This window comes from Cygnus atratus, chromosome 1 (assembly GCF_013377495.2).
Source record: "Cygnus atratus isolate AKBS03 ecotype Queensland, Australia chromosome 1, CAtr_DNAZoo_HiC_assembly, whole genome shotgun sequence".
Lineage (NCBI taxonomy): Eukaryota > Metazoa > Chordata > Aves > Anseriformes > Anatidae > Cygnus > Cygnus atratus.
In genome coordinates this window covers 26,748,485-26,994,411 of record NC_066362.1, presented here as the reverse complement: position 1 = coordinate 26,994,411, position 245,927 = coordinate 26,748,485, and the positions used below count along the sequence as shown (strand labels likewise).

At 41.2% G+C, this 245,927-nt stretch overlaps 3 protein-coding genes and 1 long non-coding RNA gene across 11 annotated transcripts; all 4 read left to right on the top strand.

The window, feature by feature from the left end:
* The first annotated feature begins 63,886 nt into the window (after positions 1-63,886).
* CAV2 (caveolin 2) lies at positions 63,887-72,908 on the top strand. Its single transcript, XM_035544379.2, has 3 exons — positions 63,887-64,120; positions 64,203-64,390; positions 71,409-72,908. Exons 1-3 carry the CDS (start codon positions 63,974-63,976, stop codon positions 71,557-71,559), a joined length of 486 nt encoding a protein of 161 aa, XP_035400272.1. The 5' UTR covers positions 63,887-63,973; the 3' UTR covers positions 71,560-72,908.
* A 6,593-nt stretch (positions 72,909-79,501) lies between these two features.
* Positions 79,502-97,214, top strand: CAV1 (caveolin 1). Its single transcript, XM_035544378.1, has 3 exons — positions 79,502-79,703; positions 80,059-80,223; positions 94,842-97,214. The coding sequence occupies exons 1-3, from the start codon at positions 79,674-79,676 to the stop codon at positions 95,181-95,183; spliced, it is 537 nt and encodes a 178-aa protein (XP_035400271.1). The 5' UTR covers positions 79,502-79,673; the 3' UTR covers positions 95,184-97,214.
* A 6,934-nt stretch (positions 97,215-104,148) lies between these two features.
* Positions 104,149-146,181, top strand: LOC118246892 (uncharacterized). 6 transcript variants are annotated; one of them, XR_004778243.2, is made up of 6 exons: positions 104,149-104,237; positions 114,442-114,531; positions 117,097-118,503; positions 132,205-132,314; positions 145,400-145,533; positions 145,931-146,181. It is a non-coding gene; the product is annotated as an uncharacterized LOC118246892 (long non-coding RNA). The 6 variants fall into 6 exon arrangements; XR_004778244.1 differs by lacking the exons at positions 132,205-132,314; positions 145,400-145,533; positions 145,931-146,181 and adding an exon at positions 126,021-127,230; XR_004778242.2 differs by lacking the exons at positions 132,205-132,314; positions 145,400-145,533; positions 145,931-146,181 and adding an exon at positions 123,811-125,610.
* Positions 146,182-147,550: 1,369 nt separating this feature from the next.
* MET (MET proto-oncogene, receptor tyrosine kinase) lies at positions 147,551-238,674 on the top strand. 3 transcript variants are annotated; one of them, XM_050714213.1, is made up of 21 exons: positions 147,551-147,625; positions 167,162-168,376; positions 182,471-182,662; positions 194,333-194,467; positions 195,866-196,039; positions 201,222-201,382; positions 202,636-202,738; positions 202,968-203,104; positions 205,591-205,755; positions 206,614-206,713; positions 215,721-215,939; positions 222,829-222,975; positions 224,944-225,100; positions 225,908-226,048; positions 227,947-228,177; positions 230,578-230,658; positions 231,314-231,495; positions 233,042-233,151; positions 234,971-235,136; positions 236,032-236,168; positions 236,311-238,674. In XM_050714213.1, exons 2-21 carry the CDS (start codon positions 167,177-167,179, stop codon positions 236,519-236,521), a joined length of 4,149 nt encoding a protein of 1,382 aa, XP_050570170.1. In that variant the 5' UTR covers positions 147,551-147,625; positions 167,162-167,176; the 3' UTR covers positions 236,522-238,674. The 3 variants fall into 3 exon arrangements, with proteins under 3 accessions (XP_050570170.1, XP_035399949.1, XP_035399950.1); XM_035544056.2 differs by lacking the exon at positions 147,551-147,625 and adding an exon at positions 147,754-147,892; XM_035544057.2 differs by lacking the exon at positions 147,551-147,625 and adding an exon at positions 165,511-165,672.
* The last annotated feature ends 7,253 nt before the right edge of the window (positions 238,675-245,927 follow it).

The following is a 245,927-nucleotide window of genomic DNA, read 5'->3' as shown; positions in this document are numbered from 1 at the left end:
CATGTGTCCTTAAGGTGTTCTTAAAAAAAGAGTAACCAGAAAGAAATATTTATCTGAAAAGCAGATTTTAACCTCTGTAGTGAGGAACCTAGAGATCAGCATGAAAACAACCTAGAAACCAAACAAACAAACAAAATAAAACCACCTGATTTATGCAACTATCATGTGTGCTTTTTTTTTTTTTTTTTTGCCATAACAGTAAAGGAATGGGAGTTGAAGTATATTTGGAATAAGAATAGAACTGTAGATGAAGACAGAGCTAGAGGAAAAAAATACGAAGAATTCAAAGGAAAGCCAACCATATCCTGGGCTGCATCAAAAGCAGCATGGCCAGCAGGTTAAGAGAGGTAATTCTCCTCTCTGCTCTGCTCTCGTGACACCATGCCTGGAGCACTGCGTTCAGCTCTGGGGCCTCCAGCACAAGAAGGACATGGAAATATTAGAACGAGTCCAGAGGAGGGCCACGAGGATGATCAGAAGGCTGGTGCACCTCTCCTACGAAGACAGGCTGAGAGAGTTGGGGTTGTTCAGCCTGGAGAAGAGAAGGCGCTGGGGAGACCTTAGAGCAGCCTTCCAGTGCCTAAAGGGGGCCTGCAGGAAAGCTGGGGAGGGACTCTTTATCAGGGTTTGTAGTGACAGGACAAGGACAATGGTTTTAAACTAAAAGAGGGTAGATTTAGATTAGATATTAGGAAGATATTCATTGCTATGAGTGGTGAGGCACTGGCACAGACTGCCCAGAGAAGCTGTGGATGCCCCATCCCTGGAGGTGTTCAAGGCCAGGCTGGATGGGGCTTTGGGCAACCTGGTCTGGTGGGAGGTGTCCCTGCCCATGGCAGGGGGGTGGAACTGGGTGGTCTTTAAGTTCCCTTCCAACCCAAACCGTTCTAAAGTTCGATGAAGTCTACGTGTGTGCAGGGGGGGGGGGAAGGGGAAAAAAAAAAAAAAGGAAAACAAGAAATGTATCTCATTGTATCATTTGCAAAGACACTACCAAAGACATTACCATATTCTATGGTTCTATGATTCTGTGATTTTGTGTTGAAATCTCCAAGCCCTATACTGTTGTATTATATGGCAGGAAAAATGAATAATTAGTAAAGTTCAGATAAGGGCTTGTCATAGGCAGAAGACAGTAGCAAAGAAAGAAAAAAGAAATCACAAAGCAAGCAGAAAGAGTAGCAACAGTATGTATGAAGGGCCACTGCTTTGCCTTGAGCAGTCTGCAAAGGAAAAAAAATGCAGTTAATTAAAGCCAACTTTGAATAATATGATGCTAAGTCAATTACTGATAGAATAAGATGGTTTCATTTATTACTGTTCTTTTTGCTATTCATTATTGGGTTGATTCCTGCCAAGTGATCTTTCTATTTGATATAGTTTTCCCACAACTTTAAAACATCACTTTTCCTGTTATTGATCCATAATAGCATTTTCAAGCACCTGTATCTGCCTATAGATTATAATAGCAAGAAAAACATGCAGAATTACTTATCCAACTAAACTTTTTGTTTGGTTGTGTGGTTTTTTTCACTGTCTCATAACAGTATCAGGTCCTGTGTATACTTCTGTTTTTCATTCAGGGAAGTACTTGTAAGAATTAAAACAAGCTCACTTTGTGAGACTGCATGTAAACTGGGAGAAAAATCTTGGTTATAGGCTTCTTCAGGGCACGCACAGACAGCTGTGTATGCTCAAAAGCTGTGTCTATATGGTAGAAATAGCCAGGATCAGAAAGGCAGACAAGCAGTGAGACCGTGGGATGGAGGAAAAAGACAGGAGAGGCTTCTTTTAGATGAACTGCTCTCTGAAAAGTGATAAAACTGGCCCCTCTTGTTCCATACTGACTTCAGGAAAACAAGGTTTTGCATGCATTCATTGCAGCACAACTGAATTGCCATTGGGAAGTTCCTGACTTTCCAAAGGCAATAATCCAGAAAGATTTCTAAACGCTTGTGTGAACTTGGGAGCAATATAATTTATTTGCCCAAATCCTGCATGTGCAAAGCAATACCTCAACACATAAGAAAACCATCTTCATGTAATTTATGCTCTGTGAGGTAAAGAAATATCTTTTGGCTGTGATCATTTTTAACAGCATCATGCCAGTCTGAAAGACTGATGCACAGTTTACAAATTCTGTCGTGAATACCCAGTATCTGCCCACTATTAACCACACTCCTATACCAAAATCAGGGAAATAATCTAAAATTCCTGATGAACAGGAATCGTGTTTCAATAATCATTTCATTTGTATAAGCCACTGTTATATGCATAACTGCTCACAAAGAATAGAGGATGTGAGCCCCAGAAAATTATGAATTTATCAGCTTTTCAGGGATAAAGACTTCTGTTTTTTAGCTAGAGAAGGCATGTGTTTATTTGCTAATGCTAACCAAGACAAGCTTCGTATGGGCCTGTGTTCTCTTCACAAAAGAGAGACAAACCACTGCAGATGGATTATATATGAAATATGAGAGCCTTCAAGCTGTTACGAAGCGTATTCTGAGAAATGAGCCTTGTCACAAGTGCTTCACAAAAATCCTCTCCAGCTGAAAAATGACACCATCAGTCTTTTGCCACTCTTTAAAGAACTTTGTTCTTTATGTACTTTGTTTCAATAACCTTTAAGTGGTAATAAAACCACTGACAGAAAGTCTGAGGCATGATGCCATGTCCCCATACCTGTATACTGTGTGAGGAAGAGCAGAATGAGGTGCTGATCAAAAGGAGGCAACGTGGACAGTGGAAGCAAATATTCTTCCAAGAAAGGACACCGTGTAAGAATCACATCAATAGTTTTTCTCCTTCCACTTCCCTTCACCCACAAGTTATTATTGGATTTTTGGTGGAGGGAAATTTTTTTATTCCAGTCTTTCCATATGCATGCCCAACTCAGTTCCTTTTCAGAACAACAGAGGTTCAAACCTTGATGAATAAGTATACAAAAAGAATTGAGACTACAATGAAAGCTTCTCTTCAATGACAAGAAATAAAGCCAGCAAGCTGAGCTCAACTCCTTTGCCATTTGCTGTAAAACTCAACCCCAAAATTTGTTCCTAATAGCCTAATGGGCAGCCTTCACTAACCATTCCTACATCTTGACTCAGTTTGCAAGTGTGAGTCAGCAGCCCAAACAGGAACGCAAGCTGCAGCAAGGACCTGAGCAGGCACTTGCTGGGATGCACTTTTAGCCAAGACTGAACAGAAACCAGACAGGGAAGAAAAACTGTTCACCTAACTTCATGTTCTAATTTCATCTAATTTAAACATCCCTGTGGGAAGATCTCAACCTGCCAGCCAACAGTACTCCTCAACCACAGTTCACTACAGAAACCTTATTTATGTAATAACTGAAAAATACATGTGGATATTAGGAAAACCACCAGATTCCTTTATGCATATAATAAGATTATAGGACTGTGGGAATGATGTGGTCTAGAGACCACAAGAAGGAGCGGAAAAGGAAGAATGGGTCTGTACTTTAACCAATGCATGGGTTACAAGCCAGCAGCTACTGCAGTTTCACTGCAGTCATTTGCCCCAGGTCAGGGGATAGCACTCATTTACAAGGTACCAGTACACCCAGGATTTCTAATTATCATCCCAGAAGTGGTCTATATAGAGTTATGAAATATCTATGAGATGATGGAAATGAGTCTCAAGAGCCAGGTGTTAATAGGTATCTTTAGGGAGAGATGCATTGTTCCTTTTCAGGTGCCATAGCACACAACTCCAGGTACTGGATCACAATATATGTATCCAAATTATAGTGTAGCTAATGGCAGACAAAAGCATTTTAAGGGGCAGGTAATAACTTCAACAACCAAATTAATAAGTCCCTAATTGCAGGTATCAGGAAAAATTTTAAGAGCTGAAACATCCTAGCAGTTAGTGATAGACATCCTGTGTACTTTGGAAACTAATCAGTCTGAATTATTTCCATTTTTCATTTCTCCATTGCTCTAGCTTTCCCTGATTAATGCATTTCAATCTTCCCAACCTTTCTCAACCCTACGCAACAATTCATTCTGTCAGCACTAATGTATGTTGTTAAATTCGCATAATGCTGTAACTCTTCTCTGAAAACAATCAGGAAGAAGGGGTTTATCACATTACCTTTCAATATTTTTGAGCTGCTTTTGTTTGGCAGTGAAACAATCACATTTCCATATTGTATCCTTGCACTCTTAAAACACGTGAAATTGCAAGTCTTGCCTTTTCCTCTGCTTTCTGCTCATTTTCCATGTCACCAGCCCTCCCCATCACATGAGACTGAATGATTTCAGGGTCTCATTTTTGTTTCCTTCATGTCTTTGCTCTCTTCGCTGAATTATCCCAAGCACATTGCAGTTGCAATGCAAGCTCCACATCAGCTTCCTGGGTGGTCTTCTGAAACTCGTTTGCAGCAGAGCCTTTATGGTGTTCCCCCCCCAACATAGGGTCCATGGGTCATAAACACCTTTCATTTTCTGATGTTTCATTCCTTGGCAGTCTTGAATCACAGCACTTTCTAGGCAGGAAAGTCTGGCCCATTAGAAGACATTTCTCACGTGTCTCCTACTTGTCTCAGAGCCATCACCAGACTTCCTCAACCCATCTCACAGGGCCACACAGCCCTGCTGGCTGAGACTTCCAGCAAATAAAATGAAGCCTCTTTAGTCCTCTCCCACCCAGATTCCTTCTATAGTAAATAACAGGTTTCTCTGGAAAGTCTTCCTGCTTCCTGGGCCCAGTTCCTGAAGTCAGGCCCCTTCCTTCCTCAGCATGGCCTACAGGGACCTGGGAATCAGGTCAGGTTTCCATCAGACCCTCCAGCTCACCGGGATCAGGTCAAAAGACCTGAACACCTCCTTGGTCTCACCTGATGGAGCCTTCCCTGAGCACAGCATGGTGCCTTCCTGGCTGGGTGTTACTAGCACCTAAGTGAAGCTCTCAGGTCCTACTCCCACACAGAGCTGCTGGAACACCTCCCTCCCAAGTCCACCTTGAGCAACCTGGAACAGGTATGGGGAGGCCAAAGGGACTGTCTCTGGTCTATGTGGGGCTGTAAATCCTGGTCACACCAGGGGAGATGCTACGTCTCCCAAAGGAGACGCTTTACTCCCAAAGGGAATTGACTTTTTGAGTGACAAATGTTTTCTAAATCTGTGAATGGACAAACCTTTCAACATTTTCATGTTCTCATTTTTCATTAAACTTCCTCTCCTTTCAGACCACACACAAAGTGTAGAGAATTAGTAGGATATTAACAAGATATTTTTAACCAATATACAATTTCTCTTGTCAAAACAAAATATAGTATATATGTATACCTGTGGAACTGCAGGGATTTTTAGGCTTTTCTATCAGAAAAGGTCTCTTTCTTGCATTAGCTAATTCAGGATACCCTTTAAACAGTCCTCCAGAGACTTCAGTTCCTTTCTATTACAGCTCATCTGTCTTTTATGGCTTTGCTCTCATGAAAGATTAGTAGCTGCTAAGGTCAAGGGCCATTATGATCATTTAATATGACCTGCGTAGCATAAGCCATCAAATGTTACCCAGTAATTCCTGCGCCGAACCTCATAAATTGCAACCAAAAGGTCATATATCTTTTAGCAAGAAATGTTTTCTTAATTTAAAGGCAACTAATGAGGAGTCTGCCTCAGAAATTTGTTCCACTGTTTATTTATCCTGACCTTTTATGAGTTTTTACTAACGCTGATTAGATTTTTTTCAATGAACTATTTTGCACTAAAGAAATTTGAGCATTGTTAAAGGAATGAAAACTTTATGAGATAAAGTGTTTACGATATTAAAAAAAAAAAAAAAGGAAATACTTAACATATCCATCAAAGCAGTAGACTTTTTGTTCCAGTTTGCTTTCTGGATATATCTTATTCTCTGGATATCAGGACAGTTTGAAAACCAACTTCCTGACTTTACATGTATAAAGCTAGGCAGCAGCCATACCTCTCATGATGCCTTAGACCAAACTTCCTCAGGAACACTGAGGAACCCACCTTCCTCAGGTTCACTGTCCTAAACACTAGCAAAAATCCTACAATCTATATCAGACCTATGATCCTACTTACCATAATGCCCATTTGTGTTTGTACACCCTGTTTTTGGAGAGATGGCTTTGACCCTGGGAAACATGCCCATTTCTTTCAAACAAGCCACCCAAAATAAATTCACCTGGCAGAGGCAATCCATTAACTTTTTGAAGAAGTGTTTGATAGTTGTCAACAGATAGACAGCGAGCCAGGAAGGTCCTGGTGATGTAAAACCTGAACTACATTGATTAACTTGATCTAGCAAAATAGTTCAAAGTAGACATTGAAATTTTGAAATGTTGAGTTGTGGTTTTGGCTTACTTTACATCAAACTTCCCAACAAACTATCTTTCTCAGAGACTGAAATTTAGGTACAGTAGCAAGAATTTATCACAGTAGTTTTGACATGATCTTCTAATAACTAATTTCTTTCCTGTCTCTAGCATAAACTACAACCTTCTAGATAGAACAAGCTGAAAGTCTTCAGAGGAGCTCTTTTCCAACAGATAATATTTTCTATAATCTGGAATGTTTCATAAAATGATGCATCAAATATTTTCAAAGAAAGTAAAGCATTCAGATGAGCTTAATTTCTGTTCCAGAATAGAATATCAGCTTTGTGCATTTTGAATATATTTTATTTTGTAAATAGTAATTTATACACATAATCAAAAGTAAAAAAGATATTTCAAAACAATATGCAAGGAAACTTTGACTCTAAGCTTTGTTTTTGCAAATATTTGTAAAGATATTTTTGATTCTGCAGCAATATCAAATTTCCATGTAATAAAATCCTCTAAGAATCATAATTTCTGACCTCATTATTACTATATTTATCTATTGATAATAGAAATTTGGATGACATAAGCCTCACAAACTCTCTCACATACATCTGATGGTTGAGGAAAATGGAATTCACTTCTTCAGATTCTTGCTTAGAAGTTTTTTGGACAGGCAAAAGACTTCAAGTACACTCTTCATCTCTCTACATTGAATGTTTAAGGGCAAGTGTACTTTTGGTCTTGCCATCTCTGCTCAGATGCTAGGCAGAGACAGGGTGAGGACAGGTGCCCATGATAAGACAGGATGCAACAGCAGGATGTGACACACAAGCTGTGAGTCCATGAACACAGTCCACAAATTAGAAAAATAACTTTAGAAAATACCAACCTAAGTTAGTTTTAAGCGTTTTTTTTTCATCCTTATGCATTACATATTTTAATTCTGCTGTGGTAGTAAAACACCAACAAACTGAAAACTCTTTGCTAAGTGCTGGGAAAACATGATAAGTGAAAGTACTATATCAAAAGCGTTCCCAGCTTAAAAACACAGAGAGCAAGCAGATTACAAATGATTACAGAGAGACTATAAATGCACACAGCATTAAGTCAATAAATGCCCACTGGTTGCAGCCACTAGCATGTTGGACTTATTTGTCCTTCCAGTTCTCTTGCTCTCTTTCAAATGACTTTGAATGGGTTTGTTCCTGCATGACATAGGTGTGAGTATCAAGGAAATGATGTTCTTTGTGTTTTAGACCAGAAGCTCAGAGGTGATTTTTGCAGATGTCAAGCACTGACAATTAAAAGTGAACACTGAAATGAAATCCCTGACATGCTGAAGATTATAAGGATAGACCTCTCATTTAGCAGCAGATTTTTGTTTCTGTGTCTGATACTCCTAATGGCTATTATACTGAGCACGTCACTCTCACAGGGTCTATTGTTAAATTTGAATAGTAGGTATGAATTCAAGCATTTTCAAGAATTTCCTGTTTTTTTGGCAGGTTTTCTTTTTCCTTTTGTAAATGAGTTCTGTGTGGGTTTTTTGTTGTTTTTTTTTTTGTTTGTTTGTTTGCTTTACAGTTCTCATTTTCTGTTTAACTGTTTAACGTCTTATTGAAAACAGTAAGTAAATAAAGTTTATGTCCCATTCTGACTTTTGTCTTGTTTTTTTGACCTTGAATCAGAGCAAAAGCCTGTTTAGCTGAGAATCCGTCATAGAATCATAGATCATAGAATGGTTTGGGTTGAAAAGGACCTTAAAGATCATCTAATTCCAACCCCCCTGCCATAGGCAGGGACACCTCCCACCAGACCAGGTTGCCCAAAGCCCCATCCAACCTGGCCTTGAACACATCCAGCGATGGGGCATCCACAGCCTTTCTGGGCAACCTTTTCCAGTGCTTCACCACCCTCATAGTCAAGAACTTCGTAATACCTAATCCAAATCTACCCTTTTTAGTTTAAAACCATTACCCCTTGTCCTGTCACTACACTCCCTGATAAAGAGTCCCTCCCCAGCTTTCCTGCAGGCCCCCTTTAGGCACTGGAAGGCTGCTATAAGGTCTCCCCAGAACCTTCTCTTTTCCAGGCCGAACAACCCCAACTCCCTCAGCCTGTCTTCGTAGGAGAGGTGCTCCAGCCTCTGATCATCTTCCCCTTCTGGACTTGTTCTAATAAGTCTAAGACCTTCTTGTGCTGGGGGCCCCAGAGCTGCACACAGTGCTCCAGGTGGGGTCTCACGAGAGCAGAGCAGAGGGGGACAATCACCTCCCTCGCCCTGCTGGCCACGCTGCTTTTGATGCAGCCCAGGACACAGTTGGCTTTCTGGTTTGCAAGTGCAACTTGCCAGCTCATCTCGAGCTCCTTATTAGCCAACACCCCCCAGGTACTTCTCCTCATGGCTGCTCTCAATCCATTCTCCACCCAGCCTGTATTTGTGCTTGGGATTGCCCCAGCCCAGATGCAGGGCCTTGCCCTTGGCCTTGTTGAACATCATGAGGTTCGTACAGGCCCACCTCTCCTCCAGCGTGTCAACCACACCATGCAGCTTGGTGTCATTGGCAAACTTGCTGAGGGTTCACTCAATCTCACTGTCACCGCCAAAGATGTTAAGCAGCTTCTTACCTTCTTGTTGGTGAGAATGAGGTCCATCCATGAGAAGGGTCCACAAGAATTTTTACTGAGAAACCAACTTTTGACCAACCCAGAGAAATAACCCTTCTGTTTCTCAAAGTGTCAGTAGAAAAGCTACCTCACTCCAGAAATGCTGAAGTAGGGTGCCTCAGCATAGGACCCTGCAGTTGTTTGACTGATGATCCTTGCATTGTGATGGCTCCAGCAACTTCTCTAAATGTCATATCTTGTGGATGTGTGGTGTTTTCCAGGTGCAAATAGCACCAGAGTTGCCCTGGCACAGAGCTGTTAGCCACAGCTATAACACAGACATGACAGTAAAGCCTGCTACTGCCGCCACCCTCGTTTATTCAGTTTGACTTTGGGGATTTCCCACATCATCTTCTCCAAACCCAGCACCATGGTTTACTAATCCAGTCCAAGCTCTTACTGTCAGGAGGTGAAAGTGCTGTTGAAACACAGTCTTTCCCTGTGAAAATCACTGCTCTAGTCAGTGACACTACAATTACAATCAACTTTCACAAAACAAGATTAACCATGTGATGTAAATACCTCACTGGCTTATCACAGTTGTTTAGCTGATGCCTGTTTCTCATCGGTGAACCTTGTTGGAATCAGTTTCTAATCTCTGGATCTGTATTACACTTGTCTTGTACCAGGTAATATTCTTGTAAGTGCCAAGGCAACACACTATAATCAAATCAATATTTTCTTTGCCTTTTTTCCTGCAATACTTATATTTAAGCTATCCATGAGATTTATACTTGTACTGCTACATCTTAGGGCACAAAGCAGTGGGTCTGGCTGAAAGCTCACTGGTGCTTCTCTGTGCTGTGCCATGGACGGTTTCTATTTATGGACACATTATATCCTCATAGCAATCGATGATATAAAGAAATACTCCTTGGAAATTGTTTCACTCATTTTTAGCTGACTTTTAACACCGTTTCAGATCTGCAAGGCTGCCTGACACCAGGTTGTTAAACACCTGTACCCGGAACAACAACAGTGTGTGCTACATTCAATTAGAGTTCCTTGGTGAATCACAGAAAAACCCTGTCAAAACAAATGTTATAAAATTGCAATTCACCAAAGTAATGAAGCCTTTTCAGATGTTTAATAAAGATGTGGATGAGGAGAAAGGCCTTGCTTCTCCCGGAGGAGAATCCTGCAGGGAGGCTGCACCAGAACTGCAGAAGCAGGACCTCCTCAGCCTGCCCGGGCAGGGACGGTGCTGTGCTGCAGCTCTTGGTATATCTGACCACCAAGTAGAGAGTCAATTCATCTCCATAACTTCAAGAAGAAATTTAATTTGTTTTGACCTGTTCCCGAATTTTCAATCCATGATGACGTGGGTCAATGATACAGCCACTGAGTTAAATGATAACAATTCATGTCTTTTGTGACCTGTTGGTTTAGGGCTTAGTTTTTCTAGAGCTGACAGGAAGATATGGATTCCATAGGTAATTCATGCCTGCCACTCAGAATGTTCCTTATAACAGGATAGTTCAATGTAATACAAAATTACGTTTTTCTTTTTCTGGGAAAAACACTAGCCATGAAAAATCAGCATGATTTTTTGCTATGCATGCACATAAACATCTTACTGAAAGACATTACAAGATACCAAACATAGCAGGAACCAGCAGAAGACATACAGACAGACAAAATCAGAAAAGAATATAACTTTTTTTCTTTTTTTTTTTTTTTTAGAATCAGAATACAGAATTATTTTAAAAACTCATCACATAAAGTGGTGATTATCAATCTGTTCCCATCTGTAATCAACATTGAATGTGTTTCTGGAATATATACATCAAGCAAAGGCAAGTTGTTGGATCAGTCACAACATGATGGGAAGAAACACTCTCTTATTTTGACATTTTGAATTTTTAAACAAAAAAGGTGCTTATGCAAAATTTGAGTACCAACCCTCACTCCTAAACAACATTGCACAGTAAATAAATGAAATGCAACACTTAAATGTAACCAAGTAAAAATATAAACTAATGCCTCATCTCTTTTAATGTTATGAATAGAGTTGTTTATTTGTGTCATACTTGTGATTCTTTGAATTGGCAATATGGCAAATATATTTGATATAAATGTATTTTTCTTAGCCCCTATCCTTCATAGTGTTTTCCCTTTAATGGCTGACTTTTGTTGCATGTTATATTTGCTTGTTTCTGGGGAGTCCTCACTTCCAGAACTACACAGTTTGTATAGAAAACTGAATTCCCTCTAAAGAAACGTGCCAGCCCCCAATAACCTCACCTAAACCTTGAAAATGCCAGGCAGCAAATAAAAACATCATTATTAAAAAAAATAAAAAAATGTAAGCCTATCTGTTGGTTTTTGCTGCATAGCTCTCAGTTTTCTAACCATGAGAATGGACAATAGTGCACACTGTGCTTTCTTGTGGGTCCTCTTTGGGGTGACTGCTGCTTTTGCATTGGGGTCCTCAGTGGCATTTTGAGCACAGAAAAACCTAAAGGTTCTTCTCTCCACAAAAGGTAGATTTAAGAAATGAGGAGTAAAGGGTAAATTCCTGCCCTTATGTCTCCAGGTCACTTATGCAGGAACAAATAGAGAGGCTGGGCAAGACCCTAGCTGACCCCATGGGCTGGAAGAGCCCCAGACAGAGCACAGTGAGCTCTGCTCCCTCCTGGCTGCCAAGCTCCTGGGGACACCACCACTGCACTCAGGGACACTGCTGGTGACCAGCACCTCTCACACAGCTGGGACATGCCTGTGACTGCTCCTCAGGCAGGTCAGAGCCTTCTCCTCTCCTTGCCACATCCACACTGACCCTCCTGGGTTTAGTGCTTCACCATCACCAAGCTGAAAAACTGCGCTGCACAGGAGATGTGCTCTGCAGCAGGGACTGCATGGCAGGGGCTGAAACAGCCCCGTGCCACCCCTGCCAGGATAAGCCCTGCGAAGATGTACAGAGGCAGGCACACAGAGCCTGCTCATGCCGTGCAGCTCCTCGCTGCGGCCCCGGGAGAGCCACCTGCATCCTGCTTACCAGCGGTGATCGCCAGGCAGGGGCGGGTTTGCCCCTCTGATAATAGCCCTTGCAGACACAACGTGGTTTTATAAACAAGGCGAATATCCCTTACAATGCTTGTAGCAGTGAGACATTTCCTATTCCATTTGTTGTTGTTGTTGTTGTTGTTGTTGTTGTTTGGGGGCTTGTAACTCAAGCTGCAATAGCTCTCCTCAGTACGCAGTAGGAGCCATGAACACCTAAATGTCCATCACTCCTCCAACAATCAGACCAACCTCTTGGTGACTAATGGTATCTTTGACCATAGGAGTCCTTTTTTAATGCGTCTGAGCTGTTTGTCCCAGGCTAAACCCCTCGGGCCCGTGGAGTGCTGCAGCCCAGCTATGCACTGCTAATCCCCACAGGGAAGCATCTCCAAGAGTGTTTAAGATGATTCCTCTCGCTAACATCTAACACCAGCAGCTGAAGGGATCTGAGGGAGCTTTACAATTCTCTCCCCCCGGGATACAGCGGGGACAGCCTGTGCAGGATGAATCAATGCCATACGTCAAGCACTGTTTGTATATGTTTCAGTGTATCCAGGCAAAGTCTTTTAACTTTCCATCCTAGAGTCGGAGCAGTACTTTCCTGAATGTCAGCCAGGAAAATTTTGTAGATTTGGCAGCAAGACTGTGGGAAGCCTGGTTCAAGACCAGCCCTGAGTGCCGGAGCAGAGGCTTTATATAAAGAGAGAGAATCCAAACACCTTCCTTTGTTTCGCGCTACAAACGAATACAAATGGAGCCCTGAGATTGCAATCAGAACCTATTGTATAAGCACAGGCCTTTCCATTACTCCATTTCAGATTTTTGGCATGTAGAACTTCATTATTTTTCAGCTGGAAAACTAATTAAAATGTTTTTTTTTTTTTTTTTATCGGAGCGTTAATGCTTTGGTTCTCGAGTACTCCGCTGGCTTCCAGCCATTTAATTTTGGTCCCTAGGGCAAAGCCTGACAAATTAAGATAAAGCCATTACTTAATGTTCCCCTCCCAAGAGAAAACAAGAAGTATTTCCTGTTCTTATTAATGGGATGAAGTTAATTTCCAGGCAAAATTTCGGTGTAATGGGGGCTCTGCCCGCAGCGCTCGCGCTCCTCTGTGCTGGCTGCAGTGGGTGAGGCCGGAGGAGCTGATGGGTTTGCAACACCATGGGCTGATTTTCCCAAGTGCTTGGCCTCTGCCATCCGGCAGTCCTGCTCTCCTCTGCACCCAGCCTCCGATTTAGTTCTGCTTTGAGAGGCGTAATACTTAGTGCTGTGCTTCACCTGGCAGGAGAAGCCGTCCCCAGGGACCCCAAGCAGGTTACTCAGAACTGAGGAATGGGCACTGCCCAGTTCAAGTACACTCAGAGCAGCCAAGACCGGCCCTTTTTTTTTGTACAGCATGTAGATAACAAAAGTTCATGCACTCATCAAGCATGTGTGGGTTTCTTTTATCATTATTATTATTTAAATGATCCCATGTCTCCCTCCTCCCCGACTGTAACAGGTAACAAACAGCCTTTCCCATGGCAACGCCGCTGGGTGCCAGCCCAAAAGGCAACACGAGGGTTCCGTGACCGAGCCGGAGCCATGAACCACAGCTCGGGAGCACAGCCAGGATGATGCAAAGTGTTTAGAGGGGAAGCGGTAAAATAAACATCAAGGAAATGCAGCGACATGCCTGCAGTCCTGAAGGGACAGGCGCACAGCGGCACTGCTATGGTTTCCTCCCCGTTTGGTGCCCGCGATGCAAAGCACGCACCCCTGGGCCAGCAGAGCTCTGGCTGGCATCGCTTCATTCTTCTGTGTCCTCTTTGTAAAATTCCTGTGTTTAAACAAAGCTGACTCCACTGAAACCCAGCTCAATAGCAGGAGTTCCCCCAAATATTTTCCTAAAGCTGCCTTGTTTAGGGAAAGACTGGGCTGAACAAGGAGACTGTGTGCTGCTGAACTCTGTTATCTGAGATTTGTTGCCATGTTTGGGGTTTGAAAGCAGATATTGCAAAACGCCCATGGGCTCCCTGGAAGGGGCACCCAGCAGGCACCCAGCATGGGCTGTGCCAGCATCGCTGGGTGGCAGAGCCAGGCTCTGGTCACCACTCCTCACCGGCTGGGAGAATCACCTTTGTTGATGTTCTTTTAAAGAATGCTGCTTCTTAAAAAATAGGCATAAGAATTTTACCCTTTTAACTTTTTTTTTTTTTTTTTACCTAATCCAGCATTTTAGAAGAGAATCATTATTTTGTATTTCCATGCAGGTATTTGTTGCACATCCTTGGTGTTTCTAATTGCAGTACAATGCTGCAGCAGGTCATCTTGTCCTGCCACCCACTATTGTGCCGAATCCCATAGGGCTGAACTACAGAGGGCACTTGTGCCTTTTAAAGCAGCACACAAGGTTATGAAAATTGCAGAAGTGCATCCTGATACCATTTGGGATGACTCAGTGGACTAAAATGCAGAGCTGAGCAACACGGAGAGTCTGAAACACATTTTCTGCTAGAGCAGATAAGTTGTTACCATTATGGAAAAAGTCGTAATGCTCGGTGCTGTGTGACAAACATTACCTAAGCCATAATGATTCGAGCGCTCTTTTTCATTGTCCTTTCTGAGAACTACTTTTTAAAATGTTATCTTCCTGAAATGTTTTTGGGGAAAGATGCGAATGGCCAGTTTTGCCAATAGCTTAAGCAGATGCAGTTTCTGTACACTTTTAGGTCAATAGGGAATTTGGTCCCTTTTTCTCTTTTTTTGAGAAGAAAGCTTTAAAAACCCAGCTGTGGCTGTTGCCCCAGATAAGGTCAAGGGAAAATACATGTCCTGCCTATGTTAAAAAATTCTTTAAGGCATTTTATTAGGAAATTCTTCTGCCTGCCTAGTTGGAAGGAGGGACTTGAGCCTAGCGGAAGTGTGAGAGCTAGGATGTACTTTTACAGTAACTGAGAAAATCACTAATTTGCTGAGCATTCCCATTTCCCATGGACAATAGCGTTTTATTGAAGCTTAGCTGTAGTTTTTCCACTGACTCTTTACCCTCTCAAGTCTCCCTATCCAGATATACTGCATATGAATCGCCCTCAGTGGCCTGGATGTGAAAGCTATGCATTTTCTGAGCCCCCACTGCTCAGAAGCTTGGGATGTGAAGAGAAGGTAGAAGTGGTGACCTTACCATGGAGAGCTGGTAAGTGAAAGAGAGGCAGTAAGGAAGTCTGTGAGGAAGAGCACTGCCCTGCAGCGGGCAGTAGCAGGGGAGGGCATGGGAAAATAAAAGAGGAAGGAGCAAAATGAGCTGTGAGCGAGATGATTCATGAGCCTATTGACCAGGGAAATCTTCTGGAGTGAGGGAAATAGGCAAAACCTGACTTCTGGTCCTTATGATTTGTCACGCACTGTGTTGCACACATTCTTATATATATTCTTATACATATATGTATATATACATATATATACACACATATCATATATACACTTTTTTGTTCCCTGTGCATTAGAAACGAACATGTGCACTCCTGCCTTCTCTTCCCATTCCTCCATCTCCCATAGCACATGGATTGGCAGGGAGGGTGTTCCCCTGGGAGTACTCAGTGCAGTTATACCATTAAGTATTTTTCTATACATAAGCACTAGCTACACGGTTCTGAGACAGATGCCAAGCTCTTTTGCATTTGTACAGAAAGCTCCTAGGAATTTCTGGACGAAAAATATTTGGTGCTCAGCAGTGTTCGGGCATGCAGAGCGTAGGCAGACGAGAAGGAGAATTTAAAATCTGTTTTCCAACTCACACATCCACATTCTATGCTAAAGCTTTTCTGTAACCTCTCCAAACTTCGAAGTGCTTCACTTTTAACTGCTAGATAATATTTCATCAACTTGGGTGTTTGTATGAGATTTCTAGGAAACCATCATTTTAGGCCAAGTTGATTAAAGGCATGTATTACTAACGCTGATGTTATTTTGCTTCTATTTACATTTCCAATAAATGAAGAGACAAGCCAAGCTGAACTGCTAAGGTGAAAACTCTTCTACTGTCAAAATGTCATCCATTGCCGCTGATAAATATATTTTCCATGGATTTGCTACTCCATACAAAGACTAGCAAAAGAAAGGATTGGCAATTTTGCCAAGTACATCCAAAGTCACAGGGAAGCTGGAGAAGAGAGGAAGCGCCTCTGTTTCACAACCCTGGGAAATCTTTAAGTCCTGAGGGCCACAGTCTTCATCAGAATCCAACATTTTATCTTAGGATCAGATGTCCAAATGAGTCACTTTGTCTGAATTGCTTAGGAGAATAAACAGGCTTAGGGTATAATTATTCTGCAGAAAGAAGGAATGATAGTAGCACCTGCCAGCTTCATCCAGTTTTCACGGGCAACCATAGCACGAAAGACACAGCAGCCTGGGATGCTGGAAAGTTGTTTAAGCATGCTAACATCCACGTGGTCTCATATTCTCTGCTGTGTTTAACTGCCTTTGCTTTTTGTGCGGAAATCATAAGCTAAAGTTTTTGCCCCAAACTTTTATTTCCCCCTTGGTGTGGAAAGGTAAATTCCCAACATGAACACATATGGTGTTAATAGTGGACAACCACACTGTAAATTGCACTACAGGTAAAATAACCAGGCAGAATTAATAGGGAGCTCCAAAGGGCAATATTTATCCAAAGAGGTTAACTTACAGGAAAAAACATCTGAGGTCAAGATGTATGATTTATTGTTTAATAGTTTGTAGCCTATAGAAAAATGCACAGATGAAAAAATAAAGACATAAAATATGATGCTGTCAAGTTCACTTTCTGAGTCCATTTTATTGTAGCACTTTTTCCCCACAGGTCACAAGAAAGTGATTTTGTGTGCTAGGCCTAGAAATTATTGGACTGCACAAACAGGTTTCAAAGGATTTTCTGAAATATGTTGTGGTTTCTCTCGTGATGATCCTTTCTTTCTGTATTGGGTGTTTTTTGTTTGTTTGTTTTTGCTTGCTTGTTTGTTTTTGTTTTTGCTTGTTTGTGTGTTTGTTTTAGTTGATTGTGTGTCACTGAGCACTCAGCAGGATCTGCACAGGTGACTTTGCAGTCTGATGGCTTCTCTCCACCCTCAGGACAAATGTAACAAGGGAGGAACTTGGGTTGAAGTCCCTGCTGGACAGCCCAGTTTGTTTTGTGAGCAGCGCAGGGCCTGTGTATTCAGGTGACTGTGTTCCCTGTATAAAACCACACAGTACCTGTTTCTTGTATAGTGCGCACAGTTCTGATTTCTTAATCTTAAAAAGCATCTGGAAAACATCAAGAGAAATTCTCCCTACATGACCCCAGACATATGGAACTGCTTCCATATCAGGAGTGTGGACAGTTAAATGGACAAGCACACGGCAGCTCAAGAACAAAGAATATTGATAGAGACTTGACAAAAGTCCCCAATGTCATAAATGATGGAGAGAAAATATTGGGAAGTGCCTCATAGAGCTATGAAAAATGCTGCTGCAGCTACAAATTTACAGAGATTTAGAAAGCAACCAGGTAGACCACTGGAAGAAAAGGCCACCAAGGGCTGTGCTGTACAAAGATGTCACCAAAAGCTATGAAAAACCCTCATGCTGGAAACAAGGAAAACATGCTGAGCAAGTACAGTCACACATTTGCTTTGCCCTTACATACTTCCCTTCGCACCCACTTAGAGCCAGGGACAGGTTACTTGGCTAGGCAGAACTTTCATCAAGCCCAGCAGAGAGTGGCTTACCATCCTACATCCATTTTCTGGAGTGGACTGGGTGGATCATGTGCCTTCCATAAAGCATTTGAATAGCTGACAACATTCAACTACCAACATAATGACATGAGCTATATTTTAACCAATAGTTTTTGGAAGGAAACTTCCACAGACGGGATGAGCTGTCCTGCTTGGCATCTTCTCTATGACTTCTGGTGTCCCTTGTGCCACTCCTATAGCTATTCAGGGCAGAGTAGAGTGACCTTCCCTGCCCCAGGTCAATCCGAAGGCCAGAAAGACCCATCCGAGATATTTTGAACAACACTGATGTGTGTACCAGACGGATGGCTGGAGCACAAGATCAAGAAACTCTGCTTCCTAGTGCCCGGGGTTAAGTACAACAGAGAGACCAACTCTGAGCTGGGAAAAAAATTAAAAAGAGAGAGAAGCTGGACAAAAATGTTGTTGGCATTGTCAGGCTTAACAATCATCTCATAAATAACCCTAATGTCAAAAGGAAGTAAGCAGAGTTGGGCTACTTTAAATAATTTTCAGCAAAAGCCTGCAATGACATCTTGCTATGCTGGAAAGTTAGGTATAGAAATACATTGTGCCTTTGAAAAAGCATTTACTTACTAATCCTATGGATTTTAGATCTTTCTGGTAGCAGACTTCCAACAGTACAAACAGCATATTATCATGTCTGGAAAAAAAAAGAAAAAAAAAAAAGACAAAAAGAGATGTGTTGGTACTTAATATCTTTAGAAACATATTTTTTACAAATATGAGTAATTAAATGCTTCAAGCTGGGAGAAAACTGGGAAGAAATATGTCTTAAAGCATTTTAGAGCCAGAGCTATCAAAATGCACTTCCAGTACACTCTGACTTCCCATGAAGTTCTCCATATTGAGCTCCCCATCAGAAAATGGAGGTAACAGACTGAATGAAACTGACGCTTTCGGTGGACCCCAAGCATCCAAGCTACCAGAAGGAATCAGACTTGATGTCATCCCTGCGCTAATGTAGCCATAGATACTCAGTTTCAATATACAAATCCAAGAGAAGTATTTACCAAACAGGAACTCCTGACTGACTAAATCATTGCTTCTTAACAATCCTTCATTATGAAAAACAATCCTAATTTTAGGCCTAGATTCAGTTCCAGTTAAAGCCACCACCCAGGAAATGTTTGTTTTCCCTACATCGAATAAAATGGAGATCCATAAAGCCTTTTTTCTCATGAACAGTTCCTTTGGTTATCTTTCAGCCTAGGGTTGAGAGCAACACCTTTCTTCTCTTTGATTTTGACTCATCAGCCATCAGATATAGACATGCATAACATGCATAACATTTCTTCCATAAATTGTTTTTGAGGCTTTTTTTTTTCCTTGTCGGTCAGTGACTCATGCAATCAGAAAGAACCCTGCAGCATTTACTCGTTTTCATTCAGGAGTGGCACTATCTTCCATTCGAGTGCGTTTGGATGCTTTTAGCAACTAACTCAGGACTAGATTATGATTGTGTGTGCCTGGGGCACTCAACACACAGGATGCTCTGCACTCCCAAAGTGAGGCTGAGCAGTGCCAGTAATGCTACCACAGGTAATACTTCAGCAAGCTTGGAAGATACATTGTGTGCAACACGTCAGCGAAGCAATGTCATTTTAATCACCCTAACCTGAATTTTCTTCTCCATCTACCAGGTCTGTCAGCACAGCCTCCAGATCTCAAAGGGGGCTGGCCCTCTTTGGGCCAGCCTTAAGGCAGCAGCCTTAAGGCAGGCCCTCCACAATGGCATCTGCATTTCAGAGCCCTGTCCCCACTCAGCTCTTCTGTGCGTTTCAAGCACTCCCAAGTATCTTTTCTATATATAAGGGCATAAGAAATCTCATATGCCATGTTTTTTCTACAGACAAGACAGACTTTTTCCTGCTCCTTATGTGTTCCAAAGCAAGCCCAGGAGAAGCAATACCCTTTTACTCTACTACCCAAAAGAGAAAGGGCTGTAGGAGCTGGGGCAAGCATCCAATGCAGTTCAGAGAGCAGGAACTGACAAAAGCTGGAAGCATCTGGGCACTCTCCAGCTTCTAAACCTGCAGCCGCAGGATCTAAATACTTCAGTGGTGAATACTTCCTTCTGGAAAATCCCCATTGCATAAATGGAAAAGTAGTGAGTTGACACATGCAGACACGCATACCAGTAGAGGAATGATAAGTACTCATATCTGTATTTGAAAATATTCCTTCTCACTTTTTTTTTTCTTTTTTCTCTCAGATGCACAGGGGAGTCAGAGCAATCATTTTCCCCAAAGTAAATCCTTTGCCAGGTTCTAATGCACATCCCTGTAGTGTGCATGCAGCTATTGCCATCAAATGCTGTGTGTTTCCTCAAGTATGGTGTTTACTGTACTGTCAGTAGTAGTAGTAAGTATCTCCACTTATGAAGAACATGGGAAAAATCACAGTGGAAAGCAAACAGTCTTTTCTGTGTGCACCTTACTACACATTGCTCTGTGTTTAAGCTAAATCAGGCAAGTCAATAAATTTGTGGAGTACTGATAAGTACTCAGTTCTTATAATTTGAATATTATAGATAAATGCAATGACTATAGAAAACCACGAAGTTTAAAAGGGACCTGTAACCTTAGCTGAAATGCCAGGACACAGCACAGAATGGCTGTAGTAACTGTTTTCCTCAGGTTAAGCCTGGTGCTGCTTTCTGAATGGTTGATTTAGATATCTACATAGGCAAATGGTGCCATATGATTATTGAATTAAGTATAAACACACCCAAATATGACAGAATACTTTTTTTTTTTTTTTAACATGCATTAGTGGATCCTCTGTTAAGTTTATAACTAATTATTTATATTCATGGATCACCCAGGTGCTATAAAATCTCTCAAAGCTAGTCTTTGTTTGCACAGTGTAAACTCAGGAAACTCTGGCACAAGCCATCTTCCCTCCAAATGAACCCTATGTTTGCTCCAAAACCTCCACCAAGGAAACCTCCTCTCCCCTGGGGCTCATGGCCCAGCTGTGTGCAGGGAGGGGCTGTGGCTGCCCAGGACACCAGCTGTCTGGGGAAAGCTCCAGCTGAAGGCCTTCTGCAAAACTGAGGCAGCTTCAAAAGGAAAAGTACAAGGTACCATGAAGGGAGAATGCCACCAGCAGCTGGGACTGCTGCTTCAAGCATTGCAATGCTCTGCTCTAACCCCTCTGGACACACAAAGCCCTGGGTGTCCTGGCACCCACGCCATTGCCGTGCAGCAGAGACCTGAGCAGCAAGATCTAATTTCAAATAACTAGATGTGTTTAAAAGAATAAAAGATAAAAAATATATTTTATTAACAGAAAATATATATACAAAGAGAATAAAATACAAGAAAAAACACCTTGACAATGAATGTTTTCCAGTGATGGGCAAAATGATAGCAATGTATAAAGCCCATGAATCATTTTGAGGTGTTCAGTCAGATGGATAAAATATTATTATTCCAATGTAGTATTCCAACGCATACTACATTGCATTTGAAATGGCTTTGTAATTTCCTGCCTATTGCTACCCTTAGGTCTCTTCTCTGTTGCTGCTTTCCAATTATCTTTTATTTTTCTTCTTGAATGTATGTTTTGAATTCATTTTTATATGATATATCAGCCCACAATTCTCCAGATTGAATCTTATTTTGTTATTTCCTGTCCACATTTCTACGATTAGGACTTTATTGCTTTGTAAAGCTGAAAATGAGAAAAAAAAAAGTATAAAACATCATGTCTTGTTTGTATTTATGTCTGAAAACAAATAGCACGTGTTTCAAGCACTTCCCAAAGAATCTTAGGGAGATGTTCTAAATTCAATAGCATGCATATAGATTAAAAAGATTTCATAATCACCATAAGCACCATGGACAACCCACTCTTAGCCTTATTTGGATTAAAATTTACACCATGCCATATCAGATCATTTTTTCATTTGCATTTTCATTTGCTTTGTTTACTTATTGGATCCAGATATCAGCAGTGCCCTGTATTCTCTTAATTAATACAAATAGTTATATGCCTGGAAAGATAAGATCTAGTCCTCCTATGCTGGGAGATATTTTAGAATATTTTCAAGTCAAAATGCTGACATTAGAGTCTCTCTCCATCCCAAAGGAATTGTAAATCTTGTTTGTAATTAACTCATATGTTTGTCATAACTCACAGAGTATAAAGCCCGCCACATACCACAGCTCCAGAATTTCCTAAGTGAACTTTATTTGGCTTTGCATGGGAAACTTGCAACTGCATATAAACACATTTTTAGCAACAAACAATTTAACAGTTCAGCGTTACATTAGGTTAAACCTTTGCCCTTTATGTGGGTTTATGTAAGGATTCTCTACACATTTTCTGCCTGAACTCTGTGAAATGCTGCAGGAGAAGTGGGACTTCAGGATCCTCTGAGACAAAGCCACTGTGCTCATGTCATTCTTCACTTTTATTAGAAATGCCTAAGACAGTAAAACCTCAGTGGACTATAACTGGAAACATACAGATTTTGTCATAGAGCAGGAGGAAGAGGCTGATGTTATATTGTTTGTAAACTCATAAATACTATGGTCCCACATATCTAACTAGAAGGAGCAAAGCCCACCAAAACTGCAGGTTTTGAGATTCCAGCTTTAGCATTTTAAATGAGGCTCTCTCCATTGACAATAGCATGAGAAGAAAAACATTTTTTTTTCCTTTTATCTCAGTTCAGATCCCAAGCCATCATGCCCATTCAGATCAAAGAACTCAGGAGAAATACAAGATTCAGAAAACATCCTCAAAGGTAGCTGTCTACAAAGAGGAATATTAACCGAAACAAAGAAGTAATTGAAATGGTTCTTGGAAAACTTCACCATGCCGTATTCTTCATTTTCACTCCATGAGCTTAAAGTTTCATAGACAAAAATGTCTTCTGGTAATGTAACCGCAAATTATGTTGGTGAAAGTAGTTAATCTCTCTGGGTCACTGATGAGTATTCACTTACAGTGGAATATCTTGTAAGAAGAACTTTTTTTATATATATCAATGTCACACTGAGCAGCTTGTTAGAGAAACTCAGCTTACCATCTTTTTGTCTTGTGGCTGTTACAGAAAATGAACTCTATCCATATTTATTCCATATTTTTATTACAACTCAGCAGGAAGAAAATCTATGTGCTGCTGTAAGCACTGCAGTGTGGGGACAAAGCCAAGATGATCTGGACTAAGATAGGCCCTCGTTCATTCCTGTCTAGTATTTGGGCCTGACAAAATGTGGTCAGAAGCTATTTATCTGCTGGTGATAAAAGATAAGCCATGCACAAAACCCTATGCTTGGAGGACATACCTTTTGTGGCAACAGTCACAGGGGAGATTCCCAGTTGCTGGCCAGCTGAGGGCATCAGGACAAAAAAAAAAAATACTTTTCACTACAGATCACTTCTGATTCCATCTTTTAGATCTTCCCAGGATATAAATGATAATAATTTATATTAAGGAATCAATTATTGTCTTCCCTTCTCTGCTGACCAGTAATAATAGTTCCATACCTTTGATAACTTTTACAAGCAAGTAAATAATTCATCTGTCGGAGATTACACTGGTCTGAAGTAGAAACCACATCTCTAATAAGGCAGGCCCAAACTTCCCCCTGTGCAAAAGGATTTGTTGCTCATACCTATACCATCAATAGGATAGTCTCTCCAGCCAAAGAAACTTTTTTTCAAAGAATTATGTGACCTTCCCAAGATGCTTCTTTGTATACTATCCTCCACTTCCCATTAGCATAGCCTAAAGGTTCAGCAAATAGGCATTTGTTCTGTATTTGAAAAAATCTCATTTTAGTCATAAAACTCTAATTATTTCACAAATCTTCTATCATCTTGTTCACTTCCTATTGAAACTTTCTTTCCTCCTTGCTGGCTTGATGTCCTTGAACTTATGGAAAAAAAATAAGGCAGAGAGTACGAAAGTGTGAGAAATACAACCCCCAGTTAACCAGCATTCAAACTAGACTGTAACACCTTACTACAGGAAATATATTGCCTATTTTAGCTTTTGAGGTTTTGACATGCCCCTGCCATAGGACACCTGAAAATCTGTCTGTGAACAAGAAGGCATACTGTGTATTCAGGTGACATATTAGATTATTTGGCACTAACATCTGGCACACCTGACAACACAGAGTGTTGCTGGCCAGAGTCAAGTGTCGGACTTACATAACTTTCACACCATTGATGTAGCAGTAGGAAAATATTCTTTTTCCATGGAAATTGCTACTGACATTTTTATTTTGTTTTAACATTCTCAGAATTATATCTTTCAAAATAATTTTGAACGCTTGCATTATGAACCCAGACTTCTACTGTTATAGAAGATGTGTAAGTGATACTCCATAACGTTATGGTCACTGCATGAATCGCTCAGTATTAGTCATCAGTACGAATACTGATAGATAATAATATTCTCAAATTACTTTATATTGGCTTATTTCTAAGATAAATGAAGGGATCTAAGGGAATTCGGCGTGGAGGGAATTCGGTTCTTGGGATCAGGGAAAGGTACATGCAGATGCCGAGAATATGCACCTCACCCACTGTTTTTAAGATCAAGTTTTCTATGAAACATTTTTATGCTTAACAAGGCAAAGTTTTGGGAAGAAAGAATATCTTTAAAAAGTAATTTGTGTATTAAGTATTTTTACATAATGCCTGAGCTCTATTCTACTAAAAGGTAGTTACAGGTTTCTTCTATCCTTGGAACATCACAGCTGGAGCAATTCTGCAGTAAGTACCTTATTTAAAGCAAAGGTGGAAGAGCTATGAAGGCTGCTTAATTGTGCACTTGTACCAGTCCACACCCTGGAGAGCCTGGCATCCTCTGCACACAGGAGGTACCTTCAAAAGGACAAGAAGGTTCTCAGACCATGAAGATCAAGGTATTCTTTCATTTAACTAATACAGCTGCTGTTTAAGTGAAGAATAGACCATTGCCTCTGTGATTGAAATGTAACAGTTTTGGAAGGACTTCTCAATTAAACATGATGCTTTCTTTTCAACAGCTAAAGCAAATTTTATCAGTATATAACTGAAAACAGCAGTTAATAAGTTGTAGGTCATTACAAAAAGCCATTTAAAAAAGACTATGTCAGCCAGAAACATTGAGTACAGATGTAACTGTAGAGGCTATGGTCTGGAGTTGAGTCACATGCTGGGTCAAACCCAAGTGTGTTGGCATTTACATCTGCCCCCGAACAACCAGTTCTAGCCCATGATGAGGGCATGCTCAGTGTCACAGCAGGGAGGATTTTCAGACAAGGGAGTGCTCACACAGCGCTCTCCAGCTGTCACTAAAAAGTGCATTGTTAGTACCCCTGCTAATAATTATTTTGCTTGGATCCCCTTGCTGTCAGATCCTAGAAGATCCCAGTCAAGAAGTCTGATGAGTGAGGGTCAGGTAAGTTCAAACCAAGGCTCACCAATCGGTTATTGTTATTATTGCCAAACTGTATGTCCTTGAAGATGCAGGGAGTTCAAATGTCCTTCAAAGATGCAGGGAGTTAAAATAGCAGGCTTCAGAATCTAAAAATCTGTAAAAGACAATTTTCTGAATCAAAGCCTGGAAAAGCATTGACCTTTTGACACTGCCTATTCTTGGACGTGTCTTCCTCTTCCTTCTTTGCATGGTCTGTGTGGATATGTGAAAGACACATGGGAGACTTATTTGGAATGGCAAGGCAAGAGTCTCTAGACGACAGACTGTGAGAGCGAGGAACATGACTAATGAAGGTTCATGTGTGAGAATCAAGTGCTTCTTCAAAATTGGCTCTTCCTAACACTAGCTATGATCTAAATGTGAAAAATGTAGAACAGAAACTTTGTTATGTTGTTGAAGGCTGTCTGAGAGCTGGGATTTAAGAAGTCCAGCAGTGCCTCCTCCTAAAAGCCTTCTAGCCTGAAATCTAAGCTCAATCTGATTCCCTTCTGGAGAGTTGTGTTGTGCTAACTCTTCAAACAGACCCCTTTTCTGAAATTGAGCAAAAGTAATCTCAGGTTGTTTAGGCAGTCTATAAACTAGTTATTGGGCAGCTCATCCTTTATCAGCTGGCAAAATGTCCCATGAGAGAACTGTGTTCCACTTGTGTCTCCTTCCCCTCTCCTTGTCTAGCAATGGCAGAATTCAAAGTGCAATCCACAGTCCTCACAGCCAGCACTTCCTGGGGCTGCCTCTGTTCTGTCTGTAAGAACAAACTGATGGAGGTACTTTCTCAGACTCACTGGGACTGAAAGAGAGCAATTAGGAAAGTAGTAGATCTGTACTTGTTTAATATTCACAGTATTCCCCAGTTATAACCAGATCACCTCCTAATTTCAGAGGCTGTCAAGTCCATCCTGAACACTTGCCCTTGCGGTCCTCATCCAGCAGAGCTTTACACCACCATGACCATCACACAGGCACAATCTGACACTTGAGAGAAGCTGGAGAAGAGATCTCTTGGAAAGCAGAACAAGGTGGTGTATGGGGAGGACGGGAATGGTGTTTTTTTTTAAAGCAGAAGAGCTGTCAATCATTACAAAGCATTAAACCTTTTGGTAGGTTTCCCCTGTGCACAACAGATTCTTCCTCCCCTGCCCTCCATCCCTTCTGCCCCCTTTAGGTGTATCAAATCCCAAAGCATCTGTCAGGACTGGATTCTTACTGGGGGATGGAAACTGCCCAGGGGAGAATACTTGTATTGGGTTTTCAAGTCTGTTAGCTGCTGTGCTTGAAGGAAGAGCTGATGACATTGGTCTTCCCTGTCTCTGGAGCTCTCCTCAAGGCTCACTGTCTGGCGGGCGTGCACTCTGTGGTTTAGAGGCTCACCCTCCCCCCGGACCTCCAGCACCTCATCCTCATCTGCAAGTCAAGCAGGACAAGCCTGAGCTACAAGCTCACAGAAGTCTGGTTTTAGCATTTCCCTGAACCTGTGGGATATTGTCACTTCGGCTTGGCTGCCTTCCTTTGAAGGTCATATTATGGTGTCTACCTCACCCTCATCCAAACAAGCCAAATTCTCAGGGGTTCATTATCTGTTTTGCCATACCTGTGTTTGCATCTTCTTCAACAGATTTCCTCAGATCATAATAACACTTATCATACTTTCCCTTGCTCAACTTCAAGAGCAGAGCATGCCTTGACCTCTCTTTTGGGAAGTGCCTTTGGTTCATACATGCAAACCTCTTCACAATCCATTTTAATGACCTGAAAGAGCAACTCGAAAAGGAAGAAGAAAGGAGAGGAAAAATGTAGTGCACCCTTAAAGGGCATGTGCTGTTTGTTCTACCTCTCTTTATGGTGTCTTTTTCAAAAATCAGACATAAAGATAGACAATTTAAGAAATGTAATAGCATCCCCTTGGCTTCTGAGTTGTGCTTTAACATGTAGTGTAGCATACGGAAATGCACATGAAACAAACACAATAAGGTGTCCACCATCTGCAGTCTGGATCCAATTTTTTCCATGCTTCCTCATTTCTGAGAAGAAAAGTGGAAAATCTCTGATGTGCTCCATATGTTTGCTTTACACAGTGCCACATACCGATTCCGGCAGAGCAAAGGCACATTGATAAAACTGGCTTACACAGGCTTGAGTGATTTTTTTTTTTATTTTTTTTTTTTGCAAAAAAATAAGACAAGCCCTTTTAGTTTGTCATTTATCTCCTAACCCTCTGATAAAAGTGGATATGCTTTCTGTGATTTCAGCAATGCTGAAGGAAAACGCAGCGCGCAGAGAACTTTCACTACTTACAGTTCATTTTGGTAGCTGATGGTGTTGAAAACCCAGACGGGCAAGCAGCTCAGACAGCAAAATAGCCTTCCCCTCCATTCAGCCACATGGCAATTCACAGCCCAAAGGATTACTTCTGATTTTTAGGGGACCCCCCCCAAAATCAGAATTCCAGCTACTGCCAGCAACTGCCTTTAATTACAGCCAGCACTTAACAGATGCTATATTGTTACCCACGCTGATAAAGGGAAGTAAAGCAAAACCTGCCTGTCCCAAGCCATCCCTGGAGCACCCTGGAAAGTCCTGTGGCCAGCACAGGACTGTGGCCTCTGTGTTCTCAAGCAGACAGATGTTGCTATTTCAGATAACACCACTTAGAGTCTTTGGTATGTCTATAACTAAACAGAACAAAAAAAAATAGTAGTTCTGAGCTCTTTAAGGGAAAAGAAATCATTTAATCCCCCTCTGCTCCCATCAGAGTGTTTAGAGTGTTTTGTTGAAGTGAACAGTGGGGTTCCAGGTACATTTCTCCCACTAATGAAGCCTCCAGCCTCTACGAATCACACCAGTCATGGTGTATGTGTGTAAATGCATTTATCAAAGGCAAAGACATCACCCTTGAGTAATACTGTGCTTTGAAAAGAACTGTGTAACAGACATCACTAATTTTAAAGGAGGAAGGAATTCTGTCCATGTATTTCTTAAAGTTACGATGGGTCTGTGTTTGCAGGTTTGTGTAGACACAGGTACACACACAAGTGAAGGAATAGGGTTTGTGCTTCCTTCATCCATTTCTAAACTAAATAACAATGATATGCTGGTTCTTCAGTAAGAAGATGCTCTCACATTGTCAGAACTTAATAACAACCACTTATTAAACTTGCTTAATACTTCAGAGTAAATGCAGTATTGCTTCTTCCTCATTTGGCAGGCACTTAGGAAGAGCTGGCAGAGATAACGTAGCCTTATATAATAGCTTTTTACCTTCTTTTGAGAGAAAACAGTATGATTTTACAGCAGTAAGTAGATAAAATGTCAGTAAGTCAAAATATTAAGATGTAATGTGTGATCAGCACTCAGTGCATTAAGACTCTCGCGAAAGTTTATGCTTTCGATTTCAGCCTGCTTCACAGCAGTTCTGACCACGCCACTCCTCTTTCTCATCTAACCTAACTCAGCATCACACTATGGAATCTGGATCACTGGCACACCAGAGTGATTTCTGATTAACACTGCTATAACATAAAATCATTTTACCTATTTTTCACTGTTAGTATGAAAAATTATATTCTGTTTTCTGGTAAATGTATGCTTCTGGAGGCTCATTGTGAGATCTGGCAGCTAACATCCATTCTTCAGCTGAACAAAACGTCTTCTCTTTTCTCTGTACTAAATTATTTGCACAGTACTATTTCTGCTGATTCCTCTGTATTTTAAGTTCATTGATGACAGAGCACCTTGATGGAGGCAAACTTCCCAAAAAGTCCATCAAGAGGAGTCCCAGGTTTCTGGCATGGTGCACAGAGGCAGCAGTTGGAGATGCATGAAGCAGCTGTGTGCATTTTGGGGTGGGTTCTGCAGTGACACTGGTGGAGGGAGCTGCTCTCACCACCTTCTGGGTGGAATTTTCTGAATAAGTCTCATTTTCAAATACTTGTGCTACCATCACTGCTCAGGAAAGAAAGCTGAAAGGCAGCACTGATAACATCTCTCTACCAGATGCGAGATTTCAGAACTGTGGATTCAAAAGAGAGTTTCCCACCTGGAAAATAATATATTAGGGGAATTAAAAGTTGAAATGGTGGCTTTTATGCTTATTTAGTCTACTCTAATAAGGGTGAAATATCCCTTTATCTAAAAAACCTGAAGAGTTTAGGGAATATTTTACAATTGTTTTTTTTTTTTACTGTAAATTAGGAAAGAAATAAATTTAGTAACAGAATCAGTGGATAATGTTCTCAAACAGCCCAAAGCAAAAAAGCGTATGACTCACCTTTTTAGCTACAAAAACGTATCCTTCCCTCACAACACCACTGTTGTTGTTACAGCTGCTTCCTTGTGGCGTTTTCTGGCCTATTGCTTCTCCTTTTTGTATGTATCTCCTGGAATAGTTCTGCTACCTTTGTGCTTAGGCTGACAGTGATTGCAAGGACGCAGGCTAGAGCAGTGGAGAGGAGGCACCAAACTGCATTAGCCAGCCTGGAGCACCAAGAGGAATCCTGTCAGGGTGCTGGGAAAGTCGTCAGCCATGTATCTGGGCTGGCAGTGCAAGTGCAGGAAGACATCTCTCCAGGAGGAGGCTCCTAGCTCTTCTGCTACTAACACAGATTTTACCTACACACAAGCTGTGAATCAAGCTCTGCAGGCTCACCAAATCCTTCCCAGTATCTCACTGAATGATGCTTAAAAAACATTTACTCAAACTTACTTTTCTAGGTAGGAAATGGTGCAGAAAAGAGTGGAGAATATTGGAGCTGGGTTGGAAAACTATGGCCTGGGAAACAACACAAGGGAAGAAAGAAATCTACCTTTGTAAAATACAAAACACTAGTGGAAATTGAAAGGTAGTGGAAATATTGACAAGGTTAGCAAGTATATCAGTTAATTTTTTAGATCTTATTCTACTCTTTTCCTGGGGACATTAGCCAAAGGTTTGATTTCCTGAAATGCAAAGGAATCAGCAGAAGTAAGAATAGCAAGAAGCTTCACTTTCTCAGAAAGAAAAAAGAAAAGATTATTTGTTTAGTATGATTTCCTTTGAAGCAGACAGGAATTAGAAGGATAGGAATACTCTAATAATACTGTTAAATTATTTTTCTGTTATTTTTCCACATTCATTCCAATGATTTCCTGAGAGTGCATGTAAAAGCTGCCTGGCAATTTACAAACTAATTGAGAAGGCTTTTGAACCATGTGCTTACAGACTTTATTTTTTGTCCTATTTAAGAATGTACACATCAAATACAGACTGTAGCCAGTGAGAAAGTGATCAAAATAAACATTGAAATGGAGATTTTATAAAGCTTGTTCTAGCACTTTTTTACCTTATGTTAGCTATGAAAGAACTATAATTTAGGTGTGAATATCCAGTGATCACAGAAGTGTCTGAAGCTGGTTGTCCTCCAGCTGGTGCAAGCCAGCATAGCTCTAGGAGCTTCCTCAGCTTTACAACCATTGAAAATCTGGCTTCTTGTTTCTGGAGTTTTACATTCTTAAAGATATAAAAGAGAAAACGAAGACTTTGGAGAAGCAAAGACTGTTAACATTTTTCTCCTTGTCTTGTCAAAACACCTGAATGAAAGGATGTCTCACAGTTTTAGTTGCAGTTCTTACAAGTTTTGCTGCAGTACCAGACAGGCATACTGTCACAAAGTATTAGCACTCCTGTTTCTGCAGCTACTGCATGCTTTTTGATTATTTATTTGTTTGTATGACGTTGTTAGTGAATACCATCTTTCTGCTAGAAAAAGATACAGGCTTTCAAGAAGGACAAGCGATGGGCCTTCTGTTAATTGGTTAGATTTGCATCCAACACTATGTAGTCTCCAGAAACACTATTACACTGCATGAAGAAAAAAGGCATTTAGTAGACATACTGCTTAATATACATGCTCACTACTGAAGAGCATCTAAGACTTCTTCCTTCTGATAAAGCACTTCTGCCCTCATGACCTGGTCTGTGCTGCTGAGTGCTCGCTCCCTGCTAATCTGGGGCATTAGACCCACAAACAACCAGTTTTCCAGCCACATTCCTTCCATGTGGGTGAGAGCTGCTGTTACACACCACGAGCCATAGAATAAGTGACCAAGGGTCATTTCAGACCACCTACTGCAAGGTACCAAACCTGACTGCCGATGTGGCTGTGCAAGGCATATGGGTAATAGAAAATCTCCAGGGATCATCCCAGTGAGACATCCACATGCACCTGACACTCACTGTCACTGTTTGCTTCTTGCATGAATACAAAGAGAAGATTTTAATAGCTTACTGGTTTTTTTTCTCTTGGTTTGCCAAAGCAGAAATGATGTTCAAATAAAGGATTTAATAATAGACGGTCTGAACAAAGTCCAAATGTCCAGAACCAACAGGCAGGACATTTAGCAAACAGTTGCTACACGAAGCCTTAAAACAATCTGTAATCTCACAGCGGAAAAGTGAAGAGAAATAAAAAAAGGCATTTAATTGTTAGCAAACACGTGCACCATACTGCTCAAGAAATTAGTACTAGATCAAAAATGTCAAGGGCCACGGACCAGTTTGGTTCCTGAGGCAACCCCACTGACTTCAGCCTAAGCCGATGGCTTCTCCAAGGACTGAAACTCATTCCATGGCTTCTTTGAACAACTTGAAAGTATCAGAAGTTATAAATATTTGAGAGGATCGCTTCTAAATTGGGCCTCTGAAAAATAAACAGAGATCAGACTAACAACAATGCTATGCGGGGAGGAGGAGCACAGAGGGGAAGGTCCCCAGCCAGGGCACAAGGCTTTTAAACCACACCTCAGGCTTTCCCTAGGGCACGTTGTTTGTCACCCATGCAGCTGCGTTCCTCGCCTTCAGGGGTTGCCAGCTGGCCGCTTCAGACTGGAGTAAACTTTGGCAAAAATCCTGAGTTCGACTCCTACTATAGCTGTGATTGAAATGGAAAGTAGATTTTTTAAAAAGGTAGCTTTGTTTAGCCTTTGTCCATTAAGAAAGATACTGGACAGTAGTTATTAGTATTTTTGAAGGTATGGCTTCTGCCAAATGTTGCCAAACCAAACATACATGGTATGCAAATAGATAGCAGATTGCTTTGCACTAATTTATGGAACTCTAGTGACATCAGCTGAGTGACTGGAAAGGCATTATAATCGTTCCAGCAAAATTCCTTTTTCCTCCTACTTGCTGCATGAAACTCTATGGATAACATACAAAGTCCCCTGAAGAGAACTGAAAAACTTCAGTTTACACATTTATACATTTACAAGAGTTATATCTGAGTGTTCTTATTCACAACAAAGATGTTGAGGATTTTCCTGATTATACATTGAGTTAAACAAAAACTGGTCATTTTATATAATGCTACTTTCATCTTATTCAAATATGAAGAATAAGAAGCAAACATTAAAAAAAAAAGCAGGAGAAACAAATGATGACAAATTTAGAAAACACATATAAAACGTCTGTGTGAGTCACAAATTCTAATCTCAAATTTGTGAGTCACAAATTTCTAATCTCCTGGGCAGGGAAGGCACTGCTGCTGGTGCAGATGGTACCCATGAGCAGCACAGCTTTATGGAGGCTGCCCATCACTTCCCTGGGGCTGAGAATGAGATTGCAATAACCAAAAGTTGACAGTTAGCTTTCTCTTTTTTCCCCTTCTGATTTTTAATTTTGGTTTGAAGCTGAATTTCCAAGTGGAAATTCCTCTGTGGTTTGTGCATTGCTCAAGGTTAGGCAAATAATAAAAAATGTATGTCTACTGTAGCTTACTGCGGATGAATTGCTGTGCCCTAAGCTCTGCCTGATGTGTGGGAAAGCCTCCAGGCTGGTGGGACAAACAGCAGAAACTCTAATAATGTAAGCCCCATATACAGAAAACTGTGGGTGTAAGCATCTGGAGCATTCAGCTGCAAAACAGCATGAAGGAAACAGGTAAAAGCACAGCACAACTACTTGAAACCGAATGGTGTGAGAAACCTTAGAGAAAAGGGGAGAGAGGGAGTGGACGTAGAGCCATCACCTGGGTTTGGCAACATTAATGTGGCATTCAGGAAGCAGCAGTGCCTGCAGCACCCTGGTTGAGGTCTAATCCCCCACCTTTGTATGATACCAGCAGCAGCCGTGACCTCAACAGGGCTGAGCATCTCCACATGCATCACAAACCCAAGAGTGACTGGTTCTTGGTCCAGGCAGGGGCACTGGTTCAACCTGCGGGTGATGTCCAAGGTTTCCCATCATATTCCGAGAGCCTTTTAAACTGCAGATGAAAATGTCTAGGTAGCAATTGGCTGTCTGCACTGAGAAATACATCACAGTTCTGGATGTTGCTCAGGAAGCCACCACTCCCCAGCAAAGCTATTTGTAGCTACAGAGAGGTGAATGATACACGCGACTGGTAGCAGCTACTCATCCATCTGAGCTGAGCTTTTCCTGACCTACCATGTTTCTTCTTACTGGAAAGAGAAAAAGAAGGAGGGGAAAAAAGAGAGAGAGAGAGAGAGAGTAAACAAAAATAAGAGGCTTGAAAAAGGGAAGTCTTGTAACCAGATGTGGCTCAGAGGGTTCCCATTTCTGCCCGCACAGACCATGACAGACACACATCAGCCTCCAACCCCAGAGCCTGAAACTCGATTTCTGGCCACAAAAGCCAGCCAGCACTCACAGGATCAGCATGCTAGCCACAAACAGGGGACTAGATGCAATAACCTGCTGACAAAAAACAGTAGGAGAGAGAAGAACAGACCCAGTGAGCTCCACTCTTGGCCATTCTCGTGCTTGGAGCCGGCTGCTGGCTCCTCTTGGTGGCCCAATGCCTGGCACTGCTGTGCCTGGGAGCAAGTGCCACGGCAGCATCCAAAAGTGGGAGAAAAGTAAAATAATGGCACACGTGTTGACAGACAGGGGCAAGGAACTCCAGAAGAGGAGAGTTAGTCAGGTCTGTAAATAGTATTTTCTGTGGGGAGAACTCAGAAGTATCAATAGTTAGCATTGAGAATTTTATTGGGGCTTTTTTTACATTTTTAAAGGTCTCCAATGGGTTTTTTTAGATCATGTGTAAGTGTTTGGCATTTCAATAATGCCATAAACTTCACAGTAGCTCTGTAATGCCTGCAATTTTGCTTATCTCTTTTCTTCTGCAATGTTTATTCATGCCAGTGGACCTCTGAGGGCACAACACATGAAAGCAGCACCCACCTCTGTGTTGCCATTAAGCTTCAAAGGGATGACTCTGTCTACAGTTTAAAATCACTTTCTGTAGTAAAGCAAAGTTATTAGCCCAAGCAAAGGAAAATAACACTCAGAAAAAAAGCCAGCCACCCTGTAATGTGGCTGTAGAATCAGCAGGTTAATTTTCCTTTACATGGATTCTTTTTTTTTTTTTTTTCCCAGAATATTTTAGGGATGTTGATGTTTTTACTAAGCTTCTCACTTGGAGTGACTCATAGCTGTGGCTTCCTATAACAGAAGGGATTCCTATTTGGGCTCCCTACAAGGTACCTCCTTGTTAATTACATATAAATCAGATGCAGGAAGACATTAGCAGATTCATTCCAGTAACTGCAAGCAGCCCAGGTCCTCAACATTCACATTTTGCAGATTTGCAAAGAACGATGCCATGAACAGCACAAGGGCTTGGGGCAGCTGAAGGGTGGAGGGGAGCAATTTGTTTTCCTTTTCCAGAAAAATAAATGAATAAATAAAAAATAAAGAAAGAACAGTTTCTTGAGCAAGGGGTTATAACTGAAAAGAAAAACAGTAGAAATACCAGGAATAAAAGCAAACCTGTGCTGACATGAAATATAACTACTCTAGAGGTATTGGGTGCTTCTGATTTTTCTGTTTTGGATGCAGGGAGTTTAAAAAAAAAAAAAAACACAGCTTCACAGGCTTTGATGGGAATCAGCAGCACTGTTAAATGACCAATTTAAAAACAATAAAAACCACTGAACTCCATGCACCAGGGGCATGCTGTAACAATCTGGACTAGAAGGTAAACAGAGCATTAATTCAGCCTGCAGCTGATTGCAATGCTGTTGAGAACAGGGACAGAACCTATAGCAGCTGAGAAATGCAAATGGGTGGGAAATCAGATTGAATTTGGAGCAATGTGAATTTACATGTCCTGGCTGAAATAGCAAAGATGTCTGAAATGCTACCAAGGCAAGTTCCCCCAGTCTGGTTGAATCACAGACTCACAGAATGGTTTGGGCTGGAAGGGACCTTAAAGCCTACCCATTTCCAACCCCCTGCCGTGGGCAGGGACACCTCCCACCAGACCAGGCTGCCCAAAGCCCCATCCAGCCTGGCCTTGAACACCTCCAGGGATGGGGCATCCACAGCTTCTCTGGGCAGCCTGTGCCAGTGCCTCACCACCCTCTGAGTGAAGAATTTCTTCCTAATGTCTAATCTAAATCTTCCCTCTTTTAGTTTAAAACCATTACTCCCTGCCCTATCAAGCCCTGAAATTGATTCAGCTCCAGGGCTTAAATACAGATTAATTCCTTCCTGGCTGGAGCCTGGCAGGGGCAGTTATCACCTCCTGGAGAAGGGCAGCCGGGAGCCAGCAGGAGTTCAGGGTGCACAGTACCAAGGGGGAACGAACCTCTGCCATGGGCAGAAGGAAGGGGACATAAAACATGGCCACACCACCAGATCCTCACTGCAGGGCCCGGTGTGCCTGTGTTACCAGGCGAGGATTGATCCTGGTCTCACATCTGATGCTCGTCTGGAGCCAGCAGTTATACCAATGCAAACTTGTATAAATTTACATTAGAATGAAACTCATAAACTGATCCCACTGCAATACGTGTTTATATTTGACAGCCTGCAAGTTTTGCTCAGGAAACTAGTGAAAAGAGAAAAGCTATTCCAAAACAATTTCATTTGAAAAGCCTCCAAGTTATACATTCCAGCACAGTAAACAAGGTTCCCTTATGAAAGTGGAGTTAAATGTCTCTGCATGGGATCAACATTTAATATAGGTGAATTTGCAATCTTTCCTTTAGAGATTTTACTGTCAGCATAAGCATTTATAAGGCAGATATTAAGAACATTTGATCTGTTTAAGAGCTGAACTGGAAAGAATGCTGCTTTTAATCTGGAAACATTTTTACAGGCTCTTAGTCACAAAGACATTTGCCACAGAATTCTCCAAATATCCTGGTTTAACTGAAACTTGACAGAGACTGTGACTATATCCCAGTGCTTTTTCTTAGATCATTTTCTTAGAAGCTGGGAGAAAAGGTAAAGGGACAAAAAAGCCAAGCTAGCCTTTAGAGTTGTAGATCCAGCATCTGGGAGTGTTTGAGACTTCTTGTATGGCTCCCAAATACTACGTCTGTGCTTGCATTTCCCTTCTTTGATACCAGGGTATATAACTTTCCTCCTTGGTAAGTAAGTAGGTGAGATGCCCTCCCATCCTCCCATTGTGCATTTCTTCCCAGCAGCCTGGCCCATGCAGCAGTGGTACATCTGATGCAGACTCCTCAGGAGCTGAGCACAGACTGCAGAAGCAATGGTGACGCACCTCCACTGGAAAAAAAATAAATGGAAAGTTGGGGGAAGGGGGGACAAGACACTCACAGGGCAGAAGAAAATAAGGCTGCTGAGCTGCTGCCAGGAAAAAAAAAAAAAAAAGAAAAAGAAAAAAAGGACACAGAATTTCAAAAATCTTTTTTTTTTTTAACATAAGTTCTTTCATTGAAATTGGATGTTAAAAAAAAAAAAAAAAGTTGGACTGCAGTTATTGTCACCAAAATGCATAATTCTTCATCTTAAGTCTTTACAGTATACTTTCTCCATATTTTGCTAGAGTAAAGCCATATATCAAATAGATAATGTAGATAATGTTATTATTTAAATATATGATAATTATCCAGCATTTAATTATCACTGCTTTTGGAATATTTAAATTATGCTTTTTAATAAGTGAACTAGATTTTCAGCATTGTTTGGTATGGTCAAGAGTGTTCAGGCCAATAGTTGTCCAGCGTAGACAACAGTCAGTTTATATATATTTACAGTTGGTTCGCAGGAGGCAGATGTCAAAAGCAGCGAGAACTGAAGGGCTGGTGCCAATTTACTTTTCCACTGGGGCTGCTTCTCCTTTCAGGGCAGGCCTCTTTGTACTGAACTTGGGAAGCTATGGGCAGAGCATTAGAGGCAAAGGGTTTAGGTGTATTAGGTGCTATAAGAAGTCACCTACATATAAAACAAATCCTCTTTATCTTACAAATTTTATTTTTGATCCTGATTTTTGTGTTCATATATGTCTGGCTTTGACTGCAAGTTACACACACTATGGACATATCCACAGTGAATAAAATTTGCTTACTTGCCTTTTTAAATGAACTTTGTTTCAGTCAAAAAAAGTCATTTTACACATAGTGACAGTTGTGATGTTGTGTTGTAAATAACTGCTGCCCACGATGACCATATTGGTTTGAAAGACATCTTTATCTGACAGTCCACCTACTTGTTTGTATGTATGTTGTGAGTTAATCTCAGCTATATTCTGTCACTATGGTGAATATATAGATCACTCGATCAAAAAGTCATTTGCCAAGCTCTATGTTTCCTTTTGCTGATCTTGGGTTATAGTTACTCCTGCTACCATTCCTTTGTTACCATGCTTAAAGGTAACTTACTGAACAGTTCAAAAAGGTTTTAGATTCCATTAATATCTTGGATGTTCTCTTATGGTCTCTACTTTAAAAATAAATAAATAAATAAACAAACAATTAAATGTGAATCTACCCATTTCTTGCTCTACAATGAGAAAAAGGCTGAAAATAAAGATGAGCTTATCAGGATCTAGAGCTGATATACTGTTTAAGATCCTCTGGAAGAAAACATTCAAAATTCTGCCTCAGAAGTAAATATAGGCAAATTTCAGAACATTCATCAAGTAGTTGCTTATATGCACCACACAGATAATAATCTGATGAGCAGGGGTTTCAGGAGCAGAACATAAATTGAAGTCAGATGCAGCTAAGCTAGTCAGACATAAAAGAATTTGCTTTCCATAGGTCATTAAGAAGTTAAGAGGGTATTCCACAAAACCAAGATACTTACAAACATTTTATCATATTATTTGTATTTTGGATGTAATTAATGTGTTAACTGTTTTAATAGGCAATTATTGACAAAAGATTGGAAAAACAGAAGACTAAATAAACTGAAGACAAAACTACACCTAATTGCCAAAGCATGGTGTTGCCTTCCTGATAAAACCCAACCAAAACATGCCAATCTGCATATTTTGTGTTTTCTTTCTATGAAGAGGAAATAGTAACAAATATCCAAGCCAATACCCTTCCTGTAGCCAAACTATGCCTATTCAGGAACTATGTAATCGGATACAATATAATATCATCATTCATCATCTAAGACATTCAGTACAACTTCACTGATATCAGAAGGTCATTTCTTCCAATGAAAAACATAACTTTGTAATCCAAAAATATTTTTGCTGGCTTCAGCAAAAAACATTTGATTAAAACAGTCCTGAGGTCATGGCATCTTGAGGCTGCTTGGTTCCTGACATTTCTCATAGCTGTTCTACATGAATGTAAGGACATCGCAGATAATCTTCAGACAGTTATATTTACAATTTCTTCTTCCTATTCATCAAGGTCAAGGAGAATTGAAGGTGCTCAGGAACTCACAAACGCAGAATCCCTATTTATAATCTTCTTAGCGCCAGAACAAGTGTCAGCTTGTCTTTGATCCTGTAAATAGAAAGGTCTCCCCATGCTCTCATTAATAAGAGCTGGGAACTACCATTTTTCCTGGCCCTGTGCCTTTCTGAGTCAGAAAGAGCTATCAGCTCCAGGCTCATCACCTACCGCTGCGGCCCCTGGAGACACAAATTCAAAAGATGGCAGGTGATATAGACAGACATTGCAAAACAGTACCAAATTCCCAGAGTTAAGACTTTATTATTTATTAAATGCAATTTTAATATCACAGACATTTTTTTCCTATCAGTCTTAAGGTTCCATCCAAGTTTTAAGAGGTGTCCTGTTTTTCAAAATTAATAGTTGACTGTGACTGATGAGCAGGACACACAACGGTTGGAAGGTTCACCCCTTTCTTTGGCTACACGGAAGCAGTGCGAAGTAAAGGCTGTACTTGTAAGGACAAGGCCTCAAAGCTAAAGCTTGCAGTCCCCAGAGGAGAAAAGTAGGATGCAATCCTCATTTGGGTGGGACTGCACATTTTGAAAGTGATTGCATTAGGAACAGGGGAGCACTTGTGTGCAGAGAAAAATATCTTACCCTCCTCAAGAACAAAAGGAGGAAATACCATCACTTCTTCTTTTGGATGTATTTTGTCTGCATCAAATAGAATTTTGTACAAGTGCATGAAAATACCTACATATACGTATGCATAAGCACATACTGGCTTTTAAGATTAAAGCTACTGAATGCTCTGGGCTAATCACAATATGACAATAGCTCCATGCTGCAGTCTGATGGTGGGAGATGGAACAGAAGGGAACAAGGATAAGGATAGTGGAAAGAATAGGGATGCCAGCAAATAAATTGTCCAAAAATGGACAGCCTTTTGCTGCTTTATTCCCTCTTCTTTTCTCAGCATGTGATTCTATTGTCTCACTTATTTATGAGCAGTTCGAACCATTCAGCCCCCTCTGTTTGGGAAATAGGTGCAAGTGTTTGCTTCTTGCTCTAGCAATGCCTTTTAATGGCAGCACAGAGGGTTATTACTTTTCTTATCTCTGAAATATGCTTAATGTGTTTTGACATCCTCACCAAAAAAAAAAAAGTCTTAACTCATTAGTCATCTCATGTTTTCTCATCATGGATATTATTCATAACTTTTGCTAATTTGCTAAATGGGCCAAAATGGGTATATTAATTCCACTGACAGTGGTGATGTATTCAGAAGAGCAGGCATATCGCAGACTTCATTAGTGCCACTGAGTCATCCACATCAGTCCAAAATCACAGGTTGTAGTATTGCCCAGAAAAGACATGACTCATTTAGAGGCAGCTCTTCAATTCTGATGCCCGCTTCCCAGGCTGTTTACATATTCATTCTAAATCAGAGATGAGATTCTGTATTCCTAGCAGAGTACAAGCCACATGGGAGCCCTCTTGTCTACCCCTTCTCTGGGTTCATGATTTCTTCACCTGTGCTATCAGTATTCTATCAGCAATAGGAAGGATGGAGTGTGACCCCATCCCAGCCCAGCGCAGAGGCTGGGAAATGGGAGGGGGCTGGGACTTCCTCAGGATGTGGAGGAAACTGAATCAGATCTCCCACTTCCCAGGCAAGTGCTTTGCCCCTAGGCCATTGGGACAACATGGCCACTGCCTCTTCCCTAGGGAGTTTATGGCTATCTCTTGCTATACTGGGACCACTTCCAGCAAATCAACACACTGAACAGCTTCATTTAGCCAAAGAAACTGTAGCCAAGCGCAAGGTGATGCACCTGGGTCGGGGAAATCCCAGACAGGAGTACAGACTGGGAGAAAAATCCATTGAGAGCAGCCCTGCAGAGAAGGACTTAGGGGTTCTGGTGGATGAAAAGCTCAACATGAGCCAGCAGTGTGTGCTTGCAGCCCAGAAGGCCAGCTGCATCCTGTGCTACATCAACTGGTCGTTTCACTGGTGGCTGAGGAATTGCCTCACCACTCAGCTTGGTGTCATCTGCAAACTCGCTGAAGGTGCACTCAATCCCATCTTCTATGTCACTGATGCAGATATTGGAAAGCACCAGTCTCAAGACAGATCCCTGAGGGACACCACTTGTCACTGGCCTCCATCTGGACATAGAACCATTGACCACCACTCTCTGGGTGCAGCCATTGAGCCAATTCCTTATCCACCAGATGGTCCACCCTTCAAATCCATATCTTTCCAACTGGAAGATTATGATGTCATGTGGGACCATGTCAAAGGCCTTTCAGAAGTCCAGGTAGATGACATCGGTTGGTCTTCCCTTGTTGACTGATGCAGTTACTCCATCATAGAAGGCCACCAGATTGGTCAGGCATGATTTGCCCTTGGTGAATGCACACTGGCTGTCTCGGATCACCTCCTTGTCCTGCGTTGTCTTAACATTGCATCCAGGAGGATCCGTTCCACGATCTTGCCAGGCACAGAGGAGAGGCTCCTGGTCTGTAGTTCCCCGCGTCTTATATGCCTTCCTAATTTCTAATTCACATTATAATATTTTCTGTAACAACACAACTTTTGTATAAGAAAGTCACACAGTTACATCAGTTCTAGATAGGATAACATGACTAAACTGATATCAAACCTGAGAAAAAGAAGTTAAAAATAAGAGGTTTTATTTATTGACACTAACTTTTCATTCTTATTTCCTTGCAGATTTTTATTTCAGATCAAATCCGAGGTCAGGTGGAATTTCAGAATATCCTGACTCTTCTTAACATTCTGGATTTGGGGCTAGGGCCTTCATTTTCCATTATGTAAAATAATAAAAATAACAATTATATCATATGTAGATATCAAATACTTACCTTTTTTCTTCTGAAATGGATGAACAATGAAAAATATCAAATTTTCCATGAAGGCAAAGGTGGTTTTTTTTTTACCTCAACAGAGTCAGTAAAAGGGTAGTGAAAAGGACAAAGTGAATGGGACAAGAGGCAGATGGAAATCTGTTAGCCGGTCTGGCTTTCATTAGCAGTTTTGACTGAATTACTTGGATACATTTCAGTATTATTAGATCAATATTGTATCACGGAAAACTGTTATTCCAGAAAATTTCGCTCCATTCCTAATCAGAACACAATAGACCACAAATGACTTTTCAATTGTTTTTTAAACAGGACCTGGAATTCTAATTGATTATACATTTACAATTCCCTTGGAAATTAAATAATACTTAAATGAAGTTTCTTCTTTGACTCTTTAGCAAAAAATCCTGCTGGGGATCCTTATTACTTTTTAATGATTCAGAGCTTACAGAATGTCAATTTCATAACAAGAAGATGATTTAGTGCAGAATGTAATAAAACCTGTCTTACTGTGTTAGAAAAGTATATATTTTTGATATTAAAAAAAAAAAAGTGCTAAAAAGTGCTAAAAGCAAAGAATTTTGCCTGTATACCACTGAAGTCATTAGTTTTGTCACTAATTTCACTAAGAGAAGGACAGAAACTGGAATAAGAATGTATAAACAGTATTCTGTGAAGACCATATAGTTAGAAGCCATTTAGTGCCCATCAAGACTTTCCTTCCTTACAACCTCGCTATGCACAATGCTCTTTAGGCCAACTACCATTAGAGATTTAGTGAATAGGTGTGAAGTATGTGCTGTTTGCTGAATTTTTAATATCTAAAACAGAATGCTCTGTTCGCACAAAGTGATAAAAATGTCTGCATCCTAAGGGCATTTTTATATTTGCGTTTGGAAAATATTTGTCTCTCCACAGCTGTTACCCAGCCAAAAAACAATGCGTGAGTGCAGCCAACAACTTGGAGTGGAAAGGAGCTATTTATTTCCTCACTATGGTCCAAGGTGTTTTCAGGATTGCTGAATATAGTTTCCTGTTTTTTAGACAGTTCTGAAAAGTGGACCTTTGGGGGAACAAATTATTCTGAAAGTTGCAGCAACTTGAGAGTAATGTCATTGATTTCCTTAGAATTACTGCTGCCTCAAGTCACAGTAACTTAGATTCTTTTGTATTTTATGAAACAACACAATGTAACTGGATACATGTTCAAATATGGAATTATCTATACTTCTGCTATCCAATGCTGGGAGCAGCTTTAGGTTTCTGAAGTCTTTGGAGTGATCAGCGCAACTGCAGATGACATTTGAAATATAGCTGGGTGTCCATGCCTATGTCTTTCTCTCGTATATTTCTGTCTTTCATGGCAAGAAAACAGTAGTTTTTTCCAGGTGTGTGTTCCCCTCTTGCCTTCTCCCAGCACAATTTTCAGTAGGCTATTGGCAAGCTCTGCGAAGCCCAGCAATTTATAATAGTCTCCTTATTGATATTTACTGAAAATTTAAGGCATTCTGGCGCACCACTGACCACAAGTCCCTTTGAGCTGAATGAGTGACAAATGTGAATATATTGCTATATTGCAGTTTTAGGTGGTGTTTTGTTTTGTTTTCTGGAGAGAAGTACAAAATAAGAAATGATCCTTAATTATTAAGTAATACCGAGACTCAAAATCAATATTCTGTTCTCTCTAAATATAGCATAGAGTTATTACATCCCTTTCTACCTTTTTTTGTATGATCATTTTACTGCCCTTTAATGTGCAAGTTCCCTGGTCTGTGGTTTCTGCTGGTGGTAAAAATAAAACAAACAGACATTAGGGTTTTTTTTTGTTTGTTTTTTTTCAGGATCTATGCAGTTCAGGGCTCGGTATAGCTCCAGCTAGACAGTGGTAAGCCTCCTCTTGATATTTGTCCACATAGTTGCTTTCTTTGTGGTATTGCATACATATTGTCAGTCTTGGTTCGTTGCAAAGGCATGACAGCATCTTTGCAGATTTGGCAAAATAACAGGACTATAACCCATCTTTCTATGTGCAACTTGTACTTGAATTACATTTTGAATTCTTGGCTGCCCAAAGTTAACATAACTTTAGATGCACCGTGCTTAATCTTTAACTATGAGAGTTATAGTAAACATAATCTAAGTATGGTTCAGTAGATTAAATTAAACAATTGCTGTTGAATAAAGATCAGGTTTAAATCTCACTAGACCCAGGGGAATTCCTGTCTTGTAAGTTTTGCTGGTGAATGTATTTGATTCCTGTGCTTGGGACACCCACTCATGACTTAGCTAGAAAACCATTCACAGAAATTTGTTTATTCAGTAGGTCAACATTTATCTTGGAATGTAAATATTTTAAGACCAAACAGGGATTGCTAATAAAATGTAGTATTTTCAAGAAGATGATCCAATGAAAGACGTCCTCGCAAGATGTTGGCTTGCCCCTTTTACTCTTCAGGATGTGTGATTTTATGCATAATCCAAGTTTTACTTTTCCTGGAGGACTTCGTAGCATTTGCGGAATTAGTAAAATTATCAGGTTGCAAGATCTACAAAGCAAAAACTCATCAAATGGGACACTTTGTCAGGGAGTGTAGTGATCGGACAAGGAGTAGTGCCTTTAAACTAAGAGAGGGTAGATTTAGATTAGGTACTAGGAAGAAATTCTTTACTTAGTGAAGGTGGTGAGGCACAGGAACAGGTTGCCCAGAGAAGCTGTGGATACTCCATCCCTGGAGGAGTTCAAGGCCAGGTTGGATGGGGCTTTGGGCAACCTGGTCTGGTGGGAGGTGTCCCTGCCCACGGCAGGGGGTTGGAACTGGGTGGTCTTTAAGGTCTCTCCCAACCCAAACTGTCTGTGATTCGTTGATTCTATGTTTTTAATCATTTTTAATATTGTTTTGTTCTGCTCATACTCAAAATTCGGTTAACATCTGAGAACACTGTTGTCCCTTCTGCAGAATCTTTATTTCTCAGCTAAACTGTGCAAGCCTACTATCCACAACTCTGAGGACCTGAGGCTGCACTTTTATTGACAAAAACAAAGTCAGAGTATGGAATGGAGCTCTTAAAGGGATAACTAAAAGATGTTCAGCATTTCTTATGTTCTCTATTTTTCTTGAGAAAAATACATAAAATCTGCATGTATGAACAAGGAAGTATGTGCTGGTGGGGAGTTTAATGTAGTAATTTCTATATTTAAGAAAATAATTAATAATAATTAACCAAAAATAATAATAAGAAAAAAGAAATAATTCAGATGAAAACCTGAGTGTATTGAACAAGAAAAACTTGAAAAAATTAGCAGTAATATGAATCAATGAGGAGAACAGATATTCTGCTTTAGTTGTTATTAGGCTGGAAACAATTTTACCATTATCTATGTATATTGTAATTATGCAGGCTTTTTTAAATTTCAAAGACAGACTTTCTAATCACACAAGCTGATGGAGAAATCTGTGTAATCAATGATGTCACATATTTTACAGTACCAGTGTGGGAAATACGTTTCCACAGATGTACTACTAATCATCATTAATACCCAACATTGATTCCATTGTTTTAATAATACTGTTTTATTATTAGTGCTTTATATTCTGTAATTATATTTTCAAAATATCTTCCTAATGATTTCTCAGCCCACTTCTAGGAAAAATGGGTACCTATTGCTGGAGTGACTCTTACAACATAGAAAACATTTACGTGGCCAAGGAAAAATGAAAAATCAGAAAAAGTGGTGTCATGAATAATCTAATATCATAATACATTTAACAAGGGAATGATTGTCTTGTTTTTCTTCTTATTTTACCGATCCATGGTAAAAATAATAGTCTACACATCACATATTCTGAGGAAATGATAGAACTTCCTGTACTCTCACATCTGGAACATTAGCAAGCTCAACCTCCAAAAAAATAGAGGCTAAATAATTTACCACGCTGTTTATTTCAAAGACCTCCTTCCAGAATTAAAGGAAATCTATTTGCATGTTTCTAAAGGCATTGTTTCTTCAGTCTGTGATGTTCATCAGTAAGGTTTGCTGCTTTTGTTTTTGTAATCTAAATAAATATAGTTCAATGGTTTGGAACTCCGTGGTTATCCCAGTGGATTCCTCTATGTCTATTGTCTAAGGTAGAACTAGGGGAAGCAAAAGGATGACTAATTTTATGTACACAAAATGATGGAAGCAAGTGGAAATCTCTACAGTTTGTTATAATCTGCTACTCTTGTAAAGCCTAATGACCTGATAGCTTCTGAATCTCTGACAGTTAGGTTTGTATTTTCCATTTTTCACTCATTACATCTTAGTTACCACTTAACTGAAGTCATATGTAACAAATTCTGTGTAGCCATTACTCATCCATAGTTTGCACAATAAAGCAAACCTCTGACGTTTCTCCAGCAAAGCATCTGCTTGCACCTTGGGCGGAACTTTGTGGGAATGAGATTTTCCATTTTGTGGAAAATTATATGAAATGTGTTTAAAATTGTAAATAAATAATTTTAGAATTCTCTGATATTTCCTATGAATCAGGCTGTTCCGGTATTCCCTACCAAAATAGCACTGAAAATGACTTATATTTTCCAAGTTCATTTTAGCAAAATATGGGGGAAAAATAATTTAGAAGTGTTGGTTGATGCCACCCCTAATTGTGACCCAAACCACCACCTGTTTTTCAATGGAAATAAAGGTGACTCTAGGCAGGATCACACAATGCAGGACTGAGCCCAAGGCTATACAGAGAAAAACCTGGAAGTCAATACATGACTGAAACAAGCTATACAGCAGATGGATTTTATTCTAAGCCTGTGTGTAGGCTATTACACTATCTACAGTCAAGTGAGAGAAATTTCCTCCTGAGGGCATTTTATCCTAACCATAACATGCATGTCTAAAATAATTAGGCAAATCACCTTCTGAAGAGCCTTCTCTTCTGCTAATTGTAGAAGGACTAGCTTAGGCTAAATATCTAAGTTATAGAGTTTCCACTTTTAAGACAGTTAAATTTGGAAGAGAGAAATCTTTATATATGTTTTATTATTAACTCGAGATGGCCATGATTTCATCCAATCTTTTTGTGTAAAATGGCTGTTGATGTTTAAAAACATAACTGCTGCAACTGAGAGAAACTCAGGTCCATAAAACCTTTGAAGACCAAATTGTTCCAGGGATCCCCTGAAGATATCTGGAGTTCATTGCCATCTCCACACTCTCTCTAGAAAATGATGCCTAGAAGATAGAGTTCAGAGATATCTTGAGGAACTCCTCCTCATGGACAAATGTTGCATTAAGCATCATTTGAAGTTCATGAGAATTTTTATTTCTGACTAAAAACGTGAACTGTATTAGCCATTTGGCCCCTTTGAATCACAGAATCACAGAATGGCTTGGGTTGGAAGGGACCTTAAAGATGACCCAGTTCCAACCCCCCGCCATAGACAGGGATGCCACCCACTAGATTAGGTTGCTCAGGGTCTTATCCAATCTGGCCTTGAACACCTCCAGGGATGGGGCATCCACAACCTCTCTGGACAACCTGTTCCAGTGCCTCACCACGCTCCGAATGAAGAACATCATGAATAACTTCATTAAAATTTGGTCAAAGTCCTGGTCACAGAGTGGACATTGTACTTCAGCTTATAGAGGAAAGGCTTGGAAGACAAAGGGCAAATTTTGAATTGTCCTTAAAGTTGTGTAGAAGGCCAGTGAAAGGTGACTGAGGAGAAGGGTGGGACATTTCCATTTCCTTGAGTAAGTCCATGATTTAGCCACTGAACTTTAGACACTGAGAAGCTATGAGAGTTAAGAGCACAAAAGTGGCAGCAGGAATAGTTAGGATGGGAAGTGATTAAGGCATAAACAATGTGGAGATGGAAAGTACTGCAACAGGCCATTGGGAAATAATGATTACAGTGTCAGTATTGAAGTGCCAAATGTGTTTTCTGCTGACTGAAGTGGACCCAGGATTTCTTTGTCTTAAAGCACAGCACTGCTAAAAATGAAATATTTGTCTCAATCAGTAAATAAAATCTAAATAAAGTGGTGCTGCCTCCCACTTTCTTGGAGGATACATTTGTGCTACAGGTGTTCATGGGCAGAAGTTCATCAGTGTTGGATTAGTCAGCAGCCCACGTTCCTCAAAGTGATTTTCCCAATGCATGGTAGAAGTGTTGCCTGAATGGTGAATAGGAAACAAGACAGTGCGCCTTAGCAACATAATTCAGGAAGAAGAAACACATTGAAAATTCATGGACAAAACAGCACTGTGTCTTTTATTAAAAAGGGAATCACTCAAGGGAACCTTTCTCAAGACTGAAGCTTGTGCAATCTAAAACTTGGAAAGACGTTTTGACCAGACTGAGCAATCTGTTGACCTTTCAGAGACATGCTCTTGGTAAACTCATGTGTACCAAAGGTACTGGAGCTGATTTACTATGAAGTAAAGCAATGTCTGCTCAAGGAATTCCCCAATTTCATGAAGAATGCAAATTTGCTATTTAGACAGTGGCCTGAGAAAGTTACACAGACATCTCTTGTTGTACAACCCTAAAGCTCTTTCCTATCAAACTATTCAAAACATCTCCATAGACACAAACTAGCATCAGAGATGCTAAAATGCTGCCAGCATTCAGTGAAAATGTTCTGGGTAAAATGTTAAATTAAACATCTGTTTATAGCAAATGCTGGGGCTTGGGGGGGTCTCCATGTCATAGCTCTCCAGCAGCTCCAAAGGTTATGTTTCATGGAGACAGACACATATTCTGTGATAAAGGGCCTTAGAGAAAGCTTTCTCTTTTCTTCTGAAAATGGAATTCTTCCTTTGTTTTATCACTAAAAGTTCATCTCTATGCCCCCCTTCACAATCTGGCATCCACCAGTTCAATATTTTATTTGAATGCTGTCATTTCAAGTAAAATATTCTTGAGTGTGGCTACATGCATTCATAAGGAATTTACCACCACTTGAAAATGCTTTGTTAATATTCAGTTGTCTAAAAATAAACAGCTTGGTTGGTAAAAGTGTGTGCTTCAGAACAGATAGCACCATTTAAGCATGGCCGTGTCTGTTATAGTAAATCCATGAGGTTGCATCACAGAGCACTTCATGAAGCCATGTACTTTTTCTTCCAACTTCTCACACCACCTCATTACATCGAAATAGCAGGCATGGAGCGGTCCCTGTGCTCACTTGAACACAGGGACTGTAATTCAAGTCAGTCCTGTTGCAGCCCATGCAGGAAGGAAGCATTTTCACTTTCTGCACCAGCACTGCCTCCCACACAAAGTCCCATGGCATCCAGCCCACGTGGATTGTCTCACCCCTGGGAGCTGGGAGGGCTCCCCAGCTGCAGGACCCACGCATGGGAGGGTGCTGGGGTGCTCTCCCTACCTCCCTCCTCATCACAAGCTGGTTCCCATGGGAAGGCAGCCCAGCCAAGTGGGCTGGCTGGGGGCTGCAGCACATTCCTGACGGATCCCTAGTGCGGCCAAGCCCTATATAAGACACAAAACCAGACAGGATCGGCCTTATTCTGTTCCCACCCATGCAGACATTAAACAATCCCTACACCTCTGTTGTGCAGGGATTGTATCCTGGTGGGTAGAAGAACAAAGAAATGTGTCAAAACATACAGGAATATTTCTCCCCAGATGTTCACATTTTTCTGAACATTAATAAAATAAGCTCAGGTGGCTTACCCTGGATGTTTATACTTGAACTTTTGATCAGCTTAATATTCCATAAACCTCACTGCATATGCTATTCATCCATGGATTTTTAAAAATGGGTTCATTTTGTTTCAAAACACAAATGTTAGTATAAAACAGCACTAACAGATCTCTGTATGAATAAACAGGAATCTGTGTTTATGCATGATACAGGGAATTGTGTAGGGAGTTCTCCCTATTAAAATTGTAAACTAAATCTAACCTAATTACTGCTTGAATGCCAAAGGGAAGTATGTTACTATCTTATCCTGCAGGACACAAGGGAATTTTAGAAAACAGTAGCACGTTACTGATAATACAGAATACAGAAATACAAAATCAAACTATGCAATAGTATTTGGTGTGCTTCATACCTACAGGGATCCATTTTCATTTCCATGGTGATTTTCTGCCCTGGCTTAAGGAAAAAAAAAAAAAAAAAAAAAAAAAAAAAAAGGATAAGCTATCCTAAAGCCTGCTGGAAGAATCCTCAAAAAAATACTGAAAACTGAAATGAAATGTGTACAATGTGATTTTTCACTCTTAGACAGTTTATAGTTTATACAGGTTGTAGATTAATGCTCTGTAATGAAACAGAAAGAAAGCACTCATAAGGACAATTACATTTTCTTTCTTAGAAGAAATAAGCTTTCTCTGTTTCCTTGTCTGTTGGCAGAAGGCTGTAAACCTGCTATCCAATATATTAAAAACTTGGGCCAAAAAGAGATCTGGGCACCAGGATGTAAAAGTCACAGTACTGAAGACTCCAGTGATGCTGTGTAAGGTAGCATTTTGAGCATGTATCTGGTTTGCTTCATTTTTTTTTTCTATGAAGGTGGTTCCAAAAGGAGATGAGGACAGTTTTTCTCTCTGGAAGCCATTTTAGCAGCAAGATAAATTTACAGCCTAAACAAATCCCCCACTAAATGATTTTTCTGGAAATAACAGCAGCATATGATACAGAAGGTTGTCGCTCCAAGTGGAAGTAATGCATTATATTATCAGAGTAGTATCGATATCTGGCTTCTCCTACTCATTAATTCTCACCCAAAAGAAAAATTCTTTTCTAGTTGAGTTGAGCTGATGGATCTCCAGCTAAAATATCTGCAATTTACACAGTAGATATCCTTGCAGGCAGCATACATTAATAGCTTTAAGACCGAGATGATCTGTGGTGCTGTCTACCTTTGCACAATATCTCTATGGTTAGCAGAATCACTCTATAAATAAGCTTTGGGCTCCAAGTTCTCGGCTTTTTCAGCCTCAGGAGGCTGGAAATTAAAGCCTGCAAATCACAGGGAAGTGCCCTAACAACCCAACGTGGGGAAGCAGGAGGATATTGTGGTTTTGACTGGCACACAATACAAATGATCTAATTGTTTCCACCTCACTGAAAATGTAAAAAATATCTAGTTCTGTCAAAAGTATATAAGAAGCCAATTTTTCAGCAAAAATGGCTCAGCAAAAGTAAAAAAATAAAAATAAAATCATCCATATTTAACACTGAAACAACATGCAAGAAGCTTATGCATACAGCCAGTCTATCAAACTTCGCATAAAACAAACTTTAGATGTGGATTGTGCCACAGAACCACATGAAAAAAGATTACAAACACTTTAACACTCCACAAAATGAAACTGCAACCCCACTGGTAAAAAATAAGAGTAGTCTTTAAATGAGTGCAGAGGAACTGGGAACCACAGAAGCCACGTCTGAGGCTGCCACTCTTTGTTTTACTGGCAGTGGATGAACCTTTACGTTAAGTCCCTGGAGTTAACTCAGATTAATAATAACTGTGCTGCAGGTTGGCATTCGGCCAGCTCTGATCAAGTAATATTTATGTCTCTCTTATCTGGTCATAAATTGTTAGACTTGATCCTTTGGTCTACCCAAAATAATTATCTGCCTGTCATAAAAAAAGGATACTGTGCATTGCTGGAGGCATAAGGGAGCTACTATTATGCTGGCCAGCACGTGCTGGTACATGGTGGGCTGAGTCCTGTGTCTGTAATTTCGAGACAGTGAATGGAACAAAAAACTTAACCAGCCATCCGTTTACATTTTATACGGTGTTATCAAACCCGACCTGATCCCAGGGCTCTTCCAAAACCCCCTGAATCCCTGAGCAGTGAGAGTGGTTGGAAACTAGGGAAATGGACTGTGATAGATCACTAAGTCCAAAGTTCATCTCGCAACACACTTGAGTACATTTTAATGCAGATGTTGATGTTATTTCTCCTTTCTTTTACTGGTGAAAATCTGACTTTAGGTACTGGTTTTCCTTGTAACACTGGAGACATTACTGCTGCCTTGTGTCCAGCAAGCAATTCAGCTCTAGTTTCTGCTTGAGCTGCAGTATGTGCATCCCCAGTTCTTCTCCGTGCAGACTGCAGAGAGGTGCTGCACATGACAGGTCTTCAATGATGCTAACTGATGTGCTGGCAGAGCTCGGCTTTGAAACTTTGTCTTAATAGAAGAGGCTTTAAAATCATAATTTAACTGCATATTTTCACTGTCAAGCTCTGACCATAGAGCAACAAACATTGTTTTGGTAGTTAACCTCAATTCCTGCACTATACAACTAATAAACCACAAATTTCTTATTCTACAGGGAGTTGTTACCATACATATTTCTACTTCAATATCTTTCATACTCTCCCCACACAGGAATCAGATGAATAATTCCACCTCACATAGCGAGCAACAGGGGAAGGTGCTCTCAGCCTTTCAAACCCTCCATTCCCTGGGTGCCCAAAAGCTGAAGCCACCCTGCTGTACACCTGCAAAAGGGCAGCCCCAGCTCAAAAGCACGTTCTTTGTGCTGAATCTCTCTTCAATTTCCTTCCCCTTGAGCTGACATGGAGCATTTGGCTGAGCAACACAGGGACTCCAAAGGTCAAGCCCCTTCTCTCCACCAGGTGTGCTGAGATAAAAACACAGGTAAGATCCTCCTGCTAGACAGCTTCTTAATGGAAATTTGTGTAATGTCCAAAGGGAAAAGACAGTGCTGCCTTGATACCAGCCTTTCTGCCTGCCCTGCCTTTTATTTTCACCTCTTCTTTCCTGACCTGAGTTGAGTTGTGCTGCTTACCCCCTTTCCCACAGCTGGGACACTGAGCGGCCATGCACACCCAGGGCACACACGCTGCCAGGGCAGATGAGAGCTGATGGGCGGCAGGAGGGGACAGCCAGCACTTCTGATTCTTCAGTCCTTACTCATCGCTTGAGGATGTTACAGGAAAAATGACTTTGCAGCACCTTCAAACATTGCTCATGGAAGAGGCATGCGGCACTTCTCTGCAAACATGGGGATGTTTGGCCAGCTTCACCCGCTGCCCAACTGGCTTTTAAGGAGCGCCTAGCAAGCAGCAGAAAACTTGGGCTGCTGAGACCATGCTAATCACAAAGATGTGCTTCTGTTAATCAAGGCAGGCTTCAGTGCTCTTCCCAAATTTCCTTTAGATTTTTGCTCTCCACCCACTCCTTTTTGGGCTCTGGGCAGATGCTCACATTGTCTGTTGTTAATCTCACTTGCCTACATGATGGTAGCTGTTTTGTGAGCAGTGCCTGAACAAAAACACCTCTGATGAATGGGTCATGAGATGGGGTGGAATTTATGAGGCATCTTGCTCCAGATCACATCGCCTTCAGCTATGTTCTGTCAGAGACACTCTGCTGTACTCTGTAAATACATGCTCTTTCATGTCACAGTGGTCTGGAAACAATTTCTCTGAATAGAACAAAACAGAAAGAAAATATGTTTGCTTACAGGCCTGTCTTAAAATGGCATCTTTAAAAATATCAGAATAATCTCTACCCTATCTATGACAGGCGATGGTGTGCCTTTTTTAATTCCAACACCTTTAGAGGGCAGGTTAGGCTGCACTGCCCTTGTGCTGCAATTGCATTCTCATTTATCTTTAGAGATGCCTGCTAGCCAGCCTCTCGAAGGCAGTGTTCCCGGGCAGACTGAACATTTTTAGTGAAATACATTCTGCTTTAATCTACAGAATGCCAGGCCCTAAATCATGTACTGCCACTTCTGTTGGAAAGAAGTTCTGGGCAGGTTTGTGCATCTTCCTGTGCTCTCACTGTGGAAAGCAATGGACTCTTCTGTGTCCCCTTCCACCTGAGCTTTCCTCCGAGAAATTAACAAAGATCATCACAGGCAATGACACGATGGGGAAACCAGTCACCTGCTTCCTAGCAGTGTGATTATCTTCAAATACAGTGAAATCTAGAATGGTGAAGATGTGTGTTGCATCTGTCTTATCACACACAATGGACAGAGTATATTTAAAACATCTTGCACATTCTTTGGGTCTACCTACCAGCACGCTGAACAGTACTTGGTCTTATTACAGATCAGTTCAAGACATAAAGGCTATGCCAATGGTGGCAAACAAAATTACTAAAAAGATTTAATATATTTTCTTAGAATTTGGGCACTCATACTATGCCACCAGGATGTGAACTGTAAAATGAATCCAAGAGAAAAGAGAGATTGCCAAAATGTTCTGAATTTTCATGATATATCTGGAAGTTATATATATCATATTGTGCAGTATACACTAACAGGTTTTTAAATGGCACACCGGGCACATAAAGAGGCAAAGGGGTTCCCTGATATGCTTCCCAAGATTAATAAACATGAGCCTGACAAAACTGCACCATTTCATTCCCACATAATGAAACAGTAATGAGTCACACAGATAGAGACAATATAGCACGAACGCTCAGATGTGTTGCCAGGCATTATACACAGAGAAAAACAAAATCCAGGTCTATCAGCTTTCAGCATCCAGATGACCACACTGGGACTCTCCCACTTACATGGAGTCCTCAAAGGCTGTGTTCTTCCAGTCTTTTGCTTCCCTTTTTCTAACAAATATGAACCGAAGTAGAAAGACTACAATGAAAAGGGTTAAACAAATCTAAAATGCTTGGTTAAGGCACCAAAATAAACCTGGAGCTGCTGAAATGGAAAACAGAATGAGTCATAATCCAAGAAATGCCTCGGGCTTGCCATGCTCTCAGTATAATATGTTAATATTGTCTAACAAACTTGATATTAAAGTTTCAGAGTGCCCAGCACATGTTCTAGTTAGTTATCGACATGCAAACAACGTGTAGATGCACGTGCCCCCTCATTGCTCCTGCATTTTGGGGATGAGGCAGAGCAGATGCTTCCCAGCTGCTTCCTTGGACAGGCCCCGGGAACCTTCCCCGAGCATCGCCTCACCCAGCCTGAGCTGGATTTTTAAGAAACCAGAGCTCAGGTCGAGGGAAAAGCGCCTCAAAGGGCGAGATGTGGGTAGGTCTCTGGAGTGGCCTAGAATTCAGAGCGTTGCCTGGGCTGTTTTACCATATATAGCCTGGATACAGCCACCCGGCACTCTGACATCCACATCTCGTTCTGCCCTTATTCCCAGGGGTTCAGCTGGAAACGCTGCAGCTCTGACTTATTTCAGCTCCAGGGCTAACAGGTTTCTCATGGAGGATGGGAATCCTTATAGAGAATTCTTTGTCGAAGAGGAAAAGAAAGGCACGGAAAAGTGATAAATAGCATCAATGAAGGAACATGAACACACGAGAAAAGAAAATGTTCGGCTATAAACTGGAGCAGCCTACAGAAAATAAAATGGGCAGACCTTCAGCTGGCATAAACAGGAGCAGCTGAGGCCAAGCATTTATTCTGATTAATCTTAAAGCTATAATGCATGAGAGAGCCCATAGTAATAGCACACAGAACAGCTAAATGCATTGTTTGCAATGTAATATGGCTACAAAACAAAACAGTTTTGAGCTGTTTTCACAAATACATCATGTCAAAGAGAAAGGAGGCGAAAAACTATCTCTACGTGACCTTACCCTCTGTGTGCCTGCCAGGAATTTTACGTGCAGTTATAGCTGTCTGACTATCAGAAAGACCGAGAGAGAAAATGGAAAGGGTCCAGAAAAGAGCAAAAATGACCAGAGAGCTGGAGAAGCAGATACATAGTGAGCGATTAAAATAGAACTGGATTCTGAAGACCTTGGCACTGTGACAAGTAAAAAGATAGAGCGATGTACAGTTTGAAAGGCACAAATACAAAAAGCAAGGGACTTTTATGGCAAAAGAGGAAGGGCAAAGAGCAATAGTAAGTAAATAAGAAAATAAAAAAAAAGAATTGTGGACATCCAAAATAGACTGAGAAGTCTCCCAAGCATGGAACATGATTTATAAAGATTAATGGAGGACTAACAATGATTTCTTCCCCCAAACCAGTCTGCAGCAGGTCTCCTAAAATGTTCTTATTCCTGTTCTTACTTGCTCTTCTCCACAATGCTATTAGGACTACATAGCTGGCATTCTATTCAAGGACCATCCAGCTCTGGTCAAAACAATTTTGGAGAACAAGCTGAACAGACTGATCCCTACCCTAGTCACTGTTCTCTGCTATGACTCCTACCACTGCTGCCACAAGCACGAACACCAAAGGAAATTTTAAGATGGAAGCATCACATACATACAATTTTTTCCAGGATTTGTTGAACCCACTGGGTACTGCTGACTCATTTAGGTATGAGTTTCCTTATTCCGTCTGGATTCAATAGAAAGCTATTTGAAAGACAGAAAGAGAAAAAGCACGTAGAATTGGAAGGAAGCAGCCTGGAGGGGAAAAAGAAGTAGCCAAGTGAAGAGGAATCAAAGTTTGCTAGACTTTGACTGTTTATCATGTGCGTCCTGTCTGGGAAGTAATTTTGCATTCTATCTGCTCCTATCTCCTTCCTCTGGATAAGCTGGACAGAGCAAAACATTATAATAGGCATATATTCATCCATATAACGGATTGGCATATATATCGAATACACATGTGTGGTGGTTGCACACATGTATGAACGCAGCAGGGGCATTCCAAACAATATCAGAGAATTCTTACGAGAGAAGACATGTAACCCAGGTGTACCTTCAAGAATGGGAACACCTACACTTACTTAACTCAAAGTAAATAGCAGAAATACGAATTGCTCACATGGTCAACAAATGTTAACCAAATAGATAATAAACGGATTGCCTTCCATTTTCTCCCAGTCTTTCATTTCAGTGCAGTCTTCAAAGCAGAAATTTCTAAATTGCATGACCTTTAAAAAAGAGTCCTGCAAATTCTCCTTTCCACAAAGCAGCATCCATTTTGACGAAGGAAATTTTTACCTTGAAAATTACTTAATGACTAATTTACCTAAAGAAGTCAAGATTCAAAAAGCCACACACAACAAGCTGTTTGTGAAACACTCCTTGTGCAAGTAAAAGTCAGTCCCTTAGGAACTCCAAGTGTAAGAATGGCTAATGCCTTGGAAAGGAAAAACTCATCACTGTACACAGCCAACCTATATTTATTTCTGAATTATTTATTTAGAATTAGCCATTCAAAACCTATATGATGAATAGGAATGGATTTTTTTTTCTATATTTTAGAAAAAAATGGTTTTGTTGTTTCTCCAGGGTTGGATTAATTTATTGCTGAGAATGTCCTAAATTCCTTGGAGACTTTCTGGCTCATCAACATATTGCAAACAGACCAAAAATGTGTTCTTAGGATAAGTAGTTTATCAGATCGTAAGTATTTTTGTAAAGGCACAAGAACTGCAGAAGAGAATGACCTAATTCAAGCATAACATACTCAGTATTTCCCTTCCATATCCAAAGTATGAAAAGAGCAGAAACCTGTGAAAAGACCAAAGAGCTTTCATCATAGGGAGTTGTGAAATAGTAAGTTGCAGGAATCATCCGGAAAACTTAGTAGCAGTAAATGGCTGAAGTGTGGTTTAGAAATGCAAATTAAACCATGCTAGTCTAAATCAAGTGATTGTCATATTTAAAGTCAGATTCCAGCTGGACAGCTTTCACAAACTGCTCTGAGATGTATTTGATCCAGCTGCTGAACGGATAAGAATCTGCATCTTCAGAAAAATTATCACACTTTTTTTTAAGTCCAAAGCACCTACACTTGGGGCAGCTACTGGGAAGGTGAAGAGTTTGATTTTCATTTTTTAAGAGTTCTCCACCCACGCCTGCCTGCCACTTGGCAACTCCCAGTAATCATCTGGACATTAGTGCCCTGTGAAGCAACACTCCGTTGACAAAAATATAAAACAACCATTAAAAGAGCCCTACTAAACCAGAGCATTTAGCAATCTCCAGCAGACGAGGTGTAGCGCAAGCTAAAAAGCAGGGCTCTCCATCACAGAGAGCTAAGCCCTGAATATTTGCAACGGATGGCGGCCAAGCACAGCTACTGCTTTTATAATGATTTTCCGACAGAACCTGCAGTTTGACTGTTGGGTGCTCACACAGACCTCCTTGTCTGGTCCTTCCTGTGGATCACACCACCAGCAGGGCTGTTTGCATATCCCCTCCACCGTAACCCTTTTCCTTTTTTACCTTAGCGGGCCCACAGTGCAAGCTCTCAAGGTTTGATCAGCGTTCGGGTTCTGGTTTCATGCTACATGAAACGTTAATGCCTTTCTTTGCTCTATGAATAAACAGCCATAAACACTTGGGTTTCCACATTTTAACAAGCCACCACCAGTCAGCTGAACAGCAGTAGCTGTTTGAAGATCATGCTATAAGGCTGAACGAGATGTTTTTCTTCCCCAGCTGGGGCAGGCTTGTAGCACCAACAGGCACCAGGAGCTGCCAGCCAGAGCTGATCAGCTTTCCATACCCTACATTCCTGCCCCAACCTTTTACAACATGTAGCTGGCCCACTTAGCAGGAACCTGTCTTAAATACTTCCTTAGCAGCCCACACAGTTCCTTATAATCTTCAACATACTCAAGCACACAGAAAAAAAAATGCATTATAACAGTCCCTGTACTACTATAAACCTTAAATTACGTATCACACGTGTAGTCAGCCCCCAAACAGCCCAGCTTGGGACCTCCCTCATTAGATCACCATTTTTTTCACTATTCAAATCTGGGTCCCACTGAGGCGTAATGAATTTTACCCTGTAGCATATGCTAACATGTTAATTAGAGCTCTGCTGAGACCTACAAAATGCAGTGACAAGCAAATACTGGAAGGGAAGGGAAGGGAAGGGAAGGGAAGGGAAGGGAAGGGAAGGGAAGGGAAGGGAAGGGAAGGGAAGGGAAGGGAAGGGAAGGGAAGGGAAGGGAAGGGAAGGGAAGGGAAGGGAAGGGAAGGGAAGGGAAGGGAAGGGAAGGGAAGGGAAGGGAAGGGAAGGGAAGGGAAGGGAAGGGAAGGGAAGGGAAGGGAAGGGAAGGGAAGGGAAGGGAAGGGAAGGGAAGGGAGGAAGGAGGGAGGGAGGGAGGAAGAGAAAGAGAGGAAGGAAGGAAGGAAGGAAGGAAAGAAAGAAAGAAAAAGAAAGAAAGAGAGAAAGGAAGGAAGGAAGGAAGGAAAGAAAGAAAGAAAAAGAAAGAAAGAGAGAGAAAGGAAGGAAGGAAGGAAGGAAGGAAGGAAGGAAGAAAGAGAAAGAGAGAGAAAGAGAAAGGAAGGAAGGAAGGAAGGAAGGAAGGAAGGAAGGAAGGAAAGAAAGAAAAAAAGAAGGAAAGAAAGAAAGAAAGAAAGAAAGAAAGAAAGAAAGAAAGAAAGAAAAAGAAAGAAAGGAAGGAAGGAAGGAAGGAAGGAAGGAAACAGATGAGTACAAATTATGGAAACACAATGAAAGCATTTCCAGAGTTCTACTGATTGGAGAACAGAAAAAAGAAACAAGCTAAAAATGCTTCAGCCCAGCCCCTCTGCTATTCCCCATGCACTCCATCTGCTCACAAGGAACTGATTTCCCACTGTTGGATTTAAGTAGCAAATTGTCTCAGCCCCACACTAGACATGATTTGAGCACTTACTGGTAAATCATCAAAACAGTAACTCAGGAGACCTCATGGGAGTACTTTCTTTCTTTCTTTCTTTCTCATATTAGAAATCAGAGGCTATGCTGAAAGCTATTATAAACATCTCTATTACCCCTAGCCTAGCTTGGCTGAAAGAGATCCAGAAAATCCTAAAACCATTTCTGCGGCCAGTTTTTGACCTGAACACATTTATCACATCATGACTACTCTGTAAGCAGCTTTCACCCTGACAGACTTCACAGAAGCTTTTGGCTTAAATTCAGCAGAGTTGGATATAATTTGGCAAAATAAATATAAATATTTAGCTGTGGCTTCCATTTATTTACATTGATTGATCACTGAAAACAGTCAAATTTACACTCCACAGGACAGAAAGCTACAATAAAAGCAACTGAGAGTAAGAGATTATCTATACAGAGGCAGGACCTACTTATGCTTTTTCATGCAACTAGTCAAGAGTCAGTGGCTCAGTGGTGACAAATTCCCATATGAATGCTGGTAAAATACTTCTGGCAAAAGTTTCCCATTTGCTTTTCCTATTAACTTCAAACAAGTAATTTTTGTATATACAGATACAGCTAAATCAAGACAAGGTGATAGTTTTCAGCTTAAACCTCTCCATATATATCAAGTCTGAATATTGAATCTACTCACTCTGAAACAAACAAACAAAAATCTAGATTCTAGTCCGTATCTTTGATCTCCAAGATCCTTTGTGTTTTGCTTCATTTTAACTCATCTTGCATATCCCTGAATGCCACACAAAGTCCTCAGTTCACCACACCTGCTTCCTTCATATGGATTTATGCATGCGTTTATCAAAAAGAAAGTTGGGGAAAAGGGTTGTACCCTCCCCATTTATACTGCCTGGTTCACTTCTAGAAATCTCATCTTTGCAGCTCCCTCTCCCTTCTGCCCTCCCTGTGTGGTCAGGGGAGGGCTGCAGCCACTCTTTCACACCTTACTTGTACCGCTCCCAAATTCTCAGAGCCCATATGACATTTTGTGTCCCACCAGTCCACCTGTGAAGCAGCAGTAACTAAAATTCCCCAGACATGTCATAAAGATGTGAGGATAAAATAAAAGACTCTTCTCATGGCTACTCTGAAATCCTTCAGATTTTCACTACAGAACTGGAAAAGAAAATAATTTACTTGAGAAACACATCTGTTACAAGTCCAATGAGATGACAAAAGAAATTAATACAATTCCTTGCCCTTTATCTCTGAAAACGCAATGTGCTATTAACATGATAAACATGACGTGATCACTTTAGATCAGGTTAGAAATATTTTTAAAAGGGAAAAGAAAGGGGAAAAAGGCAAAAAATAACCTGAGAACTGAACTCAGACAAGCCAAACAGAATAGATGAGACCCAACTGGACATTATTCAGGGTCTTGTTGCAAAGACTGGAGAGTTTTCTCAAATACAAAGTATAATTGTTCAAGCTTTTGCCAAAAGCCATATAAATGACATCCTTGCCATGTTCAGGAAAGATAGTCTCTATTTGTATATAAAACACTACAATAATCAAAGTAATGCTCAAAGTTTAAACAGGAACATCCTTATAAAACAAAGGTTGAACTGACTTGACATTTTGCAATAAAATTACACATTGGTTAGAGGCTAAATGTAACCAGCTTAACCCATTCTTTGCCACTGACAAATATGAATTATTTTTTTTGCTGAGAACTTTATCTTCCAAAAATGTGCGTGTGAGCTGCAATGTTTCCCCTTTCACTGCATTTCATGCCTTACAGGAATGAAACATGAACATTCATGATGCTTCTTCTCAACCCTTCTCCAAGCCAGTTCTTAAAACTCTCTTTTAAAGGATGTGTATAAGAACACAGTAATAAAAGTACGGATCCTGAATCATCCTTGCTTGTTTCCCAGAATGCATCTTTACACCTGCACCTGTTTTTGATTATGAACTCCTTGAGAGAATATTTGTTACTCAGCATTTATGCAGTCTATACTGCAATAAATTCCTAGAGACTATTCATAGAAGAATACAAAGAAGTTGTAACAAAGAATAATTTCTCTTTCTTGTCAAAAAGCAGAGCAACAAAATGTGCAATGTTTAGAGAATGCAGGAACATTTTATCTCCTCAATATCTGATGGTATCTTCAAGCACCTTGAAGAACTACACCTGGTGCATGTGTACTTTCCAAAGTATGGAAAGCACACACGTAGATTTGACATCACATAGTCATCTGGTTATCTACACAGAGATTGAGGAATACATATGAACATCTGTCCAAATGACATTGCAGAGCATTATGTAAGACTGGAGAAGATAGCCAGGGACCAATTTCCACCTTGTTTGCAGTCATTGCCCTGTACCCTTATTTTTGTCCTTCAAACTGTACTGTCCAGCCATGCTGGCAGAGAGCTGAGCCTGGCAGCCCTGGGGAGAGCAAGCAGGCTAGGGGGGAGACTTGGAAAAACCACCCTTACTGAACGTTGCATATGCCTCTCTGTTTTCTGTACATTTGCCAGAGAAGCCAGGGATCAGAACTTGACACTGCTTGGGCTTTGCAGTCAACCTCATTTGATAATTCATATACAAATCATTTCCAAAATAACTGCCAGTTATTGAAAACAGCATGTTGTAAAGGGTTCTCAAGAAACAACATCCCAAGTCGTCTACAACCTTGAACTTTTTATTGCTTTTAAACAGGTTTTTCATGAAAAAATATTATTCTTTCAGGATCAATTGCATCACTACTTTGTTTCAAATCCTCCAATCCTCAGAGATTATAAAGGAAAATTCTTCATTTTCCACAGAGCTGTCTTAACAGACATGGTTTATCAGCTATTAAAATAACAGCTTTCAAAACCAGATGGACATTAACAAAAAAGTACTAGTCTTGTTTTTATAAATAGGGCTGATACTCCAGGACCACTCTCCAGTGAGGGGCTGTGCCTTGTGCAATCTTGCAAGGAGAGCCACCCCCTTGCTTTTAGCAAACTTGGATCTCAGCACAGGGAGCCACAGGCTCGACGTTCCAGCTGGCTGGTGGAGTGAGATGCAGGACGAGTGGCTGGGAAGTGGGTAGATCTGTTCAGGAGCAGCACCACACCCCAATCCATGTGTCCAGTGAGACGGAAGGTAAAAAGTAGTTGACATAAACCAGAACGGTCTGACTTCAGTAGCCAAAGGGCTAGTTTGGCATCTTGCACGGGTTGTCCCTAAATTAATTTTCAGCAGCACCAAACCCAAATTTCTGTGTCCGACCCAAGCAGCCACCAGAAGCCCGCTGAATGCCTTCAGGCTGCACTCAACTGCTGGAGCAGCAGCTCTCCATACCTAGAGGTTAAAAAAAAAAAATTGCTGGACAGAAGCATCCTGAGGAGTGGGTTTGAACCTCAACCCAGACAATTGGCCTTTTTGCTCATCCCACTCAAAAAAAAAGATGAATTGGGTGTGACGGTAGAAATGCAGCTCAGAAGTATGTCCCAAGTCATCACGTTGTTTCTTTGCTTGCATTTGAAGCTATGGTAAGCTGCTATTTGTGAGCCTTCATGGTTAATGAGCCACAGCTACACTGTTGGATCTAAACCATTTACGTGACACCAGTATCATTAAACTTGTTAGCAAGGAAGAAAAAAGCATCAACATGAGCTATGCAAAGATGCAAAGCTTTTCTGCAGAAGTTATCCGGTCAAGAACAATGCAGTATGGTCCAGAGCATTGTATTAGGTGATTTCCTACCCAAAACTTGGACAGTTATTTTTATATCACTTTCCTGTGAGCTTCACTAAGCTTAAGGTTGTTCTTAATTTAACACATTGGTGAAAAGTAAAGAAAATTATTAGTGCCAGCTTCTTTCAAATTCAACAAGCCTGGAACATTGATTAGCAATATTACTTCACTTTCTGGGAGAGATCATGGAAATTAGGAGACATTTCTTCTCAGAAAGAGCAGTCAGGCATTGGGACGGGTTGCCCAGGGAGGTGGCGGTGTCACCGTCCCTGGGGGTGTTCAAGGAAAGGTTGGACCTGGCGCTTAGAGACATGGTTTAGTGGGTGACAGTGGTAGTAGGGAGATGGTTGGACCAGATGATCTTGGAGGTCTTTTCCAACCTTAGTGATTCTATGGCTGTTGGATGCAGCAATAATGTGCAACTGACGGTGCATCAGCTCTCAGCGCAGATCAGTGTTATCAGACAGCGCTAGCTGTCATTAGAGCCATTTACTCACTTTTATATCAAGCACTCTCAGGCTTAAACCACGTTCTCAAATAAAATAGAGGAAATAAATTGCACGGGCCGCAGCTAAAGCCCAGGGAGGACACGGTAACAGCTTGTACTGATGGATGGACAATTTTATTGCGGCAACCACCCGGCGGTTTGAGCAGGATCGGCTGGGCAGGGGAGCCGCGGAGGGCACCGGCCTCACACCTTCCCGCCTCCTGCCTTCCCCCTGCGGCTGGCAGGAGGGCAGCAGATCCCAAAACCCGGCCGGGGCCGACCGAGACCCCCGTGAAGGCAGCGCGGGGCCTGCGCCCAAAGCGAAGCCCCGGCCCCCAGCAGCCGCCCGGTGCCGCCCGCCCCGCGGCAGGGGCGGCCTCAGCCCGGGGCCTCCTCCCCGGCCCGGGGCCTCGGAGCGGGACTCAGCAGGGCGGGGCTCGGCGCTCCCGCTCCGCCCCAGCCCGCCGGAGCCGCGGCGGCCGGGGCTGGACAGGGTAGGGCCGGGCCGGGCCGGGCAGCAGCGCCATGGGGCTGGAGACGGAGAAGGCGGACACCCGCATCTTCATGGACGACGACAACTTCCCGCCGGGCGGCCCCGCGCTGTCCGAGGCGGAGAAGTACGCGGAGGACGAGCAGGACCGGGACCCCCACGGGCTCAACGCCCACCTGCAGGTGGGTCGGGGCGGGCTGGGGCTGGGGCGGGGGCAGGGAGCGGAGCGGGGGCAGCGGCTGACGGCGCTGCTTCTTCTTCCAGCTGGGCTTCGAGGACGTGATCGCCGAGCCCGAGCTGACCCACTCCTTCGACAAGGTCTGGATCTGTAGCCACGCTCTCTTCGAGCTCAGCAAGTACGTGCTCTACAAGCTCCTGAGCCTGCTGCTCGCCGTGCCGCTGGCCCTGGTGGCCGGGATCGTGTTCGCGGCACTCAGCTGCCTGCACATCTGGTGAGTGCGCCCCGCTCCGCCTCGGCAAACGGCGGCCAGGTCAACCCGGGCCGCCCGCTTTATATTGCGAGGGAAGTGAAAACGTTGCTTTCGCGGTGATTCCGCCCCACGCCTTTCTGTGTAAACTCCTTGGGGCTGAGAGCCTGTTTCACTGTTTCTATAGCACCTCGGCTGGCTCTAGTTATAGTAATGGCCGCTTGTTTTTGTAAACCGGAGTACAGAAGTTGTTAAAATGTGTGGAGGATGAGGCAACAGGCACAAGCTGAAGCACAGGAAGTTTCAGCTGAATATGAGGGGGCACTTCTTCGCTGTGCCCCTTTGCACTGGGACAGGTTGCCCAGAAAAGCTGTGGAGTCTCCTCTGGAGATATTCAAAACCCGCCTGGATGCCATCCTGCGCAACGTGCTGTAGGTGATCCTGCTCGGCAGAGGGGTTGGACTACATGATCTTCAGAGGTCCCTTCCAACCTCAGCCATTCTGTAATTCTGTGTTTTAAGTGAAAGACCTGGGCAGAAGTATTACCTACACCTGACATCTTCTCAGTAAGGTTACCTCTTCCCTTTTTTTCCTCACAGCCTGAAGAAAGCTTTTGAGGGCCCAGCTTGTGCTTTCTTTGCTGCTGTCACAAAGTCTGCTGTCACTGCCTTATATCTGGTACATGGCCAGCTCTAGGTGCAGTACCCCAAATCACTTACAAAGCACAGAACCCATTCAGAGCTCAGGAAAGCGGCTTCTGACCATGGCCCAGGTTCACAGGCGAATACAGTCGCTCTCCAAGCCAGTAAAGCTGGTGTACTTGAAACAGAAAATACTGGCAAAATACCAGGGAAGAGTATCTTGAACCCAGAAAGGCAGTTGATTGTGGAGAAGGAAGAAAGGCAGGGGAAAGAATGACATTGAGAAGAGAATTGAAAATCCATCAGGCTGCAGAGGAAGGGATAAATGTGGATTATCAATGTCACTCCTGCAGACTAGGATTTTCCATATACATAGGTTTTGGCCAAAGTCTCATTTGACTTGGGTAGTACTGGAATCACGTTTTCCTTTGGTAAGGAAAACAAAACACAATCCACAAACTGGAAAACAGACTCAAAATAATAGAAATACATTAGATGTATGAACCTCTGATTGCAATCTTTTGGTTGCAGATTTCTGTTTTCCAAAGTGGAATGGACGTTTGGGTTGATGACGTTGTTATAAGCTACTTCAAAAACTGATTAACTCAAATTTTGGAGCTTGGAGAGTTTGTATAATATCCAAAGGAGTTGTGATCTAATTTAAAGCCACCCACCTGCTACTTCTCTGGTCCCCAAATCATTATGGACATCGTATAGCGTGCCCAGACTTTTAGATCTGCCTTTGGTCACTGTGCTGTTCTATACCATGACTGCAAAAGGGTACGGTAGGCAAACATTTAAATAGTGGAGTATCTATGGAATAATTCACTGATACACAATTTATTAAGACTAATAAGTTTCTGTGCTTCTGAATGATCTTGTATCTGTATTTCACAGCCTGGATACATAGACATGAGTTTCACTGAACCAGGACTCAGAGGTCTATTTCTATTTATGCAAGTAGTCCCTAGTGACTCTGTCAGGAACTATGGATTCCCAGAGCATCTGAAATAGAACTGACTGAATGTGGCACTCAATTTTGAAAAGTTTTCCTTGACTTTCTGTGACCGCATCTGTTTCCCCACTAACTAATTTTTTGTCCCCAGATTCATTGTCAATATGGAGGTGATCTTTCATTTTGATCTTCCTTGCAACTGATTGAGTGTGAAAAAAAATTGCATAGCTCAGGAATGCTATCTGTACCCCCTTGGATCCCACCCAATGCTACAATCCAAAGCCAACACAGTCTAGTCTTCCCACAGACACAACCTGGGTTTATTCCAACACAAAGGTTGAACACACTGAGCCTATGTTAACTTTTTCTGCAGCTCCCAGCATTCCAGCTATCTTGGGATTAAGGATTTCAAAGTCTGTACATTTGGGAGGGTAGTTCAGGAGCAACAGATATCAGAGGTATTAAAGGGTCAGGCCGTAGGGACCCTAAATACATGGTATTGGCTTCCACGTAATCCCAATGGGTCTGGAAAAATAGTAACTCCGTGTTTTATGGGTGAGGGGAAGGGAATTTTATTGTAACTCTGTCTTCAGCTGTTGAAACGTCATGGGAAAGCTCTGAGCACACCCTCCCACATGGCTGCCTGCAGGAGGGCTTATCAGAGTCTCTGTGCCTCCCTCTGTGCATTCAAACCATTGAGATGATGATGTTGATCAGTTGCAGGGAAACCTTTCCCCAAGGATAAATATGAAACTGCTTCAACAACAAAAGTCCACAAAAGTCTGACAGCGCTCCTCATGCATCAAGGACACTTCATGAGTTGCACCCCCATATCTGATAGTAAATGTTGTCTTTCATCAGCAAAAAGAGCTCTAAAAAAAGGAAGCAAGCACATGAGACATCACAGAAAGCAGAAAGAAAACCGAGGAAGAAATACGTAATAATACACCATAATTTTCATTGTGACCTATAAAAAATGAGCATACTATGGTTCTGTTCTCAAACTGGCTACTTGAGCTGGATTCCATATATACACTGCCTGGTAAAAGATAGCAATGGGTCAAAACTGCAATAGGTAGCAGGTTGGTAACCTACATACAAGCCAGTTCAAGGAAGGCTACTTCTCTGCATTGCTTTTTTTTTACTGATGGCTGTCATTCTTGGCACAGACTATACAATCAGAAGTCATCAGACCAACTTTTAACATCTTTCTGTGAATGTCTGAGCAAACTTTTAAATACAGCCTTAGACAGAAGCTGTTAAGGTTACTGATTTTTGAATATAAGCAGGACACCGCCGGTTTTCCTGGCAGCCCTTGCAAAATCATGATCTTTAAGATAGATCAGGGACTAATTCTCGTTCCTAGCCACACATTTGCAACCTCTTGAAAATTAGCACTTGAACTTCACATGCATTTTTTTGTAGTCTTGTTTGAATAGTGTTCTCATATTTATTTATATTGAAAATCCATAACCTAAGTCTTGGGTCTGAGATGGGCTTTGAAGCATAAGGACTCACCTAGCTTTGTACTCTTGTCATCTGCTAGAGTAGTAGATATTCACAGCTCCTCTTAGCTTGAGCTTCCATTCACAGTGCCAGGGGCATACACACAGGGAAGTAGATAAGGGCATGCATCATCTCTTACCTCACTCTCCATAGGTCCCGTTTGTATTGCTTTTATTCATATTCAACCCTGAATTCATCCCTACTTGCCTGTCTGAAATCAAAAGAAGTTAAAGTTCAGCTGTGCCACGAAGGTGGCCTTATGGTCTGGTGTTGTCATGCTGTATACCCATGTCTTCTGAAAAGGAAGTAGGCAGATGTTGTCTTGCTTCCTTTTTAGTTTTATCTTTACCAGTCTACCTAGGTCCTGGGATGTACAATGCACTCATAAGTAGCCCAAGGGTTAATAGGACTCTACAAGAAGCTCTGAAACTGCTAGTCAATACTTAGGAGTCTGTTCGCAATACTTGCTTATACTGTAGTGCCATGCAAGGCTTTTAATTCAAAATCATAATGTAGTGCACACTCAAACCTGGGGAGCTGGGTAATTTAACCACTGGATGATACAGTATTTGAAAAACAGGATTAAGACATGACTGGGATTCCATTTTGAAAGACATCACAGGAGAAGATGTGATTCTTCACTTTAAAGCAAGAATTTGAATTAATAGTGAATGACTACTCCAAACACATTACCCAGCTCTATGAAAAGTTGAACTACCTCCTGAGAAATTGAAAATATCCTTGTAAATGAGAATTAAGTTGTTCTTTGCCATTTTGAAGAGGTGCTTGGTTCTTGACGATGTTTCATTAAGGAGTAGCAGGAAAAAAAATAAAATGAGCAAAAGTGAGAAAGGATGATGGGTAGAATATCGTAGATGTCATTCCCTGAACAGAAAGAAAAGAAAAAAAAGAATAGGGTGGAACAAGGAGGATAATCTGCTCGTTTCAGGTCAACAGCTCCCAAAAGAGGTGACTCCTACTTAGTGAAGGGATGGGTATTTTATAATATATATACATAGCACAATTCAATGACAGGTCATACGGGTAGTTGAAATACCTAGGCTATGCTTCAGCTTAGATATCAAATCAGATATATATCAGCAGAATATATATCAATATCAGCAGAAGTTTGTTTTTCTTTCTAGTGCTTTACCACGTGGTTATACTAGTAGTACCAAAATTGCAGTAAATGTCAATATCCTTAGGATATACCAACTTTACTTCCACTGGTAGACATTACTCAAGCAAGTAGTTACTGTGTCTGTGAGTAGAAGTGCACACAAGAGTAAATCTACAACATCGTAAGTAAAGGCTGTATATGTTAATGCTTATATGATAGGTCACAAAAAAAAAGCCTCTAATGGCACTTGGTTATTTATTTTTAAATTGTGCTTGGTCACTCCACGGAACAATATACATACTTATATACATAGATACATACATAGGCATGTATGAATATTATAAAAGTTAGAAAATACTAAGTAGACTGACTTTTATTGAGAAATTGAAAGCTTCATACATTAATTAGTTTTGTTTGCCAGCATGTTTCACATATCCTCCTATGGAGATAGCCTATGGTGTTTTTTGCATGCATTTACCATAAAATTGGATAATAAGTATAAAAAGATTACAGAACGTTATCAAAACATTCATATTTATCGTGTTTAACATTATTGAAAAATTTTGATATCTGGTGCTACATAGATGATCTCTATAGTAGTTACGGGTAGTATGATCACTGCTTTTCCAGCCTTTCCTAATGAACTTCTCATGTGTCACGGCATCTTTCTGTGAAACTTTTGCATAATGTGGTATTTGGTTAGTTTGTAGTTCGTGTGATCCAGTTTATGGAGGATCCAATAGAAACGTAAACTTTTCTGCTTCCCTGCAAATCAGTTAGATTTTAAAAAAAGATGCAGGCCAAATTAAATTTAGATGGCAGCAGAGAGGCAGCAGTCTTTACAAACTAAACCGAAATGGGAAAGGGGTGAAGTCAACAAAAGCTGAGTAGTCATTTCTGGTGTTTTCTCCATGTTGCTTGGAGAAATACCAATTTTCTTCCCTTTCCATTAATGATGCTTATGAACTGTGTGCTAACAAGTGAGGCCCTGATTTTATATTCTATAAATTACCTGTCCTATATACACTGATACTATACATGATTATAAAACAGTTTACAGGGTTCAGTATAAAACTGGGTACAGTATTCCAGTAACACTCACAGTTCTATATAATGTGTATACTACTAGCTGTTTCAGCAGAGACAAAGAAAAAGAGGGTTTTAGAAAAACTATTCTTGTTATAATCCATCTGGGTTAGTTTAGAGTGCAGCACAGACATACTAGTATATGGCTTGCACTGTATGTTAAAAGCTGAGAATCCATTTAGATAAACATTGAAAATATGTTTTTTAATTCTGACAGTCTAGGTAAAAACTTTAACTTTTTAAAAACGTACCTTTTTTGTTTGTTTGTTTGTTTTTGTTTTCTACACTGTTATTCTGAACAGTACTCACTGGAAATACACAATACATATTTTTCAGACCTGTGATAAATTAAATACTTTGTCTAATATTTCTTTCATCCCATCCAAAGTCAATGGCAGTTCTGCACCAGAATTATGTGGAAGCAAGACTGGGGTCTTAAATTTTGAATGCAACAGTGAACTAGAAGAGTTTATTGTCTTTATCAAAAGAATCTATATCTTCTTCTACCTAACGTAGGAAATACATGTTACATATAGCATGGAGATTTTTGAGAACCTTGTTCTAGTACCACTTCGGTATTACATAAATTATTTATACATTGGATTTGTCTGTACCCATCAAGCTTAGTGAAATGACTAAGGGGTTTGGCCAGTAAGTGATTAAAAAAGGAGAATAACTTACACTAGCATGGTCATGTGTCTTGCATCTGCTGGCCCTGGTGAGCCAGCCACGTGTGCCCGCCTGGCTTGCCTCTGGTGTTAGTCCGCTTAGCTCAAGGCACCGCTCATGGCATTGCCTTGGAGTTGGGGCATATGGAGAGCATACACGCGTAATTACTACTGCTCAGCAGACTGGAAGCACACAACGTTCAAGTATGCACCCTGAGTGGAAAAAAGGAAACAAAAAAAGAGAGAGAGAGAGAGCTCTTTTCCCTGATCAGGAGTTTTGACCTCATTCTACCTTAGTTTCTCACCCATAAGTGAAAAGCTTCACAATATCAACAAGATCCCATATATATGAAGTTTGCAATGTCTCCTACTATGGCAGTTAAATGTAGCTGAATATCACTTTACTGATTCTGTTTATTGGAGTAGCTTGTAACAGTGATGGTAGAATGATGGTAGAATGAATGATGAGGTATGTGTGAGAGAGAGACAGAGAAAAGAAATGCCAGAAGAAACATCAGGCAAGGGACAAAAGAATGTGCCAAACAGATCATAAAGAACACTCACTGTTCCCAGTCAATCAAACTGGGGAGTGTGTGGTTTCTGTCAAGCCTCCAGGACCCACACTCCTGACTCCTTAAAGGACATCCCTGTCCTTCAACCGCAGCGGGATGGCAGCGAGGTTGCAGCCCGTCACATACAGCATCTCTTCCAGCAGCAGGAAGAGACAGCAAAAGTCGACCCCTATGAAAGGCATGTCCAAAAATTAGCTCACTGTTGCCATTTAAGAAGCGGAGACATGATGAGGACTAGCAAGCTGTTGCACACAAATGAGCCCAGCCAGAGGAGCACATATGTCGTGGTGCTTATGCATGGGTAGGTGTGAGGCTGTGAGAGAGCAAAATCTACATAGAATGAGTGTGAGAGTCTAAGATAACATTGCTTAGAGATTTAGAGTCATAAAATCACCTTCCTTTTCCATAAGATCTCACACTTGGGTTTTGTTATCTCTATTTCCCCATGCTGTATCGGCAGTAATCTTACAAATCTTCAATTTGTTCTTTTACAGGGTTGTGGTGCCGTTTGTGAGAACCTGTCTCATGGTCTTGCCTTCAGTGCAAACCATATGGAAGAGCCTGACGGATGTTTTCATTGAACCTACCTTTCATAGCGTGGGCCGATGCTTTGCCATGGTTAATATACGCCTAGATCAAGAGTAAACGTCGGGGATGCAACGCTGCTGTAATTGTAGATGGTGTTATACCTCTTCGCTAATGTAACATTCATTCCAAACTGTTAAGATGACAATGGCTGGTTTAAGTGGGAACATGCTATTATTCTAAAACTCATTTATTTTCAGGGAATCGATTTAAGACTAAGTTTTCATATCTCACTATTTTAACAGCAGAATAAATGTGGAATAAGTTGGCAACACTTTATTTTAATGGTACGTTGATTGCTAGATTACAGGAGAATTCTCTTGGAGGTTTAATTGCCACCACAGTGATAATGATTGGCGCTATTGCTATAAATTTTTAAATTAGTAGGCTGGGATACTTCAGGTGAAAATGGTCCCAAGGGTTTCACATTGACTTTACTGCGATTCCAGTAGGGATCGTTTTTGGCCCTCACTACGCAGAATGATATACTCAGTCCTTTATTATCCACAGTTAAAATGAATGTGACTAATTGCATAAGCATTCAGAGAAATTAACTGTTGTGTAATTATCCTGTACTGGGGAAAAAGATCCCTGTAAGTTTATCCCTTAAAATAAGGTGTTACCTAATGATTTGGAACATCAACTAATATGTATATTTTATTTAATGAGAAGTTAACTTTGCTGTATATTTTGTACCTTTGTAAATGGCACTTGATCAGCTTTCTTTTAACTATTATTTCTATGGTATTTGAACTCTAACAAACTTATTAGGCAGCCAGAGTAAGACACTGCAAAAATGACTTTAGATAACTAAAATTTCAATTTATAAATTATGCAGATTTTTAAGTGTTGCTGTGCAATTCTAGTATATCCATTATACATAGCTGTGTGTAAAAGAAAAGATTACAAGTTTTTTCATACATGACTATGCAAAAGAGTTGGAAATATCTGTTTATGAGAAATGTTTTTTATTAAAAATGGGCTGTAGTAAATGCAACCCTGCCTATTTCTGTGTATTATCTGCGTGAACATTGTGATATTTCAAATGATAGACACTATGCTGGCACTTTAACTAGGTGGCAAGCTGTTAAACATGTCAAGTAAGTGTAATCGGTATCCTTGTCTAATTCTCCTTATCTATTGACATGACTTCCCATGTTGCTTATTTACTAAAGTCTAACCCATAAAAAAAGCCTTTCTTCGGTCTGCACCTGATAGGGCTTGTAAACAAGAGTAACGGAACAGATGCAGAGATACATTAAAATTACATTAGCCTAGGGTTTATGCTGCTGTTTTCTGCCAATTGCAAAATGTTTGTATGATTTAGAATTTTATTTTCTAAAATAGCAGCACAGATTTCTTGTCAAACAAGACAAATAATAAAATAATAAAACATCAGCTTTTTCCTATTTTCAGCTTCATTTTTTCATTTTTTTTTCAACTTTTTAAAAAGCTCTTAAAATGCTGAACAGCTTAGAATACTATGCAGTTCTTCCAAAATATGACATAGGGAAAAGAAGTGGATGAGCATCGACACAGTTCCACTATTGTCAACTGTATTTAACTTATTTATATCAGAAAATGATGTATCTCTTTGTGTCAAATTAAGCCCAGACAGAATGTTTCTCTGATGCAGGTCTCTCGATGCAGAATTTTGGCTATATTCAAAAAATGCTTAGTTCTTTTTAAGGGCACATGCTTTATTTACAAGTGAACTGCAGAATTTTCTTCTTCTTGCTCATTGGCCTACAGAAGCTAACTAACGATGCATATTTTTGTACATTAAGAACATCTTTGTACATTAAAAACATCTTTTCCATTTGTCACAGAGAGGGATTCATATGGCTTTCAAAAACTGGATCTTAATGACTGGTGCCCACTGAAACTTCTCTGGAGTTCCATCTTCTGCAAGAAGTTAGCTTTCTTTTCAGATGTGCTCTTCAAAAGATCTTTCTTTTGTTAAAAACAGAAACACATCTTTTGAAAATAAAAATTAATCAAGCCAGGCTTGAATTCTTTTGATATTTTTTTTCTTTTACAAAGTCCAACGATGTTTACAAAGATATTTTTTCACAAAAAATATCCCCATGATGAATTAATTAAAAAAAAAAATCAATCAGTACTGGTTCCTGTGACTAAAAGGAGTCCTTTAAAAGCTTGAGATCTGAGAGAACTCAGGTTTGCATCCAACCTTGAGACTAGGGCCATTCCCTAGAGAAAAATGTAGCAATTTAGGTCATGTACTACTGGGTATATGCATTTTTCAGTAGCTTACTGAAGTCAGCTGCCTCTAGCTACCACAGAGAATAAAGTAGAATGATTTCTTACTCCTTGTGTTTTGGGCCTTTCTATTTGTCATTAATTGGTTCTTTTCACAATTTCTCTAGCTGTTACTGCTAGGTGTGAATCAGCCCCAGGCAGCTCTGGACTCCAGCATTCCCTGGATTCCATGGATTTGTCAATTCTGACACACTTCAGCCAGCTCTTCCACAGCTGATACTGCCCATGGTTTACAGCACTGGTGGACAGCAGGGAGTGAATGGGCGCTGGCTCTCAATTATGTTCTCAAGTGCAGGGATTGGTTCCTTAAGTTCATTTCTAATTCTTTTGAAATGTGAGCAAATGATACCAACTGATACCTTAACAATGACTTACAAATAAGAATTTAGGCAAATAGGAGAGTCCAGAAACTTAGTCTCGTTGTCTATTACAAATCTAGGAAAATTTGCACCTGATTCAGGTCATCTACTTTGGACTTTGTGTCCTCTTCCCCTCTATGGAATGGGGAAAATGTTGTTGCTCTTAGCGAAGGTAAACTTTCCATCATCATGGTAGAGTTGTCAGGGTAAGTAAATAAAAAAGTGTGAGATGTTCCAATTCCAACCTGCCTTTTGTTACTGTAGACCTTAGATTCATAATCATGAACTGGAGATTCAGCTCTGTCATGCAAAATGTTTCAGTATTGTGTTTTTCATGGAAGTCGCAACTAGCATACAGACATAACCCCAGATTTGGACCTTTTTTCTTTTAACTCACAACAAAATTTAGCCCACATGCTCATGAGAACTATAAAATCCTTCTATTCTGACTGTAGGACTTCTATATTTATGTCCTATTTTTCTCCACCCTACTTGTTCACCACATAAATTGGCACAAATTCTTAATAGGAACTTTGACGTGTTAGTAAACAAGGAGCCCTTTCCCACCTACCCAGTAAGGTCACTCAGGCACAGACTGACTGAAATATTCAGAGCATCCCTGCAGCCCTGGGACCTCAGACCACACACTCACATTCAGTGGAAGCCAAAGAATGGTAAGCCCATTATTTTTACAGGGTGTGATCTTTTCCCCCACCTGCAGAGATAAAACTGCCGCTGTTAAGCTGTACTAACTCTCTTTTAAAAATACATGGAAAAAACGTGTGTTTTTATTTTTTTAAGAAAAAGAAAATGCAAACGGAACATGATCAAACACGGTTGCCTGTTAGTACACTGTGTTCGTGGAGCTCAAGACCTCCAGTGAGCACATTGAACCAGCAGTTCCACATTAGAAACTGAGGTGCTTTCTTCATGCAGGGATTTACAACTGAGGGGTGAGTTAATAAGGCTAATTTTAGCCTGGTGACACCAATCTTCCACAGTTTATTTCAACAAAAAGAAAATGTCTTCTGTAGAGGTAATTCAGAGGAGCTAAGATAGGTTCCTGCTCTGAACCATCCTCCAGAGAAGACTTTCTACTGATTAATTCAAAATGTTTGGTTTGGCTTAGGTCCTTTCCTCTGCTACCTAAAAAACTGTATTTTCTCCAAAAAGTTTGCAGGCCATAGAAGCAACTAAAGCTTCATCTGAGTAGTAGGGCAGGCTCTTCTCTGCACATCTGTCTCCTGACTTGAGGCTGGGGTGTTCCACCTGTGTTAAGCATTCAGTTTTGTCTGTTTGGGTTCCCCCTCCAACTGTAAGTGGGGAAAGAAGGGCTCCTTCAGAAGGCACTTAATCAGATCCTACTTTAGACTCTTAGATGGAATAAAATTTAGAGATCCATGCTTCTATTCCAAGCTTTTGAGGAAAAATTATTTATTTTTCCATCTGCCTCAGTTCAATTTCAGCTACTTTATCTCCTTATGTACCTACCTCACCTTTATTTTTACGTTACACTCTCACAACTCTCACACTCCTACAACTAGAAGCTGGGATTGCCCATGAAACTTTTACATGGCTAAGCTCAGTGACAAAAAAATCACGTAAGCCAAGGGAGTGTTTGAGTGCCACGAGTGAGATGCACTCGAGTCAATATTATGCTAGAACTGGCAGAATGGCACAGAGTGGTGTTGACACCAGCCAGTATTCATGGTCCAGCTTGGTATTTGTCAAGGAATTTGATACTGAAAAGGGTTGAGAAAAGATCTGCTCGAATTGCTCAAGATCTGGAAAACTTACATTCAACTGACAGAAATAAAGCTTTCGATCCATGTGCCTCACCAGCCGAGACAGTTACAAGCTGTCTCAATCGAGACCTACAGGGACTAGCTCTAATAAAAAATGTACACACCTACAGCAGGATTGAGATGCGAGTCAGGCATTTAAATCCAAAACTGTAATCCCTGCCCAGATGCCACCCAGCCAGGAACATGTCTAAACCCAGAAGGCACCTCCCTTTCGTGTAATCTTCCCTCAGTACCTAGAGTTTTATTTTGGTCACGGCTAGAACTGCCTTTGTTTGAGCAACTTGGTAGCTCACTCTCATCTAAGAGAAGTACCCCAAAATAAGGGAAGAGAATGCCCTGATCCCCTGAAAATACACTGACGGCTCACCAGCAGAATGGGGCACTTCCCAAAATACGTTTTCCCAAGAGTCCAAATGCATTAGCACAGCTCAGATAGGCAAAAATTGATCTCAGGTCTCTCACGTGTTGGATTACACTTCTAGCCCTCAGGCTGCTGTGCAGCGTGCTGTGGCAGCAGTGCCTCCATGTAAAAGGAAATCACTCACAGCTGGAGGCTACAAGAAGAAAGGAATGGGAAGGCAGGCAGCTCACCGTCTCTCCTGGGGAAACTACTTCTTTTACACAAGGAACAAATGGGTCAAATAACAAGAAAGCGATGTCCTATATACTGGACCTATATACTGGTGGCACCTCAGTGGGAGTATTCCGATGCAGTGAGTTCTGATTTGAAGCACAGAAAGCCTCCAGAGAGCGGGGACAGAAGGATCACCATGAATCCTGTAGGACTACGGGTCTGTAAATCAGGGAAACAGCAAAACACCGGGCTGCACTTTAAACCCATCCCAATGCTTATCATCACGCAGCAGGGTAAGCAGAGCATTCACAGCTGATAAAAGCTCACTACCAATACTTCTGGCAGCTCAGGCTTTCATCCAGCAAAACGTCCAAAAATGCACATAAAAGGATGCACTTAAGCAGCTGAACAGAAGACACTAAAAACACAGTGATCTTCCTCTCCCAAGCCTCAGGTCTTTAAGCGCTCTGTGTGAGGAAGGCTGCTTGTTGGCAGCCTGTTATCTGACAGCCTAGCTGCTGCTGAAGCTGTACGTAAAGAATACAGCTTCTCAAGGCTGATTCTGATCTTGCTGACATTGCAATATATCAGGAGTATTGCTAATACCATAACTGGAATAATTACACAACTTTAAAAGGCAGGGAGAGGGAGGGAGCATTTGATACCAGACAAAGACACTCAGTGAGCAGTCATGCACATTCAGTTCAGCTTTGTGACTCATTTTCTGACACTATTTTTTTTTTTTGAGGAATTTTCTCCAATCCCTTTTTTTATGCTGTTTTTTTGGGAAGAAATGTTTCCTACCAGTACCAAGGCTTTTCTTCTCTCAGTGCTCACACCTTGCACGCTCTCTGCTCCATGTTTACAGTCAGTTCTCAGGGTGATCCTGAGGTCTGAAAGTTCAGTTAAAGCAAAACTTCGGAGCATAATTTTATTTATTTTTTAGTTAGGTATGAAATGCCTAGGCTTGATGTGATGGAAAAAGAAGAAAGGCAGTGAGGTGGCCAGCTGAACAGCATATATTCCTGGTCAACAGCTGACCGGGGCTGCCGAGGCACAGCAAAGCTCAACGAGAAGGCAAGTTGGGTGGCATCTGCAAGGCCAGCTTGGGTGCCCACAATCCCTGGCAATTTTAGGCCACCCCAGGATGATCCATTCACAGTAAGTAAGAGGGGATGTCTTCTGCTCTTTCAGAAGCCCCCTGCAAGCCTTTCCTGTGCCCTTTCCAGATGAGCTATACTGTTCCTCCGTGTGTAAGCACAGCTCCTTGCAGAGCCCCAGCACTCACCGCTGCCAAGTCTCTGGGTGTGAAGTCTGTGTGCATTTCTCATGCACCAGTGCTAGAGGCAACGGGCCACGGCTTCACCAGAATCCATCTTTGCAGATGTAACTTCCTCACTTACAGCTTGTTCGTACCCATGCAGTTTTCTCTGCAGGATGTCTTCTTGGTGGTCAAGCGAGCACTTCCAGGGTTCATAAGGTGTGATAGCTCATTTCAGCTTGTAAGCAGCCTCTCTGGGATTCATCCCATGAGGTCTGTATGTTCCACCAGCTTCCCATATTCTTCTAGCTGCAGTGGTGTTGTGTGATTCAGAAATTTCTTTTAAAGGGCATTGAAGTTCTGCAGAAACCGTCCCAGGAGCAATTCAGTGTTTCAAGTTAACAAATGTATCTCCTATTCTTAGTCGTCCCTGAGATATGCAGTAAGACTGAACAATGGGCCAAAATCTGATGTATGTGCAGGACACTGACTGGGCATGAAACTTTCCTAGAAATGAAAACCAGAACAGTTTTTTGTTTGTTATAATGGTTGATTTTGTTTTGTTTTCAGATTTGAAAAAATCCAGAGACTACGTCTTTCAATCCATACATTTGATTTTGTGCACGCATTGAAATGTTTGAACAGCCACAGATACTTTAATGATGGCCTAAGTGAATTACTGCATCGATAAAAAAGTTACTTTTAAAAATGACAACTAACTTGGAAAGCTGGAAAACATCGACCCGAAGTTCTAAAGTTTGTGAACAACAGAAACTCTCGAAGCTCACAATTTACTGATGCCCATACCAGTAATACACAGCCCTGTGGACTGCATTTTCAGCAGGTGCATTTATTAGCATTAAGTCGCCTACATCCATCTCGGCCACTAGTCCTTTTGATTCGTTTCTCGAACTGCCACAGCTAAATATACAGCCGTCAAGATCGTTCTACTTCTGTTGCTGCAATTCTGTGCTAAACGGCACAAGGTTGCTGCTTTTCTGTTAGCGTTATAAATCTTACACCACGGTCTGATTTCCTAATGGAAAACTGATGGTTGCAAACATCAAAAAAAAAAAAAAAAAAAGCTAAATATAACTCGGAGTTTACAGCTGTACAGTGCCATTGCATCTGTAACCTGGGCTGTCTGGAACTCAATGATGAATCCCTGTAGCGTTTATGCCTGTGTATGCCCCTGGGCTTGCAAAGGGCCTGGAGAGCAGAGCGTGGCAAACGTGGGCGTCCCTCCAAGCCTCTTCAGAAGCAAAGTCCCGGTGGTTAATGTGCAGGGCAGACACGCAAGGGTCAGTCTCCTCCCAGGAAAAACACCGTGCCGTTCAAGTGCAGGAGTGCTAAATATTTGCATAGCTCTGAAATGAACCAGTTGAGAAAATCACTTTTTCTTCAGCCCGAGGATGTCCAAGTTTCCGCAATTGTTCCTGGGGCGATCGGGACCGTGTGTAAACTGTGTGCGAACTGTGTGTAAGCGACTGTCAGAGGCGGAGGGGAGGGGGGATCGCCCCACGAAGCGACACCGCTCAGCTTTTCCACCTCCTCACCGCTTCCTCGCCCCCCCCCCCCACTGCCGCAGGGGTCCCGGGGCAGGGTCCCCGTTTCCGTGTCGCTGTCCCCGTCGCTGTCCCCGTCCCCTCGGGGGGCCGAGGCAGGCAGGTTGCCGGCTCGGGGCCGCTTTCCCCTCCCACTCCGGGCCGGTGCCGGGCGGGTTGCGAGGCCCCTGCAGGCTCCGGTCCCCCCGCCCCGCGCGGAGGCCGGGAGCGGGCCCTGGCCGGCCGCCAGCCGCCTCCCTCCCTCCCGCTCGGCCGGGCGGGATCCTCCTGCCTCCGTTATAGCGCCCGGCCGCCCGCCGCACAGCCGCCAGCCACCCGCAGCGGGGCAGCATGTCCGGCACCAAGTACGTGGACTCGGAGGTACGGACGGGGGGACGAGCGGGATGGGCTGCGGTGGGATGGGGTGGGATGGGGTGAGGGTCCCGGGCACACCGGAGGGGCTGCGGGGCCGCCCGGCGGTGCGAGACGAGCGGCAGCGAGCGGCGGAGCCGCGCCTGGCACGGCGGGGGGCGCGCCCCCGGGGCCGCGGTTTTATAGCCGGGGCAGAGCCGCCCGCAGCCCGGCTCCCCTGGGAGCGGGGCCGCCCCCCCGCAGCCCGCCCCTCTCGGCCCTGCCCGGCCTCTCCCCCCCCCCACCCCCCCCCTCCCGGCTCGGTTCTGCCTTCCTCCCGTCCCTCCTCTCCCTCGCGGCGGCTCTCCCCGCTCTCCCTCCGCAGGGCTTTCTGTACGCGGCGCCCGTCCGGGAGCAGGGCAACATCTACAAGCCCAACAACAAGATGATGGCAGACGAGCTGAGCGAGAAGGCGGTGCACGACGTGCACACCAAGGAGATCGACCTGGTCAACCGGGACCCCAAGCACCTCAACGACGACGTGGTCAAGGTGAGGGGGGGTAGGCGAGGGGGCGACGCCAGCCCGGGCCGCTCCCCTCCACCTGCTGCGCGAAGGGAGGGGGGTCGGGTCCCAATTCCTTTATTTTTTTCGGAAAAAAAAAAAAAAAAAAAAAAGGGAGAGGGGAGGTGGGCAGCGGCTGGCACAGCCCCGCGGGTGCCTGCCCAGAGCAGGGATGGGGAAGGGGCTGAGCCCCCTCCCCGGTCCCAGCCGCCCTGCCTCAGCCTAGAGGGAGCAGAGCAGACGTCCCGGAGGGGGTTGCATTCGTTTCCTCCTTGCGTTTGCTTTTCCTTGGTGTTTTTCCCTCAAGAAACGGGGAAAGAGGCTAAGCAAAAACTGGCTGCGCCCCGGTCTAGGCTCTGGTTTATAATTCGGTTTGACTGTTTTGGCAAATGTGGACCGACGGGGATTTCTCCTCGAAGTCCCTTCAGTCAGAAAAATCCTGGGGATGACTTTCCTCTTAGCAGACGAGTTTTGTGCTATACATGTGAGAACTGAGGATGCTGTCGTCTGGGCTTGTCAGGAGCCAGGACAAACGGGAGCCTGCCAGGTGCAGCGGGTGACTAACCACCAGCTGGCTTGCTTAGGGTCCAGCACCGTAGTCCTGACCACCCCATCTGTTGGTCACGATGACCCATTACTGAAAAAGAGAAATGTCCTATTGTTTCTGAGGACAAAAAGGCTGGAATCTAGTTTCGGGACGTATGTCAGAAAGATGATTTGTGCTGTACGTGCAGACAATGCAGTAAGGTTGTGAGTAACCTCAAATTCCTCTGCTTTCAGCAGAGTTTGAAGGTGCTGAATAGGGCTGCCCGTGTTGCAGATCAAGAGTAGGAATTATACCCTAGGGCGGGCTATATCTTTAATTAAGGAGCCACTGTCAGCTCCAAGACCTAGAAAGAAAAGGGATTCATTTTTAATTAGTTTAGAAAAAAATCATCTGTGTACATAGCGGTACAAAACTTCCTTTAAGATGCCTGGTGTTAGGAAGGAGGGAGCGATTCCTTTTTCTGCCACCCCTGGGGGAGCAGCTGAGTAGGCAGGGAATGCAAGGCTGGAGAATGAGGCTGCATCATGGCTCATTGCGTACATCAACAGAAGAAGTCCCCAAAGCAACCAAACCTTCCGAGGATGAGTCACAGCCCCCAAACAAGTCGGAATCGAGTGTCCACAAACTTAACTAGGGAAAGAAAGCTCCTGCTGGGACGAGAGGCAGACCACTCATGGAAAAAACTCCTAACGGACAGAAAGGAAAATGAAGCCTACAAAGCCCGTCCTGCCCTCCCTGCCTCCCACTGCGGCAATGATTAGGAAAGTTAGCTTGATTACATCCAATCGTCCGAAATGGAGTTGAAAAGTTAGAATTGTAGGAATGGAAAAAGTGAGATTTTTTTCTTCAGTTTGTCCTTCCAAAATAGTTGTGGACCAACAAATAAATTAATTGAAAACCAGCAGGCAGCCAGAATGCGGGTACCGCCTCTGTATCGGTGAGTTTCTGGTAGTGCACATAGTCACGTCGAGACACAGGAATGTATCAAAGTGAACTTGATGTTAACCGGACGGGATCCATTTTGCATTATAAAAGCAGCAGCATTTGTAAAAAGTGTGGGCATCACAAAGTGACATTTTTCCACCTTGTCACAAGGATAAATAAGGATTTCTTTGATTTTTATAGGTATTTCATAAATAGGTCCAACCTGAAAATTATGGAGAGGAATTTTGCTACAGTTTACGTTTGTTCAGACACCGCTTTCAGGTTCAGCTTGCTAGAAGTAGCCATAAAGCTCAGATCCAGTTCCTAGTGGACAGATGCTGGGCTGAAGATACACAGATTCAGTTCCTGCCTTAGCAATCAGTCTGTGGCCCCTTCTGTCACCTGTCTGCCTCTCTTCCTTCCATTGTAAATCATCCAGGTAGAGAGTAAAAAATGTACTTGGGTAACAGAAGGAGTCCCTAGTCTCATTTGGGTGCTGAAAGACAGAAAAATGTTGTTCAGGGCTGTTCAGAGTCCAGAAGTGTGGCTTAGGCTTAGCTCTTTTGTTTAGAGACATTACATTTTTCTAGATTTGGAACCTCATCATTTCAGGCATTTCTTGCCACTTGACTATGAGACACAATAGCATGGAAACAGGGGACAAGTCAGTCAACCATGAAATAGAAATGATTAGACAGAGAATGAGGAATCTGCTCTGTAAGCAGCTCTCTAAAAGGCCTCAGTGTTGTCTGCGTTCAAATACTTGCCATAGCACATTTTAAAAATAACCCTTGCTTGTGAGAAGCAGGAGGCATTCCCTTGATGTGCAACAAACAGCATCTGCAGAGCTTCCTCTGCAGCAGATAAATGGGGCAGGCAGCAACAGGGGAGGGAACTAGGCAAGGGGGCAAGGCGTGATCCAGATGCTTTACACCAAAGCTATTGGTGACCGTGACTTTGCTTACTTTTTATCTTCAAATTAGAGACCAAGTGGAAGCCAAGTGCTGTGTGATGCTTCCAGAAAAGTGGGGCAAACAACTGGATTTCTGTTCAGGGAGGGGTGGAACTGGGGTCTTACTGACCCTGCGGTGTGAGAGCTGAGTTACGCGGCCAGCAGAGTTGGTGGCTCCGTGCAGGAGGAAGCACAATCTAGTAAAATCACCAGAATTTCCTTCCTGTTCTAATTCCTTCAGCAGGGAGCGGAAAGGAAGGAGTTTCTTCCTCATATGGCTGCCCTCATGTGTCACTTTGGGATGCTGAGAACATGCAGCAGTTGTTGAGGTACCAGCTTGTGGGGTTGTCTGGTCAAACAGAAAGCAAAATAAGAATCTAGTGAGGGAGAAACAGCCTCTGTGCACCTGGGAACTCTGTGGGAGTCACTTTGTTGATTAAAGAGCTGTTTTCCTCAGAATTGTATCTATTTTGTATGGCAGATTCTACTCTGACTTGTATCCCACCTGTTTTGTTTATGTGTGATGAAACGCAAGCACCAGGAGAGAAAGCTGATTGTTGGCTTTTTTTTCTGTCATTTATCATTCCCTCCCCGCTGACCCAGGGTTCGCATGCAGGTGCCTGAAGTTCTCTTTCAGGACTTGTTCGGTCTTTGCTTTCCCTGTCTCCCAATGCACTATTTGTGTTCTCCAGATTGTGGCTAAATTACAGCCTTCCAACACTTTGGAGTTCAAAGTTTCTCAAAGTATCTTTGGTCAAGTATGCAGAGTTTACTGAATTTGGAAAAAGCAGAGGAGGGAGCTAGCTTTTCTGCATCTCTCTGAGAGTTTGGCTTGCGCTTCTCAGTACTTTCTTGCTCACTATGGGGACAGGCCAGGTAGCCAGCTTGCAAAATCTGCTCCTTCTGGACTAGTGAGGACCAAACATGCAGTCGCATCTGCAGCCAGATCACAATTCTTTCGTGCTGTGGTGTGGAGAAAGGCCTGTGCCTGGTGCACCACCCAGGACATAATTATTAATTTGTTTTAAACAAGCGGTGTCTATCTGCTGTTCGTTGTGTAAGCGTCCTTTTCTCTCTGGAAAAAAAAAAAAAACAGTACTTGGCTACAGATGTAACAATGCAGAGCTTTTGTACCAAGTTTTAAACAGTTATGTATTGGTGCCTTCCTCTTAAAGCTGATGCTGGTAAGGGCAATTCAGCTCACTGCAAGGAAGGATCTTGAATTTTTAGTCAGATGTTGACAAGCAGCATAACACCGTGATGTAGGCATTAGGAAGGACAGTGTTAGTCATTTTGAGTCATGCTTAACGCCATTTACAATTTCTTCCACTTTCCAATTGAAAAAAAAAAAAGTTTAAAAAAATTGCAATTTTATTTAATCCTTCACAATGATGGTTACTGACTGTTGTGCTAAGCACAGTGCAAGTGCGTGGAGAGGTGCCTAGGCAGAGCACCTCCCTTCTCCACAGCTCTGACCTGCTGGAAGGAAGGCAGAGACTGTCCCCTGCTGTGCTCAGCTGGGAAGGTTAAGGCGCTGAGGTCTGCCACGCTGATGTGACAGCAGGTGTCAGCTCCTCGTCCTCGAGTGGTTGCACATCTGTGGAGGCAGATTCGTGTCACAGAGTTAGGTCTAACCACAGGATGAGATGAGTTTTTCTCCCAGAGTGTGTTTCTCTCCACTGATGATGCACGTAGCTCAGAGACACCTTACTGTTACACAGCTGCATTTAAATGAGGTGATTCTTAAACTTGGTGCCATATCAATGTCCAGCTGTGGGGTTTAGATTTTAAAATGCAGCACTACTCCGGTGTTTGACTTTGACTATCTGCATGATACAGTCCTGTTCCAAGTGTTTCTTTCAAGGCTAGTCGATGATTCAGAGACTAAAGCTCAAGTTGTTACAGAGGCTAGTTTGTAGGAGGACTGAGCGTGGCCCGAGAACTCTGAAAAACAGTTTTCTTGCACAGGAATTAGGAGTTTTCAGATTGCTAGGCACAGAATTTTTGAATGCCCATAAGGTTACGGATAATAATTGAATTTGTTCTAATCAAATCTCAGATCTCAAAAGTGTTTAAGATCGTGGTATTATTAAAGCCTTATGCGCTGCCTTCTTGTTTAGCGTGATGAACATGACTCATAACTCCATAGGAAAATGTTCGTTTGATGACAATGGGGACAGAGCCAACTATTCAGCATGGATGTTCCTTTTGTTAGAGTTTGTTGGACACTACCTCATAGTCAGAGAAGACAAATATTTTTCCCTTCTGTTAAATTCAACCTAATTCAGAGTATATATTAGAAAATTTTAAGAACAATTTGAATTCATTTTAGAATTTTTAACCCAATATATGGAAAAAAAATATCACCATCTGTTGCAGAAAGTATGGCTGTCTAATACTGAAACAAATCATTGAGATCTAAAACTCTTCTGTGGGAACAGGACAATGTGTATAATAGAGTGGTCTGCCCAATGAGAATTGGATCTTTGGTGTATTTTAAGCAACAGAGAGAAGAAAATACTGATGAACATGGATGAGCCATAAAACTTGTGATGTCTGGAAAGCTGAAGAAAAATACAGCTCTAAAAAAAGTTTCTATTTTCCACTGTTCTCAAATACCCTTATAGTAAATAGACAGTGGGATGAAACCTGCATCAGCAGCTAATTTTTTGAGCTGTTTGATCCAGAACTACCACCTTTCTTTTCTTTTCTAGACAAATTACAATAATAAAAGCATCCAAGACTAAAGAGGATTTTTTAATTATTATTATTATTTTTTATGTTGAAGACAAAAGAAAAGTTATGGCTTTAAAATTTGTTTGATTTTTTTGTGGGGACAGGTTTGACTCTGTTAGTCCCTTTAATTTTTTTTCTAGGAGATTTCTTATGAAAATGTCTTTTCATAGTTTCAAAACTAACTTCTAATTTTATGCAGTATTATTCTTGTTAGAAGTTATGTCATCGGGTTAGTATTCAAAAGGACAAACAGTCTCAGTATCACTGTGCCCACTCTAAAGAGTGCATTAGCTGATGAAGCTTGCAACCCTGTTTTGTTCACGATAGCCAAGGAGTTATGCTATAGATGTTACTGGAGCTGTACAAGGATAAGGCTTGTCTATAGTCTACTTATCTGGCCCACGTACTTCATTTTCAAATAAAAAGGAACTGATAAAGTCAGCTTCTCAGATAAGAAGTGAGAAGATACTATCGCAGTTAAAGGTGAAAGCATCGCATTCCCTGCCCAAACTCTCACTGTGCCAAAGTACACTCGGAGTTTCAAAGAAGCCTAAGGGAATCTCATAGAAGGATTGCAATGCTTCCTCCGTGAGCTGCCAAATCCCTTCCAACAACCTCAAACAAATACAAAACACACTTAGTTTTCCCTCAAGATTATGTTAGTATCTCCTGTAGACCTCAGTCTCCTATTGTTTTATCAAGTCCATGTTCATGTAACTCTTTTCCGGTGCAATTTATAAGACTGCAACTGTAGACCAGCAACATCTTGATCTTTGTGAAATATTAAAGAAAGAGTTGCCTCATATTTAAGGGTCAGTAACTTAAGATCTTCCAGTAGAAGGACAGCCTTCTAACAGAAGAAATGCAGAGGCCAATCTTTTTTAAAGGAACAGAGCAGTAACTGGGCAGTCACAGCAGTAAGCACACTCAGGTAGAAAAGAGGGAAATGGTGAGAACAAGTTACATGGATTTGCTAAAAAAATAATTGCAGCAATTAACAGGAATATGTTTATGGATAGTATACCTAGGTAAGAGTCTCCTCTCATTATACTCCCGTACAAATGATACAACTGATAGAGATAAATAAAAAAAGAAACAGATTTCATGCATAAAGCCCCATGTGAAGTCGCCTTTCTCTCTCCATGTGATACTACAGAGTCCAACATTGCTATATTTCCATTTGCCATTAGTGCCCAAATTTAGGAGGAATGAAGCTAGAGCAAGTTCTAAAAAAATTATATTCAAGGCTAGCAATAATGATACTAATGTTATTATATTAATAATATAAATAGATATTAATAGCAATATTAGCTTAATATCAGATCTGTAAAACTTCCAAATGGTATTGTATCAGAGGGCAATATAACGATCTAAAAAACTCATTAGAGGATACCTTTGCTTTTATTAATGTTTCTGAACTCTGGTTAATTCCAGACCTTACTGGAATTGAGTTTTAATATATTCCAAATTTCACCCCACTGTTCATGCTGAGGAATATGCATCCTTAAACATACAGACACAAATATATATGCATGCACATACACAAAGATAGCTCAGAGTTTTTAGCTAAAGTAGCTGCATCAAATGAGGAGGAACTGTTCCACATGAAACAAATAATAAACGAAGAAAGCTTCATAAGAGTTTCCCTTTGAGAAAATTGCAATAACCTCCCAGCAGCCCAGTTTCCAGGGAGGAAAACAGCCACTTCATTTTCTGACCACTCGCTCTGACAGCATCGACCCGTTTGCCAAGGAACTGGCTGATGCGATATCCCCACCTGCGCAGGAAGTTTAGCTGTGTTTCAGAGGCGTGCAGATGTCTCCTTGAAGTTGCTATTCTTTCCTTCTGCCGGGCTATACTGAGAAGCACAGACAAGTGCTTCAGGAAGAAATCTCTGGAAAATACCTGGTTGCTGCAGGGCTGACCCGTTGCCACCAGTAGCGTACTTCTTGTGAATACTTCCGCAGATTTAGATGAGCCTGCCCATCTGATAAAACAAAGCCCATCACCAGGGCTTTTCTGGTATGTAATGAGTAATTCAGCATCGTCAGAGGTTCTCCTCTTGGTAATTAGTAGCAAAGTTTGGCAATTTTCATTGACGTTCAGTTTGTGAAATGACGATCTTGACTCTTTTCTAAGTCATGACATAATTTTAAATTGCTCATAATCTGTCTAAATATTTGTTATTCGTGCAGCAGTGGTCACTCCTGACAGGAGAAGGTTTTCTGCTCTAGCTAGAAGAGTGTAGTCCTTTAACTCTCTTTTCCAGCATTAATACCCTTGTTTGTTAAAGCACTATTTGCTTTTTTTGGTATACTCTATAGTATTCAAGAAAGATTCCCTGTCTCCGTGAAGAGATCTGCCAGCAGAACACTCTTTTCCTGCAATATGATGGAAAGTAGGCACAGGGAGAAAGAGAACGTAATGCAAATTCCTCGGTCAGTTTGAACAAATAACTGTGCTTGAATTCTCCCATGAGGGAACCTTGTCCTTCTCTGGGCGCAGCTGGATGCTCGTGTTTTGCATTCACCCATGCCATAGCCTAAGGCTTATACAGGTGCTCTGGTATAGAAGTCATGCCTTTATAACACACCTGACAGCCGTAAAATGTCTAGGTGTTGTTAAGCTGTATGTTTTCAGGCACAAAGTTATCAACTTCTCTACGTAGTGCTGATAAATGTTTGCTTGGTGGAGACTGCACAGTGTTCTTAAAAAAACAGGTGGACTTTCTTTTAGGGTCAAAACAAAAAAAGTCACTGTTCAAGTTCCTGTAATCCCATGCAACCTAGGTCTAGACAGACGTACTCAGGCAGAGCAAGAGCTGTGCTGGACAGCCTGGCATCCTCCTGTTCCTCTTTCATGTAGGCCTTGCAGCCATGAGGCACTACCGTGTCCCACACCCTACACCCCCAAAATAGTGAAGTCTCCTGGGGGGTGAGGGAAGGTGGAAGAGTAGCTCTACCCCTCCGAGTTCCGACACCTCCTGTGCTCTTTCCCTCGGGCTCAGTAGAAAAAACCTTATATGCTTTTTTGTCATTTTCTGAAAAAATGTGGCAGTGGTCAGGAAGACGAGCACTAGCAGATGTGGAAACATGCTATTTCAAAGAGACAAGGAAACATTTAAATGTTATTTTCTTCAGTTGAATGTTTTCTTTAAGGGACATTGAGTGCTTTGGGAAATTTTGTAAGTTGCATTTGTCACAACAGAAAAAAATGATCGTGTCTGCCTTTTGTTACATGTCTGTTCCAGTCTTAAAGAGACACAATATAATCTGAGGAAACATTACTTATGGGCTTAGTATCAGGGAAAATACTCTTTTAAAATAGCACGGGGTAAGTCATAAAGACAGTCAGTGTCTATACTCTGTGTTAAAAATGTAAGGAAAAGCAGCTAGTAACTCCATCTTGCATAAATATGTATTCGTACATGTTAGTTATTCATCATAGACCCGACTTTCAGTCTGGCTTGACTACAGCCCTTGTCTGGCAGAACACTTAAGCATATTGACATCAGTGAGACTGTTCCCATTGTTCAGGTTGTGTGCGTATTTAAGCGGTTTGCCTGATTGCAGGTATGAGTGATCAGTCAGAAGACAGCCAGTAAGGACCTGAGCGTCTTTTCACTGACTCCAAAAAATATTGATGGCACTCAGAAATGTAGGCATGCTGAGCTCTTGGTTGGGTTCCCCCTCACTGGAGCAGTGGTGGTGTCTCTGCTCACCTTACGTTGTGAGCACAGCAGCAGCACACATACTGCACGTGAAGATCTGAGTAATTACGGTTGTAGAAATGTGGGTTAGGCCAAAGCCTTCGTAAAATGCCAGTGGCCTCAATATTTTTTTCTGATAAACCCATCACAGTAAATTTTCTGTGGAATAGATACCTCAAAGGACAAATTTTGAGGAGAAGAATAACTGTTAGGTAGGCAGTTTGAGGTTGGAATTTAACTTGCCTTTCCAGCCTGTCAAATTTTGTTTCATAGGGACTAAAGTGGCAAGGTCAACTATTTTCATATATAAAGCACATATACTTGAGTCAGCTGTTTCATTTGTTTCATGTTTTTGGGGGTATTTTTTGTTTGTTTCTTTGTTGTTTTGTTTGTTTGTTCATTTGTTTTTTAAAGCAATAACTTCACACTGTTAAGCTTTTTTAATTAATAGGGTTTTTCTTTAAACAGCCTTTGAGAAAGAAGGCAAATTCTCCATACCATTTCCCTTTGTTGTAAGTAAATCTCTTTTAGAATCAAAGCAGGTCCCTTAATTTCCTGATAAAAGTTTAATAAACACATGCAGAGCAAAAGAAGCTGCAATAATTCTCATAGCAGAATCAGACAAAAGCTTCAAGCAATGTAAAAACTGGCTTCACCAAGCTGAATAGTAGGAAACAAAGAATAGCTGAAGTCAGGAAGTGCATTGTAGGCATGGAACAGAAGTTGATAGTGTTTAATAGCTTTGGCTGAAACAGAAGGCTGCAGTGAGTTATTAGCATCCTTTAGAGGGTCAAAACAAATTTCCTTTACTTCTCTCCTTGTCACAAGTGAACGTGCCTGTATTTTCATTAGCTTGGCAAATAACTCACAGTTGTTTCACAGCACACCCTGATAGCTCTAGAGGAACAAACTGCGTGCTGTAATCTTCACAACAGGACCTATGCCTAACCTTTACATGGATAAAGCAGAGTCCTTCATAGATTTACATATATTTGATGCTTTGGCAAAAGTGGAGTCGAGAAAAGTACCCTAAATAGAGGTATCTTATCCTTGTGAGCCAGTTAGGTCCGTTTCCAGAAATTAGTGAAGAGCTGCAGAGTGTCCTTCTTCCCTAGGATCGTATTTCTGGCCACTTCTGTTTTTTCTGTCACTCCTATTTTTAATTTACTTAGTTCATTTGGACTCCCGTTATCAGGCTGATGACACTCACTATTACTGAGTGCTGTTGAACTAAAAACCAGAGGGGAACGATAGAAGAGACTGAGGAGTGAGTAACTGAAAGAAATATAGCCCACAGCAAGGCAAAGTGCATCCAGTCACCTATTCTCTCTGCTGCTTGCTGAGAACGGATCCCTTTGAGTTAAAAACAGGATCTTTCATGGGAGTGGTTCAGCGCAGGAAGAATCTGGGTGATATCTCAGTTCCTGCAGTGTGAGGACTTATCTGCACTGCCTGAACGATGAAATAAATAGCACATTTCCCAGCCAGTGGGATTCGTACGTGATCTGGTAGCAGCTGAGACGTGGAAGAGAGCAGCTTACTTCAGCTCATTGGATATGTTGATTTAGACTTTACGCTGCTCTGGGTAAGCCTGGTTTTGTCAGCACCGCAGATGTTAGCATTCCAGCTGTGGCTGGACTCTCTTGACATGTATGTTATTTCGTAACATTATTGTGGCTTTTAGATGGACAACAGGTTCATTTTAACCCGTTCATCTGAGAGTTTTTACAGTTGACAGGCAGTTTTTCTGTCTTTTCACTCTCAAATTCAGTTTGATATCTTCCATATGCAACGTGGAGCAATGGAGAACGTGGGACTTGAGGAATAATGAAATGGGAAAGACAACAGTTATGGTTCCTATAGCACCATCTATCTGGGTTCTGTGCGTTGGTAGAAATATTCATAGTGCTGTTAAAATTACTCCAAGGAAGTACTCCACCAGCTCTTGGTGATTGCTGGTGGCATAAATACACTCCTATTACAATCTCAGACAGATTGATGCCCGAGTACTTTTAGGACAACCGTGTATGACTTGAGCTGGGAAACCCTGGCCAAGGATATATCGTGAATGTTCTGACATTAGCATCATCTCCTGGAATGAGGACAATGCTGCCCATCTGGAAATGTTATATGGTCTGATTCTTCTGTCAGCTCCCCAGGATTAACTCCGAGGACATCTTGGGTCACGCAATGGGCTAAAACCATCGGTTTCTGAGAATCGGGATTACAGAAAATTTGCTATTTGATTTGAAAATCAATGAGTTTACCAGCTTACATTTTTCAGTAAAGCATTCATTATAAGTAATTATTTTTAAAGGAACCAAATTACAAGCCAGTCTTAATATTTATTTGCAAAGTTCGAGGAGCTTCACATTAACTTATGGTTTCTTTTTGCATGCCAAAAACATGTTTTGCTGATAATAATAGGTTCCACTAGGTTCCACTTAGCTAAAGATATAACCATGAAAAGGAGCTCAATGTAAAGCTGCTTTCCTGGTGAGATTTAGTATTTCCCATATCAGTTAGTTGAAAACACAAAAGATAGACTCCGCTATAACTGAGCGGAATATAAAGACTTTGGGCATGACCCTGAATAGCCCTTGATGCACTGAACTGCTGTATGATAGCTATGTGCACAAGCTGTCTCTGCCAACAATCACAGCATCAACTAATGGGAAGAACACGATAAATTGCCATAAGTTTTAGAATAAGAAAACTATGTAAAACATATGAGAAAAAAAATGTAGTCTTCTCGTAAAATCATTTTTGAGAAGCTACTTTCTATTGCTGCAATCTTTTTTTTTTGGTCAACATCTGCATATTTTTATTATCTGATTTCAAGGCTAATGTTGATAATAAGCCAAGGGCACCCATTTGCTTTGAAAATGAACTACAATGCAATAAGGGTTACAATGAAAAGCTTGCTTCTGAATTGCTGCAAAAATAGATACTGTAATCATGCTTCCCAGTGTATTCCAAAAAGAAAACAAAATTGGGCATACATTTTTCCGACAAGTGAATATACATTTTTTCAACGGTTGAATAAGATTGGTTTTGGTGAATGATACGCAGCTCTTGAAAACATCTTAGTTTTATTTTATTTTTTGAGATTAGATAAAAGACAATTAGGTACCATCATCAGGAGATATTACTGACTTCTCCGTGTATATATCTACAACTTTTTCTTCTTTCTGTTGTGATGCAGTCCTAAAAATGCAGTGATTGATACCAGGGCATCTGATTGTTTCATCTGGAATATGAGATCACAATACATCCTTGCTCTGTCTTTCTAGACTGCAGATAACTTCTAATGACCAATTCATATAATTATTTTATGGCTAATGTACTTCATAAAGCTAATTTTGTGTCATTTATTTAGTCCGCAAATGTGAACCTTTATATCTAATAAGACCACAGTGAAAATATAGAACACACTGTTGCCCGTGAAGCCCTTACCAGAATTATTTCTGATAATTATAACTATACAGAGTTATTATAACTATATAGAGTTATTTCTACTAGAGCTTCAGTATTGGTCCCACTGAAATTACAGAGCCCAAATAAGTTCTGATTTCCTGTCTTAACTCAGCAACAAATGTAGTGTCCTGTATATGCTGGTTTTATACACCATTTTCCAGGAAACCGTTTTCCAAGATTAGTACTAAAAATTCACACGACCTACAGAAGTGTAGGCTATTTAATACATATAGAAATACTGCAGAAGAGAAGTGTGACTAAGACTCTCTTTTCATTTTCTCTTTTTGTGGTTATTATTTAAAATTACGCTGTTCAGTTTCAGAAATTCCAGATAGACTTTTGGCTCTGCATGCCTTTACGAGAAGTGCATGGAGCTGTGCTGTGTTCGTTAGGTACTGAGCCAATGCAGATCCTGCCATTGATTTTTGTGGAGACAGAATTTCAACCCAAATGCTAGCTTAAGGTATGATAGTGATGATCAGGATGATGATGAAATCCCATCGAGAAGAATCACAGATCACTTTCAAATCACTAAAGCCTCATTCAGAGCAGCAGGTAAAGAATAGAGGGTTTGTAGTTTGTTTATCCAATATCTGGAGAGATGCATTGACCTGAGCAAGAAAAATGACATTTAGGCCCAGTAACACATTAAATTAAGCCAGCTTGATATTAGGCATTCAGGATGTCTGATATCACATCTGATTCAGAAACTTTCTTACAAGTAAAGCCCTTCAAGCAAATTGCCCCTAGACTGTATACTTTTGCTTTGGAATTATCTTTTCTTGATAAAACTGGAAGACCAGTGATTTTATAGTACTTTTCCTTTGTAGTGAGTTGGTAGCTTTTGTATGGAGCTGACTGAAGATTCAGTGGGAGAGAGGGAGAAGTTTTTTTCCATTTTTAAATGAAAAGAAGTGATTTTGAGCCTTTTCCTACAGTATAAGCAATATTTACACAGCATATTTATATTCACCTCCTTCCAGCCTGCTAAGGTATGCCTGAGTTTCTGAGTCCTCTGGCCCATATCATACTTAGCCTGCTCCTGTAAATCATCACTTATGGCAGCAGCATCACTGGACTTTGGGATACAGTCCTAGGAATGTATTTTTTTTCCACCTAATTTAAACAATCATTTAGTTTCTTGCAGAGGCATACTGTTGTGATGTTCTCCTTCCTTTTGAATGCAGTACCTATACAATTTGTTGTGCTGACTAAATTAAATATCCTGTATTGTGGGTTATATCAAACACGTGTTTGTGTGACATGGAGCTGAACTATCACCACAATTCTGTTAATTTTCTAATAGAAATGTTATGACAATTAAGCTTCCTGAAAAAGCTCAGTATTTCAACATAGAGCAGTAAAATATGCATGCTGGAATGTACTGCTTCCTTAGGTGACTTTTTGAATGATTTATGAATAATAGTCAAAACTATGAAAATTGTGGAAGAGTGTTTTCCTTCTAAACATTAGTATGTTAGCCTATGTCTTTCACGAACAGAGGGTTATCACATAAACAAGGTAGGTTAGAACAAAGTGGCTCTAATGTGAAGAGCGTCTTTATGTTTAACAAGATTGAAGAGCTCCCTTACCCTTTCAGAATAAAAAAGAGATCCATCTGATGCTGATATAAATCCAGCATTTGATTTTTCAGGCTATTAAGAACTATCCATACCTGTTTCAAAAATATATATTTAAATAACTGTCCTTAACATTTATTAACTGTCAAAATTTAGCAATGCTATACAAGGTAAGATAGAAAAATCAAACAAATAAAACAGATTTTATTGACACATTCTTAAGGTGCATAAAATGTTAAAGTAGTGAGTACATCTATTCCACTTGTAAAAATGTGAAATGCTTAAATTAGGCAATGAAAGCATGATGATTCTCTTCAACTGGTTCATCTCTTAAGTAGACTTTAAGGGCACTCTATACCCTAAGGCTGTAGAAGGGGAGGAAAAAATACTCAGATTTGTGGACAGTTCTCCATCTAAAAGTTAGACATCTAGTTCTGAGCTAGTCATTGAGGCTTCCTGATAATCATTGGGTGTTAAAAAAAAAAAAAAAAAAAAAAAAGACAAGGCTTATTCATATCATTATCATAGATGATAAGTTAAAATGGGCTGAATCATGTTGGGATGTAGGGATTACGTTTCAGAGTTTTGTGCAGGGGACCATTGCTTTCCAGGTGAGGGGTTTCTGGAATCCACACTTAATGGGGACTCTTGACTGACCTGCTTTTGTGTTCTTTGATGCAGATTGATTTTGAAGATGTGATTGCTGAGCCAGAGGGAACACACAGCTTTGATGGGATTTGGAAGGCCAGTTTTACCACCTTCACTGTAACGAAATACTGGTTTTATCGTTTACTGTCAGCAATCTTTGGCATTCCTATGGCTCTCATCTGGGGCATCTACTTTGCCATCTTGTCATTCCTGCACATCTGGGCAGTGGTGCCGTGCATAAGGAGCTACCTGATTGAGATCCAGTGCATTAGCCGTGTCTATTCCATCTGCATCCACACGTTCTGCGACCCACTGTTTGAGGCTATAGGCAAAGTGTTCAGCAGCATCCGAGCCACAGTACGGAAAGAGATTTGAGGGACATTTCAAGAAAAGCCATCAGCCTAGAGAGCGGGTGGGGGTTTTGTGTTGGGGTGTTTTGGTGCCAGTTTCGTTTCCCAAAGCAACATAACAGCAACTGGTGGATTTACTGGCCCAAAACAAAGAATCACTTGCTCAGTTTCTTTTTCTACTGTGTATTCCTACTGGACTACTTGCTTTTTTATTATTATTATTATTTTTCCCTCTCTTTTCAGCCTGCATTTCAAACTAACCGTCAATGGCTATTTTTCCATGCCAGCTGCATATCATTTTGCTGGCTGTTCAGTTCAGAGACAGAAGTGTTACGTTGGGTGCCTTTTTATCTCGCTGTTCATTCCTTGTAAGATAAATCCATAGAGATACCAAAGAATGACAAAAATGTTTTCCAACACTGTAATGCCATTCATTTTATTGTGGCCAAAGAGTGCAGAGCAACTGCAGCAGAATGAACGTGACAAGCTGGCAGGTTTTAGCAGAATGTTCTTTTCCAATTGTATCGTCAGTTGACTACAGCGATTTGCAGTCGTGGTCAGGTATGGTGTGCTATGAATACATTGGTTAAGTAAACAAATTACTTAATTAATACATGACCTGAAAAGCTAATGCTTCATCAGGCTGGAAACATAGACATGTGAAAGCTTTTCACGTCCATAAAAAAGCTTTTGTCTGTGCCTTTCGCTCTCTCTTGGAAGTTTGCAGCCAGTTGTTTCTCAACCTTCTGTGGAATTGTAGAAGCAAACTGCAGTTGAAAACTAAAACTGGTCATTATAGACATGTTTTCCTAACTGTGACTTATGACACATCTCTTAGCTAGCATTTAGGTGCTTATCTCATTGGCTTCATTTTTTTTTCCAGAGTATTCATATAACTACATATTGTAAGTATGCCAGAGATAACCCCGAGTTACGAGAAAAATGAAGGTGTGCCAAACACAAGCCACAAAATGCCAAGGAGGAGCTGCCTCTGAGAGAAACTTTCCTATCAGCTTTAAAAACTTTCCTATCAGCAGAAGTCAGCATGCCACTAGCACACAGATTATTTTCAGGAGAACTGACGCTTTGCTGAGTCTAAACTAATCCATCACGAGAGATGGGTTAGAGCTTCAAATCATGGGTTTGTTCGTTTGTTTTTAGACGGGCTGCAACATCAGGAAGTCTGAAATGGAGGGTGTTGTGTGAAGCTAGCCTATGTTGCAAGGTGCAAGGCCTACAAAATAGAGCCCTTGCAACATATTCTGATGCTGTGACCTACAGGATCCTCCAGGAGCTCCTGCAGGAGCTTTTTGCCCTCATGATAGTACTGTGTTGAGAGATACTGCCTGTATCCTCATGTGGTTTGTGTGAAGCTTTTGTAAAAATAGTTGTGAGGCTGATCAGCTTTATTGTATCCCGACCTGGGGTCTGAGCCTGCTCCAGTTGGCACCTACAGCAAACCAGTTCTTGACCTCCAAGAGTGCAGGACTTGGCCCATGGGACTGAGCACGGAGCTGTCTGGTACACCTGCAGCTTTTTTATTTAGCGCTGATATTTCACTTACTGCTTTACCTAACATGGGAGTGCCTTCGGTTCTTTTTCTACCAAAGCATTGAAAACGTTAGGAAATGCTGCATTTTTTAAAGGGGGTGGGAGGGAGAGAAGAGGGGAGAGGGTGCACAAAAAGTTACAAAGCTATTAACTACTATTGTTTGCATTTAAAACAGACACTGGTATGGATATAGTTTTATGTTTTTCTATGTACATAGTGGAGAGTGTACTATTATAGATTTTTTCAGAATTAAAAACAAGCAAGATTATAAACAAGAAATATTTTATCTTTTTATGAGGAAAATCACTCTGAAGAAAACCTTGATTTATCGTATAAACTGTATATCCTGAAAGATGTCTGTTCACTTAGATTTATTAGTCCCTAATCCAAATACATTGCTGATCTGATACATTTACATTGTTGTTATGTGCTTACAGATATAACTGACACTTTTTTAATTCTGCATGTACATTAAAGACTACAATAAAACAATGTTTAATGGTAGCTACTGTCTGACTTCTTTTTCCTTAAAAGTCATGTGAACAAATCTCATGTTTTGAGGAAGAAAAAGAATAATATTGATAAAGAAACAGAAAGCAGTGCCATTTGTTTCTCAAGAAAGAACATGCAAAACATTTGTTGTTTGTGTTCCAGGATCTAAATCAGGAAGGTTCTCCCCAACAGAAAATTCCATTTCTCTCCCAAAGAAATATTTTCTGTTGCTAAGTAGGCAGTGCATACAGCATTGAATAGGGACCCCAAGCTTGCTTAAATGCTTAAAGATGACAAATTCCTTTGCTTGTTGTTCCTCAGTTTCCTCGCATTTCAGATTAGAATAATGAAATTTACCTGCAGAGAATTTTAAGATCCAATAAACAAAACAATATCATCATACAAGTTGCTTACCCTTCGTTTTACTTTGGCCATCCAAAATTCAGTCCTAGATTATCCGGATAGCTTTTCAGAATTGTTTAAAGCCTTCTTTTTGAGCCCAGTGGAAACAGGATAGTTCCTAATAAAAGCTCCTTAGCCTAAGCATTTAGCGTATGGAAATAGGGGAATGACAGCTTATGTTGAGCTGTGTATAGACCTAGCTTGTGACAGGACACTTCCTTTCTAAGTGGTTATTGCACAATACCTGTCACACCATTACCTAGTACACGGAAGTCCAACAAAACAGGCTATTACATTTTGGCCTGCAAATCTAGTAACCAGCTTTTAATAGTCAAATGGAAAATAACAGCCTAAAGTACTCTGTCATGTGTTTTCCAGTAGCAGGATGGTGTATTTAATGGTACTGATTAGTCCAACGGCAGCAAATAGTACATTAAAGTGGACTATGAATTGTCAAAAAATGTGAAAGGTATTAAATTTTTAAACAGGAAGTTGTAAGGTGAAAGTAAAGCAAGCAAACATTCCAGTATTCAAAAACACTCTTTTTCTGAAAAGAGCCCAGTAGATTCAGCACAGACGCATCCACTCACCATAACCATTTGCCATGTCGCCTCTCCAGGACTGTTCTGAGAGATGTGCAGGCTCACCTTGCGACTGTGCTGTCCCTGCGCTCTGCAAGACAGCAGTCACAGGGGTGTGCTGGGGGGGAATCTCCTACCCGTGGTCCTGCCAGGCTCTCAGTGCAATAATAACCGTGATCTGTCTACTCCACAGTCATGATACAGCCCCTGGCAAGGTCCAGGTTTGTCTGTTACAGGATCAGACATTGACTGCTAGGCAATGTCATTGGACAGTCATGTCTATAAATGTTATGGAGACAGTCTTACACTGCTAGATATGAAAGTCAGTGTCATAATATTATTGCTCATGACCTGGGTGTTCAGGTGGGCTCAGCGGCACTTTTACCTCATAGCAGAAAACCTTGGCTGTCGCCGGTCTCTTTTCTCAACCTCCATGTCATTACTTCTTAAATTGTGCCATTTAGCTTGAACTGCTTCCCTTTGAATACCCTGAGACGATATTTGGAGAAGCAGGGCAGTCTAGTTAAAGCCAGATGGAACACCCTAGTTTTGAGAAATGAGGGAGCGTAAACTGTTCAGTTGTGTGATTGATCCTTCTGAATTTGCTTGTTTAAGAACAGTGGGTTAAATGTAGAATACTTTTTGAAATACATTTATTGAAATAAATTTGCAAGATGATATAACGACAAACCAGAGTCTTTTATTAGCAGTGGAGAATTTCGGAAGCTGCACCCAGGCTGTCTTTTGACCATCTCTTAGGTTAAACCCGAACTGTTCTCAGTTCAATCCCTTGATTTTATTGCCTCGTGTGTTTGCTGCATCCTCCTCACTTTTTTTTCCCCCTCACCACCTAAGGGAGAGGAAAGAAGCATAGAATGAGTCATTACTAAGCTGTAATACCTTTGCTGTCTTCATTGGTGTCTTACAAACCTTAAATTTTCCACTCATGCTATCTGACACTGGAGCACTATGTGATACAGGATATGTTATTTTTATTTGGCGTTCTTCTGTAGTACTTTTAATTACAATTTCAATTCTGTAGTATAGTTAGTGCACACTGTCTTCAATGGCAAAATGTTGTGTGTTGATATCTATGACAATACCTAAATGAACAGTATTCTCACTTGATTTGTAATTGTTTTTACTAAAGATAGTGGAAGTGGGAAGAGAACGATCAGACTCAGTACCATATGATCAAGACACATTTTAGTGTTCAGTCAAGACACAATCCACAAAAGGCCCTAGGCTCAATACCAGTAAGTAATTTGCTTTTGTTTTGAGAACCTGAATCAACATAACTCTACAGACACCTGAGTTTCCTTGGGACATAACTGTCAGTAAAACTCAGTCTACAGGCATTCAGGTCACATCCACTCACTGCTGAGACCTACGAATGTGAAGTTCCTCTGGCTGCCACCTTCTCCTGCAGGAACTGGAGGTGACAGGCATTCTCCGGGGTTGCCAACAAGAGCTGGGAAATGAGCTACAAAATGCTTTACACCAGAGCATCAGCTCAGAGAAATCTTAAGGGACCACAGGACCTGTCGTTGTATAACTTTTTGGCAATTACCAGAATACAGGCGTTCATCTGTGACTATTACTCATCAAAACATGCCACCTGCCCATCTCCAGCAAACAGAGCTCCAGATGTAGCTTGCCAGGTGTACATGATGCCAGAAATCCTACTGGCAGGAAAAAAAAAAAAAAAAAGTGAAAAAAAAGTGATGCAGAAATAGCTGGTGTTAAGCAAATGAAAAAGTACATCAAAAGGAACAGACGTGGTCTAAAGAGAGAATGAAGGGATGAGGGAATCTCAGGGGGTTTGTCTTTTATACTGGGGGAATAAGGTGAAACTTATTCAGCAGACACACTTCCATCTGGTAGCGATGGATGGAGACTCAGAAGGAAAAAAAAAAAGGGGGGGGGGGGAGTATGACAATCACTAACAGAGACAACAGTAACCAAGGCACTAAAGTAGTATTGGGATGTGCAAATTTCTACTTAACCATGATTCACCTTGAAGGGAAATGACCCTAGGTATGGTCACATAGAGCTAGGTTTAAATGTACTGACAAGTCAGCCCAAAACTTACCTTGGACATGGTATGTATGACCAGACTCACACGTGAGCCTGGCTGGGTGAACCTCTGAGCCTGAAAACTGCCTCCCATTCTGGAGGAGCATACTGGGAAGCAGGCTGGGGAACCACCTAGTGCTGCCAGCAGCCAGCAGGCTCAGGAGATGCTAGAAAAACTCTGCTCGCAGTCCCAACACCCAACTCCAATGTGCTGGTGGGCAACACTTAGCCTGTGCTCCCCGCAATCAGCAGCATATGTCGTCTTGCCAAATCACTTACTTTATATATATAATCTGTCTCATTGACAGAAATCCTCCAGTGTAGTCTACATTTGTTATAGGACTATAAATATCCCAATAATTGGAACTGACAACTGAACACAGCATGAGAGTCCCTTTAGGTTTAGACAAGCACCCTCAAGGTTTGTTCATACTTTGTCATCTCGTGACGCTTCATCTTCTGGCTTGTGCAGTGTTTTATCTCTTTATTTCATTATGTGTAGGCTCCAATTCAGCTGTTATGGGCTTCTGTCAATTCAGCTGTCTTCTTTCAACAAGAGTAGATGTTGTTACTCCCCTGCTAGACAATGATCCAACTACATTTGGAAACAACTACAATTCTGCCTGTTTCGTCTGTGCTGAGTTTCTGAAACGGTCCAAGGAATCCTGTGAAACAAAGATGTCTAGAGACAAAAAGCTGGAGCTGCTTTTGTTAGATTTTAGCAATACTGGGTCTTCTGGTCTGAATTTGAGTGTCTTTGGAGCATCATTTTTGTAGTTAAAAAAATTATTTTGTGTATTTCTAACTAGTGTTCTTTGAGGAAAGCCATCTAAAATACAGATTTATTCCTCTAGGTTGCAGAACTGCCTGACCAAATGCTAGTATTTAGCACAGAGAGGTTACAGCCAGCACTGCCCAGCTCCTCAGCAAAAGACTTTCTGTTGTAGGCTTCTTCAAAGAACTTGGACTTCACCATTCATCAGTTTACTTCTTGGCTGAGGCACTAAAACTTTTATCATTGAAAGCACACTGTGACTACTGTTGGTGGGTAGCTATCCAAAATAAGGAAAAAAATAATCTTAATTTTCTGTGACCTGTTGATTCATGGATTAATGAGGACTGAAACAAAGCAGACCTGTTGCTGATGGCAACAAGAACAGGGCTCAAGCACAGAGGTATTCCTCTTCATATTACCAAGCCTCCAGTTTGAACCCCCACCCTGAGTCCTGAGGAAGTTGAAGGTCAACTCTCTTGATAAGCAATATTTCTGATTTTCAAGATTCACCCTACAAAAAGGCAATAGAAAGTAAATTAAACAACACTGAGTTAATAATATATTTGCATTAGCAATGGTTGAAGACGTTGTATTTCTTTGCACTAAACCTTTTACTCAGCTTCACAGCTACAACCATACTTGCCTCAGCTATTGCCCTGTTGAGGTCACTACTGTCGTTTCAGCTGTTCAGGCTGTTTCACCATCAGCAGTTACATTGCCTCAATGTCCAGAAATTCCTTCATTTGTGCAGACATGTCGCTAGCTCATGAGGAGGTTCAGCTGTACCACGCTTGTTTCAGTAGACTTGAGAGGAGGTCACACAGAGCCCTGCTGCTCTGTTCAGGAGCTTCAGCCCGAGGTATTTCTCTCCCTCTGAAGCCACTTCCATGCTATCTCATCACCATGGCTGCAGAAGAAGGTCTACAACTTGAGAAACCTTAAAGTCTTGCTTTGTTTCCATTCTGATCTCTATATTCAGAGTGAGTTCCCAACAAGTCATGTAGATGATTCTGGAAACAAATCTTGCCCAGAAAAATCACTCTGTAGTTGCCATGATCAACAGCATTTAATAAACTTCTCCTAGCTGAAGCTCACATTTATTTTTGTATCTGTTTACAAACACCACCTAGAAGCAAAAAGCCTTAATTCCACAGACAGAAAACCACAACAAAAGCAGCTCAGAATTAATAGATAACCATATCACTGCTTTCTGTTGAGTCCTCGTACTATGTTTCTGAATGCCCCTCAGACAATGATGTTGGTGCTGGATCTAGTTCCGTCTGTATACGATGTTACTTGTGGTGGCCCTATAAAAACAGAGCGTGTCAAATGCAGATTTTGAATTGCTCCCAACAGCTCAGCTGTCCTGCTGGGTTACCAAACACAACTATGGATGGAAGCATGTCAAGAAATAACACTTTTATCTTAAGAAATAATAGTTTATCTGTCAAACAGGAGCATGCGGATGGCTGCAGTCCAGATCAGCAGCCATGCTGATCCCTTTTCATGGTACATATGATCACATTTCACTACATATAAACACCAAATGATATTCTGAGGTGGAACATAACTCTCTTAGGAGCTTTGCAAAAGAATCAGTGACTTAATTCTGCATAAGGAATGCAACAGGTGCAAATAATTGGCATAAGGCATGTCTGAATATTTCTGAAGACAGTTCAATAGTCTTGAAAAGGGGCATGAAATGGAATAGTTCTCAGAAAACAAGTTCTCTGTTTCCAGAATAAATATTGGTACACACAACACAAGTAAAAACACTTTCATAATGCCCTGCAGAAATGTCTATTCTATGTCTCTTTAAAGGACTGATTCTCAAACTAAAGAAATAAGCTAAAGGATTTTTAGTTTATACCTCTTCCAACACTGACATTATTTTTCTGGTAATTTCTGTGCTACACAGACCTAGGGCTGAAGCTGGAACTGTTTCTGCCTTAAAAACCCTTCCGTAGCCAGAAGGTAGTGAAGTGATCATGGTGAATCCGATGTGAATCTAAACTCTAAACACTGCTGCTCTCCAGTGTGTGGCATTCATCAAGAAAATAAGCCCTATTTATCCAATTAAAGTTATAATGTTTTTGTATGTTTCTTTTACCGTTAAACACAAAAACTGCACACACACACACACACAAAGAAAAAAAAAAGTAATCTAAAAAGAAAAGTTTGAAAAACTTGTGTCAGATACTTCTGGTTCAAGCTCACTAATCCATGTAGTTGCCACAGCTATTGTTTAAAAATTGTGGTTTTGGTTCCTAACAGAATTATTGCAGCAAGCCACAAAGTCACATAGAGGTTATACAGTGCAAGAATAAATCATCAGCTAACAAAATATCTCCCAAGCAAAATTGTAATCCAGCCTGAGCATAAGTCTGTCTTAATCAAGTATGTACAGTCTCATTTAATTTGCAGGGAAAATTTATGCATTTGACACTATGTAAATGCCTTGCTGCAGATGGGCCTCATTTGTAGATACCTTTGGTCACAGAGCCTTTACCATTCTGTAATGAACTCTCAGTGGAGGCTGAAGGTGGAAACTGGGAACAAAGCTAATGTTTCCTCTTCACTGATGACTGCTGAAAGTTTTTTTCTCTACACAGCTCAGAAGAGCACTGAGACAAATAGAGAAGGCAGACCTGTTAAGGAAGTTGAAGCCCAGCCCTAAGTATGAGATCAGGCCCCTTGCTACTCCCACCACGTCCATAAAGTCCATGAGGAGGGGACAAGAGCTCCCTGCGACAGATGACGGGAAGGGAGTCAGCGCCTCGCCAACAGCTGTGTAGCTGACAGATCTCAGTAATTTGTGTTTGCCACTGCTCTTCCATGGCCACATGTGTTGACCAGGCCTAAGCAGGGGTCAAACACCCTTACAGGAACCTAAATATGCCTTGGCTTACTGATTAACCTCCACAGTAAAATGTAGTATAATTTCGGACGTATTTTTTCTGGCTCCCATGACATCAGAACTCTTCTGGCTGTTGTATATAATTATAAAAATGTCCCTCTGACTTCTTGTTGCTGAAAATATACAGGCTGTTCTGTTGTTTTGTTTTGTTTTTAAAAAAAAGTGTTCTCTCCATCTTGTTTTTCTATTTTTGGCAGGTTCTGCCATGGAAGCTGTGGCAATTACTACAGCTGAAGTTGGACTAAGACTTAAGGTGACACCCTCTAGAATGGAGCTCTGTAAAGGTACCTGGGCTTTAGCTTCCCTCCATGGTTTAATACTAGCTCTTTTGTTTATATAGTACTCCTCATCAGAACAAGAAACACTGCTTGTTTGTAACTGGTGCTGTCTAAGATCTTACTAGCTTTAACCACAGAGTAAACTAATACTGCAGAAGGAGATGCAGAGTGGCAGAAAGGGAGTAGGCATCGAAGTACACCATGCAAGAGCCTGAGTAATGGGCAAAAAATGGGAGTATAACCCTATGACCATATTTAGTTTCCACATGTGAATCTTGGCTGGCTGAAAGCTGCCCCGAATGCCAGCAAAGCCTGAGAAGCTGGAAATCTTTCACTCTGTGCATACAAGCAGAGTCATGACTCACGCAGAAGAGAAATAGTTTTCTTTTGCAAGAGGAACATTTTTCGTTATTGACCAGGGAGACACCCAAAAATAGCTTTGCTTTCTGAGTGATTCTGTCAATTCACAGCAATGCTGTGGAGGTACAAAAACTGAAGAAGCTCCAGGAATTTGCTAATAAGAAGTAGAAATCTGTGTTTAAAGAGAGTGAGCCAAGTTCACTGTATATGTCAAATCCTTAAAGACAATGAATTAAAATTAAGGTAGCTTGGACTGTTCATTAAATTCCAAATGTCAGACAAAGAAATGAAATAAAAGCCCAAAGCATATTAATGGAAGATATTTAAAATGCTGTGCAATTTAATCTCCTTGAGTAGGGAGCTCATTGTATAATCTCATTTACATTGTGTTTTATTTCTGATGTGATGCATTTTCAGCATCAGAAGTGAAGAAGCATTAAACTTCTGTGAAAGATAGAGCACTCTTGATGTTTCTTGGAAAGGAAGAGCACTTCCGAGAATCACAGGTTATTTGAGCCTGTTTCCACCAAAACCATTGGAATTTTCCAAGTTATTTCAATGGAAACTGAAATAAGCCAAGGGAAATCCCACCCCATGGTGAGGGAGAACATCATTAAAAGGTATTAGTAATCAGAGAGAGAGGCAAACAGAACTTATTTCAATGCTTTTTAATATTTTTTTTTCCTCATGGTTTGCTCCAGTGACCCTCATCTTCTGATCTTAGAGGCCTTTTCCAACCTAAATGATTCTGTGATTCTAATGTTTATGAATGATACTGATCTAAACCAGCTGAAAATTAGGCTCTCGTCAACCAAAATGAGCTCACTAAGCTTAACACATCTCCCATCATGTTTACGCTGCTGTGATCTGGCTTTCTCCAAAGCACTAAATTTCACCCACAACAGCGAGAGCGCAACCAGCCCTGGGCAGCCCTGGAGGCCTCTTGTCCACGCTGCGGGCCCCGTTTGGTGAGGCACAGGGTGCTACAGGGGCAAATGTCTCAGCTAAAAGGAGCACTTTGGATGTATTTATCTTTGCTTAATCAACGAGGACACGCGTTGTGCGGTTACAAAGCGCCGCTCCCGGGTTTTAGTCTAAATTAGGGAGAAAATCCACGGCCAAGCGAGCAGCCAGGAGCAGGCCGCGCCCCCGGGGCAGGGAGCCTCGGTGTAACCGCAGGCAGCTCCGCAAGGCGAGGCTGCCCTCTCCTGGCTAACCGCGGCGGCCTGCTCGGGAGAAAACACTCAGGAACTCAGGAAGGAATGAGTTGGCTCCAGCTTAATCCCATTTCTTTCATTTTTCTATTTTTTTTTTAATCGGAACGGCTCAATATACACCGAGCAACGGGGCTCCCTCTGGCTTACAGGGGGGTTTCTTAACCTCCCTGCGCTCGCAATGATGCATCTGCCTACGTGGTGTCTGGAATAAAAAGTGCTTCCGTATGAATATGCTAAATCGAGAAATCAAAATAAACAGACTGTAACTCACGGGCTCCAGGAGAACAACCAACTTTGTAAAAGTGTATTAATGAAGTTGCTTGCACTTATATTTCATCTGGTAAAACAAATGTTTGTTGAGCACTCTACTGGTGGAAATATACCCTCCGCTTTCATCCTAATAGAACTGTTTCTAAAAGTCATCTATTACTGTAAGCGTGGAGGGAGAAGTAATCTAATAAAGCACTCCCCCGAGAACAGCAAATATGGATCCAGCAAATTTCTGCTTTGACTTAAATCAGCACAAGGCTTCTTGCACAGACAAAAAGAAAAGGCAGCAAGCACAACATTAGACAAGCCGATCTCTCACCTGCTAATAGCAGAGGAATCAAGCCAGAGCAAGACTCTGTGAAATGAGGTGTTTTTTGTTTTGTTTTGTTTTGTTTTTACCCTGCCTATCTTCCCTAGAAATTTTGGCTGAGACTGAGCTGAGCCATGGTCTCCAGGAACACCAGGTAGTGCTGGAGTAATGCTAATGTACTAGGCAAACACAGCTTAGTCCTGTGTTGTGTTTACCAGCCCAACGCAAAGGAGACACCCCTGTGGGTCTTATGGCACAGATAAAAAAAATTCCCTGGGGAGATGATAGTTTGACCTGTAATCACTATTTATTTTTGCAAGAATAACTGATCCTCTGAGGGTGCCAGAGTGTTTTGAGAAGCCCACTGCTCAGCATCAGGAGGTGAAGGCGCGATGCTGCTGGCGGGCAAGCTTTAGGCAGTTGTACGTTTGCTCAAGTTTTAGAGGATAACAGGCAGGATAACACCAGGCTTGAATTGTTGCTGGTTAACATCTGGCTGTTTCGTGCTGTTCCTAATATCACAAAGCAGCCCTAGGCCTCAGCTCGCCGGCTGGGTTAAATCAGGCAGGCAGATTCTGTTTTCAGAGCAGCACTTAGGCATCAAGAGCAGATTGGTGACTCTGGCACAACATCTATTAATAAATAAAAGCATCAGGCTTTGCATTTGAATAGGCCCTTTTCTTTGGCAGATCTCAAAGTAATTTCTAAAGAAGGGCAAATGTTATTATCTCCATTATGGTGATAGGTTATATGACAAGCTCACAGTCGGGGACTGGGCAACACTTGGCTCAACAACAAGCAGCAGCTGCTCTCCTTGGTTAAATGCCACACACCAACAGTCCCCAAAGTTGTGAGGTCCTGGCCAAGTGCACAAAACCCCTTAGCCAGATGGGCAAGAGCAAGTGCTGGAAAGCTGCTCCCATTACCCAATCAGTTCTAGAGGTAACTAAAGCTTCATGGAGGACTTGTCCTGAATCACGAACAGGCAATGGTATTTTTAACATGCCCTGCCTTTTATATAGTTTCTGTTGCTTACCCATGCTCAGCTTCAAAATAGTCCTCACTTTTCCTGAGGCAGGCATTCAAACTGACCTGCTCCTAGGATGAAATATTCTTTCATTTGAAAATGTCCTGTCAGGGAAAGTTCTGAACATGTTTCCATTTTGTGGGTTTGCTGCAGGCTTCCAGATATTTTTGCAGCTCTTGAAAACATGGCAACCTTGCAGAAAGACTACCCTGCAGGTAGTCTGCTTCATATGCAGGTAGTCATGCTTCATATGTAAACATTATATATAAACATCACGGCTGATGTTTTAGGTACTGGGTGATATTATATTTTAAAGAAGAGACTTGTCACTGTCATTTCTGATTCTTAATCAAGATATCCAGCTGGCATCTCTCCCACACCCCTCAGAAAAATATAGATAAAATGTATTTCTAGCTATGTTGCTTAGTTCATTAAAATGCTTTGACACATACACATTAGCATGTAAGCCACAGCAATGAAAACTATGATTTGCAAGCTGCAGTGCCCAGTAATATGCACTTTTATGGGAGCTGTTCAGGGCATTTGTTAGCAGAGAGAAGAAAGCTGCTGCCCAACACAGCAGCAATTCAGAAGGTGCACATGCATGACAAACACGTACACACAACAGGATCCTGCCGTTGGATACTGGCATTCATTACCATCCGCCAGCTGCTCTGAACCATATGGGAAGCAGGCGTTCCAGTTCTGCTCTAAGCCACACCAGCATCGCCGCAGACTCCCAGGCTGGCAGCCTCAACCCAAAAGGAAAGGGGCAAGGGGGCAAAGGAGCCAAATCCCACCCTGCTGATGATGTGATCCCTCCAGGAAAGGGCTGAGGCATGTGTGGTGCAGAAGAGAGAAACGTAGGGAACCGCAAGCTGTCAGATGCTGCATTTTGAAAGCTGTTACTACATTCAGTCTGTAGTCTGGGAACATCTGGATCCAGTGTTGACAACCTGGCAGCAGCTGAAAGCTGTCGAGTAAGCTCAGACGTGATAAATGGAAGGAAAAAAAAGTAACAAGTCATCACCAAAAGCAGTAGTTCCCAACCCATGAGGCAAGCCTTCTGAGTGAGGCATGACAATGTTAAAGATAAGATATAGAAGCGAAAGCGGAAGTATTGCTGAGACTGAAGAACAGAAGAGAGACAGCTGCTAAGTTTATTATGTTTCTTCATTCCCTTTTTTACTCCCAGGTTCAAACCTCAGAGAAAAAGAAGTTTGCTGCTTGGTGATAAGGAAATATAGCACTATAGATCTCAGAAGGCAAGGGCACTGAGGAGTCATGGGTCATGGGATGATGGAAGAGAGGAGGAAAAGAGAGGATAACAAAAAGCTGCAGCTGTGAGGCATGCCTAAAACAGATTGGGTATTACTGCCCTAAAAATAAATGTTTTAATCTGAAACATTTCCATATTTAGAATAGTAAAATCAGCCAAATCCAAAACATTCCTATTAAAACATGAAGCTGTATTCAACTCCACCCAAGGTCCAGTGCAATTCTCGTAAAAATAAATGAATAAATAAATATTCTCGTTTTCTAAAAATAATTATTGGCAGGTATTTCGCCCAGTTGTATAATTCTGGGACAAAATGATCTTCTGCACAAAGATAAACTGTAAGTTTATCACTTAGAAGAAGCTTAGAAGATAGTAAGAGCCAACTTCTATAATTTTTATGTATATCAGCAACTCATAAAAAAACTTCCTGTTCTATAAATAAATGTGCTTCCCCAGATCCATAAAGTTACTGATCGTCTCAAGTGTATCAAGGCCAAAAAAGGGAAAGCTCCTATCTCTTCTCTTCAAATTCCCTTCTCTTCAAATTTGAGCATCCTGCTAGACTTTCTAAACCCTTTTGCTGAGGATGAAACTACTGAGATTCAGTTCCACTGGATATCATCTGGTTGTTTTACTTAGTCCGAATCTGTGTCTGTTTTATGTCTTAATAGTTACAAAATTAGCAAAATACACCAGGTTTTGTCTTGGACTGCTGCCTTTCCTTTCACAAATACTGCAGGGAATCAGAATGCAAATGGGAGAAATCATCAAAAATTGAACATTAATTGTTTATTTCCTGGGCCCTGTTGTTTTCACTCACCATCTTCTTACTCCTTAGGGACAGTTGCTTTAAATTCCACATCAGGCTTATCATGCTGCAGCACTGTCGTCCTGTTTGCCTACGCAGCAGTTCCAGCACAATGCAAACACAAGCCACTGGCCTTGCCCCTGTACTAAAGATCAGACGATGTCATCATTTGCAAGATAATCATCATTCACCTGTAGGATCAGATGCAAGCCCATGAATTCAAGGGGATTGGATTTCATTGGTCTTGTGTCCACAGTTAGTCTGCTGAAGCTTCCCTCCAGGATCTATGCCATTAAATGCCTGTGCCATTTATAGTTCATATATCCTAGTCCACTCCCTTTAATGCCTTTCATCCAGTCTGGGCCATGTCTAGGCTTGAAAAACCTGCTTGCAAGGCAAACTGTGGTCATGAAACACACAAAGACTGCTAGGCTCAGTTCATCTCCTTTTGCCTTTCTTGAGTCCCAGGACTCGCTTCATCAGATAAAGAGGTGAGTAAAGCTCTCCTACAATGCAAAGCAAAGAAAAGGCCAGCAAGCTTCAGGACCTACTACAAATACCTGTCGCTGGGCAGCAGTCCTCCCAGGTGCTTTAGGCATCTACAGTAGGATGGGATGTCTGTCTACTGTAGGGAGGGAGCCTCTAGACCTGTATTATTTTCCGCTGACTATAGCAAGAGCCAAGATAACCAACTTGGACTAACCTGACATTAAGACAGCCAAAACCAGGTGAGATGGATCCCACCCACCAGATCCAGAAATGTTCTTAAGTGCTACACATGACATTGCTCCCAATCTGAATAAATAGTTCAGTCAAGCAAAACATTTTTTTTCTTTCATAATAGCAGAGCATCATCTTGAATTCATTTCAGAAAACAAAAAAATAAAATGTTCTCCACTGGGAAACAGTGCTGCCTTCCTTACATAATGTGTGATTCAAATGACAGGCTGCTGGGAAATACTGACATACGGATAGAGTCATGCTGCATGCAGAAGAGGAAAACACGTCAGCTTATCTTTGTGTAACCTGGACAGGAACATATGGCTCATATATGAAGAGATTAATATATTAACCTGTTTGCATGCATGCAGATGCACACCCTGTGCAAGAACAAATTATGTTACCCTCAATGTGCAAACACATACACACAAACAAACTGACATGCAGCCCAGAGAGGAATGGACAATTAATATAAATGAATGCGTACTCATACACACAGGATGCACATTGAAAAATAATAACCTATAAAGTCTAATAACTCTAAAAAAATGTATTCAGACTCAGAAAACAGCCACTAAAATAGCCTGGTGACCAACGTAACGACAGTTTGGTTCCCAGCAGGTGGAATTAGAAGGCAGAAATCAACAAATGGCATAGTAAAACGCACTTGCTGAAGGTATCACCTTGATACGTATCAGACAAAATGAAACATGACAGCCATGCACTGACCGCAAACCTTGGGAAGCTTGTTCTGCCTCAGAAGCTGTAAGAGCAAAAAGGGCGCTGGAATCATGGCTTTCGCAGGGCAGACGCACTGAGCAAAACTTCATTGGGCCACGGCCGGGTCATGGCGCTGATGACAAGTATGAAAATTATTTATTTACTCTGCTGGAACTGTCAGATACAGGGACTAGAGATGTCAAGTAGCAGGCAGAAGAATGAAACTGAAAGGTTGTTAGCTATGATGTTGGCCTCACAACTTCTGGGGCAGGCCCCAGCCCCTCAGCAGTGCAGAAGAATGCTCGTCCCAAGGGCTGCCACGAGGTCTCCAAGAGGAGTCAGGAACCTGCAGCCACCAAAGGTGCAGGAATATATCACCCCATTCTGAGATGAGTGGCCACTGCAACACATATTAGTGCAAAATGAGGGTATTCAGAAGTTAGACATGGTCTGAGAAAGTGCTGGAGTTAATTTCACTGTATGGAAAACCACCTGAATCCCACCAAATAAACATGGATGGGATTTCTAGGCCCAGAACAAGCAATACTCAAGAGGATTTATCAAGGAGAATGTGACAAATGATTGTGGACTGAAAAACAATGGAGAAGTAATATTTTCTACATCAATAATAAAGACTTTTTTCTCTGCTTTTACCTGAGCAGATCAATGGAGGTTACAAATGTTCAGAATAAAGCAATATATCCTAACCTAAGTTCACTGTTCAAAATGGCAAGAGTTTAGGCAGAGAGCCAGGTTTAATAAAAATGAAATAGAAGCCATGGTTTGACTAAATCATTCTTCTAGATTTCTAGACAACATTATAAAGTGTTAGCAGCTACAGTACAGAGCACACAGAGAGCATGATTCATGTCTGTTTTACTCCAGTTGTACACTGGCTGAACATCCCCAAACTCAATAAATACTCCAGTGAATCAGATATGAAACCTGTCAAGAAAAAGAAAACAAAAAACACAACAATCTCTGTTACAAATTTGATTATTACTGTAGTACGCGGATCCTGAGAGTGCAATGAAGGATCTTTGTATCAGGCAAATTGCTACCAACCTTGAGGTTTGATTGTGATTTTTGTTTTTCCTTGCTGCTCTTCCTAAAGCTCCCTGGTCCCTGAGTCATGTGAAGGTGGGGTTTTTTAAAGGAACTCTCTGCCCTTCATTGGGCTGCTGATTAAATCTGAATAGTAAAGTTTTGAACTGCAAGAGACAAATAAAACGAAACCATGTTTTTGTCATCATTGTTTTCAAACTCTTCTGATTTTAAGCCAATGCGAGCCTGGAAAGCCTTGATTCATCATTTTGTAGAGCCTAGAGCACACACTGACCTGGCGTGTCTGTGGTCAAGATTTAATATTTCAGAGTTAGATATTGCCTGTTAGACTCTGAAACAGTTAAAATTAAAGGAGCATGACCTAAATAAAGGCAGTAGAGGCCAACATGGAAAATAACAAGACAAACCAGTAGCACAGATCTACCTTGATGATTTAAAACCTCACTTTGCCGGATTTATTGCAGAGGCCATTAACTGCTATGCCCAACTACAAAAACTAATGAGACCATTAAGGGGAAAACTAAGGAAAGACAGAGATGACTTGACTTCTTTTGTAACTTGCTTCTTGTAACTTGATTGTTAAACTGTTAGCATTGCCATTTGTGGTGGTTTCCCCCCACAGGCAGCTGAACTCCACATTTGCTCTCTCACTCCCCCTCCTCAAAGGAAGAGGGGGAGGAAATATGGTGGAAAAGGGTTGAGATAGGAACAGGGAGATTGCTCACCAGTTACCATCATGGGCAAAACACACTCAACATAGGGAGATTAACATAATTTCTTACCTATTACTAACATACTACAGCAGTGAGAAACTAAAGGCAAACTAAAAACACCTTCCCCCCACACACACAAGTGTTGCAGGGGAACAGGGAACGGGGGCTGCGGTCAGTCCCTGAGGTCCACCGCTCCTTCACGGTCCCTCTCTGCCCCTGCTTCACGTGGGGTCCCTCCCACGGGATGCCGTCCTTCCCCAACTGAGCCTGCGGGGGCTGCCCACAGGCAGCAGCTCTTCAAGAACTGCTCCCACATGGCTCCGTACCACGGCGTCCATCCCCCAGGAGCAAACTGCTCCAGCACGGGTCCCCCATGGGCGGCAGCTCCCCCCAGGCCCCCTGCTCCTGCGTGGGCTCCTCTCCACGGGCTGCAGCTCCGGCCCGGGGCCTGCTCCTGCGGGGGCTCTCCATGGGCCGCAGCCTCCTCCAGGCCACATCCACCTGCTCCACCGGGGGCTCCTCCACGGGCTGCAGCGTGGAGATCTGCTCCGTGTGGGACCCATGGGCTGCAGGGGGACAGCCTGCTCCACCAGGGGCCTCTCCACAGGCCGCAGAGGAACTGCTGCTGCGTGCCTGGAGCATCTCCTGCCCTCCTTCTGCACTGACCGTGGGGTCACATTTTCTCTCTCCCTCTCACATTTCCTCACTCCTCTCCCCCAGCTGCTGTTGCACAGCTATTTTTTTTTCTTAACTCTGCTCTCCCAGAGGCCCAACCAGCATCGCTCACTGGCTCGGCTCTGGCCAGCAGCAGGTCCCTTTTGGAGCTGTCTGGAGCTGGCTCTGATCTGACATGGGGCAGCTGCTGGCTCACAGAGGCGATCCCTGCAACTCCCTCACCACCAAAACCTAACCAGGTAAACCCAATACACCTTTTAGTATATATTTGCTGGATTTTGGTAATCTTGTTGCCTGGATTTTGGAGCTATTAATACTTGGTCATGGAACAATCTCCTCCTAGTCAATACAACGGAGAGCTCAGTCTGCTGGGAAGAAATAAGGGACGGATTCTCTTGATAAGAATCATGCTAAAGGCCATGATTCCTGTGTTGAAAGAAATGATAGGAAACATTTAGCTAACGAAATTCAGATTAGTGAGATATCAACAGAGAGTTTTTGAAGTTGCTTGTTGTTAAGTGTAAAACATATCTGACAAACGGCTGTCATCAGCACTGATTCATAAATCAGTCTGCAGCTTGCAGCTAACAATTCTGCTCATATCGTCCTCATTTTCCTGAAGCATAAGATGTTATGCAGTACTCTGAAACAGTCCAATACAATTTGTAGATTATAGGATGGGTTCATGCTTGGAGGTTTTCTGGTGATGTTGGCTGTAAGAGGTCTGCTTGGGACACCAGCAGCCCAGCACCCTGAAGATTGGCTGAAGATTCTGCAGCTCCTTTAAGAGCCTAGTGATCCTAAAAAGACTCAAAATGGGTGCCACAGGGGGTAAACACTGACCTATTGTTGATTCTGAACCTGAGCTTCTGATTTTAATCATTGCATTCATTTTCACAACCAGAAGTCTGCTCTGCGTGCCCTAATATTCAGTGCACACACTGTGCACTCAGTACACACATTTCTAGGTGTGTGCAAATGAGGGCATCAGTATTCACACACGAGGCTAGATATCGGTTTTAACATCATCTTATTTTATTTTTCAGATGAATTTTAAAGCCAATCTTCAATCCAAAGTTGTACTCACATGCTTCAGATGAGATTCATTTTGGACTTGTGGGCAGCAGAAAGTGACAGTAAGTAGTTCTGTGCTGGGTTTTCTCTTTTGGTGATTATTTTGTAAGGTTTGGAAATGTTAAAGTAGAGCTTCCAAATCAGCAGGTATATAATGACTGTTTTAAACTAAGCAGAAATAGGGGCTTGTGCTATAAAGGTGTAATCATCTGCAAAAATGTAGATGTTGAAAATTGAAGGACCTATGGTAAGCCTTCATTAGCACGTCAAAGTGTGTATGGTTGTTCAGAGGAATGAAGTGTAGATGGTTTTCCACCAGCGTAGCCATCAGTGTATGATAGTGTGGGGTGATGATGGAAGCTGCACGGTTCTGGGTTCCTCCACAAAACTAAATTCATCCCTGCTCTTCTGGTTGTTAAGTGAGTACGGTATGTCTAATAAAAACAAAATTCTTACCTGTACAATTTTAACCTCATATAGTACAGGCAAAACTTCCTCCATTAACTTACAGACTGCCAACAAGAAAGCTATTAGATTAGAATTAATATCACTTGGTGGCTTTCCAAGTTTGAGCAGAACAAAGATCCCTGCCCTTTTTGAGTATGCCATCAAGAAAGATGCTAGCATCTTCTAGCAGTGAATGTATCTATCAGACACATTCACACTGTGACTCCTATTTTTTGAAAAAATTAGTTTGGTTTAAAAGCATAAAGGCCTTGTTTGTATCCTCTACAATGTGGAGAGAGAATAGCAATGAAATGGCAAGGCTCTGTCGGACACTCAGAAGACATCCTCTCCAGATCTTCTTTACAATGAGCTTTTTACTTTTGGTCTTTGAGCTACAGAAAAGATAAGAGGTGACAGAAGCTGCTGTCACTTTCGGTTGACAGTGCTTTGCCAGGTCAGTGGCTTCAAGCTCGTGGGGGAGCAAGCACTCAGGCTTTGCAGGTGCCAGGGGTGAAGTTGAGACCCTTTGCTGTCTCAACCTATTTCTTCAGTGAAGCAGGGTTCATCTGCTCTGGTGGAGATTTTGCTGCACCTGGATCGCTGTTCTCATACTTTTAAAAGTATTTCCACCTGCAGGTGTTGGTGAGAACTGGAGACCTCCTGTAGCCAAAGGGAGTACGTTTCGTTACAGCTATGCCATGACTGTGTTACAAGGGTCAACAACGTGATCATAGTTTGTGGGATATGCATATCATATTTTTAACTTCTGTTATACACAATCCAGTGTTTTGCTGCTGTTACAGTTGGCAGACTTTCAAAAAATGTTGTGTAAAATGGAAAGCTTGCAAAAAAACTTTCTTTCCAAGCTCATAAAGGAACATTTTGCTTCTGTGTTTCATTAGAAGGCAAAGGTTCAGAAAGTTATCCATATAGCTGGAAAAAGCCTTGTGTACTTTAGGGACAAGAGCAGGAGAACTTATGAAAAGAAGGGCTACTCTGTGAGTTGCTTTCCATCTGTATCATTTTTTAACCCTTTTCTTATGATGAAAGACAAAATCTGAGTGGGGAGCAGTGAGCCATTTGATCTTTAACGCTCCACAGATGGTAATTTGTAGATCTTCCTTATGACCAGTTACCATCTTCTGTCCATAGCAGTAGGGATTCACAGTCAAAGGTATTTCTAGGCCATCTCTGACCCACATTTTTAAATTTAATAGCATTCAGTAGGTCAGTATTGAAGAAAGGGGCCTGCTTAGAGCCTCAGTATTTTTCATAAGGCAGCAACATCAGTATTATTTATTAACTTCAGGATTCTTGAAAGGTATTTCACGTTAACATAAAAAAAAGCTTTTACATGAAGTTAGAAAAGCTCTATACATTTGCCTAGCCAGGGCTATAGTTCTTCAGCAGAACTTCACATGTGAACTCATGGCAAATGCAGCTTTCATTTCATTCTTAACAGGGGATAGACAAATCAGGTAGCTTTTTATCATCTCCCCTCCAGTGGATACCAAGCAACTATGCTTAAAATTAATTGTTTTTTAAATCTTTTAAACATGAGTACCTTGGGGGTCCGTGGCAACCCTATAAATCCTATTTGCCTGATGTAAATTTGAACTTAGGTCCCACTTCAGTGAGGGGCTGAGTTCCAGAAGTCCTTCCTATTTCACAGAAGTCTGTGACCAGAAAGCAATGACAGAAAGCCATTGGAACCGGATTCATTACACACAAGAAACCCACTGTTCAAGGTCAGAAAGATCAGGGTCAAAACCCCAGAGTAATTTAAAAAACACTATTTTCAAGTACTTCCTTTTCTCAGCCTTCTATTCTACAATATTTTCTTCTTGATCTAATCCTTGAGCAGCCACAAAATAAGAGAGATCAACAGAAGAAGATAGATGAAATTTATTGAAACAACAAAATATTCTTAAAATCCATTATATTTACCAACACACCTCATCTCCACCTATAACAGTAGTCCTATAACAGTAGTGACAAGGATGCAATTAATTGCCCCCAATAACATGATTATTACATTGCTCATCCAGACTAAGGCATTCTTCAAGGTGAAGGATGTTTTGAATGTGCCTTTGCACTAACCCCGGGGAAAGTATCATATTCCTGAGACAACCTAAAACCCTATTTGCCTTCTTAAAGAACTTTTTCTTTTTTCCAAGCAGTTAATGAAGGAAACATCATTCAGAAATCAAGATGTTTTTTCTGCCAGGCAATATCCTCTGCTACCTTGCTGATCATCTCATTCCTGCTACAGAAAATGACAATGTGGAGTTGAGGTGAGTCCATAGTGAAATGTTTTATTTATATATAAGCAAGAGCCTTGGATCTCTTCAACTAGGTACCAGTGTTTGCAGTCTGTCTTTCCTAGACACCCTGCCAAAGGGAGGAAAGTTTCACCAGAAGACAATGCCATGCACCTAAGCTGAACTTTCCTTCTGAACTGCTCTATGCACGTTACCTGCACCCAACAAAGCTGCTTCAAAGAAGTTTGTTTTTTTCTCAGAATGGAAGTTCAAAGCCAAATAGCCTCAAGAATCAGTAGCCAGATTCGGTATTCCAATAGCTGCTGTTGTATTTTTTCCATGCAAAATAGCTTGAGATAAATCAAAATATTCTGATGCAACTTTTTAATTTCATTGTAATTGTAAATTAAAAAGCTAGCTGCAAATTAGTTTCTACAGTATTGAAATAATTCACAATTATCATTTCAGCTTTTCTGCTTCATAAAACATGCATTTTCACATGCTTTGCTATGATCAGTTACCTAAAAATATGGGAATTCCTACAGAGCTGGAGTTCCGTTTTACAGCCTGCCTTAGAGCTGGCTCTTAAAATGTGAAGGATGAGAAAAAATCTTTGCACAGATCCCTCTCTTCAGAAGGCACTTCTTTGGGGAACCTTGTGTGAACAAAGCTAACACTGATTAGGCAGTCCTGGGACGGAAAAGAAAAATCAAAAAAACTTGCATTACAGAATCATGGAACCACAGAATGGCTGAGGTTGGCAGGGACCTCTGGAGGCCATCTGGTCCAACCCCCTGCTCAAGCAGGGACACCCAGAGCAGGCTGCCCAGGACCACGTCCGGGTGGCATTTGAAGATCTCCAAGGAGGGAGACTCCACGACCTCTCTGGGCAGCCTGTGCCAGTGCTCAGTCACCCACCCAGCACAGAAGTGCTTCCTGGTGTTCAGAGGGAACCTCCTGTGTGCCAGTTTGTTCCCATTGCCTCTTGTCCTGACACGAGGCACCGCTGAATAGAGCCTGGCTCTATCTTCCTTGCATCCTCCCTTCAGGTATTTACATACAACGTATATTTTATGTATTTATAAAATCCTGGTTGCCATAGTTCAACTGACTTTGGCTGGAGCAGTTCTGAACTTTGTGTGAGCATATGCAGTTCCTACCTCACATCTAGCTTTGGAGAACTGAGCATCCTCCACCAAGCACTAAGCACTACCTGCAGGGATCCTCTTCAAGAAAAGTCGAAGGCATCCCCTACCGTGCCAAACAGACTTGGACCTGCCTGGGACAGACTTCCACTTTCAGAATTGAGATATTTCTCTGGAAAACGTAAGTAATGTAGCAAATCTTTTAAATCTCTGTGATTCAGAGGATAAATTCTACCCCCTGTGTGCATTTGTGCATTAGTAACTGCATGGGCTTTCACAGTGTCTAGTGAAGGGGTATTGTGTGGCACAGAACATCTGCCACGCAGCACCCTGCATCTCTCACTAGAGGCACACTGCTGTCTGGCGTCCCGTGCTTGCCAGGTCCAAGCCAAGGCACCTGGAGCTGCTGTAGGAGATGAGAATAAGGCCTTTACCTCTCACACCTCAGTGCTAACCACTTCTGGTAAACAACTGACCCATACAGATAGCCCATTTCAGGAGTCACTGGAAATAGGCAATAACCCTCTTAACTAAGACTGAGGAGAAAAGAAAATCCAGGCTTTACTGGTAGGAAAGGTGTATATCACAGAGCATGGGGAGGGTGGCTTGTAAATGAACAGCTGCCTTCTCAGAAAGTATTAAATTATTGTGGAGGGCTGCTGGCAGCGCTGTGTACTGAGATGGATAAAAATCAGAGTCAGAGCTGAGATGTGTCATAAGGAATTTTATTACAAGATTTTTGGATATCAGTGTCAGAATTTTGATTGGCTTCTCAATGGAAAAAAAAAAAGAAAAAACTTTATTGATGTAGAATTAATGTTGTTTTAATTAGAAATAATGGTTTAATTAAAAGTGATGGCTAACTGTTCATTGTAAAAGTGCCATGATTGTTATACTCTAACAAAATATTTGTGCTTGAAAGTGGATAATACTAGAACAACACCTGCTTTTTACAAGGCACCTTTTATCAGTAGATCTCATTAGTATGACCCACTATGAATAGGATAATCTTAAAAAGCACTTGGAAATGTTTATTAAACATTAATGAGTTCTGTCCACAGCCCTTGCGGGGAAAAACATGCTCTTATAACAATTTGCCAGTTGGATAAACTAAGGCAGGTGGTTTATGCAAATTATTAGAGGTCAACACAGAAAAATAGCACCTCGTGCACCTCGAATGCACTTGTCCTCATCAACCAGCTTCTGCACTCTTTGCATTTGTACTTTATTGAATTGAATTTACACAGACTCTTCTAAAACGCTGCTGCCACAGCTGCAGGCAAGGTAGCATCTGGAAAAATATGCAATAATACACTTATTAGATATGAATACATTCAAAATATGAGGCAGGCATCATGGCTCTGTAAAAAGTCCATCTTCAGAGCCACTGGAGTTTGGACGTAGGTTATAAAGCGGAAAGATGAATTAACTGCTGAGAACAGAAACTTCCATTCCATATCCACCTCCTTATTTCATCCCATACTCCTCCTTTTGTTGTTTGTTTACAAAAAAAATCAACATATTAATGGAAAACAATAGTCTGTCACCCAAGCTCAAATGGGAGTGGGTTAGCGACAATCCTCTGCGCAATCTCTTACATCTGGAATCTGGTTATAAATCCGAGCCACTGGCGGTTATCCCATTTTACTGCTGTACAACAATGTGGGTAGAAAGTCTTTTAAGACTTACTTTTTCAATAAACAGTGAGAGGCAGAGCATGGGGATGCCTACGTGCGTGCCAATCTGGAAGAAGCCCTCCCTGAGGAGCAGCTTGTCTGAGCACTGCTGCTTACAGCGGGGTTGGTGGTGGGGCTGCAGCACGGGACCCGCATGGGGCTCTTCTGCATGACCCCACGGCCCTGCTGACTGCTCCACACGCATATCGGCAGGCAGATTGCTCAGTGGTTTGCAAAACCATCCTGATGAGGATTTTCAAAGTCTCTTCCAATCCATAAATTATGTTTTCAGAGACGCTATTTAAGTGGAGCTAACAAGCTGCATTGCTATCGGCCAGTCTGCAAAAATGCTGAAGTGTTGTTTGACAAGCAGGAGTGGTGACATTTCTGAAAGATTGTCACAACATTAGTTATTTAATATTGTACAGAAGTCAAAGACTCTTCCCTGAGCAGGGATATTTCTATCACAGATTCAGCATACTAAATACTGAATACTGACAGGATTACTGGCAGCTAAAAGTGAGAACTAAGTGACATTTTGGACACTACGGTAGGGGTCTACTAAGCAAACCTTGTTGAAGTTTTGTTGAATATTCAGATACAGATGCTAAGCCGAGAACATAAGCAGCAAGTGATTAAAAAGGTAAATACTATTCAATTATAGTTTCGGTAGTTATGTTTTTCTGGTTATTTTTAAATCTACCTAAGGAGCAAATATTCATGATGTGATTTTTAAAACACAGTTCAATTAAACATAAATTGATTGATTTTAATCTTCGAGGAGCTTTAGGTAATTGTTTGAGATAATGAAATGAACATGTAAAATACTTAGAGGTTTATAGTCACTGCAGTCCTCTTCTCTGGGAAGCAAAAATCTACATTCTTGTCTATGTGGGACAGAACAGCCTAATAGGTTCACCACCCAAAAGGTTCATCTGTTCTCTCCAAGTCTGTATAGTAACTATGTTTGTTTGTTTTTTTGGTTGGGATTTTTTTTTTCAGAAGATGTTATGGTCCTTTAAGTAGTTGGACACGTGCTTATTTTCTAGCCCCACTATACATTTACTACTTTTTACTCCGTGTGGTACTGCAGAACCACTGAGGCACCTTCAGGGACACATAACTGCATCTGCTGCTGGCAGCCCAGCAGCTGCACCGCCGTCCATCAGCTCACAAATGCAGAGCCCATGCAGGATCCAGGAAAAAGCTGACTTGTCCATGCTGATGAAAGTCATCTAGGTTTTTAAGGCAAATTGCATCTTTGAACTTGAGATTTGATCACATCATGAAGGGTTAGCAAATGTGGGAGCTAACACCGCAGTTTCTATTCTCACTTTTCAGAGCAGGACTGCCAGTTTGTTTATCTTCAGTCAGCCAATTCTAGCTCTTTAATTCAAAGGGAGATCTTACATGATATAGTCATGTGTAACAAAGGAAGACAGACTGCCTTCATGATAGGTAAACCTGTTAGTTTACCTATCAGAATAGCAATCGAAATGAATACTGTAGATGAGCAGCCTCCAGAAATATCCTGAAGGCATGACAAGGTTATTTTTTCCTGGGCACAATATAATTACATAATACCACTATGAGAAAGACGATTGTTGTATTCAAATTATCCTGGCAGCTGTAGATTTCCTACAATAGCTTTATTAATGCAATCAGAAAATAATGCTCCAAGTCATCTTGAAAGCCCATAGCCCAATTCAGCCATGGCTTTCATCCCGTTGACATCAAAAGAATCAGTGAGTGAGTGTTGTCTGCTCCATCAGTCTCACAGGAGCAGAAGGGAGAGACAAAAGATATATGAGGTATCCTGGAAGACACAATGGCTTGTTTTTAGGACAAAGTCAGGCAACATCCCTAAACCCCATTGATCACTCTTTACTTGACCCGAAACTTTGCAAAGCTGCAAACTCTTGGCTTCCAAAGCTGCAAACTCTTGGCTTCCACTAACCAAAGAACTCTTTTGCCACTGTTTTCTTTTTAAAAAGGGCGTCAGCTAGAAGTGAGCACAGGGACATTAGGAAGTGAGAATACCTCACCAAGCAACTCAGCTGAGATGGAAAACACAAGTTTAACAGAGATCATAAATGCATAAAGCATTTCAGACTATGACACAAGGCCCAGACAATCATTTTGTTATAGGTGGAAAATCTTTGATTCTTATCAAGGAAGCAAAACTGGAACTGAGCATGGTGTACATCAACACATTTTAAATTCACAGTGTGGAGAGGAGGAAATTTCTCCCCATTTTCATTTCTCTCCCCATTCTTGCTAGCTTAGGTAGCTGACTGAAAAAAAAAATTAAAAAAAATATCAGAGATGAACTCAAGGAAATCAGAGAGTTAGGCTAAAGAGTTCAAAAGCATGAGAGATTCCCACTTGGGCAAACAGCGGCATGAGTGATCTAAAGAGCAGGCTGAACGTGGGAGAGGAAGGTAACTGGAAATGCAGTGCTAGAACCTGCTGCTGCCGCAGGGCAACTGGAGCAACGCTGCAGGCTATGAGTTAATATATTTACTTATTTATTTTTTATTTAAAAAAATAATCTAACAACATATCACATGAACAAGAACAGAGGCAGAAAAATAGATAACGTTCAAGAAGCAGTCAGACTGAGCTCTAACAAAATAGTATCCAAGGAGTTAAGAAAAAAAACATCCTATGCAATACCTTTGGGTCCCAATACCTTGGAAAAATCAGTCTGAAGTTGTTTGAAAGCAACTGCGGATAGTGTGTAATGCTCAGTAGTTTCAGGCAATAAAGTATCCTGCAGGTTAACTACACAACAGAAGAGTCTGAGCACACAGAAGCAGGTGGTCAGTTCATGTTTTTCAATTTCCATTGTGCTCAGCACTTTGTATATGCGTATCTCAAGTGCAGTCATTTATAATGTCATAAGCATAAGTTTAAAACAAAACCATTCTTCTACTGCAGCACCGACCAGCTCTCTGACAGAATTAGCATAGCACCTTGAAAGGGGAGACTAGTTAATGATATGCAAACTCTTCTTATTATACTGGTTTCTGACAGTTTTTGTTTTTTTTCTGTGAGAACTGGCCATTTACCGGACAACATTTCATGTTTTTCAAAAAGCAGATTACCAGAAATCTAATTATGTTTTTTTTTTTTTCCTTAAAGCAGATTACCAGAAATCTAAATCATCTTTTTATTTTTTATTTTTTTCCTTAAAAAAAAAAAAAACACAAAACAGTTCAAGATTGTCCCTGTGGTGGTTCATGAAAGCTTTAGCTGTCTCCAGTCCCCTCTGTTGCCCAGGTTTTCTAGCTGGGCTAGATATCGTATAACGAGTCCTGCAGCAGATCAGTAACAGGGAAAAAACCACCAAGGGAGGAGCGGTTTGTTTAAGAAGCCCACACAACTGAAGATTTTGGAGCGTGAAGCGTGCAGACTATTGCTCTCATGAGACACTTGAGGTATCAAAACAAAACCATTTTCAATTGAAAACATGAGCTTCATTTTTCATCATAAAGCAGAATTTTCATTAAGAAAAATTATTTCCGAGCAGCTCCAAAAACAACAGTCCAGTGGCAAACACAGTTCAATGGCTTATTAAAACTGAAGTGCGGAATTTGCATGTTATGAAATTGGGGCACGTCCAGGATCTTCTCGGAAAAAAAGAACCAGGGGACCTTTGCTAATCATTAACAGCCACAGGTGCCAGTGGTAACACCTCGTCCAAAACCTGTTACCTCCAAAACACTGCACCTCCCTAAGACCTGGTGAAGTAGGAAATCAGCAAGGGTTCAGGGGAATCTCAGCAACTAATAAATGTTTATTTTTGCCAGAACTCCTTTCCTTCGCCATCAAGCAAATGAGTCAACGTGCATACCTCCTTCTCTAGCTGCATTATGATGGAACAGCCCTTCCTACATCTGATTGCCGCTGTTAACAGCAAGCACTGAATCACAGACAAGGTGCATGTTAGCAAGGAAGGTGTCAGACATTTTCTGAACTGAAGCAACTCCCCAAAGCACGTGTTTGAAAACCCAAATGAGTGAGGGACAGCCAATCGAAGTACTTTAAGGTCATTAAAAAGCTCTTGTTCCTTAACACCAGGCAGCTGTGGTTGTTTACTGCCATCAGTTTATTGGCAGCTGTGAACTTGTAAAGGCTCTCAGAAAGCAGGCACTAGCTTAGGGTCATATCGAAGCATCTTAATGAAGATTTTTCTACAAAATATTTGCTACCCAAGGGCTGTAACATTCAGAACCTTCTTTTCAGTGCTCTCAGAGAGTATGTGAGGATGGCACAAAATGACACAGCACCGAGTAGCAGAAGGTGAGTGACTGCCTTGAGAGCAAGCACACCGAGCTGGATCTGGCCCCACCGGCTGGCACCCTGCCGGAGCACTGCCGTCCGCAGAGGGCTGCGGACAGACAGGCGGCAGGGATGGACAAATGGACAAAACAGCTGGGAGTCTGTCTGTCATTGCCATGACAGACTGAATGTGTCAGCAGCCCTGGGACGGGGAAAGGCTGACCGAGTGCCTCAAGGAAGGGTCAGATAACAGAGACAGTGGCTTGCCAAGAGTAGAAGCTTGATCCAAAGAGGAAAGCCTCTAATAGCTGGTCAAATCTGCATAATAGGTCAAAAATCTGCAGGAAAAGTCCCCCATTAAAGGATTACAGTTGCAGAGCTGTCTAACAGGGGGATATGTGAGCCTTACAACATTGCCATTCACTAAACTTCCTATTACTTTTTCTAGTCTTTTTCGAGCTTTCGAGACAGATGTTCTTACAGAAGTTCTGTACTTAAAGAAACAAACAAAGGGGAAAAAAAAAAAGGAAATGAGAAAAGGTGGAAAAAAAAAGAGGTTAAAATTACCAATAATTCATTTCTAAGCCCTCTGGTGTTTGCTGAGTTGAATTCTTTAAGCAGAAATTATGAAGATGATAATATACTCATAGTTTATAGTGCTTAGCTCTATCTTTTTATATTCAGTCTGCCTTAGACCTAAGAAGATGTTAGATTCAGGCTCCTTTCACAGGAGGCCAGGCCTGGGCAAGGGCGTGCGGCTGAAAGAGCAGGTTAGGCACTTAGGTAGCGATTCTCCTGCACGCCTCTGAAGCAGTGTGCTGCATGTCACTCAGCCGTGCACACCCTTACCCCCTCAGGGAAGAGCAGGGTTCTGGAAAATTCACTTTATTTGCAAACGCGCATGGAGCAGATCAGCCAGGCACAGCACAGAGGAATATTAGTTGGACACAGGCTGTCACGGCTCCTTGCATCTACCTATGACAACCATAATAAATACAACACTTAGGTGAAATTGCTGACTCCCTCGTCTTTTGGTTTTAAAATACAATAGCGATATCGACTTCAGATCTTGCCCGATTTACTTTAATTTGAGCCAGGCCTCTACAGAAAGCTGTTGCCCGGGTAACAAATGCCGCGCACCATAATAAGGCAAATTGCTGTTGAAATAAATAGTAATTACAGCCCTGGTTTCAAGAGTATTATCTTTCTTTTTATTGTAAGCTGGCCTCAGGCAGGGCTGCAGGCACTGGCTTTGCTGGGAGTGGGAGCATGCACCCCCTTCCCTGCCCCTGCTGCAGCTCTGGTCGTGCGTGTGTAGATGCCTTCCAAATGATATTTATTTCCTCAAGGGTACCTCAATACTGAGTGTAAATACCAGGAGCAAGAGCCGCTGCTGTTTGGGCTCAGCATCTCCCGGCAGCATGCTCACAGGAGCACCACCAGCCTCAGCACACCCAGGACCTCGCGGCCTTTCTGCGGCACCCTGCGGAGCCCTGCCCTGCCCTCGGCCTTGTGCACCAGCTTCCTCCCCTGAGCGCGGGGCTTGCCCCGCATACGTGGCTCTCCAGCCCATAGCTCGGTGACTCACAGACAAGTGTGAGCTTGAAGGAGGGCAACGAGTGACTAATGCCGTCGTGCCTAGCATTGATGTATTTGCGCTCAGAAGGTATTTGCACTGGCAAAGCAGACATGGAAGGGAATCTGGGTGGCTGCTCTAATTTTTTCCCTTCTTCAACAGTTTTTGGTTGAGTGTAGCCCTCTCATCATGTACCACAACCGGCCCTGGACCAGCCGCAGGAGCACCCCTGCAGGGACATGGGGAGGTCTGAACGGGGCAGCACCAACCACAAGAAGCACACCGTCACCCCCCCGGGATCCCCACAGCCCCACCACCCTACATCCTACCTTGCTCTGCAGTCATCAAGGACCTGAGCAAGAAAAACAACTGCTGAGTGGATGCGTGAGGAGAAAACTGCCATGAGACCACAGGAGAGATGCCGTCACCCCGTCACAGCTGGGAGCTGTCAGCAAACACGTCTGCTGGCAAGGGGTATAGAGCCTCCCTGCTTGGACCTGGTGCCCACAGCGTGTAAGAAGGATGCTCAGGTTTGCACTCCATGCAGCAGCTCCTGTGCCACCTGCAGATGGGGACTGGTGCTCCCCAGTGTCCCTCTGCAGGGAGTGGGGAGCAGAAGACAATTCTTCTATTCAGCTATAGGAGGTGTCTGTCCAGAAAGAGCAATTGCAAGTCCTCCCCTAGATATACTTGCTAGCTTCTACTGGCAGCAGATTTACTGGGCTGTAATGAATTTTAAAAAAAACAAGCTGCGGTCCTCCAAGGCTGACAGAGCTCACAAGTGGTGGCACTGTCTTTAAACATTCTTCAACTTAATGATCTTCCTGTGATTTCCCTGGTGTTTCCACCTCTGTCATATGTTTGCTGCATAGACCTTACAGCCATTCTGCCTGATAAACTACCATAGATCCCAAATTAATAACAGTGGTGTGACAGCAGCCAGGGAAGTGAAAGGGTATGGAAAATAAATGTTAAAAATGTCACTTTGTTTAGGAAGATATTTTCTTTCTGTTAGGAGAAGCTGAAGTGAGGGTGGACTTGGCTTGGGGTGGAAGGGGTAAGGCCAGTCCTCCCCTTGGCTTCTGCTCCAGCCTTGGAAGGAGCTGGAGTCCGTGGGGAGACCCCTGAGCAATCGCGTCCTTGCATGGCTCAGATTTGGTCCAGGCTCCTTTCAGATGGAGCCAGAAGCACATTGTGTGCATCCTCACACGCCTATTCCTGGTAAGACCTGCACACCTCTTTGGAAATTCAATAGGAGCTTTGAAAGCAAACTGAGCTGCAGCAGTAGACACTGTGGTGTAACCTCTGGGCTTCTTCCCAGGCAGTGTGTGCTCAGTCAGACTCTGAAAGCACACTGAAAATAAAAGGATCAGCCATGGAAAGTGAATTTTCACCTACTTTGGCTACTTTTTGAGACTTCCAAAAATGTGCAGAACACAGATTCATTGCTCCATTGAGAAAGAATGACATTTGCTACAGCTATCAGCCCAGCTTGCTTAATGAGCCCTGAAAGTACTTAAAATGTGCGGGTGTGTGCATGCATGCATGCATGTCCTGGAGGGCAGGAGGGCAGAGGGAACCAGAGACTTCTTATCAGAAAACACAGCCTGTTTTTTTACCAAGTTTGACACACACAATCTTATCTAATTATTCAGAACATTTAACATCACCTAACTCCAGATAAGAATCTCTTTCCTCCTCCACTGCCCTCTCTTTGCTGAAACTTAATACACAGCGACTAACACGGCACAAAACCGTCTCACTGAGCTTGGAGATGCAAGACGACAACTCGTGACCTTTGCCATTGATCGCCAGCCAAGTTACATACGTCGAGGAGTCTCGGCAGGCCAACATTCGTCACCGCTCTGACAGTGAAATACGGCTCAGCCCATTGTTCTGCAGAAGTGCAACAGCAGCCTCAGCCCCCGGCTGGTGGCAACAAGGGGCAGCTTGCTGGATATCGCCCGGTGTTCCCTGGGAGACCCTGATGTGCTGTGCACCCTGGATAATCTGTTGGGCCTGGGAGAGGACACAGCCACTGGGGCTGTGGGAGAGCTTGGAACATCTCTGGAAACCAGGAGCTCCGGCACTGCCAGCTCTGAAAGGGTGAACAAATGTCATGCTTTGAGAAAGGCTATTATAGCTTGGAAGAATAAAAACCCTTCCCCGCCAGGGCCCTGTATTTCTGCAGTAGGCTGCTGCTTATGAATCCTGTGCTCTCCAAACTGGGGGTTGTTGACTCTCCCCTGTGCACATTTCGTTTAGCCAAGGGAAAGAAACTCTGAATCAGACTGTTTACTTGGGTGTAGCTGCTCTTCCACTGTGCTGGCCAAATTTGCCTTGTAGGCTTAGAAAAATAGCTAAAGGCCAACCAAGCTGCCAGACAGCTATTCTTCATCATTTGGTGGCCACAACTGAAGGGGTACAATTGCAAGGACATTTTGCACCGTGTGAAATAGGCGTGCATGCAGACCAAGCAACTGGACGCTTAATCTGATTTCTGCTGTGTGGGAAAGCTTTTTGCCTCCAATTACTGTCTTCACGATAGGATCTGAGTGTTCTGACTCCTAAATTAATGTCCTTCAAAGCATTTAATGATGGAGATGCAGCTAAAAAAACTCGTGCCTTTCCACATTTCTGCAGATGAGTATACCAGAACACCTACATTTTGGCAAGACTGAACTCAATGAGCACGCATCCGTCATTTAAATCTAGTAGCACTACTCCATACCTAGTCCCAGAATATGGTGGTCCTTGCCCATCACTGAGGACTGACTTGACAACTGAAAATACCACAGAAACCATGCTGTGATAAAGATGTGGGGATACCCCATTAGTTGATGGAGATACCCTATTAATTTTCTGGTTTAAAAAACGTCTGCCGCTATTTGGGATGGCAACGGTCCTTTTCTGTTAACTGAAGTAAAACTGCGAGCCATATGGAGACAGATCCCAACTTTCCGAGGTTTCCAGGCTCCCAGGCCACCAGGCAGTACTCTGAAGTGGTGCCTTCCTATTTTTTAACATCCTAGGCTGCCAGGTTTATCTCACTTCTGATTCCATATTTAAAAGTGTAGCAGCTGACATGCTCTGGTAAAAGAATAAAAACATTAATTCTAAGTACAAATATTTGTACTTCTGCTTCTAAGCACTGTGGTATTTGACACTGCTTGAATTAAAGCCCCGAGTGTTAATCCGAGGCTCTCGTAGCAGCAATATGAATACAGGTTTTCTTCTTTGTTTTCCCAGTAACCTTAACCATTCCCTATCTAGAAACAAAAATTCTTCCCTAGGATGCCTCCATGATTTCTGGCTCTTCAAAGGACTATTGCTCTGGTAAATCCAGTAAGAACTCTCTTGTCACATTTATAAGACTGACCATTTCTCTTTTTTGTGTTTAGCAACATATCATTGCAGAATGAGGAAGAAAGGGGTTTGTTCAGTGCAGTATTTTTCTATTTTGGTCATTGATCTTAAAAATATATATATTATTAATTATGTGGGGTTTTTTTAAATCATGTTATTATTTGTAAACTCTAAAATTAGTTCAGTAGATTAGTACCCCTAAAAATGTCACTGTAGAGCAGCAACCAGGAGAATATAATGAATACTGTGTCATGTAGACAGAGGGGTCCACCCAGCCCACTACTCCATCTGACAACAGGTTACATCAGAGGCCTAGGAAAGGGCATAAAACAAGGTCAGCACATGGCAATGCATCCTCAGCCCCAGCAATTTGAAGGTGCTGAGCTTCAGTTTGCATATCACAGACCTTGGTGGGTTTGTCTTGCTTGTTGTTTTTTTTTTTTTCAGGAGGGAAAAGTCATGCATAAGACTAGAAAATACACTGAGGAAATGAGATAAATATCAGAACTCTGCTAAAGTCAATAGATTTACATTTGAATAAAACTGGTAGAAGGAGAAAAATAAAGGTACACTTTAAAACAGACTATGGATAGGCAGAATAAATTGTCTTGACTGAAATCAACAGGAATACGTCATGGTAATGTTTTATCCATCTCTGAGCCAATTCCCAGCTTCAGAATGTAAACTCTAATTACTCTATAGTTTTCCTACGTACTGTTGAACTGCACTCTTCTATTTCATTTCATTTCAGCACTTTAGGGGTGTTTTATCACATAAACAGTAAGACTATAGCAGTGCAGTATACATTTTCATTTCTGTTTGAAAGCAAGCTAATATATCTTGGATATAATGCACGTCCTATGAGAAATAAATAAGACTTCTATTCATGTGCTTTCTGGGTAGGGGTTATGGTAGGAAAGCCAAACCACCTCAAAGAAGGTAGTCGGCTGACTCCAGCCTTCCCTGGACATGGAGATGCCCTGGTGCTGTGTAACACCCCTTACCAGGCAAGCTGGCCAGTTCTGAAGAGTGGGTGCAATGGCCCCAACATTTCCACCCAGCATGTGCCGGATGCTGATGAGAAAACAGGGGAGCAGTGCATACACATAGCTTGTAACTCAGCCTTGGGACCTTTGAAAAAGTTCAGAGGGGCAGGCAAGAAGCCTGGGAGCCAGCGATGGGACAGTCTGGAAGGTGGCCATGCAGTTGGGACCTGACTGAGAGACCTCTGCCATCTCCTGTGCCAGGAGACTCTGGAGGACTACCTGCAATCCACCTCTTTCTGATAATATGGTTGACTACTGTCTCGCCCTTGCTCTTGAGGCTTATCCGAACAAGCAGGGAGATGCCAGCAAGAATAAAGGATCATGTTACAATGGATATGACACAAAAATATATGTTTTTTTGGACACAACACAAATGTATATTTTTACTGTCATAGTACAAAGTCAAATTGTGCTGACCTCCAAAAAATCCATGTATATCATGTGATCAGATTAAAAAAAAATAACATCCTGAGAAAGGAGAATACATGATTTCTGAATGTCTTGGGGATGCTGTAAGCATAGGGTACATCCCCGCTGTCTTCACTGAGGATCTTTAACTTAATTATGTTGAGTACTGACAACAGAGCTAAGGGGAAAGGGCTAAAAGAGGTCAAAATCCTTAAGGTTCTTGCCCATTTTACAGCTCGTGATGAGGCTCATTACAAGCCCAGTCCCTTATTGCTGAGGACACCGATCATTAAGCTGTGTTTTGTAAAGCATGAAGAGGTTCAGTCCTGGGTACAACCAACCATCAGCTGCTGTCTCCTGAAATTATTTCAAGAGCCTTAGCTCAGTTTTTAGTGGATGTGTTCAGACCACAGAAACAGTCACACCTTGTTCCTTCCCATATCTACCTTGGGCACTTCCAGGTGGGACAGCTCTTTGCTCTGAGGTATAGTTCCTCTGTCTGAGCACCGCAGGTCAGTGGTGCAACAGCATTAGGGAGAATGTAATTATGTTCTTCAGAAAGAAAAATTCGTACTTACAGTGACATTGCTTCAGGGAGTACAATCTTAAACAACCCCTCCCTGTTTCAAGGCTATAAATAACTCAAATCTCAAAACTTTTTATGCTATGACTGCCTAAAACTGCATTTCTCAGAGTAACAACATTTTCTTCTGTGAAAAGCAAGACGGGCTAACCAGTAGCGGACACAATCTTATCTGTGAACTTAATTGCATCCTAACAGCTGAAATGTAATCAGAACTTCAGCGATACAAAAAGCCATTAAATAATAACTGCAGGATTAGATTATGTGCCTATATAACAGCTTCTCTAGTCTTCACATTCAAACAAAGCCAGACTGCATAAGCAACCATGCAGTGAGATCCATTCCTTCCATCAGAACAACAAATACATATAAGTATTTGGAGAACTAAGCATAAAGGTAATTTCAAGTAAAGAAACACTGGCGTGTAAACAGGCTGATGACACTCCCTCTAGTCCCAAGCAGTATCTTACGACATCCTCTGTGAACCTTATAATGGAATATCTATGTGCAGGTTTCTTGGCGCTGTTTCAAAGAAACTCGGAAAAATAAGAGGTTCTCCTTAAACTGAGATGTCTTGCTTGTGATAAACAAGCAAGATGCTGAAATCTTTTTCTAATCTACTTCCAAAATGATTTCCAAGTCTCACATTTCTCCAAAATATTGTTTAAAGCCCAGTGCTCCACCATAAAAAAAAAAATTGAACTCTGCAAAAAACCTATTTTTTAGTTCTAACAGTTATTACAGTTCGTTTTGGCTTTCGTTTTTGCCTGCAGTCTTGCATTTATTTTGTTAGTTTTTTCTGTATGTTTGCCCCATAAGGTTCTTTCTGGAATTTATGGTGTCATCATGCCTCCAAACAGACTTTTATATGGTCCAAAGTACCATGGTAGTTCCTTCAGCTTACGTGAAGCGTTGCACACACCGGCTTGTTTCTGTCTTGCAGTGCTGGCAATCTGCCTCGAGCCGAGAGCCAATGTCCCAAGACGAAGTCATCACGGAGCCCCACCTGGCAGCACAGCCACGCAGCTCCATCACCCTGAACCCTGCTGACAGGTGAGGTGTGCCCCAGGGGCAGGTAATGAAGGCAAAGAGCTGGAGCTTTCTGGGGATGCTGCTTGCGGCACCTCACTTCATCCTGCCTCTGAACTAGCCATGCCGGTGCACATATATAGACGTCCACGCACTGAGTCTCAGGGAAGTAAGTCCTGGTTTTACAAAATGCCAAAGGAAAAGTGAAGCTGCAGGACCGTAGAGCCATGTACTATGTTTGGTATCTGCTCTCTGAGAATCATGGTTGATTTATCTTTTTAATTTTCATCTTTCTGGCTTGGACCTTTTTTTAAGCCTGAGTTATGACCATCCTTCTCCTCCTCGATTGTGCACTTCGACTGAAGAGTGCACAGCTCGAGACTCCAGCTGCCTCGAGGAGAATAATGTGACTGGCAAGGTTGACTCAGGTTTCGCCTTAGGCTTCTCATTTGTTGAAGTAGCCTTTATAAGTGAGTTTGTTTTCCATCTGAATATTATTCCACAATGGCATTCAGGATGGGATTCAACTGGCATCAATTCTTACTTTCTAAAAAGTCTACTCTACAGCTGCTGTCCAGGCTGCTGAGAGCATAAGGAAAGACTAAATTAGGCAGAGGTTGCTCTCAAGATGCATACACCTTCCTTCACTGACTACAGATAGGATTTCACTAGTTTACATTACATACCAGGCTTTTGCACTCTTTAAGATTAGGTGAGGAGAATCTCCTTTTCAGCAATTACAGAAGCTTGAGCTTTATGTTTTGAATTCTGAGGTGATGAGCTCTATGAAAAACAGCTCATCAACTGAATGGGGGGCCTATGGCAGCTTAACAACTCTGGTGGGTATTAACAGGAGGTGGACCCGAGCACTTGGTTTCTTCTGAGCCCCCTGCTCCATACAGAGCTGTTGACCAGCACATTCTGTCTTTACTCCACACTTTAATCCAAATGTTCCCTGAGCAGTCTTCCTGCTGTTACTATTTTGACAAATACCAAGCACAGCAAGGGTAATAATAGCAGCATTTTCCAAAAGTTAGTAAAAATCTTCACCAAAATGCCCTCTAAAGACACAGCAGAATAAAGCAAAGCTCTCATTCAGATTTTAGCCCTACCTTCCACCTACACGCACAAACAAACAAAAATAGTTTACCTTACTTCAGTATTACCTTGAGAGCAAACAAATTGTTCCACTGCAGACTACAGTTAGACCCATATTTTCCTTTAACTTGTACTTAGCAGCAAGGATGCTGACTAACTCAGACGAAAGCTGATAGTCTGCCAGTACTTTCCCATAATTTCCCTTGAGGGATAAACAGATTCTCCCCAGATTGACTGAGAAAGCACAGGGCTAGGAATTATGCAGCCAGATCCATGCACAAGTTGTAAAAACAATGAAGAAACAATTATGCACGTGTGAGTGTATAATTCACACCCAGCTTGTATTAATTTGGGTTCTGAGACCTGAGTGACAAACTCTTGAGCTAATGTTGAAATGAAAATATCTTGTAAAAGAAACACGCATATCCTCAAAATCTGAAACACTTTATTATTAAGGAAAGCTTATTGGTTCTCAAAATGTTTGCTTTCAGAGACTTCTGGGACTCTCATTAAAACAGAGAAGCACTAGAGAAGGTTTTGAATACAGTGACAAAGATGATGCTCAAAAAAGAGACTAAATTGACTGGGATTTGCCAGCCTAGAAAAAGGACAATGAGGGCAAAATACAAGAGGTACAAAGAAGTGTAAGCATCACAGAGAAAAAAATATATAAAGAGAATTGTTCATTATTTTTCAAAATGCAGGAATCAGAAAAGATAAATGAAATCAAGAGGCGGAGGGATTAAAACAGGAGTACATGGGCTTTTTTTTTTTTTTTTTTCCCACACAGATTCTAGTTAAATAGTGGAACTCATTGGCAGAGGACACTGTGAAGGCCAGAAGTGTGAAAAATACAGAAAGTGATAAGAAAGGTTCATAGAAGGAATGTCCATCAAGAACGAAAGCTAGAGGAATCAACAGCTGGCTCAGGAAGTTTGGGCAGGAAAACTAGGGAAAACATCCCTGCTTGTTTGCCTTGTCCTTATTGTTCTTCCCCAAACACACGCTCTGGGTGACTGTTAGAAGTCTGACAAGTTTTGAGGGGTCTTGTCCTGATCCAGTACAGAACTTTTTATATATTTAGGCAGTTGGTGTCTCCCTTTGGATCTCTCTTTCATTGCTTTGTTTATAAATACTTTCTAAAGTTTTCCAGTGTAACCTTACTTCAAAGTGCATTTTCATCAAAGCTGTTGAATTTTCTAATATTTCACAGGTCCATTTTTTTTTTGAGTTATCTGTTGGGCCTTTGTCTCTAAATTCACTAACTTTGTCACATTGAGGACTCTGATCTATATTTCTTGATACAAGATTTTGGATACAATGAGACTTCCTCTTCATGTGTGTTTTTTCTTAAACCTAATCAAAACAAAATGAATATTTTTTGTGAGAGAAATAGGAAAAATATATTTAGTGATATTCTTGCCAATATTAAACAATCAAACTGCAGTAATGAGTAAGCACGTTATGAATACCAAGTAAGGCTACAGCAATGATTAAAATAAATAAACAGAAAACTCCTTTCAGCAATTTGAGGACCATATTTGATGCAATGCATTTTTAAAACTAGCCAGCAGAAGTGTGAGTATGAGTAAGATGCAAGAGCTAAAAACAAAACAATAGGCCAGTGTTCAGACTCACAGAAGAAGGAAGTATGAGCAACTTAAAAAGCAACAGAGAACTGGTAAATAGAGAAAATAATAAATGCAAATAAATCACAGCTGCAGAGGGAATTACAGAAAGTTAAATGTTTGATGATGTGAAATCTAAGTAGTTTAATTCTAAGTGTTAATTATTTCAAGTGCCGTTTGCAGCATGCTGAGTCTAGTGAAACAGTATGATTCACTGTCTAGTCTTAAACATGAACCATAATGGAGTTTATGCCAGTGATGGTGACTGTTTTCCCATTTTAGTACTAAACCAGTCTTCAGGCATTGTTTATTTGAGGGGTTTATGGCCCTTCCCCTAGCTTCTGCTTTGTCTTTGTACAGCACAACAGTTCTTTTTTTCACAAATGTTTCCATATCTGATTTTAAAACATGCAGAAGGGCTATTTTTTCATTCCCCTAAAGAGACAAGCTGTCTCGATACAAATATTGATATCACTGGCTTGTTACAGCTGCCAATAATTTGGTCTCAGAATGGGTTTGTGCTGCACATCACTCTCCAGCAATGTTTTGTGAGAAACTCTGCATCATATAATGGCACACACAGGTACAGGATTTTGTCATCCTGGTGCAGCTCTCACCAAACTCAAAACCCAAGGACAGCACTGAAGCTGCTATAATATATTTTGTAGGTTTTATTTATTTTTTTCCTTGTGCCATGATTTAGTAGGCAGTCGCTGATAATGTCTTGAAGGAACAATTCAGACCCTTCAGAATAAGAGAGATTCTTTTGGTTTTTGCTTTTTACTCCCTTTTGATTGATTCATTTGCTCTAGTACAGTAGAGTACTTCTTGGTCCATGTTATTTATATACTAATATACCAGAGGTGAAAAGACTCCTCAAGTGTGTATACTCCAGACTGTTTTAGAGGTGAGTTGGGAAATTCAGTTTAAACTACAATAAACAATTACACATGGACAAGTCCTTTATTTCCTGTATTAACAGCCTTCAACAATTTTAGAAGAATTTAATCCCAAGCACAATTTGTAGGAATCACTGCATCTCAGTATAGCATTAAGTTTCAGTGCTGGTATAGTGGAACTGAGTCAGTGGCATGTTTAGACCAATATTGCTTTTAAAACACTGTTTATGTGAGAATATACCTCTTAAACAGAAAGAAAGTATTAGGAACTTAACTTACAAAGGTGTTTACATATATCATAGTAGGATGCCCATCTATATCATTAGGTACCTAAATATTTACAAAAATTTGGATGCTCTATTGCAAAATTCTGTGGGAAAGAAATGAGCTATTATTTGACCATGACGTGCCATGCATTTTTATGCCAATACACAAATAATATGATGTAGATATTATCTCGGAATCCACGAGGTGGCAGTGTCATAGTTTTCTTGGTACTACGTCCTGAAACACATTTTCTTTTAAAATATCTAAATGTCATTGGGATATTTATCACCTCAGTTTTGAAAAATCTGGGGAAGTTGTTGAGACATCTGCTTTATTTCCAAAAGCTGACAATGAAAAATTATTTTCCTAAAAAAAGGCAGAAACTGTTGTGTAAAGATGAGAAGCCCATCTTGTTGTGAGGCATCTGTCATGTTCCTGTGTGCACAGTGCTGGGGTGTCTGCACAGGCTTGTGCAGGATGTTGAATTCAGGCGTGATCATATCCTGCACAGAAATCAGAACATAATGCCCTGAAAACAGACAGTCCTCAGAATCCATTTTCATTTTCAGTAATAAAAGAAAAATAAGAAAGGAATGACAATTTATCCCTATTTCAGTTTTATTTAGAAAACCTTATCATTCCCTGGCTTTGTTATTTAGCAAATCTACCCAGTGCCAGGTCTATGTTAATTTATATCAGCTCTCTCTAATAAAACGTATCTTACTGGGAAAGTGGAACACAAAATATGACCACAAACATGCTCATGAAAATATATCCACGCTATATTTTTTAATATCTGAGGAAAGGCACATTATTGTCCCACTCTTGTCTTCCCAGGGAAACGCAACATCCCTATTGCAAATTAAGGAAGAGGTCAAGCAGAATTTAACAAGTGGTTTCACTTGAATTCCCTGGCTCCTGTCGCCTTCGCAAATGCCGTGAGGCTGCTGTGTTGAGACCTGTGCTCTGTCATGAGGGCTGTGCTCTGTCGTGAGGGCTGGGGCTGCTGGCCATGTGCCAAGGTGGAGCCGTGCGGCCCACGCACAGCTACCGTCACGGGGGGAAGATTGATGCCATTGGGTAGATCCCATCTGTCAGGACCTGTCAGTTTTCCTAAGAGGACAATTAATTAATGTAATCTTATTCAAACGCAATATATCAGTTCCAGATTTTTGTATGCCCAGTGTGAGCTTTCCTCCCTTATTCCAGCGAGCCCTGCAGTATACGCCAGGGATTCACAAATGGAGTTGTTCTCAACAAAGCCTGTGCTGTGCCATCAGCTGGCTCAACCCATCAGCTCCCCACCAAGTGACCAGTTAGGCTTCGTGGCAGCTACAGCCCTCTTCTTGCAAACTTACTTTAGTTTCATGTCTGTGATCACAGCTTTTCCTTCTCCTCTGATCCCTGCTCAGTGCAATCTGCCCCTCTTCCCTTTTCCAGCACTCCATGCGGCTCTGTCTCTGAATCCCCCGCTCTTTTCTCTTTTCCATAGCAATCTCGCCCACGTGAGATCTCTGCTGTTTTTCTGCTCCAGACCCCGTGGGCAGAGCTCAGCTGCATGATGAGGAAACCCTCACAGAGGTGCCTACTTGCGGGTGTCTCAGGCCACACGGTGTGGAGGTACGCTTGGTATTGTCACCCTGTTCGGGAAACCTGCAGACATCCAAGCTGAGTCTCATTGTCCACAAGACACACTCCACCCCCTCCGTCCAAACTGGCATTTCTGTTTCCCTGCAGACATCTCCCATCTCCAGCAGCTCATGCTACACCTGACGCTCCTCTCAGCCGCCCTCAGAGCTTGGCCACCTGCATCCTGCAGCAGGCCCCAGGTACACCACCACTGCATGCAGGTCCCGTGTGGTGTGTTCTGGCCACCACCACGTGCAGGTCTCTTGTGTGCCCTGCCAGGGGTCCAGCCGCACCTCAGTCCTGCCTCCAGATGCCTGCACTTGGCCTGGCAATCTGAATTGCAGATTCAGCCTCTGCAGCCTTTATAATTCATCTGCACATATTCAAAGTGGTGGGTCTGCTCTGAGACAGGGCAGCAGTGGCAGGGCAGGTAGAACCAGCTCTCAATCCCTCTAAAAGGCCACTTTCCTGGACTTCCTACCCAGAAAAGGCTTATGTGTGGTTTACACTCAAGACAGAAAAAAATAAAAGTTTCAATTTGAAAAATGGTGATTTTCAATGCTCCATGTAGGTTTTAAATGTTCCACGTAAAGTAAATGTTTATCAGACTGTTGGAACTACCAAGATAGGCACAGCAAAGAGAAACAAGATAGTCCTTCAGCCAGGTGTCCATTTAACAACCATCTCCAACAACACCATCTCAGAAATAGATCAGTAGTCCAAATGTTTCTCATTAGCCCTGCCTTTAATGACACTTTAATGAAGCTGATAATTATCACAGCTAGTGAAATTATCCATATAAACTTTGCAGCACCTTTATTCTGAAGAAAGAGAGAGAACTATACAGTGATGTCTTTAATGTTACCTTTCATAATGGGAAAAAGGATCAGCAGTCTTGAGCCAAGAAATTTAGGAGAAAATTAGGAGCTGCATAAGGGTTGGGGTTTTATATTTTTATCTGTGGATTTTGTCTGCATTCTCTCTTGAAATAAAAACGAACTACTTCAAAGTCTCTTAGACAAAGCTGCAGGTACCAACATTTAGCAGGAATATTTCCATTGAGATTTGATCCAGATAATTGGTTTGAAACCTCTCTCTTGCACTTGCCTCGGTGTTTCCCTCACAGCACTCAGGCAAAAAGCTGGGTTCTTCTTGTCGAACTACCAGTATTCAGCTGACAGACCCAGAGAAGAAGCATTTATGTCATGCAATGTTTCATGTCTTAGATGAGCTGGATTACATTGTCAGATGTTTTCCTCTGCGCTGCCATTAACTTTAAGAGGAGGCCAGGCTGAGGATTCCCAGACTGGGCATCTCCAAGCACGCATGAAGTGAAGTGAGCTGGGTCTTGCCCAGGTGCGGGGGGAGGCTGGGAGCAGAGGTGAGCCCAGGCCTAGCAAGAGGCCAGCCCAGCTGGGGTGAGGGGCTGGAGACCTTCCTTTCCTTCCTAAAAAGGAGCAGCCTTTCCTTTTCATCTCCAGCCACACCTCCATCCCTGACATGTTTGTGTTGGGATAAGCCTCTTCCCTGATTAATGCCAATAGGATGTGTGCGGTGAGACACATTGCAGTCTTCTAAGATAAATAATGTTAACGGTTATTACATCATTACTGCCATTAAAGCATATACCAGCAAAACATTTGCAATACATTTTAGCTCTGAGAAAAGCAGTAAAAACTAATTCAAGGTTTAAAAGACCTGCCTAAGCTTGCACATTCAGAGGAAACTGCAAGCACTCAACCCGTGGAGAACCTTTCTGCACCACTTCCAGTGTCCCTTCTGGGAGCCTCATGGCACTGGTCCTTTATGTCTCAGGGCTCTGAGGTTGCAGAGTTGGTGACCTGGGTGCCTCCACGTGTCCAGCTAAGCTCACAGCCTGACTTGTCTGAGGTGACCAAGCTGACCTGCTGCATTTGGTGACCAGGATGGCCAGGATATGATCCAAATAACACTGATTTCTTCCCTGAATTGCAAGTAACCTTTGCAAGCAGGTTATGTGAGCAGCTAGCAATGCAAACAAGCTACTGATGTACCACTTAGCATGAAAACATAGGCAAAAGGAAATAGTTTCAGAATCAGCTTCATAACTCAAGGTCCCAATTTAAAACCTGTGGATTTAATTTTATTTTCACGAGGGTCGCCTCTGTGACCTATTTAGACAGAAAAAAAAATCCTTTAGGATTTTTGGACCTTCAGAAAAAGAATTCCATTTTAGACCTACTTTCTTCCTTCTCCTTCTCTAGAGGTTTCCTCCTTGTCTTACCTTAGACAAGGCAGTCGTTTTCTTTGTTCCTTGGTCCCTCATCAGTAAAGTGAAGATAATAGTGCTTCCTATTTCAACAGTGGCTTTTGGGGCAGATTAAGACAGCTGGAGTTTGAGACGTTCTTCAGGGTATTAACATGGGAGGCAGATACCAGGGGAAGAGTGTACGTAAGAAAGAAGAAAGAAAGGGTAAAATCTTTCTTGTCTCTTACTTGGGAGTCAAACTTTGGGAGCTAACGTGGGAGTCAATCAGAGCTGGATTTGTCCTGATGGTAATTGCAGCTTTTATAGGATCATTTAAATTGTCTGTCAAATGAAAATATTTCTGTATAATGAGCATGCTATTAAAAACACCCCTGCCAGACCGAGGGCAGACACAGTCACCATATCTATGACGGGCTGGCGCAGGCTCATGGCTACGACCAAACTGGCACCTGGGCCAGTGCCACTGGCCTCGCCTGGTCCTCCACAAGCAGGATGAGTACCGCTACTTAACCTGAAACAAAAGCATTGCCTTCCAGTCCCTTGCTTCTGATGTACTCATCACAGGTCTGACAGGCTCTGTCCCACTGTTCCCCTCTTTCCTGCTGCCCTCCAGGTCCAGTTCTTGGTGCAGCATTTCTGGTCCTAATAAGGACCTTAGAGGTTAAATAAATCCAACAGAACTGACCAAAATCAGAAGGCATACTTACAAAAAACACATTTTAACTTTGTATTTTGCCTTGAGACCACATGCTGAAAAGACTTTTAGGCATCAGGTAGAGGAAAGTGAAACATAGAACTACATCGCTGGAGTAATCACTTTTGGTTTGGCTCAGCACCTAGACACTTCTTGTTTGATTTGACTTCAACATGTTCCTAAACTCAAAGTTAAACTTTAAACTCACCTGAGTCCTTGCTGGTACATTAAAGTTGCCTTCTGTCTGGATGTTACACAGCACTGTTAATAGCTCCCATTGGAATACAACAGGTAAATTTTAAATAATAGTACAAGGACACTTTGATTTTGTCTGTGTGTACGAAGAAATATATTTCTGTCAGCATAGTCGTATTGTTATGTGTGCAAATATTTCCTGGCTACACAGTATGGGTGTGCTCCTGCCTAATTTAAAATAATGGGATTTTAACGTTGACTTCATTCTCCATAGTATTAAATTCATAATCAGCACATGAGTCTAATTAAATTATGAAAGTTATTGAAAGGAATAATCTCCTATCAAAATTCTTATGAGTTGGGCTGTATCCTAAAGCAGCCTTATGAAATACAGCTTTTGGCAAATATCATATACTTACATCATTACAGAATCAACAATGTTATTCTAAAGTTAACTTAAAAATGCAGATTCTTTAATGATAATGAGCCAAATCCAGCCCTGACTTACAACTGACTTTGTCACAGAATACTTTTCTTTATCTTTAAAAATGTACTAAAACAAGTATTGTGCATAAAATGCAACACATTCTAAACCACATCTGGGAAATAGCTCATATTTAATGACTTTAACTAAAAAGTGTTTTAGAACTGTGTTCTTCTTCTTCATGGCCACATAGAAGACACGTTATACAATTTGATGCAGTCATATGTGCGTAAAGGACCAGATTTTGCAAACTAGTAAGTAATTCTCTGTGTAAGCCCCTAGAGAGGGTAAAAAGATACTGATGGAACCTAGATCCAGCTCCCCAAAACTGAGCATGCCAGGCAAATTCTCACTATAAACCAAATCAGTCAAAGTTTTGTCAAAGACATCCATTTTGGTCATTATCAACAGATAAAATGCAAGCTCCCACGTCTACAAATACTTATGTATGAGATTAATTTCATTACTAAATGTTCTCTAATGTTTCTCTTTTTTTTTGACTTGAAGACTGGTCAACATTGAGCCAAGGAAATGTAGGTCAATACAGGATCTATATTTCCTGTATTCCCTGGAATTTTATGGAAGTTTTAGAATGATTATTTCTGTTTGTAAACTGTTTTCCTCTCTCACACATGTTGAAAAAGTATTAAGAGGAAAACTCTTCCTGCTCTTCTGACAATAGGCAAGGTGTTATAAATGCAAGAAGTAAGCAAGCAAGAAAATAAAATGATTTTTTTTCTCAAACCTCTCTGTTTCACTCATCTGGGATACTGCTTATAGCAGCATTTCTTTAGGCTGCAGTATCCTGAGATGTTTTCGGATGAAGACATCGGAAGGTGATAGCTCTCTTTCAACTTGCAGGAACTGACCAAAGGTGTTAGTTGTGCAATTGGTAGAGCTGCACTGTGAGCACAGAAACCAGCCTGCAGATGCCCATGGCAGCACCAGACCTAGGTATGTGCTTCACTTTAGGCATGTGAGTATCTCCAGTGAAGCTTACATCCTTCAAAAGTGGGCTGAATTAGGACAGCGTTTGTTCACGCGTGCTCACACGTGTGTTGGTGCAGGCACTCCCTTCCCCTGATCACCAGGTGTACACATAGCTGGAGGCAGGATTTGTCCCTCTGCTTTTAAATAAGCAGATTTTCTATTTCCAGCCTGGGCAGCGATCTGTCTGCTATGACCTTTGTAAATACAAACAGCAAACTGAAGGAAAAAAAACGCTGTACCTGAGCCACAGCAATCAGGCTGAAAAGAGACATATGGAAACTTTCTAGCAGTTAGTCCAAAGATAATCCTGCAAGACTGGAAATGTCATAACTAGTAATTTTACTACAAGAGCAACATGCTTGCAGTCAAAATACGGAGGGAAATTAAAAATGTACTGAAAAGTATGTCCGGAAACAGTTACAGCTATCAGACCATTTTAAGGTAGCTGAATGAATAACACCAGTGAAAATACGAACCTAACATATAGCAAATTCCTCAAGGTGTAAACATCTTGCTTTTTACTATCATAGGGTTTGTTTCCACTTACACAAACAAACTGACCATGCCAGAGTGGCACATATATGATATCGGTTTGGGGTTTTGCTACTGTGCTTTGTCTGAAGCAGTTCATGTGCCAGAATTTTTCCACGGTGTGTGCTTGAAAGCCTTTGCTTCTGCTGTTTGAGCTCACCAAACGCACCAAGGGCTACTGCAGCTGAATCTATTTCAGGGATGTGAGCACAGAATCATAAAGGATATAGTTTTTCGTCCATTAAATGATTTCTTGGTTTTGTACACTGGGAGATACTCATTCAGGGATTTAGCTCATTTCAACACAGCTTGGAAAGGAGGCATGGTGGAGATGGGGAGCAGGGCTGCAATCCACACCATCTCCTCCCAGTTCCCTGCTGCTTTCCAGAGGGTGAGGAGCCTCCACGGTTTAAATTAATATAAATCTCGGCTGCTGCGAGCCCACCCTCCTCCTCGGTCTCTGACCTCGTCCTTCTGCAGGCACTAGCACTCATGTTACTGCATAGCAGATGCATGTAAAGAGCTGATCTGCCTGTAAACTAAGCTTTGTTCTTTCAAGTGATTAATTTTTTCCTGGATTCCTGAACTTCATGTGCCAGCTGCCCACGTGGTCACCGAGTCCCTGAGGCTGGCACAGCAGGGGCACAGACCCCTGGCAACCTGGACTTCAGATGCAGAAGCCACGTCCATATTTTCCTCTTTTCTCTAGCAATCCAGTTAACCGATGCCTACACGCTCAGATTTCAGATTCACTCAGTTGTGGTGTTCAGTAGCAATGTTAAAACCAGAAAGACAAATAAGGAGGAAAACACCATCGAGTTAAACAAAGGACTTCCCTTTGCGCAGTCAATAAATACAGAAATCACCTGTGATACACAGCACAATTAACGAAACATGTTCAGCTACCATCTTACAATCAGCCTAGTGTTGCCATATAAATCAGAACTGCCCAGGGCAGCTCAGTGGTCAGAGATTAGGATTTCTACCAGGGGACTTTTATTTCTGGCTTTGCAGGGGACTTTTGCAACCTTCAGCCTCAAGCTGAAATTTCTTCTGGTGCCACTGTTGACCCTCTCACAAACAAACACAAAGTACTTATTAAGCTTTCAGAATTTACAAGCCTAGTTAATAAATGCCTACGTAATTAAGAAATAGCCATAAAGTGCAGTGATGATCGAATCTTGGGAGCCTACATTTCTAAGTATCAACTGTGATATTTTGTTTGTTCTGCGTCCCTGTCTCAGGCAGGGAGAATAACAGCCACGGTCGTGCTTCCCCTAGAGCCCAGACCACCAGTCAGCACCGTCTGTCCTTGCCCATCGTGTGGGTTTAGAGCCTAGGAAGGACAGAAGTGAAAGATGGAGTATATCAGAGGGACTTGAAGGGGCAGAGTAATCTGATGGAAAGGTGCCTCAGGCACAGCCCCTTCCCAGAACTGCCCCTGGCGCTCGCAGCCTTCCTGTAAGCAAGGGTCTGCAGCAGCTGCAGTTACACATTACCCCAGCAGGCTGCTGCACTGATGCCTTGGATCACCGGTCTGTAAAACAGTTGGGTTGGGTGGAGCCACCTACGGCTCTGGTTTTTTTGCATATCACCCTCTAGGGAGGCTCAGACCGAGCTACTCGCAGGCCACCTGGAAGGGCGCTGCTGCAGAAGGCTTGTCGGATACCCACCAGCACTAAGCTCAGCTCCAGAGATATTCCTCCGCCATGTCCTTAAGCTTTAAATTAATTCATTCCCACCGCCCTGCTCCCGGTGAAATCATTTACTCATGAGCAAGCCCCGCTAAGTCAGAAGTCTCTAGAGTCTCACAATGACATTTGCATTTTATATGCGCTTCCAGAGGTGTGAATGACGGCAGCAGAGGGCAAAGATCGAAACCACTGATGGTGCTGTGTAGCTGTGGTGCCTTACGGTGTGGTGTGGTCCTCCAGAAACGCATTTCATTTTTGGTACTGCAGGCTTTAAAAAGGTGGTTAGATCCAGATTCACAGAGACAGTTAAATATCTCCTCCCTACTGATATTGAATAGAAACTGGGTACCAAGGAGAATCTGGTCTTAAGACTCCATTTTGCTACCTGTCCTCACAGTACTTAATATCTTAGGTTCTCAACACAAGTCACAATCAAGCCCATAGGACTGCGTTGGTCCCCTTAGTAAGTTCTGCGTGCACTACTGCTGATGCATAGAAAAGTAATTTGTACCGAGTTTTCATTCCTCTTTACATCTGAAAGCTCAACTTAAACATAGCCCCGCAATTCGTTTTTCTAACTGCATGCCCGTATTCTTGGACAAGTGATGTGTTTGCTCATCAGCTCCCTATCTTGAAACACGTCAGGGCTGCATGTGCCAGTGCTCTCCCCTGTGCATTCCAGTTCTCTTGCTGAACAGATCACTCCGACAGACTCTACTCTACACTTCTGATTTTTTTATTTTTTTTTCCAGTGCCGTCAGCTTGCTAAAATGTGCCACACTGTGCTATTTATGCCAGCCCTCTTAACGAAGTGCAGATGACCAGCGCCTTTTGGACGGGAGGCAGAAGCAAGGGGAAGTTAGTAGAAAAGCGTGGTAATAAACAGGTAACAGAGTGCTTCACCCAAAACTTAAAGGTGCTTCAAGCCCCCAAGAAGCTGCTCACGGTGCATACGTATCACGGCACGAACAGTGAGGGGAGGATTATCAAAGCCCTGCTGCAGTGTAGTTGTCTCATACAGCTAACCTAAAATAACATGGCATCAGCACGGTCGAAATGGAAAGGAAACATCTGTTTCTCCTTTTTATGTTAGTGACAATCCATTTGTTAGCTTTAGAATAGCACAGACTGTCCCACTGATAACAGCTCGGGGGCTGGCTGTGCAGCCCAGGCAGGTGCATCGGGATCTGAAGAGCAGACTGAGACCAGATAACACGTGGGGCTGTCCTTAAGAGGATAAACACCAGGTTGAAAACTATTTCTTTATCATTTTCTTTCAAAAGCAATAAGGAAGATTCTTCCAAAGCTGGTGGAACTGCGCAGACGCACCCTAATTAACCGATGGGGGATTGAAGCCCAGTGAAGAGTGCGATTTAACTGCGACCATGCCTTTCCCTCTAGGGGCTGGCGTTGCATCTCAGTCTTCCTTTTCTAACTACTACTGAGTATTAATGGAGGTAAAGGTCATCGAAGTAAATGGACAGATTCCCAGTGACTTCAAACAAATGCGATCAGATCAGTCAGAACATTTGCATTGCTGGTTCCTTTTTAGCAATTTCAGCTCTCAGGGCACAGGAGAAGGGGCTGGTTTTATTTTCACTTTGTGTAATTTTTAGTGTGTTGCTGACATACACCAAGTGAGGAGGCAGCAAGTAGAACCTCTCCCGTAGCCATTGCGCACTTTTTATTGAAACGGGCTGACTTTTTTGCTATCTGTTGTCAGTAAAACACCCTGCCGAGCAAGAATTTCACAAGTTAAGCACATAAAAGGTTGCACGCTGTCTCAATTATACATTTGTTTTTTGCGGAGAATTAGTTTATAGCTGGGTTAGATGCCTTTATCACCAGTGCCAAGAAGCCCATAGGAAAGAGAGACAGATAAACAAATTGTGAAAGCGCTGCTGATGCAGATTAGTGGGAGGCTGGCTGGCTGCTCTTTAAAAGCCCCGTGTCCTGATGTACAGCTCTGTCCACAGACCCGTCGCGCTGACACCCTGGGCCCAAAGCAAGTGCATAAAGTGCATACACTACTTTATTTAATTTTCCTTTCAAAACGGTTTGATGCTGACATTTTTCCCATGCTTAATCACGAAGCTGGGCAGTGTTTCTTCCAGTTCCTCTCACTTTACTCATGCAAAACATCCAACGGTTTAAACGGTATGATTAAGGGGAGCAGAACCGGGGCCAAAAAAGGAAACACGCCGAGGGAAAATAGATGTCTCCAATAACTCCTATTGGAACGTGGGGCCTTTCACTTAAAATCTGGTTTAAATCAGTAGCTGCTGAAACTCATTAGCATAAGGAGATGGCTCCTCTGGTGCAGGCCCTGGTGCTGAGGCAGCTCCAGGAGCGCTCGGTGCCTCAGTTTCCCCATGCCTCTGGAACACGGAGGCACCGCTTGCTGTAGGAACCCAGCGGGGCAGAGACCCAGCTCCTGGCGTCCTGCACCCCAAAAGGAAGCACACGTGGAGGCAGGGGTGTCTGGTGCTCTGTGCCAAGCAGGGTCCCTTAGTCCGGATTACACCTGTCCCTTAAGCCGAATTACACCTTCAACAGGCCAAGACGCTGCGGGCACCGGGGCTAAATTCATCGGCCACTTCGCATCCCGGGGGGGCCAGGGACAGACCTTGGGGGTGCCACAACCCTGCCCTGCCTCTCGGGCTGAGCTTTTCCCACCTCTCGGGCTCAGGCACCTGACCTTACTCCTCCCGAGAACGCCTCCCCCGAGCTCGGGGCGAGGGCTGGGCGGGAGGTGGGGGGGGGGGGGGTGTCTCCATCAGCCGGCCCCCTACCCCAAGGGCCGGGGATCCCGGCCGGGAGGCACGGAGGCTACACGCAGCCGATATGCGGTGAGTCACGGGCAGGTCGGGACCGCGCCGGAGGGGCGGAGGGAGCCGAGGGGACCGGCTGATTTACCGCTGGGAGCCGCCAGCAGCGCGCCGGAGGCGCCGGAGGGAAGAAGCCGCCCCGCAGCCCAGGTGCCGGCCGGGAGGGAGGGAGGGAGGGAGGGAAGAGGGGAAGGAGGGAGGGAAGGAGGGAAGGAAGGAGGGAGGCGGCAGCAGCAGCAGCCCCCCAGAAGGCACCGGCGGCATCGCGGGGCAGCCCGGGGGCGCGGAGGTGTGTGCGGGCTGCGCCCCGCTCCGCTCCGCCCCGCCGGGCCGGCAGCCGAGAGCCGGGAACCGAGAACCGGGAGCCGGGAACGGGGAGCTGGGAGCCGGGAGCCGGCAGCAGCCCGCCCCGCACCGGTAAGGATGGGGCGAGCCGCGGGGAAGGACGGGGGGGCCCCTCCCGGAGCCCCGGGGCAGGTGGGCGCCCCCCGAGCCGTGCTCCCCGCTGCACCCCCCCGGTCCCCCCCGCTCCCCCAAAATGTCCCTCGCCCCCTCCCCCCCCGGGCTTCCCCCGCCCCGCTGCGAGCCCGGGGGGTGCCCCAGGAGGGGCTGGGGAGGGCTCGGCGCGACCCCAGGGGTTTCCCCAAGTTCTGGGTCCTTAGGCTTCCCCGCAGTCCTCTCGCTGGCTTGATGCATGCGTGCCCTCATCGCTTCGTTCCTGACAGCGGGGTTTTGCTGGAAACGGGACGCGGTTCCGCGGTACAACAGCATTCCTCCACTCTTTGCGCGTCGGCGTTAAATCGGGCGGCTTTACGCGTGCCGGAGGTGCTCGGTGGGGGCTGTAAGTTGCACACGGACGTCCCGGAGCGGGGCGGGGGGTTCATGCCGGGTACCGGCCGCGTTTAACAAACGGCGCGTCTGCAGCCCGCGGGAGGTTGTTCAGGCTGCAATGCGTGCTTCTTCCAGAGAACCTGTGCCGCGTGTGGTAGTTCATCTGCTTTCATCTCTCAGAGCCTAAAAGCGCTTTTTGCATTGTCCGCCAGCAAAAATAGGATTGTGCTTTTTTTTTTTTTTTTTTTAATCTCTCTCCCTCTGAGATCTGAGCAGTTTGGGTTCATAACCGGGCAAGAGAAAGTCTCTCACATGTTTCTCTAAGAGCTGGTTAAATGTTTACAGATCATACACTGCCAGAGCAAAAAGCTAGCCTTTGGCAGGAGCTGCATGTTGAAAACAAAGTAACTTGGAGAATGACTGTATCACTTGTTCTTTGTGTGCCCTAATCCTTCCTCAGCACGCTGATTCCTCCTCTGACTCGTCTTCTAATGCAAACTGAATCATTTGGAAGAAGGAATACTTTATAAAACATTCATCTCTCTATTTGCAGAAAATAGTCAGCTTCTTTCCCTTTCTGGCGAGGAGGGGATGACTTGCCTTTATTACCCCGTAGGGCTTGGTTTTTTTCCCTTTCTTTTCCATTTTTCCTGTCTCTAAGGATGACCGCAGCACAGCAGGTGGTTATCTGTGCACAGCACTGCACGTGTTGTGGCTGGAGCGGGGCTGCTGGACGAGCTGGTGCCCGGGGGTGGATGGGGCACGCTGGTCCCGGTGAGCCCGCCAGGAAGCTGGAGCTCAGCAGAGGCTCAGTGAGCAGCTCACGAATGCAAAGCCGAGTGGCAAACGTCGTCCTCCCAGAAATGCCTTTCCCATACTGATTCTCCCGCGTTTACGGCTCTCTGGAGCCTCAGCTGAGGAGCTGTAACCTCCTCCCACTGGCCCAGTGTAACCAAAGGGGCCAGCCCACCTATTCTCCCCCCTTCTTCTGTCATCTGCAAGGGGCTGCTCTGTATTTTTCAACTCGGCGCAGAAACCCAAAGCCTGCTGCCTCCCAGATCCGGCTTCCCGGACCCCAGAGAGCAGCTCGCACAGCTGGCTGCAGCGCAGGAGCAGCAGCCCTGCCTTCACGGCTGCAAAGGGAACCTGATGCCGGCAACGTGCTGGGCTGGGCTGGGCTGGCCGAGCCAGAGAGCCTGGGCTGGGAGTCCCAGACCTCCAGATGATCTGCTTTGTGCCACGGCTGCCTTGTCGTGCTGATGTGTCTAGACTTCATTCACTTCAGACTGAAAGTGAGGGGAGGGACTGCATCTCCATGTGTGCCTGTGCAATGTGTAGCAGAAGGGAAATCCTGCCTGGGCTCTCCCAGCCTGTGCTGCGGAAGCAGCACACGTCGTTTTTTGGTTTGGAGAGGGATCGAGCAGCTGAGTGGTGTCCCCTGAACCAACCTGGGCAGGAAGAAAAACCCAGAAGGGTACCACAGGATTTGCTCGGTGCAGCAGAGAGGAATGGGTTACAGTGCCACGCTTCAGACCCTTCCTGAGATTATGCCTTGCAGCTGCACCTTTGTAGCTGGTTCCTGTGACACCCCTGTGACCAAGCTTCCCACCTCTGGCTGGCCCTCGAGCCACCGACACAATTCCACGCTTCGTAGTCTACTGCCAGCAGCGGAGCTGTCAACCCGTGCATCTTGTCTGCTGTGGCCACAGCCTGCGATCGCCTCCCACACAAGGGTTGGCAGCCAGTGATCACATCCACAGAGCTCACCGATGATGTTCGCACCGTGGTGGTCCCTGCGTGCCGCCGTGGCGGAGCCGGACCACAGCTCCGTGGAGGACTCCACGAGTGGCATCTCCCTGCCTGGTTTGCCTGTCCCTCCCCGCACGGCCGTGCCAGGAGGCTTGCTGTTGTTCTCCCCTGGTAAAAGTGCCGTGTTTTTCTTGGCAATGGTTTTAACGAATCTGTATCTCCTACATGGCGAGTGATGCAAGCATGTTAGCAGAAGACATTTTTAAATCAGTTTCCTTACCCAGGGGAAATGTAGTATAGACAGGGCCTTCAGGAAACGAATAATTAGGTGACCTTTTTCCCCCCAGAATATCAGGTCTGTTTTATGTAGAGCTGTTTGAAGTCGCACAAATTCTCATTACTCTCCAAATCTCTAACCTTGCCTTGTTTAAGATACCTTTTAGGAAATCAAATCAGTGTTTCAATCTAATTTCCAAAGGCATTCAAACACATGGTATGTGCGCTAACTTGTTTCCTCTAGCATTAACAAATCTAGCAAATTGCCAAGCTATTTGCCTTCAGGAAAACTATGATGTTGTACAAGAAGATATAGTATTTTTTCCTCCAATTTCAAACATTTAAAAAAAAAAAAGGAAAGGCAAAGTTATCAGACCAATTTGGTCGAGGATGTAACTCTTTGAATGAAAGAGTGCTACCAAGTAGATTGCCCTTTTCAGGTGTCTGCTTTCTGATCTGTTCTGGGACTTTTTATTTGCTCCCCAGTCCCTTTCGGTTACTTGATGCAACCAGATGGTGACTGGGACCCCTGGCTCAGATGGGCCTTCCTTCAATTTACTAGGATCGACCACCCCAAATACTGGTGTGGGCAGTAGAAGTGGAGAGAGAGAGACCAGGAGGGCTTTGTAACCAGGGCCGGGGCGGCGTGGATGGAGGGTGAAGGAGCAGAGGCTGCGTGTGCCTGCGTAACCTCGGGGCATTTCATTTTTCAGGCAGGTGTCGATAGCGGGAGATTTTCTGTAATGCTGAGGAGTTTAATAAGCTCTAAATACTTAAGCGAAACGCTCTCTTTGTGCGTCCTGCAGCTCTTTGATACCCTTCTGTTTGTCCCAAGAAAATTAACATGAAATTGCCCTTTGCTGTGGAAGGCAGTGGTAGGGGTCTTGTTTGAATTCAGGATCAATTCGGTTGCAAATGGATGTGAAAGGAAAATTGCCTAATGCTTTCAGAAGGTTTTCATTTTGCTCAAGTGTTCACACCATGGTCATCGCCATGGTATTTGATAGCTATCCATTTTGTTGTGTGTGCTGCGGCTTTAACCTCTGTTTGAAGGGTCACATCAGCCTATCTTTTTTCCTTATAGTCATGGGGAAATAATAATTCCTACGTAAGTTGCTTTCCTCTACCATAGCTCCTTCATTTTGACGTTTATCCAACTAAACAGTATCAGAGTCTTTTTGACATGTGTTGGTATCATTTCTGCAAAGGATCAGTGACCCAGCTTGGCAAATTTTAAAAATCAGCAACGTAACTAAATATGTGACATTTATTGAAATTCATTCTTTGCCATGGAGCTACTTTCTTTCAAAAACGTTGAGAATAGCGAGGGACCGTGCCTGCAATTTGATTAAATCTATGGCTGTTCCCATTTGCCTCCTGCAAATTGATTCCCCCCCGCCTGCTCCCCAGCTCGACACGCGTATTGATTAAAACCTCTGCCCTGGTCCGAGCCAGCACACATCTGATGTTTGTGTGCGTGTTCCTCCCGTGCAAGTTGTGACAGGCTCCGAAGCCTGCGAGCTGACTGTGCTCATGAGCTATCGGAGTGGGAAGGTTACTTAGCAATTGTTTTACACCATATGATGACACATCTTTGAACCCCATTGTATGAAGGAAAAATACCTTCTGACTGGAGAGAGATTTCCTGTTTATGTGTGTGTTTGCTGGAATTAAGGCTTCCCCTGTGTGTTGGCCGAGTATTTTTTGTAATCCAAAATGGCAACATGGCAAGTCACCTACGGAGTTTATTTTTTGGACAGGATACAGGTCTTTTATATTTCAAAATAGCATGGCTCTGGAGTTGGTGATGAAGCATAGGGGCCTCTCAGTTACACTTCTACGAGCAGACTCAGTTAATTGAGGCTGCACAGTTATAAAGACAGATAGATTTAGGCAATAAGTAATTAACTTTTATTGACATTTTTATACAATGTAAGTTGTTTGCTTCCCACACAGGAAGTTTTTGACTTCAGGCAGATGTTCTTTCAACATAAGGATATGATATTTGCCAAATGTATAATTTATTTTATGAAATGGGTAGAATCATAGCTTTGGTTGTGTCTGAAGGGAGTCCTTTAAGACCTTCTGCTTCTCTGTACAGAGCAAAGGGTAGCTCAACTGGTGGCCCCCGGGCAAGAGCTGCAGGAGGGTTGCAGGCTGAAAACCTGAAAGGCTTTCAGCTGTATGGACATCGGGGTGACCAGAAAATAAAGCCACTCCTGCCCTAGGTTTGTGACCTTGCAGCACGCCTCTGCACCCTTCGTGCCATAGTTGAACCCCCTCGAGAGGGGAGAGCTGTTGTTGCAAGACTCAAACCAGGCATTTTGCCTGTAACAGTAACAGGGCTGGACCACCCTGAACTTCGGCAGTAAAGTTATAGTTATTTATTAAATACAGTTTTAAGGTTTCTGTTTTGCCTCAAATGATGCTCATTTTAAACAACTGTCTGGGCCTGGGAGAAACCTGGACTAATGGACTGATTACACGGAGCATTTCTTAGGGCTGAGAGCCGCGTGGACCCTGGTGTGGGATGTCCCGGCCCCAGCTGTGCTGGCCGCTGCCCGTGCCCACGTCTGGCAGAACATCTTCCTCAGCACAGTTCCAGCCCCTCTGCCTCCTGCCACAGGGGCTTGGGCCCGCAGCACAATTGGATCTCCAGCAACTTGCTCTTTGCATTTATATTGTTGGGTTGTGCTGCTTGCCTGATAGCCGCCAGCAACATGGTGGCCCCAGAGATGTCGTCACATGTCATGACACTGACTTTTCAGGGATGATGGGTTTTGCTCTGCCTTTGAGTGTGTTTGCACAGTATTTGCAAAGTGCATTTCCTCTCCTTCAATTTGTATAGAAGATTGAGGTATCTTTTGCCGCATGGAATTCTTTTAGTTAATATTTGTACAAATTGATAATTCTCGCATGAGTGATTTATATTAGTCTAGATTCTGTGGAAACAGAAATCCTTTCTGAGCGTGTCTAATGAGCAGATGAAAATAATTGCAGGCTACACTTAGAACTGCAAACTTCCTTATTTCCCCCGTATTTGAGAAAAAGAAAAAAGAAATGTTATGTCCTTTTATTTACTTATTTTATTTAGCTTGTTTGAGCTGGGTGCTGAACCTCACCTTTCATTACCTTCGTTTTTCCATATTGTAACTGTATTAACTAAGATGATTTCAAGCTTGCTGTAGATCTATAGTACTGTGAATGCCTAGTAGCATACTTATTTTTTTACTACTTTGTATTTAGCTTTATCATGAATAGGAATGCTTTTCGGTCTGGTTGACCCAAGCTAAATAACCTAAGTTTCAGGACCATTAGAGATATTTATTTGAATTTACTTGCCCCTCCTCCCCACCCAGATGATCCTATGAAGGTAAAGGTAGCAGGTTTCCATGTAGCTTCATACTTTGAGAAAATTCCCAAATCTGTGGGTTGTCCCCAATGCATGATTGGAAAAGAACATGGTTTGCTCTATAAAACTGGAATAACTTTACAAGCTTCATCTGTCTTCAGATATACGCTGGCATAACTGAGGCTTGAATTTCTCTCTATCTTTAAGGTTGTTACACAGCCAAAATTGTATTAGGCCTTCTGTTATGGGAATTATATATCCTTTTACGTGTCATTATATATCCTAATATCTGTTATCGTTTTATTATATCAGTTTCTTATGTGTCTACATGACATGTGTCTTCTCATCCAAAAATACCAGTTTCTATTAGCAGGATATGGAACAGGGAGGCAGTTTTGCTGAAGACAATGAAAGGTGTTGGTAGTTGAATTCATGTCAAAAGTTGATTAATTCCTCTTTCCTAATGTCATTGAAAATGTTAAATGAATTACTGGAGTTATATTCAGTTTTCCTGTCTACTTCTGGAAAGTGGATACTGATTTTTAAATGTTATATATTACTGTCCTGCAAAACCTTTGGTTAAAGTCTTTAGGCTTATTGCTTTTGTTCTTTGGATTAGAGGCCAATATTTTTCTTTGGGAAAAATGTCTCTCATTGGTACTCGGTATTTGATACCATTCTTACAAATGTCCAAAGCTGCAGTAAAAACATAAATACAATCACAATATTAATGATGCTTTTAAAAATAGGTAGAATGCAAACAGTATTGGAGTCCAGTGAAGCAGTGAGCCAGTGTAGAGCTCACTATGCGATTAAGCACTTCCACATCAGAGAATTTAATTCAAATTCCACCCTGAAAAATGTGCTTACCGCCCATTCAAATGAGTGGAAAATGTTGAACATGTTGGAGGATGCAATTTAGCTCACAGTAGCTGATCGAAAACTTTATCTTAACGGTTGTTTAACCCTTGTGATGAAGGGAAGCTTTGGTACACGCTTTGTTGTTGCCTTCCCGTAGATGTTCAAGGACAGAGTGTTGCATGGTATGAGTTTTATCCTTGTTTGTGTTTGCAGGGCTTCCAGATTGTAAACGAGGGTGTTCCCCTAGCCTAGGGGAGGTTCTAGTGTAGGTTCTTAGTTAAAATAAGGGTGTCAGGATACAAGTAAATGGTAGCCTTCAGTGGAAAATATGTAAGTGCTGAGAACAGGTAGAGGACCCACAGCTGTACTACGATTATATTTCTCTGCATTGTGTTGTTTTCCCCATTTCCTAGTATTTAGTGTTTATTAAGCACACTGTGGTCTTAATCTGAAATTCCCAAATGTCTGTTTTTCCTGGTATTGCAAACACTGCCCTTACATGTGAATCACAGAGAGCATGGCACAGTGGCAACACTTCACTGTGCCCTTTTACCTCCTCAGATGATTAAATAGCTCCTTACCTGGAGAGGTCTTCTTCTGTGACATTCTCCAGATCCTGCCAGGTCTGCACCTTGGCTCATCAGTCAGATCACCACAATGGGAAAATCCTATTGAATCTACTCAATATGGGAACCTTACTGTAAGTCTTTGAACCATCATATAAAACTTAATACTGGTTCTGTTCTTGCTTTAGGATTGTAAGATGTTAAAAGCCCTGTTACACTTCATGTTCCATTAAATCCTATAGAATTCAGCTACTCTTATTTATATCATATTCCTTTGGATTTTGTCCTTGTTGTCCCAAAATTACATACACAAGGGAGATGGATTGCAAGGCACGCCAATTTGTGAGAAAAAGGATGTTTCCCCTCCTCTTCTGGTTAAATTCAGAAAGACCTGCCCTAACATAGCTGTCATTTTCCAGGATAACTCTGGCAGCCTACATGAGAGGAGGAGCTCTGAATGTAGAGCATGTTAACAGAAATTGAGAGAGCTGAGAGCCATGCAGGAGGTGTGTGAAGCCAGCACACTGTGGATGAAATCACAAAATTCATAAATTACCTCCTAATCGCAGAATCGAACCCTATGTTTTTCTTTCCTTTATTTTTTCCTTTAAAAATAAAAAGGGAAAAACACTGTGCATGGTCATTATCAGTCAGAAGGACTGTTTGCCATTTCTCTGGAGTTTTCTCTCATTCTGAAAACACATTTACAAAAATAAGTACATGTTTGTTCTTCTTCAGATGTAAGCTGCCATGATAAAATCAGCTTGTGGATAGCTTAGAGACATCTTTGCTGCTTCCTGAAAATTACTGCATGTTTTTTTGTTTGTTTTCAAACTGAGAGGTTTTCATACAGCATGCTTTGAAATAACTCCTTTTATGCAAATAATACCACACTCTCGTAAATTAAATACAAGCTGGGCCAAACTCTGCCTGCAGATAAGCATGCATGGCTTTCAAAGTTCCCTTGACTTCAGTGGGAGTGCTTCTTGCTCATCTGGGAGTATTAGCCTAAAATCCCTTCAGGGCACCAAATAAAAGTAACAACCAGTGAATTGTTTTCACTGTACAAAAAGCCTTTCAGGAAATAGCACTGAGCAATAAGAGGTGGGTAAGGAATAAGACAGTACCCATTTCCCTGCTAGAGTATGGGTGTATCTTCTGTCTTCTTTAAAGGTGAATCTGAATACAGTTATTTACCATTGCATGCTATTAATAGGGGTAAAAACCTATCAGTCCAGTGACTGTCCACTGGCATTATTTATAGGGATTTCAAAGACATACAAAAAGGTAATGCTCGTGTCCATTAGCTACTTACTTGGAAATGCAGTGTAGGTTAATTCAATTTTTCTTTAAAGCATAATGATTTTCTTCATTAACAATATATAAGATTTTTAAAGATTTACTCTTCTGCACCTATCATCCCTGTTAAGTTATGCCTTCTGCATCTCAGTATTTATCCCGTGTCATCTGTTGCTCATTTTAAATGAGGTAATATTGAGATTCTGTCATGTCAACAGATCTTCTGCCTTTCAGGCTGTTTTAAGCACCCTGTTTTCTAGTCCTTACTCAGCTAAACTATCATAGGAATCGATGAGAATATTGTTTGCATAAAGACTGTGGAGTCCAGTCTTGGAAAAGGTGGCAGCTTCACAGTAAAGGAATGTAACTTAGCTAGGCAAACCTTAGGACTAAAACCAGGTTTTGTACAAAAATCCAGGTGTGTAACAAGTTATTTTTCTCATTGTCACCCCCAGGAGCTGTATCCTGTTCAAATTTCAATTGCTTGATTGAGTAATTATTAATCACATGAGTAGTCCAGCTTTTACATAGCATTAAATAAGCACAACAACGTACTTTGGATATTATAAGTAGGAACAGGAATGTAAAATAAAGTGTTCTTGTTATGACAGTGGCCTTTGTTCAGTGCCTGAAGTGTTGAACTCAGTTGTGTCAACTACTTAAGAAAACCTCATGCTCAGGAATAATTGTTATAATATAAAATCTTAAATTAAAAACATGCATTAACTGACATTTCCAATTTTACCACTGCCATTTTACTTTTCTTTTGGATAAGCAGATCAAGCTTAAAATTATGGGAAAGATCCAGAGAGGCTACTTTGGCATCTCAAATGGGGTTTAGAGTGAGTTCAGGGCACAAGTCCAAGGAAGGCATCCAGAAACCTAATGCTCTGTGTCCACAAAGCTCTCAGGTGCTTAGATTAGCTGGCGTCTGCACTTGGTTCTGAATATTCCCTCGATCTCACCTGAGCTCAAGCTCCACAGGAGGAAAAACCACGTGGAGCAGTGGAGGCCCTGGGGCCTGCCCAGGCCACAGCTCCTGGCCAAGCCCTCATGAAGTCCTGAGACAGGACGGAGCCCAACAGGCATCGAGTCCCACACAGTCCCAGCCCGCTCAGCTACGAAGTGTGAGGACTGCTTTTAAACCACGTCTTCTGCCAGGGAGAACCAACATCCATGCTTTCCTCTTCAGGAAAGGAGGAAGAGAGGGAGCAGCGGCCATCATGGTGTCACCCTGGCTGCCCCTCATGGCCAAACGGCAAGAGGGCAAAGGCAGAGGGGGGCAGATCCAGGGCTTGGTCCTGAGTTTAGACCTTTGGCCAGCCTGTTTGTGAGGGAATGAAGGTCGTGGTTTTAAATCAGACCCCTTGCGGCAGGCACTGTCCTGTAGCTCAGCACTGCTGCCAGCTCTGCCACGAGTAGCTGTGTTGTGCCTGTTGGAGGCACCACCTTCATATTTCAGAGGCATTCTGCAAGAATGAGCTAATTTATCCTCGTGTCACCCTTGTGAGAAAAATAAATACTCTCTGAAGTTTGGGAATAGGCTCTCTGCTTATCTCACAAACTCCTTGACTCTGGCTCCAGCTTTCCAAAAGAGACACTCTGGGGTCCAAACAAGGCGCCTGAACACGTCTGAAAGCTGTTAGCAGTCCTGTGTACACGAGAAGCCCCAGGAGCAGTGCCTGCACGTTTAAGCTCTCCAGCTGCCCCCAAAATAAGGGGAAGAAAGGGAGGAGGGGAGGAAAGGGGGTGGGGGATGGAATGATGAAAGGAGGTAAATGAAGCACCCAGAAAATCCATTCAGCCAAAACAAAAAAAAAAAATGAAATACTCCATTAGCATGAAAAAACTCAGCCATCCCAGCATACCTTCTTCAAGCTTTTCAGCATCTTCTTTCTGAAGGTCAGCACAATATTTCAGAATGAAAGCTGGGGCTGACGGACCCTTGCTGAGGGAGATCTGCCAGAAAAGGAGCCCAGGCTGCTCCAGATCAGCCACTCTGCTGATTGCAGCTGTGACACCGTTGCCTCTGGTGAGAGCCGGTATGTCAGATAGGCTGGTCCCAGGCCATTTCGGGATTTATGAATACCAATACCGTAAAGTCCTTGGAAGCAGATCATGAATCACAGGTTCACAGCAAGGCAGCAGTCTAGCCAATGAGCCATCATTAACTCACTTTCTAAACTGAGTGAAAGTAGGGCATCAGTTAAAGTGCATTGCAATAACATAATCTTGCAGTGACAAAAGCGAGGTCAGCATTAAAAAGAAAAGGTCATAACCTCCTAACCAAACACAGAAGTGAAGTGAACACTATCCTTGACATTGCTCCTGTTTGATTATCAGAAAACTGCTATGAAGCTAGGTAGACCATCAAATTATTAACTTTGGTATCAGATAAAGGATGTGTTCTGTTAAGCTAAGACATAAATATAGACGTCATTGCTTCCACTAGCTGGTTTACAAACACAGCCAGTTCATTTTTTTCTGTAGCCATTCTGAGGGTTTGCACCATGTTTTTCCATGGGGCAAAGAACACCAAGCTTTTTTTGCTCAGGGGCAGTTTGTGTTTGAAAGGGCTAGTTATTTCCAATGCATTATATTATTGTGGTTATACTGCCTGTGGAGCCAGCTTGGACATGGAAGGAGTACAGTCTGCTTTCTAGCACTATGCTAAATATAATAATGTGGACAAATCACAGTGTCAGCACAACAGGCTGTGCCAGGCCAGATTGGCTCTGCAGCCTCCCAAAAGTTCCTAGATGCAAGGGGTAGGCTTGGGGGCAACCTGATAGTCTCTGTGCAGTGCTCCACAAGCAGTGCTTTTTCCACGTCTCCACTACTTGCATAACCCAGCAGGCTGAGCAGAGGGGAAGCGAGTGCTGCATTTCAGCCCTGGGGCGAGCTCTTCAAACCTGGGGACTCAGCTCACCCCTGAGATGTGCTGATTTCATGGGGACCCAGCACAAAATTTGACCACAACATCTTGGCTTGATGAGGTATCTATCAAGCAGGGTGTCAGCAATATATTGGACATCCTTGACCCTAGGTTTTGCCACTGTGCTCTCAGAGACACGTTGACACTGAGCAGGGATAAGTCATGGCACCCAGTAGCATGCTTTATGTGAGTCGTGCAGCAGAAAAGCCACTGCTTGACACTACCCTATCAGCCCTTTCAGAGAAAAGGACAGAGCTAGCACAATTTCTTTTACTTGGTATCCTAGATATTTGTTCCACTCCTTGGAGGAATTCGGGAACTTGTTGTGTTTTTGTTGCTATTAATATTATATTTACTATGACATCAAAAGAAAACTTGGTAACTTGATGTACATGTAGATCTTTTGGTACTGATTTTATATAATATACTTTATCATCACTATCTATTGATGTGAATAAGTATTTATTTTTTTTTAGGATTAATGTTTGGCTATGAAGAGTTATTGTCTCAGGGACTCCTGAGAACCATTAGCACCAAATGACAATTAAACTGCAGGAAATGCCCTGCATCAAGATCATTCATAATTGCTGTTAGAACATTTAGATCAAATCTGTATGCTGTCTTGGTTACTCATTGCTATCTGCCTTTTAATCTTTTTCATTTTATGACCCACACCATTCCTTTAATTATCACAGTACGGAAGGCACAGTATGTAGTTTTACTACAAGACAGGAAAGGCTTCCAAAATTCGTTCTGCGTTTCAGTACAAGAATTCAGGTAGATAGATGTTGTAACCATAAAGCATAAAGTAGAAAATCTACGTGAGTGCTGGGAGTAGTCAAGGGAATGGATCTAAAGCTGTGCTTATGGCCAGGTTTGCCAGCTTGGCTCTTTAAGAAAGGCGGAACTACATTCCAAGAAAATTACACTGTCCCCATTCTTTACAGACAACCACAAAATGCTTAGACTCATGCAAAAAGTTGATCAACAGGATCAGCTCAGAAAAACTGCTTCCTCCTACTGTAAGGTATTTTTATACTCACCAAAAAGGACTTGCGTTTCTTCCTGAAGTTGTATGACATCCTCAGTCAACCAGGACACATGTCTGTATTTGTCTCAACTGGCTAGAGTCAGTAAAGATATTTGTTTTGCATATGCAGTAAAAATACATAGAGATGTATTAGTCTGTCCAAATACAAGAAACTGGGAGTGAAACCCAAATATCTCCATATTCACTCACCTGAAACAGAAAACCAGCCTACTATGTATTATTGGTTGTGACATGTACAACAACAAGCATAACATATTATTCTGCAACCCACAAATCTCCTTTTCTACTTGGACTGAACATATGGACTCAAATGTTTACACGTCAGTTGTCATACTGAATTATTTGCTGCAGATGTAGAGTTTAGGTCTGTGCTAGTACTGGATTTATTTTACTGCCAATAGTAGTGGTAAAGAACCACAATAGTATCACAGGTATTTTGTTAACGAAGCTCCACAATTGCTGACTTGCATTTCAGATAAACAGAGTGGATCAATAATGTTGTGTTGTTTAAAGTCTACTTTCTGTTTTCCCACTATTGCCAAACAATATCCCTATTTAAAAAAAAAATAATAATCCTTCCATCCTTATGCTTCCAGATGTGGAAAGCAGTCCTCCTGTATTTAAAGCTCCAAATCTATCTGGAAATATAAGCATGAACAAACAACAGAGGACTTGCCTTACTGTGGATTTTTCCTCCCTGTTTTTCAATTAGTCTTCATATATATTGAACTTCTTTTTTTGGTTTCTGTTCTTTGTAGATTTGATTCCTCAGCCCTTAGAGTAAGTACCACTTTCTCACACAAGAAATTTCACTGAATTCCAACAAATGCTGTATTCCGCCTTTTCAATTAGTCTTCCTGAACAAGGTATAGCTCTTGATCTGCTCCATTAGCTTGTAATATATCAGTGAGTGTTTGCTGATGTTCATTATGAAACAACCTGTAGTGCCATTGTACCTTATCAAAACAAAAAGTGATTAAATAAATCCAGTTGTGCTACAGACCCAAGAGATGAGTTGGTAATAGGATGTTAAGATCTGCTGCAAGTTTCAAAGCAAACAATCTGCACTTTATTGCACCACAGGACACCTACAGAAAATTAATGTAAAATAAGTATAAGAATAACATTTTCTCCATAGCAAAGGATACATTAGTTTTTTGCATATGTTTTAACGCCTATTAAACATAAACCCGGTAGAAAACAAAAATGCTTCTGTTATAAGCTGCTGTGAATTACAGTGGTGTGTTGGACCCAGTAATGGATATTAAAGAATATATTTTGTGCAGTGAGATTTGGATTGTTTCTTTGTATTTGAATACAGTAAGAAAGAGCTTACAGATCAGTTGAACATGCTAATGAAAGCAATTTCTTCTGACACACACTAGTGCACTGGAGATATAAAAGGTTTATTTAATGGTAGATTCCCCAGCAATTGCCTGGGCTGTACCCTGCCCACCAGTTCTTCATCGTAAGCCCTCTGCATGCATGCACACACTATAGCTACCTCTTAGCATACCATGGAAACCTCCCAGCTACATTATGAATGACTTTGTGACCTAAATCACTGATACTAAGTCCTGTGACTCTTTGCAGTGGGGAAATGAATCATGTTAGTGTACATGCAGAAAAGTTATGTTCCTGTCCTAGTCAGAATGAGCAACCTAAATCAGGGAAGTGGGGTGAAAATAGTGCTTAGGGCAAAGAAATATGGATTTTAACTCAGATTAGCCATTTAAATTCAACTCAAGGATAATTTGTATGTTTGATGCTGAGTTATTGAGTCAAATTTTCTTGTTCCCTGTGTTATTTTATTCCAAGGTAGCTAATTCAGGTTGGCAGCTCTGTGTTAAGAACATTTTTAGTCTGTGGACATACAAAATAGAAAATCAACTTCAATAAGTGTTTTACGTATAACCCATCCTGTCTGCAGATGCAATAGGTTAATTGAAAAGTCTGTTGAGGACATGTCCACTGTGAGCTTACTCTGCAGAAGCTGGTGCCAGCATTGTGACAGATTTGCAACAAAAGATTAAAGTTGGATAGATGGAGCTGTTACCATCTCCCTCTCTTATTTGCCCTGTCCTGTTAAGTAATGGTGGTGTCTCCATGGCAGGGCATCTGATCCATGGGGAATCAGGTCCTGAACTGGCACAGTTTTCAGTCCAGGACAGTAAAGTAAACTGAACTCTCAGGAGCAGTAATCACGGTGGTTATCCTACATAAATTTGCCATCACGAGTCTGTCAGAGCCCATAGTAACAAGACATGCAATCCCATTGGGAAAAAAAAAAAAAAAAGAAAAAGGGGGGGGGAGGTAGAACTATATTACCAAATACTTCCTAAATATGGGAAAACATTGCCATTTGTTGTACATTAGCTGATAAGAGGGTTTGTGAAATAAGAATTAGCGTGGCTCTGCTGTACCTAGTCTGAAATGACCTAAGGAGTCAATGTATTCTTGTATAATCATGCCATTGCACACTGTGCATAGGATCGGCAGGACCCCAGTGTTTCCTTTTCTGTAATGCAGTAAGGAAAGATGAGGTACACCAAACAACCTATGAAAACCTTTCTGTTGTGTCAGCACGTTGTCTTAGTTTGTGCAGATCCATGGAGTGCCTTGCGATCAGACTTAATGGGATCTGCATTGTTGAAATGAGGGCTAGGAAGACAAGCACAATGCCATTTTCTGGCTTCCTCATATAGGACAGCCTGAACATTATTCAACAGTCAGGCCAGGGCTGACTTGTCAGTGCAGAGGCAACCAATGGTATGAAGGAGGGACATGATGTTCAATGTTTAGAAATTACCATCTAAGCCCTAGTTAGGGAGAAAGAGACTTGTAGGAAGACGATTGCCATTGGGAAGCCATTACTGGTACACAAACACTCAAGCCAAGCCTCGTGGAAAGCTTCATTCATAACACTTGGAGTTGCTAGGCACACTAATATGACACATCATTACTAGCCACTTACAAGGGTTGACCAAAATGCTTTTTCTCATTAGTTATACAAGCTAGTGCCTGCTGAGGGATGGAAAAATGAGCACATCATGACATAGGCTTTGAAAATACCTCTTACAAAAGGCATAATCCATCCACAGCTATTGCTTGCTGATAGTTATCACAGGCCAAAGCTTTCGAGTCTTCTGAAGACACATGAAAGAGTCACTGACACAGAAGTCACAGGAAGGTCACAAAAGAATGAGCAGCATCCATCATTCAAATCAAGCAGAGAAACAAAGGGATTACTTGTTTTCCTTTTGCAACTGTTAGACAGCAAATAGTTCTTTGACCTGTATTGAAAAAGTGTTTCTATAGCCTAAGTATTTTGGTTGTAATTCAGCAAAACTCTAAGTGCTTAATTTCAACAGAAATTGCATTTGAGTATGTGTTTAGGAAAAGTGGGACTATTGGACTTTTGAGGTAAGTGGGACTGAGTTTTTAATTTTCCAAAGTTTTCCTGCTTCTTCAGGATGTATTCAAGTGAAGTGTGTTTGCAATGACCTGGTTTGAAGGTTACAAAAAGCAACTCTGTGCTGGAGGCTGCAGCTATGGAGTAGAGAAAGACTCTGGGTCAAATGCAAATGAAAAGAGGAACTGAATGTCACAGGAGTCTCACTGAGTACCAGCTTCTATGAGGTGAGGACTGTGAAAAACCAAATAGCTAAAAAAAAGGAGTTGCACACTGTACTCTTCACACAACTTCTGTGTCCTCCCTAAGCTATATCTGTCTCAGAAGAGAACCCATGCCTTCTGATTTCAAAAACCTTGAGGAAAGATTCACAGTCTGCTGGAGATACACGTTGTGGGGAACCATCTTCCCTAAAGCTGTCCATGCATACGTAGCCTGAGGTTCCTGTAAGTGAGACTCCACAGATTTCTGCCTAGGAGGATGCTTGAAACACCTCAAAAGCATACGAAGGAAGACACAGTGATAGAGCTCAGATATAAGAGCAAAGATGCTTTGGTTGTCATTTATCACTCACATTTTCCTTCCCTTTGTGGTGAAATACAATACCTAATATTCCTGGCATCTCTTGCTTTATACTGAATCCCACCCTTTTTCTTGCTACTAAGCTCTTTGTTTTGAGTCTCGTTTGCTAAAGGAGTCTGAGGAGGGATTTTTCTAACTCCAGAACACAGATTCAAACCAGTGCTCTTTCACCAACTGGATATAAGCTGAGGATACTGGCCTCACATCCCAAGATGTGGTTTGAGGGAAAGAATAAGTCAGTCTGTATTTATGGCTCTGAATCCCTCTGAAGTGCACACTGGGGTTTACTGTCGGACAGCTAGGGATCCTCTTTTTCAGAGGCTGTAAGAACAGGGAGGATTGTAAGCAGGAGACTGAGGGGGTGTATTTGGGCATACTGGGAGGGAAATTATTTGAGAACATATTAAAACAAGAACATAACACTGAATATACTGAAACAAAGTCGGTGTAACCTTGGGTCTTTATTCCTGTAATGGTGGCCAATCGTCTTCGTCCTCATCTTACTGTTGTCCCAACTATTGTTTTTCTTTTCATGTTCAGAGGCACTGCTGTCACTGGGGTTCAAACTTGTTGATGTAAAGAATATATCTGCCTCTGTGTTGTGTCAGAAATTGAGCGCTTTTGGAATTTTCTGCTTAGTCTAGTATTTGCCAGAACATGTTGACTTGTCAGAACTAAATCTGCAGGAATGTATCAGTTTTAACAGAGTTTCTTAGGGTGCAAATGCTGGCTGAAAGGAGATAGACAGTTGGACCAGTCTCCCATTCCTCCCAGCTCAGCACTGTTGATGCAGGGACGTGAACACGGTTGTTCTTGGATTGCTTATGACTTTTGGGTGTTCCACACAAACTTCGAAAGCTTTTGGTTTCATCCCAGTACAGAGCAGGAAAAAATCTGTAACAGCAAGAAATTTCACGGGATGAGAAAACAGTTTCCTGCCCTATAAAATATGAAGTCAGCATTCTCTGTACTATGCTTATTTTCTAATTATAATAATATTCCTGTTCTTTTTTTATTATTATTTATTTATTTTGAACATAAACACATGTTTGGTTATTTTCCAGGATTCTGTTATCACTAATTAATATCAGAAAATGTTGTTGATTTGAAGGAAGATCTTCATTTCTCAATACCAGAAGTGTGAATTGTTCTTACCAGCTAGTACTTGCAAACAGCCTGTTTCTGATTTTTATCCCCAGCTCTCGATCATGACTCCTATCAGATAACAAGGAAAAAGAACAATTCTTAGTTTCCAAAACCTATCATTTTGTGTAATTAATGAGGTAAGCCAGAAAAAGAATTCAGTAGATGCTGAAATAGAATGTCACAAGGAGTGCAGGAGAATTATTGATGGATTGTTTTAATTAATCAAATAAAAACACTGAGTTTATATACAGCTGAGATAGGTCTGGTCTATAGTCATCTTTTCATTTTGCTTAAAGTCTTAATGAAATAAAAAGTCAATATAGAGCTCCTGATTTCTACTATTAGTTTGTAATTTTCAAGGTTGTCTATTTTGAAACCTTTAAGCATTTCCTTATTAGTAACGGTTGCTTTAACTATAGCCAAGCTATAAGCATTTTCCCAAAGTATGTGATCATATTCCTGTTAGAATGCAGAATTGTTTTCTCCATGAAGCAGCTAAATTTAGCTTAACAACTGTGTCATGACATTAGCAGAAAATGTCTGGTGTGACGGGGCATGGTGTGGACACTGCACCAAAACGCTCATAACCACAGTCCATTTAATTGATCTTCCAGGGGGGTGAAATATCACACTAGTCATCTGTCTTTGTTTTTTAAAGCCACATCAAACAATTGTGTGGAAAAGTTAAAAAAGAAAAGTGCTAGTTTTTTTATTTCATCAGTTAATGGCTCTAGGTCACTTGATACCCCTTTGTTTACGATACAGTGATATGCCTTTATCTTCTAAGGGTTCACCAGAGTGACTTATTGCTGTGGTACAAGGCCTAAAATAAAACTTGCACATGCCAGGCACCACATGATGCATAAAATATTCTAACAATATATTACAAAACCTTGTCAACACTGGGGAAAATTACTATTCCAAGAAGTAGAGCTGGCTGAAAAAAAACATTCTTTTTCCAAAATGGGCACTTATGAAAGACAGTGATCTGGGGAGCTGGAGGGGGAGAGAGAGGGGTTTCTTCCTCTGTTCTTTTGGAGAAAAGCCTCTTCCATGGTTACCCAAAAATGCCAACAGAATAAAAGAGAAGCCCACTACCAGCTCAGTTCTGCACATTATTTAATCTCTTCTGTTTCTTATTTTTGAGCAGCTGTGTCAAGAACCATTTCAGCCCTTTAGGGTACTTGCCAAGTGCCTTATATCCACACACTAAAGTGCTATATCTGCTTTGTGTGCATTGTGAGAGTGTCCTGAGCGCATTTGCTTTCAGCTACCTATAAACCATTTTGTTTTAAACTTTACCAGTCAGCTGTTTTAATGCCAATGTGGAAGTAGTCATCTCTCTTCTATCATTGTAAAATACACCAAAGGGTCTTGCAAAATTTATCATAATAAAGTCCTGCTGTGAATTGTTCTGAAAGCAGTGAAACGGCTACCCACTAAAACAGTAATCATAGCAGTTTTTAGCACAAGGCTATTAAGGACACTAAGCAAGATTATGACACTTCTTAAACTGAAATAGTTCAGCTAATATGTGCAGCCTAGAAACAGATTTCTGTTGACTGATAAACTCATGTTTGACTCTAAGAAATATAACGACTCTTCCCTTTAAATATGTTTTGACAGATTAAACCTCTGACAATGAAGCCTGTTACTGCCTATCCTTCTGGGATTATCCTACTCCTGTTCGCATTGCTGCAGAGAAGCCACGGACAATGCAAAGAAGCAGCTAAAAAATCAGAGATGAACTTGAGTGTAAAATATGATCTTCCTAACTTCATCACAGAGACACCAATTCAGAATGTAGTTTTATACAAGAATCATGTTTATATTGGAGCCGTCAACAAGATTTATGTAGTAAATGAAACTCTCCAGAACATTTCTGTGTACAAGACTGGGCCCGTTTTGGAGAATCCTGACTGCACACCATGTGAGGACTGCAAAGATAAAGCCAATTTATCTAGCAGTGTATGGAAGGATAATGTCAACATGGCACTGCTCTTAGAAACCTATTACGATGATCAGCTCATCAGCTGTGGTAGCGTGTCCGGAGGCATCTGTCACCGTCACATCATTCCCCCCGACAACCCCGCTGACATAGAAAGCGAGGTGCACTGCATGTATTCACCACAGGTGGACGGAGAACCAGATAATTGTCCTGATTGTGTTGTAAGCACGTTAGGAACCAAAGTTCTGGTGACTGAAAAGGACAGGTTTGTCAACTTCTTTGTTGGAAACACTGTGACATCTGCATTTCAACCTCCCCATGTACTGCATTCAATATCAGTTAGAAGGTTAAAAGAAACACAGGATGGGTTTGAATTTCTGACAGATCAGTCTTACATAGACATACTCCCCCAGTTCCGCGACTCTTATCCCATTAGGTATGTTCATGCCTTTGAAAATGACCACTTTGCCTATTTTCTGACTGTCCAGAGAGAATCTCTCGACTCCCAGGCTTTCCACACTAGAATTATCCGCTTCTGCACTTTAGATTCAGAGATGCGTTCTTACATGGAAATGCCTCTTGAGTGTATTTTTACTGAAAAGAGGAGGAAGAGGTCCATTCGAAAGGAGGTATTCAACATTTTGCAAGCTGCGTATGTAAGCAAGCCGGGTGCAGCTCTAGCCCATGAAATGGGCCTTGGGTTGAACGACGATATTCTCTACGGCGTTTTTGCACAAAGTAAACCCGATTCCTCAGAACCAACAAACAGATCTGCTGTCTGTGCTGTCTCCGTGAGAACAATCAACGAGTTCTTCAACAAAATCGTCGACAAGCAGAACATGAAATGTCTCCAACACTTTTATGGGAAAGACAGCAAATACTGCTTGAACAGGGTAAGTGACGATTAATTTTTTTACATTTTAGGACTCTTGTTCTCTCTTTGACTATGCCATTGTCATGTAGCTGTCCTTTCAGCTTCGGCTGCAAAATGTGAAACCCCGATAATTTCAGATTATTTAGCATTGTTGATGATTCATCTTTGTAAGAACAAGTTCCTGTAAATTGACTATGAAAATCACTGAGGTCCTTATGGTGCTAAGTATTAGTTTAACTAGGGGGAAAGAAAAAAAAAAAGCCTTCTTTTTATTTGTAAGTAATTGTTATTCTGTGTTCTCAAGAGTCTGTGCTGCAGATAAATGGAACATTAAGGGAATTACTTCTTTCACTATTTTAAAGAAGTCTTCATTAACATTCATCTCCTTGTGCACTGAAGTGTCCCTGAAAATATCACTCATATTTTAAACTATGTTAATGCTGAATCACTGCCCTCTTTAGAAAAAAAAATAAAATAAAATAATGGAAGAGCTGGTTTGGAACATGCCATGAAGAGCCAGATTGTAATACAATTACTCATGCTTGATACATAAACGGTCCCACTGAAATCAGTTTTCTTAATGAAAGAAGTGTCTATTAAAAGTGTGTCTGAATGAGGATACTGGTAGTTCTGGATAGGAAAGGTGGCCTCTCTGTGCACCGTGTGTTTGGGTGGCTGCTGCTTTCCAACCACCCGAAATACCGAGGTGAAAGAACCACAGGAATGATTTCTTCCTTTCTAGTTAGTGTCTGTGCCCATGGCAGCATTTGTAAAGGAAATACAGGATCTGGAATTGGGTACTTTTAAAATTTATTCTGGAACATAAAACATTCTCACGTGGAATTATGCAGCAGGGCCTTATAGGTGCTCCCTGTGGAGCTTTCTTTTCTCAAATAAAAGAAACATGGAGCTCTGAGGTGGCACGCTGCCCTCTGCCACAGCGCAGGGCCAGAGGGGTTACAAAGAAGCTGCTCAGCCCCACGGGCAGGGATAGAGCTGGGCAAGGACAGCAACAGCTCAGCCTGCGTTTGGGGAAGGCTTGGGGTGAGGGTGGGAACAGCAGGCCTTCATCGCTGCAATGCCACCAGCATCTTCCTCAGCCTGGCTGCCCCACCCAGGCCATCAGGAGGGGGTGGAGGAGCTGGGAACTTCTTGAATGAAAAAGGGGAGGGCAGGTCTTCACTGCCAGAGGTGGGAGTGGGGCATCTCTGCAGAAGCATCCATTGCAGAGGTGCTGTGCCTTTTCCCCAGTAGTGGGAGTGTGCCCAGATGTGGGGTCCAACCCAGCCAGAGCATCACAACAGCCTCCACATTCAGGGACTGACTGCTTGTTGCAGGCACCAGATGCTCAGCCCAGACCTAGGCACTGCCAGTGGATGCTAATACAGCAACCACAACAGATGTAGCATCTTATTTCCTTTTTAAGGAGAGGGGAAACAATTTTCAGGAGCTAAAAACAAGATAGCAAACACGCAGTACAGTAACTTCTTGTCTGTTCACTGCTTTATTGCCATCCATATTTTTCATTCCAGTTCTTAATATCCTTTTATTTTCATTTTTCAGTTCATTTTTCACAATGAACTTTGTTCTTCTCTGAAAGTGCTTGAAAGTGCTTTTTTTCCCCCCTTTTTTTTTTCTTATTCCTAGTGTGTTTTATTTGTCAGTGACTGTCTTTAAAGCTTGTGGCCTTTAACTTATCTCATTCTGTTCTTGCCTACACACCTGTTTCATAAGGTGAGCTTTTCATTGCAGAGTATACCATTAAAATATTGACAGAATAATTTGTCACTTTTCACATGCTGGGAAGTATTTTCTTGTTTCAAAAGCTTTTCCAGAGTCTGCTGCTGCTTTGCATATCAGAACTGAATGTCTTATACTGCAGACGGTTTATTATAGTTGCCCATTTTCAAGAAATGTCATCAGAACTCTGATTTCTGCTACATTAAATTGATAAAGGGAAAAACGTTGCTGTGATTTCTTGTGGTTCGTTTAAATGACATAAAGGCAGTCTGATTTTTTTAGTCCTGATTGTTTGCTTAACCCAGACATATCAAGACTGTCAAGCCTTGACATTCATTTTCATTACTTTATTCCAGAGGAATCACTAGGGCTCCAATGAAAAGAGTCCTGTGATTTTTTTCAGGTTTCAATTGGCCAAATAAGTCACAAGAATTTGCCAGGCATCCTTTATGAATGCATTTTTCTCAGGTATGCAAAACAGACCTTCAAGGTTGGAGGGCAAAGGAAGGGAAGGAGAAGGCAGAAGAAAGAAACTACATTATTGTCAGATTTGACCTCCCTTGATTTTGCTAGAGATAAAAACAAAACTAAAAATCCCAAACTTCTCAACTCTTATGCCCTTTTTTGTACATTATAAAAACTCACGTAAGGACATAACACAATTTCCCCTTTATAAGTCACCTTCAACTTTAAAGAAAGCTTTTATAAACTGTGAAAGTTTGTCACAGTTTATTTTGGCAAAATTAAAAACTTGTTTTTTGTAATGCAGCCAAGATGATTTTTCTTTTTAACGCTGACAGAATGAAACCACAGACCACTGATGCAAGTGAAAGGCACTGACCACTGTGACATTTAGTCATATGACAGTGAAAACAGTACGGCAGTGTATATGGTATACCACTAACTTCAAAATTAAAAAGAATAAAAGTGCCTTTAGCAATGTTTGCAAGGGAGTGCAATGATATCTGATAATTTACAGTTGCAGTCTGATTGATGAGGGCCATTCCATATTACCAAAAAAGTCCCAGAAGAAAATTGTACATAATTTGGTTGGACTTTGGGGTAGTCCATCTTTTTAAGAGTCTGTCCCTCAGTACTGTTTAGTCTAAGGCTGCTGAAAGCTGCTAAGGCTACAAAATAAACTAGAATAAAACATCCAAAACATTTCCTCAACCCTTTCTTCTCAGATTTTGAGCATTTGTACAAAAATGCTCAATTTGACTAATTTTGATGTGGATGACAAAGTTCATTAGCTTTTAGCCTTGTTTTTTTAAAGCAACGAAGTTTGTGTGTTTGTGCTATGGTATGCCTATCTTTCTTTTAGTTGCCCTAACAAACTCAACAGTAAGAAATTTTAAAGATGTGAATCCAGGTGTGAATCTAGAGAACGATCCATCATATGTGGAAACCTATGAAGTGTAAGAAGCCCCTTTATAAACATCAGAGGGACTAATAGGGACCAAAGCAGGTATTGCTCACTCATGGAAAAACTCTCCATCAGAGCTTAGTTGGAGAGTAAAGTCAACTAACCACAAGATACATATCCAGACACAGCTATGCTTCACTTATTCCAGTGCTCATGGAAAACATTTTAAAATAAAAATAAAACATTTCCAGTTGTGTTCAAGTGAAATACTTACAAAGGCAAAGCCTGGACTCATTGAGGTCAGAATTAGGAAAAGTCAATGGGAAGGTGCATCTGGCTGCTATCAGATGTACTTTGGTGGAGCTGTGACCAGTTAACACTTTCTGAGAATCTCCCTCAGTGAAGAGCTGGCTGTCACTTCAATGACAGAAAGGAGGTGATAGAAGTGGCTTCAAATTAAAAGAAAAATGTGGAGTCATGATAAAGTGGTTTTATTGCTTGAGTCAAGACAAAGATATCTGAGAGGTAGCTGCTGTGGAGGGTTTTGAATCACTGTTCAGGAATCTCTTCACCCCCAATGAAGAGGAAACTGGATGTAGGCTTTTAGCAAATTATATTTGGTCACACTTAGTCACTTTCAGCCGTGGTGCTAGAGTCGAGGAGTACTTAGCTGAGGAGACAAATACTGCTTACTTATCTGCAAACATAGTCCGGTAGTCTGCACTTCTATCATGGATTAAATGGGATTCTCCATGTGAGGAAGATGGGTTGAGTTTAGTCTTGACAATCTCATCTGTATATTTCAACTATCATTAGTTAGATCTTAATTTTATGGGCTTTGTTTAGCCTTTCTGTCTGTTATTACTAAACCGTTGTGAGACCAATTCTCCTCTGATACCTTCTGATAGCTTCAGTCCCTACTGACTTTCATGGAAAAGCACCTCTAAAAATGAAACCAAAATTCAGCTCTGTAAAGTTCCTTCAGCAGGTAAGTTCAGGTGAAAGGCTGACATACTCCATTTACTGCCCAGGAAAAGAGAAACCACAGACAGGCTTTTCCTACTGTGTTTCCCACAAGTGTCATAAAGCAAGACAAGCTGGTCGCCACTCCTTGTCGAATGGAAGGCACAAAGAGAGAGAAATCACATTGGAAGAACATGAAATGAAAACAGAAGATCACCAAAACAAAAGATAAAATGACAGTAAAATGAACACATGCTGATGCTTCTTTATTACCGTTACACGTCATGACAGATGAGTAAAATTGGGTTATGCTTATATTGTAATGGAAGAAAATAATTGCTGCCTTCTATCAGGAAACCACAAAGGCACTTATTGATCTGTCATCCTTAGGGTATGTCTAGGAATATTTAATAAAATAAACAGAGACAAATAACTCTTTTGAGGTCCCGAAACTCTAATATCCCACACCATTTGGCTTTGAAAATAAAAATAAAAAATTGGCAGGTTTAGAAATAACACCACATCTCTCTGATTAGGAAGGGCTGATGTGGCTTATTTGGATAATCTCACAGCATGGAGGAAATGTGTTTCTATATTTCAAGTAGAATTTGCCTGAATGTTTTCCCTCAAAGTCAGGCACCAGAATCCCTCTGTTTGGTTGTCATTTATTCCTCTGGAAATGTTATATCAAATGGCATACAGCACTCTGCCTGGGCATGAAGCCTGCTCCCATCCGTACAGATTTTGTGCAAGCTTCTCAGTGGGTTCTGACATCTCAGACGGATAAATGAAGAGCAAGTTTGGTGATGAGCAATGTGCTGTAACATCCTTTAAAACAGGCTTAAATCTTAGTACTAAGGTGATGGGCTGCATCCACATTTCTGTTCTGCACTTGCTGTCTGTCTGCAGAAAGTCCAGGAAACACCCCAAGGGTGTCCATAGTGTCCTGTAGGACACAGGGTGCCAGGCATGGTGTGCTCACCACCCTGAGCCCCTCCAGCATTAGGTACACAGCCATCTACCTACTTAGCCTTGCAAGGCCTGCCTGGGGCAAATATCACAGCCTGAAGGATCATGGGGACAGTCTGAACTCCTGCTAAGCTGTAATGAAAGAAGTGGTACGGGTGTGTGCATGGGTATGGTATGAGTACAGCTACGACTGTGGTTAAGGTTAGCTCAGGCTGGGCCAGATTCATCAGAGGAGTAAACTGTAAAGGTGAAGGGCTGTTCTGTCCCTGTTCTGACACCATCACAAGGGAGTTCCCAAGAAAAAATCATGACAAGGAACAAGGCACGTCAGGGACCTTCTCTGGAAAGTACTGCACTGCCCTGAGCTGTAGGCATCTTTGCAGATTCTTCCAAGCCCCAGCAGTGATGGGGCTTGAGAGCTGACCTGTTATTCTGAGCGTTGCAAAAGCTACAGAGTTTTCCTTCCCCTGATCTCCTGTTAAGGACCTGTCTCTGTTTGCCTCCCAGTGCTTCTGCGTGGTATTTTATCATCTTCTCGATGAAAGCTGGATTTCTCTGTGAAAAAGCGGTACCCGTTAACCTACCATTTTCTGCAAAGGGCACTGCTTTATCATCCAGAGTTACTAATAATGTTCCATTTCCAGAGTTTTTAATCAAATTCTTCCATTGAAGGCAGGGTTCCCTGGTTATTAGTGTGGGAGAGTGACTGCTGCGTTTCTCTGGAATCACACAGAATCATTTCAAGCAGAAAGTGACTTTTATTTTTTCACATGGATGTCTGGATTCTCTGGTCATGTGTTTTTTATTTCTCAGAGTTTCTGAAGCCCTTTAATTAACTCTAAAGATTAGAACTGTACAGAGAATAATTTTCTCATCCTGTGTAACTTTGAAAAAATTTGCAACACTTTGCAGCCCCACAAGAAGAGGTCTCCAAAAAGTAGACTAGCAGGTATGCAGCATTTTGGACACTCACTGGAGATGTAAAGTTCAGATCCAAGTCTATTTTCCTGGGTGTGAAGCAAATTCTAACTGTCCTTTGCCCCACTCTAAGTTCTTTTCTAGTGTGCTGTTGGATGTTCTGTAATGGGACTGTGTCAGTCTTGCCTTAGAGAGCTGCTTGGGTTTCTGTGGATGCAAATCCGTGTCCCAGAGAAAGAAAAGCTGATGCTGCAGTGCATCGCATGCAGATCTACTAACTCCTGGGTTCATCCCACCTGGCTTTGGAAGTTAGCTGACACATCTAAATTAGGAATGAATTTCCCTCAGCTTCTGCTGCCAAATGATGAAGGGGCATATCCAGAGGGCACCCATCTCAGATACTATGCTGTCATAAGAGTCATAAAAGCTTCCAGCTTTCCATTTCTGTCCGTCTATGAACAACACTTTTTTATCCTGTCTGCCGTTAGGATGAAAATCCTGACAAAGCAGACATCTGTCTTTCAGCTCCCTCAGCACCAACCTTACCTCAGCATTTCTCTACTCACAGTTTGATCTGACTCAGGACCCCGTATCACCTTCACTATTGCTCACTAAAGCAACAGTGAGCAATTAGTATCCAGGAGACTGCTGTGTTACTTGGACTTTCTAGGTGGTATGTGGGTTTCTGAACTCAGACAGTTTTTGCATCAGAATGGAATTATGCCTGATTTCCATAGACACAAGTAAAACCAGAGTCAAATCCCACACTGAATAATAATAATAATAATAATAAAATTACTGCTAATGAAGAAAAATCATTGTGCAAATGGTTCAGAAAGCAAGTGCATGTCACTAAGAAATATTACTTGCCTTGGATATGCAGTAGGTGAATACAATGAACCATTAGAGGAAGAATGATCTTGGGGAAAGTGATAATGAGAGCTTCATTCTCTCAAGGAAGATGTGACTCTTCTTTAATGCTCTGACTGTGGGAATTAGGGCAAACCGCATGATTTTCTCCTACTTTCTGGACTCCTTTCTATCCCAGGAGTCTCTCGTACCACTGTTTTGGCTAGATGTGCAGTTGTTGTGCAATATTATCTTGGAATAACAGTCTCCATGCTCAAAATTATCTTAGGATAGCTGGTCTACATGGAATTCACAGCTTTTCCATTTCATCACAGCTTCTATGTAAATAAGGACTTCTGTGAAAAATGCACCTGATGTACTATATCAGTGTACAGCAAAACTGTTTATATCGACTGTTCTTATACCTTATTTTATTTCTTCAAAATCTGTAATGATTCAACACCTCTCCTTTGACAATCTGTATGCTGAGTTAAATGTTAAATTAATATAAGGGAAATAAGCAAAATGCAAAGATTACTCAGGTCCATTTTATCTGCTGAATCAATAGGATTTACTTAGTGCTAATGCACTAACCAGATTATGAAAACTTATGCAGCACTGTTCAATGACAAAAGCAAATAACTCTTTGAATGATCTTGACAATAGAACATGTAATCATCTTAATTTGTATTAACTAATTACATTTAACATGGATGTCTTTTTACCTTATTACCTTAAGTGGAGCATCACTACAGTAACCGCCTCCCCCCTGTTTGAGCACTGAAGTAGATCAAAGCAACAAGTATAGGAGATAGTGGAATGATACTACGTAAGGTGCATCAATAGAGTTGTTTAATTATTTTTTTTTTTCTGGGAGTCATAAACTTTTATATAATCTTTCCATTGACTTCAGTGAGTTCTAGATCAAGTCCTGGAAGCTGAAAGTGTAGCTTAAAGATCTTTCAGTAATTCCCTTTGAATTTCTCCTTATTTTGCAACAAGTATTATTTTGAAGGGTTGATTTCCTTTGTAACTGAGACTATCTGCAGGCAATGGCAACACCTAGTAGTGGCCACTGAATAATTAAGGTTGCTTGACTGTTTCAGTTTTAAAGTATTCTTTCAAGTTGCTTTTACTTCAGGTCTCTTACTTTGCAGTTGAAATTTGAAAGTTTATTCTCAGAAAGGGAACATACTTCTCCTGTATTTTATAAAAAAAAAAAAGAATTTGAATTGCTTTCAAATACATGAGGAATAATGGGAAGAAGAGGAAGGAAGAGGGAAACAATTCTTTGTTTAAAACAAAAAGAGGAAAAAACTCTTTTCCCATTTAAAGCAAAGCTTCGGTGCCCCAGCATAAGTTCTTAGAAACAGGAGAACCCAGTCCCCTGCCTCAGATGTGTTCAGTTCTCAGTGAACACTGGACTGAGTTCACAGCACCTACAGTCTAGGTGTGTCTTTCAGTCATCATGAAGAAATCAGAAACACAACAGATCTGCTTCGTGGGAATTGTTTAGTGCAGAAATGTGTGTCCATTTGACAAAATTGGCCCACTCCATGCTTTATTGTTTTACCCCTCCTTAGTATTACAAAAAGTGCTTGGTGGTGATGTCTGTTGATATTTTGCAAAAATCTGTTTTAAAAGTCACATTGCATTTTGATGCATTTTTGTTTTCTCTTGTGATGTGACTTCTGAGTGATTTCTGGAATCCAGGTAGTTTTTTGATAGAATATGGCTTGAAAAAGGCAAGCGTACAGCATATCAGTACCTAACGCTGCCACTTTCACGTGAACATTAGCTGTCTTTCTGTGCCGTGAGAGCAGCAGGTGGGCTATGCACGGCGTATTTCCAGCATACTGTTCTGGTCTGGCTTCCCTACTGCAAATAATAGCTGATTTGTCCCCTTGGAATATCTCTTTCCAAGGATATACTGAGCCCTCCACCATAAATGTGTGCAACAGTTCAAAATGAAAGACCCAGGCTCTTCATTAATAATATTTGATAAAGGAAATGAAGTGGGAGAATAAGAAGGTAATGTAATCTTGGTGCCAATAAAGAACACTGTTGTACATTTAGCCTGCTGTTGGACAGTACATACAACTAGTACTGGCCATCCCTGTTTAGTTACGCATAGTTGCTTCTCTTGGAAATGCGGCAGCAAGTTTTGGGAACTCATTCTGCCATTGTGCCGATCCAACAGATGACAAGTCTGGCTGTGGAATTGCAGTTGATCTTGTTGGCAAAAGCCAACTTGCTGCATCCAAAGAACTTCTGTTTCTCATGCTCCTCCATTCTGGCTGGTTTCACTCCTGCCTGTTGTACAGCACTGGAGTTTGTTCACGAGAGATTCTTTTCTCCTCTATTACTTCCAGAAAATAAATGTGTCCATAATTTTTCATTGTATGATCATTGATTGTGCCCATAACCATAAAGAATTCAGATAGCCTGTGACAGTTATGTATAGTGAGAAAAACAAATGCGACTGTGTTTTTTTAGAACTGCTAGTAGTAAAATTGGGTCCATTTCACAAACTTTCCTTCTTGCAAATTGCAGAGGAGAACATATTCTTCCATGGGACCAGAGTAGAAAGCTACTTATATATATCTCTGCTTCTCCATTGTGCTTTATTCAGTCTGACCGGCTAAGGCATGAAACTACAGGGGAAAGGAGAAGGGAGATTGTCTCTTTGCCAAGGGAACTGACAGAAGAAGGCATGAGGTGAACAGAGTCCATAAATGGGCCAGAGGCCAGAAAATTTGTCCTGGTTATTTTTCTCCTCACCTTGTCTTGGAGCTATAAGAACAAGGATTTTAGTAGTCTTCTCTAACCGAGTGTAGAATGAAAGAGACTGCTATGTGACAGCTGGGAAGATTTACGAATATTATGAAATCCAAGGAGTAATTCCTTTCAGAGTTAACAACAATAGACAGAAGAGCTTTATAATGTACTTCACATTTTTTAACTTGGGACTGGAAAAGAGATGGTGCAGGGTCTAACTCCAGTATGATGCTGATCAAGTCACTCATCCCCTTCAGGCAATATCCTGGTTTCACTGATATTACTGGAGCCAGAATTTCACTTCTTGTATTTCACATGAGAAGACACAGTGATCAAATGTATTGCTCACCTGAAGAGAAATATTGCAAACTATCCAGAAAATTTGAATGCATTACAGAACAACAAGACTTTATTGGCTAAAAATATTCAAGAAAATTGAGATAGAAAAGTCTGATAAGGTCTTTCTGTCTTCCTCACAGTTACTCTTGCTATTCAGAGTCTGTTATATATATAAGTTTTACATCATTATGTACTTGATTCCAACAGGACACACTCCTGAAAATTGCAGTTTATTTATCTTGACTCACTGACCTCCACAACAGGAGAGATAAGAAACTATTCAGGAGATTTCCTAAATGTCTTCGTACACTGTTTCCATTTTAAATCAGATTGGGAGTCAATTTGTTATGTAGAATCATCTATTCATTCCCACTACGGCAGTTATTCATTGAAAATGGATTTTTGCTATTTGCAGATATCAGACTCTATCTCCTCCAGCTGTAGCACATTTCCACCATGTTATGCCATAGAAAAGCTCAAAGGAGAAATGTTGTAGGCACTTCTGGGTGCCCATTTCTCTTGAGGGAGGCTCCCAGGATCCATAGAAGAAAACAAAAGCTGATAATTAGGCATTTGATTCCTGAGAGCTAACAAGTTAAAAGTCACATAAACTAACCAGTGGGAAATAAGACTCCTACACATTCCGAATGTACTTGAATTATCCTTCATAACTGTAGCATTTTACAATTCACACTAGTAAATCTCGTTAATTTCAGCCTACTTCTTCAATTTGTCAAATTAAATTTTAATTTTAATGATGTCTTCCAAATTGTTTGCAAGACAGCATGAGATGTTCTGCAGTGATTAAGTCATTAATTTCTAGTTTATTCAAGACATTAAGCATCAGATCAAGACATAATATCACTATCTAATTGAGCACTGCACTTAAATAAGAAGAGAGGTTTTGGCCAGCTGTAATAAGACAGGCCTGGAGGAATGCTTACTGAACTGTTTCTCCAAACAGCAGTTGCTGCAAATATCAGAAAAGCTCAGAAAAAATCTCTGGTTAAACTTTTTTTTTTTTTTTTTTTTGGTCCCTGAGTCTAGTTATTCAGACCGGAGACTAGACACTGACACTGACCTACCGGGGTATTTTTTTGGGATTTTCATTAACAACTTTAAGTTTTCCTCCTTACTTTGTACTTCTAGTTTCAAATGTGCAACTCTGTCCAAAATAATATTTTTAAGTCCACTGAACATGATGTGTAAATCATCAGTTAACTGCCAAGTAGCAACAGCTCCTGATAGCCCAGCTTGAAGATGTCTAGGGACTTCTTCGGTGTGTTTGTCCTCCATGGACTGAGTCCAGGGAAAATTCCAAAACACCAAAACTTCCCCTATGAACTAGTAAGATAGTGTGTTATCTCCTACCTTCTGGATACAGACAAAAGGCAGGGCTTTCCCGCACCTCTTTGCATTCCAGTGGCACACCTACACCAGTTTCACAAAGCCCTCGCTATGAATCACACCCAACTGGCACCTCTCATCACACAAGAGAGGCAATATAGCCCAACCCACGCACTTACCAGTGCTCTAATCGTCCATTTCAATATTTGTGTGATTTGTCACTGCAACTTGGCGTAATATCCAGAGTGCATCATCTGACATCAGTTATTTTTCCACATTGACAGCCAAGAGGATACTTACGTGTACACTGAGAGAAAGAGAGAGAGGGAGGAAGAGATTCAATCTTCAAAGAGTTAATTTAAAGCAGCTTCTTTGCTGAAGTTTTCTGTGTTGTCAATCTTCCTTTAGTTTTCTAAGTAGCCTTTTAATCTCTATTTCTACTCAAAGATCAAAGCATTCGTATTTCTTGAACAGCTAACCTTATGTTATGTTGATCCATGAAGCGCCAGGTTTTGTAAGAGAGCCATATGTGGAACAGTCTGCAGGTCTTTGGGCAGATATCCAAAATTACGACATCTCTGAGGAAGGCTGAAATGACTTTGTGGCTGAAATGACTTCAAGAAAGCTAGGAAAGGTGTCGGGGCAAATAGAAAAATGCAGCCATGTTAAAAAAAAAAATAAAAAAATAAAAGAGCTTGAACAGAGTTTCACAAGGACCATCAGGATGCTCAAATCACGTTAAGTACACAGGAGGATGTACTTTTTTTAGGGTTAACAGTGAAACATTCTCCCCAAAGTTGGTTGCTCGTGGAAGGAAAGGAATTATAGAAAAGAGCAGAGGTCCCAAGCTGGGGGAGGGTAAACTCAGAAATCTGTCTTATTTCAAAAAGCATGAAAACTGTACATCTTTCTGCACTTGAACTATTCATACTCATTGTATGAGTAATCTTTGCACAGATGTTTCAGAAATATTTTTCAACTGGATAGGATATGAGTGCAAAAGAATAAAGCTTTTCACTTGTTTGTTGGCCAAAACAAAGCAAAATTAAATTTGTCTCCTGTTGATGATTTAACCCAGTCAAGTACTGGGTTAAAAATATGTAAAGTTTGTTCAATGACTGTTCAGTGTGCCTAGTGCAAAGTTCCTAGGTCAGTTCCTACCATACATTAACAGCTAATATAAAAACTAATAGAGCAAACGCTTTAGCATGTGGGTAACCAAACCTTTAAGTCACTGTTGTGTCAGATCTAATCTGGAAGCCCTCTTTCTGCATCATTAGGCTATGATTAGGCATAGATTTCAATTGCACTTGTTTGGCCTTATACAGGATTTTACGTAAACAATACAGTAAATTGACAGGACACCTGGAGAGAAAACTGTCACAACTGCTGGCAGGAACTTCCAGGGATCATAAGAAACTTCACCTGCCAGTGCTATTGCTGGGCACAGTTCAGAAACATAACAATTTGACAGCAAAGGACTGAGCTATTACGTTCAACAGTTTGCTAGTAGCGTTTCCAGTGCCTTGGGGTTTTTCCAGAATTCAGCAGAGTTAAGCCAGCAAGAAATTCTCGATTCATTATTTCTTTCTCACAGTACTCTAAGTAGTAGAAGGAAAACCACCCAAATCAAGAAAATATGAAAATAAAATTTTACTCCTACTTGTTCTTTAACTGCATGATTCAGGTCTATTGACTTTAGTAGAAAGACTCTGACTGTCTTTAAAAGGCTTAATTCAAGCTTTTAAAAGGATTTTTAAACATGTTTGTAACAACAACAAATCAATAAAAAAATTAGGAAAAACCTAGCTCTGTATTGATTTCAACAGAGGGAACCATCGTAAGATCCTCTATAATCCTCCTACATGTTTATTCATAAAGGATGGGAACACACTAGATGACTTCCAAATTTAAACTAGTTAGAGATCCTTTAGGGGGTTCCTGGTTATTACCTATACAATTTCCCCAAAACAGATGATGTAGTATCAATAGTAATGGAATTTTCAGTTAATAGATTACTATTGAATTATCAGAACTGAAGGTTATATTCTTCTCTAGAGATACCTTAAAGTGTATTGTTCAAGAATTTTTCCAATGAAAATTAAAAACGTATTCTCTATTACCAAACTGAAAGAGAAAATCTTGCAAAAAACAGCAACTACTGCATTGCACTTGAGAAATAGTGATTGGACGAAATAGCACATGAGCAATAAATGATCAATATAACAGCCTAAGTAATTATAAAAAGCTGGCTTCACTATATTTCCATTAAAATATACAATCAGAAACATATTTTTCCTGCTTTATTTCCTCCTCTTTTTCCACCTTTTTCTCCCTTTTTCTGCCTATCACTGAAAAAATGTAGGGGAAAAAAAAGAGAACAGAAAAAGAAAAATGCTGGAAAATTGTATTTTAATGAAAAAAAAGTGAAAATGCAAAGTTTTTTAGAGAATCATTTTCTAGGAATCACTGTTTTAGAAACAGGTGTGTCACTGGTCAAGATTTGCAATCAAAAAATTCTAAGACCCTTGGAGACGGAGCATTGTGAAATTCACCTAGAGAAAGAAAACCTTGATATATGTGCTTACACTTATATAATCCATTTAAATAAAGACCTTACAGGCTTTTTCCTTACAGAGGGAATAAAAAAGTTGAAAGAGGCATTCCCATAATGTTAAGAAGTCATTGCCTTCCTCAAAGAACATCATAACTGATGAAGCAATTAAGTTTGAAACATTTTAAAATACTTTTGGTCAAATGCATTTGTGTTAAATGACTTCACTCTGACAAAGATCTATTCCTACTCATAAAGACAGTACTCATCTGTACTTCATTTTCTAACAGGCTTTTTCAAGAAATGCTTCATACTGCAGAGCACAAGATGATGAATATCGCTTAGAAGTTACAACTCCTTTGCAGAGGGTTGACTTGTTCATGGGCCAGTTCAACAATGTCCTGTTAACTTCAATATCTGTCTTCACCAACGGGAACCTTACCGTTGCTAACCTTGGAACTTCAGAGGGACGCTTCATGCAGGTAAATATTGTCTTCATGGTAAAAAATGCTGAAGTTAAACAGAATAGTGAAAAACAAGAAGCAGTGTTATCCAGTTTAACAGGGTGTTAGAAATTTCAAATTGCTGAGTAAAATAGAGCCTCTGGAACATAGACAAAGCATCTAATAGAGCATTCAGCATTTTAAATGTTCACATGGGCTTTGTGGTTTGGAGCAATGGTCTTGGAGCAAAATCCGCCATATCTCCACTTAGTCTGGCTGGTTCAATCCAGAGATCTTTTTTGGTCTGTACAAACTACATTTCTTTGAAAGGAGTATAAACTGAACTTTTTGTCCTAGATACATATCAAGCATGCTCCAACCCCAGTTGGGGGAAAAAAGCTCTAAAACAATGATTGATTCTCTGAACAGTTTCAGATGCATGCTTCATATGGTCAGTTGATCTAGAAGATCAGATTATATCTAGTTTAAAGTAAAATGCCCAGACAGTTTATAGTGTAGAAGAAGGAGCATTAGTTGTTTCTATATACTGATCCGCTTCTATGACAGTAAACTACTTGCTTCGTACCCATATGAGTTTATGACTCACAGATGAATAATTGAGATTAACTCCTCCACCACCTAGTTGCAAGTCTCTCTGAATGCATCTCAGATTTTAGGACTCGTTGTCTTCTCACTGTTCTTTTGGACAGCAATTTTTCCTGTCCTAAACCAGGTTTTCCGTAGTAAGTGGTAAATCACCCTCCTGAGAGGTCTGTCTCCCTCCACTGAGTACATAACTAATCTAGACAGGTAGATTGGCCTGCATACCTTCTTTGTAGGTGAATAACAAAATAAATTTAACCCATACAGCCAGCAGTCTTTTAAAAATTTGGCAGTCAAACATGAGAAGACAAAATACTTTGAAAACAATGAGGGCTTCCTCTACCTACCCACCTTCTTTCAAGCACTGTCAACCCAGAATGACCACTTTGGAGAGCTTGTCTTCTCCAGCCACCACAGGGTCCAGCCTGGGTGTATCTCAGTCTGGATCTCACCTGCACCCAAGGATCTGTGTCCTTTTTACTCTGCCAGTATTATTTGTCCTCTAGTGGACTTCCAGATGTATTGGCAGTCTTTGACTCTTCTTGCTCTGTAGGCTACAGAGTCATTAAATTTAGCACTCTTGTCCCTCAACCGTCATTAACTGACTCCTGATAAGAAGGCCATCATGAGCTGCTGTGCCCTTCCAGCTTTCCCACATCTGGTAACCTTCCATTAAAAACCACTTGGGCATGTACACCTTTTCATATAATTCTTTGTGTAGCATGAGTCATCAGAGAAGACTAAATAATATGCCTTCTCTTTTTTCTCTCCTTTCCTCTCATTCTCAGTCCCTATCACATCCAGTAAGTGGGGTTACATATTGTCCCCAGTATTTGTTAATCCACAATTGGCACCCTTTTTGGACAAAGGATATCCAACGTCCCCACTACTGCCTTCTGCACAGACTGGATGCAGAACCTGCCCCAGGTTGCACAACCCGTAGTGCTCCTGCAAAGAGGGAGATGAAAGTAATTTACCATATAGAACAGGTGGAAAACAGGAGAAAATCAGAGAAAATTGCATTTCTCCTTTCCCCCTAAAATACAGGAATTTAACAAAATGTTCAGTGACAACCCTGCCAGTTTTACCTGAACTTCCTTTGACGACCTCGTTATCTTTAAGCTGCAGCTAATCTTCAGCGCTGGAAAGGCAAATGCTAAGAGCTACACGCTGAGCACAGGAGCAACCTACGCTCTGTTCTTAAACATAGATACTGGTTCACACAGTGAACATGAGCAATTTGTTTAACCTTTCTGAAGCCATTTCCTTATCTAAAATATACAGTTAATAACAGCCACTGTCTTATTCACTGCACTTGTTTTGGGCTGCCACAAAGCTTTTAGGGAGCCGTGGTGGAAAGCACAAGGCAGCATTATTTTTATTTGTAACATTCCTTAAATTATTCATTCAAGTCCTGCACCACACATCTCATTCAGACATTTACCCACTCATGGAACAATTAAAATATTTCCAGGACACATTTCCCATTCCAGGTTCAGTTGCAGATCAAAAGAAAGGCTATTGTGTAAACTGCATATTGCCATTGCAGAAATATTCTCATCATTGAATTAGATTGGTTTGAGTTACAGAGGGAAGTTAGCATTGGGCTCATATTATAATAAGTAGGAGCTCTTTCTTTGAGGATTTTGTGCAACCAGCAGGAGAATAAGCATACCAACCAGCTTTAATGACACTACCTCCAGATAAAATGTTTAGTATTTCTTTTGCCTTTAAATGGTCTTGGAAGGAATACTATGTCTCTAGAATATAGAAGACATCATTTTTTCCAGAATTCAAAGTACATTTACATTAAGTCTTTTTTTTCTTTTTTACACTAATAGTTATCTAGGAAGTGCTTTCAAACATGTTCATTAGCAAATGTCCAACTAAAGCAGATTTGCAGTGTTTCTATGGAAATATAGCTATTAACTGCAATGAGATGGAGATCATTAAAAATTGAGCTATTAAACTAACATTACTGAAGTAAAATGGATTAAAAAAGAATCAGGATAATCTAACAATGATTTAATTCATCAAAACAATATCCCTAATCACTTCCCCATATTTTATAGCAAAGAAATGTAACTATTTTCTTTTTTGTTTCATTCACAAATATACTGGAACATATTGCAAAAAATCCTCATTTTTTCCCTTATTGTACACCTACCTGTTGCACAGTTTGTCATTTGCACTAATATTTTAGCTCTTTGTACATGCTAATATTGAATTTTCCTGTGCAACCTATTTGTATCTCATAGCTATTCAGAGTTGACTATATCTGTTCAGAGAGAGATTTGCTTTCAGAGAAAATGAGTTGCAGAATTTCTAGAAAATTCTATGTATCAGCAAACCTGTGTTACAACTGGTTATACTGTATTAATATCTTCATAATATATTTTCATGGAACCTATTTAAAAGAAAAAAGAAAAAATATATATTCATATATAGACTTCTAGTGAACACAGTTCACCTTGTATTTAGATCCTCTTTGAAATATCATATCTTGAGTCTGTGTTTAGACAATTTAGTTTGTGACATAAACTTCAGCACTACCAATTATCTGTGAGATTAAAAGAAATAGTAATACTGTACCTCTGTCTCTGGCAACACAATGCCCAAATATGAAACATATTGGTGAAAATTAAGGGTGAAATTAATGAATTTTAATCAAATTTTGTTATATTTATTTAAGGTTCATTTTAATTATTATGAACATTTTGTGGTAAAAAATAGATGTTTAAAACACAGTATCATGTCATGTAAATTCAACTGAAGCTCCAAGCCTGTGCGGTGGAAGCCAGTAGGTGCCGAATCAAGCTCCTGATGTTCAAACCAAGAAAAATGTATTTGAAAATGTATCTCACATTCTCCTATTATACCTGCTTAAATATGATCAGCAGCCAACCATTTGATTCTCCTTCTCTTCTTTCTTTCATGTTTCTTGCTCTCTTTCCAGATCCTTTTGCACTTTCTTCTGCTCATCACTTTCTTCCTTCCTACCAATGCCTCATCTCTGTTTCCAGCCATATTTTTCTGTTTACCACACAATTACAGCACAGCATTTCTGCAAAAGTCAAGAGAAGGTTTAATACGTAGTTTCTGAGAACACGATTTTTCCTTCTGTAAATGATGGCTAGCTGACTCTAGGTTTTTGATGTATTTAGAGCCAGATCATACTGAATAGTTCCTGTCTTTACAAGTGATTCCACTGAAGCTGATGGCTGTGCTAATGACCCAACTGTTATCAGAGTACAGCCTGATTTTGCTTCTTTAAAAAAAGCATCAGAAGAGCCAATAATATTTGGAATGCAAAAGCAGGTATGCCTTACCCAACCAGTGAATAGTCACCTGTTGTTTTCTACTTGTCCTCTTAATGAGATTAAATAGAATTTTTCACTTTAGCAGCTCTGAAAAGCACTGATACACTAATACAGGCTCCTTTGCTAAACGTTTATTTTTTTCAGCCAAAATCTAAAACTAAAATCAAATCAATCTAGATCGTCCAAGCACAGAAGATTCATGAGCTCTTTTAAGGAGGATAATTGGGGCCGGGAGGTGAATTCCAGAGTTCTCCTGGAGAATAATTGCAGCCCATTGACATACTGAGCATGTTTTGGCTGCATCAGAAATGTTAAATCTGTATTTGGCCATGAATAGATTGGAGTTTGTAGTTTACTAAATATTGTGGAGTTTCTGTTACAAAACAGAGCAGTAATAATTTTTCAAAGACAGCTGACATGCATGAGACAGAAAAGAAAAATGGTTTTACTTCCTTCCTAAGCTGGAGCCTGACAACAAGCTTTTTTCCCCCCTTCTTTTTTTTTTTTTCTGTTGAAAAGTTGCAGCTGTTTCGGCCTTTCTTATTGTGCTTGTTTTCAGAGTGTGACTGGGAACATGGGCTGAAAGTACAGCTGTTGGGTGCAAAGTGAATCAGGTATTTCACAGTGGTTATTTGATTAGAAAACAGCACACAGTCACACTGCCGTAGCTGTAGAATCAGATTTACAGCTGGTGTAAACCAGTCTTACTCCCCTCAAGTCAAAGAAACTACACTAAGGATACAACTCATAACTGGAAAAGACACGTTCATTACCAGCCAGTATTTTGGGGACATTTGAGTTTGTCACAAAAGAAAAAGAAAAAAAAAAAAAAAAAGAAGAAAAGAAAATCCATGTTATATTGAGATTAAATATCTTCTATTTTGCTCAGTTCCAAGGTGAAGCTTTTCTTTCTTTGCCTGAAATTACCTCAGAGAGTGACTTTTGAGTGACGAAGAGAAAAGTTCTTCAGGAAGGGGAAGTCTTTCTGATAGCTCTGGGCAGAGTGGGATATGGGAAAGTTTTATAAGATTTATTCCGAAAAGCTCACACTTGGTTTGGCCTTAACAGTAGACAAGAGACCAATGCCTTTGACGTCTGCAGAGGCTGGCTTTCAGCATAACAGTGTTTGGAAGCAGAGCACTGCACATGCACCCTACACCTGAAGCTGGCCTCACTGAGGTCAAGGCCAAGCAAATGTACTGCTCGTTGGTTACCTGCTTCAGGAAGAGGGATGAGAAACTTTTCCCTGTAAGCTTTGTACTACATGTACTACAGGTAACCACTCTCGTCATGTGCATTTTTGGCAGTAGTTTCATATCACCCAGGCACCTTCTGTCTATATGCTCCAACTCAGTGGGGCAGCACTGGGCTTCGAGCAGGATGAGGACCTCCTGCAGGTGTCCTCTCATCTTTACGGGGTAGTAGGATGTCCATCCTGTTGCTCCTGGAGGTAAGGAGAGGGTCTTCCCATGCATATACATATGCCCTGAGATGCAGTCAGCCACACACTGGCTGCAGTCCTGTCTGATCTGGCTGGATATGAGCCAGCTCTAGCTGAGAAGCCAAGCGTTAGCAAAACATGGTCACGCAATGTCATGTCTGAGCAGCTTCTGGACTGAATATAGCTTGGGGCACGAGAACCAAAGCATGATAGCATATATAGTCCTCGTTGGCATAGAGTGCATCTCGCACAACAAGCCGCTCACCCTCCTCAGGGCCTCCCTGCACTCCCTGGCACAGAACAATAACGAATAGCAAGTTTTGTTCTAGGGGCACATTACACCCCAGCACTTTTAACCAGATTTTTCAGCTAAGAAAGGAAGTATGGGGTTAGAATGAAGGTTTCAGGATGGATAGGGGCAAGTAAAAGCACACACTGGTGCTTCTCCCAGCACCTTCCTGTGTCTAGTACTCAGTGGCCCAGAGATTTCCTGAGCTGGAAATTGAACCTGTGTCTGGTGTTTAGTAGTCCTTAATAGTCCTTTAATAGTCCATAAAGGAATTCTTTTCCATTATGTGTTGTTTTGCTCTCCATGGTATGCTGTGACAATGATGTCCAGAATTTCATCATGCTTTGAATGATGAAGAGATTCCTTCGCCTGCTGCCTTATCTTTTTGTCTGGTGCACCCTGTTCTGTATGATGAGGAACAGGGACTCAGCTCTCACAGATCAATTGTTTGGAAGATTTTCACATGCAGAGCAGAAATCTGTTGGCTTTCCTATCCAAGTACAGAATATTTGACAGTCACAGTCATTTCCCGGGAATACTTACGATTAAAAACAATCAACAACAACACCAAACTATAACACTCACATCTCATTTCCCTGAAAAGAGAAAAATTAGCATGTGTCATAGCTGCTTTCATAGATTACATGCCAGGCAACACAATGCATGTTACAGAAATGAGTATAGACAAAAATAATCACATCTGCTTTTTATTTGTAACTGCACTCAAAGAGAGCTTGGAAAATCATGTCCCAGAATTCAACAAGAAGAGAGCCAGGCGTTCAGCATTGCTCTCCTCTTGCAAACAGCAAAACGGAAAGGCCTCGCTGCTTCGGTAATCAAGGCTCAAAGCCCTGGTGCCTATTAGCAAAATGAGTTGACGCACAGCAAGGAGGTACAGAGCTTTGCATCCTTCAGCATAGTCATTCAACTCCAGTTTGTATCACAGCACAGCGGAAGCTATTTCCACCTATGGACCGATCAAGCTTCTTTTGACCTAATTCCTTTCCCATTGGATAAATATAATTGTAACAAAACCCACTATAGCAAGTGGCAAGCCATGTTGGAAGCAAGTGTGAGGAGGTCACAAAATACATGAGCACAGACCTTAAACCTGGCAGTGTTGGGAGGAAAGCATGGCAGGATAGAAGCAGTCATTGCAAAAGCCGCCCTACTCAGTGCCCACTCCTGTCCTGCCACTGTGGACCAGAAATTCACCTGGCTTCTAAATACTGTCAGTATGATGTGTTTAAATGCAAAGCATGCACACATGCGTTTGTAGGAATGTGAATTGTTGCAACCCTTCCCACTTCATAATTTTTTCAACTAGCAGAAATCTGCAGCAAAAACTATGTAAGTGATGTTTTCATACCTATACTCAACTTTTAACAGTTTTATAATAGCAGCTCCTTCTGTGGTAAAGAGAGTACCCTGCTCCCCCCAAAACTATGAAATGGTGCATAATGCAAAATCCGAACAGTCAAATTAAAATTAACACCTGCTGCCAAATAATTGCTTTGAAAGCACACATGTTTTAATATTCAGTTCAAGTAGAGAAGCTTACACCCTTCAGAGCATTATACTCTCCATGGATTAGAGTGATATACAGCATCTAGAGAGCTACATATGTGCCCTCCGCAAGATTTTGCTGCATATCCCAAGGCATTTAAGGCGTTACACAATAAAGTTAACCCTGAGCCTATCTCTGCTGGGTAATGGCCTCCACCTGCCAGACATCTAGGGAAAAAAATAACAATGTGATACTTAGATGGGATTGCTTTAAGACGGCCTCTCATTTTTGCAGAAGATATTTCACCATATACTCAGTAACATATGTAATTCAATCCTGCTGACTAGCAGAACTGAGCATCAGAATGATTTTTAAAAGAAGCTGTTGTATGCTCTTTTTCAACTCAAGTTATTACAGTCTAAATTTGCCATATTATCCTTAAATTAACCTAGATTTGAGGCTTCTCACTTACCATTAATACTAACTGATGATAAAGAAATTGTATATAAATGAATTACTTTGTTGTTCATCAACGTAAGTGATCACTGGCTTCCAGTATAAAAGATATATTAAATAATATATTAATTAATTAATTGTTGGTCAATTGAGACACAGTGAGACACAGTGAAAGATTGCGTACCTTTTTGTTTTTCTCTTAAATAGAGGGAAATAAATATTGTGTTTGATTTAAGAAGGATGTCTGGAGCTGTAGCTATGATTAGGAATGTGCTTCTTGGGATGGTTATTTAAAAGAGCATGAGAACAGCCTCATGGGTTCATCAAACCAAAGGTCCATCTAGCTCAGTGTTCTCTCTCCAGCCATGGTGACAAGTGGATGCCTAGGGAGCAGGGCAACATAGGCAATACCTTCTGCTTCAAGCATCCAGCTATTTCTAGTTCTTCAGTTCTTGGGATTTCCTGAGCAACTGTGTTTTGTTTTTTCAGTTCTTTCCACGTACATTGCATTTACATCCTCTGGCAAGGAGTCACACAGGTTCATCACATAGTGACAGGAAGTCTTGCTCTTTTGTTTATTTTGAACATGCCTATTACTTTTGCTTTTCAATGGTATTTAGTACTTTTATTGGAAGAGAGTAAATGGTCAACCACTAGCAACTCTCTCCATGTCACTTATAGTCCTGTATGTCTTTTCCGCATCCCACCCACAAAGTCAGCGCTTCCACTCTAACCCAGTCATTGCTTGTTTCAGTCTTTTGATCACCTTTGTTACCCTTCCCTGAACCTTCTTCCCATTTTAACATATTATTTTTGTCATGAGGCAACCAGAACTGCACCAGAGAATTCAAGGACTGGACAAGCTGTGAATTCATATGACATAAGGATCTTTTCTGATTTGTTGTCTAATCCTTTTCTATAATTCCTAACTTTTGTTTTTGCACTGCTGCTGAACAGTGAGATGATATTTTCCTGGAACTATCTATCATGTATCACTTTACATTTATCTTCTTTGTTGTGTTTCACCTGCCATTTTATTGCCTTGACACACTGTCTTGCAAAGTCCTCTTGCCATCCTTCATAGTCTGTCCTCATCCTTATCACCTTGAATACTTTCAGATCTTCAGCAAACTTTGTCACTGGACTGCTCACCCACTTTTCAAACTCATTTATGGTTACATTAAACAGTACGGATCCCAGCACAGACCCTTGCAGAACACTTCTGGCGACTTCTCATTTTGCAAGAGCTGACCATTTACAGCTAGCATATGTTTGTCCTCTTTCAGTCAATTGTTTGTCTGCACAAGCCCTTCCTTCTCTCCTAACTGCTTGAGTGCAGGCACATAGATATACTTTCATTTCTTGTGTGTCCTGGAGAAATACTTGATATCTCATTAAAATATTAAAAAAAAAAAAAAAAAAAAAAACACACCAGTACTTGGATAATCATGTTTATAGTCTTTGCATAGATAAATCCTTTCGTAGCACTGAAACATTTCCATTGCAGAAGTAGCACGTGTATGGTAGTGTGGGCACAATACAGCAATGCCAAAAGGTACGCATACCAGCCCAGTCCCAAGCAATAAAAATCAGAGGTATCTGAGAACAACGCTGGAGTCCTAAGTAGCCTCTTCTTCATGCTGTAGCAACTGTCTTAAAATTGCCTTTCTCTTCAGGATTATGTTGGATAAGGGTAAGATAGAATTTCAAGGACTAGGCTGGTGTGTGCAGAAATTGCATAGTTATAGGAACCAGAAAGAGCATTTTTTGCATCTTGAGTCTGTTACTGCAACTCTGTAGGCTGGTGGATTAGTTCTAGGAAAACTGCAAACTTTTATTCCATAGTTCCAAATGAGTTAGGAAGTGTAATTTGAGCTCCCTTTATGTCATGAGGTCAAAGTCTATCCACCTGGGCTTTGAGCAGGTGATTTGACTATCAGCCTCAGTACAATAAAGGTCACTTGATTTTTAAAGTACCAAGTAATTTTCCAAGACTGTAGAGAGATGGGGTCCAAATTTTCATATATCATCTGAGATTGCAACACAGATGTGTTTAAGGGGTTAACACTGTGGTTCAATCAGAAAGAATGCTTGGCAATAAGAGGAAGCCTGGATTAATGATAGAAAAGAATTCTTAGCATTTTATAGCAGTGGGTATCCGAGATGAGACATGGCTAATGATCAACTAAAAAGGTATTTGCAGCTGTGGTGCTACCTCTCCCCATAATGCCAACATTAATCAAGCTTTTCCATGCAGCTTTGCAGTCCATTCTATTTTTCATTGTCCTGAATATAAAAACAGAGCTCATGCCCTAACACACTGAGTCAGACACCATACTTCTGTGTCACTGAAAATGATCAGACCTTATTGATTTCTAAAAGCTGTACTTTCTGTACTGCGAAACAAACCTATAGCAAATACTTTAACAAAGCCAGTTTCATTTTAAGGGGAAAAAAAGCCCCTTGTAACCCCAAACTGTAAATATCTTTGAGATGTGAAGCAGTTATCACCATGAATTAACTGCTCATGTATTTTATTTAAGTCTTGAATTACAACAAAACATCAGCTGTAATTACAGCATCTCTAAGTCGAGTCTTGGAGTCAGCCCTCTTGCTGAAAGACCTTGGCAGTGCAAAATGCCAGTGAAATCATGTAAGTCAATGTCCTGGCTGTTCTGATGCTGCCTTAGGAGTCAGGAGAAAAGCTTCATTATAGGAAAAAATGAAACTTTTGACATACAAGTTATTTCCAAAATGGCTTCGATCTTTTTAAATAATGAACTCCATTGAATCTCAACTTCTCAACAAATGCTGATTATCTAAATTCCTTAAGTAAACTACACGTGATGCAGCTTTTGAAACATGAACATGATCTTCCCTTATGTAAACAATCCTCTGCCTTTGTTGCCTGATGCTATCGCACTGGGTGCACATCCTTCTGGATTGCAGGCCCAAGCCTATAAAATCTTGCTATCAAATATCCACCCCAATCTGCAGATGCTTTATGCCTGTGCTTAACAGCCGTGACTCATCCCATTAAAGTCAACAAAGTTACAGTAGTAAAGTTAAGCATGCGTTTGCAGGAATAGGCCCAAATTCTCAGAAGTATTTAGGTAACTTAAGATGAAGAGAGATGACTAGTGGGGGAATTTCATACTGGTGTGACTAATCTTCCTAAGATCTTCTGAAATCAAGAGAGAAAGTGCTCTTGCAAAGGGGCTTCAGGACAACTAAATTAGGCTCCTCTTTTGGAACATCTTCCAGAGAGCTTCCTACTCTCCCTGTTGCTTAAGAGGTGCCAAGACTGTCCTGGACACCCAGCTCCCACAGAAATAAGCAGGAGTTAGACCTCAAGGTGTCCAGCCTGATCTAGTGGGTGGCATCCCTGCCTGTGGCAGGTGGGTTGGAACTGGATGATCTTTAAGGTCCCTTCCAACCTAAGCCATTCTGTGATTCTGTGATTCTATGATTTTGCCAAGCGCTTGTCTGCAGTAACAGCCATCTCAGCAGCTCTGGGAATCGAGCTCTGACTGCTTGTGTCTTCATAGCCCTGCTCACTGTGACAATCTGCACCTGCCATAGCTTTACACTCCAGCAGCCCCACATACACCATGACCAGATAGTAACAACACAGGCTACAGTGCACTGTTCAAGCTGTAGGACCAAGGTGAAAATAAATGGAAACATGTCTGACCTTCAAAGTCCTGGAGTTTCCTCTAAATAGACATTGTAGATAAAATTCTTTTTTCTCACATGTACTCTTAAATCTACAAGGGTAAGTGACCCATCTTCACTTTTTATTGTTGATTTATAAATACTTGAAATTAAAGACCACAAAGCAAGCAATGACTCCTTGGTATTTTAGTAAACATGATGCATTTTGAGGATCCTCCAAGAGCCATGATTTTGCTCTGTTAAATAAAGTGGATTTTATAGAGGTTTAATCAGATCATGATGGAACATTATGCAAAACATTATGCAATGTAATGCAAAGTAATTAATGCAAGCAGAAAAGTGGCAGGGATGTGAGGCTGTTGAGCAGCATTTGTGTCACACACTGCCTGCTGATTTTCTGAATTTCTGTCTTTCTTAGATAGTGGTTTCCCGTTCAGAGCCCACAGCTCCACATGTCAGCTTTCAGCTGGACTCCCACCCCGTCTCTCCCCAGGTTGTTGTTGAGAACTCAGTAGCAGCAGATGGCTATACCCTGGTAGTGACTGGAAAAAAGGTGAGCAGTGCATAATCTAATCATTCCTCACTCTGTGCAAACCTGCATACAAAGCAGCAACTTTCGTTAAGGGCAACTATTCACACTGCTGCTTTATGTTCTGCATCCTCCCAGCCCTTCCATTCCCTTGGGAATGCTGGAGGGGCAAGTTTCCTCCGAGACTTTTTTTCCCTACTAAACAAACCAACAGACTAAGATTGAGAAATGTTTAAATAATGTAAGAACTGTGATATAAACCAACAAAAGCCAGGAAATGCAAATTTAAAGCTGAAAGTCTGTCCTTAATTCAAGTACTTGCAAAGAAAAACACACAATGGCTTAAGAAAAGAATGGTGTTCAGAATTTCCTGGCTTTTGTTGGTTTGTGTCATAACTTTATAACTTTTTTAAGAGGGTTGTGTGTGCAAGTGTTATGTGGGTATGTTTAAAATTGGAGATGTTGTTCTTGGTAAGGTTTGAAGATTATTTTATCAGGCAGTTTATAAAGGGTTAATAAAAGATGAAGAGTTATCATAAATATGCTATTTTCATAACTAGGATGTGCATTATCAGGTGGATTTAGAACATCATTGCGTTAGCAGATAATATTACAGATAATCCTAAATCTTAACCATAAGCAATAATTTGACCTCTTGAGTTCTATAAGAATTTAAAGAAATTAATCAGCCATTACTAAAGATGGTTATTAATCATTTACTAGAAACTATGAGCTATTTACAAGAGTAACCTTCAAAGAAAATGTCCCAAAAATGTTTAAGAAAGGTACTGAAGTATAAATTATATAGTGATGTAATTAAATGCTAGTATTAATACTTTGATCAAAGATAACTTCTGATATTTAGAGTGACTATTATCATACCTATTTTGATATTTTGAAAATTATCATAAATTTTAATTCATGTTTTTATACAGGTTAGGTTTTTTGATGGTATGCGTTAAACACCAAGTACTTGGTCAGTCGTGTGCCCAGTGTGTCACACAAATTAATGTAGCCTCACCAAAGCTGAAATAGCCATCATGCCTATTTTTATAAACATATGAACTAAGACATACTGAGACACACTGTTTTTTCCAAGAATTGCTACAGAACTGGGAGGAGCATGCTGCTGTTTTCTTTTTCCATCAGCAAAAAAAATGCTATCTTGCTGTAAACACCAGATGCTGGTAGTAACTGTATATAACATTAAGATGCCTTTAGGGTTTCTCCCAAGTGAATTTAAAATCATGTCACTTAAATTACTTATAAGATCCTATAATTACCGAGCTAAAGAGAAGCCGCACCATAACTTGCACAGCTGAAATCTGAGTAGTGCCACAGCGCGCTGCATAAATTGAGACTCTCCTCAGCGGCGAGTGTGCGCATTCAAAGGCTCTGTACACCATCTCTTTCCACTGACAGATAACCAAGGTGCCACTGAACGGGCCGGGCTGCCACCATTTCCAGTCCTGCAGCCAGTGCCTGCTGGCACCTGCCTTCATGCGGTGCGGCTGGTGCGGCGAGCAGTGCCTGAGGTCTCCAGAGTGCGCTGGAGGGACCTGGACCCAGGAGACCTGCTTGCCAAGAGTCTACGAGGTAAAATACATGCTTCTGGTATTCACCTCTACGTCATTTCAGATACAGGGCATCCGGGGGACCATACCAGTGTCTGGGGTGGTGTGTGGGGTGAAGGGCAGCCTGCCCACCACCCCTTGGAAACCCTGAGCTGGCAGAGCCCTCCAGGCCCAGCAGCGCCCGCCATGCGGCCTGCGGTGTGGCCATCGTTGTTTAGGCACTGCATCAGGAGCCTAAAGGGTTGGATGAGTCTTTGGGGTAAATATATAGGAAGAGGTGCCCTCAGATGCCCTGTTGGTGAGCATGAGAAGCAAACAGAGGAGTTCCCATGCTCATTCCACTTCTTATTTTTATGCACTTACGGCAAATGAAGTGCCTGCTCTCTCTCACAACGGATGTGGCAGCTGGAGGGGAGCAAGCCAGCAGCTTTGCCCTGGCAGAGGGGACAGCCAGAGGCTGCTCTCCGTGGGCTCCTGTGAGGAGCATACAGGGACAACGCCGTGCAGATGAGCACAGAGCCCTGCTGGCTCGCCCCTGTTTTCATTTAGCTACGGTTGGTGTGAGATTTTGACGGGCAGACTGTACGTTTAACCGAATCGCTTCAAGTGAGGTGCAACACGGCTGTGAAGGCCAAGGCTCAGGGAGCAGCAGATGGACTGGTACACTGAGGGAGGAACAAGCGGAGAGCCTTCTGGTAGCACTTGCACCTACTTACTTTTAACACATTTAAACTATACTGTGTGGCAAAAAAATACATTTTCCTCTGGGTATACAGCTTGCAAACAGAAATGAAACTTTGACATGCTAAACTCTCAGGGAGAAAGGGAAGCAATAGTTCTTCCTTAGCAATAGTGTTTTCTTTCAACTGGGCAGATGATTCCATGGACAACAGCTTTTTTTAAGAGTAGCCAAGCAAAACTGCTATAAAAGTTTGAATTCAATAGTAATATAGAAACTTGTTTTCAGGGGTGGTATTCTTCATCTTCCAGATACAAAATTTAGGGCTAAATCAGACAAAATTCACTGAACAGACAATGAAGCACTCTAGGAATCATACCCAAAATGGATGGAGAGATGTGTGTGTGTGAGCATGCGTGTAAGTGTGTTTGCCTTGCCTTCAGTTACCATTTACCTTTGGGCAAAGGAGGTATAAAAAATCCGCTATTCCAAATGTGAATCATTTACTTTCACTTTATACAAGAACTCAGCCATTTCAGAAAAGCTGCAGTAGATGATCAAATTGTCCTTTCTGCCCCCAATTTTTAAGAGACTGTGAATCACTGATACAAAGGCATGCACTGGGGATTAGTCCTGGCCCATTTTTATATACCTCTGCAGAACCGAACTGCTCACACCTGCCCTGCATAGCTTGTTTTGTCTTTCCTAGAGCTCAAGTATAAGCAGCAACCCTTAACATTTTTTCTCAGTAAAAATTTCCAACAGCTGCTGTGGCTTGCCATGCATCCAAAAACATTTCTAAGATTCAGAACTGCCTTGTTTCTGGCTTTCAGAGGTGCTGAGCTCACACAGCCCTCTCTGGTTTCAACCCGGAGTCTGTGCGCTCGGCAGCTTCAAGAAGTAAGCACCTGGAGCCCATGCAGAGACGCGCAGACCAAGAGGTGTGTCCCCAGAGCCACCTCTCGAGTCCCTCTGGAGTTGCTGGGAGAACTCATCCGATGGATCGGGCCATAGATGTGGGCAGCAGGAGCAGGCATGGGGCTGGCCACGTGCTTGCCCTTCCCCACACACAGCTCAAGCCCTGCCCGCTCAGCACGAGCCCAGTCTGCCCCTGTAATGAACATGGATCTGTGGCACTGATGGGTCTTGAAGGGAATCTTGATTTACTGTATGCCCACATCAGTGGAAGTTGCTTCTAGAAGGCTTGTAAAGAAAAAAAGATGCAGCTGAGTACTCAAATCCCTTTGGATTGCTAGCTGTTAAGACAGATTTCATGCTCTGCTGGACCATGACATTTAACATTATTACTGAAAAAAAATATAAAACAGATTATTCATCATCTTCTGATCTGTCTTTAAACCCATATGCATAAAATATGAGAAACAAGCTTGTTTTGTTCCTAACAAACAGGGGATGACCTGCTTTGCGTAGTATTTGAAATTCTGTCCTACTCCCCTTAATATTTTGCTGATTTCAGAGGCACAGATTGCTTACGATAGGTCATATGAGCATTTTAACCTGAGGGTAACACAGAGGATCTGATCCAAAGGACACTAGATAAGTTCAGCAAAGTTTTCCCAGGTTATTACACAGACCAGTGCACAGTGGAAAAATAAAAAAAAAATAAAAGAATAAAAAGGATGAGATACTCCTCTCAGGAGGAATGACACAGGGGAAGCACAAGGTTCTCCCATTGGTTCTGCTGACCCTTCAGGCCTCTGCCCTGCTTTAAGTACTTTTCCTTGGAGCCATTGGGTGGTGGGGAGCAGCTCTGCATCCCTGCCCGGCTCAGCCCCAAACACAGCGGGCAGCGTACCTCATGGACCTGCCTCCACCTTTGGCCCCTGCTAGCACTGGAACACGTTTTTGTCAGCCCAAACTGAAGGAACGCTGGGGGACTCTGAGGAGTCGCATTAGAGGTAACTCCATAATGAAACAAATTGCTGGCATCTGCATGCGGAGTTCAGGTCACACTGAGAGGTGAACTGCATAAAAGGAAAAATAAGCTGGTCTCCTTCGGATTCTTTGTTGTGGTTAAAAACCTGGGATGGTTTGTTGTTGTTTTTAAAGTGAGTCATTTTAGTCAGCTTTTATCTCAGAAGTATCAAGAACATCAAGCCCTCTGCTGCCTGTTTAGATTGGAGGTTCTGCTGGAAATTTCAAATGTGGCCTGTGCATGTTCTTGCCTCTTAATTAAAATGAATGGGCTGTTGAAACGTTAATAAATAGATATTTTCTTCCAACAATTTATAAGGTATGTGAGTGGATATTAGCATAATGGCTGTTAACATAAGCAAAAGAAAAACACAATCTTTAACATTTTTAGAAAAAGCCTTCTCCCCCATAACCCAAAGCCCAGGGAGCAGCAGGGACATGCAGAACTTCAGGCCTCACAGAAGGACTTACTCCAGGTTGTCAGTGGGGTTTCCTGGCCAGAGAGAATTTTCAACAGTTTTCATTGCATTTATAACTGATTTGGGCTTTGCTTATTTTCTGTTACTACCTGCACAATGCAAGTGCAAAGACGATGCCTACAAATGCCTTGGTTCAAAGTCCAGGAGGTTCACTGCTCGTTCCTGTCATTTCTCCCAAGGAAAAGTCTTGGAAACCACTCTTGACTTGCAGTGGTTTCAACATACAAAACAAATTAAATAAATAAAGGAGTGCATAAAAACACTCTAGGGGAATTTTTTGAGAGCTCAAATACAAAAGTACAAGTTTGGGGGTGGGTTGTTTTTTGTGTTTGTTTTTGGTTTTTGCTCTACTTTGAAGTCGTACCTCCTAAATTTGCTAGTAGAACACAGTAAATACTTTCATTTTCCCTCAGTTAAGGCACATGGGCTGCTATCACAAGTCTCTTGGCAGGTAAGATCACTCAAAAGCAGATAAGTGCCTTAGTTTTTGATTCTGTATGGCTTTGTGAAGCCTGGTTTTAACCCCCTTATTTTGCTAACTTAATGGATTACATTTCGGTCTCCTCAAATGCCAGAAGTCTATGCATTATTGCACAAAACACAAGACATCCTGTACCCCCACAGAGCAATTTTAGTTTTGTAATTCCAAAAATAGATATTGTGCTGAGATATTAAGTGGAGTGGAAAAGTATTATCTGAAGCCAGTCCAGATTCTGAAGAGGAAAAAAAAAAAAAAGGAAACTTAAATTTGGGAATGGCACAGGCTCCACAGGATGCTCCCCACACTAAGCTGCAGCATTCGTTGACAGAGGTCTGTGTGAACATCACTCCTTTTTTATAGGATTTGTGCAAAAGCACTGTTCCTGCGTAGGTTCCCTCTCCTGTGCTCACTGAGAGCTGATCCAAACCTCATTAAAGTAGAAAAGATTCCTACTGACTTCAGTGCATTTTAGATCAGACTCTTTGTCTGCTTTCTAATGGGGGCAGTAAATTTCCCCATATAGAATATATGGTTTAATTCTTTTGAAGTATTCTTATGCTGCCTTTCTATCTACAATAGTTCATTTGTGAGAGTCTGGAAGTACAGCTACAAGAGAGTTGAAAAGAAATGTGCTGTCTTACTGGATTTCCAGATGAAATAATAGCCAAGTATCTCTCAAACACTTTCTTTTCAGCTTGAAAATGAAGTCAGGTCCTTTGAAAGGCACAGCTGTATTACATTTTAGGGGCAAAATTACTATCACTAAAGCCTTAAGTCTAAGACGTTCAGGCACTATGACCACAAGTATAAATTCAGTCTTTCATTCTCTGTTGTTTGTCCAGTAGTACTGATACGTTTGCAAAATTATGCAGTATTGTTAAAAGTCCCCATAAACCCTAAACCAATGACTTTTTTATTCCTTTACTGGCAGTACTGACCAGCACTTTTACTGAGTTTTTGCAAGACCTCTATAGTGTTCCTACATTTTTCCCACCATTGTTATATTTTACAGGACAATTTACAATATACAGAAGAAAAAAAAAAAAAGAAAAAAAAAAAGCATTTCCTTTGTAGATTGTCTCTGTGTTGCTGAGAGGTAGTTTATTTTTAACTCGGAATTAGAGGTGACCAAACGTAAAAGATTTAAGGAAAGAATAGCAGAAGTCACGTTAACTTTATCACAGCCAATGCAATATCGGATTTTGGTGTCTTTGAAGCTACTTCACTATGAACCTGACTTTCATCAAGCTAACAAAAAATGGTCATTTGGGGACTCTTTTGTGTTCAGCATTCAGCTTCTAACAAAATAAGTACATTGTATGTTTAACATGCCAGAAATAAGATGTGAAAGACAAGAACGGCAGGATTTAAAAGACTATTACAATGCACAGCTTGTTCAGTGCCCCTAAACACTATCCTTCAAAGCTTTCTAGTATAGGTTTTGTTATTTATTGCTACTGTCAGAGAAAGCTCATAATGTGACAAATGAAAGGTGAAGAACAATTAAGATGAATGGTAGGACATAGTCTGCCAGAAGAAATGCTTTTCTAAAATTATTCCTTTGCACATTCTTTAACTCCATTTGAAGTTTGAGAAAACCTGATGTAAGTAACGAAATATTTTTTAACAGATTCTCCCGAGCAGCGCTCCCTTAGAAGGCGGGACAAAACTGACACTGTGTGGATGGGACTTTGGATTCAGCAAAAATAATAGATTTGAATTAAAAAATACAGTAGTCCATATTGGAGGACAAATTTGTTCTCTGGAAGCAAAATCTAGCAACAAAAACAAGTAAGAAACCTAAAATATGAAGTTTCCTTTATAGAAATGTTCTTTATGTGGTATGGATTATGTAATGATACAAACGTTCAGTCAATGGGTATCATCCTTCAATTCTGAAATTTCACACAGAAAATTTAGGTGTTAAACAGTCCCCTGGTTTGATAAGTTCCCCATGAAAACAGTGCTCCAAAGACAGATCCAGTATATCTAGCGACTGCCAATAGCTCTTGCAGCAGCTTATTCTGATTTGCCTGCAAAATGCAGTTCAACACTTGTGGGAGCTGGAAAAATGAAACTATTCAAAGGTATGAAAAGGTGGCAGGTTCCTTCAGCCAGGATCCTGTAGGGCTCAGGTATGTCACCTCCATCTTCCTGATCTGTGAGGATCTGTGAGATGGAGAATGTGAGAAGATGCAAGTATTTGGTCATCAAGAGGCTCATGACCCTCTGCAGTACCTCTCCTCCTCCTCAGGAATATGTATTCAAGACAGTGGAATAATTGCTTAAATTCAAGATGGAGGTTATTCTGGTTGTTATCTCAGAGAAATAGTAAGTTCAATGAATATCCTCTCTCAATTCAGAGCATTCAGCTGTGTCCTAACAAAGCTATGTGCAAAGCACGGCAAGGCTTCCCTAGCCACATTTATAGCAGCAGAGAGGTCATCCTCCAGCAGTCTTGAGCTCTTTCCTAACTGCTGTTCTGAACAGTCTCAATGCAAACTAGATGTTATAAGGAGAATAGCTCATATATGAGACACTGTAAATGTAATGTAGTTCATTGGCACATACCGCTACAAAAGTTCAAATTTTGGTAATATTTAAATTTAGACAGCAAATCAGTATAGGAAACAATCCTGTTGTCTGCCAAAATCTAACACTAAAGGAAAATTCCAAAAATCAAACCAGCCATTGAATGGGAGGTATTTGTTTTCTCCAGCATGCTTTCTTCAGAAATCTATTTCATATACTAAAATCATTTTCTCTGGCTATGTTTAAGCACCATAATATTTATTTAGTATTAAAGAAGAAGATAACAGTTCTTTTAGCTGTGTTTTTTTTTGTTGTTGTTGTTGCTTTTGGTTTGTTTTTGGTTGGTTGGTTGGTTGTTTTTTCCTGAAATATCCCTGACACACATGGATTGATGAATTTTTCAGTATGGATCCTGGATTATTATGAGTTTGATTTGGTTCAATTTTAATACAAGATGATCAAGCCAGGAAAGAAAAAAAAAGTAATCCTGTCTTTTTCTTTGCTTTCCAAAGGCTGGAATGCACAGTTCCTGCTGCAAAAAATGCAAGTTTTAATATATCCAGTAGTGTTTCTGTTGGACATGGAAAAACGTTATTCAATACATTTTCTTACGTGGTAAGTACTATAATTAAAAACTTTACTGTCTAATTAGCTTCAATATGAACTGGAAGAAGAATCCTCATGAGTCTTATCCAGTCTGGTAATTCTATATTCTATATTACTGTTTGCTTTATTATTACTTCTTGGAAGTGCTAAGAAATGTATGAAGATCCTTCCTCTTCATATTTTGAAAATACGGAAACATAATTTAGCAGTCCTTTCTTCTTGTTTTTACTCCCCTCAGAATCCTATAATAACAAGTATCTCTCCCACCTATGGCCCCAAATCTGGAGGAACATTGCTAACGGTAGCTGGCAAATACCTAAACAGTGGAAAATCCAGAAAGATTTTTGTTGGTGAGAAACCATGCATCTTGAAAAGGTAATGCGTTTACAAAGAAGTGATGGCTTTAATATTGAAATGTGTTGATTAAAATGTCTTGGTGTACAAAACACTGCTCTCCTCTCCTAACACTACATATCAGAGTATAGAGACTGCAGTAAGTATTCAGTTCGGGACTAGGTCCTGAGTTTAGGATGTCTAGAATCTTCCTAGAAAGGACTACAGTTCCCTGGAAGATTTGTTTATTCTGCAATGCCTAATCACCCTCATTAAAACATTGCATTGAAAAATAGCAAATCAGCTTCTGACAGACTAGAAATTACCCATTTTTTATCATTTTTGTCATTCCCATTCCCACATGCTCAATCCCCTCTTCTACAGTCAGAGCTGCTGTTAGTGCAGCAGCATCCAGTGAACATCTCATGAGCACTGGGTGCAGGTTGCCATTTCTTCCTGGCCAACATGAGACCTGTGTAGAACTGTATCCTATGTGTCAGAGCAGGTGTTTCTGTGCTACTATCATTGAACTGCCTTCTAACTGGAGACAGCATCAGTTTGGGACTCTTCCTGCAATGTATAAAATAGTTTTGAGGACTGAGCCAAAATTTCTGTACGGCTCTGAACTGGATCCACTAGGAGCTCAGTCAAGAACCTTCAACATGCTATGTGTGGAAATGCATTGAATCTTATCAGAATGTAAAGTTAAATAATAAGCACAGATTCTCTGCTATGGGCTGTCACGTATTCTGAATTCAATAACCATTCTACCATGATGCAAATCCTGCTTTGTCCTCTTGTTGGGTACAGTAGGGTGGCTCCCACTGGAGTGAACAGAATTGTCACCTTCACAGCCAAGGGCAGAATCAGGCGCACCACATTCCAGAAACAGGGTGTCCTGCAATTTATCTAAATTTTGGGTCTCTCCTAAATATTATGGAATGTCATAGTGGTGAAACATCACACTTGCAGAGGATGCAGAGAAGCAGTAGCCTATTAGTTAATGTCAGACTTAAAGTCAGGAGAGATGAATTTTATTCCTTGCTGCTAAATGATTTATTGTATGTTCTTGATCAAATCAGCCAAGTTTCCCGACTAAATCAACAAAGGGATTTAGGTATTCAAGACTGATATTTAATCACTACCAAGATGTTCAGCTGCTACTTAATACTTTAGGATGGGATTTATTGATATCATCTCAGCTGGTCAGCTAATGGACAAATATATGAACCTTTGGGGAATGATTCATCTGATCCATTTGAGACACCTAACTGTGGGGATGAGATGACCGCCAGCTCAGAGTCAGACATCTGCTTCAGTCAGGGGGACCTCTAGGTATCAAACCTTCCCTGGGGCTTACCCGGTAAGCAACCCCAGCACTCCCCTTCTCACTAGCAAAATTGTCTGGAGACATCTATGCAGATTTTGAGCGCTTTTTCAGGATAGGTGTTTCTCTACCTAAACTGACTGTGATGTTTGCTTTTGGGAGCGTTGCCCAGTTCTGAGCATAGCTAGATCAAGTTGGCTTTTTTTTTCTTTAAAAGACGGTGAAACTTCTAGATACTTGCGGATGAACCACTAACCCCAACAGCAGACAGTGAACACTGCCTTCCTGGAAAGCTTTAGAAGTGGCAGCAAATGCCCCTCTTGTCTAATTTGGAAACAGTTGCTCACATCCTTTGAGAATGTCCTCACGTGAAGGGCTCCTGGATGTGGGTTGGCCCAAGTCACTGAACCCAACCACTGGAATTATATTTGCTTCTCCAGTCAGTTGTTACCCTTGCCTCTGATGTGCCCTGCTCCCTGTGGCCATGGTTCATGTGCTCCAAGCTCCAGGATCCTTCATCCCTCTGCTGCTCACTCACCCACTGAGCTCAGGATGGGAGAAGGACTTCCAGAAGAAGTGAAAGAAAGAGGGGAAGGCAAATATCCCTGAGACTCTGCTTCTGTGCTGGATCTGGTCAGCTCTTCATAAATTTTCACCCTCTCCTCTCTTCTCCTTACCCTCTCCTGCCTTTCCCTCAGCCGTGTCTGGAGCCAGCGTGCACCCAGTGCAGCACGCGTCTGGAAAGATAGTGTATATACCCTGCCAGCCCTTTTTCCTGAGTTTTTTTTTTTTTAACACAAGGTAAATCCCGTGAATTGGAAAGAGAAAGACATAACCTCTTGGTTACAGCAGAACAAGTCATTCTCCTTGAACCTGGAGCATGCTCTCATTTTCCAGGCTGGAAGCCACCCTTGCACAGTGCAGGGCTTGACATGGCTGTCACAGGCACTGGGGAAATGCCTTCCACCAGGCAAGGTGCGAGTCAGTCAAACTGAGGTGAATATGGAACCTAAGAAGTGTTGCTCTTGTTTCTACACCACACCTTGCTTATTTTCTGCAATGTGATCATCCAACGTGGTAAACAATGGCATTTTTTCACATGTGGATTCTTAGGTGGGTTTGCAGCTTACTAAATGATAATGTTTTAAACAGCATCTGTGTTTTACAGTGCTGACAAGCAAGCACTTTTCTGTCCTTCCAGCATATCAGCGAGCACGGTGGAGTGCTACACTCCAGCACAACGAATCCCCCAGGAATATCTCGTGAGGGTGGGGATCGACGAAGCTAGCCGAGACGCGAAAGGTCATTTCACCTACAGAGAAGACCCTGTTGTTTTAAACATTCATCCAGCCAAATCTTTTCTTAGGTGAGTAAAAGTTTCTCATAGAAATAAGAGAAGTAATGAATGAAAGAAGAATGGCTGCGCTGTGCAGCAATCTATCAAAAGAAATTGCATTTTTATCTCTATCTGCCATGCCAATTGCTTCTATTATGGTGCAGTTGCAGAGGGCAGATCATTTCCTTTCAGAGGTGAAGGAGAAGGGGGAAGGGCACCTCTGTCCTTTATGTGATTTAACTCCTAGCTGCTGCCGACTGTACCTGTGATGTCCCGCTGAGATACCTACTATACAGCTAAGTGGGTCTCCTACACTGTGTCTGGACATTACACTGATTAGTGAGGAAAATCATTTAATGTGACAAGTCAGCGGTGCTCAGGAGAGCAAATGGATTTTAAAATAGTCTAAATCCAGCAATACATAAATATTATGAATATATATGTATGGTAGTATGTGTGTGTTTTTAAGTGACATATTTATGGTCTCAGTAGCTCTAATCCAAGCCATCTGCCTTTGCCAAAAAAATGTCAGCAGTAAAAAAGACACTTTTTTCAGCACCACTGAAAGCAACAAGTAAGTTAGAAAATATTAAATGCACTCTCTTTTAAATGCACACACATTTGTTTTATATCCTGGCATACCACAGTATTTAAAATTAATTTTCTTTTCTTGTATATGGTTAGTTGTTATAACAAGCGTAAATTTTGTTTCACAGAAAAATAATATCACTGCTCAGAGCTATGCATTTGCATCACCCTGTGTATCCCTAATTCTGGTTTTATGTTGTCATTTACTCTAAAATATAATTTGTAATTAAGTTTATCATAGCAGATGTATCATTATCCTACTTATCTTTTTTTTTTTCTTCTTCTTTTAATTTTCCCTAGTGGTGGAAGTACAATCACAGCTCAGGGAATCAACTTGAACTCAGTGTGCTTTCCTCAGATGGTGATTACTGTACCTAAACTGGGAATGAACTTCTCTGTGGTGAGTCAGTCTTGGAGAAGACAATCTGTTATCTTGTCATCTTCATGTTGTGAATGGCACAGAATTTTCAGTCGAAACACTTCAATTTTTGCCTTGAAACTACAGGGCTTCCACCAACTTTTTGATGTTTTCTTTAAAGAGCATTTCAGTGGAAACATAGTTTTGTGTAGGCAAAACTCAACAGTAAATTGGAAATTAAAGGGGGAGGAGAACAACAGTTTCTAATAAAATTGTTGCAAAGAAATTAGGCTTTCACAGTACGCAATAACAAGATTTTTATATCACAATTTAAATTCAATGACTAAACACAAAACAATGCAATACAGGTATGCCAGATTCACTTGCTATTCAGACATAGCAAGTTCAAGTGTTACTGTGATAGGCAGGAAATGTATTGAAATGGTGACTGTGAAAATAAAAGGAAAATGGAACAAACGTCAAATAAATAGGAAAATTAAATACGTAAAATCAAGAGTAAGCATTGTTTTAAAAAAATGCTGATTGCCAAATTACCTGTTGCGGTAAATGTTTCCTAACTTGCCAAAGTTCAGTAACTAAATATTAAGAAAGGTTTGGGCATCTGCAATTGGGATCCTCTTCATGAAGATAAATTCAAAACCATCTTTTGTTACCTGAGTTAATAATGTGCAGTATCTTAAATAACGTGATCAGATATGGTCATGTGACATACTTTAATTTTTATAAGGCAAAGATGACATTTATTGGCTACTTGGACTGGAACTGTTTCCTGTAACCTTTTGCCTACACATTTGTCTTTTGTCTCTGACATTTTCCCATCCTGTATGGTCTGTTTAGCCTAATTGAAGCTAAATTGACCTACACGCTTTATGACATGCTACACTACTGTTCATATTCTTAGCTTGTTTCTAATGATCATCATACAATATTTCCTGTACTGAATTCTAAGTATTAGACCTAGGTTTGCTCAAAGCATTTTAAATGGTTTGTTAGCAAATTTGCAGTCTTTTATAGTTTCAAGGTCACAATATTCTTCATGATCCTGATTTGTATAATATTATGAGTGTCGGGACCTGAATTTGAGCTGGATGTAATCATGGCTTGTAATTTAATGGGTACAGATTTTAATCTGAAAATTAGTGCCCTGCAAAGAAATGCAGTGTTCAGTGTTATCAGAAAGACGCTTTACCTATGAGTTGGTAAATACCTATGAGTTGGGAAATAAAACATTTTGGTGAAATCAAACAAACTCAGAATTTCATAGATTTTCAGCATTGTGAGTACAATTATTTCTAAGTGCCAAAGACTTACAAAGTAAAAGATCATTGCTGAAATCAGCTCTTTAGATTTTGCTTTGCATGGATATGATCTTTCTTTTTAATTTACCTGTTTCCTCTATTCTCTGTTCTGGGAGAATATGCAAAATTGCTTCTTTTCAGGGCCTGATTCTGCACATCTTGCTTGTCAGATTCCCAGTCAATGAGAGTAGATAATATTTGGAACTCAACGGAGTTCCTAGTCTGACTTAGATTTTTTTTATATATCTATTGATAAAATTCTCACTCTAACAACAACGTATTCTTCAAAATCCATGAAGACTGTGTTTGGAGACTTCGTCAGAATTAGTACAGATTTGAAAGGATCTAATGTAAAGAAGTATATCCATTGTCTAAAAGTGACTGGGAAGTCCAGACAATGAATGCTATACAGTTTCCTCTTTTCTTCAGATATTGAGAGCACACTTTCCTTTGAGTAGTGGTTTCTTCCCATCCTGCCATTTAACCTGCTGTTGAAAAAAGCCAGGGATGTAGATAGTCAGAATTATGTCCCTTATTCTTTTGCTTTCATACCTTGCAGTGTCCATGATATTTGCCAACATACAAGAAGAGGCAGGTCTCAGCCTCCTTTTCCATGAGGATATCTGTCCCCTACCACTCTCTTTACATAGCTCTAAAAATCTGCCCCAGAATAAAAGAAGCTGTGCATGTGGTCATTCCCCCTGCATTAAGGGTTGGACTATAACCTCAAACAGATTGTAATCAAGACTGTATTATGCTTTGACATTGCCCAAGTATTTTGCGCTATTGAAATTAAAGGCCTCAAGCACTCAGTGGCTTCCCTCTGTGGCAGGCCAGCTCTGCTTGTCATTTGTTCTGCCACCAGTCTTTACCTCAAGCCTATTTCTCAAGGAAGAATATTTGTTCTCAGGGAGAAGGGGAAGATTTAAAAGTGACAAAACAAGGTTGCACTATGCAAGTGAGGAAATTGCTGGTGAAGGATGCCTAATGTTGCAACCTGTCTCATTCTGTGTGGGAGATTCTGAACCCTATGCAAAAAACAAACTTTCATCCAGTCATTCCAAAAACAAATAATGATGAGGAACTCTTTCCAGCAGGGATCCAGAGCAATGCAATGAGCAGCTATCATGTTAACAAATGAGAAAACAGGTTGTGGTGCTGAATAGACTAAACCCAGACAAACAGTGCAATACAAAACAAAATGATCAAGAAGTCCTCTAGCTGAGGTTAAATTACCTTTTTGCTTCCCTATTTTGAGAGAGGAGTGTTAACTGAGTCATTTTTTTTAATTGTTCCTTTAGCCCTTTTTCTTTTCAGTTTTCTCTCACCAGCCTCCTCCAAGAAGCTGCTTTTGTCAGCATTCAGAAACTCTGGCTCTTGGGAAAACCAAACCCAGCACTGAAACACATCCCAGAGCATCAAAGGAAAGTGCAGCTGGGAGGGACCATAAAGACCTAGCCTGGCCTACTTCCCTGCAGCAAGAGCAAATGTACCCAGACCACTGCCTGACAGATATTTGTCTAGGATGTTATTAAAGCTCCTTGTGAAGGAAATTTCACAACCTCGCTTAAACAAGTTTGGGAGAGAGATGCTCTACCTGCTTACCTAGTGGTTTGGAAAGACTTCTTTCCAATAATTAACCCAAATCCCAGCTGTTAATGTTCTGTCTTCTTTTTTAACCCTCAGTGGACACAAACAACAGATTACCTGTCCCTCCTGCTAATTTTACTTGCACCATGGTCTGATTCAGCCTTTCTCTTTTCCAGTTTAAACAAACCAAGCTGCTCCAACCTTGCCTGATAATTGTTGTTTCTTAGAGCTCTGCTCATTCTTTCTGCCACCTCCCAGACATCCTCTCATTTGCCTAAAACTGGTTGCATCTGACTTAAAAGAGCTCTCTCCTTTTGCTGCCATCTCTTTGTCCCCAAACCCTTAATTCACTCCACCAGGCTTAACTGTGGTCTGGATCCCCAGTGGAGTCACGGTGTGAGTGGAGGGTCACTGCCATGAGCAACAGGAGCTGTAAGGGGTGCTCTGCATCCCAAAGCCTCAGGGAGCAGAGCCAACTTGCATGCCTTGGGGCATTTGCTCTCATCTGCCCCTTTCTTTCCATCCCAGTGGGAGAGATGAGCAGTAGAGCTGGCAAATGAGTTTCTATGAAACAACTCCCAGTAAGAAATGCAATTTCACTGGAATTGAAAAGTTTGGTGTGTAATACACCAGCCTCCTGTAGAAGAAACATGTAAGTTTAGGGCTGGTGGTAGCTTAGCGATTCCACTGTTCACAGGCCACACAGGTCTGAGCAGAAGCGACTGCCCACAGACCACCTATCCACTCTGTGATTATATGAAATTCTTTACTCAGAGGGTGGTGAGGCACTGGGACAGGTTGCCCAGAGAAGCTGTGGATGCCCCATCCCTGGAGGTGTTCAAGGCCAGGCTGGATGGGGCTTTGAGCAACCTGGTCTGGTGGGTGGTGTCCCTGCCCATGGCAGGGGGTTGGAACTGGATGGTCTTTAAGGTCCCTTCCAACCCAAGCCATTCTGTAATTCTTTAACTATTCTAAGTTGACCATATCAGCTCTCATGCTTACAGTTCAGTATTTCTGAAATTTTCTGTTCTATAAGGTAAAAATGCCTTGCTTCAATTTTATCATTTTCTTTTCATATTTATTTAAATTTCATTGAAATTATTCAATACTGTGTTCACACTAATTGTGTTTATATTACATTCCACTAACACTATCAAAATAATATGTCTTGCCTTCTTCAAATTCGGTATTTCAACACGAGTGAAAAAAATGTTCTACAGTTATTGAACCATATGTTTCAGCACTTGCAATGTGTTTCTTTTTAATTTAGTTCTTTTGACCATTTGTTCCGATTAGGAACAAAAAATATGAATCTGGGGAGTTCTGCACAAATTACTCTTCCCGAGAGCTCTAGATAATGCATAAGGATGCACTAACCCTCTCACTTAGGCTCACGTGTTCAGTTCCAGTGTGAGATGCACAAAGAAGGAAGCAGCTTATTCCTTCCACTCACTTTGTACTGTGCCTGTGTAAAAGCTTGGCGTGGTTTGGGATGATGTTTGATCAGGAGCCTATTTACAAAATAAGTACCTTCTAACTTCTGCTATAAGTCCTGCTAAAAGCTTGAGGCCAATATTTTCTCTTTGACAGCCTGTATTTTGCATTGGTTCCCCAGTAACAAACAAGTTGTCATTTGGGGATCCTTTGCTGTAGCATTTTGAATGTTCCATCCATTAATTAATTCAGATACATATTCCCACTGCTTAATCCCTTCTAACTATGAATCTACCAAGATGTCCAAGGTTGCAAACCTAGGGAAAAGCACCTTTTAATGAATGATCTCCAACAACAACTGACCCTGTAGCTATGCAAGATCATCTGTTTCCACAGACTTTTAATTATCTCTTCAATAAGTAGCCTTTTGAATAATCTTTAGTATTTCTTAATTACTCCCTGCTAGATGTCATTTTCTGTTGTGCTGCAGGAGAATTTTAAAATACCCTAAAGTTTTTTCTACATTTAAAGTCCCTTAACAATCTCTATTCATAATACCCATCAAACTGCCTAGAATTCACCTGAGAGTGTCTAGCTTAGATTTGTTAAATAATGAGAGAAGAAATTCCCTGGGAACTGTGGATGGTGAGCATGTGATTATCGAAGTTATTCCTGATTATGTATCCAAACATGCTGAGGGTCAGATCTTCCAGTTATGTTGACTCTGTATGTTAAAGCTGCCACAGAAGCCCAGAAAAGAATTTCCCTCATGAAGGTGAACCATGGCCTTTCTGTGCTGAATCTGTGTCTCAGGTACATCTCTTGCAAAGGAAATAGTTCAGTGACAGGTGTCAGTGAAAAGCCTAAGTTGTGAACTCATTGGGCTCCCTGGGGTGCACTGCTGTCAAGCACGTTAACCATCCCAAACCCAAGGAGGAGACTGGGCTCCCAGTCAGTATCAGTCATGTTGTGTGAAGGGCTGGCTGTCAGACTCAGTAGAAAGAAAGGGTTTACTCTACCTTCTGGTCCAGCGATCTCATAGACTGGAAGTATCATCTCCCTTGCTTTCATCCAGTAAGACAACTAGAATAAAAATGGTACTGAACCATTAGTACCATTTCTTGCACCACCTGAAATGACAGCAAAAGCCCATGAGTCCTCTGAAAAATCTTGAAGATATCCTGATTGAGTGTCACTGCTCAGTTTCTCACCCACACATAAAAGCTTTCTGAACGGGTTTTCCTCAAGCTGGACTTGACTTCCCATCTCTCTTCTGAGAGATCATCCTTTGGCAGACACAGCTGGACAGTCTCCCAGTCTGACTTTAACCTCATTCAACTTTCATTTCTCACTGGAACTCCAAAAGTTTAGATTTTTTACGAAAGGACAAATTGGCCCTTTTCTCCTGTCTGACTGCTACAGATCCTGTAATACACATCTGAGTGCCCCTCTCTTATCTGGGTCAGTTGCTGGGAGACCTTTGGAGCTCTGAGATCCTCCCTCATATTTTTCCTGTTGTTGTTTCAGATGAAAAAAAATTGAATTGGGCACCAAAGTTCAGATTCTGTAGGTCAGGTTTGAATTAATTGCCTCAAGGGTCATATTTTACAAATGAAGCAAGAATACATACCTTTAAGTGATGAGTCATATGCATTGTGCAATGGATTATTATTCCCTTTGGGGTATAGTATTTACTTATGCTTGTGAAATGTTCCATAATTTTTACATCTTTTCTTCCTTATTGTCCTTAGATGTAGATTATATTCACAGGACGAGTGCAGGTTTAGCTTTTAAAAGGAATGTACTTTAAAGTCTAATTAAATAAAAGTTAAAGGTGCTGGGTGATAGGCAGTATCTTAATTGAGTAGGCAATAGATTGAGTTAGTTTTTTTCTTATAGATCCTCAATCCAATATTTCTTGAAAACTAAACCATCATATTCTTCAATTGCTAAAACCAATTTCAAGGTAAAAATGTCATGTCAAATCATGTACCAATAAGGGCATTGCAAATAAGATTTTTCTTGACCTTACCAATCAGTCACATTGCATCCCCTCCAAAGAGTATTATTAGATTTTTATCATTCTCTGAAAGCATCCTCTTCAGAGACCAGCCTGATAAAGTAAAGTATCTGGTTCTAATGGATAGCCACAAACAAAGTTATGAATACCACTGCTATTCATTTAACAGACATCACTACTCTACAGTAGATAAAAAGACTAATGAATTTACATTAATCAAATAAATATAATGATTACCTAGGACATATTTGGTTTTATAATTATATATTTTAGTAATCTATTTTTAGAATTGACACAATATGATAGATAACTTTACAAATAGTCATATATCATGGGAAAACATGACTTGATCATACATTATACTAATGATGCACCTTATTATTACCATACCGATTCAAATGAAGTTCTAGATCCATGGCATCTCATAACAAAGCACGAGATACGGTAAATGGTGTACATCAAGGAAGGACAAAAATACTCTAATACTGTAAGCAAATGGAGGAAAAATCTGCCTTGACTTGTGTCCCACAGATTACCTCGTTTTTATGGGAGGGTGCACATATATTTCAGAATTTGTGCTAGGAATCTAACCAGGCTGTTAGTTTCATGGGTGCAAGTCCCCCTAGTGTCACTGAGAGCTACACCAAGTTATTTAACTGAACACAGAACTCATGGCTCACAGATATGTAGACCTTGCAGTAGAGCTTTAAAAGTCTAATGTTCAGTTTCAGAGCCTTAAAAATGTTTCTCTGGGCAGATTTAAGTTTTCACAGTATTATGCAAAGAAGCATGAATTGCTGTGGTGATAAGAAAAAGTGCTGATATCTAATTTAATCATACTTTCAAAGTTAATGTGAATATATAAATGATACAGTTTGAACTGTTATGTCACTGATTTGAAACACAGCAAAATTACATTGCATTAATTTAACATATTACAGACAAATGTAAACTAATTTCACAGCTTCTTCAGGCAGCATTTTATAATGAGAACCAATTTAATTTGCAAAACAAAACAGAAAAAAATATATATTTTATCCCTGTCTAGATGCACAAAGATATTTAACAGCACTGTTGGGTTTCCAGGGAAATTCCTTGTAGAACAAATGTAAGATTTATGATGACTAGGTTATAAACCCCATTGTCACTGGGCCACATCAGCCACTCTATTGAAAAAAAAAAAAAAGTGTAATGTCTGGGACAGTGTACAGGGAACTACTTGCACAAGGCTTATGCAACACAAAAGCAAAAAAGCTGCTCTGCAGCATGTGTGGTGCTGCCCAGCACCCACCAAGCCTCCCATCAATGCTCGTAGATGTGCTGTTGATATTATAATCCAATTAGACATCTAGAAACCTCTACAGTCAAGAGAGAAAAGTTGACCCTTCTGGAGTGCTGTTCATCTAATTAAAGCTGTTGTCCAAAACAGATCAGACGAACTTCTCTCGAGGTGAGCCTGTTTCACTCTGTTGACTATAAGGCAGTTTAGACAACTAACTCCAGTGCAGGTGACTGGATGCAGGCGGGATGAATCCCACCTGCAAGGATTCATGCTGTCCCTGTAAACTGACCAAACTCAGCTTCAGATCAAGCTGCCTTGCTTGCAACACGGGAATCCTTTGGGGGAGGACCAGGGTCCATCCCATCTGTCTCAAGAGACCTGTGTCGAAGTGGTACAGCATGGATGGAAGCACCCTGGCCAGATATTTGACTCTGGATCGCAGCTCCAGGGCACAGAGCACTCCCTGGCAGGTCTTCTGGAGCATGCGGCTCACCAGCATCTTTCCCCTGGGAAGCACCGCTTGGTCCAGAGCATGCCTTAAGTGGGAATAATTGCAAGCTGGGGGAAAACATGGCTTCACACCTATTGTCAGCCAGGTTCTGCGTGGCACTGAGGTGCAAACATCTCATCCCCACTCATGTGGGGAGATACAGCATGAAGCATGTCCTGCAGCCAACAGTCCCAGGAGGGACTTATATTACACCAGCACACCTAAGCACCAAATGCCACACTTTCAGGGTCTTACAAATACCTTTTTAGAAAGAAGATATGCTTTGTTGAACTTTCATGGCCCAGATTCCCACAGAGGTGTTGGCTTTAATGCACTTTCTCACAGAGTCCATAGTTCCCTTCTGGTAGAAACATAGCAGCTCAGCTGCACCATGAGTAAACAGTGCTTTACTTTTGTTTTCCGCTATTTCAGTCAGATGCATTGGCCCTATTTTTACCTTCTCCTCTGGTCCCTTGCTATTGCAGTATAAAAGGAAGAGAAGTCCATGTTGTAGTCACTCTTACATAGGCTGGATAAACTGAGTTATGGCTGCTTTGTGTCCCAGTACAGCCCAGTGAAGGGGTAGCCTCCGGATGGTCCTTGGCATTGGAAATGATTTCCCACTAATTATCTTCAAAATATTTACTTTAAAAGCACTGTGAACAATCAGGCCAGGAAGCTTGTTTACTTGAACATTTCCTCAACAAGAGTGCAAACACCATTGAGTTTTTACACTTTTCTCCCAACTCTAAACAAACATTGCGTAGCCCTGCTCAGGATTTTGCTATGGTTAAAGAAGAACAAGACGTCTGGTGTTTATTTTTTCAATATATGTATATTGTTAAAGAACAGCTATGTTCATCAGTTACTCCCTATGCACTTACTTACTCCAATTATTTATTTATTTCTTATAGGCATGTAGCCACCGCTCTAGCTCAGAGATAATCTGCTGTACGACTCCTTCCCTGAAAGCCTTCAACCTTCAACCACCCTTTGTAACCAAAGTGTTTTTTATTTTTGATGGTGTCAGCTCTTTGTACTTTGATTTTGATTATGTAAATAATCCTGTATTTAAGCATTTTGAAAAGCCAGTGTTCATATCAAGAGGCAACCCAAATGTTCTGGAAATTAAGGTAAGAAATGTTGAAGTAAGTTTTTAAATTATTATTTTTTTACACAATAGAAGTATTCATAAATGCACTGAAAGTTGTGAAGAACACATCAGCAGTGTTCTGTGGAACAGATATTTTGATGAGGTAGAGGGAGCCCCGAGGAAACAAAGGCAGGGAGGGACTGAGCACAGTGTGTTCAGGACTGCGTTCATCCAAGCCCCCAGTTGTTGCAACCTAAAAGGTAAAGAGGTGAAACCAAAGACGTACCAGGGCTGTTACTGTGATCAGGTAGAGAGGGAGAGGGGCTTTCCTTGTCCTCTGGGCCCCAACTGGGGCGACCAGGCTGCATCAGCTTCTGACTACTACAAGCTGCGTCAACAGTTCAGAATTAAACATGGCCAGCAGCCCAGAACCTGAAGTGTGTGGTCTGCGTGTGAGTCCCGGCTCTTACTGTCATATGGTTTTGCATCCTGCCCCATGGAAGATGTGGAGTTACCTTTGAGAAGTGTCCCAGCAACTTTGGCTCTCTAGAGCTGAGGGAAATTCCGGTCTGTGCACAAAGTCACTCAAGAAGATCAGTCACCACTGTAGCCTAAATATTTATGGACCCATGAAAAATGCAAAGTTGATGCTGAGTGCCAGTTAAAAGAGAACTCAGAATAGCCTAGGCAGCACTGAGAAACATCTCTTAGGAATCTGGGTCCCTCAGAGGCACAGTTTGCTTTGTATAAAGTGCTGCAGAGAAAGTTAAATCCATTTTTGAGTCTGATTTCCTGAACTGTAGTGTGTTACTGATTTAAAGTTTCAAATAGAAACAGGGTAAATACAGGTATTTGTAATTTATAATGAACATGGATGAAAATTTGTTATTATGTACATTTCATTTCTATAGAATGTTTACAATTTATATGGCATACAATATATAAAAATCTTTAAAGAACAGAATCAACCTTAATGGTGGGGTCATTTTTTCATGAGCTCTGTGAGCCAACACATTTTCCAGCCATGAAATCTGTGACGCCTGAGGTCTTTGACTCCAAGATGATCTGGTGACCCAATTCTGGGCTGCAGAAAATCGGACAGTTACCTGAGAGTCTGTCTGTCATGCTGGGTTCCAGTCAAACCCTCTGAATATTGATCTGACACCACAAAGTGTTTTGGGCAAATTCCAAAGAATGATCAGTCTGGGATCTAAACTTAGAAGCACAGAAATAAAATACTAGTTCTTAATCCAAAGACAAGGAGAACCATATAGAGAAGAACAGGAAACTATAATGGAGCAGGTTTACTTAGGAGCTCACAGGTCCTTTTTTCAGCAAAATCACTCAATGCAGAGTGAACTTTTGCCTGTTCATGGAAAAAGACTAGAAAGAGTTCTGGTGTGCAGATTAACAGAGAGCTGGGAATACATAGCTTTGGTATGGCTCAATGCCTCTGTGCAGTGACAGCAGCGGTTTCCAGTGATTTCCAGGTCATGTATTTCAACCAATTGGAAAGAAGGGAGAGTAATTTGAGAAGAATCATGGAATAAATCAGATTGGAGGAAACCTTTGGAGGTCTTCATAGTCTAACCCTCTTGCTCAAAGCAGGGCAAAGTTTAAAATTTGGTCAGGTTGCCTATGGCTTTGTCCAGATGAGTTTTGAAAATTTCCAAGGATGGAGATTTTACAGCTCAAAAAAAAACAAAAAACAGCTCCTCTCGCTTTGCCTTATGCACCTTGTGCTTCAGCATCTTTCCCGTCTCAGTGGCCCTCTGCTGAGATTCACTCAGTTTGTCTTTCTCTCTCTTTTACTGCTGGGCCCAAAACTCAGCAAAATTCTCCAGGTGTGGCTTCGCAAGTGCTGAGCAGAGAAGAACAATGACCTTTTCCCATCTCATGGCTATGCTGCTGCTAAAATACTTGGTGAGCCTTCATCACTACAACAGCACGTTGCCACCTTATTTTACCTTGTGGTCCACCAGGACCCCCAAGTCTTTTTCTGCAAAGTGACTTTCTGCCCTGCTGTCCCTGCATGTCCTGGTGCATGGGCTTATTCCATCCCAGGTGCAGAACTGTGTATCTGTATTTGTTGAATTTATGAGGTTTCTGCTGGCACGTTCCTCTGGCATGCTGCAGGCCCTCTGAGCAGTGATTCTGCTCTCCAGTATCAGTCATTTGCCTATGTTTAATGACATCTGAAAGCTCAAAAGACAGTGCATCCTGTCCCTTTGTCCAGGTTGTTGATGAAGATTTTAAACAGTATTGGTCCCAGCATCCCCCCTTGAGAAATCCCCCGCTTGTCAGACTCGTAATCTTTCAACTGATGGTCCAGTCAGTTTTTTACGCAATTTATAGTCCACTCATCCAGTCCGTATCATGCCAATTTGTTTCCAATACTAGGACAGACTGTGTTGCAAACCTCGCTAAAAGCAAGGTAGACATTGTCAAGTGCCCTCTCTTCACCTACAGAGCCCGTCATCTCCTTACAGAAAGCACTCGGGCAAAATCTACTTTTGGGAATCCTGTTCTGGCTGTTTCCAATTGCCTTCTTGTCCTTCCTCTGCCTGGAAATCCTTCCGTGAGAACTTGCTTCATAATCTTCCCCAGGCACTTAGGTTAAAAATTAAGTGTTTTTTTTAACTCTCTTATTACTTTACTTTTGAACCCTTTATTCTCCCTTAAGGAGAAGTCCCTAGTGCTATTTATTGTAAAGAAGAAGATAATGAGATAGAAAGGCTGGTTGAGGACTGTCCCACTGACCACTGACCAAAGTAACAATTTTGTAGGATTGATGTCACCTTGTAGTCATGGCACGCAAGGCAGATGTCTACCTAAGCCTGATGGCCCGATTATTTCCTGGCAACCAACTGGAGAATGACATTAGTGAAAGCTGGTCTCCTAGAACAAAGCATGAACAAGCACCAATTTAACATCCTCTTCTAAACAGAATTAGTTATAGTGGGATGCTTCCATCAAAACAGTGAGGTGGCTTTCAGAAATTATTGTAGGGAGCTGAAAGATCATTACAAGCCATATTGGCAACACTTTTCTCTAGCCCCGTACTCCCATACAAAAATACACACACACGTTTACATGCCTCATGGTCATATTTTGTGTGGTAATTAAGCAAGCTCAGCATGAAATTAAATGGCAGCTTGCTTCAGTGAACAGACTGTTCTACCAAACCAAAGTTCTTTTATCTTTTTCTTAATTGGTTTCAGAGAGGTGGAGAGAGCTTTTATCACAAGTTTTTCAATCAAACTAATCTACTGTGACATATTTGGCTTTCATCAAGTGATGGTGGGTACCGATTGAAAGGTGCTGTTTGGTTTCCCCTGATGACCATAAAATGTTTTTGTAAGAAAATGTTAAATGCAAGGAAACATTAAGTCTTCTATCTAAACATAGTCAGGGCACTGTGTGCCACGAATGTCAGCCCTTCTAGTCTTCAGTGCCAGCCCTTTTGTCTTCCGCACTACCAAGTCTCTCAAGGACCGACATCATTGCCTTCCTCTGCCAAGTATGTGACTCTTTGAAGTCTCTCACTGCCCACCATTCCCCGGTCAGAGCGGTCACGGCAGAGTGGCTTGAGGCACTTCCCTGCTTCAAAACCACAAAGACGCTACTTCAGAAGTGCTCCCATCTCCTGCCAACATGGGAAGCTCACAGGGCGGGCGAAATTCCGGCATTTCTCTGCTGGGGATAACTGAAGAAATGAGCCTGCTAAAGAGCAGAGAATCCGCTCACCACCTCCCACAGGAGCCACTGACCTGGGCCAGAAAGAACTGGACAGTTTGTACAGAGGACTAGGTCCTGTGCTGATTTCCTCTATGCCTCTGCTCAGAAGACTATCCCCCACACTTGGCAAAAGGCATTTGATCTCTCTGCAAGCGCCGTCGGGGTATGAACAAAGAAACTCGTAGTCTAGTCATTTTCCCTTTAAAGCCTCAGGTCACTTTGCACAGTTGGGAACTTCCACCTGAAGTCAGGGCAGGAAAGCAACCTGTCCTTAGATATTACGAGCGATAACACATTGCAGACACAAGATAATCCCTATCAGCATTGCTTGGCAGCTCATATTTGCCATGGGGGAACGTGTCCTAACTCTGCCATGGCATCACTTTGGGGGCCCTTGAAAATGTACTTCAATGGTCTCTTGATGAAGGGCAGCCCTTGGAAGTGCTGCAGCAGACCCAAGGTTTTCAAGGTTTTGGGACTGTGTGTCAGGTCACATACCCTCACCCTCTGAGGGCTGCAGCAGCTCTTCCACTGCTTCCCTCCACCCAATCCTGGAGCACTAGTGTGAGCAGAGCAGGCACCAGTGGGGTAGGGGCCTTGCCTTTCCCCGTGTGTCACTTTTTTTTTGTTTGTTTTACTTCTGGTAATTGCCTGAAGTGCACGGCCTGCAGAGGCCTGGCATGGTCAGGAGTGGTACTGTAACAGGTTGCCCAGGGAGGTGGTGGAATCACCATCCCTGGGGGTGTTAAGGAAAGGTTGGACCTGGTGCTTAGGGACATGGTTTAGTGGGTGGGATTGGTGGTAGGGGGATGGTTGGACCAGATGAACTTGGAGGTCTCTTCCAACCTTAATGATTCCATGATTCTATGCACCAAGCCAGCGCTGGAGCTCTGCATGCTTCTTGAAGAGGCCTATGCCTAGGTGACTAACATCTATTTATAAATATAAAACCTTTGACAATGAAATAAGTAGCACAATTTGTTATGTTACACATCACATTAGAGATCTTGAGATCTGTTCTCTGCCACATCTGTCCTAAAGCAATTGGTCAAGATTTAATCCCGTAGTCTACTGCTAAACCAGTCCAACACATTCATTGTGAGATAATCTTAAGAAACGCTTCTTGTCCATTTACAGGTCAGTCTGTTTTTCATCTTCTTTCACATGTCATAGAAAATTATGTTTCTGTTAATTTCCAGTCTGAGAGTGCAATGGAAATATTTCTGAGCAAGCTTAAGTGGAAGCTTTACTGCAGTAACTCCTCGTTCTTCCCTATTTAATCTGCTCTGTTTAGGAATCTCAAAAATTCTTCTGACACTGATATCAAAATTTCCACACCTCAGTTTTCAGTTTTTATACTGCTTCTAGACTTTCAACCAAATTATTCCTCTGTCTCTAAAGTTGTAAGGTAGTTAGCTAGTCTATCAGATTGGTTTGTGACAGCTACACAGAATAATAACTGTATTCTTCAGCTTGCATGTAAGGACATTACTCAGCAAGTAGGAGGTAATATGCATTTTAAAATAGGAAATATTGCTTCCCAGTTCTCATTGGAGTCAATTTCCTCATTTTCTTAAAATTATATGTAAATTCTTTGGTCCTTGGAAGAACAAAACAACTGTTTGAAAGAGTTCTGAAACTTTTTATATAGACAGATATTATACTGAATATTTTTGAAACTATAATATATTAGTGGTAATATAATGGTAATGGTAATAAATAAAAACTACTGCCTTCATTATAACTAGCTACTGACCACCCTAGGAAATGTCAGTATGTTTTTTTCCTTTGAGTAAGCAACAGTTTTGGTGGAGAAAATGTTCTGAGATGTAGTGCAGAAGAAAAAGAGGGGCAACTCATCCACACTCTCTAGGACAATAAATTTATCCTGAAGATGGAAGACCCAAATTCAGTGCTTTTGAGATACATGATTCAAAAGAAAGATTTGAACTTGAATGGCTCACAGTCTGCAGTAAGTTTCCAGACTAATAAGCACTAAACAGTCAATCAATGCTCCCTGGTCCACTGAATATTCAACACCAAAAAGAATGGCTCCACGAATGGCTTAGATAGACAAAATTGAGCAAAATGGACTTTTTCTGCCAGCAGTTAAAAAGCACTCACCTGGGGTGTGGCTTTGCTGGTCAAAATAGAACACTAAACTGGCTCTCCTATATTTTTATTACAATTTCTCCAGAGCTCTTTCTGATTTTGTAGCAGACATAAAATATATATTCCAAAATAACATTTATTTTGCACTTCAGAATGGGTGTCTTGTTTTTATTTCAGTAGACGAAGCCTCACAGCAGTGTCAGGCATGATGCCTTCCTCCCTTCTCATGAAAAACTCCCAGTTCAGCCCACATCAATAGACCATATTACTGTTACTCCCCATCCTCCCTTTTCCCCTTTTACTCCTTCGTAATATGCCTGTTCTTTAATCTTATCTAAGCTGAACTGTACGCAGGTCAGGGCAGAACTGCAGCTTCCTAAATGCCGATGTAGTCCTGAGCACAAAAGATCCTGACCTTGGCCTTTGGACACTACTATATCACAATATCAGAAGGAATAATATTTCATCCAAGTCTAGGATGTGAAGGCAGGTTTTCTGAGTAGAAAGTGCACTTTTCATGTCATTTTTACCAGGGTTTGTTCTGCTTTCGGTCTATGGAACGTGGTTCTGACAGATTTGTGCTTTTTTATGATTACAATTTGCTTGCTCTTTTTTGAAAGCTTCACTCCCTCAACCATAACTAGTTGCAAAACAAAATATCTGAGATGCCTTTAGTTTGTGGATAATATAATGACAGTTTTGTATAAACAACAGGATCACATAATGCTTTCTTTCTTGTGCAAATTATGCAAAAATCTAAACAGGACCATCAGAAATTATTCCTCAAACATTTGCATTTTTAGAAGTCCTTATGGGCTGTATGAGTATTAGTGACAGGAGATTTTATCCTTAAACATTATCATCTCCCCCTCTCTGGCCTGTCAGTCAAACTCCCATTTACATGAATAAACCTGGCATATGCACATCGACAGAGCAATATAAACTTGTGTTAGTCTGTTTTATTTCACAATTGTTTTTCCATTAAAAACATTTTACAAGGTAATGAAAGGCCTTCTCCTTAACTTTCATGAGGTGGTTATGTAATATTAGATTGATTTTTTCTTTTTTTTCTTTCCAAGGGAAATTATATTGATTCAGAAGCTGTTAAAGGAGAGGTGCTAAAAGTTGGAAATAAAAGCTGCGAAAACCTCCTCCTGCAGTCAGAATCAATTCTGTGTACGGTTCCAAGTGATCTCCTGAAATCCAACAGTGAGCTAAATATAGAGGTGAGGCAGCTACACCGCACATGCAATATTCATGTCACTGTTATTATCAATGCCAATGACACTGTTGAACCTACAAACTTCAAATATAGGCCTAAGCCTGTGTTTACAGAGATATCTCTATCCATGTGTGTTTGGGACGGAAATTCAAATAATATTGACTTTTTTAAAATAAATGTTATCATCATTGCTGTTATTACCCATTTGTACAGAGACTTTCTGGAGCCTTAGGCACAAAACAGGACCTAAACTAAGAAGCACAGAAATAGAATGCTAGTTCTTAGTCCAAAGATGAGAGGAACCATATGGGGAAGAACAGGAAACTGTAATGGAGTAGGTATACTTTTGAGCTCACAAATCCTTTTTCAGAAAAATATTGTGATACAGTAAATAGGGTCAGATCCTTTCTGAAGGATTTTTTTCTATGTTATATATATATTATAAATATATATAATTTAGTTTCATTAGTTCTGTAAGATGCAGACACTGAGGAGAAATGTTTGAGTTTCACCATTGGTGTAAATGTGGTATCATTAGAGTCATTCAGAGTTCTACAGCAGATTTAGACTGTAGGCAGTTTTTACCAACTGATTCATAGAATAAGACACAAATCCTTCAGAATCTTTTTTTTTTTTATATATATATATAAAAATGTAAAAGCATGGGGAGGGGGTTACATTTGAACAAATCAAAGTTGCTGAGCATGGACTCTGATTCATTGAAAACAGTGGAAATTTTGGAAGTCAGCTAAGTATGACCAGGATCAAAGTCTATGTAAACTCAATGAAATCCTGGTATTTTACGTGTTACTACAATCTAAGTAAATAATAATCATTAAATTATTTTATTAATACAGCAACTATTAAGTTTTAACTTATTTTGAGTTTGCTTTGAAAAGTACAAATCCAGTTTCCTGGCAACTTTAGAATGAGCTCCCCTTTTGGCAAATCTGTTTCTCTTATTTGTAAATGCCTAGTTTCATACAATATTTGTGCATATTTAACATTCTGCACCTATTTGTATTTTTACGTGTTCAACTTCATTCAGTCTGTTCTACAATGTGACAGTAGGACATAACCTCTAAGAAACAGATACGTGTGATATATTCCATATGTAGAAAAGGATATAGCATAAAGGGGTTAAATAAGGTTTCTGCTTGTTTACTGGCAAGGAGCCTCAGAAATTGAAGTCTGCCCAGCGAAGAAGAAAATTTGCTCTTTTGACGGGCAAATCCATCATTACAGTACCCAGAGGAATGAATTCCACGGGAGGAAGAGAAAAGATGGCCAAATGCATTCCAACTGACTGAGCTAGTGCCATGTGATTTAAAACAGTTTTTCCCTGTTAGCTGCTCGGTGTTTGTTCGGTTGTTGATTTTGGGGTTGTTTTTTTGTTTTGTTTTGTGTCTTTAAACTGTCAACAAGTTAGAAGCTGGCAAGGGACAGACTCACGTGACCTTGGGAACTAAAATGCAGGCACACTGTCAACAGAAAGAGTATGATGTTACAGAGTGGTTATGCCAGAAAGACACATATCAAAGACATTTGGGCGTTTTTCTAACATACATCTCAGCCCATGTATCCACAGACCCATTCACTTCCCTGCACCATTTGAGTAAAGGTGTGAATTTAGCATTTTGAATTAGCATCTGACAGCAGTGGGATCCTGTTATCCAGGGTGTGTGTGCAATTTGTGTGGTGTAGCACATACATAACCATGTCCCTCTTGAAAGTACATAATGAATCATAAAAATGTAGAACTGATTTCACGTATAATAATATAATTTTTAATAATTTTTATAATATAATAATTTCTTCACTCCCAGTATCTCATCTCAGTAGAGCATCATAAAGTCAAGATTTAATTCTTATGGGATATATCAGCTTTACTTCAGTACTAATAATCTACTTCTTACTTGTCTTTTAATATCATCACACTATCTACATTTCTTTTCTTTTTTTTTTTTTTCAGTGGAAGCAAGAAGTTTTGTCAACAGTTATTGGAAAAGTGCTCATCAAGCAAGATCAGAATTTCACAGGACTAATTGCTGGAGTTGTTTCAACATCAGTTTTAATTTTTATCATTTTGGTATTTTTTTTCTGGAGAAGGAAGAACAAACAAATTAAAGGTCCATTGTAGTCAATTCCATCAAATAATTCAGTTTTTATATCTTAGATTTTAAATATACTTCAATTTATGATCTGCTTAAGTGCCATGCAATACCCTTCTGTAACCTGTCAGCCAAACTTTCACAATCTAGTCCAATGTTCAGTTGCATTTCAGCCCTTGGCTGTTGCCTGAGCTGGGTGAAGGGCCATGCTATGCCTACAGAAGGATTTACAGAGGGAAATTCTGAGCTGTTAGGGAAACTTAGTAACTTCTTTTCCTCTGTCAGCCTTAGAAGAGGGGACAAGTAAATGACACGCCTGCAACCACATGTATTTCAGCTTCATGCAATGCCCTTGTAGTCCTTCAGGCTGTACCTAGATTGTGCAAAACAGAGCACTGCAGTATCCTGGTCTCCTGTTCACCCAAATCAGGAACTTGGTCAAACTGTGCCTCCTTTCTGTCCCCTGTGTCTGAGTTTCCTTCTAGTGGGTAATGCTGTGCTATGCAAGTGGGAAGGAGGGAGCTACTACATAACCAGGTCTTGTCCCGATGTGGTATCACAGTCAGGTCATGAAGCCGGCCCCAGAGGCTTTGAAGCTCCTTTGGATCTTTCAGTATGGCCAACAATGGGGCTTTAATACTAGTTACAGCAATTCTTGTATTACTGAAATAGCTGAAGTTCAGGTCCTGCCCATAGTAGCCTCCACAACAACCTGACCCTCTTCCCAGCAGAGTAGAACATCTAAAATTAAATGAATACCTAAATGAATGCTGGCATACAGTAAACATGAGGGTTTTCCAATATTTCTTTCTCCTCCCCCTTCAGATCTGGGAAGTGATCTAGTGCGCTATGATGGCAGAGTTCACACTCCTCATCTGGACAGGCTGGTGAGCGCAAGGAGTGTAAGTCCAACAACAGAAATGGTCTCAAGTGAATCTGTAGATTACAGATCAACTTTTCTAGAAGGTACATCTCTACTGTAAATCTGTACAGATAATGCCATTTTATACATCTTGCTTTTCATCTGTCTTCAGGTTATAGCTATTTTGACTGATATCTTAATTTCAATTTTTGATCTGGTTTGTCTGTGTCTCTGTTGTATAGGGACTAGCATGGTTTACTGTTCACAGGTTTACTATTTGAACTGATTTTTTCTGGTGCTTCCAAAGCTTGAGGTGCAAAGGATGCATGAAAATGTCCTATAAGATATGTGGAACCCATGATTTTGATTACCACTAAACAGTCCTTAACTATTAAGAGTTACCATACTAAGATATTTGAAATATTACAGATGTGTGTTAGTCTTTGTGTAGACACACTATTGTACTATTCCAGGTAGAAGACTGCTATATGCATCTTAATAGAAATCACTCCAAATCCTTATTCTACCTTTGTAATTCCCAATCATGGAGCTGTCTGAGAGCCAGGCCAGTTCCCAGCCTCCTCTATGATTCTTTAATTGCTGCCATCAGCTGGCACAGGAAGCTTCTTGATTGAAAGATTCCTGAAGGAAAGGAAAGCCTGTGCCAGTGTTCAGAAGGGAAAGTAGTACAAGAGACAAAACTGTGGAAAGATCTTTGTTGGGAGGTAAATCATCAGTGATCCTGGGGCCACTATTCACTGGCAAAGCACTGCAGATAACACCCCAAAGAAGGAGGTTTGTTCACTGAATATTGCCATAGGAATGTTCATTTCAATTACTGTAAAAGAATAAAATGACAGGAACATTAGAAAACATGGACTCTTACATGTAGCAGCTGTAAAAATTATTTCACAATTATAGCTAATTTTATCATTCCTATTAAATAGATACTTGCTTTTGGTGACATAAACGTGGTTTTGTAAATGGAAGAGTTTTTATTCTTGCTTCTAGGTAGAGCAATACTGAGTCTTTCTCTGCACCTAGTGTGATAACACTAGGTGAAAATCTCTCAGGTTTTATACATAAATATATAAAGCATGTCTGTGCAATAAGGTAACTGATAATTTCTGTTGTCAAATTTATTCCCTTTTTTCCTTCTTGACCTTGGGCTAATTCCTGCTCACAGACTCCACTGGAATCATTCCAGACCAAAATTGGTGTAAATTAAGCTTGGTTCCTTGATTCTATCACTTAAAATGCCACGAAAAATCATTTAAACAAAAGCAAATTAACATACGTGAACATGATATTGACAAAAATAATTTTCTCAAATAAATACTCCTTTCTTGACTGAAGCATTTTAATTTCTGCTCTTTTAAATCAGCTGGCTCATGTTATTTTCATGAGTAGCACCAACTGTATTATCTTCAGTAGTTACAGGATATGAATCACCTCTAGGCATTTCCCTGGTTGAATATTTACCATTGGATAAATATAGCTAGTAACCAGCAGTTTGGAAACCTTCATGAAAAGTAGAGCTACCTATCAAATTAGAACATGACAGTAATACAAGTTTTCATGTTTTTAATTGTTCACTACTTCCTCCTCCCATATTATTGTCATTTTTCCATTTTATTCTTGTTACTCCCAATTACTAGAAATGCCATGAACTGCACTTGGCAAGAAGTGACAAGACCTCATTCGATCCCCTCAGAAAAGTGGATTTTTTTCCATTTACTTTCAAATTTCCATTTACTTTATTTTTTTATTTTTTTAAGTAGAGTTGAGACAAGGATAAGTTTCTAGTGACATGGTTTTCCTGGAGTTTGGCAGACTAGCAATGCATATTTTTGTTTTCCCTTTGTGAGCAAAACTTTTGCAAATCTAAGCTACTTCCTAACCAGTAAACTCAAACCCTAGCTCACCAATGAAATAAAGTTCTTCATTTTCTTAGGAGAAGCCTAAAAGGATTATAACAGTTCATGTTATGTTCATCTTGCAGATCAGTTTCCAAGCATGTCTCAGAATGGATCGTGCAGACCTGCCCAGTATCCTCACTCTGACCTCTCCCCAATTCTGTCCAGTGGGGATTCAGACTTAGCCAGTCCACTTCTTCAAACCAACGTCCACATTGATATCAGTGCCTTAAATCCTGACCTGGTCAAAGAAGTCCAGCATGTGGTTATTGGTGCTGACAGCCTGATTGTGCATTTCAGCGAAGTAATAGGAAGAGGTAGGTACTGTGACTTTTGCTTTGCAGTCTGGTGTTCTTTTTGCACACCCATTCATCATAAAATATTCTGAATAAGGTATCTATATGGAGGTTTTTCAGGCTTTTTACCTCTTACAGAACTGCATCCATGCACTGAATCAAGGGGAGAACCGAGGAGGTTCTCCTTTGACGTCAGATGAGGGGTTGTGTGTTTGATGAGTTGGAGAAGACAGCAGAAAAGGGAAGGAGTCTGACATTTAACAAGATTCCTTTGAACTCAAGAGACTTGCTGATCCCCCCCAGCTGCCTCACTCTTACCCTCTTCCAGGCCACCAAAAATCTTAGTCTGATCCATGAGGCTGCAGAGCAGGAGTGAGGCTACAGCTGAACATTACACAAGCTGAAGGCAAATGCCTAAATAGCAGGGACTGCTAAGGAGGAAGCACCAGTGAGTCCTTAACTCCTACCCTGAGAGCTGGCAGGATTGCTGTATGACACTGAAATTCCCGCAGTGACTAAATGCGTTCAGTAAAAGTCCCCATGGGTCAGGTGAATGCACACACCCATTTGTCCTTCACGAGTTTCCCCCAGCTCTGAAGAGTTCACTGTTTCCTCCTGTTGAAGGCTCTCTCTTCCCCTTCATTCCTCTTTCATCGCGACAGCAGATCTGTGTAGCGCGTGATTCCCATCCCTTTATTTTTGTCCCTGATAGAGTAAGTCTCCTATTTTTCTATTTTTTCCAGTCACCCCTATTCCTCTACAACTTCTTAAGTGGGTTCTCTCCCAGTTTCCTAGACCGAGTCAGTATTTCTGTTAGTGGCATTTATTAAAATCCATACTATTGAGTACCTACTAGTAACCCAAGTGGAAACTGGATTTTCAGTACTTCTTCAGATCATGCATGAGAGGTCTCCCATTGAGTATCAGAATCCTGATAAAAAATAGCTATATATGATATTCCTAATGTCTCTTCTGCAGGAAAATAGCTAGAAATCAGACACACAGTCAGTGTGTTTCCCTTCCATGTATTACACTTCATCATCCCCAAAGTAAGGGTGGGCCTTTTGCTTTTCGTTTTTGTTTCAGAGAAGGCCAAGTAATTTCCCATTTTTAAATGCTGAAAAATATCAGGAATGACAACAAATAAATTAAGTCTTTTTTAATTTTCACCTCCATAACTAGAAATGGGCCAAACCCAAAAATATTTCAGACACACCCAATCTAAGCTTTAGGATTTGTGCCCAGGCTCCTAACGATCTTTGTCTGGTGGGATTTGAGTTGCTTTTATAAAACAAACTTTGCATTAATTTTACCCCAAGCCAAAATTAAAGCCAACAAGGCTCTGACCAGGGCTTATGACTGGAACATAGTAGTATTATTCAAATAGTCTTGTGGTCTCTGCAGAACTCGCACTTGACAAAAACTAAAAACTAAAAAAAATGAACAAACAACAACAACGACAAAACTTATTTTACTTCCTAACTGAAAATATTAATATTTTAAAAGTGCCTAGTAAGTAGTACACCTGTTAAGGAAAGTCACCATTGAATGTACATAATTTGATCTGGTTGAATTAGTGCATGTGCCTTGAGCTTGAAGTTCTGTGTGTTTTCCAAACAGGTCAAGCTGACTTCTCATACTAGGGCTCCTCAGTCTGCAGACTACCCCATTTTTTTGACAGTAAAGAACAGGTTCAGGAAGGCGTTATGTGTTCCTTCCTGTTTATTTCACTGTTTAGACTGTCAGCAAGAAGGCAATTTGGGCTCATCATTTTTCAGTGATACTTTGCATTAGGAACTAGGCCGTGGCAGAAACCATAGACTACCCCCCAGTGACGTGGTTAATCTGTGATCAGCAGGGCAACTCCAAAACTTTTCATGGTCAACACACCACTTTTAACACCCAACATTTTCTATTTCAAGATCTGAAAAATAGTAAGCCCACAGTGCCTCCTTATTCAAATTACCACTGAAGACACATCTAGGCTGTACAATTTGGTGGGCCAGTTAGTATGGAATTACAAACCACTGGGAACAAGTGTTGAAGTTGGGCACATCAGCTCCTTCTAACTGCTGCTGCCTTGTACCTTCCAGTGCCCTTCTCCATATATCCAACAGGAGTATGGTAGCAATGGGCTGACATGTTTTTTGTGTGCATAGTCATTACAAGAATAAGAAGCAGTTGTGGCGCCAGTCTTGTCATTATTTATATACTTCATCTAGGTAAAGAAATATCAATTATGCTGCAAAAAGAGTTTTCATTTTATGTAATGACAGTTTTATGTGATAGTTCTGAAGTGCACATTACAAGTGTTAGGAATTAGAGTGTGATTGCTTTCTTAAAGGATAATTGCTATCCAGTGGAAAATAAAAGAAAGCTAATTTTACTTATTAAAACTAATCTTGTTCATTTTTTACACAGGACATTTTGGGTGTGTGTACCATGGGACATTGCTGGATAACGATGGCAGGAAAATTCACTGTGCTGTGAAGTCACTGAATAGTGAGTTAACTGTTTGATAGTGAGATATTACCTCAATTCCAAAGAAAACTGAAGTGAACTAATCAATTACAGTGAAGTGTACTTTCACAAATAAAAATTCTTAGCTGCAGCTGAATCAAATTTATCTATGGAGCAACTCCAATGACTTTAGATACCATGAGGTATCTAAAATATATGCTATATAAGATTGTTATATATTTGTTCATCAAATGAAATGACCATGTATTCTTTCTATAAAGAACATGACAGAGGAAAATAAGGGAAAGACAGTGTCATTTTTTATTCTACTGACTACTTAAGATTTGCCTTTGGAAATTAAATTGCTGAGCAGCAGGCAAAGCTGCTGGAAAAACAAGAAGAGACTGTAACAAAACTTATTAAAGGCTTTATTCAAGTGTTTTTATTCCATTCATACTAAGAAGAGAAATGTAATTAAAATGAATTTTAAAATAATAATAAAAAAAAATAATTAAAAGCAGTGCATTTGGTCACTGTAAGAAAAACTATGCACGTAGCCTAGTTGTAATGTGGGAGGTGAGGAGCACATTTGTAGCTTCTCATTATCAGTTTCAATTATGCAAAGACATGCTGTACAGAAATGAACCATAGTTCAATAATTTTTTTATTTGTTTCATTTTATTACTGGATTTCTCAGGGATTACAGACCTGGAAGAAGTAGCTCAGTTTCTGAAAGAAGGAATAATCATGAAAGATTTCACTCATCCCAATGTTCTGTCACTCCTGGGAATCTGTTTGCCTAATGAAGGATCCCCCTTAGTTGTCCTCCCATACATGAAACATGGAGATCTTCGAAACTTCATTAGGAACGAGACTCATGTAAGTACGGTGAGGTCAATGAAACAATAATGCAAGTCTAGCCACACCCTGCTCCAACACCACATGTTATAAGCTCTGATAATTACATTACGTATATAGCTTGCTGCTGTTATTACACCTAAACCTTTGGCACTTGCCTAGGCTGGCACTGAGCCCAACCACAGCGCTGCCACTCCTTCCCTTCCCCCTCGAATTCCCTTCTACAATGTTTCCCAGAAATTATCAGCAATAAGTATTTCTCATTTCCCATCCATAAGCCTTTTTATAAACAAATGTGGTTATGAGATTTAAGTCAAGGGGCCCAACCATCTGCTGGTTTAAAGTGGCATATCTCCATTGACTTCAGTAACAGCTGTGCCAGTAGTCACCATCTGCACTTCCAGCTCCTAGGTAAGGGATCTTCACATCCTGCGAGAGAGTGTCACAGTCCTGTTATCAATAGTTTTAATTCTTATCTTAAGAGAGTATACCAGTAATTGTTATTTTTTTAATTGTTATACAAACTACTTTCTCATCAGAGATTTTCTTAATTTTCATTGAAAGGCTACAGATTTCTCATATGGGCCTCACTTTTTTCTCTCAAGTATGAGACTACAGGTGCACTTTTTACTGTACTATCCACCCATTTCACAATGGTAGGGCAATATAAAATAACTTCTGAGCCAATGGGATTTTGCCATTGATAACAATCAACAATAGCCAGTAATTTATTTTTTTTAAAAAGCATTTTGAAAAATTGTTGGAGGAGTTAAGCTTTGTAAGGTAGGTACCTCTTCTCTTATGAGCTTATTTCATTCTACAAGCACCAGAGACCTTATCTGTGCATAGTGCCATGGGCCTCCCTGAAATAAATAGAACAATAACCACAGTTGAACAGGATTGTTGCGTAGAAGAAAAGGATATAGAACAATGTCAACACAGCAATAATCTGTTGGAACTTACTGTCACATAACGAGCCATGTTGCTGGATTAAAAAATTACAGGTTTATTTTTATATTTATTCCTATATATAACATTTTCTGTAAGGTCTCACCAGTGTATTGTAGACCAGCAGAATTACCAGTCTTTCCTTGGTAACTGCTAAGGTCTCGTTCACCTTTTCCATGGCATCATACTGATGATAGCTTGCACTTATTTTGCCCCAGATATTTTGCCTTCTTTTCTGGCCATTTCCAGCTGATGAGCTCCAAGGTCACAGGTAGCAACTTCTACTGAGTTACATGCTCTAAGTTCACAAATGTGAATTCTGTTTATCAGCTGTGATGTTGAAGTTTCAGAATATTGTTCAGCTTCCCAGCCCAGGTAATGCTGCTTATGCTGCAAACTCCACTCTTCTGGAGTCTTTCAGTTCTGTTGATTTCTTCAAGTGTTTCCTCACTGGGCATAAGAACCTGACTAAACTTAGGCCAGTTTTACTATGAGCACCAACTTGTCTTGATCTTTCTGGTGACAAGATAGGCGAGTCAAAAACTGAAAGTTACAGCAAAAAAACAGTCTGCTCTTTGGTTTCTGCATTCATTATATCATGAATGTTTATATTTTACAGAACCCAACGGTAAAAGATTTAATTGGATTTGGCCTTCAGGTTGCAAAAGGGATGAAATACCTTGCAAGCAAAAAGTTTGTGCACAGAGACTTGGCAGCAAGAAACTGTATGTAAGTATAAACATATATTTCTAGCTATGTTATCACACTCTTTTGTGTAAGACAGTGAGATGAGGTAAATAAAAGTTTCCAGAATTCTCCTTTTTTAGTCAAACTGGAGTTTTTTCATTGTTCCACAATTACACCGATGTTTGTCTTGCATGCTGATGAGCTACTCAGCTAGCTAAAGGCTCACTTGTTACACATAAGCTTTTTTGAGTGTGGGAAATAAGAAATTTTGAGGTGAAAGTGGAGTCTCTCAAAACCATTGGTTAGAGCATTTAAAAGGCATCTCCTTAGGGAAGTTAAACTGCTGTTGTCTCAACTTGCTGTGCTTCCACGCAACCTCTTCAGAAGCAGCACGTCTCTGCTGCCGCGCCTAGCAGTAGGGAACTTTGTGAGAAAAACAGGAATACAAAGAAACAACAGTGAGACTTCTTGACAGTAATTTTTCATTACATAAGTATGAGTTTGCTTTGTCTCAAATGTGCACACAAATTTACATTAAAAAATAAGAGTATGCAAGGAATCTTACTAGTCTCTGGGTAGCCAGACAGTTCAGTTCACAAAAAGACTAACTGATACAGTAGTTGCAAAGAGTATTATGCTGATCCATCACCTATGTTGCGAACTAATGAGATACTAAATGATAGAGTTTATTTTTAACATGATAATTTGGAACTCTGACTGCAAAAAGGTTTTTCACTTGCAACATCAGGCTTCTTGTGCTTTTTCAAAGTGTGCACACGCAGTTGAACAGCCTCTGGAAAAGAAAATTTTCTTGCAGCTGCTGGTTTGTTTTTTTTTCAGTGAGCAAAAAAATAGCAAGCAACATGATTTTCAGGTTTCCTAAGAACAAAGAATGAATGGGGTTACTGAATAAGAGTCCTGTTTCATCTCATCTAAGTCCAAGGAATAGCAACAGGACACTTCCCTCTCACCTGCTGTCTCTTCCTTGGGGGAGAAGGTAACAGCTATCATCTATCAGCTATCAGGATATCTCATATTGACAACTGAATGGCTGCTTCTATATGGCTCAGTACTTCAGAGACTGGATAGCTGCTACCACATGAGAGGAAGATGTAGGGTTGAAGACCCCCATTCTCCTGAGGACTCATGCAATTCAGAAACACAGCTCCAGAAGAAAACCAGGATGCAAATACAGTCCCCATGGACTACTGAATCTATTCCACTATCCTAGAAGAGGTGCAGGAAGCAGCTATATCATAAACTGCCCTCCCAACAACCCATCAGGGTTTCCTCCTACTCCCTTCAGGAGTTGGCCTCGGTAATCCTTGTGGGTCCCTTCTAACTTGGGATAGTCTGTGATTCTGTGATTCACTGGTATTGGTTTTGTTATTATATCAATTATTAGGTGTGGGCAGTCACTGAGATAATGATACGTCCTTCCTTACCCAAACTGAAAGTGAATAGGAAAGGTGATACTTTGATTTGGAAGTAAAAATGAGAGTTTTCTAAGCATACAGGAGAAGAAACAGCTGTGGAAGAAATGATGTAGCACTTAATCAGGATGTATAGGTTATTAGCAAAGATTTTTTTCTATGGAGCAATTGTTTCAAAAGACCTGTAATTTGAATTGTATTATCAAAACAGTATCAGTAATTTCCCAAGTTCATTCACTGTTGTTAAATGGGTATCAAATATACTTTGCTGCATTTTTTGTTTCAATGTAATATTAGTTAATAGTTCCAAGACAACATACTGCCTTCCAAAGTCCCAGTATCAAAAATGCAAGTCAGTCTTTATAATCCGCCATCATTGTAAATACTGTCTGCTCAGCTGAAGATAATACTTTTTGTCGTTTCTCCAGGTTGGATGAAAAATTCACTGTCAAGGTTGCTGATTTTGGTCTTGCTAGAGATGTCTATGATAAAGAATACTACAGTGTGCACAATAAAACAGGAGCTAAACTGCCAGTGAAATGGATGGCTTTAGAAAGTTTACAAACTCAGAAGTTCACAACAAAGTCAGATGTGGTAATGTAGACACATATTTGTATCACCTATTAATTTCTCTCATATTGCCTTCTAGCATTTAAAGAATGGACTAACTCCAAACCAGAACTTCTATTTGAATTTAACTTTAGTTCATGTAACAATAAGCGACTGTTTTTATAACCAGAAAAAGCATTTGTCCCAATCACAAAGCAACAAGATGTTGACCTAATTATCTGTTACTACTCAGGAAAGAATTAGGAGTTTAATCGCACTCCAAAGGAAACTAAGGACATTCCCAGGAGCCAAGTTGGAGCTGAACCTTGTTATAGGAGGGGCTCTGGAAAGCTTGACAAAACAGCAGGTTAACTTTGACACTCTTAGAATGTAATAGGTCTCAAAAAGTCCTTATTTGCTTTATAAATGCTTATTGACTGCCTACAGCAATCTCAAGTATTACCTGTCCATTTATGAAGAAAAAATTATAAGCCGAAGTCATTAGTTGGCTGGATTACTTTGTATTTTAGCCCTCCTTTTTGAAGAATCCAGATTCAAATTAGCCTGTGATGCATAGAATTTTCACCACATATACTCTCCTCAGTATGTATTTACACAGGTTTAGTCAGATCATCAGATCATGTAAATTGGCAGCAATCCACTAACCTCAAAAGAGGTCTGCCAATTTATACCAGCTAAGTAGGCCTATAGGCTTTTCTTTTCTTTTATTTGGTTGAGTTTCTCTGGCTCTAATTTAAGTGGCTCCTCAAGTCCCTACAGTGTTTATTAGCCCACTTAAAAGAAAGCTGAATGCAGTAAAATAGCTTCTCAAAGGAAAACCAACGCACTTGAATACGTAAATCTGTCAAACTATGTTCTAAAACTGGAATGTAAAGCTCTCCAAACCTATCATTTATTATTTATTTCTTTGTTTTCTTAGTGGTCCTTTGGGGTGTTGTTATGGGAACTTATGACAAGAGGGGCACCACCTTATCCTGATGTAAATTCTTTCGATATAACTGTTTACTTATTACAAGGAAGAAGGCTGCTACAACCTGAATACTGCCCTGATCCACTGTAAGTAGTTTGCAAAACCTTCTGCAACTGCTGCTGATTCTGATGTTACAGAAACTGAGACAGTGGGGGAAAAATAGGGTGTTTTCTGTTTTGTTTTTTTACATAATTTCATAATTGAACACTTCTTTTATTTGAATGGCAGGTATGAAGTCATGCTGAAGTGTTGGCATCCAAAACCTGAGATGCGTCCAGCATTTTCTGAACTTGTTTCAAAAATATCAACAATCTTCTCCACTTTTATTGGGGAACACTATGTTCATGTCAATGCTACTTATGTCAACGTGAAGTGCATTGCTCCCTATCCTTCTCTTTTATCATCACAAGACAATACAGACATGGATGTAGACACATGACGGGTATGTCTGAAACAGAGGAAAATCCATTCGTAGTTGTATGAATGAAAAAATGAAACCTTTTGTCCACAAGTTTTTACTGCCCAGTCTTTGTGAGAACACTGTTGCACATGTTTATGTTGTTGCCCAAGTTGCACTAGTACAAGGATGTGATATCTTATTGTTTAAGGCTATGGGATTCTGTAAACCATCACAGTAATTTCCAAGTATTTGGACAACTGCATCAATTTACCAAATGGAAACGTTGTTTGCTACCATCCAGAGCTAGTTCTCACTAGTTCTCATTAATGTGAGCTCGGACCCAAGAACAAAGATTCCTCATTAATGCCATGAAGAAGAATGTAGAATACCAATCAGTAAGGCTGGAAGGACTATTACTGTTGCATGTACTTTAGGATAATGAGCAGTGCAGAAATGGTTTTCACACAAAAGGCTTAGACAAACAATGATACTTACAAGAGTTTTAAAATATATTTTCCTCCCACACAGTCCAAACTTTGGATTTTTGCACTATATTAACTAGGTTTCTTAGAAGATAAACAGCCAATAGAGCCAGCTTCATGGTGAATGTCTTCAACAGCAGAAATTAACATCAAAGAATTTGTGCACAGTAAAATAAGCATGTCAGCCTTGCCAGTCCTCTTATGTAGTCAGACGGTACATAAAATGAGCAGAAAAGCATCTAGCTTTTAGAAGTGTCAACTTCATTCCAACATTCAACTACTTGAGCAACAGCCTATATTGACGGATCACTCACTGAAAAAAATGCAAAGCCTCCAACTCTTTCAGTAAAGAAGTAACTATTCTCAGAGACTAAAAACTTGAAGGCGTCCATATTAAATGCCAGGCTAAACCCTGGGATGTAGTAACATGGGCTGCATTATTCTAGAGAGGGAGAGGAGACAGGCAGGCTGGCTACTATATGGAGCTGCTGTCTGGTGAGTCACACAGCAAAGGAGCTGAAGGTGTGCCACCTACCCTTGGGTGGAGCTGCTGCCAAAGGTGAGTAAAGAGTGGAGGTGTTGCAGCCAGCCCTGACCTAAGAAGACTGTGCCATAGCAGACATGTTGATAATTTTTTCATGCCAGCCCTAAGAAGCTAGAAGACTGATCAAAAGAAGAAAACAGCTTTAGGCCCCCTAACCTCTTCTTGGATCACACAACCGAGTGAATTATGATACTTACTTTTATTTCTCCATTATAACAAGAAAAAGAAAATGAAGAGAGAGAGAGTAAATGAAACTTTCATTCATTAGAGGGGAGTACTATAGCTTTAGGGCAAGCATCACATGTCATTTCTGTTCCTGTGGAATTCTGTGCATACTACTGTATAGCTTGTTTAGTATAGGATAGAACTGGGTTTGTTGGTGTAAACACATAAAGTATTCTATTTTTATATTAAAAAAAAAAAGTTTATTTTTAATGACATTTACAAGGTTTGGTTAGGCCACAAAATACTGCACTGTGAACATTTCAGAAAATGTATGTCAACGTACATGATTCATAAATTGTAGCAACCTTAAAAATACTGTGTAAATATTAAAAAGGAAGATAACTGACTGCAAACACACTCCACCCTAAGTATAATATCTCTGTTGCTTGAAGCCAACCATTTTAAGATCTTCAAAGAGAGGTAGTGTGGATAAAGAACTGATATAAGGGAGATATGTTGTTCTTGGGAGACAGTGTTATAACTGAAAGATTTATAATGAGGGCAGAGTGTGTAGGCAAACTACGAGCAGATAATATTGTACTGTGTTTCATCACCACTTTCATTTCAGAAACAAACTTTCATGTCTGCTGAGAGCAATACTAATTGTAGATTGCTCAAGGACAAAAGGCTTTGCTGCAGGCAAAAAAATCATCTCTATGGTTGTTAGAACAGCTAAGGAAGTTTATGACACATAGATTTGGAGAAGATACTCCAGACTTGTACATACATGCTTGAGGAACGCTGCAATGTGAAACAGAGGACATTTTTACTATTTATGAACTTTTGCTTAATAAAGTTAATGTTGTGTCTGGGACACCTGTAAGAATACGTGATTCTGGTTAAGATTTGATGTTAGTAAGTTCATGTATCTGCAGAAGAGCTGAATGGTACTTATGTTCATAGTTGTTGTCATGACCTAATAAACAAGTTATTAAAATGAATTATTGTAATACTTTATACTCTGAGTGCTGTTATTACTGTTAACATTTGACCATTAAGCTGAGATAAGTCTGTACATTTTTTTCTGACTAAGATGGGAATAGCAACCAATGGAACTGTGTGAAAGAGAGCAACAGAGAGGAAAAGCTCAGAAACATAAAAATATGGAGAGTGCTCCAATAAATCAAGCACACAGGTTCATCAGCCCAGTACTATATGCTTCAGAGAAAAGTGCAGAATATACCGTAGCAAACAATTTTGGCAATGTCTCTTTGGTTGGAAAGTCTCTTCCCTATTCACAGGCTGCACCCACGCAGAGCCTTAAAATTCTTCATGCACTTAGTGTTGGGGATGACATTTGAAGCTCTTCATGTAGGCACTGCAAAGAGTAGCTGCTTAGCCCAAGGATGGATGAATGACAGTGCTCACGTTCAGTGTCTAGGTTCCCTAATCAGTCATGAGCCACAAGAAACTTCAAGCACAAAAGTGCATCTGAACCTATCACGGCTATGAGGATCATGGTCATCCATCACGCATTTCATTTCTACGAGGTGCTTGGTATCTGTGGCACCTGAAGACAGGAGGCTTTCCAGCTTGCAGGGGCCTTAGTTCTTAGCAATCAGATAAGACATCTCCCACTGAACTCACAAATTCACTTCTGTAAAGTGAATTTTGAGTCGGTACCCCACAAACACTGCAATGTTCAGTGCCCTGTGCGACTCATAAACATGATGACACTAAAGGCTGGTTCCTCCCACGGCTTACCTGAGTGGCATTTTGTACTTAATTCACTCTGAAATATTCTGATGCGCAAAGTCTCAACCAATTAAAACCAGCATTTATATGCACCTGTAATTTCAAAATATCAAGGAAACCACAATTTTTCCAGTTACATTTACTTATTAACAGAAAACGCATATGCTTGGTTTCACCTCAAAATGTTAAAATATTTTAGGGAAAAAACACATACAAAATAGCAGCTCTTCTGTTGTGTCACAAGCCCAATGCAATTAAATGCTCTGACATTTTTCATTCTGTTTATTTACACGTAATTTATTTTCCAACACATTTTCAGGATTTCCCTGAAAAGTCAGTAAAACCTTTCCAAGTTTATCTTGCAGTCTGCTATTAATATCGGGGTCTTCAATATAAAACAGAAAAATGCACAGCAAAATGATGGTCTGAACTTAAATACCAGATTTGTAACACATTCCTCTGATTATGACTCATGATTTTAAGAGATGCAATATATAATGCATTTTCGAAAGAGTCAACAGAATCACAAGCTTCCCATGCTCAGTAACTTTGCTTATGCCAGGTACACTCTGCATCAGATCTTCAGCTGACTTAAGCTGGCAGCAGTCCCCTGACATTAATATTAACAGTAGACATGGTCCATGATCAAAAAGTTACATAAGGGATACCCTATGCATAAGCCAAGGGATTAAAAAAAAAAATAGGGAGGGATATCCTCTTCCCACAGAAACGATGCTGTTGATTTCACTCAAAAGTTTGGGTGCATTGCTAACTCAGCCTTTGTAAACAATTTGCCTATATTAAGGAAGGTTTTTAATACATCCAACAATATTAAAGGTTGCTAAAAAATATATAAATATATATATAAATGGTACACTGTACAATTGGCTTCCTTTGGTTTTGCATATTGCTTACCTTCTATATATCGTCTTAAATACAGTCATGAAGTGTGGACTGAAATGCCTTATATAACCAAAGGAAAAGAAAAGGTACATTACAATTTTGTTACAGAAGCTGTATGGGTGGTCAACTGTAAAATAGCATCAAAATAATTTTAAACCAACAAATTAACCTCTCCCTTCAGAAATTTCATTTCTGGCATTAAGCTATAACATTGTATCTCAGAAAGAGGTAAAAGCTGATAAATGACAGACAAATATTTTTTTATTATTTTTTTTCTTATTAAACCGAACATCTATTCCTGAGACATTCCAATTTCCATTACTTTTAACAAATAGGTCATGAACTAAGTATTCCGAGCATCGAAGAAAGACACAGGAAATCTCAGTGTTTTGCCAGATCTGCTAATAAAAACATTTACAAGAAATCCTGATCTCATAAGCAGCAGGGAGAACTCAGAGCAACTTGATTGATTCAGCTGACACCGGCACAGCTGAGAGCGGTATCTGGCCCCGGAGCAGCGTGCTTGGCCATTATCAGTCAATTTGCCTTTTAAAACCACCATCCACCTGCTAGAGGTGAAATCACTTCTAACGAGAGCACCGAAAGGTTGTCTCTCTGATTAAAGTCAAGCACGTGCTGCCACTCCACGACCTCCTGAGGGATGGAGAGGAACAAATTTTGCTTCGTGTTTTGCAAGGAGCGATGCTTCTTTGGCTGACGTGACCATCAACCTAGGTGCTCTCCCTTCTGGAGCTGGCAAGCTCCTCATGCCATGCTGTGCCTTGGGGAGGCTGAAGGCCAGGCCAGGACAGCCCATAGAGGCCCTCCTGGCTGAGAGGCCATCTGGGGCAGCTTGGACAAGCAGGCCATGCTGGGCTTCTGGTTTCTCTGTTAGTTGATTTGGGGCTAGAGAAAGGGTGAGAGGTATATTCAGGTTTCTTTTTCCTCCTTCTGTCACTTCATCCCATCCTCCTCGGGTCTGAAGTTAGCATAGAAGCTGGAGCAGGAGTCTCATGGGACTCAACAAAGGAACAGAGATGTATTTAGGGATTTAAGCAAATATAGCCAGAAACTGTAGGTCAGACTTGATAAGGTTTTGTTTGTACAACCCGCGCTAGAACACTGAAGATGGGTGACTTATTTACCCAATTTTCTTGTTCTTTTCTTTCTTGGTAGGCACTAATGCAGGGTGACTTATTTAACCTTGTTTTCTTATGCTTTTCTTTCATGATAGTAAGTACTTTGCAACAGCCTGGTGCTGTTAGGAGGTTCGTCAGCATCTGCAGGACGTCTTCTCACATCCATTATGACAATTTAACAGAAAAGTCATCCTTACTTGGGCCTCTGAGGCCCCGTGGGTTTCTGCAAATACTGTGTATTAATGCTTGCCAGATTTCTAATTACCAAGCACACGTTGAGCCCCTCTCTGGTGTAAATGACAGCTGAATGTCCTCCTTCACAATATAAGAAGTGTCCTTGCCAAAAACTTTAGGGTGCATGACCAAACATGGACGCCTCAGCTGCCACGAGTTTGCAGCTCACTGGGGTTGTTGGCATACTTTGTAAGTTTGAAAAAAAAAAAGAAAAGAAAAGAAAGAAAATAAACACTAAAAATGCAGTTTGGACTTCAATTAGTGAGGAAAAAAGGACTTCAGACACGGGTGCTATACTCTCTATCTTTTTTGTGGCACAGAAAATAAAAAAATTAAGACAATTTGAGAAAGACAGCTGAGCTGCAGCCTGGTGGAACTCATAAATATAGATATGGTACGAAACTTGTGGCAAACACATGCAATAATTTGAAAACATGTATACCCTAGTCAGCAAACGGGACGTAACAAGGAATGAGTCACATCCAACCCAAACATATGCTAGTGGATTTCTTACACGTAGAAGAGGTTAGAGCTACAGGATGGACAAGCAGCTTCAGAAAGTTAAAAACACTCTAACCATGTAACTTTTGCATTTTGTAGAGAAGTGTAATTATCTGAATAGCTTCTTCATTCATTGTCAGCTAGTGGAAACATATCTACTAAAATTAGCTTTTCTATCAAATTGCCAGCCTTGCCTATGCACCATACCTGCCACCTGGCCACAACAGTCGTAACAGCTTTAGAAGTATTTCCCTGTGAAGTCAACAGCTCAATAACTGTACAAATGTCCCAGAACAGTACTGCCTGTGTCCTCCGTACACTTCTGAAGCACCAAACACTTCCAGCTGTTGCCAGAACTTTGAACATCGGCTCTGAATCCGATGGGAACAGGGTAAGGGTTTGTCAGGCCCATGCAGACTCCAGGAGCATTGAATCATTTCACTGAAATGATGAAAACAAACTCACCTCTTTGACAAGCGTATTTCTGCTTGTTTTTGTGAATATTAAGTTTACCCCAAAATATCCTGGAAATATATTTGTATGGCTGTAACACAAAAAATTATAAAATGTATTTGCTAGGTATCTCGACATTAATTTATAGCAGCAGGGTTTTTCTAAGACCATCAAAAACTTACAAAGTAAATTATTTTAAAATATGCTTAATTCTATGTCATATGTTTAAGAGAGTGAATACCTTCAGAATTAATCTTCCGGCTTCCTTGGATAAATGAATGGAATTGTCTTCTATCAGCTGTTCTGGGCACCTTGAAATAGGTTTTGTTTCTTATCAAAACTGAAGTGGTTGGGAAAGAGTCCAGGAAAGCTCATTTTAGGTTATCCAGCAGAAACTACTGAATTCTCTGCAGTAGTTGAGGGTTCTTTCATTCACCAGAACTGATCTACCAAGTATCTCATCCTCTTTTTTGTCTTGTATCTTCACAATACCAGAAGGCATCACAACATGGAAGTTCCATGTGCAAATATCCACCCGATATTACGTATTGCAGACAATCCTGAACAGGAAAATAATGGCTGGATGGTGATGATCAATATAAACAAATCCTTATCTCTGTGCTGAACAAATTGTTATTCACTCAGAACTTTTCCCAAAGTCTCTATAGTACTTACCACCATTGGATTAAAATTTATGTAGTCCTATATTTTGCTGCATAAAACGTGGAATGGTGTTAGAATAGTAACTTCATTGCAGGGAAATTGGTGGCCATGAAGGTTAACAGCCCATACAGAAAGCCACTAACAAATGTCCTTCCTTAATGAAATGCTTGGTTTAGATCGTATTTTTCATAACGTACTTATGCACTAGGCTGCCAAACAGATTCATTCATAAAATACAACATACATAAGCATTTTTTTCAGACAGAGTTCAGCCTATCAAGTTCTCATTTCAGTGAAAACTGAAAAAAAAACCCTTCCTTTACCAACTGAATGAGAACACAGAAATTTTATCCAACATTCATACATTCAATTGCAATAGAGGAATTAGAGACCACAATGAGATCAAAGGATTTTACTGCTTACGGTTTCCAATGCTCTTTTCTACAAAAGTTTAATATCACTCCTCTCCACCCCCTGTTACTTAGTTATATTCTACCCCTAACAGCTAGGTCAGGTTTTATGAGCAGCATTTCTGAAAGCTGGAATAGCTTTCTCTGGAAAGAAGCCACCTGTTTGTAGCGGTCAGTTCCTTCAAGATCTGAAATGCTTCCCAGTGTTTTTTCACTTCCCAAATGTATTGCAAATCCCGGCTATCTAAGCATGAAGTGGTAGACTTATAGAGTCTCCAGGGAACTTCCATTTAGTGCTAAAGCATTGCCGAGAGGTGGCTGCGTCAGCCAGATATAGGGTATCTGAATGAGGTGCACTGCTGCTGTGGTTTATCTGTGTTTTGCAATGCCGGTGTTGTGTTTTCTCATGTACGTGAAAGGTATCCGAAACTTGAGATGCTTATGTTGTGGACTGGGTTTTCTTCAGATACAGACTGAATACATAATGCATCTTCTCACAGAGCAAAGCCACGCTAGAGAATACGGGAGATGTCCCTCACTCTACAATAATTTATATTTCAAGACAAGGGAAAACTGATAAGAGGCTGTTTAAAGAGGCAAATCCATCCTACCACTGTGATCAGCTGGGATAACATCAGTATATTGTCCAACATGAAGGTATTATCCAGTAACAAGGACAATGGCATACAGCTCAAAAATCAATCACTCTGAGAAAGGCTGGTTAACGAAATTAACACCAAATTTATCCACGATTATGAAACACTGTACAATTGAGAGAATTCCCTAATAGAAATGTCATCATAAAGGCCTCCTTGTTTCCTTTTTTGATGCTTCTAATCAAATACTCCTTTGCTTAAACAGCTAATCATAATTTTCTCCTGCTACAATAATGACTAACGCCAAGACCCGAGGAGGAAAGCTGACCAGAAAATGAGCAGAAAGAATCAGTTTTGGAGATATGAGCTTTCCTTTGTAAGGAAATTATTATTTATACTAAGTATAATAAATAATACTACCAAGCCTGGGGAGACATTTCTCTTCATTAATACATTTCAAAGGACTCCAACAGAAATATAAGGCTGGAGAAAATGTCAGGAAATCATTTGGTCTATCCCACACCACCAAGACATGATGAACACACCTAACCTGCCTTGCCAAATGTTTGTCTAACAGGTTTTCATTAAATAACAAAATAAAAAACTGCCCAAGCTACAAGGACTTCAAGGCTTCATTATGTGTTCACTATTGCTAAAGTCCTCCTGGACAGCTTTTCCAGATTTTCCTTGGTGCCAAGACCCACGCCCCTTTTGTTTGCCCCAACTCTGTCTGCACAGCGAACAAATAACTGCCATTTTACTTACAGAAAACTTTTAACCTTTCAAGAATTCCCTTCTTAGTCTTCTCTAGGCTAAAAGATTTTCTTCAACTTTTACTCATATAACATATTTTCTAAACACGTTAACTTTCTTCTTGTTGGATCTTCCCAGTTTGTCCACATTTCTTAAGAGTGGTGCCAGGGATGAACTCAGTACTCTCAAAACTTCTTACTGCTTTATAGAGTGATCAGGCCAGCAGCTCTGTTGGTCATGGCTAAAGGAAATGAGCAGTGAGATAATCCAAGTTGTCTCGACAATCAAGGCACTACAGCACTTCGCTTGCTTGGAGGTTTTGTCCACAAACACATGCAGATTGAGAACTGTGGCACTAGGTGCTAGCATGGCAAATTCATAACTTGTCTGAGGATCTTTCAGGTTATACAAGATAGATGGGTCAGTAATCCTCTGAGTCCTTTATTTTTCATTTTTTAAAGTATATATCTTATGTTTGTCTCGGAACAATGTCCCTTCCCCAACTAATTCCTTTGTGCTTACCTTAGGTGAACCGTGGCAGGCAGGAAAGCTGCCTCACCGGGAGGACAGCTTTCTCCAAAGAGAGTGATGGCAAAGCCAGGGGCAGGAGCTCATGTAGCTGGAGCCCCAGTCCTTCAGCCCATTATCCTGCATTATCCAAAGGAACTCACTTAAAGGAATTATAACTCTCCATATTTTTGAGTGCATATGTATTCTGTTGTTTCACATGTGCTGTGTCTCTTTTAATTATCTTTGAATAACTTGCATAATTCAACCAGCCAGTTCCAGGGAACTAGAGATCTCTGGCTTGTAAAAAGAGGGCTGTAAATCAAAGAAGTTCTTGAGC

Bases quoted from the DNA above. Each gene is read 5' to 3' on its own strand.
- MET (XM_050714213.1), top strand. From the start codon at position 167,177: ATGAAGCCTGTTACTGCCTATCCTTCTGGGATTATCCTACTCCTGTTC. The intron at 215,940-222,828 runs GTAAGAAATGTT...TTTCTTTCCAAG, and splicing joins CAAATGTTCTGGAAATTAAG to GGAAATTATATTGATTCAGA. The intron at 225,101-225,907 runs GTCCATTGTAGT...CTCCCCCTTCAG, and splicing joins GAAGAACAAACAAATTAAAG to ATCTGGGAAGTGATCTAGTG.
- CAV2 (XM_035544379.2), top strand. From the start codon at position 63,974: ATGGGGCTGGAGACGGAGAAGGCGGACACCCGCATCTTCATGGACGAC. The intron at 64,121-64,202 runs GTGGGTCGGGGC...TTCTTCTTCCAG, and splicing joins GGCTCAACGCCCACCTGCAG to CTGGGCTTCGAGGACGTGAT. The intron at 64,391-71,408 runs GTGAGTGCGCCC...GTTCTTTTACAG, and splicing joins CTCAGCTGCCTGCACATCTG to GGTTGTGGTGCCGTTTGTGA.
- CAV1 (XM_035544378.1), top strand. From the start codon at position 79,674: ATGTCCGGCACCAAGTACGTGGACTCGGAG. The intron at 79,704-80,058 runs GTACGGACGGGG...CTCCCTCCGCAG, and splicing joins CCAAGTACGTGGACTCGGAG to GGCTTTCTGTACGCGGCGCC. The intron at 80,224-94,841 runs GTGAGGGGGGGT...TCTTTGATGCAG, and splicing joins TCAACGACGACGTGGTCAAG to ATTGATTTTGAAGATGTGAT.